This window comes from Rutilus rutilus, assembly GCF_951802725.1.
Source record: "Rutilus rutilus genome assembly, chromosome: 19".
Lineage (NCBI taxonomy): Eukaryota > Metazoa > Chordata > Actinopteri > Cypriniformes > Leuciscidae > Rutilus > Rutilus rutilus.
The window spans coordinates 11,191,628-11,479,985 of NC_140232.1; the positions used below are offsets into that span (position 1 = coordinate 11,191,628).

Below are 288,358 nucleotides of genomic sequence, written 5' to 3' on the forward strand. Positions count from 1 at the left end.
TCATTTGTGTTCTGAGGGCATAACAAAGGTTTTTTTTTTTTTTTTTGTCGAAAAAAGCTGGTTATTTTTGTTCTATATTTTGTGCTACATTTTGATTACTTCCAAAAAATATACTGTAGTAGCACAAAAATAACCTGATTAGGATCTCATTCATCATTGCACCGCCATAACACTTTCTGTTAGAAATAGGCAAGTATTTTTTTATTTTCTTTTATTTACTTTTTGATTATATATATATATAGTGGGTACAGAAAGTATTCAGACCCCCTTAAATTTTTCACTCTTTGTTATATTGCAGCCATTTGCTAAAATCATTTAAGTTAATTTTTTCTTCCTCATTGTACACACAGCACCCCACATTGACAGAAAAACACAGATTTGTTGACATTTTTGCACATTTATTAAAAAAGAAAAACTGAAATATCACATGGTCCTAAGTATTCAGACCCTTTGCTCAGTATTTAGTAGAAACACCCTTTTGATCTAATACAGCCATGAGTCTTTTTGGGAAAGATGCAACAAGTTTTTCACACCTGGATTTGGGTATCCTCTGCCATTCCTCCTTGCAGATCCTCTCCAGTTCTGTCAGGTTGAATGGTAAACGTTGGTGGACAGCCATTTTCAGGTCTCTCCAGAGATGTTCAATTGGGTTTAAATCAGGGCTCTGGCTGGGCCATTCAAGAACAGTCACGGAGTTGTTGTGAAGCCACTCCTTCGTTATTTTAGCTGTGTGCTTAGGGTCATTGTCTTGTTGGAAGGTGAACCTTCGGCCCAGTCTGAGGTCCGGAGCACTCTGTAGAAGGTTTTCGTCCAGGATATCCCTGTACTTGGCCGCATTCATCTTTCCCTCGATTGCAACCAGTCGTCCTGTCCCTGCAGCTGAAAAACACCCCCACAGCATGATGCTGCAACCATGCTTCACTGTTGAGACTGTATTGGACAGGTGATGAGCAGTGCTTGGTTTTCTCCACACATACCGCTTAGAATTAAGGCCAAAAAGTTCTATCTTGGTCTCATCAGACCAGAGAATCTTATTTATCACCATCTTGGAGTCCTTCAGGTGTGCTTTCATGTGTCTTGCACTGAGGAGAGGCTTCCGTCGGGCCACTCTGCCATAAAGCCCCGACTGGTGGATGGCTGCAGTGATGGTTGACTTACTACAACTTTCTCCCATCTCCCGACTGCATCTCTGGAGCTCAGCCACAGTGATCTTTGGGTTCTTCTTTACCTCTCTCACCAAGGCTCTTCTCCCCCGATAGCTCAGTTTGGCCGGACGGCCAGCTCTAGGAAGGGTTCTGGTCGTCCCAAACGTCTTCCATTTAAGGATTATGGAGGCCACTGTGCTCTTAGGAACCTTAAGTGCAGCAGAATTTTTTTTGTAACCTTGGCCAGATCTGTGCCTTGCCACAATTCTGTCTCTGAGCTCTTCAGGCAGTTCCTTTGACCTCATGATTCTCATTTGCTCTTAAATATATGAGTGTCACAGCAAAGGGTCTGAATACTTAGGACCATGTGATATTTCAGTTTTTCTTTTTTAATAAATGTGCAAAAATGTCAACAATTCGGTGTTTTTCTGTCAATGTGGGGTGCTGTGTGTACAATAATGAGGAAAAAAAATGAACTTAAATGATTTTAGCAAATGGCTGCAATATAACAAAGAGTGAAAAATTTAAGGGGGTCTGAATACTTTCCGTACCCACTCTATATAATTTAATTTAATTAGTATCTTAACATGTTAACTTTGACCACTCTAAAAATACATTAGGTAAAATCTTCTTCTTTCTTTCAAGATTTCACAGAACCTTTGTGGCCCTGAGGCTTAAGCAAACCAGGGACATAAATATATGCCTAGTTCTTTTTTCCCCTGCCTAACAGTGTATGTGATCTGTGTATCCGCGTTATAGGCTCCAAAAAGAGACGTTGCATCTTCACCAGGAGGTCCTGTCCTGCTCTCACACACATCAAACACACTGAAGATAAAGAAATGTTACAAATAAAGAAGGAAAAAATGAGCATGCTGGAGCAGAGAGACCCTAATCTCCTCAACACAGGTAAGAATCTCATAAGTGCATGACAGTCATTGCATGATCGAGTACATGTAGTTTCAGCACCTCATCTCTTCTCTTTTCCCCCTCAGATCATGAAACTCCTGACTGTGAGGAATGTGTAGTGTGTTACAGTGATGTGGCAAACATTCGTTTGAGCTGTGGTCATACATGTGTTTGTAGTCCGTGCGCCATGAGGGTGTTCATAACGTTTGGGACCTGTCCTCTGTGTCGTCATCCCTTGGGTTCCTTACAACCATATGACTAGTTTTCATCCCATTTAAACTGGTTTGTTGAATGTATTTTGTACAATTCATTTCAGAATTGCTTTAATGTACAAATCTATCACTGCACTGTGCACATGTTTTTATTATATTTTGTATTCTCTCTAGTTGCACTATTTCTCATTTGTAAATTATTTTACAATCTGATTATTTATGGAAAGTATCAGATTATGTTCTTAATCTATTATGTAAATATATATGTAATATGATTTAAATATATGTGTATGTATTGTAAATATGTAATATAAGCAATGTTTTTTAATTTTGTATTAAATGCATTTTATGTAAACAGTTTGTAGGACTGACTTTTTATGCTCAGTTATTCGTCATCTCTTTTATGACGCTCATGTTCAACAATGTGACTTTCAGTGCTGCAGAAGAACCCTACACTTAAAAGTGTGTGTGTGGGGGGGGGGGGGGGGGGGGGGGGGGGGTTGACACACAGGGAAGTTTAAACCGTTTGCAAAAGTCTTATTTGACAATCGTGTGCTTCTATAGTTGGTTTATTGTTTTCAAACATCTAGTTCAAAATGCTCTTAAATTAGAATAATATTTGTGAATAATGTCCTACGAACTAAAATTCCAGTATCATATTTTTCTTTTAGCTGTTGGGTTAAAAGTGAACTCAATAAAACCACACTGACCCGTGTAATACCTGAAAAATTGTAATTGTCAAAGTTAAAGATTAAAAGTGTGTTCTCAGGACATGACTTTTCCCACAATTTTTTATTTAAATATGTATTTTATTTTTATTTTAATTGCATATACAATTTTCATTCATTTGGCTAAAAGGTTTTAATTAATGTTGGTAAATTCTCAGCACTGAATGAGAGCAACCCACAAGCCTTGCCATTTTAGAGATAGCAAATAGATATCCGCGTACAGTGATTTACTGTCAGGCTGTAATGTGGTTGGTTTACGAGGCACACGTAGAAAGTTGTCCATTGACTCTCCTCCTCCAGGCCACGACCACTCCAGCTCCTCAGAAGCGCCAACCCCACTGTTGCTCATGCTGTAGGAAAAATACTGGATACGTTGCAAACTATTTCCTCCCAGAAGACCGTTTCCTCTCTTTCAGAGTGAAAGATGTTGATGCAGAGTGCTCACATGATAAAAGTCAAACAAAATAATAAGATAAACTGACATGTGATTTCCTTGAAATGCTTAGTGACTCGTTGTAAACTTGTTCCTCGGTTAAACCCGTGGAATAAACCAATAAAATACTTAGTGACTTGTCATTAAGGAATTGAATCAGATTCAAACGGGCGGTTGAAAATAAAGGAGTAAAGTTTAATTTAAAATATATTGTTTAACACACTAAAACACATTCTGAAAATGTAAATATAAGAGACCCATATAGAAATATAGATGTAGAGGGCAACTAAAAGAGTCAGGGACCAACTGACATGGTCAGGTGTGCGTTTCCCAAAAGCATCGTTAGCCAAATATGGTCGCAAGTTCCTTTTAATTGTGTTGGTAACGACAGAACTTGCAACCACAGTTGGTTTCAGGGAACGCACCCCTTTATCCTAGTAGGCCTACATTTCCAACATGATGAGACATAGCAGACATATCTTCAGAACTGCATCCTGTGAAATTCCCAGAATTTTACAGGTGATTAATTCTGAATCCGTAATAAGGTAATAAATGAAACAAATTGCACAAGTCTATTTAAGACTTTTATAACTTGAGAAGATTGAGAATGGTTCTCTTCAACCTGTATGATATTTTATTACAGGTTGAAGTTCATCTAAAACTGTTATGGCAGGAAAGAAAACACATTTATTAGGAATAAACATACCTGGAAGGATGCTGGACCTGTGCAGACCTCATCTACATCAAGTGGGATAAAACAATAGCTTTTTTTTTTCTGGCAACATATTTGAAACCAGAGCATTTTGACTGTTTGAAAATAGGGTTAGTCATATTAATATGTTCACTATCAAAATGTAAATATTTCAATACAGCACATACATACTCATATGAAAATTAATTAGTAAATTAAAATGATGTCCTGTCCAACTGCATAATACCCACCTCCCCACCCCACCCCACCACACACACACACATTTCTCTGAGCATCTTTATAAACTTATTTACTTTTATACTTTATCTATGAAGCTTATCTTAAGATAAGCTTTACACCATGTAGAGATGAACATCCTGTATTTATGGACAATATCAATAAATTCGGTAGGTTATTTTGAAAACATTATCGCATTATAATAAAAAACTTATCATTAACTTAAGAACGCATCCATTCATCCACAGTAGTTGTATTGACAGCCGTACCCTTGACCTGAAGTAAGCTCTGAGTCAGTTCAGTTCAGAAATGTTTTTAGGGAAATAGATGTGGCCAAAAGCAGAGGTGGACAAAGTACACAACTTCCTTACTTGTGTGAAAGTACAGATACTACTGGTCAAATATTACTCCGTTACAAGTAAAGTTGTGAAGGCCGATTTTTACTTAAGTAAAAGTACAGAAGTACTACTTAAGTATCAAAAGTAAAAAGTAAATGTCAATGCATTGTTTTATTATTGTTGCATTGTTGTATGTAATACTTACTGTACCTTATGCCTCTGAATCTATGCGTGCCTAGCCTCATATCAATATCAAATTTATTTCTAGAACACAGTTCCAGTAGTGGGATTGAATGTGAGATTGAATAAGTTCATTAATGGTGCAATAAATAAATACGTGCAATAATGTCCACAATGGTTTCGGACACCCGAATGGCTGTTCCCTCAAATATTGCCCTATTTAAAGTTTTTTTGGCTTATGTTAGCCTTACTGTTATCTATAGTGTGCTCCAAAACAATGACAAAATTCGCATTTAGAAGACCAAACCCAACGTTGAAAATGAAAATGAGGTTGATGTCAGAAACCAACATCAGTCGGGTTCTGACGTCAACGCGATTTTTATTTCCAACCAGAAATCCAAATGTCCGACGTCGGATGCTGACATCAATCCGACGTCGTTTTTTTGACGTCAAACTGACTTTCATCTCCGACCAAAATGCAACCCCTGCAACCAAAATCATCCCCTTAGTGACGTTACTACTTTCTAACTCAAGGACCATGACAGAATTGTAGTGGAGTAAAAAGTACGATATTTGTCTTTCAAATGTAGTGAAGTTAAAGTCAAAAGTTTCCAGAAGAAAATGATACTCAAGTAAAGTACAGATACTCAAAAAGTGTACTTAAGTACAGTACTCAAGTAAATGTACTTTGTAACTTTCCACCTCTGGCCAAAAGTAAAATTTTAACATTTAATTTAAAAATGATGGATGTTAATAGGGAGCTGGTCTTCTCTTCTGCTGTTCTAACAGCTTCTACTCTTCTGTAAAAGGCTGCAAGGATTTGATCCCATTCAGACACAAGAGCGTCAGTGATGTCTGATTTTGGACGATGTCCCTCAAGCATATCAAGATGCACTCTACTTTACATGTATGTTCATGGGCATAACTACTTGGTTTTATGCACCTGTTAGAAAAGGGTGTAGCTGGAATAAGGTTTTGGTATCTACACTTTTGGCCATTTATGTGTCCCTGTCTGAGGAAATTGACTCCGCAGGATGATTCATAGGTGCATTAACCAAGACTGAAAATGGCAATCGTAGAGCTTAAAAAACACTAAAGTAGAAAGTGTTATGGAATATGCACATTTTTTCTATTATAAATATGCCTTTTTGTGTATGAAGCAATTATGTATTGAAGTCAACCATAGTGGTAACCTTATATAATGGAAAGCAAGACACCAGAAGTTGTTGTTGTAAAATCATTTATTGAGAAAATTGTTTATAAAGAAAAACATACCACACTGAATCTTGTAAGCATTTATTAAGCATATGGCAGAGTAGAGAGAAATTGAAAATGTATTAGAAAGAGCTTTGCCAAAGAAAGAAGAAAAATGCAAGCAATACCATCTACGTGTTGCGGACGAGATACAGAATGCGTTGAAGAAAGGGTCCAGAAGATGGAGGACGAAGAAGCAAAAGCTTTAATGACCAAGTCCTTGGGGGTTTCCAGGAGGGGTTTACCTATGAACAAGTTTTTGGGAGTTTCCCGGAGGGAATTTCTGAAGATGTCAAAATGTTGATGGATTTTAAAAAGAGCTGGAATGACATGTCCAGTCAGACGCTGATTCACCAAGGATGGCCTCTCCGGTGTTAGATGCCTTGCCATTGTGCCTCATGAAGTTAAAAGCTTGTAAATTATTTGGTTTTGATTTACTTTTATTTCATATATTAGTACCTTTTATGTAAACTAGTTAACCTGTATTTAATAAAAAATATATATAATTGAAATTAAGAAGCTCACCTGCCATAAGTCTCTGTTTTACAAAAGATTGAGCTGAACTAACCACGGAGAAGTCTTCTGTAATCTAAATATCGTAAGTATGGAAATTCAAATGCTTATTATTTAGGACAGATTTGACTTACTTTACCTAACCTGAGAATAATTAAAATGAGGTAAAAGGTGTTTAAAATGACGCATCATAAAACAAAAGGTGTGTCATTAACCCTTAACAAGTAGAAGAAACAGTAGAGAAAGCACGCTTGTGTATATTGAATCGTGCATTAAGTCTTAAAGAGACAGCAGCCTAATATTTCTGCTTCAGTCTGTTTTTAATGTTAATCAAACAACAAAAGACAATGAAAAAAAATCACTCACTGCTCTTGACTGAAAAACTTTTGTAACTTTAATATGCATTCATCTGTTAATTGATACAGTGAAGACTATCCAGTATTATTTATTTTGTATTTAATTACTTTATTCACTGTCTACCTGAAAACTACTGTTAATTGTCTTTAATAATGTTTTAAATTTATATTAGTTAAGTTCGGTTTAGATGTGCTATTGAAATTGTGAATTTTCACTGCAGTGTTAGGTTTAGGTGTCATAACTGCCTGTTTTTGCCAAAACAGTTTCACGGCTGGTAAAAAATATTATATATATATATAATATAAAGTCACCGGCCATTGGCAGGTGTGGCAAAAAGATAGTTTGAGGCCCTATATGTCGCGTTTCTGTTTGTGTTTGGACTTTCTCTGTGTTCATTGTTCAGTTTCTAGCCACTCCTCCTTCATTAGTTCATTTGGTTCAGCTGTATCCTGTTAGTTACTATGGTTACTGTCATTAGGCGCGTTTCCATTACAGATTTGCGCAAAACTTTTGCGATTCTTTTCTAAATGTTGACAAAAAAACTATAGAGAGCCTAAGTCCCTCCCCTTCCGGTTGAACACCATGGGACCTTAATTCAGAAAAATATTGTCAATGGCCAGAGGCAACAAATATTTTGATCTCGTTTGAATTGTGCCCTGAATTACACTTATGATGTTTGTCAATTTAAAAGATACATTTTAAAGTCAAGAAAGTCGCAGTTTGATGTAAAATTGTTGAGGTATAAGACTGTGAAAATACGTAATTACAAAGACTACAAACCCAAAAGGCGCACATGTGACGTCAATACCTTTTCTCTCAATGAATGAAGCTAACTTTACTGAAGCTAACGTCTGTCATTTTTTCTATTGTCTTACGTTATAATCGTAACATTACGCCGTCATGCCTGAGTGTTTTGTACCAGACTGCACAGTGCACACATACGAGCAACGGTGACGTACATAGTGCGAGACGAGAGATGTAGTTCATTGAGCGATTTTCACATAAATCTAAATGTTACTCTTCTGTTTTATGACAAACTGCGACTTTCTTGACTTTCATAATTATCTTTTAAATTGACAAACATCATATGTGTAATGTTCAAAAAAAACCAAAAAAACCCCCACAAAAACATTAACAACAGCCATCATCATTGTCATTACATTACAACCATACTCCTGAGACCCTCTGTCCAGACTAAGTTCCTTCAGTCTTTCAGTCCAGATTAAGTGCCAAGTCCTTGAACACAGCCACTGTTCTCATAGCTTTTAAGTTTTTAGAAAACTCAATAGACTCAAAGTATATTTTCATTTCATGTTTAAATCTCAAAAAAAGAGGATTGCATTTAGAAAATTTACATTTGTGAATGTGAAATTTAGCTAACAGAAAAATAAGGTTTATAAAATAAATATCACTTTTCTTTTCACATTCATGAAAACCAAAAATTACATTTCTATATGTTAATTCAAAGTTAGGATTCACATTGATAAAATCACAAATGTCACACCAAAATGTCACTGTGAAAGAGCAGTTCCAAAATAAATGTAAAGCAGTCTCAGGTTTTTCTGAACAGAAAGAACAGAGGGTATCAATGTCATTCTTAAGTCTTTTGAGAAAGCACTTACCTGGGTAAAACCTATGAATTAATCTAAAGCTAATTTCTCTCGTTTTGTTAGTTATCAGGTATTTGTGAGGTAATGTCCAAACTTTTTTCCATGGAATATCACTTACAAAACCATTCCAATAAGAAATTACATAAGGCACAGAAACAGACCCCTCCTGAAACAAGACTCGAATTCTCTTATTGTTTTTGGATTTAGATGAAGAAAGGCATTGTTTACCTATAAATGTCTTACACAGATCCACTGAGCGACAAAGAGATCCTTTATAAAGCATGATAACTCCTTGTGGCACTGCATCAGCCACGACTCTTTTGGAGTAACAGGAATTCCATGCTTTACCAAGAACTCAGAATAATTACAAATTGAACCATTTTGATTGAAAAGTTGAGATACAAAAATAATTCCATTACTAACCCAGTTATCAAAGAAAAGAGATTTATGTTTATACAGTAGGTCCTTATTATTCCAAATTATATAAGAGTGAGGAGTAAATTTGTGTTTAAAGATGAGGGACCAAGCTAATAACATTTGCCTATGAAAATTTTTCATTATGCTATAATTACAGGTTAATAAGAATTTTAAACCCCCTAGTTTGGAAAAAATAACATTAGGGATCAAATTCCAGATGGATGCAGGCTTATTGATAAAGTTTTTTATCCAGTTTATTGTGGTGTTGTTTAAAGTGGTAAAATCAAGAAAGTTTAACCCCCCCTACTCTATAGTGTTCATAAGTACAGATTTTCTGACAACATGTCAGATTTTATTCTTCCAAACAAAGTTGAGGAGCATGGTATCAATTTTTTTAAGAATGGCGGTGTCAACACTCAAAGAAAGAGCAGCGTATGTTAACCGTGACAAGCCCTCAGCTTTGGCTAGTAAAATTCTTCCCTTTAATGACAGATCTCGCTGGAGCTGGAGCCATACAGTTTTTTCTGTGTAGCCTAGCCTACTCTCAATTAATGGATTAAAATTTACAGAGCATCTTTCTAGGTCATTTTTTGTTATAATAATACCTAAATATGATACCTGATCTCTAATTTGAATATTACAAATTTGTGATAAATTACACTCTTTGATGGACATGAGTTCACATTTCGAAAGGTTCAAGACTAAGCCTGAAGCTTTGGAGAATTGCTGGATATATTCTAGTGCTAACGGAACTTGATTAGCATCATGCAAAAAAAGAGTGGTATCATCAGCCAACTGACTGATGAGTATCTGTTTGTCAGCAATAGAGATACCACAAAGACCACTATTAGAAACATAAGATAGAAATATCTGGGAAACTAGTAAAAACAGATAAGGGGATATTGGACCATTAACGACCCTTTAACTTGTGAGCGGCACATGTATATGGGGTGTTTCTGGGTGTTTCTCCCTCATTTCTGCTTCGAGGTCTTGATTGTGGCATTTATTTGAGGTTTAGAATCCATTATTCCTGTAATTCTCTTGTCTTATATGAATTTAATAAAGAACTCTGTCTCGTATTCTGTCCAAACATACCGCGTCATCTACGTCAGGTCAGGTGACCTGTAAATGCGCAAAAAACTGTTTCCATTGCAGTTTTGCGAAATAATTCTTTTTCGAATTGACTGAAAAACCACCTCATGCGAGCGTAAACTTTTTTTTTTTTTTTTTTGCGATAAATGGGAGTTTTTGCAAAATTGACTTGTTTCCATTGGGCGTATTTTCAATTCGCAATTTCAATTTGCGCAATTTGAAGGGTAATGGAAACGCGGCTATTGAGTTCATTTGCCCCAGCTGTTCTCTGTGTATTAAAGCCCTCTGTTTCTAAAGTCTTCCTTAGTATCCCTATCAAATGGTGGTTATCATGAGATTAGTGAATGATTGAATGAGTAAATTATATCATAAATGTATAAACACTCAAAATGAAATTGAAATACAACTGTGTTTTTGTTGTTGACTGCTTTGCAAAGCTCTTGAGCTTTAAACCCACCAAAGAGCAAAACACAAGCTAAAATTGTCAGGTTTTGAGTAGGTGAAAGGAGTGAGGACTCAAGTGCAGAACAATGGGTCTTTATTAATAATAAAAATAAAACAAAATGCAAACAAAAACTACCCCGAGGGGGAGGGGATGACTTGACTTTACTTGACTTGACTTGACACAACAGGGTATTACGATGACGAACCAGCACAGAACTGCAAACACAGGGAGAATAAATATGGAGAGCAGATAACGAGGGAGGACAGGTGGGGCAAATGAATCAATAATCAGGTAACAAGATTGGTGGGGTTAGACAATGACAGGAGAACAGATGGCACAAGGAAACATGACAATCAATTCAACACATTCACCAGCCATGTGCCACAAGAAAACATGAAAGCACGCAGCCAGTGAAAAACACAAGCTGCATGTGCATGCAACACAACACAAGACAAAACATGACATGAAAACACAGGAAACAAGACACACAGACAAGACAAAACAGGAGTGTCAGGGCTGTGACAGTGACAGAACCCTGAAAAAAGTGCCCTTGATCCAGGAAATAGCCCTACTTTTAGAAAAACTGGAATTGCACAAATGGCTCATTGAAATGTCTGAATGGCAAAGTGAATAACACTCAATTGATCGAGTTATACACATTGCTTGTCCAGTGTATTTGTTAATTTCTGCATTCACAGTCAAGAAATGACAAAAGTTTATTGAATTACAAAAATATATGACAAGAATGAAACACAAAAGCAAAAGAGTAAAAGTGAAAGTAAACTGGTGCAACAATAGTCAGCAACACATCTGTCCCATTTCCCGAGTCGTATCCGACTCTTGGTCATTCAATGGTCATCTCTTGCCATACGTGAGGGACTGAGTGTTCTTGGCAATGATTTTTCCAGGTATTTTCCCAATCATCCCCATTACAACCCCCCACCCAGTGACCAATAATGTAATAAACTGTACAGGGGTCAAGTTATTAGCGATGCCACTGATTGTCAATATTGTGGATTATCTTCTTTTTTTTTTTACCCTAATCTGGCAACGTATCCCCGGGGTTACAGACTATTCAAAATGTGGCACACAACAGCCTGAACAATATATAACTTAAGACAATGTTCACAATTAATATTAGCAGTTGTATTGCTTTAGTTGCTTTACTCAAGAAAAGTAATTTTAATATGTAACTACTTTCCGCAAAGTCAGAATGTTCAGCTCCATGGGCGGACATGGGTCAGACTGACAAAATGCCCACAGAAAATGTAACAATTTTAAAGTCATGTGACCCAGATACTCAAAACAGTTACTCAAGGCACTTATCTTCCAATCACTTCCTCTTAAATGTGTCTCGGTGTCGCTACAAATCAAAGGGTGATCGGGCCTTTTCTGTCGCTGGACCCAAGCTTTGGAATGGTCTCCCGTATCATGTGAAGTCTGATCCTTCATAAGTTCGGTATTTTACACTTAAAGCCCTGTTTTCAGATCGTTTCTGATGAAATACAATGGTTAAGATTGAAATTTGGCCCGAGAATTTTCGGTTTCTGTGGTATCACCCCCCCACCTGCACAATGGTTGTATAGGTGCACTGGAACAATCCTTCCTAAAACGCATTAAACTTTCGTTTACAAAGACGTGAAACTCACCGAGTGGTCAGGGGTGTTCACTGATATGCTCACACAAAAATCGCTGCAAAAGATGCTTTCCAACAGGTTTTATCGTAGTTTTTGTCCAACTCCATTGACTTGTATTGGATGTGCTGTGAGGTACGGTATTACTCCGCCGGTTGGGCTCAACTGGGCTGGAGTGTCTATTATTCAAGCTCTCAACGGAAGAATGTACGGGTGTGAGGCGTTTGGAAAAATAGGTCCACAGTTTTACAACGAATGGTAAAACACCTGTTGGAAAGCATCTTTTGCAGCGATTTTTGTGTGAGCATATCAGTGAACACCCCTGACCACTTGGACACTTTATCAAAACATGCTCGACTGTTTCAGGAAGATCACATCTGACACAACATCCAGATTCAGCTTTTCCAGTCATGTAGTGACTGGTTAATAAGAGCAGAGTGCCCAATTTCTGAGATGTGATATTAAGCTATCTTCCCTTCTATTCCCAAAACCTCTCCTCTCGTTCCCAACTATTCTCTGAATATTATATAGATGTCGTCCTTTATTTTCACTGTCCCGTTTTCTTTGCCACATATCCTTTAATTAGCCCTTTTATTTCCAATTTACTCATTAGAACATTTAACTCTAAGTTTGAGTGTTTTAATGCTTGTTTTGCTTTTTGGTCCACCACTTCATTTCCTTCTACCCCTATATGAGCAGGTATTCTTACTAATAAAATAACTGTTCTTGTTTGCTGTATTCTGAACAAACGTTGTAAAATCTGATAATCTATCTGATGATTTCCCACTCTTTAAACTTGAAAATGCTGCAAAAGAGTCTGAACATAATATGACCAGGTATTTGGTCTCTGCACCCACTGAAGAGCCAGCAATATTGCAAGCATTTCTGTTGAATAGACTGATATTAGTTGTTCTTTTTGCTATTTTGTTCCTAAATCATGTACACTGCTGATGCTGTATGTCCTGTTTCATGATCTTTAGATCCGTCTGTATATAACTGAATAACTGATACATATTTCTGAACCAAATATTTACTATTGTATCTTTAGGTTATTAGCTGTTTTAGCATTTATACTCACTAGAAGTTGAAAGTCAACTACAGGCATTGGGTATAGCATTGCTAGCAATCTTGCATTACTATTAGACAAAAATAAATAAAATACCCAAATACTTTCTTTTGCTTACCAGTTTATACGTACAAAAAACGAATGGATTACTAAATATCTCAAATTTTCCGAGCAGTTATTGCTGTCATTTTAGTGCCGACTGCCGAGGAATAGTAGTCATCCTCAAATAAAACTTTCCAGGGCTCCGCCCCTAGTCACTCCTTCCAATAGTATCCTCGTGTTTAGGTGCAAACCACAACACATGCATTTAAAGAGCAACAAATCCCCCATACTTAGATATAGAAACGAATGTAGCCTGCAGAAGATATCAGGAGCTGCTTAAGAAAACAGGATGACAGAGAAAACGAAAGGTAAGAAGATGACACTAGAGCCAAATTGTAAATTTTCAACAATATAATTTAATGAAAAAGCAATATGTCAAGCTTAAAAATAGTTATGTTGGTAGGCTATTTACATTTTTTTAATTAGCAAGTTTCTAAATGTAATTTATTTTTGTTTTAAGAACGTTAACCAACCAATTAGTTTACAGTAATTTATACAATAAAATTGTCAATAAATAAATAGATTATATTATGCGTCAATAATATAAAATTATTATTTACCGTGCAACATTGTAGAATCTGAGCTCGATAATAATGTGCGTAACGTGATGCTTGAAACGAAACTGTCCAAAATAGTGATTTTGACAGTTGAGCAGCGGCGGCCTCTAGTGGCTATAAAGCGCTATTGCCGTCAGTGAGTTGAACAGCTGGAACGACTAAGTTCGCAAATCGGTTCTTTTGAACCGAACAAAGAACCAGTTAAATTATTTTGCAAATTACTGTACAGTGGCCTACATGTATTGCGTTTTTAAGTATTTGCGTGTATTGCAAAAAAGACAAATGAATCATAACAGAAATGTCCACAACACACCGCGTGGTCACTTAGATATGAATTTCAAATGACAAACCCTTTATTTCTTTTCCAGAGAAAGTGAAGTGCGTGTGTCACGCGCACGGGAGCCTGAGAGCGATTTGTTTCCACTCAGAAGTGAAGGGTCCTCTGATAACGCTGAGTGACGGGGGTCGTCGCGTCACCAGGGACAGTTCATCATTCTGCCACGGACTGACGTTCAGCGGGCGACAGGTGAAGATACAGGAGAAAGTTTGCCTGAGAGTCGTCAAGCACTGCGTGCGGCGTTGGCACGGAGCACTGCGGGTTGGATTCACGCATATTTTACCCGAGCAGACAACTTTACCCCCTCTGGCCATCCCAGACTTGACCCAATCTCCACTGTTCGCGGCGGCGGTGGTTCCCGTGGGCATTTGTCGCCCTGGCTCAGAGATTCAGTTCTGGTTGAAGAAGAACGGCTGTCTGCGCATACGGAGCTCTGATGGCAGAACACAGACAGAGCAAACCACACAAACCGCTCTGAACGCCAAGTGGCCCGTCTGGGCGATGGTGGACGTCTATGGACAGACCACGTCAGTGATGATGCTTGGTGAGGCTTCTGATGTATCATTTGTGTTCTGAGGGCATAACAAAGGTTTTTTTTTTTTTTTTTTGTCGAAAAAAGCTGGTTATTTTTGTTCTATATTTTGTGCTACATTTTGATTACTTCCAAAAAATATACTGTAGTAGCACAAAAATAACCTGATTAGGATCTCATTCATCATTGCACCGCCATAACACTTTCTGTTAGAAATAGGCAAGTATTTTTTTATTTTCTTTTATTTACTTTTTGATTATATATATATATAGTGGGTACAGAAAGTATTCAGACCCCCTTAAATTTTTCACTCTTTGTTATATTGCAGCCATTTGCTAAAATCATTTAAGTTAATTTTTTCTTCCTCATTGTACACACAGCACCCCACATTGACAGAAAAACACAGATTTGTTGACATTTTTGCACATTTATTAAAAAAGAAAAACTGAAATATCACATGGTCCTAAGTATTCAGACCCTTTGCTCAGTATTTAGTAGAAACACCCTTTTGATCTAATACAGCCATGAGTCTTTTTGGGAAAGATGCAACAAGTTTTTCACACCTGGATTTGGGTATCCTCTGCCATTCCTCCTTGCAGATCCTCTCCAGTTCTGTCAGGTTGAATGGTAAACGTTGGTGGACAGCCATTTTCAGGTCTCTCCAGAGATGTTCAATTGGGTTTAAATCAGGGCTCTGGCTGGGCCATTCAAGAACAGTCACGGAGTTGTTGTGAAGCCACTCCTTCGTTATTTTAGCTGTGTGCTTAGGGTCATTGTCTTGTTGGAAGGTGAACCTTCGGCCCAGTCTGAGGTCCGGAGCACTCTGGAGAAGGTTTTCGTCCAGGATATCCCTGTACTTGGCCGCATTCATCTTTCCCTCGATTGCAACCAGTCGTCCTGTCCCTGCAGCTGAAAAACACCCCCACAGCATGATGCTGCCACCACCATGCTTCACTGTTGAGACAGTATTGGACAGGTGATGAGCAGTGCTTGGTTTTCTCCACACATACCGCTTAGAATTAAGGCCAAAAAGTTCTATCTTGGTCTCATCAGACCAGAGAATCTTATTTATCACCATCTTGGAGTCCTTCAGGTGTGCTTTCATGTGTCTTGCACTGAGGAGAGGCTTCCGTCGGGCCACTCTGCCATAAAGCCCCGACTGGTGGATGGCTGCAGTGATGGTTGACTTACTACAACTTTCTCCCATCTCCCGACTGCATCTCTGGAGCTCAGCCACAGTGATCTTTGGGTTCTTCTTTACCTCTCTCACCAAGGCTCTTCTCCCCCGATAGCTCAGTTTGGCCGGACGGCCAGCTCTAGGAAGGGTTCTGGTCGTCCCAAACGTCTTCCATTTAAGGATTATGGAGGCCACTGTGCTCTTAGGAACCTTAAGTGCAGCAGAATTTTTTTTGTAACCTTGGCCAGATCTGTGCCTTGCCACAATTCTGTCTCTGAGCTCTTCAGGCAGTTCCTTTGACCTCATGATTCTCATTTGCTCTTAAATATATGAGTGTCACAGCAAAGGGTCTGAATACTTAGGACCATGTGATATTTCAGTTTTTCTTTTTTAATAAATGTGCAAAAATGTCAACAATTCGGTGTTTTTCTGTCAATGTGGGGTGCTGTGTGTACAATAATGAGGAAAAAAAATGAACTTAAATGATTTTAGCAAATGGCTGCAATATAACAAAGAGTGAAAAATTTAAGGGGGTCTGAATACTTTCCGTACCCACTCTATATAATTTAATTTAATTAGTATCTTAACATGTTAACTTTGACCACTCTAAAAATACATTAGGTAAAATCTTCTTCTTTCTTTCAAGATTTCACAGAACCTTTGTGGCCCTGAGGCTTAAGCAAACCAGGGACATAAATATATGCCTAGTTCTTTTTTCCCCTGCCTAACAGTGTATGTGATCTGTGTATCCGCGTTATAGGCTCCAAAAAGAGACGTTGCATCTTCACCAGGAGGTCCTGTCCTGCTCTCACACACATCAAACACACTGAAGATAAAGAAATGCTACAAATAAAGAAGGAGAAAATGAGCATGCTGGAGCAGAGAGACCCTAATCTCGTCAACACAGGTAAGAATCTCATAAGTGCATGACAGTCATTGCATGATCGAGTACATGTAGTTTCAGCACCTCATCTCTTCTCTTTTCCCCCTCAGATCATGAAACTCCTGACTGTGAGGAATGTGTAGTGTGTTACAGTGATGTGGCAAACATTCGTTTGAGCTGTGGTCATAAATGTGTTTGTACTCCGTGCGGCATGAGGGTGTTCATAACGTTTGGGACCTGTCCTCTGTGTCGTCATCCCTTGGGTTCCTTACAACCATATGACTAGTTTTCATCCCATTTAAACTGGTTCGTTGAATGTATTTTGTACAATTAATTTCAGAATTGCTTTAATGTACAAATCTATCACTGCACTGTGGAAATGTTTTTTTTTTTTTTTTATTCTCTCTAATTGCACTATTTCTCATTTGTAAATTATTTTACATTCTAATTATTTATGAATATACTTGCAAAAAAAAAAGAAAAAAAGTAAATATGTATGTAATATGATTTAAAAATATATGTATGTATTGTAAATATGTATATATGTAATATGAACAATGTTTTTACGTTTTTTTACATATGTTTTATGTTTGAACAATTTTGTATTAAATGCATTTTATGTAAACAGTTTGTAGGACTGACTTTTTATTCTCAGTTATTCGTCACCTCACAAAGCGTAATGTCTTGCACTACTGAACATTTCCGCCAGGTGTCAGTATTGTGTAGGAAAACAAAAACTCCCAACAACATAGAAGAAAGACAAAAGTTTGATTAGCCATTATTCTAATCCTAATTCTTAACAACGCTCATGTTCAACATTTAATATGTAAGGCTAAGTGCAGGAGAAGTCGTCTACATATAAAGTGGGTGAGCTTTTTCCTTTAAAATAGTCGTTGAAAATAGTCAGGAAGGGTGGGGAAGAGGAATTACGGATTTGGGCGTGAGAAATGCAGTGTGTAGGCTAATAAGAGAAAGTGCTATATTTGGTTTCGTTTGTTTGCATGTTGGCTGGCTGTTAGATATTAAAGTCTAATAGTTAACACTATAGTTTTCTTTTAATTTGACTGAATATGGAGAAATACTGAATAAATAAGGAGGAATTGTCAACATTGTGATACATGACATTTCAACCTTAAAATATCAAAATACGGTAGTACCGGGGCTGGTTGACACACATGGAAGTTTAGACAAGGTCTAGTTTTTGAGTTTTTATTTGCACTATAGCAGTTGGTTTATTATTTTCAAACATCTAGTTCAAAACCCTCTTAAATTAGAATAACATTTGTGAATCATGTCCTACAAACAAAAATTCCAGTATCATATTTTTCTTTTCGCTGCTGGGTTAAAAGTGAACTTAATAAAACCACACTGACCTTCACACAACAGTCAGCTATATCAGAAAAAAATAAATGTTCAAAATTAAAGATTAAAAGTGCGTTCTCAGGGCAAGACTTTTCCCACAAATGTTTAGGCCTAGCTAGTATTAAAGGTATATGTATTTTAATTGCATATACAATTATCATTCATTCGGTCAAATGGATTTAATATAAACTGATAAACTGGGGCATATATTTGTCAGAAATATAACCAAATTTATAGAATTTAACGAATTATATTTTGCAGAACATGTTCACACTTTTTAAGTGTCCGTAAGTGTTTTAGAATCTGTATTGTTATTTATTTATTTAATATTTGCATTAACGAGCAGTTGAACAGATAGCATTAAAGGGATACTCCACTTTTTTCGGAAATATGCTCATTTTACATCTCCCCCAGAGTTAAACAGTTGAGTTTTACCGTTTTAGAATCCATTCAGCCGATCTCCGGGTCTGACGGTACCACTTTTAGCATAGCTTAGCACAGATCATTGATTCTGATGAGTCCAGTAGCATTTCTTTCAAAATGACCAAAGAGTTTAAATATTTTTCCTATTTAAAACTTGACTCTTCTGTAGTTAAACCGTGTACTAAGATCGACGGAAAATGAAAAGTTGCGATTTTCTAAGCCTATATGGCTAGGAACTACTCTCATTCCAGCGTAATAATCAAGGAACTGTGCGGCTGTACCATGGGTGCAGCAGGCGTAGTGATATGACGCAGCGCCTGAAAATAGGTCTAATAGGTTAGACAAACTTAGTCCCGGTCACGTTGGAAGAAGTTACCGAGCTGGGGACTATTTTCAGGCGCTGCGTCATATCACTACGCCTGCTGCACTCATGGTACAGCCGCACAGTTCCTTGATTATTACGCCGGAATGAGAGTAGTTCCTAGCCATATAGGCTTAGAAAATCGCAACTTTTCATTTTCCGTCGATCTTAGTACACGGTTTAACTACAGAAGAGTCAAGTTTTAAATAGGAAAAATATTGAAACTCTTTGGTCATTTTGAAAGAAATGCTACTGGACTCATCAGAATCAATGATCTATGCTAAGCTATGCTAAAAGTGGTACCGTCAGACCCGGAGTTCGGCTGAATGGATTTTAAAACGGTAAAACTCAACTGTTTAACTCTGGGGGAGTTGTAAAATGAGCTTATTTCCAAAAAAAGTGGAGTATCCCTTTAAAGTGGCCGGTGATAAGATGGTGTATGATGAACCAAAACATTATGACCACCTACCTAATATGCTGTTTGTGCTCCACCTACTGCTAAAACAGCTCCGCCCCACCGAGGCATGGACTCTAGTCTAGACCCTGTAGGTGTCCTGTGGTATCTGGTACCAATACCTTAGCAGCAGAACCTTCAAGTCCTGTAGCGATGTGCAGCCGCTGTGGATCGAACTTGTTGGTCCAGTACATCCCACAGATGCTTAATTGGATTGAGATCTGGGGAATTTGAAGGCCGGGGCAATACCTTGAACTCTTCATCATGTTCCTCAAACCATTCCTGAACATTGTGTGGCAGGGTGCATTATCATACTGAAAGAGGCCACTTCCACGAGGGAACACCAGTGTCATGACGGGGTGTACCATGTACCTGGTCTGGAACAATGTTGTGGGTTGCTTCCACATGAATGGCCAGACCCAGGGTTTCCAAGCGGAACATTGGCCAGAGCATCACACTCCCTCCATCGGCTTGTCGTCGTCCCACGGTGCATCCTGGTGCCATCACTTCCCCAGGTAAATGGCGCGCACATACATGGCCCTCCACGTGATGTAAATGAAAATGGGACTCATTGGACCATATGACCTTCTTCCACTGCTCCAAGGTGTAGTTCTGACGCTCGTGTGCCCATTGTAGGCACTTTTGATGGTGGACACTCTGATTGGTCTGTGACTTGTGCCATAGCAGACCTTCTGTTGGCTCGGACCAGACAGGATAGCCTTCGTTGTCCTCATGCATCGATGAGCCTTGGGGGCCCAACACCCTGTCACCGGTTTGTGGTTTGTCCCTTCTCAGACCACTGTTGGTAAATTCTCAGCACTGACTGAGAGCAACCCACAAGCCTTGCCATTTCAGAGACACTCTGACCCAGTCGCCTTGCCATAACAATTCGGCCCTTGTCAAAGTCGCCCACGTCTTTATTTCTGCCCATTTCTCCTGCATCCAACGCATTGATTTCGAGAACTGATTGTTTGTTTACCATCTACCCAGACACTGACATGTGAGCTTGTTAGGAGGTGATCAACCATATTCGCTTGACCTGTGACTGGTCATAATATTTTGGCTCATCAATTGTTACCGTTTAACCATTTGTTACCTTGGAATATTTTTGTGTTTCCATTTTTACTGCGCAAGTATAGCAGAAAAAGCTTCAAAATAGGTTGTTTAATGGCCATTGTGCCATCGTGACAACTTGCATAGTGTCACAACAACATGCCCCACAATTGGAGAATGTTTTTGCTAAATTAAAATATAAGCATATGTTCAATGAACTATGTTTTTTTACTGGGCAATAATGGCAGAAGTGTTCAACGGTTTGTCCAAGTGTTGGGTACATCAGATCATCAGAATGAATCTGAAACTCACAGAAGGTCAGCGAAATATTTACTTAATTCTAATGGAAATCTTTTGTACGTTTTCTTGTATAGAGTGGTGCAGGTTTGACATCAGAACCTGGAAGACTAATTCATTTGCTGCTGATTCCTTTGAGATTTTCCTATTGGGATTTATATATTTTATGTAAGAGTAAAATAAAGCCTGTGGTAAACATAACTTGACAATACTTTGACGTTTTGTTTTGCAACATATAGCACACTGCACACACTCACTCCCCAAGCTATCTTATCTGGTTACTTATTAAAAAAGTATGTTTTCAAAAATGCATCAAAATTGCGTTTTCACTATGGTTGTAGAACAAAATGTTTAATGTGTTATTTTACACACTAACCGAAAAACCCCATTATGAAACCCCATAGAAAAACCGCAAAGGAGCCATTGGCGAATTAGTCTTCCGGGTTCTGATGTCATACATGCACCCCTCTATAACTTGTTCCAGTTGGCTTGTGCAGTGAGTCCAATGAGTTGGTTATCAGCATAAAATTACATTTACAGTAACACCCCAGAAATCTAATTATACGAGTGGGAAATTCATAAAAAATTAGGGGGAGGAGAATGGCGTAGTGAGCAGTATGTGACCTTTGATTGTTGATCACGTTATCTGACTGTTAAATATTTATTTTGGATGGCAGAACAGAGCTTGAGGAAGAAGAAAAGAAGTGAGGAAAGGCTTACTAAGCCATTGAGTCAAAGCCGAGTGGGGTCTCTGAGTGAACTGAAGATTGCGCTTAAAGGCTGCTCAGCTTGATGAAGAAAACAAACATCCTCATCATCAGCAGACGTGCAGCACGGTAGGTGTCCTTGGCTCACTATTAAACGGTTCCTCCAGTATTTTTGGTCTGAATGTCTTACAATGGTTGATTTACCCTAAACTACCATTCAAAAGTGCAACTATATAGTTGCAGTGATTTCCCATCTAGAATGACAGTCTTTTTGTGACTCATTCAACCACTCATTACATACTGTTGTGAGATATCAGAGATATAAGGAAAGGAAGGTGGTTTAGGTAAATAAGGATGAATGATCTCATCCACATCAAACCGCCTTTACCTGAAATAAGACTGTGATAAAGGGTTCTTCGGAAGTGTGCATTACAAAACAGTACTTTTAATGAGTCACTGTGTGTAATAATTAGTTTCCAAAGAATTATTTCCAACAAGTTCTCAGAATAAAAAGCAAAGCTGTCATTGGTTTACAGTTTATGCTCAATTTTACAGTTAACCTCAGCTCTGTACACATTTGAACAAAAATAGCTCATCAAAAGAGGCATGTTTTAACATCACCATATGCTGATTACTCATTTTGTGTATATCAGTGCTGGTTTAAACAGTATTGCCAGTGGAATATTTTTTACAACCAAAAAGAATTGTTCAACAAAAATAAAAATTCTGTCGCTGTTTACCTTCATAAGTAAATGAATAACACTGAAATTTAAGATCTTTACTGATAATCTTCCAACTGCGAATGGATTGAGTCCAGTGATTTTTACACAGTTCATTGCCACTTCAAAGAAAGCAGGCGGATGTCAAGATTTTCTCTTTATGCAACCATAGACAGTAATTTGAAATGTGTTTTTTAGGTTGATGTTAATATAGAGTGTCTCATTTTAACCGGTCAGCCCAGTAGTTTAAGTATCCTCTAATTTAATGGACATAAGTGGTCACAAAACCTCATTGCCTGTGGAAATAGTCAGAAAGCATGTTGCGTGGCTGAACTGGAAGGACATAGTGATGTTATTTGATTGTCTCATGCTCTAGCAGAGGGCACATCTTCAATTCAATTGACATGTTTTGCGTTATTAGTATTACTCAGGCACTGACAGTATGACTGGAATAAAGGAAGCCCCAAGGCTGTGTTCGGTTGAATGACAGAAAAGACATGAAGGCATGAGATAATTGTATGTCAGAGAGAGAGAGAGAGAAAGTGATGATCTGTCCTCAAGTGAACAATGAGCTGATGTATTTGCAGATCAAACATGCCGTCTGTGTGTGTGGGAAGGGAAATGCACTCATTTGTTCTTTTGATTTTAACACACAAGAGGGTGTTTCTCCTCAGCCTGCATGGGACTTTCTATTATTTCCAGCTGTGCATGTGTGTGTATATGTATGTGAGTATGGGATGGAAACTATTACGGAGCTTTGGACTCGTTAGACACAGAGAGTTTCATGTATGATCCTGGCTTGCCCAGAATGGTGTATTACACACACACACACACACACACATACACACACACACAAAGGCTGAGTCACAGAATCGGAGTAAATTGCAAACGCCCTCCCAGCAAAAACAGAGCTGGCTGTAATCTGTTCCCTCTCTCTGCTTCTTTCTGTGCTACTCATTCCAGGGAAACATCTCCTCACGGTAAATACGCCTCTTTCAATTCTCTTCAAACTTCATGACTCTCTTTTACTCAACAGTATGCTTCTGTTCTGTTTTGAAGTAAATATTTAGATGATCTTGAACATGAAACACCGATAAACCTTTCTGTCACTTTCCTTCTTGCTGTAACATTTGTGGAGACGCATGCTTGACGGTTTACACCCAGGGAGTGAAATTCACACCCACCAGCCATCAAATGTTGGTACTTTGTGTGAATTGGCTGGTAATTTCGCTTAGTAGCCTGTAAGACATCTTATTCTGCTAAAGTGATTGGTACTAATGTTGACCAAAAACTGATCCACTTGGGTCAGCGACAGTGTGAATGCAAAGTTGTAATATTATAATTTGCTGTTAGAGGTGTTGTCCCATGGGAAGCTGTTGAGCCTGATCTGCTAGATTCCTGTCAGACTGTGTTTCCTGTCATAGCCTACTACTTCCCCGTCTGACAGGTTGACAACGGTCATTTATTCATAAGGTAGATACAGTTGGCAAGGAGGCCTTGTCCACAACGTGGGGGAAAACAAATTTACTCATTTAAGGAAAAATGACTAGATATTTTCAATATTTCTGGTTTAAAATAACAGGTTTTTTTTTGTTTGTACGTCAAAATTCAGAACTTATTTTTTGCCAATGAAATTGGATGCTAAAAGAAGACAGTCAGTGACAGGATGATAAGATATGCAGATGGAATCGCACATCTCAACATGTGCATGTCAGAAGCTGGTTTGACTTTTTTTAAAGATAAAAGTGAAAAGTAATTAAATGGGAAATAGATAAGTGTCAGAAAATGACTTTTTACAGCGAAACCCTTGTTACTGTTAATTAAAACTAAAACTTAAAAAAAAAAATTCATTTAAAAATAAAATAAATATATATGAATATTATAAAAAAAATGTCATGACAACTATCAGAGTGTGATAATGTATATGACAATGTTGATATGTTTGGTCTTGGTGGAATAGATCTGCTATGCCGCTGCTGTTGGTTATTGCTGCTGCTGCAGAGCAAGTACATGACTTGCTACTGCCATTAAATACACAACACACTGCTGTGAGCAAGCATGACATGCTGCTGCTGTAAAATAGCATACACGAATTACCCGTAGCAGATCTGTACAGGTGGAGCTGGGGAAGGTGGAGGGCTTCTAAAAGGGCGTTGCAAACTTCTATGGGCAGTTGCTGACCAAGTACTTGAAAGTTGAGCAGCAAGCAGCTCATTGGCTACTGATACAGCAGAAACCAATCAGCTGTGCCCTACAGAGAAGTCAAGTCAAGTCAAGTCAAGTATATTTGTATAGCGCTTTTCACAATACAGATTGTATCAAAGCAGCTTCACAGTATTAAATTAAAATAATACAACAAGGTTTGTTTCTAGTGGAATTTATTGATAAAATCAAATTAGATATCCCCAGAATATCCCCAACTGAGCAAGCCAAAGGCAACAGTGGCAAGGAACCGAAAAACTCCATCAAGTGACCTAATAGTGTCCTAAAACTCCATCAGGTGACCCAATGGAGAAAAAAAAACCTTGGGAGAACCCAGGCTCAGTCGGGGGCCAGTTCTCCTCTGGCGTTTATTAACTAGAGGCCGGATTGTAATTTGAACTGTAAGATTAAAAATATTATATGAATGCCTGGCTGAAGAGATGCGACTTTAATCTAGTTTTAAACTGGGAGAGCGAGTCTGAGCAACGAACAGTATCAGGAAGGCTATTCCAGAGTTTTGGAGCTAAATGTGAAAATGCTCTCCCTCCTTTGGTGGTTCTGGATATCCTAGGTATGACCAAAAGCCTTGAATTTAGTGATCTTAAAGAGCGCGATGGATTATAGGGCGATAGAAGATCCGTTAAATAGACTGGAGCTAAGCCGTTTAGGGCTTTATAAGTCAGTAGCAATACCTTGTAATTAATACGGAACTTTATAGGTAACCAATGCAGTGATGATAAAATCGGTGTTATATGATCATATTTTCTTGATCTAGTAAGAACTCTAGCGGCGGCATTTTGGACTAACTGTAGCTTGTTAATTGAGGATGCAGGACAACCGGCTAATAAAGCATTACAGTAATCTAGTCTCGAGGTCATGAATGCATGAACTAACTTTTCTGCATCAGAAACTGATAGCATATTACGTAGCTTAGCAATGTTTCTAAGGTGGAAAAAGGCGGTTTTTGTAACATATGAAATATGATTTTTGAAAGACAGGTTGCAATCGAGTATAACACCCAGGTCTTTTACTGTAGAGGATAAAGTAACAGGACATCCTACTATATTAAAGTTGTATTGCGAGAGGTTTTGTGGGCGGTTTTTTGAACCGATAAGTAGTACCTCTGTTTTGTCTGGATTTAATAAAAGAAAATTATGCGTCATCCAATCTTTTATATCTTTAACACACTCTGTCAATTTGGATAATTTAGCGTTTTCATCTGGCCGTGATGAAATATATATTTGAGTGTCATCAGCATAACAATGGAAACTAATTCCATGTTTCCTTATAATATTTCCAAGTGGCATCATATATACTGAGAATAATAGAGGGCCTAACACAGATCCCTGCGGCACTCCATAGAACAATGTGGATTTCAAGTATATTGAGTTAATCACCTCTCAGCCTGCGGCATCTAGAGTTTAATGACAGAACTTTGTATAAATATTAGATACAAAACTTAAATGAAAATTAAAAATGTTGGCAACGGAGATACATTTTTTTTTAATTGCTCAAATTAATAAAACTAAATCTGAAATAAAATAAACCAAAGCTAAATAGAATTATGTATAAAAAAACTAAACTAAAAAGCACAACAAAAATATTAATTATTTGCCTAAAATTAAAATGACAACTGAAATCTGAAAGCTAATTTTAAATATTAATAAATAATAGTATATACTGCACAGTAAATAATACCAAAATAACATACTAATAATAATCAAAATAATCATTTTATAAACATAATTGTCAATTATCACACAATCATGTAATTATCATACATAATTCATCTGTTGAAAAAAATAGTTTTTTATTTATTTGATTTTTTAGATAGAATAGTATATATGTTGGACGAAGGTGAAATGGGAGAGAGAGGACCATGAGCTTGGATTTGAACTGTGGTCGCCTGAGGTGCGATTATGCTACAGTACATGTCCAAAAGCTGCTGATATTTCTCTTCTTTTTCCTCATAGAAATGGGGTAACTATAACCGTGATTTTTTTCCCCTACGCTAAACCAGTCCATGTCTCCACTGAAGTCTGTGTCTATTGAAGCATCACATGGATGTGCTATCTGGAGCATTGTCTGTTGCTGTTGTCATTTCGTAGATTTGAGGCTGCTTGAATTTGATTGGTATAGGCTGTAGTTCTTGCACTTGTTTTAGTATCTTGCACATTTAATGCACAGTAGCCACCCCTTGTTCCAGAAGATTCAAATGTTGAAGTCACAAAGCAATCAATCCATTTTAATTGAGTGTTATATTTCAGCAGTGCGGTCTGAGACTTGTCAAGAGTAAATATTTACCATCGTGGTGAACTTAGTTTCCTCTTACGCAACACTGAGTCATGCTGATAATCAGCAGTGGTTAGCTGCCATTCACAGTATCTCTTAAGCCCTTGGTTATATTTTGTCAGTATTGGTGCAACATGTTTACTCTATAATTTAGTGTAGAAGTAGTTGACAAATCATAGCCATTTCAGAGTGTAGTTTCATTATAGAGAAGGATTTGTGCTTGTTTGGGATGTTGTTTAAAGTAGGGATTGACAATCTTTTTTTGGACCCATCAGAGACATAGCAGAAGACCCCCTGTTATATTATATAAAATGTATTGTATAATTGTCTGTAATAACGTGTATAGTACTATATTAATGCATTTACTTCACTGGGAAAAAATTTGAGATGGGTAAGATTTGTAATGTTTTTGAAAGAAGAATCTTATATTCACAAAGGGTGAAGTTATTTGATCAAAGATACAGTAAATAAAACATTAATGGTGTGAAATATTATTACAACTTAAAATAACAGTTTTTTTTTATTTGAATATATCTGAGAATATATTTTATGTGTGTAATGGCACGGCTGAATTTGCTCATTTGGTGCTCAAGAAACATTTTTAATATCATTTTTTTGATTCCGCTGCTTAATATTTTTTGTGGAAACCATGATGCATTTTTTTCAGGATTCTTTTGATAAACAGCATTTATTTGAAATACAAATATTTTGTAATATTAAATGTCTCTGCTGGCACTTTTAATCAATTTAAAGCATCCTTGCCGAATAAAAGTTTTAATAAAAAAATCGTACCGACCCCAAACTTTTGAACGGTAGTGTACATTTAACTTTTCAGTCGTATTATCATTATTGATCTACAAAGCCATGTACTTTACTGTAATGCACATTACAATTTAATTTTTCTTGATACATTTAAAACATTAAGCTGAACTTTAGCTGCTTAACATTAGCTTTAGTTGAAGTATTGCGCTTTTTTTATGCAAATTAAACATTTTCACAAATGCAGTAGACCCCTGGTTTAAAGAAGGGCCTTTATGTGCTTTCTTTCTTTATATGAGGTTCATCTGTACGTTTAGTACAGAACTGAAAAAGAATGGTAGATTGTTTATCAGGTTATGATGAGGTTTCTTTCGGTCCAGTGATCACCATACTGGCAGACAAAATATCTGCTCGCTGCAGGAGACCGGCCATTAATAACATGCCTCTCATTTATTAAGCCCTCTCTCCTCTCCTCTATAGTTCATCACTCACTCTTCTCTGCCCTCTCAATGGTTTATTTCTCTTTCCTCAGTCTCACACTGAACTTTCATTCCAGTATAAGACCTCTGTATTCTCCTCTCCTCTCGTCTGGTCTCACCTCATGCATTCTCCTGTTTAAACTGTCAGTTGTGAAATGTATTTTCTTCTCTCCTCTGTTTTGCAATAGTCTGGTTGCCACACACACACACACACACACACACACACACACACACACACACACACACACACACACACACACACACACACACACACACACACACACACACACACACACACACACACACTGTAAGACTATACCATTTAAGACTGGTTTGCCCTACTGAGCCAAACCAATGAATTATTAAGAACGAGCTGGCTTCCCAAGATCCAGTGGAAAAAAGCCAGCAATGGAAAATGCCACACATGCATAAACGAGTTCAGGTAATCAAGAATTCACTCTTTAAAATTCATAAAAAACCACACTCAGAACTAAGGCAGTTGTGCCCGATACATTTTATTACCGTTTTGTTCCTTTTTATCATGGTGGTGGTGTGGCTTAGTGGTTAAAGACCGGATTGTAGGTTTGAACTCCACAAGGGGGGATTGAAGAACAATCACTGTTGTGCTCTTGAAACTTCAAGTTGTTCCACTGAGACTTCAGATCAATATGATAAATTACTACTTATGAATGATGATATGATAACGTTAAAACATCTCGTTACGACTGTAACCCTGAGAAGGGAACTCAGCACTGCATCAGAATGTTGATGCTATGGGAACACTTCTGCCTAACTGCATCTGAAGCACGTGTGAAATCACTCCAATCTCATTGGCGAGACATCGTCCTGGGATGGATGACGGTGCACCGTTGAAGCTATAAAGTATTGCCTGAAGTAGACAACACAGTTTCTCGTTCCCTTCTACAATTGTTACTGAGACGTTTCCTTTTGAGGGAACTCAACGCTGCATCAGAATGTTGGCGCAAAGGGAATGTTCATACCCACTACGCCATACTGAACAAATGCCCGTCCAAGTGTGAATCATAATGAGCACAACTTAAGTCACAAGCATTTGAGATCCTGCTGTGGACTCTATATCCTGGCTATAAAATCTGATGGAGGCATGTGGAGAGGACCAGCCTACCGCATCACAAACCTCTTGAAGGGAAACCCCTGATAATAATGCTGTAGAGGGAGCCATACTTCTCGTAGAGTGGGCTCTTATGACTAGAGGCAAAGGAAGACCACACGCCTAAAAGCCAGAGAGATAGCATCTACAATCCACTTGCTTATTCTTTGCTTAGATGCCAAGGAGCCCCGTCTGGGTGAACCAAATCAGACCAACAATTGATCATATTTACATCACTGAGATGAGCAGTGGATGTAACAATTAAGTGCAAAGCAAATTGAGCTTCTCTTGGTCCTCCATCTGAAAAGGAGGAGGATAAAAGCCTTCAAAACATAAGTGTGTTACATTTGTAGGCACTTTAGGCACATAACCCGGTCTAGGGTAAAGAAAAGCTTTTACCATGCCGGGAGCAAACTCTAGGCAGCAGGAAGCAACAGAGAGTGCCTGCAGATCTCCTACCCTTTTCAGTGAAGTAATTGCAAGTAAGAACGCCATATTAAGAGGAGACAGACATTTCTCTGAAGCTGACTCAAAAGGCTCAAATGGTGCCATGGACAAACCCTCCAATACAATGGACAAATCTCAGGCTGAAACTCTTGAATGACTCCACTTGATTGCATACAGTTTCCTCATGGAGGGGAGGTAGAGGGCTGTAGAGTTTAGAATGGTCTCAACAACCTTGGTTGAGAGACCAGAGTTCAAGATTTGGTCCCTTCAGGGGCAAACCCACAGATGGAGATTTATATCTCCAGTCACGGGTGATAAATGGGGCACCCCAATGGGGCACCATCAGCTTGAGACAGAAGATCCCTCCTGAGGGGAATCTCCCTTGGAGAGCCATCCAGGAGAGACATCATGTCTCAGAACAATACTTGTCTGGCCCGAACGGGGCTATAGTAGCAGATGAACCTCGTCCTGGCAAACTCTCTCCTGAACTCCCAGGAGCAGAGCAACCGGGGGGAAATGTGTACATGTAAGATATTTTGGATTCAAATATCCATAAAACCACTAAAAGATATATATTTGTTGTCTACATTATCCCAAATGTTTCTAACAATGTTTAAATCCAGAGAAATCAGCGATTTTAAACAGTGTAACGGACCCTGTCATTGCATCGCCTGTCAGTGACATCATATCCGTGCTACCCTTGATTTCCTACTTCCGTAGAGACCACAGAAACACCAAAGATGCTTTAATATATTATGTTTTATTAGGCAGGTGAGCAGCTGTTTGGAGACCTCTATCAACAGAATAGTAAACATTGTTATATAGTTCAACACGGTTAGTCTTATTGTTTGAATATATTGTTTTCTTGATTTAACGCGAGTAACATGTTTGTACCATGCCTCAGAGACGATGCTATTTTGTCAAATGGCTTACATAGCAAAATCTAAAAAAAGCTTTATTTGTAGTAAAAGTAAACAGAATTTTCCCCACCATATATTTTAATTGCATGCCATTTAGCAACGCAAGTCATCCAATGCGAACGCATAGAGTAACGTTATAACCACTTTCAACATACTCAAACATATTTAGTATGATTGTTTTGACCAAGTAAAACAGCGCTGCATTACCCCACAATTTTAATTTGTCAAATTAAGTGACCTGTAAGAGTAGTTCTAGAGTGCGCACACACAGAAAGCCACCTCTGAGCCGACACGTGAGTACACACAAAATTATGTCAAAATGCCTGTCTTGATGAGTATCCACGTAAACACAGTCGGTTATGTCTTAAGTGAACGAAAAATGTTAAGGAACTTTCGGATGTGTGTCAATATAACGGATCCATGCATTAGGTCTTAAAGTGAAAGCAGCCTCATAATATAAGCTAACTACATGGGTTACGGTTAGGTTTAGGGATAGGTTCAGGGTTAGTACCTAATTATAACCCAGTTATTGTAACTGCTATATTAAGTACATAGTATGTACATGGGGAACAGTTTTTCTTGTATTTACTTGTGCTATTGCATTTGTTATTATTTTATTATTGTCTTTTATGTTTATTATTGTCTTTATATTAGTTAGGCTAGTGTTAGTTTTTGCTTTATCTGACCTGGGGCCTCATTTATAAAACTGTGCGTAGGAACCTTACTAAAAATGTACGTACGCATAAAAGCCAAAAATGGCGTACGCAAAAAAATATTCAGACTTATAAAACCGTGCGTACGCCAGTACCTGCGCAGAATTCACTTTATAAATCCCAGTCAGCGGAAGATTGTGCGCACATGCGTCTCCACCCGAAATAACCATATATGGAGCTTACAACACCTAGTTTTACTATGCAGATCCTCATCTACATATCATTTGCATATGATTATTCATCCACGTGATAACTTAAACGTTATCACGTGGATGAATAATCATATGCAAATGATATAAACGGTACAAGAAACATTACATTAATACAAATCAAGTAGTTGTCTATCCTTGCCTTGTTTTTGAATAGCCTATAAATCAAATAGTGTAAAATACATTTCAGAGAAAGTTTTTCTCAATCTTTTCCACTGGCCGAATTGTATTTTTAATTGATTTATATTTTTAATGGAAACAGATAGGCCTTGGGCATTATTTGCACGAAACTATTTTCTCAGACAATCTGGTATTATCATGATAAGCAATTATCTCTGTGGTTAAAACATTAAAGCACGCCACAGGAAAAGTGTTCAAAAACAATCGCATCCACAACAAATATTTCTATTGATTGAATTGAATATAAAAAAATGTTGTAACTTTTCAGTATGATTTCATGTTTAAGTGTTTAACTCCATAATTTGAATGGCATATTTAATCTAAATGTTTATATCAGAAGTAAAACATAGTTTAAATCATTATTTTATTTATTTAAACTGCGTCAGTTTCACTAAACGGCCCAACGCGATCGCTGGCGCGGACATAAGAAGGAATGGATATTTGCTTCAAGTGACAGGCTTGGTGAGTGAAATTATATTTGTATTATCTGTCTGTATTATGTTTAATTTTAATTCTAAATTCTAAAAGTGACCAAAAAGACATTTAACTCCAACTCACCATCGGTGTCGCCAAACTGCTCCGTCTCCAAAATGTGCGTACGCATGGGTCAGAGTTTGCGTGTAGGTGCGCATATTTTCACGTCAAGTTTTTCTTTATAAATCCCACCTTTTGCGCAGGAACTGGCGTACGCATGTTTTCAGCCCCGTTTTGTGCGTACGCAAGCTTTATAAATGAGGCCCCTGGTCAGAAGAAAAAATCCTTAGTGTTGAGGCCTGAGTCCATTTTTTTTTTTTTTTAGCTAGTTAACATAAATACTTGTTAATAATAATGATATGATGCCAATTTTCTGTCAAACAGTAACCTAAACGTGTACCGATTTGAACTGTATTGCAGAAAGATTGGTGTCATTATATCATTTATAAAGTTTTTGTATTGACTTACTGGTAGGGTACTTTTGACTTACTATAAAGTAATATAGTGCTGCCAATTTAGAAGGGCATAGAAAAGGGCATATGGCATTAGAACAACACCAGTGTGAGTAAATTATGACTTAAATTTATTTTTAGGGTGAACTATCCCTTTAAGTCTTGTAAATCAAATCATGAGTACTTTGTACCTGTATGTGATAATCCACAATTACCCTCAGTATCTTTTAGCACAGTTCCTAAGAAGATGACAGGACATGTCTATGTACAATGTCTGAGCAGTCATTTATATAATGATAAGGTTAACATCTATAAAATATGTTTCTTGAGCACCATATCAGTATATGGTTTCTGAAGGATCATGTGACACTGAAGACTGGAATAATGGCTACTGAAAATTCAGCTTTCCCATTACAGGAATTAATTACATTTTATAATAATTATGTTAAAGTAGAAATCAGTTCTTTTGAATTGTAATAATATTTCACAATATTACTGTTTTTACTGCTTTTGATCAAATAATTTGCAACTATGGTGTGCATAAGTATGTGTACTCAAAACATTTCAGTGTAGGCCTACTTTTTTCACAAGTTATGTTTTCCTGTAGTTTGAGACCATTCCACTAAATCTTACACTTTCTTGACATATCTAAGAATTGGGCATGTTTCTCAATTCAAGCCCTCTGCCTTTATTTGAGTTTATTTGTCTATTAGCGGTTCAAAAATTTCTCAAGCATAAATTCACTTTTCACTTAGTCACTTCTGTCCTCCTCTGGTTGGCCATGTATGGCCAGACACACACAAGCAGTGGCTCGTAGAAAAACAGTGGGGTTGGGAGCACAGGAAGGACAGAGCAGAGCGAAATGAGAGGAGAAACGTCAGGAGGTGGATGTGGTTTGGTCTTTGAATTCTCCAGTCTTTAACCCCGTACTGTGAAATATCACCTTATGGCCACAAAAGGCTGACTGCCTATTCAAATGTTCTTTAGTGAAGGCAGCCAAAAGTGAGCCAGGCCTCTGCACACAGTCTGTATGTTACCATAGTAACCCTTGTCAACCAGGAAGTCCTGTAGTGGTGGAGTGAGAGAGAGAGAGAGAGAGAGCGAGAGAGAGCGAGAGATCGAGAGCATGTGTGTGTCAGTATGTGAGAGGGACTTAACAGAGGTTAAGTAGACGGGAGCAAAAACCAGTGAGGGAGAGAGAGAAAGAACTGACCTTAAAGCAGACAAAAAGAGAGAAAAAGTACAGAAAGAGCAGGCTGCTTCTACAAAGCAGACCAACCAGCACGTAGGGAATTGTGTGTGTCATCCTGGGAAATCTGTGCGTGTCACACACATACACACCCACACAAACCGGTGAGTTGATTTTTTCCATCTGACAGCCATCAGCCTGTTAGCGTGAGTATTGTAAAACACAGTAAAATGATAATGTAAACCAACTCATTTATTCATGCAGTTCTGTTTGGCCCAGTTTTGGCAGGGTTGTGTTGAACTGGTAGACCGCTTTACTTCTGAAGTTGATTCTTAACTCTCTTTGAAGGTTTAAGGGTCTTTGGTGCTAGTTTTCAAAGCAGTGGATAAGAGCAGAAATGCTGCAGAAAAGCCAAAATGTGAAGTCCATGGTGTTCTGTGTTTACACTGATATTTCTATGTAGCCTTTATGTTGGAAATAATTTGGTTTCAAGTGGCTGGACCTTATTGAGACAGTTGTTCCTGCTTAGAGTGGTGTGATTTGATTGACATTTGATTATTGTAGTTTGACCCTAAATGCATTCTGTTCATGTACAGAGTTTGTTGTATTTACGATGAAATGAAATACTTTTGTACATTTAATCTGTTTGATGTCATGATTTAGTGTTATTAAATCATGCAATCATTTTGGATGCACAAAATGCAATTGGTTTATGTTATCCAACATTGAAAGACTGGACGATGCGGATACACCATTAAAAAATGAGGTGATTTTTAAAATTCTATACTATTTTATATAAATTAAAAATAAAACACTGAAAATTAAAATTGTAATGTATTTAAGTGAACTTTAGCATCACAATAGCGTATTATAATGTACAGTATGAAAAGTGGATTATCATTCTGAGATCTTCTCAAGATTACATTTAACAGTAGGCTATATTTTAATGATCGGTGTTTTAAAGATTAATTTTAAAGTTGGCATGAAATGGAAACATATATTCACCTAAATGTTCATATCAAAAAATAAATAAATAAATAAATAAAATATATATATATATATAGATTGTAAACAATTATAAAATGTCGATCTTCAGTGAAATGACAGACTTCTTTATTTAGTCCGCTTAAACCCTTCCCTTTCTTACAATAGACTTCAACCTCGCTTTCATAATTGTCTCCATCCAATCAAGTCCCTGCCCTAAATTATCTTTTTCTTTTTCGATAACCTGTTACTTGGATGTAAATCACAATACAGAAAAAACTGTACATTGTGTTACATTGCAACTTTAAATGAGCGTAAGATGACCAAAACATTTTATAAATGTAAAAAGGGGGAAATGATAATGTGCAATATCAACTGACATTGATTTAAAAAAAAAAAGAAAAGATCTCAGATAACCGACATATTGTGGTGCAAATATATTGTGCATCCATAGTATTGGCCTTAGAGATATATAATATAATACATCAAGATATCAAGCTAATATTAAGACTGAAATAAATGTAGAATTAGTATAATCAGACTGCTTTTCTCAACCTCACATATTCCCATGCTATAGTTAATGCTAGTTAAATATATTTTCCCAGAGTGCTCCTCAAGTCAGTGACTGACAGCTTAATCTCATTGAATATGTCCTGCATTTCTACACGTCTGTCTGGGTGTTTCTCACCGTTGTAAGGCAAATGAGTGCAAACTTCAGTGTCAGCTCCATTAGTGCGTGTTCCAGTGACAAAAGCATGGAGGAAAGGGTCTCCTTTCTCCCCTCTGAACCTGTCAGGTCCATGAGAACAACCTAAGCAACACACACTGATCTCTCTGAGAATATTCTCACATTGTATGTGTGTGCGTGAGTGTGTGCACGTGTGCTTTACATAAGCATGACATTCTATGGGGACCCTCATAGTATGGGGCATTTCCCAGCCTTTGATCAACAAATACATAAGGGTACAAGAAAATGCCATTTTCTTTACGAAGAGACGTCTTGCTGATTTGAATCATCTTCAACACAGTCTCCACACTTTAGAGTGTAGTTGATTTTGGATGGTGCACAGAGTCCATGCGGAGGAGCCCATGTTGACTCATCGCTATCAAATTGTTTGTGGGATCCATCCCTCCTGAGTCGAGCGATGGACGACCATACATGGTGATCAGATGGACCTGCTGCTGATTAATGTGTGTATCATGTAATAACAGGAGATTGTAAACAGACGCACAGCAAAGCCTTGTATGGTGTCCGCTTGCATTCATCAAGAAGTCAAGCGCAACAGACCTGTAAAAGAGAGAGAGGAGAAAAGTTAGCAATGAAACATATTTGGTCGTTTGCTTTGTTCTGCTGTTTTTGTTATTTTTAATTTTTAGAAAGCTTTCCCTTATTTCAGCATGCAGAGACCATTTGTTGGCTGACTACCTTGAAAAGTGTAACTTAAAGTCTTAAATAGTCAATAATTGTATCCTTTTAAAACTCATCTTTGATCACCAAAATGAAATTAGAAAAAAAAATTCCGGTGAAAGAAATGCATCATGCCTTAACATAGCTTGAATGCAACTCTACACCCTTGCTTCATTTAGTATATGCGGATATATTAATATGCTAATTAGCCCCGCCTCCACTCACGCCAGCTCACAGATTCACTCGGCCTACTTACTGAGGTAAACGCTGCACAATGGTATCGCTCTTTACAACATCTGACAGATAATAGTAAATAATATGATTAGAATTTTGCTTGACTATGTTATCAAACAGCTAATAATGTGTTGCTAATGTTACACAAACTATGTTCCCGTTCACCATTTCAGTCTGCCTTCTAACAATCGTCAGAAACACTTTGGACAACTCAGAACATCAGTGGATAAAGGCATATACTGTAGTTCATTATAACATTGTAATGTACATCATACACCCGCTATATTGCTAAATCCACCCGATTTTTCAAATCAACAAAAAAATATACTGGGATAACCTGGCATCTCTCAAGACTCCCCTGCTAGTTCGCTGTTAATGATATGCTAAAGCCTGCCGGCACATTGACGTGATTGGTTACAAGGAAGTTTGTGACGTCAGAAACACCAGCGATTTCAAACCGCGTTTTTTTTTTACTAGACAGAGAGAAAATATTCAGGAATGGTGCTGGCTTACGAATTTGCACATGGTTTGTCTTAAAGCACGTTAAAAAACACATAGACATATTAACAACATTAAAAACTTGATTTTCACCAGAGGGGGACTTCTTACAATATCCCTCATCTGTGGCATGGGTTGTCTTCGTTTCGTTAGGGACTGTTTGTTTGGACATTTCTGTGTTATTTAAACATTGTTTGCTTGAACATCCAAACAGCCTAGCACAGCAACAGCTTGGCCAATGAAGTGTTTTGGGGTGGGGCAACCTGTTTTTTCAACCAATGGCAGAAGTGGGGAGTGCTAAAAAAAAACCTGTCTGAAAACAAATCATTATTTTTGCAATTATGTTATGCACTGAAATTACACTTTTCCACTTTAAGTGTGTGTTCTTGCCTTAGTTTCTAAAGCCCAAACCGTACTTAAGGTTTGACAGAAATGCTAGTAAATGCTTTCAATACTTTAGTTTAATGGTGTGCACAAACAAACACACACACTAGAAGGTTTTATCTTTGTCCAGTTTTTGTGCTATTTCTTTCCAGAAGTCATGAGCAACAAAAAAATCTCTATGTACACATTTAAACTAGAGTCTCGAGTAACTCTTAACCACTCTGCAACATGGTCATTTCATGTTGTTGCGTCTCCAGTAGTTTGTTTTTGTCGTTCGATCTCACCCGTTTCTTTTTCAACATCAACGCAAAGATTGGGGACTAAAGTTTTGGCTACGATGTGTTCAGTCTGACCTAACTGGTTGTTGATGTCGCACAATGTGCCATTGATTTTACCCAAGATCTCACTCATATCGTCAAGTCAGATTTGATTAAGTGATATGATCTAATCATGATGTTGAATCTTTTGGCTCAATCTCACCTCATACTGTGCTTTGTCTGTCTACTCTCTTTTATCTCTATAACATTCACGCACACATAAAATCTCTACAGAAAAGCTCTCAGACATTTACCTTTTTGATTTGATTAACAAAGTAGCAAAAGATTGATGTGACTCATTCAGATTTGATCAGACAATGAACTATATATGAGGATTAATACGAAATACATGAATTACTTGCAATGAAATAAGTTTTTATTAATATAGTTATATATGTCTATATGTTGCTATAGCCTATTCTGTATAGAGTGGCCACCAAAAACTATTTGAATACTTAAGCCACAAGTAAAATGTATGAATTCCATTGTGTTACATACAAAATATGATCTGCAAATTCTTTCAGAGCTTTCTAGTGTTTTCTTATATAATGCAAAGACAGTGATATATTTGTATATTCTGAGCGTCCAGATTGTTTTTGGGGTCACTGAATGTAGGATGTAGATGTGTATAGTATAAAATATGAATTCTATAATAGATGTGAATCTAGAGTAAATGTGTTCACCGAATTGAAAGGCACAGTTAATTACTCATCATGAAAGTATGCTACATACTGTATCTGCTGATATATTTATATAAACTACATGATTGAAAAGTCATTTTCCCCATTGCAACAAACAAACCCGCCCACACTCAGGACATTTTCCAGATGCCGTTGTGAAAATAAATGGAGATGCAGGGTAGAGTTCATTTGATCACTCGCTGGGGAATGGTGTGCAAGCGCTCTTATTTGGACAGTTGGGATTCACAAAAATGGCCAAAAATGTACTGAGCTGAGAGACAGTTCTTAGTTAAACAAAATTGTAATTTCATGCTGACTATAAACTGTGGTTAAACACATGGTTCCAATGACTCACATTAATCCAGTGACTGAGTCTGTTAATGATTGAATGGACACTTTGAAAGGCTCTGAAGAAGTATGTCTGCATACTCAGTGTGACCCCTTACTTTGGTACCTTTCCAATAAGAACAATAAGGTGTGGTCACTTAGTTTAATTCTTGAATCAAATCTATTTTTAGTCATTTTCAGTGTGCATTACCCCCACATGTAAGTAATTTCCAGTAAGGGGTTTTCTCACACCAAAGAATGAACTCGCTATTGTTATCAAGGTCAACCGGACAAATTTGACAAGTTTTTCCTCAGCATTTTGACATAGAAACAATCTAATCTTGTCAGTTCTATCTTCGGCTTGTCTATTATGGCTTTTGATAAAAAGGTCTGTGCATAAATTAAGCTTGTCCTGAAAAGCAGAATGTTTAGCCTCAAACTGACCTGTGTCTCTTTTGACCTTTGATCTTTAGACAATGATGTAAAGATCCAAACTGCTGTCAACAAGACAAATGAATCACCATTCCATTCCCTCACTGATAATAATGCTTGCATGTTCAACGTGCTTCACTGCAATATAAGCATTTTAAGTTTTAGTTTAAGTGTACATTCTTAAGTGGCCTTTTATTTAATTAATATTATATTATCTGCTGTCAGCATGATTGAGGCGCAGCAAAGAGGAAAATAAAGAGCTGGATCTAATTACACATTTTCTTTAATAAACAAACTCAAAATAACACTTCTTAGGGTAACATAAAACCAAAACACGATACACAGACCAACCGAGATCAGACAAAGGCTGTGTCCAAATTCGCCCCCTATACCCTTTAATAGGACACTGTTATAGGGGGACAACCATTTGTAGTGGTGTGCGAAACCAGAGTGGACGTTAATGAGTGCACTCATTTAATCTTACAATGCATGTTGTATGCTCAATGGCTAGAGAATACCCATAGTGCACTGTGAGAATTGCGCGCCGAATAACATCTGACCAGAAGATGGCGCTCGCAGCTGAATCATCAATCCATCCATTTTCCAAACCGTTGGTCCAATGTGGATACAGTGTAATATTGTGCAGGCATAAATTCCTTTTTAACTGATTATTAAATTGTTTAATTAAGATTTATACATAGTTTCCATGGCAGAGTTCAATATAAATCTTTTCATTACTACTGGAGCTGCCAGTTTTCTACGTTTCAGATGATTATTAAACAGCAAGCACAAACTATGCAAAAGTGGCGCCACGCTCTGAATTCACTCACTCGTTTTCACCTTCAAGTGGACTATATTAGTGGACTAATGTAGAGAATAGTGCGCTTTTTGAAAACGCTCTCAAACTTGAATAAATTTGAAAATGCCGTTTTCGCGTTGTAGTGTGGACTGTGAAAACAGAGGTATTTGAAACCAATGCACGTTTAGTCATGTGATACATATTGTACACATAGATATATACTGTTTATGCCAGTATTGTGCCTGTTATGGACAAAATAAGGTAATTAAATAAACACAGGTTTGACATAAAAACCATGGTAACAAATGAACACAGACAAGTGCAATCTGCAAGTGCAGTTTTTAAATATAATATATATATCGGATTTGAAGTACAATACAATTAATCAAAATGTCACACTTTTTCACAAATGGATATTTACTTATATATAAAAATGAATATAAAGATTTAAGGATCAGACCCTTTGTTGACCACTCAAATTTGAAGTATTCTCAGATATTCTTGTTCGTTGAAACAAGTAGCTTTAAACACGCAGGCCTTGATCACTACACAAATTACAGATTGTCTTTATCTTATCAAATGCAATCACGTGTAAATGTGCTTGTGCATGCTAAAACAAACTGTCATATCACAGCTGGCAGGAGCACTAGCAGTCATTATCTTTGAGGAATGATGCGTCTCCTACAATATATTCAGTTTACACTCACCAAAATGTCATACTGTCTAGAATAAATAATAGATAAATTGATAAACTGGCCAAAAAGCATCTGTAAAACCATATCATACCTGGTGTAGAACATGTGACTCAGTATTATGTAAGAGCTGTAGTGCACTCCTTCCCTACTGAAGTCAGTGGATCTGCTGAGTAGACGGGTGGAGCTCGTTCATGAATGTTCCATAGGTCACTCCCTCATATCAGAGACTGGAACTACGAATACCAGGACACTGGTGACGTTGCCTTTAAAGGATTATTCAACCAGAAATGTCTTCATTTACTCATCCTCATCATGTTGTTCCAAGGTTTCTGTCTCCAAAAAAGGAAAAATTTACTTCAACATGCAGTTACAATTAAGGGGGACCAAAGCCTTGAAAGCTTCAAAAAGGACCCGAAAGCACCATAAAAGCATCATAAATGTGGTCCAGATGACTCATGCACTGTATTCCAAGTCAATCTATCGTTTTGCATAATAATCTTCCATTGTGCTGTTAAATTTGAAAAGATCCAACTAGGGTTGCAAAGTTTCCAGAATTTTTGGAAACTTTTCAGGATTATTTGGAAACTTTTGGAAACTTTTCAGGATTATTTGGAAATTTTCTGGAACTTTTAGAAAGTTTCTGGAAATTTACCAGAAATATTCAGCCCCTTTGCAACCCTAGATCCAACTCAAAAGAATTTGAATCTGACGTCGCTACTTCTCCCAGAAATCATATTCCATCAGAAGACTTGATATATAGCGCAAATATGAACTACTTTTATGGCCATTTTGAAGCTTGACGGCCCCCATCCTCATTTACTTTTATTATATTGAAAAAAAGAATGCCTCCAGGATTTCCTTTATAAATTCACTTTTTGTGTTTCACGGAAGAAAGAAATTCATATGCTTTGGAACGACACGCGGATGAGTAAATGATGACGTAACTTTTATTTTTGTGTGAACTATCCCTATAAAGTTTCCTGTGGAAAACATGATTTCACTTTTCTACCTATTTCCTAAAAGTCTTGGATTCCCACAGAGTTTGAGCATGTGGATAGTTTTCAATGCTATTTAAAAAGATATAAAAGAAAGGCCATAAAAGAAAGATGTAATAAGATTGGGTTTTCGATTGTTTTCTCGAAAATAAAACCACCTGAAGGCCAATGTTCCAGCCATGATGTCATTGGGAGTATGTGCTCTAGAATTGACTACAGACAGGAGAATGCGAACGGATACTGTTCTGTCAGAGCTTGTCATGGGTCACTATGAACATCTTGAATTTGTTGCTTAATATAACACAGCGTAGATGAATCAATATAACATTGCATTGCAGGGCTAATGCAGGCTATGGGTTTAAGCAGACTATCTCATTGATGAAAACGATGAATGGAGTTTGTGCTTTATAAGGTTTTATTAAAAACAGTCTGACTAAAGCAACACACGCCTGCATAGAGCATCACTGCAGCTTGATTTATCATCAACATGTGCAAGTGATTTGACCGCAGTAATTAACTTACTGACCCCTGCAGTCTACCAGACATTCATTAAGCAGACTTTGTGTCCTAATCAAACTTGTTTCTCCTCACAGATGGTATGCATGTTCGCTGCTTGGAGCAAAAGGCCGTAATACTTAATAATGTTGGTGCCGGAACTCTTAGTGGATCGTAAAAAGCAGAACCCTGATTAAATGTTAATGATTTTTCATTTACGTGTCACAGATGTCCTGCATGTCTGTTCCTATAAAACAAGATGAAACGCAGATAAGAACTCAATTAAGAGCAGAGTAACAGTGTTTTGACAGATTGAAAACACTTAGATTGCTCTTTTCCCATGAAACAGGCCAGACTTTAACCTTAGAGCAAAACTTTGGTTTATCCTTGAGTAGTCGTAGCCCAAAAGAGATATTTACTCACCTTCATGTCAAAGGTTCTTTTTTTTCTGCAGAACACAAAAGAAGATATTTTGAAGAATGGTTCAGCTGTTTTTGTACATTTAATGAAAGTCAATGAGGTCCATTACAAAATTGGACCCCATTGACTTTCATTGGATGGACAAAAAAAGAGACATTCATTCTTTTTTAAAATTCTTCTTCTTTTGTGTTCCACAGAAGAAAGAAAGTCATATGGTTTTGGAATGAAATTAGGGTGAGTAAAAGATGACAGAATTTAAATATTTGGATGAACTATCCCTTTAATTGGACATTCACAGACTGTCTGATGCGTATTGCACACTTCAAGCTTTTCTAAAATCAGAAACTCTATTGTAACAGGCTGGCTCATGTACAGTTTTCCTAAAAGTCAGGATGCACTGGTGTTTATGTTGAACCAGGATCCACTTTACTGTGTATTGCAATGTGACGGTCCCTTCCTGTCTAAGTGGACGATTGTCAATTTTCTCAAATCTAAACCATATAAAGGTTTTTAAGACTTTGAACTTTGTTTAGATCATCCCTAGTAAATATTGTGCAGGTGACAAACACATGGTGCAATGTGGAGCTTCAAAGACTTTTCAGATAATTTCTCAGAGGACAGGCCAGTGGTCCCGTCTTGTGCCAGTGACCTCAAAGTTGTGGGAAGCGTGTGTGATGTCATTGCCAAGTCCTCCGCAGGGACATTCCTCATCCCACTTCTCCACATCATCCCAATACCTCCCCCCCTTTTTCAGTCTGTACTGGCTGTTCCAAGCAAAACTCAGAATTGTGTGTTGTATACAATTATACATCACTGTTCAAAAGTTTGGAGTCAATATAATTTCTTTTAAAGAAATTAATGCTTTTATTCAGCAAGTATTAATTAGATCATTATCGACAGTAAAGACATTAATAATGACAAAATATTTCTATTTGAAATAAAATAGAAGTAGTTCTATTCATCAAAGAATCATGTTCATCAATTACTGTTGTACATTTCTGATCAAATAAATGCAGCCTTAGTGAACAAAATATTTATTCTTCTTTTAAAAAATCGTACCAACCCCAAAGTTTTGATCGGTAGTGTATAGTACAAGTACAAGTAGCTCTGATCTACTGAAATGATATCTAAAATCAGATTTTTTTCAATATTGATGAAGATGAATATTGTGGGAAAGCTAGTCCCAGATCAGTGATTTAGTATACTTCTAATGTATGCTTACACCTTACACAATCCAGCGCAGTATTTCCCAGATGAAAACAAAGGATAAATCAGGCCTTTTAGTCTGCAGTCTGAAGAATGTAGCATTTATGCATCGCAGATGCTTGTTTAAATTTTGTAATCTGAAAAAATTGCTTGGAGCGTAAAACAAACAACTTTAATGCTCAACGTGTTCTTAGAAGGAATCTGCACATATTTTACCAACGGATATCTGAGAGACGTGACCGTATTAGGTTGTGTTTCAGGAGTCCTCTAACTATTCCAGAGAGAATGTTGTTGGGTGCTCTCGCTCTCTCTCTCTCTCTCTCTCTCTCTCTCTCAGAGTGCTCATTTAGGTAATAATGGTCTAAAGAGCCAACAGCATAGTTGTCCAGTATACAGTCTCTTCACTCACTTGTCAAGGTGTAAAGTAAACTGTTTTGATTTAAAGACTTTTTGTTTAAGAATTTACTTACCTTTAACTTACTAGTCAGTAAGTTTACTTAACAACTATTTGACTAATTGGTCTTCAGGAAGCCCGCATAATTAGTCTGATTGTGGGTTTACCTGAACATGATCGGTTGTTTGTCTTGGGGGAAGCTTATATTAGACACGTTATTGTGTTAAGAAACAACTAACCTTCCAAAAACGCCTCTTCCATGGGGGGCCTCAATAAGTCTTAAAAAAATTGAATTGTACACTACCATCCAAAAGTTTGGGGTCTTTTTTTTGTGTAATATTTAAATTATTTATTATATATATACATATATATATTTGAAATCTAAACGACCCCAAACTTTTGAATGTTAGTGTGTATGGCTGCAGCATACACAGCCATTTAGAGTGCAAACTAAAAAAAATAATAAAAAGGCACTAAAAAAACTCTAAAAATATAAAGTAAAAAAAAAGAATAATAATAAAATAGTAAAATAAAAAAATTAAAATGAGTAAAAATATAAACTAGTCAAACTCAATAATGACCACCATGACCCATCCCTAGTTTAGTGTGGTATTATGTGCAGGATGTAGTTCACTGACAGGTTCATACACATGTATAATTACACACACACACACACCCACATACACAAATCTCTTTGTTTCTTCCATACATGTGGAGACATACAGTGCAATAAATCAACACACCTTCACTCTCTGTTGTACCTGTCCGTTTCTGAATTGGCTTTTGAGTGTCATGATTCTTTCTTTTATCTTGACTAAATAACTCTTGATATATGACTTCCCAAAGCACGCCAGTCTGCAACAAAAGCTTTTCATATTTTTAAATGCAAAAACAGGCAATAGGTTGGGCGTCCTCATCTTTATTCTAAAACGTGCTGTATGAATGAATGGCCTTAGTGTTTAATTCAATGAACTGAAATATTTTACCCTTTTACAAACTGGATTAAATTGACTGCTGAAGAGAATGAACATGAATAATTAGTTTGTAACATTTTGACATGTCAAATACAGCTGTGATCCTTGTGTGTGTCACATGACCTCATGAAAGGAAAATAGACACACTGGCATACAGGGTATTTGGCGTCTGCTATGCTAATTTATTTGGTTTTTCAAATGTAATGTTTTATGTTCACCCTCACATTCCAAACCCACATTCCTTTTACTGTGTAACACAGATGGAGAAGTTTAGCAGAATGTCCTGGCTGTTCTTTTCTATACAATGAAAGTGAATGCGGATGGATGCAACCAAACTCCAAAAATGCTTTAGAAAAGTCTTCTGAAGTCATATGATAGCTTTGTGTGAAAAAAAAAAAATAATAATAATAATTTCAATGCCTTTGCGTTCTCTCAGAAAATTTTTGTGTTCCCTCGTGAAAACTTGTGCGTTCCCCATAGAAACTTTGCATTCGCAAAGAATTCAAAAGGTTTCTTGGGGGAACACAAAACATTTGAGAAAGAACGCAAAGTTTTTTGGTTGGAATGCAGAACATTTGTGAGAGAATGCAAAGTTCCTTGGGGGAATGCAACACATTTGCGAGAGAACGCAGAGTTTCTCGGGGGAATGCAACACATTTGCGAGAGAATGCAAAGTTTCTTGGGGGAACGTAAAACATTTGAGAGAGAATGCAACTTTTTTGGGGGGAACGCAAAACGTTTGAGAGAGAACGCAATGTTTTTTGGGGGAACGCAGAACATTTGTGAGAGAATGCAAAGTTTCTCAGAGGAACGTAAAACATTTGTGAGAAAAAGCAAAACATTTGCGAGAATGCAAAGTTTCTGGGGGAACGCAAAACGTTTGAGAGAGAACGCAAAGTTTTTTGGGGGAACGCAATATATTTGTGAGAGAATGCAAAGTTTCTCAGAGGAACGTAAAACATTTGTGAGAAAAAGCAAAACATTTGTGAGAGAATGCAAAGTTTCTCGAGGGAACGCAAAACGCTTGAGAGAGAACGCAAAGTTTTTTGGGGGAACGCAAAACATTTGAGACAGAACACAATGTTTTTTGGGGGAACGCAGAACATTTGTGAGAGAATGCAAAGTTTCTCAGAGGAACGTAAAACATTTGTGAGAAAAAACAAAACATTTGCGAGAGAATGCAAAGTTTCTCGGGGGAACGCAAAACGTTTGAGAGAGAACGCAAAGTTTTTGGGGGGAACGCAAAACATTTGAAACAGAACGCAATGTTTTTTGGGGGAATGCAAAACATTTGTGAGAGAATGCAAAGTTTCTCGGGGGAACGTAATACGTTTGAGAGAGAACGCAAAGTTTTTGGGGGGAACGCAAAACATTTGAGACAGTACGCAAAGTTTTTTGGGGAACGCAAAACATTTGAGACAGAACAACGCAATGTTTTTTGGGGGAACGCAGAACATTTGTGAGAGAATGCAAAGTTTCTCAGAGGAACGTAAAACATTTGTGAGAAAAAGCAAAACATTTGCGAGAGAATGCAAAGTTTCTCGGGGGAACGCAAAACGTTTGAGAGAGAACGCAAAGTTTTTGGGGGGAACGCAAAACATTTGAGACAGAACGCAATGTTTTTTGGGGGAATGCAAAACATTTGTGAGAGAATGCAAAGTTTCTCGGGGGAACGCAAAACGTTTGAGAGAGAACGCAAAGTTTTTGGGGGGAACGCAAAACATTTGAGACAGAACACAATGTTTTTTGGGGGAACGCAGAACATTTGTGAGAGAATGCAAAGTTTCTCAGAGGAACGTAAAACATTTGTGAGAAAAAACAAAACATTTGCGAGAGAATGCAAAGTTTCTCGGGGGAACGCAAAACGTTTGAGAGAGAACGCAAAGTTTTTGGGGGGAACGCAAAACATTTGAAACAGAACGCAATGTTTTTTGGGGGAATGCAAAACATTTGTGAGAGAATGCAAAGTTTCTCGGGGGAACGTAATACGTTTGAGAGAGAACGCAAAGTTTTTGGGGGGAACGCAAAACATTTGAGACAGTACGCAAAGTTTTTTGGGGGAACGCAAAACATTTGAGACAGAACAACGCAATGTTTTTTGGGGGAACGCAGAACATTTGTGAGAGAATGCAAAGTTTCTCAGAGGAACGTAAAACATTTGTGAGAAAAAGCAAAACATTTGCGAGAGAATGCAAAGTTTCTCGGGGGAACGCAAAACGTTTGAGAGAGAACGCAAAGTTTTTGGGGGGAACGCAAAACATTTGAGACAGAACGCAATGTTTTTTGGGGGAATGCAAAACATTTGTGAGAGAATGCAAAGTTTCTCGGGGGAACGCAAAATGTTTGAGAGAGAACGCAAAGTTTTTGGGGGGAACGCAAAACATTTGAGACAGAACGCAATGTTTTTTGGGGGAATGCAAAACATTTGTGAGAGAATGCAAAGTTTCTCGGGGGAATGCAAAACGTTTGAGAGAGAACGCAAAGTTTTTGGGGGGAACGCAAAACATTTGAGACAGAACGCAATGTTTTTTGGGGGAACGCAGAACATTTGTGAGAGAATGCAAAGTTTCTCAGAGGAACGTAAAACATTTGTGAGAAAAAAGCAAAACATTTGTGAGAGAATGCAAAGTTTCTCGAGGGAACGCAAAACGTTTGAGAGAGAACACAAAGTTTTTTGGGGGAACGCAAAATATTTGAGACAGAACGCAATGTTTTTTGGGGGAACGCAGAACATTTGTGAGAGAATGCAAAGTTTCTCAGAGGAACGTAAAACATTTGTGAGAAAAAGCAAAACATTTGCGAGAGAATGCAAAGTTTCTCAGGGGAACGCAAAACATTTGTGAGAGAAGGCAACGTTTTTTGGGGGAACGCAAACCATTTGAGATTGAACACAATTTTTTTGGGGGAATGCAAAACATTTGTGAGAGAACGGAATTTTTTGGGGGGGAACTCAAAACATGTGAGAGAGAAAAGCATTCATACAGGTTCATACAGTGAAAAATAAATATACCAATATAAATATTTTATACAATGTATACTACAAATATATTCACATATTTACAGTATGTACATAATATAAATATTTTTTCCACCACCATGAACCTTTGGGGGCTCTGTATAATGGAAGTAAAATGAGACTGAAGGAAAACGTTATTTTAACACAAAGTTTGTTGGGGTAATGCAAAAGTTTTGTGTGAGAACGCAAAGTTTTGCGAGTGATCGCAAAGTTTCTTTGGGGAATGCAGTATTTTTGGAAGAAAATAAGTTCCTTGAGGGAACGCAAAACTTTCACGACCAAATGCAAAAGCAGTGCAATATTTTTTCTTTTTATCAGATGAGGTTGAATAAATGACAATGTAATTTTTGAGTGAACTCTTTCTTTCAAGTTTAATGTATTTCACTTATGTCCCAGATTTCACTATCACTAATTGATACAAGACATAACTATCTATGTTAATAAGCAAATAAACACACACCCATTGTGGGACCCTCACATACTGAGAGATCATTGTGAAGCACACATACATAAACCCACACTCAATTGTTGTTTTCTCTGTTATGTAATGGAGCTCATTCAAGACTGGTGAGTCATCTGGGCCAAGAGAACGAGAGACCAAGAGAGAGAAAGAGAATAACCCAACATATAATCCCCTGTGTGAAAAGCCCAGTGTTCATAGCAGTGGATACAACATTCTGGAAACTGACGGCAATCATTATGGTCTCCTGTTCATAGTTAATCATCTCACATGGAAAACACATCTCTAGGAGTGCTGGGTTTAGGGTTTTGCTCTCAGAGCGGGAAACGTTGATGTCAAATGGAAAGCTAAAGTCATGTGAAATATGACAAGTCACCGGTTGCTATGATAACTACATTTTTTTGTGGTTTATAAACACCACTTTTTGTAGAGCAGCGAATTTTCTTTTTTGAAATCATTTTGCTTGTTTTAAACATTTTTGGTTCAGTTGTTTGTGAGGATTTTTACACCAGTTGTTTTGATGGGTCTTCTCGTTGTGGTTTTCACACGGTTATGGCTTGTTGGAAAGTTTGACCCCTGGTCATTGTTTAGTTATTCAATTGCCACAGCAACAGGGCAGGAATGTCCACATCATTGGTTTCAAATTCTTGGGTTTTTTGTTGCTGTTTCAGATTTTTCACAATTAATTATTATCAGACAAAAAAAATACTAAAAAAGTGTTGAAGCAGTGAAACAAACTCTAAGAAGTCCACGCCACAGATTGAGTTTGAATGGTCGTACATTGAGCACAGAGTGTGAATATAACAAAATCATCACAAAAAGCTTCCGTCCAACCAAATGCTCAAGCTCTTTAAAGCAGGATGGATTTATTCATCAGCTGGGAACATTTTTCTGAAAGTGATTCCCACAATATCATTTCACTGTGCCATTTTATTATGGTTATAATTGTGGTGGAGACTCTCAGACTCTATTCTTTTATATTTAGAACGATTTGTAGAGCTATTTTAGAACTCTTTATTGTTATCGCTATAGTTCACACATCCTTGGTGTGAATGGGCCTTAAGAGTGCAAAACATGCAAACATTATTTTCATTGAATTCATGAATGTAATCAATGTGTGTGATGAGAGAGAAACATACTGTAATGGTTTATTAATCCACTTACCTGTCCTCTGTTGCTCAAAACGATGAATAGCACATATCAAACTGCAGTGTCTCATTACAGCTGGTTTTGTTTCTGCAACTGATTATTCAGGAACATTTTATTTTATTTTAATTTTAAAATGGTCCAAATCATTAAGTTGTTAATTTGTCGCTGTATTTACACTAAAATATGTAAATTAAATAAAACACAAATTCATAAATAACATAAACATAACATAAATTCATTTAACAGTGACCCAGTCTTTTGAATATGATTTCATTGGCAAGTTTAAGTTGGGCTTCATAAATGAATTCACTGTAAAAAATTTCTAACCCTCCCAAATCAAAAATTTCAAGTGACCGATAACATCTAAATTTTTCAGTTGGCCCAAGTGAAATTCTTGTTGCAGTAGTCTGTTAACATTGGCTCAATGAGAAATAATACGTCAGACTAATTGAAAAATTTAGATGTTATCGGTCACTTGAAATTTTTGACTTGGGGATGTAATTTTTTTTTACAGTGTTCCGATCTTAATTTCTTTTTTAATAAACTTTATAACTATACGTTTTATAATAAAAAGCTCTGCAATGGGGGTTGTGCTTTCTCAGGGCAACAATGTTTTGATGTGAAAATTAATTGGGCTCTGATAAAGAGCTTAATTTTTTTTAAATAAATTAATAAAATATATATACAAATTTTAGTGCTGTCAAAATGATTAATTGAATCTAACATAAAAATGTATATATATATATACAGTATATATACAGTGTATATATATGTGTATGTGTGTGTGTGTGTGTGTGCATATATATTTATAAACTTTTCTGTTAGATGGAATTAATCGCGATTAATTGATCTGACAGAAAGCAAATACAACACAATGACATGCAAATACTAAGTATTGCATGACGTCATCTATAGCAACTTTGAGCAGACTTTAGCTACTTTCCATTGAATGAGTAAGCAATAGTGGTAGTGATTTAATTATTTTATGTAAATAACAGGACAGTTTGAAAATTACCCCAGTTATTAAATGCTGTTGTCAATCACTGATTTAAATCAAATAGAAATAAAACAAAAGTCCTCATGATTTATTATTGAACGTTTTCCCTCCCTAAACGGTGCTTCATCACAATATGTATTTAAGTTAAAGTGTCTACATGATGGCTGCATTGTCAAGGAATTGTCAAGGAAGTATTTTTAATGCATTGTGATGTACTGTGTGTTTTTTTAGGCAGCAAGTCTAAGATCTGAGAGATTACTGACTAGGATCCCTGCTGATGACATGCAGTCTCAGGTAAGACAAACTTTCAAAGCATCTGTTGAAAATCAAAGCTTGTTCTCTGCATTTCTCTAACTGCTTAACTTATGTTAATGTCAAGTACTTTGCACTTGTACCTACTTATGATCCTTGGCAGCTCCTGGGCCGTTCAGCATCACCTCGAAAGATGCCCTGGAAACACAGAAAGAAAGAAACGTTACAAACAACCCATTACACAATGACAGGAGGAGAGAAAGAGAGAGCTATTTATGGACTAGACTTGGATTTCCATGAAAAAGCCCCAGTCCCTGTTCCCCCAGCTCACAAAGGCATCTCCATGATTTAACAATATACAGTTTCACCATCTGTGAGAACACGGGGATCTTCCCATGACCCCTAGAGTTCAAACAGAGAACAGGAGCATTATTCAGGTCACAGAGAGAGCAGAAAGTGAGGTATGGTGGGGTTTGAGTCAAGAGGGAGAGGAAAGAAGGTCAGGCAGACATTTGGGAATGCAAAATTGATCCAGAAATGCTAACCTAACCTGTTACCATCACTCTGGTGACCTCGTCATGACCGTGTTGGTCTAGAATCATTCCTTAGTGAGACTGAATGAGGGACCTCGTTATAATGAGGTAGTAATGATGTTGTGGCACCTCTAACTAAGACCACAAATGGCCCGTTTTCTGTAAGAAGGTGGAACATGGTCTTAAATCTAAAATGGACTTGGATGGTAATTTCATTTTGATACTTAGAAAAGGTATCAAACTGACAGGAGAGGATTTTTTATCATTGCTAAAGTTTGGCCAAAATCTCAAAGCCCTTCTAATTGGTCACAGGAAAAAAACAATAATAATAAATAGTACATAACACAACATAGCACAACATGCACCAATGCTAAATTTTTCTATATATCCTAATCATTTGTTAACAAATCTGTATTCATTACTTCAATGAGCTAATTGTTTCTGCCTTAAATTAATACATTTTTAAATAAATACATTATTAGCTAACTGTCTGATTTGTATATCTGAAATACATAACTAAGACAGTTACCTCTGATAACAGATCCCTCTAAATTGTAATGTAGACATGCATTTTCTGCAAAGCTTCTTTGAAAAAATATGTATTGTGAAAAGCGCTATACAAATAAATGTGAATTGAATAACATAGCATAACATATAGCATAGCATAGCATAGCATAACATAACATAACATAACATAGCATAGCATAGCATAGCATAGCATAGCATAGCATAGCATAACATCACTTAACATTTAAATAGCTGTCAATAGTAGTGATGCACAGAAATGCCGCAAACTGAAATCGAAATTAAAGTTTCACAAATTAAATTGGGGTAATTAGGTAACTTGGGTGATAAATTAAACCAGTTCTTCAGCAACAAACTACTCCAATATTCCAGTCAAACATAGCATTATTTTAACAGCACAGTGAATTGTGTCCACACTGCTGACATGTTTACCTGTTGTAGCATTTCCACATTGTGTGTATAAAATAGACTCTGAAGCAGTTCAATTGTGTCATCAGAGCGCTAATTAAACCATTTCAGTCAATGATTTTGGCCCTCCAAACTTTTGACTAAAATAAAAAATTCTGCAAATTTGGTGCATCACTACCCTTGTGAAAAAAGTACACTTTAGCATACTTTTAAAAAGAGTACTTATTATGGAAATAATATGCTATAAAAGAATATACTTAATTGTGAACTGAATGTAATGCTTTCGGACACTTAGGGTGGCTTAATACTTGTAGTTCAGTTCTCTTGGTTGGTTATTTTGATCCAGACCAAAAAAGAAAGAGATACATTTAGTCCATTTAGTTCGCTTAGCGTTCACACTGTCAAACCAAACCTAAAAATACAAAACGAACAAGCAAAAAAAAAAAAAAAATTTGCGACAGAACATCCAAAACAATGCTGTGTGCTGCAAATGCCCTTGTTGTATGTGCGTACATGTGATGAACTCATAAAGTAAAACCCAGGTATGCTTGAGCATTCTGTCCTCTTTAGGGTCGCATCTTGTGTCATCACATCCTGTTTTTGGTTTGTTTAGATGTCTTTGGTCCATGCTGCATTCATATTTCAGTCGATCCGTACCACAGTTCGTTAGGAAGTGCACTGAGACCAACCTTTTCTCAGTCCGATTTTTTTGGATGTTTGGAAGGTTTGGATGGCAGCGTTCACACTTATTCAAATGAACCACGCTAACAGAGCAATCGTACCAGAGTTCGCTGTACTTGAACCAAACCTGCCAAGTCTGCATGTTATGTACATTTAAATTAAAATGAATTATGGTTTAAATTACATTAAATGCAATTAGTTCAAGTAAAGCTTGCTTCTTTGATCCATTTAGAACAGGATTTAAGTACGTATTTATATGTAATTTCATAATTACTCCCATTGACTTTGAAATATGGTTAAAGTGTACTGCCGAATGTACTAACAAGCACTAAAATATACTTTAATGTGATTTCTCTTGAAACTTTTATGTCATGTATTTAAATTAATTGCACATTTGTAACGATTAAGTAATTATTTAGTACAATTGAAATAGTTTAATTGTAATATTGAATAACATTTATAATCTATTATAATCAAGTATTTACATGTGGTTTAGTATGTTAGTCAACACATCAAAATAAGTGTGCTGCTTTAAAACATGACAAAGGATTATTAAAGCATAATGATTTAAAATAAAACTTTTAATTTGACATTATTACTTTTTTAAAAGTACTTAAGTGTGTTAAGAAACTAACTTAACTTAATTCTTATATTATAATATCTGGTATAAAGTAACATTTTTGAAAAATATACTTTTAAGATTTGGTAAACTACATGCGCACTTCTTTTCCACAAGTGTAGTCAACAGAGGAATAAACATTTAGCCCAGAGAGTGGTGTAGTTACAGTATCTACCAGTAACTGCTGAAGATAACCAGCTAAACCTTCACTTCATGTTTTTGACAAAAAGACTGAGGGCCCTATCTTACACCCGGCGCAATGCAGCGCCAGGCACGGCACAAGTGTGTTTTGCTAATTTCCACATCCTGTGCCACGTTGTTTAAAGCAAATGCATTTGCGCCAATTTGTGCAACCGTGTGTGTGCTGGTCTGAAAACGAGGTGTGTACTTTGTTGGCGCATTGCTATTTTGAGGCAACAGAAATAGACTGCGCCATTGACCAACTGAAACCTGGTATAAAGTCAATGGCGCAATATTTCTTTTGTTATTTAAAGAGCGCGTTATAATATGAGCCTATAGGCGGGTCCACAATGCACGTACACTCTGCTTATTACACACACAGGGTCACGCAGCAGCACACAAACTAGCCAAATATTAAAAATAAAAGGATTACAATGTAAAAGATTATTATTGTGTACATAAAGATATGGTGGAATCCGGCTTGTCCCGTGGATGGTCTGCTTGCGCACTTTAACCTCGCGCACAATCAGTTCCGTTTGCGCTCTGGAGACGCGTTCAGTCTTTCCACTATCAAATTCCGCCATGTAAATAGCGAATCCGCCATGGCGCGAGCGCAACTGGCTTTTAAAGGGAATGGGAGATGAGACTTTTATTGGTTTATTGCACGTAAAGCCCAAAACACACCCATTACTCTTAAGAGAATAGGGGCAACCCCTTTTAGATCATGCGCCGACCATTTTTCCCGTCGTTAAACTAGCAAAAGTGGGCTTTAGACCCTGCGCTTAGATTGTTAAAATAGGGCCCTGAATGTCTCATGCATTATTTAATTTGCACGGAAATTGTGATTCTGGGTCTCTGAAAAAAATTCTAAAAATCTCTGTTTTTCTCTCAGAAAAGTGTGGAGGTCTATGATCATCTAAATGGCTCGCGTATCATCTTCTCAGATGAGGCTCTTCCCAGCAGTGGATCAAGACAGCACTTCATGACACCGGATATGAGCCAGGAAGTAGTAGTAATCTCTCCTGGTCTTCCTACACCTCCGTTAAGTCCGTTCCACAACAGTTCAGCCTCTTCGTCTTCATATCACAAGGCAAGAGCACATCCGTAACACATTACTGTTGCAGACATTATAACACGTGTGTTTGGAACTTTACTATTCATATACACTGAGATGTATATGAATACATCTCAATACCCCCCCCACGCCGCCATAAATCTCACTCCAAGCAAAACTCAAAAGTTGGCAGCTATGTAGCTTGTACACAAGCTATATGGAAAATGGAGTTGTTATTTTCAGTAAGCCTAGTACTATTTTGGCACAATACTTGTTAATGCGTTGAAAATATGACTGTGCTGTTGCTCATAGAATTGGTTAATAGAAAAAACAGGCTTGGTAAAAGTCCTGGTTGAGCCACAGAAAGTTCAGGCTCAGGATTTTTTTTCACTTTAAGCCCTGCCACCATGTACCCATCCTCTGATGGCTTCTTCCAGCAGGATAATGCACCATGTCACAAAGCTCGAATCATTTAAAATTGGTTTCTTGAACATGACAATGAGTTCACTGTACTAAAATGGCCCCCACAGTCACCAGATCTCAACCCAATAGAGCATCTTTGGGATGTGGTGGAACGGGAGCTTCGTGCCCTGGATGTGCATCCCACAAATCTCCATCAACTGCAAGATGCTATCCTATCAATATGGGCCAACATTTCTAAAGAATGCTTTCAGCACCTTGTTGAATCAATGCCACGTAGAATTAAGGCAGTTCTGAAGGCGAAAGGGGGTCAAACACAGTATTAGTATGGTGTTCCTAATAATCCTTTAGGTGAGTGTATATAGACTATATATATATATATATATATATATAAATTGAATTAAAAAAAATATTAAAAAGCAAATATCTGACATTGATCATAGATTGGGTTTATAGATTTTCTTGTTTCCATTGAAGCACAAGATGCTCTTTAGAACATTCTCAAATTATTCTGGAGAACATGGTCAGGTTTTACTCTAACGTGTTCATGCTGTCATTAAAGCAGAAAAGAGACATACCACATAATAATACTTTCTTACACTAAACTTTTTTTTGTTAATTGAAATAAAATATAAATACTACATGGAAAAATTTACCTTAAAAACCTTAAATGAAAATAGAAAATAATAAAAAATAATCATGTATAAATAATCAAAGTAAAAAGTCAACTAATAAAATGCCAAAGCACATAAAAAAATAAATAAAAAAAACTGAAACTATACAAATAGTTAATGTTAAATAGTTAAAATTAAGCTAATTTATTAAATAAATACTATAATACTAAATAAACAATACCAAAAAATCACTGCTTTGACTGTTACACGCTGATTTGGACTGAAGGTTTTCAGGCACATCATTTGTATTGTTCTGCCCCCTTGTGGCATTAATTAAAAAAGGACTCTTAAGATACAGAATTCATCCTTTTTACAGTTTTAAAGATAGCACAAGCATTTCTTTGCACATGCCACTTGGATTGATATTTTATAATGCAATGAAATTCAGACATTTATAAGTGCAACTTAAGTGTCCAAATGTGTTATGATAACACATTAAGTGTTACTGATTTAATGTTTCCTATTTACCTGGATTCTCTTTAATTCACTGTGATTGTAATATATCCCTGATTGTGAACTAATGTTTCATCAGGTCTCAGATGTAAATGGAGGTGGATTCCCGTCACACAGTTTCGGATCCTACTATGGAACGACTCAGACAAATGGTAAATAATCTACTTGATTACAAGACTCAATCTGTTATATTAAGTGCATCAACACATCTGATTAGTGTTGGTGTTACTTGACTGAATTAAAATAATTATTATGTGCATCTTATCTGTGGTGATAAGTAAATATAAGAATAGGTTTCTGTCCTACAATTAGAGTTGTAAAATTAGAATTTAGAAATAAAATGCAATTCCATAGGTGTTTAATTCATCATCTCTCATCCCTTTCAGTTGGATTATCCAATGGTGGAACACAGAGTGGAGGTTCTGCCACATTGCCCAGGACTTCTGCTACGCGAGAGGAGCGCTTAATAAAGTTCTCTGGAATCGGTCCTGTAGATGAGACGGGCATGCCAATCGCATCCCGATCTGTGAGTCCCAGCATACTCTCTGAACCACTGCAATCCCAGAATGCATTCATGCTTCACACCTTCAGTGAGCTGAAAATTACAATGAAACACATGGCCATTTGATCCTGTTGTACTGAATGGCTGTATAAACCAGCCATGCATGCATGCATACTAGTTATCACATCCTTAAACCAAGACTAATGTACTTGAGAAGCAAAACTGTGAAATATGTCGACATATTCAAGATATAAAATATTATACAGTAAAAATATAGTATTCTGAAGATGAATGGTAATATTTTATGCAGTTTTGCTTCTTAAAGGGGCTATATGTAGAATTCAGAAGGCTTTGTTATTAGCTACACCAGTGGCCGTTAAGTGAACTGCAGACAGCAAATTATTGCTCGTGCACGTGTACAAGAGACTGAACATGATTCAGTGTCCCGATATACTCGCGGCTACGTTCCTTTTCGTTCTTAGAAGTAAAAAGAATTTGGAAATACATTTGCAGCGTTATACTGTTAACAAACATCCAGATGCCATCCATGCGACGTTTAGATGAATATGTAACGTAAATGTGACCCTGGACCACAAAACCAGTCACATGGGTCAATTTTTGAGATTTATACATCATCCGGAAGCTGAATAATGTATGATCTATGTTTTGTTAGGATTGGACAATATTTGTCCGAGATACAACTATTTCAACATCTGGAATCTGAGGGTGCAAAAAAAAATCAAAACATTGAGAAAATCGCCTTTAAATTTATCCATTTATGTTCGCGATTGTGCTGCATTCACTGACAAAAATAAATGTTTTATACAGACCATAGACTATATAGATCTGGCTGTGTGAGAATGAATCCCTTTTCTTTGCATGACACATTGATATTAGTCTTAAGCCTACAGTACAGAAGGTATCTTTCGGGCATTATCCTGAACATTGACAATAAGCAAAATTAGTTTCATGTGTCAGAACGAAAGTGAGGCTCTCAAGAGCATGCGTAATCATATCCTTATGATTTTTTCGGCAAAAATGTTCCGAGTTCTTCACTTGAAAATCAGTCTACAGGCATTTATAGACAACCTGAGAAATCGGGGAAGGTCTCTTCTTGCAAGTTGTGATTAATACATGAAAATTCTTACATATAGGCCCTTTAAATGAATTAATTTAGTTTTAAAAACAATAGAACATTGTTCAAATAAATGCATATGTTGCACTATATGCATTCTTTATTTTAATACTCCAGTATTTGATTTTTAGAACTTTATTAGAATGCATTGTTGAGCTTTTTCATTCTGAGACATTTGACTTGTAAACAATACAAAAATGTTAATCACATATTAACATTTTTGTATTGTTTACAAGTCAAATGTCTCAGAATGAAAAAGCTCAACAATGCATTCTAATATTGTTTATGCCATTTATATGTTTTATTTTGAACAATGCATTTTTTGTCTTTCCCATCTCTTTCACCAGAGCGTAAACAAGCCTAAGGACTGGTATAAGAGCATGTTCAAACAAATCCACAAGAAACCAGAGGGTATGTGCTCTCACTCTCTCTCTCTCTCTCTCAGAAACAATGAGGAAATTCCTCTCTGTTATTGTCTGTCACATTTTACATGGTCCAGAAAGAATAAAGCCAAACTCTGGCTTAGAAATGTTAGACCTCATTTCTCGAACATTGTTAAACCTTTCACCACATGTGGAACTCAATGAGAAAGTGCACAATCGACCCCTTTGAAAGTGGAACCAGATAGGCTTTACTGAGCATGATGGGATTTAGGATATACCACACTGTTCCTTTCCTTCATCAGTGAACATTCTGAGTTAGAAGATACCGATTTCAAACTCTTAAAAATGTCAAGAGCACAGACTATAATTGTAAATAACCAATAAAACAGGACAACAGCAAAAGAACAGCATCAGAAATGTGGAGTGTTGCTGTAACAAAAACTCCTGCTGAAATTTATACTGTGCTTTACCACTAATTACTGTTACAAAACTTCACAAAAACCCTCTAGGATATTTGGCCAGAGTCCTGAGCTTGATTAATGTTCAGAGGTTTGCTGTTGCAGTTTAATAACTGGAAAAGCACCTGATGTAGTTGAGTAATTATGAACGGCATAATGCAGTGTAACACAGCTTTCTCGATGTATTTCCATAGACACGTTGTTTGACTCAGACTTATTGAGCTTATAGAGAGAAAGAAGTTAAGAGCGGGCTGTCATATGATAAGCTTATGATATCTGGTCTTTAAATAGTACTGTAAGTAGTTCATTGAAATGACACTTTTATCCAAAGAGACTTACACTACAATGATTACACAGACAATCTGCCTTGTTGTGATAGTGGATAATAAATCATGGATTGCTCTGTGCTAACCTACTGCTTAAATCTTATGTCACTACACCACATCAAACCTTAGATATTGATATTATTTTAGCTAATAACTATAAAGATGCAGCCAAATATCTGAAGTTCAGTACAGATAGAAAATGTTTTCTTAGTTTCATGCATTTAATTGATTATTGGGATATATTGATTTGGCATTCAATATAATAATTCTGGCATGTTTCATCTTTTCTTTTTTCTTTTGTTGTTGTTGTTGTTATGGCCAATAACTGATACATAATGATGTTAAAATTCTATACTAATCAATCTATGATACCAGTCAAAAGTTTAAGGTTGAGAAGGTTTTTTAATGTTTTTGAAAGAAGTCTTTTCTATTTTATAGTTTTCTATTTATAATTTTTCTATTTAAAAATATAAATTATTCCTGTGATGTCAAAGCTGAATTTTCAGCATCATCACTCTACAGTGTGATCCTTCAGAAATCATTTTAATATGCTGATTTGGTGCTCAAAAACATTTCTTATTATTATCAGTGTTGCAAGCAGTTGTGCTACTTAATATTTCATATATTTGTAATTTTTTTCAGGATTCTTTGATGAATAGAAAGTTCAAAAGAACAGCATTTATTTGAAATTTATAAGTTTTGATCAATTTTCAGTGTCCTTTTTATACATGTTGCATGTACTAACTATAGTAATAACAGTAAATTATGCATAATTAAATACAACTAACATTAAACCAAACCTATAGTAACTAATTAATATTATTACTTAATTACATACCACCTTAAATAAAGTGTACCCAAAAAATCCCAATGTTTTTAACAGTAGTGTATACAATTCTATACTATTTTGTCTAAATACATGTAAAATAAGTTTAAACCTAAAGATTACTTTGATATTATTAAATCATTAGTGTTTTGTAAAGATTAACTTTGAGTGTTAAAAGACAGCAACACTAACTTAAATGTAGAAATAGGAAAAATTAGCCTTTACTATTTAATTTCAAATTTAATATAATATAATACTAATAATTTAATTTTGTATGTTTTTACTCCTGTAGAGCCTGAGCTTGACTGGAGAGAAAGTAAGTAGCAAAATAGCTATATTTTATATGAAAACATTATCCTTATTTCCTGGGCTCTGTATTCTGTAACTCAGCCAGACCGAAGCCTGAATTGTTCTGCAGTGTTTTACAGTTATTTGTGTATAATGAAAATGTTAAAGCGTTCTGTTTGATGTATTCGGATAAAGACAGTATTCTCAAATTGAATAAAAGTGTGAAACATCTATAAGCTCTCATTGATATGCATTTTTTTTAATGCCTGCAGGGAAGCTGTCGTCATCATCGACTCCCCCAGATTCTGCCCAGCAGGACAGGCGCTCAGACCCCTTCACTCTCACCCCTCACGGAGCCCTGCCTGACTGGTGAGAGAGAGAGAGAGAGAGAGAGATAGAGAGAGAGATAGAGAAGTTACAGAGACACTGGGCAGGTTAGAATCTGTTGCTGCAAGAACCAACAATGATTGTGTGTGTGTGTGTGTGTGTGTGTGTGTATGGGGTTTTGTTACAGGGCTGATCTGGGCGATACAGGGAAGCATCCAGAACCAAAGAGTATTTTTGACTTTGAGCCTGGAAGGGGAGAAGCGGTAGAAGATCGTAACAAGGTAAGAGACAGCTGTCATCCACCATCACCTGAGCATTAATGCAGTTTAACAAGAAATATTGTCATTTAAACGTGCAAAAAGACTGGTGGGGTCTGTGTCTTATAATGAGGAATCTAGGAAAAAGTATCCTGATTTTTTTTAGTTTGCCAGTTCGTCCAAAGCATTATTGTGTCTGTTGAATGCCTTTTTGTCACTGTCCATTGGTATTTGTGAGTGGGTTTGACTGAACACTAGAAGTGGGAAAAAGGGCGAGAAGGTGCTGGTGAAAGTACAGTAGTTGTGACTGTTTTGCTGGGCAGAATCTGGGTGAGGAGATGATGACAGCTTCCCCATAAGCATTAAAAAAGACTGTCACAGGGTAAGCCTGTGACTATGCACGGACTGAACACGCACACACACACGCACATTCCGCACATACACCGGCGTCATGTTAACACGTTCTGTTTGGCGGCACTGACAATCATACTGTATCAATTGCCCTTCTCAAGAAGCAATCCTGGTATATTACCGTAAAAATGACCAGAATTACTTTCCCGGTAAATACATACGCTGTTCACACAAGCCTTCCGTCTTGTTACAGGTAATTTTGTTCCATTCACACATCAGTGCCAAAATACCAGTGTTGTGGGTGTTAAAGTAACCCCGAAGCAGTGTTAGAGTTAATTAGGTACTTAAGTGATTAATTGAGTGATGATTGTTTGATTATTGAAGACACCTGATGATAATGAGCAGAATCACACAATTAAGTGCTTAATGCATAAAGCACTGGATTTCTATAACAGTGCTATCCATGTGTTCCCCTTGCACAAATATATAGAGATTTTTTATATATTCCTCAAAATGCATAAACACAATAAATGAGGTCAAGGCACCTTTATTTATATAGCACTTTATTCAATACAGATTGTTTCAAAGCAGCTTTACAGTGACAACAGGAAAATGATTCAATGATGCAAACAGAGTTCATTTCGGTCTAAAAGAAAATAGTGTCATTGTTCAGCTGAAGTCAGTTAGTGTTGATTCCTTTCTGTTGTAAATATCATCAATTATTAAATGAGGTCATTTCATCTATAAAGCAGTTCTGCAGAAAAACAGTGATGTCATCGTTCAGCTCAGTTCAGTTCTCATCCAATAGTGTCAGTGCAGTCAAATCAATAAAATTGTTGAATATTGAATATGTATCATATTTCATATTTCAAAATTTATATTTTCATATTTCGATTGCGTAAATTTGATATAATAATTGTTTTTGTTAATTAGTCATTTACTGTTGAATATATTTATTTGGTTTATATTTGTTCAGTGACATCTATTTGGTAGCGCATGTAAAAAAGTTTGACGCACATGCAATAAGTGCATACGCACAGTGGGAGAATACAAAGCTTTTGACCATTTATAAGCATAAATTGCCTCACAAGTATAGTATCTCTACAAATAAGTTGTTGAGAAGACATTGCTGCGCAAGAGGATTATGCTGTATATAAGAAATGTGATTTTTTTATTGACTTGGAAGAATAAACAGTGATAAAGGAACTATATGGATTTCGAGTGTGAATACAAGACAAGAAGATGCGCGTCAAAACTTGTGGAATAAATAAAAGACATTAACATGTCCCGTACATTGAGTGTCCCCAACTAAGCAAGCCAGGGGCGACAGTGAAACTAGTTCTTCTCTGTCGCCTCTGCAGGAACTTCTCTATCTTCTCCCAATGAATGAACACAGTGCGTTTATGATTCAGGCTGCATCACAAGTCAGAATTCAGATTGTGGATCAGTAGCATTCAAATATTTTATTTGAATGCTAGTTATAAATGTACAATATATAACTCCTTTTTAATCTCAGGACAATATAACACTATAGCCGGTTACATAGTAATTTGTTACTGTATACAAATGACCTTTTTAGTAGTGTACTGTAGTAGTGTACATTTTAGATATCTGGTGACTTCAGTCTTGATTACATTCACTCTCAAGACTTCTCACAGAGGCCTATAAAGTGGTGTCATTCAGGGGCCATGAGAGAATTGGGATTATTAAATTCTCCAGAAATTCTCAGATTAAGATGTTTGTCAGGACTCCTGATTGTTTATGACTGACTTTATGTCTGGCTTTGTGTGAATAAGAGAATAAAAGAATCTATTGTTTCATCTCCAGTTGTGGAGCTGTGTGAAGGAGGGCTGTCTTGTGATTCGTATTAAACCTGTTAACCGCTTGTGTGATTTAAAAGCACCAAGTGCTGTTTCTTCTTTTCATTTTCCCTCATTTGCCTTAATGTGACAGCTATCATCTCATTTACTAAAGACAGCTTTGCTTTGTTAAAGTCCCCCTGTGTTGAAAATCCAACCATGTTTAAATGTCTATGTTGTGTTTTTAATATGCTTTAAGACAAACCATGTGCAATTCATAAGTCAACACCATTGCTGAGTATTTTCTCCTTAAAACTGCAGTGAACCAAAGACAGGTTTGAAATCGCTGGTGTTTCTGACGTCACAAACTACCTTGTTAACCAATCACGTCAAGGTGTTGTGGTAAACGAGTGGATCTCTGAGCTGGTGTGAGTGAGTGGAGGCGGGGCTAATTTGCATATCCATTGAACCGCATACTAAATGAGGCAAGGGTGTAGAGTTACATTCAAGCTATTTTCAAGGATTTTTTAATTTTATATATATGTCATTTTGGTGATCAAATATTCGGTTTAAGGGGGATGGGGGACTTTAACATATTTGAAAGATGCATTACTTATCATGTCTTATGGTGTTCTGGATGCCTGACTTGGCTTAAGTAAGGTTGTTAGCTGCCATTCAATTCTGCTCTTTAGTTAACAATTAAATGTGTCTAAATGTGCCTTAATTACATGATGTTGTAGTCTCAGTTGTTATTTGATTTGTTTTTAGTCTCTGAGGTCTGCGTCACAACTGCCTTTATATCAAACCCCGGTTAAACCTCAACCCAGATCTCCATCTATAGAGGTGAGTGTCTGCACTTCTACATCAGACATCAATCTGAACACATCTCGCTTTCTGTTATTATTATATTAATAATGAATCTATTACAAATAAATGGTCATTTTTAGAGGTACATTTGTTACAATATACAAACATGCCCATCATTTTCTGATTAAAGGTCCATGATCTGGATAAGTCTTTATTCTGAAGAAAATATGTTCATGCTGTCGGACTATTCCTGTGTACTCAGCATAATCTGAATAAATGAAGGCTATTTCTTTTCTGCCATTCTCTTCTGCAAATACCGGAGACGCTCTTTATCGCCAAATACCTTGTGATTTTTACACTGTCAAAGTTCAATTACCATGAAATCGCATGAAGTCTCAGATTACATTTAGATTTGTGTGTTACACCAATAGTTTTACATAAAATATAAATACCACACCAATAGTTTTACATAAAAATGCATATGCTGTGTGTGAACTGGTTGTCATGCTGTTGTCCAGGCGACACTGGTGTCGGAGCTGAACCGCTTTGAGGCCGAGCTGGACTCAGACATTCGTGGTCTGGAGAGGAAACTGTCACAGAAGCAGCAGCAGCGGCGAGGCAGGGGTGAGGTACTGACTCTCCATTCTACGCATTTATATATATATATATATAATTCAAAAAAGTGCAGCCAAACAATTTTCCTGTCATTCCAATTTAAATTTCAGTTCAACTTCTTGTGGTTTGTGGCCTGTTCATTTCAATACAAAACAAATACTTTCCTCAAAGGTTTAGAGAGTGAGCGTCAAAGAAAAACAGACACTGCTGTTAGATAAGACATGGAGATCATTTGAGAAGTTGTATTTGGCGTGCTGTATCAATCGCTCTAAATGGTTTTTAAATCTTTTGGACTTCTAGTCAGACTTTAGTCATCCATTATGACCTCACCGATTTCTTACAAATTCCTGCACCCTTCAGACAAGGTATTAGTCTTAAGCTCGTACTTGTTGTGCCAAAAAAAAAAAAAAGTCAAAGGCTTTTTCTGTGTTTCTGGCCACTGCTGTTACCTTCCTGCCAGCGTGCTTCAGGTCGCTGGATAGGCCCTACTCTGACAGCTGTGCATGCTGATCCTCTCTATCACTTCCTGTCATGCTGAACAGACAAAGTCTGCAGCCGCCCACCGCTGATCTTGCCTTTGAATCACGCCAGCCTGCACAATGTCTGCTCTTTAAATCCCAGCCGTGTTTATTTGATCCTTTTCTTGCCATGACTCTCTTTCTGTGATTCTTAAAGAGACAGTTCACCCAAAAAGGAAAATTCTGTCATTACTGTCCTTAATTTCTTTCCACACAAAATTAGTGCTGGGCAACGATTAATAGCATCCAAAATAAAAGTTTGTGTTTACATAATATATGTGTGTGTACTGTGTATTACTGTGTACTTGTACACATGCATGTATATATTTAAGAAAAATGTGTTATTTATATATAAAATATTTATATTTATATATAATATACATTATGTATAAATATATACACAGTATATATTTCTTAAATATATACATGCATAATAATTATACACAGTACACACACATATACTATGTAAACACAAACTTTTATTTTGGATGCGATTAATTGTTGCCCAGCACTAATAAAAATACAGAAAAAACAAACAAAAACATATATTAGACAATATTAATAGACATAAGTTCTCTGTATCATACAATAAAAATTAAACAACACTGAATCAGTTACAGCTTCAAAAATAACAAAATATAAATCCATAGATTTTATGTGAAAACAGACTATTCGCTAAAATTTGAACAGTTCCTTTAATCTAAAAGGAGCTTTTGGCTCAACGAATTCTGCACCTTTAATTGTTTAAGGCTTTATGATTCCCCATGTGCTTGTGAATTACAAACTGTGGAAATCTTAGCTGATGACCTCACATCACCAGTTCCATCTGATTCAGATTTACAATAGAGGTCTGCACGGGCTTTAAACTGAAACTCGAATCCGGCCCTTGCCCGAGAGCGTTTATCCCCACCCGACCGGACCGGTACGGTTACATTTTGAGCTTGAACCCGAAGTCCGTTTCTCACTGCAAATAGCTTTTTATAAGATGCTGTATTTTATAAACAAATACAAATACATTTATAAGTAAACAAATACATGTAAACAAACACAGTTTCATCAAGACACAGTGGCCCCCTCAGCAGTCACAAATAAATATATCTATTTATCTATATACACACACACACACACACATATATAAATTGATAGATAGATAGACAGACAGATAGAGTTTTTCTTTAGTCACAAACCCGAACCTGAAACTATTTATGAAATATTAACCCGAACCCAGACCTCTAATTTACAATTGCAACCTAAATATATGGAGTATAGGACCCAGGGGAGCAGTGCAGCTCTCTGTTCAGGAATGGTCACCGCCTCTTGAGATTGCTTTCGAGCTACTCCCAAATACTCCTGTTGAACTGTGTCTTTAGGAGAGTTCATGTGTTTTAGAGGTGAATGAAATAGTGATTTCTATTTTCAGGGAGCTAAAGCCAACACAGCAGCCACAAGGACAGAAGAGAACAGACAAGAAAACAGGTAAGTCTCTGAGTTTACTTAATTATACTTTGGGGAAAATCTGGTCAGAAAAGTCAACAAAATATAACAAAACCTCATAAATAAACTTTTTTTTAAAAATTGTTTTTAATAGAAAATTCACTCTTAGGAGATAGTCTTAATCTATAGTAATAGTATAGTTTTATATATGTTATATAGCCATAAATGGCTTTTAAGTCATGGAAATATAAGTAATGCTTGAAGTCTATAATATAATATAATATAATATAATATAATATAATATAATATAATATAATATAATATAATATAATATAATATAATATAATATAATATAATATAATATAATTATCCTGCATCATAATTTCTCTGTATCTGTCTTATATGTACCATTATATTACAATATTATGTGAACAGGTGGAATGAAGTAGTTTAATCTTTTGACAAGGCCAGAATTAGGCCAGTTTTGTCTTTGGAATGTTTTGTAGAAATAATATTAGATAATGCGTCTGTCTAATTAATTATAATACAGTGTGACAAATGCAGCAGATTTCCCTGTTGTTTTCACTCTCTTATTAAGGTCATATGACATGCCCGGCCTGTCTCCTCGTCTGATTGGTTAATTGTTGACTCTTTGGCCGTCGGCCCACATACCCGACCCCATGCTGAGCTCTTTGTGTGCCTGTTCATGTGTTTGTGTATTTGTGAGAGTGTCTAAGTGTGTGTGGCATTAAAATTGAGGATGTCTCAGTCTTTACTCACATGTTCATCCTGTTAATAAAGTGGTACAGTATTGGTTCTTAAACTGTATTAGACACAGTTTTTCTGCCCTCATCGCTGCTCCACAAGCAGTTATCCCCCTCTTTATGTGCTTTGACACAGCAGAGCTATAAAAGGCAAAGTTAGCTCCCTCCAGGCCTATACTTCAGATGTTCATGCCCATTCTGACACCTTAAGGTTCAGTATTTGCTCGCCAGGGGCCCATATCTCACTGGATCTGACACATTCTTGAGTTCTCCCTCTGTTTTTCTGTGGCATGTTGATGTTTTCTGCCCCCTTCAGCCCCCTGCTGACTACCCCCCCACCCTCAAAATGCCATAAATGCTACAAAAAGGATACAGAGTGAGGACAGTTTTACAGCTTCCCTCTTTCTGGAATGATTATCAACCCTGGGGCTGAAAACCTGTTAACTGGTTGTTGGGTTCAAAAATTTGTTATGCTGCCATTTCATCAACATCATTTTTTTTATATAACACATTATACAGTTCATTGTCAAACATTCATCCCCACATGAGAAAAAAAAAAGGCACATTTACTTGAGGAAAAGTATGATGTTTATGCTTAAAATGAGTAAAACTATTTGGGATACATGGGATAAAAACAACTTAATTCAAGAGATATTTTATATATACAGTGTTATCTTGCACCGTATTATATTTTAAGATGTTTAGAGCTGCAGAAACCTCTACCATTAGTTAAATCTCTCAGGTCTGTCACATATTCATAAATATTCCCATAATTCTGGGTCCTCATAGCTGAGACAGACCATCTGTTGTGTTTTATGGAATTCTTCCTGTCTTCCTCGAGTCTCCTATGTAACTCAGAGGAAGGTTTTTTTACAAAGCTCAGGAGACTGAGATCTGTGTTGTTCATTTGTGTATCAGTGTTGTCTCCATTTATTCATTTAAAATAGGAATAAATATGAAGTTGTTGAATATAGTGCTGTAAAATGAGCGTGAATAGCTTAAATTGTTTGGTCTTGAGAGTTTTGATGACAAATGTTGGAGTTCAAGTTGTTGCATATTTTGAGACATTGTTGACATTTCATCTGAAGTCAGTCCTGAGATTATTGGTTTCTTTCTTTGGGAGAAAAACATGAGGAGACTCTAGAACAGTCTCTAACTGATCTCCGTTTAATCTCTGCTGTCCAGGCAAAACATCTGGGACGTGACATAGATCTTGTTATTTTTCTTACATACTAATAACTAATAATTGTTTTTAAGGAATGATGTCAGTGTATTAGATGTGAACTTTCACCTCACTGTTTTTGACTTCAGTCTTCTTCATTTAAATGGTATAGATGTGTCACATGATAATTTTGTTTTTCTTTTCCAGCTATCCCATAATCCCCTGCTCAGCTGTAAAGCAGGGCACAACAGCAAGCTTCATGCATGCTGATGGTAAGATACAGTCATCTTCCTATCCCCTCCTGTCCTCTATTTCCTATTTCCTTGAACTTCTTGCCAATCTTCTCCTCTCCTCTCATTCCCCAAGGCACAATTTGCACAATTAATACAAAGTAAACACGTTTCTGTGAAATGAGGAAAACAAATGAAGTCAATCACTATTCATCAGGACAGGAAATGTGTAACAAGGAGCAGGATGGAGGTCTTGATTGCAGATTAGATTTTTCCAGTTGTTTTTCCTGGAGATTAATGCAGAAAGAGTCTGCCACTCTAAACACATTAACGTGCGCAGAGCTGGAGGCCCACTGAAATGGTATTGAGCAAAAAAAACCTTAATTTTGATTAAAAATAAGGCCCTGTCCCAAATGGAACCCTAAGCCCTCATGATCTTCCTCTGAGTTCGCACTTTCGTGAATTAATTGCGCTTTGACTGTTAGTTGTAAGTCTGTTGTGGAGCTCAAAAGTGCTCATCCAGGGTGCATATCAGCTGCAAATACTTCACATGATCACTACATTCTTCACCCTGGGATGTAAAAGTGCTTAAAGTTGAAGAAGCATCCAATAATTGCAAACAAACATGGATAATAGACACAATTCTGCTATTATATATGGGCTGATATCTGTTCTTCTCTTCCCTCTACAGGTCGTACATCCTCAGACATGGATTTCCCACCTAAGAAAGAAGAGAGAAAGGTACAGCATTTGAACTTTTTCCTTGAAGTTTGGATGGAAAGTACATTTTTGACACAGACTTTGAGAAAGAATGGCTGTTTTTTTTTTCTACACAGATGAAAGCAGCCCGAGCCAAATTTAGTTTCCAAGCACAGTCACCAAAGTAAGTAGAAACAAAAGACACAACACAGATTTCATTATTCATAATTATTTTCAGAACTGGATACGGTAGAAGGTTGGGGGAAGTCTCATAAAAAAAGAAAGAAAGTTAATAAATAAATTAAATTAAATTAAACAAAGTTCTCTGATTTGTTATTCAGTGTTATTAATTTAATCCACTTTTATAATCACACAGCCTATCTTCCCTAATCCATTATTATTGTCTCTGACCTGTCATCCATAGGGAGCTGACCATACAAAAAGGTGATGTTGTGTACATTCACCGACAGGTGGATGCCAACTGGTATGAAGGAGAGCATCATGGGAGAGTGGGAATCTTTCCCACCAGCTATGTGGAGGTTTGTCAAGTCAAGTCAAGTCACCTTTATTTATATAGTGCTTTATACAGTACAGATTATTTCAAACCAGCTTTACATGGGATAAACAGGAAAATAATGATCGATGTAAAGCAGCTCAAAAAAGACAATAGTGTCATTTTTCAGATGAAGTCAGTTCAGTATTGATTCTTCAGTTCAATAACTGAGTAAACTTCATCACTAATGAAATGAGTTCAATTCAGCTATAAAGCAGCTCTGTAGAAAACAGTGATGTCATCATCCAGCTCGATTCAGTTCAAGTTTACTTCACTTTCGTTAGTGTCAGTGCAGTCAAATCAATGTCCATGAGTATGCAAATGAAACACTGCGTCTCGTCGTCTTTTGTCATTTAACATCCCTTCCTATCTTTTCTTTCCAGATTATTCCTCCAACGGAGAAGCCCACTCCAATAAAGTCTCCTACCATCCAGGTGTTGGAGTATGGAGAGGCTGTTGCCCTGTTCAACTTCAATGCCGACCTGCCTGTGGAACTGTCCTTCAGAAAGGTGCCATACATACATTATCACACACTCTTCCATACACTACAACTAATTTATCATGTACAGTTCATTATCATAAGATATTTTACTACAGACTAATTTTCTCGGTTCTTAAATGAGCCGTGGAAACCTTATTAATACCATTTGCAGCTGGTTTGAAATGTATAAACAGTTTGTGACCTTTCATTGCCTTTAATCATGCTCTTGTGTTCACTTACCTCTTATTTCACAAGTTGTGTTGATCACTCAAGTAATAATAAGTGTGTAGCTACCATTTCAATCATGAACAAATCTGTATTTGAAACAAATGTAATCAACTTGAATCACTGTAATGAATCAAAATCCCCATTGCTAGATGTTAAAGGGATAGTTCGCCCTGCCCGTACAGGTTTGGAGACATGAGGGTGAGTAAATGGTGACAATTTTCATTACAGTGAATATCCCTTTAAGGCAGTGGTTCTTAACCCTCTGGTGCTCTTCACGTGTCAGTCAAAAATGACAGAATCGATAATATTTTGTATTTTAATATTTTGTATTTTTAGGGGATTTTGTGGTACTAAATTATATTTACGCTGTATTTATAATCTATTTATTCACTTTTTGAGCATAGTCCTGAAAATTGTATTTCCAACTTAAACTGTCGTAAATCTTGAACGCTTTAGAGCACAGACTTGAGTTTGATCTCTTTTTAAAGACGACACTTGACAAATTATTGCTGGTGAAAAAAGTTTAATAACTCAAAAAAATTAGCTTTCAGTAAGATTTTGTTGGGCGCAGTACCCAAAGTTTTCACTAGATGAAATTCGTCCCCCATTCTTTTCCAATGTGGGCATTTTTGACTGTAAGGAGTAGGTGTGACTATTTTTTTTTTTCAGGACCATTTAACCTTTTTGAATCATGTCCGTGATTTTTTTTGTGTGTTCACATAGCAAATGCCAAAACCTATACAAACAATTTGGTCAAAAATGACCGAAAAGCACCAGAGGGTCAAACAGTGGTCCAGGGCCCACTAGGGGTCTCAGCAACATTCGAAGGTGACCTCAAGATGACAAAATGAACATTAAAAATATAACATTTTTTTCTTTAATTAACACCATCAACCAGTGTTTTTTCTTTGAAGAACCAGGATTCCCTCTGTCTTGAAAAACTGAATATATGAAATAGCCTGATTATTAGCCTAATACATATAAAACATCAATCAAATTTAAATATTAAAATCCCTTTCCAGTAAATCATGAACAGCTTGGGGAGCCTTGGAGTCAAGAAGGCTGAGAACCACTGCTTTAAGGCTTAAGTTTGGTAACTGGGTAATGAATCTTAATCATGTCATGTTCAGACATGTAAATCAAGTCTTTGTGATCGACTTCCAGCCGTAACTAGCACAGCTATGTAGAGAAAATGGTTGCTTGGAACAATTATAGTCAATCATAGTAAATTATACAGTTTCACCATTATACACAAATATCCAACCACAGAACCCTGCAAATGACCAATCAGAGTCAAGAATTCCAAAGAACCGTGTAATAAGCGATGATTTTTCACATCCAAACAGCTTCAACAGCTTTCTTCTCTCTTCTGTTCGGTGTCTCTGTCTCAGGGCGAGATTATCTCAATCGTCAGGCGTGTTGATGATCACTGGCTGGAGGGTCGTATCGCTGGAACCACCCGAAGTGGAATCTTCCCCATCAGCTACGTCCAGGTCAACAAAATGCCCCGCACTAAAAGCAGTGATGACTTTCCATCTTCTCCCACTCCTACCCCAGAGCCCCTCAGTCCCGGCCGGCCACAGCACTCCCCCCTGTCTCCCCTGTCACGCTCCCCCGAACCCCAGCTTTCACCTCACAAACACTCCAGCCAATCACGCTCCCCTCTGTCACATGCACAGCCCATCTCTCCAAAACCATCAAACCACTTTTTGTTCTCGCCTGGCCCCACTTCATCCACCCCACCCAGCAACAACTGGACGGGATTGCTGCACCCTCACAACCCTCTGGAAAAGGACACCAGATCACCTGTGTCACCCTCCAATCATGTGCTGACATCTCCGCAGGGCCCGGGACTGCCAGCGAACACCGGCGCAATGCCAGCGCACCCTTCGTACATCACACAGGTTTGTGCAGAGTAACAATACTGTACAGTATATTTACATGTATGAACTTCTGTATCAGCTATTAAGCAGATGTTTTGGTAACACTTTACAATAAGTTTCATTAGTTAACAGATAACTACCTTAGTTAAACATGAACTAAGAATGAACATTACTTCTACAGCATTTATTAATCTAAGTTAATATTAATTTCATCATTTACTATTACATTATTACAATCAAAGGTTGTATTTGAAGAGTTCAGATGCAAAAGCCTCTAAGTGCCATCTGAAATTTTCTTCTAGAATGGTCATTTTTATCAAGCTTGTATATTTAAGTTCAGTAATTTCACTTAAATGACAATTAATAGGTAATTTTCATTGCCATTTAAGTGAAATTACTGAACTTAAGTATACAAGCTTGATAAAAATGACCATTCTAGAAGAAAATTTCAGATGGCACTTAGAGGCTTTTGCATCTGAACTCTTCATTTGTTAACATTAGTTAATGCACTTACTGTGAACTAACATGAACAAACAATGCTGTATTTTTATTAACTAAGAAGATTAACTAATACAGTAACAAATGTATTGCTCATTGTTAGTTCATGTTAGTGAATACATAATGTTAACTAATTAACCTTATTGTGAAGTGTTACTGATGTTTTTTTAGTAAATACTTTGTATTGTGGTAAATAATGTGGCCAATATACAATACATTGGTACACAACCGTTCAAAGGTTTGGGGTCAGTACGATTTTTTAAGAAATTAATATTTTATTCAGCAAGTATGCATGAAATTGATCAAAAGTGTCAGTAAAGACACTTATGTTACATCAAAAAATCCAAAAAAAAAGAGTTATTAATCCAATAAAAAATATTAAAGGTGCAGTAAGCGTTTTCTGAGAAACACTGTTGATATATGAAATTGACACCCAAACAAACCCCTCCCTTCATTTCTCCGCGCCCAAAATAACAAACACACCATGCAACACCAGCAACGACTAACATCAGACATCTCATGCAAATATTCAACAACAACAAAAGCATAACTTGGTTCTGTGACACAGCAAAATAACCAATAGCTGTTTCTCAATTCCAAGAAAGCAAAGAACGGACTTGCGTTCTCCTGGATACTGGTCTTAGGCAACCTTGAAAAAACAAACTCGGGAGGACGCGAGGACACAGAACGCATCTTTGTGAGAATTGAGATGTTGCGATCTTGCTGCTCAACTGACCGTCCCAGCTAATGCACAATAAATACAACATAACATCACAAACAAGTGTCATCATAACCTAATAAAACATTTCATATTACTATAGACACTGTTTGCATAGAATTTTATATCTTTTTTTATTTTACCACGTGTATTTATGAAAATAAGTAGTCTGTGTGTAACCTATGCATCGTCAGATTCTTTTTTATTATGCCAATAAAAATACTGCAGGCTTTCTTCAGGTTATCACTTTATTCAAATTAAGCGAAACAAACAGACAAATTTACTTTCACGAGCCGTCACGTATTTGCGAGCTTGCAACGGGAATCTCTTAAATGAGAACTAGAAGTTTAAAGCTTACAGGTACGTCGACCGCCCGCAGCGTCTTCTAGGATTTCTAATGGTTCGATTCTCTCAAGTCTGTCTTCGATGCATCCTTGATATTAAGAACACATCCGAGCACTTTCATGCGTCCTCTGTACTTGCGTTCTTGAGAATTGGAATTGAACTTCGATGGTTGATGATGACATAGTATGAGAACACATAATTAGAAACAGCCAATGTTACTCTAGTATCGAGCAAAAACAAGCAACCTTTCTGCTCTCTAATGTCGCTCCAGCGCTGGAAAGCTTTTCCAATATCGTAACCCTTCCTTTCCCAATTATATTCCTCTGACATTGTCTTCTTTGGTAATATCTCAGCCATCTCTCTTTCCACAAATATCCCGCTCTCTCACTTTCTCTCCATCATGAGCAGATATGCCCCTTATTTTTCAGCACGCACAGAACAGACATCTAGCAAATAGTCACAAAATGGTTTGTTTGGTTGTTGATTTACAGTGTTTCTCAGCAATCACTCACTGCTTTGCTCTAGAATGTCACACTTTCTTGCAAAATATGATGTGCATTTCATAGCATTTTTGCTGTCGTCAACAATTTGTAAGGTGGAGGACTCTTGTATTATCCCTTAATTACAAAAACATGATTCCTGTCTTCCACTGAGACAGGTCACATCTGTTTGTTCAATTCTCAGCCGATTTTCACATGTAGGCTATGACATTATTTTATGCCAAATCCTGATCTCAAGGTTTAGAATTATGGCCAGTGACAGAATAAAACGCAATCATGTCCCAGAAATGTTCTGCTACATCTCTGGGTGTTTTACTACATCCAAACAGTGACAGGAAATTATAGATTTTGTGAGAATTTATAAACTTGTGTTTATGTAAAGTTCTTTGACATTAAATGGGTATTTGAGCTTATTTTTCCATTGCAGATTGTAAGATTGCAAGTCCCCCTGTAGTCAATAATTGTACCTCTTAAACCTTAAAACCTCTTAAAACTCATCTTTGATCACCCAAATGACACATTTAAAGTTTTTTTCCTTGAAAAAAATTTCTTCATGCCTTAAAATAGCTTAAATGTAACTCTACACCCTTGCCTCATTATATGCAAATTAGCCCCGTCTCCACTCACTCACGCCAGCTCAGAGATCCACTCATTGACGATCACACGTTGACCTGATTGGTTACAATGTAGTTTGTGACGTCAGAAACACCAGCGATTTCAAACCGCGTTTTGAGACTGTCTTTAGTTCACTGCAGTTTTAAAGAGAAAATACTCAGCAATGGAGTTGACTTATGAATTTGCACATGGTTTGTCTTAAAGCATATTAAAAATACAACATAGACATATAAACAACATTAAAAGCTTGATTTTCACCACAGCGGGACTTTAAAAGATTTTGGATAGCCTACTTCTTTTTGTCATTAAACGTTTTAAACTTTGTCACGGTTTGGATTTTTTTATTCTGGTTTTAGTTTCTGTTTCTCTGCTCCATTCAGTTTATTGATTATCTCCTCGTTTGTTTCTATGATTACATATAGTTATTACCTGTCAGGTATTGTTCGTCTTGTATGTAAGCCGCCTGTTTTGTTCAGTCCCTTCTCGGTTCTCGTTTCAGTTTATGTGGTTTGTGTTTTTGCCTGTGTTTCCCTGGATATCTCCTGCGTATTTATTACTTGGAATAAAGACTTTGTTTGTTAACTCTGCGTTATCGCTGTGCGTGCTGCATAACATTATCAATTACAGGCTGTATAATAAGAAGAAATGTTTCTTAAGCACCAAATCAGCATATTAGAAGGAAGGATCATGTGACACTGAAGAGCTGAAAATTCAGCTTTTCTATCACAGGAATCAATATGTTTTTAGAATATATTAAAATAGAAAACAGATATTTTATAGTAAAACAAAACTAAATTTTAACAATCATTTTTAGGATGGGACCAGAACACAGTCTCCACAGCCCAACGCACAGGTTAAGATTCTCTCCTCATCACGGTCTCCTGTGAACAAGGGTCATTCACAACAACTGTGAGTACATTATTCACTACTTCGGACCTAATTCAAGCAGACATACAGTAGATATATGATTTACATTTATTCATTTTATGATTGATTAAAGGGAGAATTAAGTCAATTTCCTTGTTATTTACTCACCAACGTTGGGAAAGAAAGTCATAGTTTGCTGAGTAAAAAATGACAGGATGTTAATTTCTGGGCGAACTGTTCTTTCAAATTTGTGCAAAAAACTGTACACAAATCCAGCTATATTGTACTGATATCATTCTTTTTCATTCACTCTTTCTCTTTGCATTCAGGTATAAAGCGGTTTACAACTATAACCCCCAGAATAAAGACGAGCTGGAGTTGAGAGAAGGAGACCTGGTTCAGGTCATAGAGAAGTGTGATGACGGCTGGTTTGTAGGTAATCGTCCTTTAAGAAAACTCGACTTACACTATTAGCATAAAGTCTGCTCCACTTGACAGCTTATTCAGGCCACTGTTTTACAGGTAAAGAGACTAATCATAGTTTCTAGGGATGCATGATACATTTGTATCATATCAACTATCACTTGTATTATAGATCAATTATATTTGATAGTTATATATTGATTATAATTTTGCAGTGCAATGCCTAAATTGAGTTCTAGCATTTCTATTGCATTTTCTAATGCATTTCTAGCATTTCAATATCAACTATTGATATTATTTTTGTGTAGTAGAAGAGAATTGTAGGTGCTTTTTAATCTGAAATTGGCAATAATAGAATATTATACAGTATTATAGAATTTTATTATGAAGAATATAAATATAGCCTAAATATGTGTCAGAATTTACAGTCCAGAATTATTACAAACACTACCGTTCAAAAGTTTGGGGTCAGTAAGATTTTGTAATGTTTTCGCTGACTCTCTTATGCTCACTAAAGCAGCTTTTATTTGATTAAAAGTCACATGATCTTCTGAAATCATTCTAATATGCTGATTTGGTGCATTTCTTATAATTATCAATGCTGAGCAGTTGTGCTGCTTAATATGCTCATGGAACCGTGATACAATTTTTCAGGATTCTTTGATGAATAGAAAGTTCAAAAGAACAGCATGTATTTTAAATATATATTTTTTGTAACATTATGGGCCCTATCACACACCTGGCGCAATGCAGCGTCAAGCGCGACGCAAGTGTTTTTTGCTAGTTTCAGCCCGACGTAGTTATCATTTTCACGTCCTGCGTCACGTTGTTTAAATAGCAAATGCATTTGTGCCCATTTGTGCTCCCATGGGCGTGCTGGTCTGAAAACGAGGTGTGTTCAGGCGCATTGTTGGCGCATTGCTATTTTGAGGCAACTGAAATAGACTGCGCCACTGACCAACACAGACCTGGTCTAAAGTCAATGGTGCAATCTTTTTTTTATTTAAAGAGCGCGTTAGTAATATGCGCCTACAGTATACAACGTGCGTACACTCTTGTCGTAGATTTTTCCCTAAACCTAACTAAGTCCTATCTCATCTGACCTAAGTCTACCTGGACCTATAATATTTATACTCTAGCGCGTCTACACATGGACGTCGGCTGAGTACAACCCTATACCCTAGCGTGTCTACACATCGACGTCGGCTGGGTGCTGCTAATCCTATACTCTAGCACGTCTACACATCGACGTCGGCTGAGTACAACCCTATACCCTAGCGCGTCTACACATTGATGTCGGCTGAGTCTAATCCTATACCCTAGCGCGTCTACACATTGACGTCGGCTGAGTCTAATCCTATACTCTAGCGCGTCTACACATCGACGTCGGCTGAGTCTAATCCTATACCCTAGCGCGTCTACACATTGACGTCGGCTGAGTCTAATCCTATACTCTAGCGCGTCTACACATCGACGTCGGCTGAGTACAACCCTATACCCTAGCGCGTCTACACATTGACGTCGGCTGAGTCTAATCCTATACTCTAGCGCGTCTACACATCGATGGCGGCTGAGTCTAATCCTATACCCTAGCGAGTCTACACATTGACGTCGGCTGAGTCTAATCCTATACTCTAGTGCGTCTACACATCGACGTCGGCTGAGTCTAATCCTATACTCTAGCGCGTCTACACATCGATGGCGGCTGAGTCTAATCCTATACCCTAGCGAGTCTACACATTGACGTCGGCTGAGTCTAATCCTATACTCTAGTGCGTCTACACATCGACGTCGGCTGAGTCTAATCCTATACTCTAGTGCGTCTACACATCGACGTCGGCTGAGTCTAATCCTATACTCTAGTGCGTCTACACATCGACGTCGGCTGAGTCTAATCCTATACTCTAGCGCGTCTACACATCGATGGCGGCTGAGTCTAATCCTATACTCTAGCGCGTCTACACATTGACGTCGGCTGAGTCTAATCCTATACTCTAGCGCGTCTACACATCGACGTCGGCTGAGTCTAATCCTATACTCTAGCGCGTCTACACATCGACGTCGGCTGAGTCTAATCCTATACTCTAGCGCGTCTACACATCGACGTCGGCTGAGTCTAATCCTATGCTCTAGCGCGTCTACACATTGACGTCGGCTGAGTCTAATCCTATACCCTAGCGTGTCTACACATCGACGTCGGCTGAGTCTAATCCTATACCCTAGCGCGTCTACACATTGACGTCGGCTGAGTACAACCCTATACCCTAGCGCGTCTACACATTGACGTCGGCTGAGTCTAATCCTATACTCTAGCGCGTCTACACATCGATGGCGGCTGAGTCTAATCCTATACCCTAGCGAGTCTACACATTGACGTCGGCTGAGTCTAATCCTATGCTCTAGCGCGTCTACACATCGACGTCGGCTGAGTCTAATCCTATACTCTAGCGCGTCTACACATCGACGTCGGCTGAGTCTAATCCTATGCTCTAGCGCGTCTACACATCGACGTCGGCTGAGTCTAATCCTATGCTCTAGCGCGTCTACACATCGACGTCGGCTGAGTCTAATCGGCTGAGTCTAATCCTATACTCTAGCGCGTCTACACATCGACGTCGGCTGAGTCTAATCCTATACTCTAGCGCGTCTACACATCGACGTCGGCTGAGTCTAATCCTATACCCTAGCGTGTCTACACATCGACGTCGGCTGAGTCTAATCCTATACTCTAGCGCGTCTACACATCGACGTCGGCTGGGTGCTAATCCTATACTCTAGCGCGTCTACACATCGACGTCGGCTGAGTCTAATCCTATACTCTAGCGCGTCTACACATCGACGTCGGCTGAGTCTAATCCTATACTCTAGCGCGTCTACACATCGACGTCGGCTGAGTCTAATCCTATACTCTAGCGCGTCTACACATCGACGGCGGCTGAGTCTAATCCTATACTCTAGCGCGTCTACACATCGACGTCGGCTGAGTCTAATCCTATACTCTAGCGCGTCTACACATCGACGGCGGCTGAGTCTAATCCTATACTCTAGCGCGTCTACACATCGACGTCGGCTGAGTCTAATCCTATACTCTAGCGCGTCTACACATTGACGGCGGCTGAGTCTAATCCTATACTCTAGCGCGTCTACACATCGACGGCGGCTGAGTCTAATCCTATACTCTAGCGCGTCTACACATTGACGTCGGCTGAGTCTAATCCTATACTCTAGTGCGTCTACACATCGACGGCGGCTGAGTCTAATCCTATACTCTAGCGCGTCTACACATCGACGTCGGCTGAGTCTAATCCTATACTCTAGCGCGTCTACACATTGACGGCGGCTGAGTCTAATCCTATACTCTAGCGCGTCTACACATCGACGGCGGCTGAGTCTAATCCTATACTCTAGCGCGTCTACACATCGACGTCGGCTGAGTCTAATCCTATACTCTAGCGCGTCTACACATTGACGTCGGCTGAGTCTAATCCTATACTCTAGCGCGTCTACACATCGACGGCGGCTGAGTCTAATCCTATACTCTAGCGCGTCTACACATCGACGTCGGCTGGGTGCTAATACCTGTTCCCATAACTAGCTTACTTCCTGCGCAGGAATAATCGACAAACAGACAAAAGCAAATGTCCTTTAAATGCTTTAATCACGGCCGGAGGATCTCTCGAGCAGTTCTCAGAGAATCTCCCCCAAGAAGAAGTAAGGCCGGAGGATCTCTGACAAATTCCATTGAGAATTCCACCAGTTAACTCGAATACAACAGTTTTTATAGAATATGAATTTGATTGGTTCTTCACATGCAAACCCTTGTTACTAGGTAAAGCAAACTTTGTTTTAATGATTACTTCATTGTTAATGGGAATGTTCAAATTTAGTCATCTGTCTAGTTTCAATTCCCAAATGTGTTATTTATACACTCACACAACCAAAGTAAAAGGGGTATGGCAACACAACATACAGCATTCAAAAACACAGGACAGAACGTTTTAGTACATTGTGTTTCAAAGTGTTATCATGTTAGGCCTGAAAAAGGAAGTAAGGTTAGATGTTAGAGACATGGTTAGTTTGATATACAGTTTACTATTTTATCACTCTGCTTATTACACACACAGTGTCACGCAGCAGCACACAAACTAGCAAAATATAAAAAATAAAAGGAATACAATGTAAAAGATTATTATTGTGTACATAAAGATATGGTGGAATCCGGCTTGTCCCGTAGATGGTCTGCTTGCGCTTTAACCTCGCGCACGAGCAGATCCGTTTGCGCTCTGGAGAAGCGTTTGGTCTTTCCACTGCAAATTCCGCCATGTAAATAGCGAATCCGCAACTGGCATTTAAAGGGAATGGGAGATGAGACTCTGATTGGTTTATTGCACGTAAAGCCCAAAACACACCCATTACTCATTAAGAGAATAGGGACAACCCTCTTAGATCATGCGCCGGGCGTGCCGACCATTTTCCCCGTCGTTAAACTAGCAAAAGTGGATTCAGACACGCCCTAAGTGAACTTGTACCGTACGCTTTAGACAATGCGCTTAGATAATTAAAATAGGGCCCTATAAATGTCTTTACTGTCACTTTTGTTTAATTTACCGCTTCCTTGATAAATAAAAGTTTTAATTTCTTTCAGCAACAAAAAATCTGAACCCAAACATTTGAATTGTAGTGTATATAAATTGTTGCAGATAATAACACAGCGTAATATACAGTTCTACTCATAAACAGCATGTAACAAAACTGAAATATGTATCTTTTAAAGACTTTCCCTGTACTGCCCTCTATTGGCCGATTGTGATGTTACAGTAACTTCCACCATCGGTGCATCTCATAATCAATAGAATTTTTTTTTTTTTTATGCATTAGCAGAGCGGTAGTTATTTGTGCCATCTGTTTTCTTGCTTAAATTACATTTATTTTATTTTCCTGTCAGGTACGTCTGGAAGGACCAAAGCTTTTGGAACATTCCCTGGCAACTATGTGGCACCAGTTTAAGAGCTTCCACCAATTCTTCCTGGCAGATTCTATTTCACTGACACTACAGGCTCAACCACTAATCAATGCAATATACATTCTGTCTGTACTGTCACTGTACACTATTTACAAAACTACTGCCCCTCTTCACACTCAAATATATACTTACAAATTCTTCCTTCACATCATCCACCAAGCATGTGCACTCCTCACCTTATTACTATGGTGCCCATGTTTCCCATAGTAACTACTCTTACAGATGTTGGACACAGATGGGTTTGTCACAGTATGATCACTCACATGTGTGTATTTGTGATGAATCCACCAACACTATTGACGTTATCTTAGATTACTTACCCAATGTCTTTGTAAAGTTTACCTCCATTTTGGTTTCAGATTTGCTATGAACACTACATATCCTGAGGATCTGGATCTAAGACATGGTTAAAAAAACATCAATGGTTTTTTTTTTTTTACGATCATCACAGTTGTCATTTACCTGCTGGCTTAGCTGACCACCACATCATATTATAAACACCGCCGCAGCCTTTGCAATCATTATCAAGTGTATGTAAACGCTTAATGCAGTTGCCTCCATATGTTTAAACTGGTTCACATTTATTGTGTAACAAACCCAGCATGCAACATTATCTTAAGCTTTAGGACAGGGTTGAAAGTGTTGAGGCAGTGCTATGTCAAACTCTTTTGTATGGATAAGTCTCCTGCTCAATGAAAAATCAGTGGTGGGTTCCATCCAAACTAGATTAAGCATGGTTTCTGACTATATAAACTATTTTAATCCATAGGCCTATCTAAAACCATATTCAATTGAACATACATTAATGCAATTGAGGGCAATTCACACCAATGACGATAACTATAAAGGCCTGTTCACACCAAGGATGAAAACTATAAAGATAACGATAAAGATAGTTCTGTCACTTTAAATGCTCGAGCTTGTTACAGCAGGATGGATTCTGATTGGCTGTCAGTGTTTTTATCGTTTATCAGCAGGATAAAATCGTTCTGAAAGTGATTCCAACCGTTTCTCTGCTGTTATCATTAGCAGCTATAGCTTTGGTGTGAACCCTGCAATTCTTTAATACTGAGAACGATTTTTAGAACTATATGGTCATCTTTATAGTTATCGTCCTTGGTTAATAGGCCTTAACGATGATACAGTTAGTTTAAAAAATATATATAAATATAAAAGAATAGCAGAGTCCACATCACAAAAACAACTGTAACAGCACAGTGAAACGATATTGTTGGGATCACTTTTTGAAAAAAAATTTCAGCTGATGAACGATAAAAACATTGACATCCAATCAGAATCCATCCGGCTTTAAAGAGCTCGAGCATTTAAAGTGACAGACGACAGAACTGCAGCGCGCGCACAGAATAAACAGACCGCTATCGTTTGCTGGTGTGGACGCTAATAAAGTTATCATTGTCGTTATCTTTATAGTTATCGTTCTTAGTGTGAACGGACTTTAAGTCTTGATCAAACGAACATCATGATTTGCAGTTAGTCATTCACAGTGCAAAAAAAAAAAAAAAAGCCAGTGTTCATTCTGTTCATTTGAATTCTCATTAACTCCTTTTGTCTTCTGTTTTAATTTGTCTGGGAACTGAAGTAAGTTAGCTGATTGCGTTGTGTTGTACAGATTGTTGAATCGTTATCGCACAGTTATCGAATAATGGGAAAAAAAGATAATATATTTTTATTGACACACAATGTATTGTAGTATGTAAGGTACTCACAGATTTTGATAATGATCAAATAAATAATGGAAAAAAAAACAAAAAAAACATTGGTTGCTTGTTACTTTCATTAAGAGCCTAATTCGAATCATTGCAATTATTTACACAGTCCAATCTGAATACCTTTCAGTGCCTGGTCTACAGTAAATGGTTCTGTTATTCATAAGCTGTCTTTCATTAGTCAACACACCTACGGAACAAATGAAATAATTAGCCTTGAGAACATGATGACAGACGTCTATCTTTCAGCGAAAGGCAATTCTCATTTTCCAAAACACATACGTAGATGAACAAGTGTGTTTTGAGATTGTACTGATTGATTTAGACTGATTTTATGAACTCTGTAATGCCGAACGACACATAAAGCCTGTTAATGTTACAAAACAGACAAATAATAATAGATCTTTTAAAAACTTGGTAGATTTGTGACGCTGCACTGATAAAAGCTTTATACTCAGCCCTTTTTATGATGCCATAACCAACTAATTCTAGACTTGTGAAAAAAATTGTATAAATGTATATGAAACATAGGTTTTAGTACCTTAGATTTTTATAAATATCAAATTTTTGCAATTAAATTAAATTACTAACATATAGTATATATTATATATCATCAATACTGCATTTATTTGATTAAAAATCCAGAAAAAAATTAATAATAATTAATTGATTAATGATACTATCTATCTATCTATCTATCTATCTATCTATCTATCTATCTATCTATCTATCTATCTATCTATCTATCTATCTATCTATCTGTCTATCTGTCTATCTGTCTGTCTGTCTGTCTGTCTGTCTGTCTGTCTATCTCTATCTCTATCTGTATGTCTGTCTAATCTGTCTATCTATCAATCTATCTATCAAACTTTAAGCTTTAAACTACTTTATCTATATTATTTCTGTGATGCATAGCAGAATTTTATGCATCCTTACTCCAGTCTTCAGTGTCACATGATCCTTCAGAAATCATTCTAATATTATGATTTGATAGTTATTATCAATGTTGGAAACATTTGTGCTGCTTAAAATTTGTATTATTTTTTGTAACCTGTGATACTTTTTTCAGGATTTATATATACAGTGGGGAGAACAAGTATTTGATACACTGCCGATTTTGCAGGTTTTCCCAGTTATAAAGCATGTAGAGGTCTGTAATTTTTATCATAGGTACTCTTCAAAAATCCAGAAAATCACATTGTATGATTTTTAAATAATTAATTAGCATTTTATTGCATGACATAAGTATTTGATCACCTACCAACCAGTAAGAATTCCGGCTCTCACAGACCTGTTAGTTTTCTTTAAGAAGCCCTCCTGTTCTCCACTCATTACCTGTATTACAGTTTTTCTCAGTCGCTTTGGTGCATTTCTCACATCACTATTTACATTTGCACAACAGTTAGTTCAACCTCCACAACATTTAGTCATTTGTGCACATCATAGTAGCAGTTTCTCATTCCTTCCAACAAACTGCAAATGCTTTTGGACATGCATCAATTGCTTTCATACAACTCTCTGCTGTTTTATAACATTATCATTTGCTTATGTCATGTCAGTCAAAATTAACTATACTTGTGAATGCTGAATAGTCATTTCATATAAAACTAATAGTCCTCATTTCATTGCTTGAGTCGTTACATACAAAAATGTTGAACTAGTTGTCAAAATCTGTCAAGCAAATTTTACACATTTTTTAAAATCTTTTTTTTCCCCTGAAAATGTCTCCTAAATTGAACAATTTCTCTCAGGTGAATCTCAGCTTTCACTGATGAGGAACGTCTGGATGTGCATGAATGATTACAGTACTATGTATGTTGTATGTTCAGTTCCAATATGTACTGCAATATTGTTTACAGTTGTGCACAGCTCTACGCAAAGGGAGTTTATGTTTGTTGTAAATAAGGGTGTATTTTTTCGTTTGCACAATGCTGTGAACAAATTAGAATTGCAAAGAGCATATGCAGTAAAAATGTGAAACATACATATTCAGTGTCTTGTACTCAGTTGCCTCACTAAATACAGTAATGTGTAACTTTACTGTATTTTTCAAATGGCTGTGCAAATAGTATATAGTGCTGTCTTGAGCATTTTTTTAGTGTCACCAAGATCTGACTTTTTTACATTGGAAAACATTTACAGAGTAAACTGTCATAATGAAAACATCACAAAGCCATTTGACTATCTTGTTCATAAACAATGGTGTCAGGACTTTTCATCTTGATGACACTGACACTTTCATTGACATGAATCCTTGCTTTTGAGGAATGAGCTATCCATTTTGAGCAAGTGACACGCTTTTGCAGGTTATCAACTAGGTTTTGCAGTTTGTACTAATTGTTTTGAGAACTGCATTAACTGTTGTGCAAATGTAAATAGTGATGTGAGAAATGCACCAAAGCGACTGAGAAAAACTGTAACTGCACCTGTTTGAACTCGTTACCTGTATAAAAGATACCTGTCCACACACTCAGTCAAACAGACTCCAACCTCTCCACAATGGCCAAGACCAGAGAGCTGTGCAAGGACATCAGGGATACAATTGTAGACCTGCACAAGGCTGGGATGGGCTACAGGACAATAGGCAAGCAGCTTGGTGAGAAGGCAACAACTGTTGGCACAATTATTAGAAAATGGAAGAAGTTCAAGATGAAGGTCAATCTCCCTCGGTCTGGGGCACCATGCAAGATCTCACCTCGTGGGGCATCAATGATCATGAGGAAGGTGAGGGATCAGCCCAGAACTACACAGCAGGACCTGGTCAATGACCTGAAGAGAGCTGGGACCACAGTCTCAAAGAAAACCATTAGTAACACACTATGCCGTCATGGATTAAAATCCTGCAGCGCACGCAAGGTCCCCCTGCTCAAGCCAGTGCATGTCCAGGCCCGTCTGAAGTTTGCCAATGACCATCTGGATGATCCAGAGGAGGAATGGGAGAAGGTCATGTGGTCTGATGAGACAAAAATAGAGCTTTTAGGTCTAAACTCCACTCGCCGTGTTTGGAGGGAGAAGAAGGATGAGTACAACCCCAAGAACACCATCCCAACCGTGAAGCATGGAGGTGGAAACATCATTCTTTGGGGATGCTTTTCTGCAAAGGGGACAGGACGACTGCACCGTATTGAGGGGAGGATGGATGGGGCCATGTATCGCGAGATCTTGGCCAACAACCTCCTTCCCTCAGTAAGAGCATTTAAGATGGGTCGTGGCTGGGTCTTCCAGCATGGCAACGACCCGAAACACACAGCCAGGGCAACTAAGGAGTGGTCCTGGTGTGGCCTAGCCAGTCTCCAGACCTGAACCCAATAGAAAATCTTTGGAGGGAGCTGAAAGTCCGTATTGCCCAGCGACAGCCCCGAAACCTGAAGGATCTGGAGAAGGTCTGTATGGAGGAGTGGGCCAAAATCCCTGCTGCAGTGTGTGCAAACCTGGTCAAGAACTACAGGAAACGTATGATCTCTGTAATTGCACACAAAGGTTTCTGTAACAAATATTAAGTTCTGCTTTTCTGATGTATCAAATACTTATGTCATGCAATAAAATGCAAATGAATTGCTTAAAAATCATACAATGTGATTTTCTGGATTTTTGTTTTAGATTCTGTCACTCACAGTTGAAGAGTACCTATGATAAAAATTACAGACTTCTACATGCTTTGTAAGTGGGAAAACCTGCAAAATCGGCAGTGTCTCAAATACTTGTTCTCCCCACTGTATATACATATACATATATATACAGAAAAATAAATGCAGGCTTGATAAGCATAAGATACTTCTTTCATAAATAGTAATGTTTCGTAAACATTATAGTAAAGTTATAGTCAAAATAGTAAACTTTGGGACAATACTATTTTTAGTGTTTTTGATAGAAGTCTCTTATGCTTATCAAGCTTGCATTTGTTTGATCAAAAATACAAACAATTTATTTAAAATAATGGCTTTCTATTTGAATATAGGCCTACATTAAAATATAATTTATTTCTGTGATGCAAATCTGAATTTTCATTAGCCATTACTCCAGTCTTCAGTGTCACAAGATCTTTCACAAATCATTCTAATGTGATGATTTATTATCAATGTTAGTTCTAACAGTTTCTAAACAGTTGTGCTGCTTAATATTTTTTTTTATAACCTGTGATACTTTTTTTAAATTCTTTGATGAATAAAAAGTTACAAAAAGAATAGCATTTATTTAAAATATAAATCTTATATATAGCCTATATATATTCTGCATATAGTATAACTATAAGGAGACTTTATAATCTTAATTCTAAATGTTTATAAGAGATTAAATCATTGTATTTTAAACCGAGAATAAAGTACATTTCCCTTTAGTTACCATCGTCAGCAGGTGGCGCACTAGCACTGAGTCTCATAATAATTGCTTTTAAAATCATATTTCTGTTTCATCCCACCTACTCGACCCGCCCCGCGTGCCACCCTCGCGTGCCCACCCCCAGCCTTTATTTTGACAGCAACACGTGGCATGTGAGTGAGGACCGCGCGCATGATGCTTCATCATCTCTACAGCGGAAACATTCTTGGGAAAAGTTTGAAAAAAACCTGGGCGGTGTGGGAATTTGGTCACATGGAGTGCACAGCCTAAAAACTGACGCGCTGAAAGTGTCTCAATCAGTTCTGCATTAGGAAACTGACAGAGTGAGACTGTGCAAGAAGAGCGGCGATTCTCCGCGCTCACACAGAACGCGTGCGTGTTTTTGACGTCATCCGCACAGGTGTCAAACCCAGCGTTGTGATTACAGTCCTCACAACACGCCAACTCTTTACCAGGTAAGCGCATTTTCCCTTAGGTTCTTCAAGTTTATCAGACATATACCGGTATTATGTTGTATTTTTAATATTTAGAAGTGCTACCTATGTTCATACTGTGCATTTGCGTACTTCAGGTGAGAAACATGGCATCAGTTCAGCATCCTTTAGTCTTTCACTGTTACCACTGCAGCAACGCAACTGTTATTGCATCCGGAGTTTTTTTCTCGACAAGTCTAACTATCCTACGCAGAAATTGTCGAAAAACGGAGTGTTTCAGCTTGTTTAAGTGATGAATTGCGTCTAATGTGCCATGTAAATCGACACAACAGCTGTAACACTGCAGCTTGATTCAGAGGAGTATGAGCATGTAGTTCTCCATCACTCAAAAGCCCAGTTTTCAATGGGATACTTTACGGGTTGTATATATATATTTTAGACCAAACTATTGTACATTTAATTAGATAAAACTAGATAAATATATAACTTCATAAATAGATACAAATAGTAAATGGTTCAAAGGTTTCTTTTGTCTTGCACACTATGCTCTCACAAAGACCAAAGAGAACAAATGAGACTATGTGGGTTTTAAACAAGTTGATGGAGGTGGAGGTCCTAGTGGATTGTGAAAAACCTTGGGACACCCTTACACTTTGAACATGACTAAGGAGTTGACTTCAGAATATAACCAGATGTCATTCCATCTAAAGCTTTAAAACGTGTTGCGTTATAATGGACTCGGATTTGAAACAGTAGTAAAGAGAGACTATGGATGTATAAGTATTATAATTTTTTTAAAAATTTGCGTGATAAACATTGAGATTCTGTATGTCAATGTGCACTGCATGTGCTAAGAACATTTCATTTGTTGTGCCTGTGATGCCCACAAATGTTGTCAGGCAGCTCATTTGGTTTTGAGACATAATTTCTTCAATTGACAGCGATGGGAAACGAGTGTATACACAGTTGTTTTTAACTATTTTGAGGCTATGGAATTTCTTGTATTCTGGTTGAGGTTTTACCCCAGGACAGACTGGAATAATTTGGATTCAGTTATGCAGAATAATGTGAAGGGTTACAGCTTAACACGTCAGTCAGGCATCAACACTGTCCAAAGGCGCATGGTATAGCCTCAGAAATGAATATAGATGTCTGGCTTATCGGAGGTTGTATTAAAAACAAATCACCAGTTTCTACCAGCTGCTGTTGTATTGTTGCTATAACACAGCTCTCTGTAGGTTTAAAGTGAGCAGAAAGCAGTTTTGAGGCTGGGCACTGAATGCGAATGATGACTGAGCAGTGCTTTTGAATGGATGGGGGGAAAAAGCCAGACATGTTTCTGTATTCACATGACCAAACCCATTGGAAGTGCTTTTGTACCTCTCTATTGTCTCCACCTGTGCAATTCTTCTCTGTCATCCCTCGATTTTACCTTCTCCCTCTCTGTTACTCCGCTTTACCCAATTTCCATCACCTCAAAACACACATTCTTCTTATTCATTTTTGTTTACGTTTCAATTCAGTGTACTTTTTTTGGCGTGGCAATTAATTGGCACTGCAAACAATAGTGTAAATTTCAGTCTCAGGATTATCGTTAACTACAAAATTTTTCTTAAAGTAAAAATCTGGGTATTTTTTGCCTTCTCTTTTATGAGTACTGTGAATTCCGGACATACTACTTTTGTCACATACTGTTTTTCACCTACTATACACGGGTTTCTTCTTGTATACAAACAATACCGGATGCGCGCGCATCCAGGAGGCAACAAAACACTACCTGTTATGCCGAGTTCTGTAAAAGAACATTGTAATTAACGTAGATTTCGCATTGTTTGTCATTTCTTGTTGACTCAATAATAAACTGCAATTTCAGAGTTGGATCTGTTTGTGTGTTTCATATTAATATAACATTATGTAAAACGTCCAACTGTTTACGAATCAAAATCCGGACATACTGTGATGCATGTATGAATTATCATGTTAGACTAAGTTAGTAAAGTAATAGCCAATGTTAGCAGTGCAGCATCTATAGAGCCCGAATTTGCTTTTATATAAGTTAACCTTGTTTACGTTACTTTGCGACCTGCAACATTTCATGAGTGCACACATATAACGTTACTTTACTGTAAATCAAAGATTTGACGATGGATTATGTGGGAAGCCTTAGTACCTCCGACCGTGGCGATTATATTAAAAAACGTACTCTCAGCAATGGTGAGATCTTGCCGGATCCCTACGCAATACATGACGATCTTTGGATTGTGGGTGACAAGAAGTGGCCAGCAATTGTATGGCCTGATATATATAATTATCTTATTCAGACACCAAGTGTGTATACAAGAGAAATGATTAGAGCGTACAAATCCCTTGATGCATACAACTACGTGCTATGTGGTCATGTGCAGCTCGTCAAATACTTTGATGCTGCACCGGATTTTTGCGTGTTGAGGTCAGATGTGCTCCCTAGTCAAAGGCAAGGCATTAAAGCCAAGCCTTATGATGCCTGGGTGTATGTCCATAAGGGCCTTGGTTACATCCTTACGGCTAACTGCAAATGCATGTCTATCAAAATGTATCTGCAATCACACAAAAATAATGTATGCTAATTCTGCTTTTTGACTTAGCGACAACACCACCACTATGCTACTAGCCTAAACCCTTTACTCCGGTACGAAGACCGCAGGTCTTTTTTGCCTCCTGGTTGCATGCGCAAGCAGTGATGACGTCGCCGAGAAATCCACGTATACAGTAGCAGCCTATGTCTCTAAATCCCTCCCTTTCGTGAACCTACTCTGCTCTGATTGGTCAGACGGTCCAGTTAGTCATGATTGGTCTACCACTTACAGCGCATATCAGAAACGAAACGCCCATTACCAAATCTGAATTTCTGCTCCGGAGGCTTTCTTAGTGAATGATACAGTGATACGAACACGAACAATGATGTTTTTTTTTTTCCGTATCAATTCCAGCGTCAATCCTTATCCTTTTAAAAAGCGTGGAAAGTGGATTCGTAGCGCTGAAAACAGCGATTTCTTGACATTTCGAGAACATGAAACCAAACTCTTCCAGGCCTCAGCTGCAACTAGTGTATTAGGATGGGTCAAAGTAAACGTTCACCAGGAGCCAATGAAGAGCATTGGCTGGCATTATGCAAATTTGTTACATTGTTACGTAGGTATGTAACAGGAACTAAGACTAAGAACTTTCGTCAGTTCAGAATCGGTTCTTTCTTTTAGGAGACAGTAACTTTATGTTGTGTACTTTCTTTAAAACTTTGCAGACCTTTTATATTCATAAACCGCTATATGCTGCATAAAAGGTAATAATCAAAAAACATAATTGGGCACTTTAAAAGTAAGAAACTAAAACAAATAAAAATGATGAAATAAAAAATAAACTAAATAAGAATGTAAAATATAAAAAGACTAGCTAATTCAAAATATCAATTTAACTGGTGATGCATAAATGCTAGCTAGAATGCTAAAACTAGCTCAGTCAGTAGTGCTAAAATAAAATGAAAAGTAACCATACAGAGTAAACTTAAAATAGCTACTGGCATATTTCTACCAATAAGACTTCATTAGAGGTAAAATAAATAATATTTATTATACATTTCATCTGGTGGGTCAGACCTAGACTTGGGACTCGATTCCCACCCAGTGAGCTTGTTTTTCTTTGAGAATGATGCCTCCTTGCTCTTGCTCTCTATGCTGATATTCTCAGTGCTAACAGGCTGTGGAAGACATAACATCCACAAACATGTCTTATAATTGCACTCAGCCTCTGCGCTAAAACCCTGTCAACTGTACAATAAATCAGCCGTGTACAGAGACCACTAAGGCAAGTAGTGCAGTACCGCTTATGGTTTTGATAGTCAACTGGACCACAAAATAGCATCCCATGCAAAACAACAGTTCCATATTCAGATGGTTATTTCATAGTGGGCAGCAAACAGAGCGTTTTTTCTTTGAAAACGGCGGTTCTTGGATGTTTTCAACACGCAGTATGCAAAATGTCGTGTCTCTCTTTGGTTTTGCACCATGTGTTCAAATAGAAAGGAAATTTCACACTCTGATATGATCTGTTATCTGCTGTTGATGATGAAAAACCTTTTTCAATTCATAACTGTCTGACTCAGAAAAGTGTCTCACGCAAGGAGGTGCACGGGCACAAATTTGTCTTCAAGCCTTGTTCTAAAGGTGAATAATCCAGATTATACAAAGGTGCATTCACACATAGGCCTATGCTTTGAGCAAATGAAGCTCGCAAGGAATTTGACAGCAGGATATATCACGACACTCTAGGGATATTTTGTAATAAATCACAAATAATAAATTACAAATGTGAAAATATACCATCTACTTTCCCTTTAATCAAACAGGGTAAATGTTTGAGATTTAGATTCTCATTGACTAAACATCATCTTGCTGTGTGAATTTGCAAGTCGCAATTGCAACATACTTGAACTTTCGAAGACTAGACACTTCTTTGCATGCCTTGCATTTCCTCTTAACTGTGAAGTTAAGTATGAGTGACTGCATCTTTAATGAGGGTGCACAGTTATTAGCATAATATACGCCCAAACATCTCCGTACAAGGGCAAAAAAAAAAGATGCACTCTCACTGAAGATCACACTCTGCATGATGGAGAGTAGTTGTTTCTCATTTCTTCTACTTTCAGTTGTTTGTGTGCACAATGTGGTATCTTGTTGCTGGTTGTCTGTGTCTCTTACCACATTTCCTGTGTGCTGTCTCTGTTTTGTAGCAGTTAAAAGGCTGTCTATGTTCTTATTTAAAGTCTGTGAACAGGATAATATGGTAGTCGTAATGATGGCGTGTCTGTCTGCACCACCACAGTTTCTCTCTTCAGGGAAAAATCTACCCTGTGTTTTCTGTAATTGAACTTGTGCTCTATTCCAGCCATACTTTACCAAAAACTTCTTCTCTTACCACTTCCTCTTCAAAAAGAGTCACGACAGTTTAACCACTGCCTATCATTGCTATTGAGACCGTTCAGATGATCTGAACTCATGACTGTGTCTGCATATATAAATCATAGCAATCCCTTCCTTAAGCTTAAAGGAGAATCCTGCACACTGGATCTGGATTGAGATTTGATCTATATTGTGGTGAGCTCAGTAGTCACTATTGTTTTAAGTTTTAACTTCTAACCCTTGGTATTCAACTTTAAATGTAACTTAATTTGAATTAAATTGAACTTTTAATGTAGTTTAATTTGATTTAAATTTGATTTAGTACAATTACCGTTTTAGTCATTAGCAATATATTTATGTTGTAACGAGAAGTGTGAAATTTGACTGTATTGGTATAATATTTAGGCTACTTGTTGGTATATAGGTTTTGGTATAAACTACTGAAACTTTGCTGTCGTGACAGTCTTACATTATGCTGTCTTGTAAAGCAAAGGACCACCATTGTAGCCTATTAACTAATTTTCTTTTCTTTTTTTTAAAGCTTTATGTGACTTTGTGGCCTGTGGGGAAGAATGTATCATACTTGTCAGAACGTAGAGCTTGTGAATACCTCCTGCTCTTGAGTCATGTTCATAATTTCTTTCTTGTTCTGTTTCTATGACAGCCAAACAAAACACAACAGCCGAGGAGTGAATCCTTTAAGCAACCAAGAATCGAAAATTCACAGTAATTAGCCGATACTGGAATGTGGAATTGTAATGATTCATTAGGTGAAATTTTCAAATACCAACACACAGTCCATTATTCAGACTTAGGTCATGGTTTCTATTGTTTGTCCCCACCCAACGCCCTTTGCGTTCTTTTCTTGTCTACTGTGTTGTTTGATGTTTCTACATCATTAAGATGGAAGGTAGCAGAGTTGACTCACTGACATTGAATGTGATAAGAATGTGAGGAATGTTTTATTTTGGCTTTTTTTTTTAACCAGAATGGGGAGGTGTTGATGTTGCTGTGGCATTAGTGCTCTGCTGTACTGACTGGGTGTGTGTTGGGCAGGTGTGACTGTTAAGCTCACTCATGGGAGTGGATCATGTGAGAAAAAGCACAGTATGTTCATAGGTTTGGTGTGTGCTGCAAGACTAGAATCACTGTATGGATTTGCTTCTGTACTGCTCATTCTTTAAATCTTTTTAATTGTAATACTAAATATGTCCTACGTCTGTAGAGTAATTTTTTAAACTCAGAACACACCCTGGTCACATTGTTTAAAGGTGCTAGCAATGCAAGGTCATGAACTTGAATGCAGTGTACAGTATGTTGCTCTGGAGAAAAGCATCTGCCAAATGTTTAAATGCATTTAGCTGACACACTTTGCAAGTGAGACTTTGAAAAGTCACAAATTAGTCTGTGGTGATGGGAGGGGAGTGTGTAGTTTGTTTCACACTATTTCACAATTCTTGATCCATCAATAGCAAGAGCTAATAGTATTAAGTTAAATATTAATAAATAATGGCTTGTACTTGTAACATCTAATAATTCTCAAATAAACATGGCTTCATGTTTTTCCAGAAATCATTTAATACGTTTAACAGTCAGTAATAAATAGAACAGGAAAAATTCAAGCTATAGAACAAATCCTCTGTTATCACAAAAACATAGCAATATCAAAGCAACATTTTGGAATTGAAAGATTTAATCAAATGCAAAATAAAACTACTTATTGACATAGTCTTCAGTCCCCATTGCATGACTGTCAAATGTAATACATTACTGAAAGTTGGAGTGAGAAGCAGGTCTGTAATTTAAAATAATTTGTAAAGTAATTTTTCTTACTTTAATTATTAATGCTAAACTTGGTGTTCATGTTCAGTTGTAGGGGTTATTAAAGTCTTTAAAGTTTTTCTGCTAACGTCAGCAATGTTTTTAATGTTAGAAAAAATGTCCACTTCCTGAGATGGTCTGAATATGATTTGTTCTAAAGTTAATTTAAAAGCCAAAATGTATGCAAACTGCTCTCAGTCCCAGTGAAATGAACCAAATTAGTAGTGATATCAGTTTGAGTCAAGTGTAAACGAAAAATCCTGGCTATTTTAGAGCAGTGTGAGTGTGAGTGTGAGTGTGAGTGTGAGTGTGAGTGTGAGTGTGAGTGTGAGTGTGAGTGTGAGTGTGAGTGTGAGTGTGAGTGTGAGTGTGAGTGTGAGTGTGAGTGTGAGTGTGAGTGTGCATAGATACTAACTAGCATAGAGTTAGTATCTATGCTAATACACCATGCCATATCTAATTTTGATCATCTCATGTGGTATTGTTATACTGGATTTTTCTTTCACATCTTCCACCAGAATTGTTTAATTGTAATCCAAAACAACTGGAATTGTAATTCCAAAGCAAAGTTTAGGAATAGAGCCTCGCACCAGGCACTCAAGCACCCACTGAAGACATTCACTTCATTGAATCAAAACTGTTATATAACTGCTTCCGATTTAATAACTTTCCCACAGATCCGAATACTGAAATTGGCATATTTTCCCGTTACTCTTGGAGAACAGCTTTTTAGCCCATGATGAGTCACTCAAGGTGTTTACTGTGCGAAAATAAAATAATTATACTTTATTTACCATGTCACAACTTTTTTTTTTTGATTAAATGCCAGAGATGTACCTCAGGGTAAATGTGTGCAAATTGCAATGCACAACAATTGCCTTGGCTGAACTCAACACTAATTTAACTTGTTTAAACAGGATGCTATGCTTTGATTTGGGAGAGCATTATGATGATAACATGAGGTGAAAAACACTTTTTGCAAAAGTATCTTGGATTGTTTCTGATGACTGTAGGCCATAAAGAAGTTTCAGTTGGAGCGGTTGCAGGAGCAGTAATTACTGCAGAACTAGGCGTTCAGACTTAAAGGGCACCTATTATGCCCCTTTTCACAAGATGAAAAATAAGTCTCTGTCCCCTGAGTGTGTATGTGAAGTTTTAGCTCAAAATACCCAACAGATAATTTTTTACAGCATGTTTAAACTGTCACTTCGGGGCTCAGAAAAACGCACCGTTTTAGTGTGTATGCCTTTAAATGCAAATGAGCTGCTGCTGCCGGCACAAGACCCCGCTAAGTGTCAGGACAATCTCATCTCACGCAATGATAATATTAAAACATAAATTCTGAGTAGCGGTGTTCATTTTGACCCGGATCGGACAATAATGCCCACAGAGCCAGAGAATAAATGCTGAATGGAGATAGAACAGGTATAGTTTAGTTTAATTACGGTTATAACTTATTTGTTATCTGTTTTTATCCACTATTAATACAAGCCTGCTGTAGTGGACCCCGTCCAAATGATGTACAAAAATATACTGATGAGTTCAATGAAGTACATCATTGTACATCTCACAAAAGATGAAGCGTCAGTTTTACTCCAGAAAGTCACTGTAAGAGACACCGTATAAGAAGTGTGCATTAAAGTCTCATCCATAAACTCTCTCTCTCCCTTTCATTATCATCAACATACACAGCGAATTACACAAAACACTCATTACAACTAACAGTAAACAAATATATACACAGCTTTTCAGGGATGCTTAATAAACCGGTAAACTTTATATCCGTAAAATGATTCAGATGAATTATAATAAACTGCGCGCTCTCCATTCCATTACTTTCGTGTCCAGTAACGTTAGGCCTATCGCTCCGGAGACTGTAAGCTGGATCACGAACAGTTGGTACAGATCCATCCTCGAGTAACAACGAGAGTAAATAAAGACTGCCATGTTCATTCTTACATCTCATAACAAAACACCTTAATCGCGTAGGAAGCATTCTTGTCTACAGCTGCTCCAGCATCGAAACAATGGCGGACTGTGTGTGTACTCACTCAGGGCGGGTCTATGCTCAAACTGCAGTGTCAGTCAACAGTCGTGGGAGGGGCTTGTGCAAAAGTACGTCACACTGGCCAGATTCTGAGAATGGGTTGTTCTGAGACAGTGCTTAAGATTTATGGGGATTTAAAAAAAAAAAGTACTGGGTGAGTTTTTATCATTATAGGGTGGTTGTGTACACACACACTGCCAACACACATTTATTTTCAAACACCATGTAAAAGTGAATTTTGCACAATAGGTGCCCTTTAAAGCACTAGATATGATGCTTACAGTGAATATATATAGTTAATTTCAGTTTCAGCCTTATTTGTTTCTTTTTAGAGTCTTGAGATCTTCCTGGCTGACCTTACTGTCTGGTCACTTAGTTTTTACTGTAAATGAAGCAGAGTAGGATTTCTGTAAGCATTTCTGAGCAGCATCTGAGAAGACTGATTTGCACCAGGGTGGGAAAGAATTAAAGCTTGACAAGGTTTTAATCTAGAACTAAATGACAAAAAAACAGTAGATGGGGAAATCAAGATAATATGGATTAATCTCACAGAATTTGTATTTTCAAAAAATTCTATTTTGCTTAAAGAAAAGATTATGCATGGTACCATTACTTTCATGACAGTTATGCAAAATTAGCTAAATTTCCTATCCAAATCTCATTTAATTAATGCAAAATAGTATTTGAGTTTTTTCGTTCCTTCTCACAGTTGCCTTTGGCTTGCATGCTAGTGGACAATAGAAGTTACTGTTACTGAACGATGTACAGTGTTATAATTATGCCATGGCAATTAATAATCTCCTCAGTTACTTAGAGGGTTGTGATATTATTGAAATTTTAACGCTATCATTTATATGCATTATTTAACCGTGGTAGTGATATAAACAAATAGCAATTAGGCTTGTCACTACACCAGAAAAAAACTTTCATAACATTACCACATAACAAACTAATACTTCCAACCTACAACTATAAGCAGATAACTTTACCAGTATACATACTGTACTGTATCACAAAGGGCCAGTTGTTCAAAAAGTTTAATCTGGATCAGAATGATCTGGATTTGGAAATCTCATGTTTTGTTATCCAGGATCAGGTAATCTATCTTACTTTTGTGCCGGTTTTTCAAAGCAAAATTGGATTGGATCACCCTGATCTGGATGTAAACTTTTTCCGATTACCAAATCTGGATTACTGGTGCTCTACGGAACCCCCAAAGGGACATGGTCATGTAAAAAATATGAGATAGGGAAAAAAAATATTTCAATGCTTTTGCGTTCTCTCAGAAAAGTTTTGTATAGCGTTCACCAAAATTTTTTTGTGTTCGCTTGCAAAGATCTTTTGACTGGTTCATCTCTTATGATTGTGCCAATGTAGTTTAGAAATAGTGATAAAACACTTTGAATTAAATTTAATATTTTTGTTTTATTTTTACAGCAATCTCTTTTTTACTTTACAGTAGGCTACCGAAAGGCTTAATATGTAGCCTAATGTCTACTTCTAATGTATTACTTTAACAGTTAAGCTAATCAAATGCAAAATAAAAATATGAGTGTGTGTGTATATTACGTGATATACAAATGTTGTATTTTTGACCAATTCTAAAGTTTTACTACATTTTCTTCCTAGAATCCACCTTGAAATCCTACCCCCTGTTGGGATCAGGATAATCCTGTTTTTTTGGATCAAAGTTATCCAAATCCTTCAGACAAGTTTTGAACAACACAAACTGAAGGTTTGATCCAGATTAAAACTAGGATTGGATTCCGTGATCTAATCTGATTTCAGATTCCTCCTTTCCCTTTTGAACAACCCATTTTCAAGATTTGATCCAATCCGATAACCAAAATCCGATTAGTTTACCTTTGAACAACTGGCCCAAAGCGATATACTGTACTTTACAGAATATCTCAGCTGCTTGACTGTGAACCATTTAATTGCAGTTGTAATCTGCTAAATGCGACTAACCATTGTTCTAACCAGACACAACACATGATAAGTTATCTTTTCCATGTCAGTCAGATTTTTGTCCTAAACAGCCATGACTGAGATATGCAACAAAAGGCCTATACTCTGTTTAGAAACGTTAATGTTGTGGGAACAACACGCAAAGTATGACATTGATAATACTAGGTACTGTTTATGTGATTTATTTAATGTTAAAACCATCTAATGTGAGTTTAAATATTTTGTGTGACCTTTATGGTGGAAGCAACAACGGAAATTCCACCTCATATCTTGAAAATAAATGGAAGGAAAGAAGAACGTTCAATCTGTAAACCTAGTGTGAACAAACAAGTCTGTTCTATGACAGATTGTTTGTCACTCAGTATGTATTTTTAGTCTATTTGTTCTGAGAATTTCACAATGCAAAACATCATTAGTACTAAAATAGGCTTAAGTTTCTTTTATTCTTTTGCTTTTGGGGTGAAATATGACTCCTTATGAATCTTGACAGGTTTTGTGAGATTCTACCCTTTCTCCATCCTCAATCTAACTTATGATAGGTGCTAAAAACTAACGTTTGCTATATAATGTTTCACTAGCTCTTTAGCCTTTCCTCAGAAATCCTCTGACCTTCTCAAGTTTAAACTGAGTGCCAACGTACCATACAAAAAAGGCAGCTTTATGGGTTCCAACACCCCCTCACTTGGATGTGAAAGGGTTGTAACTACGCAAATGTTTTTGACTTATGTCCTGTAAGATTCAGACTTTCAGCCTTGGCCAGTTCCTGCTCAGAATGTTTTCTTTCTTCATGATGTAGTTCAGAATACAGACCTCCAGGCACTGGTTGAAACTTAGAGCTTGATGATGATTTTGATTTAGGGATGCACTGAAATTTCAGCCATTGTAATTTAGGTTTAAAAAAAATGCCTTAACTCTCTACTTTAGGAAAATTACGAAAAAGGTTGTAAATATGAGCAGAAAAATACTAACAGAAACTTTGAGTGTGAGGAGACGGTGTCTATTCTATTCTAGATGTCTATTCCTCACTATTTCTTTACTTAGGTCTGACATACTACCTTAACATGGTAGCCTTAAAATATTTTTTGTAAACGTGAATTTTTTTTTTCTTTACATTATGTATGTTTTTGTATTGACTTGTTTGTTGCATTGATTGCTCAAATTTTGCTAGAACCTCTATTAAATTGCATGTAATTGTTTAGGTTTTGTGAATTACTAAAATAAAAAATGAAAATTAAGATTTGTGATATAAGGAAAAACATTGTTTACTACTCATAGTTTATAAATTTAAACTTAATATATCCAGAATCATGTGGTTATTAGACTAGTCAAGACTAGACAGCTTCTGCAAGTCAACACTTACATTGTTACATCGTCGTTTACATGGTCTTTTTTGCACATTTATGTTTTGCTTTACATTTTTACAAAGGCTAGGCTCAAATTATTCTTGTTGATGTTACAGTTTAAAATGCATTATTGTAGGCTATATCTGTTTTCAAACTGGCATATGACAAGCATAGCTTGCTTATAGGCTTGTTATATCAGTTGTAAGGGAAAATAGCCTGCTGATATAAAATTTTATACCAATTTAAAGGGGAACCATTATGAATTTAACTTACTTTACAACAACAGCCTGCCATGTGTACAGGTATTTTTCATACACTTTCAAACCTGGATGCGCTAACGGTGGTAACGAACAACAATACTTTGAGGCATCCTATATTCATAATAAGCTATTAAGTTTGTATTAATTGGTCCTGCATTGATTCAGTTGATTTTAATTGACCAAGTGAGTTTAATGTACAATAATCATAATGCAAGGAAACATTATGGCATATATTTTTTCATTGGCATTCTTTATGGCATTTGACACTTTTGATTTCATAGATTAAGTAGACCATTTCAAATGGATCATTGCATATTTTAGTTTCGATGTTCATTTTAAGAATTACATTTATAGACTGAAAATGAAATGTATGGAATTTTTATTTCAGAGCATCACTTGTAAGGCTGCACAATATATCGAAATTATCAAAATATATATATATCGCGATATGCATATCGCAACAGCTTGCAATAACTGGGGTCATGAATAAAAGACAGAGAAAATCACTGATTGCTCTTGGCTGAAAAACTTTTGTAGCTTAAGAATCAGTATACTTATTTAAAAATTCAGTTTCAAATTCATTTGATTATTCAGTTTCTGTTAAATACACCTAATGTAGGCCTACCTGAAATCCTAAACCCCGTGGTTTACACTGATGTTAAAATAACACTTCTTATGCTACAGTAAAACACTGCAGCAAAAAGAATGTGAAACATGTAGGTTATATAATTTTAAATATATTTGAAAGATAGTTTATTTTACACACTTTAAGCATTATCATATCGCATATTGAATATCACATTATTTAATGAGATCACACTTTTCTTCAATATCGTGCAGCCCTAGTCACTTGTACAACAACGTTCTAAAGCCGTGATTCATCCACATCACCATTCCATTCCAATCTTCTCACTAGCTTTTTAAATGGAAACAAATACCTGCTAATAGTTTATAAACATACATGATGTAGTTCTGAGGAATTTTGATTTATCCCTGTATTACCACAGCATTATGCCTCACTAATAAAAATGTCATAACACTGGCCACTGTGAGTAGTCTGTGAAAACATGAAAGTTGGCAGTGTCATTTGGCCAGTTTGAACCAGTAATACCAGTCTCTGATGGCCCTAACCTGTGAGCTTTTGTTTGTGGTGGAATGTGTCGTATTGTCTGCTAGTTTACATGGGCTCATGCTGACATGAGCAAAATCAGACGTGTTGTTAGGAAACAGCTGCTCAATACTCAAAAATTTGCCCCAAGACGACACAATTTCCTTTCACAGTTAATGAATAAGAACAGCAAGAGGATCATCTTAAATCCAATGTGCCGTTACTATGTATTTAAATGGCACAACTGCACATTACAGGTTCGTTTGCCAGTTTTCCGTGCTCACATCTCCTTAAATTTCCTCCCGCTGAAAAGCCAAAGAAACTTAAACTAATGGACTTTCGGCAAATGCCAAAAGGGGAAAATGGAAACATGGACTCCCCTAAACTTGCCATTTATTTTTGAGATGCAAATACTTTCACTTTCCCAGTCAGCTGAACAATGTCTATTTTTATCTTGCATAGTTACTCTCCCTCCCTGCCTTTCCTTCCCTTTGTGATTGAAAATGACTGATTTGAAAAAATGTAAAAAAAAAAAAAAAATCATGGTTGCTGTGGATTTTTTTTTTTTCAAGTGCTAAAATCTATTTGGCAACAGCTGTCAGACTAACTTCTGTGCACTTCTCTGTTTACATACTATTTTAATGCATATAACATTGATTATTCAAATGCGGGAAGATTTCTAATGGTCGGCTCAAATATAACCGCTCGTGTTGGGTTGGTAAGATTTTGTAATGTTTTTGAAGGAAGTATTTTATGCTCACCAGGACTGTATGTTTTTGATTAAAAATAATAGTTTATAAATGTAAATATTATTAAAATTTAAAACTGATGCAATCAGAACAATCCAGAAGAAAACCATGATAAAAGTGCACTGATTCTATGTGAATCTAGTAATGTTCCGTTCTGTTCCGCTGGTGCTAATGAGGGCAGCCGAGGATCCACTCTAACATGTTGGATTAATTGAGGTTCTGAAGGGAGGGAAATGTGGCTGCCGCCTCCTCTGTGATTACATAAAAACTCAATAGCTACGCAGAGCAGCCCGAGTCTCTGGAGCCCACAGTAATTAAGAGAGATCCTCCCGAACAGAGGCCTCGTTAAGGCTGCTAATTGCCTGGAGAGCTAATGATGGGGTAGATTTGCATTCCCTCAGACCAAACTCTCCAAGAATGCAGCGACATCCGTAGCCTCAACTGGGTCATGATGGTAGGGGAGACTGCACTTGGTGTGGGTTTATGTTTGTCCCGTGAATGGAGCCAATTTCAAGCTTTCACACACTTTCTCCTGTTGATATTAAATTCAGGACAGTGTGACACAGACGGTGACCTATCTACGGTGTTTACATGTCCAAATTCTTTAAATTCCTCCTTTAATTACATCATTATCAGGGTTGAATGAACCATGTGGTCTTTTCAAACCCCAGTTGATACTGTAAATGCAATAAGGTCTGGTTGTCTGACACCATATGCCGTGTAACTTTACAAAGGTGTCAGCTGGTAGAGATTATGCTTATTATATTACAGCTGAATATACTGGATTTGCTGTATGCTATTAGTAGTCGTCATAACTACTTTACACGTAAGAGTTAGTAAAAACAATACAAAGGTGTGTTTCAAATGTAGTTATATTGTCTCTTAGTTTGTAACCATTCTTTTTAAAGTATTACATTTAGGGATGCGCTGATATTTAAAGGGTCATGATATGTTGTTTTTTTTTACGAATTTTTTTAAACTCTTTAAATTATTTTGACGTTCTTTTGAGGTTCACTTATAATGTTTTTTTTTTTTGCACAAAATATATAAAACAAATATATAGGTGGAAAATGTATCTTTATGAAATTTATCTTTATTTCACATTCGCTTTTAAATTAACAATCACACGTACTCTGTGTATAGGCCTATAATTATAGGTCCATATCAGAATTGCCCCAACTCTATCGACCTTTAAGTCTACTCTTAAGACTTATTTCTTTTCTTTGGCGTTTAATATATCTTGACTCACTGTTTTATGATTTTACTTTAGTGTGTTATACCCATTTTACAACTGGTGTTTTTATAAAAAAAATTGTGTTTCTGTGTTTTATTCTTACATTTTATCATTACTAGTTTTTTTTTTTTTTTTACTTTGTGTGTACAGCACTTTTTTCAACTTCGGTTGTTTTTAAATTGTGCTTTATAAATTAACATTGTATTGTATTGTAATTTGCGGGCATCAGGGAGCCGCTATCAGTATGAGTGGTATTAAAATGCGTGCTCACTTTTTACTTAAATTTTTTTACGAATTTGCGAACAAGTGTCAGCTGCTTTGTGTATAGGCTGAAACAATAACAACACATGCTTATGTAATGTGAAACATTTTGCTGTGGAATTTCCAGATAATTATGATGTATAAGATAAAAGTGCTAAAATATTTGCCATAGCTCTCCTAATGTACAATATCAGATAAAACAATATCAGATCAGAATAAATGGCCGGTTTAAAATATGACTTTGTAGTGCATACAAGAGTATGATGGACCGGCCCATTAATGACTGGAGACTTTTGATGAGACTTTTTCGGAGTTGCATAAGAATATCAAAACTATCAAAGGTCAAATCAGGGTGAGTAAGCGGACAAACAGGGAGAGGTAAAGGCTGTAAACCTTAGTTAAGTATCAAAGAAACAATCTGCCCACCCCTTAAAACATTAGTTTTACAGCGTATTCCTAATCTGAGATATTTACAATAGCTAACTACCTTATTTTGCAACATAGAAGTAAGATATTTTCTGTGCTGCACTTCTGAGTCATTAGCTGCTATAGGTAAGTAACTAGAGGAATAACAAAGTGCAGTACAAGTTATTTGCAATACAAACCAGTACGTTTTATAATTATAACAATACATTAAACCGGAAGCCTCGCACATTTAAGTTACAAATGGCTGCATCTGCTATTGCATTAAAAACAAGGTTGATAAAACGATTATAGATAACATTTCGGAGCCAATATGCAAATAACAAAAATCCGATTCTCATATGGTACGTCACTTGTCTTGGTTTTTGAAGCGTCCAGGCATGTTTTAGCTGTGAGGTAAATAGTTCAACACCTTGGTGAGATCTTGTACAAGGCTGCTGCAGGCCAGTGCTTCACTAAGTCTTCAGTATTCTTTAAGGGATCATACAAAATTCTTAGAATATTTCTTAAAACAGTGTTTTTCTAACGTGGGCCCTGGGTCCCTAGTGCCAGGATTGAAAACCACTGCCTTAAACATCATTTAATCCTGTATTATAGCTACAATGCACTCCCATTGCAGGGCTCGACATTAAGCCTTATGTGCTTTTTATTTGGTGTAAATGTTTTGTTTTTTTAAGCAATATTCTTATCAGTAGTCTCTATCAGCTCTTACTTGTCCCCTTGAATTGATTTCCAAAGCATCTTTAATCTTTTAAAGGAGGACTTTTTCCCTAAATGTAAGAATTTGACATAAAAGATAACATTTTATTATTAAATTCAATTAGAATAAGACGACACTATTGGGCTGTTTCCAATGAAATCAGTACTGAAATCAGCATCTTTCTACTTTAGAGGAAACAGAAGCTGCATTTGAAGTGCCGTTAAGATGCATTTAGATAGACTGTTTAATGAAGCTCAAGAGACTCCATAATGTTTTGAGATTTAATGTTTTATATATATATTTTTCAGAATACACATATGAAATATTGGAAAAAATGCAATGATACTTTTAAATGAAGTTCTTGTCACAAAGCTCAGTGCAAGTAGTCCATTGCATATTAAAGAGTGACTGGGCGCAGTCTTGGCCGATCATGGAATTTAATTTATCCTTTTATGTTCTATGGAAGAAGGAAAGTTTTGTGGTTTTGGAATGACATGAGGCTGTGTAAATGAAAAGAATCTGCTTTGGTCCCAATGGCATTCAAGTGGGAACTATGAACCATCATGTCTCCAAAGAGCTCATCGTTGAATGTTCAAGATTCAAGATGTTCAAGAATGTTCAAAGATTTTCAAGATCAACACTAGAGCTGGCTAAATTTTTAATATGAATGTTTGCTTTAGCTGCAATATTATTTTGTTGATATAACATTGCCAACATTGTGAAGAGTATGGTTTAATGCACTTTTATTTTGCCATGAAGTTTTCTTGATTGTGTAGCTTTGTAGACATTCATGTCTGTGAATAAGTACATTTAAAATGGATTTCATCTATTTATCTGTTTAAAACAAACTCTAAAATGGATTTATTTTAACATTTTAAATCTACTTTGAGCTGTGTCAGACTACTTGATGATGGCTCATCAGTGGAAAAAAGGCTAATAAATTAATTAATACACATTTTAACACTCAATTATCTAAAATAGTTGTACAAACATTTAAATTACACAAGGCAGTTTTTATATCAACTTTTTATAGCATAATTGTTTCTACTCCAGTTTGTTGTGAAATATAAACGTTTAAACAACAATTAACTGTTATAACTTGTTTTCATGACGGATTTATTCAAATATACATTAAATGAAGACATCACTAACAGATTAAGTAAAAATATGAGTATGTAATACAGTGCATATAACCTATTTAGAAAAATGCTCTCTGAGTTCATGGACATTAAATAGCTTTCATGAGGAAACAAACGTTAAGTGACATTGTATAGCCTAAGCTGTTTTATTGATGTCTTTCCCCGGTTTAAACACTGATTGAGCGATTACATGAGGCAGGATTAATTTTGGTAAGTTGTAATGTATCTTTCAACATACATATTGGTGTTCAGCCATGTTTATTTCGAGCTGTAACTAGTAAAGAAGAGATGAGATGATCGGTTCATTTGCGTTTGATCCTTGATGCCACTTAAACTGAGGCGCTGATCTGTCACACCATATTAAAGATCGGCAAAAAGACTTGTTTGAATTTCATATAATCGTCAATTTTAAAGTTGAGACTCCTTATTGGATGGCAGGCTCGCTACAAATGTTTAGTGAAGTTTTGTTCACGCATCAACAGAAAACAGAACAGACTAAAAGGTTTTCGATATAAGAAACCATATTACCGATTAAAATCAAGAAATTAATATAGTCATATTGGCAAAATGAGACAAAGCGTGGATATATTGGTTTAATAAACGAAACTACGGTAGGCTACACACACAACTAAACTAAGCAAAGATTGTATACAGAATCAAGAAGTAAAGAATAGTGAAGAAAGAGAGAGAGAAGAAAAGAGAATGGCAAGATTACAATCAGTTAACCACAACCTACAATAAACATCAAAGAATCAGGGTCACCTTAAAGGGGCACAATAACTTAGAAACGCATCTAAAGGCTGCGAACGGGTACTTGCGGGTACGGGTACTTTGCCAGGAGTGCGCTGAAGCGTTTGTTTGGGTTCTTGGGATGGTCCACGTTGAATCCAAAGAAGTTAACTTGAAGTTGCCGGAAGGAGACAGGAAAATGTTGTCTTAAAGAGATTGAGCAAAGATCTGAACTAATCAGACACTATTAAAAGTCCAATCAGTTCACACCCATTTTGGTGAGGTGACCAATCAAAGATGACTGGGAGAAAGTCTTTGTTCCTTTGGAGTCTTTGGAGAATCTGTGCAGTCTTTACACAAAAGCATGGTAAAAATACACATTATATTATGCAATTTATCATAACACATTGTACACCATTGATTATAAAATCAAAAGAAGATTATTTTGATACTAAGAAAGAGGGGAGTTAAAGACATTAAAGCAGTGATTCATCATCTTTGGATATCAACATTTGAAGTTACTCTAACATAACTAAAGAATCATAACTAGGCTATAAAACATAGGGACATGCATAAAACACAGGAGAAATACTATAAACATTTGGGAAAGTTTGTGGGTAAGAATGGAGTAAATGTCCTTGTTGTGTGTTGGAAGGTTATCTCAAATGGCTAGTGCCGTCTGGTCTCCTGTGCTGTCTTTGAGGGTTGCAGACACAGTCTCTTGCTGAGATCGTTCAGGGAAGCAGAGGTGAACGGTCTTTGAAGAGAACTGGTTTGAGGGCCGATGACAACGGAAGAGGGGGAAGGTTTTATGATGTCTAGAGCATTTTGATTTAGTCCATTCGTTACACAGCTGACTGTTGTAGCTTATCCATGAACAGTCAAAATGTGCCATCGGAGAAGCGCTAATTAAACATCCGTTTCGGTCACTGATTTTGGCAATCAAACCATTTCAGTTGGCCGAAATTTCAGTGCATCCCTAGTTAAAATGATTTTTTTTTTTATCATTAATAATGAAGACAATATTAAATTTGGGTTAAACTCAAACTGACTCTTGAGTGCTTTCACATTCTCCTTATGGGTGCTACATCTTTAACAACACACTCCAGGAATGTCAGTCATGTGGCACCTTTCTATGATTCTTGGTTGCTACAGTGTCTGTGGATTTGAGCTGCAGTCATGTGGAATGGGATGAAAGGTGTTCTGAAGAACAGGTGAAAGCAGTTTACCTTTCAACAGCAGCCAGTTGCTCAGAGTTGTGGAAACTATGAGACACATCTGTGGCATTTCAGCTTGATGTCAAATTAAACTTGACTGAGTCTCTGCATCTGTTGGTTTTTTCCACCTTTTTTTGCCCCTCTTCTCACACTCATTTTTTTTTATCATCCCACAGCACTCCTGAGAGCATTGGGTAGCAGCCTGTCATCACATGATGCCATTTACAGTGAATTTGCTTGGCCCGTCTCCCTGGGGATTCAGAATATCCGGAGGGCGAGACTTCAAGAAGGCCATAACCGTTTCCAAGGTAATTTTCATCCCTGTTTACCAAAGTTAACCAGTCAAGAACATGGTTCATCTCCTGTTTTTTTTTTTGTTTTTTTGTGTTAGTGATCAAGGCAATGAACCTTCATACCTAAATGCTTAATATAACATCTTACTTTGAGTTATTAACTGGTGTCTTACTGTTTTGCATTCCGTCTCCTTGACTGCTTCAACCAAACAACTGGATAATTAAAGAGGAAGTTCCTGGTTATTGTATTGCATTGCGGATGGTCAAGCTATTGTTTTCCCCTTCTTTTTCCTTGCCGGTATTCTCCATTCTCTTTTTAGAATAATAGAAAATATTTTGAACTTAAGCTACTGTTAGGTTTAGCCACAGTATGAATCACTAGGTTCACACTTTTACGTAAATCTGAGTCTCTCACAATTGGTTTATCAATCCACTTTTTTGCGTTCAAGCTTTTAAGACTCGAAAGACTGTTTTTCATTTGAGAAGTTTAGAATCTGCTGTACTTCTGCCACCTAGTCTGGAACCCATTTATTTTTGTTTTTCATGGGCTTTGGGACAGTTTTCCAATTCAATTAAAACAGTTCCTCTGAACTAAATTTTTTTTCTCAGTTTTTACAAAAACTAATTCCATGTTGTGATCCAGAAATACACCACAGTGTTTCTAATTTAAGGCAGCTAATGTAACCTTTCATTTCATATCCCGGTCACATCTGCACTGTAATCCAGAATACCATTGGATTTAAACTTAAACCACTTAAAACATTGAGACTTTAAATTTTTTTCTGCCTCTTCAAGTCATCATAAAAGGTCTTCTGGAGAGACATGATCGCTTTATATGATGAACAGATTTAATTTAGACTTATATTCACACATAAACATTGATCAATGCACATCTCTATCTCTATCTCTATCTCTATCTCTAATCACATGATGCTTGCTTGATGCAATTTTCCCTTTTAGGTGAGCTATCCCAAGTCAGAGTGTAGTGGCAGGAGTTTGGCATGGGCACAAATATTTTGCTCCCCTCCTTGCATTGTTTTTGTCTGAACTAACCCTTCCTGACCCTCCATGATTCAAGTTTTTCACGTTTTAACACTGTTGTGATTTGGATTGTGTGAGACAAACCTCAGAAACTGCCTCCTGAAAACTACCAATTGACTTATATTCCTATAAAAAATACTTGACACCACTGACAGTCATTGCATAATTCATATATTGCAGATAAGTATGAGGGTAATCTGTTTCTCAGGTCATTTTTGCCATCATACACTGAGGGTAAGTATATTCCAGAGGTATAGAGTACCTGAAAACCATACTTGAGTAAAAGTACAGATACAGCGAAAATGACAAGTCACTAATTCCAGTAATTCAAGTATGACAGTATGACATTAGGAATTATCGAGAGGAGCAAGAATGGCAGCTGGCAAGTTTGGTGTGCTTGTGATGTTTTTAGTTTACATAATTATAAGAAATGTCTTAGACAATGGCCCTAGAAATGGCATGGATGAGTGCTTACAAAGCAACTGTGTCCACCCAAACAAAATTTTAGTTACTAAGCAGTTGGACTATGGAAAGAAAACTCTGTTGGAAACGTTCCTGTATCCCGGCTGGTACTCAGCCAGGCGTAAATCAAATGCTGGAGTTAAGCAGCAAATTAACGGTGGGGCTTTAATCATCTGTATGTGCCTGCTATTGTCTGGGGATATACACCAATGTCCCGGTCCGATGCCCGACTTTGCACCTAGGAATACGATGGAAAGTGCAAAAGGTGTGATGGTATGTAGGCCTTCCAGTCGACGCAGTGATGGGAGCAAACATTTGTCCATGAGTGTAGCTGAACTGGGTTGAGGAGTGCATGGAGTCATTGAGAGAACAGAGCTGGGCTTGGGAAACACAACGGTATCCCTTGATGAGTGCAAACAACCCAGGAATTCAGACCCACAGCTCTGTTCAGTTCAGTCACCCTCTGCGGTTTTGGAGGATGCCTGCAAGGTTAGGCCAAATGTGGATTCATTCCTTTCGATGAGGGCACTTCACTTGATTCATCTTAACATCAGAAGCCTTCTCTCTAAAATCACTGAGATACGTCTCCTCAGTAACCGCAATAAGGTGTTTTACCGAGACATGGCTGGACGACACCATTAAGGACGCCGAAATTGAAATGGAGAACTATTTTTTAATCAGGAGAGACCGAAACCGTAAAGGTGGAGGTGTGTGTGTCTACATGTATGTGAGATCGGACATTGGTTTTAATCAGAGAACAGACTTGAATAATGACCAAATTGAAACGGTCTGGTTAAACATTCTGTTGCCGAAGAGCAAGCCTATCTTAGTTGCAGCATGCTACAGGCCACACGACCAGACAATGTTTGATGAAATTCTAGAAGTCTGCTCAAAGTGTGTGGACTTTGTCAAATCGGAAGTTATCATGATAGGAGATTTTAATACTGATACTCGAAAGACTGACCTTTCCGGCTATAAGGCGTTAATTAATTTTTGTCGCTCATTTAGTTTACAATAGCTGACCAAGGAACCAACGCGTGTCTGTTCTTCCACTCAAACTATTATTGACCTTGTTCTAGTGTCAGAAAAGTCTAGGATAGCAGAAAGTGGGGTAATTAATTATGGACTGAGTGATCATTCTATTGTTTTCTACTCTCGAAAAATAAAGAAAGCAGTGCTTAATTGTCAAAGCTCTATAAGAATCAGGTCGCTGAAAAGGTATAGCAAAGAAGCACTTGATGACTGCTTGAATTTAATAAACTGGTCTGCTCTGTTGCAATGTAAGGATGTTGATAAAGGATTGTGCTCTTTTAAATGTATGTTTTTAGAAGTTGTAGACAAATTAGCCCCATTTAAAGTAGTAAGAGTTAAACAGAGGACAGAACCCTGGATAAATTATGATATTCTCGAGGCAATTAGGATGAGAAATAAGAAGTATGACACATTCAAGAGAAACAAGGATGATCAGAATTGGGCAGAGTACAAAAAGGTGAGAAATGAAGTGAGCAGATTAGTGGTCAATGCTAAAAAGGCCTATTTTAATTAGAAAATTGTGGAATATAGAAATGATTCAAGTAAGTTATGGAAGTCCCTCAAGCAGCTTGGCCACAGTAATGGGTTGAAAACAAAAACTAGTAACATAACTCTTGATTTGGGGACTAATGTCACAGCAGAAAAGGTGACAGTGGTGACCAGTCAGGGCAGTACGGTGAAAGTCACATCTTTGACTTTTATTCTCAGCAAGAGGTCAAAGCAGATAGCTTCTCTTTTGAAAAGGTGTCAGAGGCAGTTGTACTTGAGAAGCTTAAAAACCTAAATAGCTCCAAAGCCACTGGTTTTGACAATATTCCATCTAGATTCGTAAGAGATGCTGCTGAGGTTATCACTCCATGTATCACCCACATCATAAACATGTCTGTTGAGCAAGGACATTTCCCCAATGATTTCAAGCTTGCCAGAGTAATTCCACTTTACAAGAAAGGGAGTAAATTAGACCATGGAATCTCTAGACCTGTTTCTATTCTGTGTAGTCTGTCAAATATAATTGAGAAGATTAGGCTATTTTTTAACAGATTGACAAATATTTAGCATCACACAATCTACTCTGAGTTCCAGTCTGGCTTTCATAAATCACATTCCACTGACACCTGTTTATTGTATCTAACTGACCACATTTGAAGGGAGGTAGATAAAGGTCATTTTTGTGATATGGTCATATTAGACCTACAGAAGGCCTTTGATACCATTGACCATGGTATTTTGGTACGCAAATTAAAAGCCATTGGTTTTAATTGTGGCAGTCAGATGGGTGAGTTCTTATCTGAAGGATAGGAAGCAGGTGGTGGATATTGGAGGAACAATGTCTCAGCCACAATGTATAGAATGTGGGGTCCCTCAAGGGAGTGTCTTGGGTCCACTTTTTTACTTTCTATATATAAATGACCTTAAGTCTGTATGTTCATGTGAACTTTTTTTATATGCAGATGATTCTGCGTTATTGGTTTCACATAAAGATAAGAACATAGTTGAAAGGACTCTCAGTGTAGAACTATCGAATGTCAGCAGGTGGATGTCAGACAATAGGCTATCGCTTCACTTAGGGAAAACCGAAGCCATTCTGTTTGGGTCAAAAAAAAAAGATCTATTTGGATCTATTTAATATATATATGGATGTGATGATTGATGCTTGATTTGCTGCCCTGTATATTCTTCAAAAAGTTATCTTCAATTTAGCAGATTAAAAATTAAAATAATGTTTAGTCAAATTTAAATAATTAAAGCCTACTTTACTAGAAAGTTTAGCCTTATTTGTCCTCATCTCGTATATAAGGGTGCTTTCACACTTGCTTTAATTCCCCCGTTGGATTGTGTTCACATTATATTATTTGGGTCCGAACCGCAGTTCATTTGCGTCATCAAAGCAGCAGCTTTTTACCCCTGGTGCTTGGTAACGACGAGGCAGAAGGCGGCAAAATGCATAGCGTTGATCACATCACTTTTATATTTCGGTTTTTTTTATCTTTGGTTTTGGTTTCAAAGCATCAGTGCTGTCTCTATCTGCCGTGAATGTACTGCAAATAGTCTTAAGAATGTGGGAGTCTATTTCTGCTAAGGGCAAGCATAAATGAGATATTCATTCTCTCTGTTTGTAGTGCATCAGTCACGCTTCTAAGGAAAGTGAGTGAGATGCACACAAACGCACAAGTTTTTTTTTTTTTTTTTTTTTTGACCGTAGGTGGACTGAGAAGTAAACATCAGAGTATTCCGAAATACTAAAGTGAGATTAAATACTTAAGTGAGATTCCAATCCGAAGGGAGTGAACATGTTCAGTTCGAAAGGCATAGGGAATTAGGGAACATCGATGCATCACTTCACAGGAAATGGAGAGTGAAAATCAACCAACTGTTTTTGCTCCATTGTTAGTGTTTGTTCAGACTGTTGACGCGATGTGTAGAGCTGTTGAAACTGATTTTTTAACGGCTCTGCAATGGCGTTTACGTACTGTATGCATTTGAGCATTCATAAATATTTGATTATACAAATATTCATGAATGGTTATGACGATGAATGGTACATGTGCGTATTCTATTGAATGAATAATTATGTAAACTAAGTGTTGAGGCAGCTGAGGCGCTGTCATTTTTTTATTTAACTTTAATTACCTCAGGAATGAATGTTTCGATGCGAACAAGATGAGACGGCTACAATTATTACGACCATCAATTAAGAACAAATTTGTACATGGTTAACCAAATCAAAATTTATTTTCATATTGAATGACAGTTCAGCTTTAGTTTAGAATGACTGACAGATTTGAATCTGTACTGTCAATTAATAGCTGCAATAGTCAATTAAATATACAAGTAGTCTAAGTAAATAAAGTTCTAATGTGAAAGCACCCTGAAATCCGCGATTCACAACCTGCTTAATGCAGTCACATTCGTACCTTTTTTGAAAAGTTTGGATGAGCAAGGGCAAACTGCACAAGATAGAGTATCAAAGAGTTCTGTTTTGCGCAAAAAGGTGCCATGCAAAATGTAACGAGTAATTGCACTACTCATCACAAATGTATTGAAGTAAAGAGTGTATTTATACTTATTCAAAAATGTAGTCCAGTAGAGAGTAAGTTGATAATATCTTTGATTCTCAGTAAAACAAAAAAGTAGCCAAAAAGATTCTCAAGTACATGAACTAATTACATCTGCTCAAATACTTTACACCACTGGTATATATTGACGCTCCGCGTGAAGCGAGGCATACTCTGATTACATAAGGCGCGCTCCGTGCGTCTCTGTAGCAACAGTTAGTTGGCACTCGAGCAGGTCCTCAGACATGGCACCTCTGCCCTACTGCTTTCAGCTAACATCAACAGCTGACTGGCAGTCCTCAAGGCCTCTCTGTGCCATGCTGTTTGAGTGTTTTGAGTCAGGCTGCTTTCCTCTTCTGCTACTAATGAGGTTGTGGCCTTATTGACTGAGTCTTGAGGGAATTCTAAGCTTTGCTCCACTGACAGCAGTCCTTGTAGAGTTGTTTTTAAGATTATGCCATCTATAACACCACTATAAGTAAGCCCATTGGTAGGTTGATATTGTAAAAGTAAAAAGTCTGTGGCGCTAAAACTAAATTTGCACACTGTAAAACAATTTTTACATATGTATAATTTTTATAAATATGCACAAAAAAACACATTACAAATAATTCAACCCACGTGTTGGTAAGTTACATATTGTTACCTTAAGCAGAATTGGCAAAAATAATTGCAGATATTATGGAATACCTTATTGACACTAATTCAATAGCTTTCTTCTACTGGGCCACATACTTTGAAGGTCTATTAGCTATTTAGACTAAAGAGTCCAAGGTCTAATTGGTTGAATGTTGTTGTTTTTTTTGTCCCAAGGTGAACGCTGGCAGTAAGGCAGAGATGGCCTGTCTTCAGCCCAGTGACATCATCATGGAGATTAATGGAGTCAATACTGGCGAGATGCTGAATGTAGAGGCACAAAACAAAATCAAGAGCTGCACGACACAACTGCAACTGCTCGTAGAAAGGTAAGGGTCCCTTTATTTCGTTATATAAGGGTGGTTCTTTATTTACATTGCTTTATTTACATTACTTTTCTTTCAATACTTTTTCAGGTGGTCAGTAATGGGTATAAGTGCATTAGTACTGGACTGAAATGAAAGCGATGGTTGTATTTTGAAATATCAAAATCAAAATCTTTTCATTCAAAAGTGACTTCAGTTCGTTCAGCGGCCATATTGTCAATTCCTCCAGGCAGCTCTTTTGGACATGCAAAACTCCTCTATACTTGTATTGTGGAATACTGAAGTCTCAAAAATGACTTGCCAAACTCACATTTAAACAATGTTTTAATTAACTAATCGCACATTTTTCATTTGTGATTAATCGCACAGCAGTTCAAAGTGCACTTGATTTGACCCTTGTAAACAGTGCTTTAAGATACTCTAACAGGTAGATATACAGAAATTGAATAATCAAACATTGCACAGTCTTCACTGCACAAATTATAAATTGAGTATAGATTAATCCTTATTAAAGCTAGAAAAGTTATTCAGTCAAGAGCAGTGAGCTATTTTCTGTCTTTTGTTCTTTGATCAATATATGACTGACAGCAGCAGGTTTATTTGGCTGCTGTCACTTTAACACCAAAGCGCACATCTCAGGATACTGACTTTTCGATTGGCAACCAGAGCTTCTAATAGCAGCTGCAGTGCTGTTAAGACTTTACCAATTGGCTCTTTTATTTAGGAGGCAGGACTTATTCTGCTGTATTGCACTTTCTCCCATTTATAGTAATCCATCTTGGTATATATACTGTCTTTGTCAAAATTCAGTAACAACTGAATGTTTGAAGGAGCTAGAAATGTGTTGCATATGATTAAACTGCTCCTAACCACCAGTTCCATAAACACCCCCTAAAACACATTGGGGTCAGATGAACCCAAAGACAGTCTTATTATGCAGGACTTTCTTAAGATCAATTAGTCGACTAGTTTTTCAGTAATCTTACTGACTTGCGGTAGTTGAAGTCTACAATTTTGCTCATCTTTAGATGCCAGCACCAGTAAACAAAGTTCTGGCCTCAATTGTACCTTTACTCTCTCACACACATGCACTTTGTCCATGTGAGTACATTTTTCCCTTCTGACCTCATGTCTCTGACCAGGCCAGAAACAACACTGGGCCGACAATGGCACTCTCACTGTGTGTGTGTGTGTATCTCCTGTAGCCAACAGTATTGGAGGAAGAGGGTGTGTGTCTGCCCTCTAAGTTCAAATTAGTATACTTGGATACAGAGTTATGGAAGTTTCCTGCTCTACTTGTTCCTTTTAGTTTTCTGAAAAATCCATCCTACCAAAAAACTTGCCTACATTATGTAATAGTGGAGGGACATTGACTCGTGTCTTGAATTCAGTTTGAAGAATTTGAAGAATTGTTGGCATGAATGATAGTTTCCTTAAGCTGTTTTTAGAGTTTCCTCTTGCATATCAGACTGCAACAAATCAGTTAATAGCACACCTACTGAAACTCGCACAAAACATTGGCCTGAACACCATTAAACCTTTTACTGCAAAAGCTACTGTACACTGTTTTGAAAGTATCTGAGCTACTGTCACACTACTGAAAAAACGTAGTTGGTATTGCTGTTAGAGTTGGTTTGTTACTCCCAACAGTGGTCAGGAGGTCTTCATCTCTTTATTGTCACGAATAACTCTTGGCTTTGGGTTACAGAGTCTAGTATTAATGGCTCCTGTGCTAACTCTCCTGCTGGTGAAGACCCTTTGATGTCTGTCTCATGTGGTTTTACAGGTTTTTTTTTTCTTTCCTTTTCTTATTTTATCTTACATTTTTCTGTGACATTCTTATGTAGATTCTATGTAATGATTTAATTTCTAGTGAGTTGAAAATATGACCAGAATGCTGCAGTGCATGTAGCGCATTAAGACGCTCTGATGCAACGCCTTCCAAAGAATAAATGTCTAGCAAGAAGTTGCTTCAGAAACCATGTTGCAATATGGAAGAATTTGATAAGAATTTTGCTGGGAATTTATGCATGATACTGTATCAGCCATGCTGCTGCATTTGTCTTTCAAAGTGTAGATCTTTGCACAGGAGCATCAGAAGACAAACTGTTTTAGTCCTATTCAGCAATATCATGCTAAACTTTAGTCTGAGGCTCATATGTTGACACTCAATTCTTGCTGAGGACTGAACGCGGCACAGAAGTGAATGTCGTCAGTGTAAAAATGCCTCGCTGTTCCAACAGAGTTTTCTCAAGTTCTTTGAGTGAGGTGTTGAGAATTGACCAGAGTGAAAGCAGTTGGAACAGGATTGTTATTTTCTGATTTGTTCTTATGTCAACTCAACAGTATTGAGCTTTCACAGAATTATAGGGCTGGTTATCGCTGTATGTATCTGTACTGTACAGGGGTGTAATGTTTCAAATTACTCATGGTTTGGTTTTTATCACGGTTTTAGGGTCACGATTTCAGTACTGTTAGGTTTGTGCCATGTCAAGGAATCAAACTACAAGTACAAACAGCACAAATAAATACAATAAAGCAAAAAGATACAAATAAAATAGTGCTTTTCAGCTTTTTTAAGGTATCTAATAGTAGTTTTCAGGTACAGAAATTGAATAATCAAATGTAAACATTGCGTATAATCTTCACTATAAATTAAAAATAAATTTAAGTTACAAAAGCTATTCAGTCAAGAACAGTGTGTGATTTTCTTGTCTTTTGTTGTTTGATTAACATTAAAACACAGAAGGGATATTAGGCTGCGGTCACTTTAAGACATAATGCTTGGATCCAGTACACTGATACTGAACACATGCGCTGCCTTTCATGACTGTTTACGTTCACTTAAGACGTGCTTGTTCGCATACTCTCCAAGATGGGCATGTTGAAAGAATTTGAGTTAATTTTTCCGTTCAAGTGCAACTTTCTCTTCTCAGAATATTTCTTCTCTTGTCTCTGAAAATGTCTTTTTAAAGGGGACATATTATGCAAAATTCACTTTTACATGGTGTTTGAACACAAATGTGTGTTGGTAGTGTGATTAACAATTCAGAAACCATGGACAATAGTGTAGATTAGATAGACTGTGCTGTTATGATGGAAACCATTTAGTTTTGTAGTTTGATGTGCAGTCATGCAGAGAAAGATTTGTGTGCATCAGCACAGTTCAGTATTTTACAAGAGCTTCAGTCATGTTTGTTATGTATTCCTGTACTGTTTTGAGTCTCTTTTTTAAAAATACCTCCACGCGCATCAACAATATTTCTGCATTTAGATGCTTCCAAAGCTCAGCTACAGACCACCTCAGCTTTGAGCCAGAGACAGAAGAAACTGTGAAGGGCGAAAACGGAATATCCAATAGGAGGAAAGAATAAATCAAAGGGAGTATGACATTAGGATGAAATGGAGTGAGACAAAGTAAGAGAGATAAAGCAATTGGAAGTAGAAGCAGCAAAAGGTAGAGGCTGAGTCAAATGTATGTGTCCGCCAGGGCTGTTCACGTCTTGTTTTTGCTGGCATCACTAGGAGGATGTTCTCCCTTAGCCTCGCAGTAAAACATCTCATTAACAGGAATGGAAACACTCCATTTCTTTAGTTCAGGATTAAATCTGACTGTTTAAAGCACTCTTAATGAAGTGTGGTTTTCAGGAGTGTCAAGCATCTTCATTTGACCAAAGCTTTTAGTTTAGTTTGAAGCAGAAATAGTTAACAAATAAACCAGATTTGTGGCCTGAGGGAATCCATTTTCTTAATTGATGAACTTAAGTAACTGGCGTGAAGTAAAGGAATACAAGTGCAGTGGGTGTTTATATAGCAGAATTTTCAAGAAATAAAATGATACTTTCCCAAAACAGATCTTTGCTTCATGAGAAATAAAGCCTTCCTGGGTTTGACTGGTTTCTGAAGATGCAGAGCACCAGCTCTGAATCAGGCCCTTGTGTGGCATTCCTTGCTCATGAAGCTATAAAGAGCTTTCTGTAGCGAACATATGCCAGGGATTAATTTTAAGATAAATAAACGTTTTCAGACATGTGCTGCTTCCTGGTCACGAGTTCTGCTGATGTATTTAAACAAGTCTGTCTTTTCTCTGTTGAATTTCATCAACTTGTATTCACGCTCGTTATCATTCTGCATTTTGTTAAATATACCAGTATCTGCACTTCCAGATGAGAAAGGAAATGTCACTACCTTTAGTTCCTGAAGAAAGGCAGTGGGGATTCCAAAGTGGTTCTTTCTGTCAGTCTGTGTCAGATTTACTTGGTAGCCGAATAAGTCTCAGGATAACATGAGATTTTCTTTCCTTTTGAAGGAAGTTTTAAGTTTATCCAGCTACTTTATCACGGGATCGTACTGTATCTGACTTATAAAATATGATTGCATCTCCTGGTTGTCAAATTTGTCCAGAAATGTAATCATGAAACTATGCTTAGAAAGTGACCCAGATTAACCGTGCACTAAAGTTCTAGATTTTGGTTTTAAACACACTGATCCTTTTAATACTAAAATAAAATGCCTTGTATTAATGTTTGAATCTTTCCACACAGACCTGCTCCTCCTACTCCTGGTCAGACAAATGGAATCACAGAACAACTGGTTGGCCGCTTCCAGGTCAGTAAAAAAGCAAATATCAAAGGGTTTGTTTACCCAAAAATGTGAATTTTAAGAGGTGTGTGTGTGTGTGTGTGTCCATACAATGGAAGTCAAAGGAGACCAAAAAAATTCAAATGGTTACCAACGTTCTTCAGAAAAAAGTCAGCAGAAGAAAGTCGTACAAGTTTGAAACAACATGATTATGAGTAAATGACAGAATCATTTACATTTGTCCGTTTTGGGTGACCTATACCTTTTAACTGTTGATATTTGACTCATGCAAAGGGGCTGTGCTTATGATCAGAGGTTGTAAGAGGGAGAGGAGTGGCTAAAATAATAAATTGTATTATTATTGAAATGTAGTTGTTCTTCAGTCACAGATTTGGTGTTCGCTTTTTGTAGTTTTAATTTTTTTTAAATTTGTTCAAGTTAATCTTGAATATTTGTTTATGCCCTTGTGTCTGTATAATTATATGCTGGATTTAATATTTTAAATGGCACGAAACACTGTGTTACTCTTCATCACCCACTGTTGTACTGGTGAATCAGAGGGCGATATCCTGCGTTATATGTTCTTGTCTTGAGGCCGTCTACACTAGACGCAACAAAGCGAACATTCCAAATCCATTTGTCCTTTGTCCTGTCAGAAGTTGCGTGAGAGCTTGGAGTTCATCAGAATTGGAACGGGGCATCAGTTTACTGTCGGAAATTTGTCATGTCACCTCGCACCACATCCAGTAGACCGCATCAATGATAATAAAGGATTTATCTGCTTTGGTTGCATCATACCGCTCAATTCTGATGTTGTTTTGGTCCAACCAATCACCGACAGGGGGGGTGGGTGTTGTGAGGTTTTGTGCTCGTGCACGGCTGCACGCGAAGTCGGAGCTGAAGAAGAAGCTGGCTCAAAACCTCACAACACCCTCCCCCTGTCGGTGATTGGTTGGAACACTATTTGTTTTGGTTTTGAGTGGTTGGTGAAACCAATTGACGGCATGCTTATGGGGCGGGCAGCTAGCTGATCGTTAGGAAAGATTAGATGAATGTGATAAAAAAAAATAATTTGGGCCTGAAATCACTGATACAACCTTTAAGCCTTGTCACGCCCGCCTTTTTATAACTCTGCATAGTTTGGAACCACTGATTTATACAATATTTTACGGTTCAAAAGGTTGGGATCTGTACGTTGTATTTTTTTAAGGAAACTTATGAATTAAATTTATCAAGTTACAGTAAAAACCATTTATAATATTGCACACAAATTCTATTTAAAACAAATACTGTTCTTTTGAACTTTCTATTAATCAAAGAATCCTTAAAAAAAATTATTACGGTTTCCACAGGAATATTAACTCGCCTGTCGTGAGTGTGCTACTCTACTAAACCACTGACTCAAGGCTTAGTGTTTGGATCTCTCAGATTTGAAGCATGCCTGGCATCTATTAAGAGAAGATGGACCACTATCTGCTTATCAAAGATTTATAGTTTGTCAGGTTGAGCTCAAATAAGACACTTTTTCTTTTATTTTTTATTTTCAAGAATAATTTTTCCTTTTTGTACGGCAATAATTCTGCATGTCTGCATCTGTGACGTGAGAAAGGAACTTGGGAATGTTATAAATCAGACAGAGTTCCTGTCTTTTAAATGCTAAAGGGGCTGCTGACGGGTCTCTGTTGTAACAGATACTATGATCGGAAGGATTGGGAGCCCCATAAGTCTCGTAGTCCTTCCGTACGATCATGAGAACTTGTGAAGAAAGAACATTGTGAAGGCACACATGAGGGTTTAACAATAAGCAAGACCTGAAGGCCCAGGGCTAGAGATGGAATGGTCATAATAGTCGTCACCACATCATGTTCACATTTGATCAACATATCCCGTGTTTACCAGTCAAAACTATGTGATTCAAAGAGGAGGATCTGTTACTGATCTGTGTTTTTTCCCTTTGGATGTGCAGGAGGCTGTGCAGGTGAGTCGAGATGAGAACCAGAACTACAGAGAGTACACCATCTCCAGCCCAGCGTCTCTGTCTCCTGGCCCATATTCACCTGAGCCTCCATCCAGCCCCGACCGCAAAGGGGGCAGGATCACACCCACCAATAAGAGGTACAACTGAACAACTTTAGTAGAGTACTGAGGTTTGCTACTATAGTAGTAACACAATAAGATGGATTTACGTTTATACAGGATTGCTTGCTGGCAGTGCTTTTACCAAACATTGTGTTTATATACTTGTATAGAGTTTTAGTATTTTATCTTGACCCACTATGGACATTTAAATAAGCATGCTTTTTTTCTCTTTGTGGTCCTTCAGTATTATTGATAATGTAAAGGACAGCACTGTAGAAGCATGCGTAATGCAGTAATGAAATGCGTAATGAAACATGCATAATGCAAACTCCATTAGGATTAATGTTCCATGAAGATTCTAGGGAATCATGTTCTAGCACTCGGCTGATGTTTTCATGACTGATGCTTTATACCGTGCTTTTAATTATTTAAATACTTCAAATGTTCAGCTGTACAAACAGAGAGTATTTCTGTAACAGAAATGTTTGCTCAGAAAATACAATCCATTAATTAAGAGTAGATTGGATGACTGAAAATAGTTGATATTAAGACTTTCAGCAAATGTTTTTTTTTTCTTCTGTTGAAAACAGAGATATTTAGAAGAATGTATAAGGTGCTTTATTACATGCATTGAAAATGGATCGTAACTACGGCTTTCAAGCTCCAGGAATACTAAAAAAGTGTGCCAAATGACTCGTGTGCTGTATTCCAAGTCTTCTGAAGGTATATGTTAAATTTGAGTGAGGGATTGACTAGAGGTCTGCACAGGCTTTAAAATGAAGCCTGAACTCAGCCCGTACCCGAGATTGGTTAATCTGACTTGACCAGTACAGTTACATTTAAAGCCAGACACAAACCCAAAATCCGTTTCTCACAGCAAATATCTTTTTGCAATAAGCTGTATTTTAGGATCGCTTGCACCGATCAGTAAACAAACACATCAAGTTTCATCAAGACACAGTCAGCACACTGCAAAAGAGCAACTGCAAAAGGGAAAAAACAAATACTTACCAATTATGAAACTTTGATGGATAAACGGGTGTAAAAGTGACAAATTCCTCTCGAACTCACTTCAAAATGAATTTTGTTGACAGCAACGGTAAAACAGCAGTTGTTTTTCCACCAACCCATACGATATTTTCTCTTTAGTTACAGACCCGAATCCATTTATGAAACATTAAACTGAAAATGGACATCCAGAATAGACTGAAATCATTATTGACTAAAGGCCCCGGTATACTTAGGAATCAAAGAACAAACTGGTCTGATGTCATTTTGAACAAAATCAGTCCAAAACAGTTCGTTTGTAGTTTTTCTAGAGTTCGAAACTGCCTGCCAAAGCACACTTTCCAGAAAAATTCACTATCGCTGGTAAACACCTTCAAACTACCATTGGTCTGTGATTACGTAATGGGGCTCCGCATTTGATGTGGAAATCTTCTCTGGTTTAATTCTCCTGTTCAGTCTATCAAGGTCAGGGCCCGTATTCATAAAGATTCTAAGAATCCTCTCAGAAAACTCTTAATTTAGCTTAAAAACTTTTATGTAGGAGTCTTAGCTTAAGAGCGATTCGGGACCGATCTGAGAGCAACTCTGAGTAAGGAAAATACAAAAACTTTTATCTTAGTGAGGAGGCGGGGTTGACCCCGTTGCTATGTATGACACAATCTTTTGAAGACTGTGATTGGTTGGTTGTCCAAGAAGGAAAAAAAAAAGTGATTTTAAGTATAGGGTCTATTCTAAGCCTCCACTTTGAACTTACATGCCTAATTTTTCCTATTTGATCGTTCTCTCACACGCGCACACACACATTATATATGTGTATATAAATCCTTTTTTTATTTACCATGCTGTTGATTTCCTATAAGGTATTATTTGATTGCTTAGAATGATAAAAATTGTTCCACTCTTTCCAGTTACACTGATTGCTGGCATGTCTATTTAAGCGGTGGTTTGAATGTTGGTTTTAATGTATCAAACATGGAATTTTCCCAGTTGCCAAATATCGTAATGTAGTGATTACTTTCATTTCTGGCGCTATGGCATTTCTGCGCTGTGTCGGAGATATTAGCGTGTCTCTAAAAAGATCAGTCACAAACATGATCCCTGCACGATCTAATCTATAGCGTCTTATTAACTCACTGTCATCCATTGTCTGCAACACATTTCTTCTCCCTCTTCGTCTTTCTGCCATTTTCTCCTCTGCTAAAGAAACTCTTAAGCCTCTTAAAAGTCCTTGTCCGTGCTCCTAACAATTTTGACCTTAAGACCTCTTTTAAGGGTTAAGATGCTTTCTGAATTACTTTTTTCTTTACTAGGAATTTTTCTTTCATTTTAAGAGTAAACGCCCACATTTCTAAGAATATTCTTAGAATTTTGTCACTAGGAGCTACTCTTTGCATTAAGATTCTTTATGAATACGGGCCCAGATGTGATTTAAAAACATGAACACTGGAGAGCTGCTCTATAGCTGTAATTCTACTTGACAGCGACACTGGTACTGTTTTTTTTTTTCATGTTTAATACTATAAAGCTGCTATCATGGTAACTAACATCACGTGATTTGACTGGATAGTGCTGAATTGCAGAGCTGGTGCAAACATATCGCTGTGATCAGATGCTTTCTTAACAGTTGTTTTCTCACTGCTGTGATATTTTATTTTATTTTATTTTATTTTATTTTATTTTATTTTATTTTATTTTATTTTATTTTATTTTATTTTTATTTATTTTATTTTATTTTATTTTATTTTATTTTATTTATTTTATTTTATTTTATTTTATTTTATTTTATTTTATTTTATTTTATTTTATTTTATTTTATTTTATTTTATTTTATTTTATTTTATTTTATTTTATTTTATTTATTTTATTTTATTTTTGCTTTGTTTGTTTTGTTACTGAGAGGAAAGTGCACCACACATATTTTCTAAATGTTGCTCCGCAGCATCGGGATATTTGCTAACAGTGTACCGCTGCTCGGTTATTTTTTTAGCCCAAAGAGAAGAGAGAAAAATAACTTTGCAGTGAGTATAGTGAGTATATTGCCTTTGACAACCTCTGTCATCATTCTCTTCCATTGTATGGAAAAGAGCAGCTTGGACATTCTCAGTCATACGGGTTTGGAATGGTATGAGGGCATGCAATTTGCTATTTTCACTTTTGGGTGAACAAAATAGATGCAGTTTCAGACAGTGCAGTTTTAAATTCAACTGACAAAGGGAACTTTATGATTAGAGTGTAAAGTTATTCTACAGGAGACATGTTAAGACTCCTCTGCTTCCTCAAGAAGTTCATTGTGGAGATTTTTTTTTGTACCAGGTTTCCAGTAGAGTCGGCACATGGTTGATGAATGGGTCATAGCTCAGTGCTTGACTGCAGGTGAAATGTTCGCTTGTCTGTTTCCTGAAGCCCTCCCCCACACACACACACACGCGCACACACATGCACACACACTCTTTACCTGTTCTCAGACTTAACACTGCAAATGTCTGACCCCTGACAGACTGCACCACATTCCACATGTCACTGCTGATGAAGCTCATTTAATTAGATTTAGCGATGGATTATGAACTAGATTAATGAATTTTGGATTAAGCAGGCAAATAATGCATTACAGCACAGCATGGTGTTGAGACAATAACTTGTTGCTTTTGATATCGCCCAGCCAATAAGATCATTGTTGTACATTACAATTAACGCTGTATGATTCTTTTTTTTCTTTTATTCTATCATTTCAAGGCTAAAGGGATAGTCACCTATTCTGTCATTTGCTCACCCTCGTGATGCTCTTAAGTGTGTATTACTTATTTTCTTCTGTGTAACAAAAGGTACATTTTACTTAAAATGTACTTAATTTGCAAGTGCACTGGTACTAGAGCAGGCTCCAAAATTAGAAAAAAACTCAGTAAAAGTATGACTAAAGTAATATTTATGACAAATGAGCTTGATGATCTCATACTCTTATTATTATCAATGTTGAAAATGGTTGTGCCTGCATTTTTTTTTTTATTCTTAAATGAATAGAAATAAAATAAAATACACACATTTGAAATATAAATATTTTATAACATTATTAGTCACTTTTGGCCAATTTAATACATTGCTGAATAGCCTAGAATATATTTTTTCTGAATAAAAATATGATTAGAATAATTATTAAAAAAAATAATAATAATAATTGACCTCAAACTTTTGAATGGTTGAGTGTATATTATACAATAATTATGGTAGAGGTAAGTGGGGTAGAGGTAACTCATGATTTTTCTCTAACACGTCTGTGTAGTTTCACATTCTTGTTTACTTCTCTTGAGTTTCTTGGTCCAGTTTCTGCCTTCCGAATTGTTTAAAAAACTTAAACTATATGGCTCAAGTTCATGTAACTGCAACCCATTTCATGTCAACTGTAGTTTGCTTCAAAGTGTTCTTGAATTCAACACCAGTTCAGAAATGCCCCATGTTCTTTGTAGGGTGTACTTTTGCTAAATTCTGTTTGTTTTTCAGCCTGCAGCTCTATTCCTGGTCCTCAGAAGAGAAGAACGTACAGAGTCACAGACTGTCCCGACCCCTCTCTCAGGTACAATCACTCTCTGAACTCTTTTATATAAACCTCAAGAACAAATGACAGATGAACTGACAAATTAACCAGTAATGTTTCCATGAAATGGTTTGACAAGTATTCTTTTGTGTTGATGTATGTCCTATTGAAACAGAAAGTCAGGGCAGGACATTCTGAAGGGCTTGTTCTTTTTTTAAATAGCCGGTAGCCTTCACACAAGTGAGGAGAGATCTGGAGCACTGATTGCAGGATGTCTTAGGTTGTGAAAAACTGAGGGTTCTGCTTGTACCAGTTTTAATCAGACGTGAAAAAGACAACACAGTGACCTAAACAAACACAACACGTATACATTTAGGAGGATGTGACATTCTCATTTAGAAGACAAAATGTGCATATGGACACTTATGAACAAGATGAGTCATCAATATATTTTCTAGGATTAAACATGTTTAATATAAACACATATATTTTGCAGTTCGTATTCAATTATACTACTACTCGTGAATCAGTACATATAAGTTGTCAGAAACGAGCAAGTGAAGTTGGTGAGATGAGGTCTGATTAGTCTCAATGTTGATGGGATCTGCGGCGGAAAATTGATGTTAGTTCTGCCTAATGCTTCTGAGGGGCTTCCATGTGTGTTCATGTTCGTAGTACATGGTACATTGAGTCTTCTCACGGAATAGGATTGCTTTGCTCTGCTCCTGAAATGTGGCCCATAAATCCCTTTAGTCGCTGCCTATATATATGACTTCATGGGAAAAGCAGGGTTTCAGTGGTACAATTTAACTGGGATGCCTCTTCACAACAAGCTCCAGGATCGCACACTCAGGAAATGAGATTACGATTTCCATCCGTAAAAAACGTTTGCAATAAAAGGGTTAGCATTTCCAATATTTTCATAGGGGGCGGTGAGTACATAAACTCAAAAAGGTCACCTCACTATGCTGATGTTCATGGGAGCGCAACCTGGAAATGGTTAATCTAGAATATCATTGAAACAATGTGGTTGACCTTTCTTGTAGCTTCTTTTAACCTCCAGGTTTATTAGCATCATACGTAGTGCAGTGCCCATGAGATCTTTATTGTACTTATTAGTGCTGCTCCACTATTCTCTGCTACACTGATTCTGTAGCATCTTGCGGGATATATAAAAAATGGGATAGGAGAACGGGCAATATTCTGAAGGGAAAGCGTTCCAGAGCCTGTCCCAAAAATTGAAATTGAGTAAATAAAGTTTGTGGGAAAGTTATTGCGAGATATGTCAGCTATTTAGTAAAAGGCTCAGTCCCACAGATGTTTCTACAAGGCAGATGTCAGAGCAGGAAAAAACAGCCAGGACCTTTGATGGTTGAAGACATTCCAGTCATTTTATCATTGCTGTAGATGTTAAATAAACACACATTCATGACACAGCTTATTAAACTCAAAAACATCCCAATTCCCCTGTCAGAAATGTTTGGTCCTTCTAAAGATGACCGTTTGAATGCTTCTAAACGAAACTCATGGGAGGTCTGGGAGAAGAAGCCAGCATGATGATAGTGACACTGAGCACTGGCCTTTGTCAACAAAACATCTCAATATAGATGCGTTATGCTGTGAAAATATCCACGCAAAACTAGGCAGGGAGAAAGAATGAGAATTAAACGAATACTTTGTTCAAAAATGATAAAGCTGTAATTTACCTGTTCTCATGTAGTTCAGAGGGGATTGCCATCTCATTTGGATTTATACAGTCCTGCATGCGTGTGTTGCCAAGATGTCTAATCTATGAGTTTTCATCTGGACACAAGACACTCAACAGATTTAGCAGTGTAGACATAACATGGAGACACTATTGCAATTGAAGTGGACCAAAAAAGAGATTTGTTCATTTTAAGGTCCAGGTACATGTGAACAGTGAGTCCAAGATCATATTTTTTTATGACTAGTCAATACAGCTAATTCGAGTCTGAGTCCAGGACGATGCTCCTGAAAATATGGTCTTGGACTCAGACTTGAGATGGACTTAAGTCTGACGATGCTTCCCAAATGGCAGCATCTGCCATGTTGTCATTGTGACCTCCTGCGTCAGTTGTGTCGCTTTACCGCCATTCCTTCATCCTCTCCTGTGACCTAATGGGATATTTAGGTGTCCATTGAAAGCGCACTTCAAAATCTCGAAAGAAGTAGTAAGCCACCCAGGTACTTTTCGCCTACTGTTTTCTAACTGTATTTGGACATCTACTCTGTTGGCGTACTGTTTTTCGCATACTGTACTGTTTGGTAAGTATTTGATTTTGGATGCAGAGTTGTCTTGTCTGAACTTGTGTACTACAACACTGAATGCAAGGAGAACTGGTATGTTTTGATTTGGTGTGTGGCGTGTAGGCATGAACACCTGTAAAGAGTAACTATTTTTTTGTTGATTTTGAAAAAAGGCATTTCTTTTTTATTTAGCTTTTGCACATCTTATTTCAATTTAGTTTTTAGTTTTTTTATTCTATTTTTCCTGGATTTTTAGACATCAGCAATATGAGAGGTTTATCATATTACAATTCAAACCACATTATATGACAAAATAATTGCAATAGGATTTTTGTTGGCACAATAGTGCAGCCCTAATCATACATTCTCTCACAGACATCCCACCAGTGGACATGTGCTTACTGGGAGAGTGTGGTGTAGACGGAGCCTTAACCATCATGTTCAAGACACCCTACTTGCATGCCACTGTTGAAGTATGAAATATCTCAGCTATTATTTTGACCCACAGACATCCAAACTTTGGGCCTCCCAATAAATCTAAGCCAGCCATCCAGTTAACCCTGCTAATTTACTGCCGAAACAAATCCAGTCCAAATTAGGGTCGTCACCTTCTGCTCATAGCCCTCAATCTCTCTCTGCACAATCAAAACATTTTTCTCATGCTCTCTCATAACATGTATGATACAGGGTACAGCGGCATCTGTTGTTTAGATTGTTTTGCTATAGAGCAGGCAGTTTTAGTGGAGGGATGAAAGGCTAGAGTTAGCCATGCCAAACAATGGATTAGATGTATAAGGGAAATTCTGTATTAAATGATGCTGAAAGGCAGGAACAAGGAAGCAGCCAATGAGGTGTAGCAGCAGGGTTGATTTGCTGCCACGTCTGTGGTCAGATACACTGGACACACAAACATGCACATAAACAGTCAGTTTGCTCTTTACTATCAGTGGGCTCAGAGTCTTTTCTGTTCGTCTGTCATGAAGGTCTATTGTGGGGGACTCTAGTATAATTGTGGTATTTGTTAGATCCCAAAAGGCACTTTGATGCCAGAGAGGGTTAGGATCTTTGCTTCACATATTTCTACTGGAATTTTAAGATCTGTTCAAGCTCTCTCCTCGTTTTTCATCCTCAGACTGGAATCCCTTCAGTCCTACTCCTTCCTCTCTTCTTCTTCAGGGAAAACTTGCATTCTTCTAATCTTGGGTTGCTCCAGCATTAAACACTGAGAGTCTTGGCATAATGTCTGCGTAAGGATGTGGGTGGGTGTGGGTGTGTGTGGTGATCTTTTCGACATCTTACACACATTATTTTGAAATTGTGTGGCATGATTGGTGCAAAGAGTTCCTTCGTTTTGTGTGGTTTGGCTGTAGAAATGAATGGAAAGCACATTGTGCACCAAATGAGTTTTCTTTCTCTGTACTTACAAGTACATGTTTTTAGCAGCATAGGAGGCAAAAAAATTGGATGAGAAAATCCATATTGCAAAATTAAAACACAAATATTACAAAATGTGATATTAAAAAGTGTATAAATCACATTTATTTGTGATTTATACACAGTCCAGCTACCTTTCTGTAAAATAAGTTAGCTGTACTATGAGCTAATAACAACAAATACACTGAAGCTACTGTATTTAAGCACATTAAAGTGAAATTATGAAATTGTTGTATGCTACCTTTGAGCAGTCTGTGTGATTGAACATGCCATATCAGATGCAGCTTCTGTACGTCCTTTGCAGTGTAAAGATGACTTTTGGAGATCATTTTATTGGCAACAATCTATAGTGTTCTGATTGATTAAGTTAATTAAATAAATACTATAATTTAATTATAAGACAACATGGACATATTAAATAAGAAAATTAAAAAAATTGTTCCTGTAAATCAAATATTGCCCCTTGATGGAAAAGTTCATTTCTGACCTTGCCACCATCTATTGGTCACTTAGTTAATCTTTAAAAAACAAATGTTTTCTGTACTTTTTTTTTGTATTTTAATGTGATGCCTAAATTCACTTTGAAAAACATTGATTTTAGGTTTTAAACAACTTAAATACTGTCACGCTACTAAAATACTTGGTAGCTTCTCCACTTTTAGTTACTCCACAACATTGTCTGTTACATTCATACTCATGTATACACACATCTGTACACCAGTTGTGCCTGGCGCAGGGGGTCTTTTTCCTCTAATGATCCTTTGTGATCTTTAAGTGTGGTTCAGGTAGAGGTATAATCTCCAGAGAGTGAGCTAAGGGAGGAAAAGATAGCAGGAATATCCATTAGTCCTGCTTCGGGGAGTGTAGGGTATCCTGGGAAAAGTGGCGTGTACAATAAGGGCTCTGATGCAGATCGTTCGAGGTGTGTGGTGTTGGTTTTCTCGCCCTTCTGAGGCACAGGCTTGTCCTTGTCCGGCTGAGCCTGGTGGAGATGGGCTGAGGAGGCCTTATTCATCCCGTCTGCTTGCTGTCTCTCATTTTCACTTTCTCTCTCTCTCTCTCTCTCTCCCTCTCTCCCTCTCTCCCGCCTTTCGACACTGCTCGTTTTGGTCAGACCCTCCGCTCCTCCCTCCTCTCCTCACGTTCAGGCGGCTGTACAGGCACAGAGGCAGCCATTGTACCACTCTCCTCTTTTCCACTTCTCTCTCTGTTGCTCCCTTTTCGTCCTCCATCATTCTGTGAGAGTGATAGACGATGAGACATGAGTGAGACTAGAAGGGTTGTAAGGAAGGAGGAAGACTGATCATGTTTCTGTTGAAAGACTGCACAAAGTGCATTTGAATCTACGTCCTGTTCTAGCAGAAAAAAAAAAGTTTTCCAGAAGCTTGAACATAATGGCTACATCACTCTTAGGCCTGTTTTGTGTATTTATTCTGGCAACCATATTACCAGGTTACAGTATTCATGCTACCCGTATGAGCAGAGCGGTGCTGCGTAGCTGGAGCATGTTTCAGCTGACTGTTGAAAATTATTAACCTTTTTATTAACAATCTTTTGCAACAGAAGCTTTTATAAAGCATCTAAAAATACTGGAGTGAACTACTCATTTTTTAAAGTTATTTGTCGGGTGCGATATAAGTGACAGCCACACAAACATAAGTTTCTGTTCAATAAATCTGACGGAACGATATAAACTGCTTTAATTATCTGGATTCAATGTAAATTAAATATAACTTTTTCCCCTGAAAATTTGGTTTTACAATGATCAACTTTGTAACAATTCTTAGTGGCAAACGGATAATTATTTGATCCTTTATGGCTTTATAATAATTATAGTAACCTATAGAAATCAGTGATGCGCGGGTCAATGTATAAACAACCCGCACCCGACCGACGTTTTCAACTAACCCGCCCGCAACTCGGACCGCAAAAAAAGAAAATATTGTACCCGACCCGCTTCCTGACCCGCATTTTTTAAAAGTAGTAAATGCTCATCGTAGCGTTATTGGGCCATAGATATAGGAACTAGGGGTGCGGGGGGATGTGTGGCTGCCCCCCCCCCCCCCCCCCCCCATACGCCCCACATCAGCCTCCCTGGCCTATAATATCCATTAATCCAGCCTGAACTTGGTCGTGCCAGTTTTGTGGCTATCAAATGTGTAAATAGCATCGCAAGAAGTACACATGACAAAGCCAGCACTTTGGTCATCATCTTTCATTATTTCGGCAAATATCTCCCACACTTTGCTCTTTCTATTTGTGTATTTGCGGAGCTTCACTCCCCAGTCTTCACCTTTTCTCTTGCCGCCTCCATCTGCAGACTGAGCTCGTGCATCATCTTCGCGCCAGTTATTCAGCCAATGAAGTGTAGGCCTATGTATTTCATAGAAAATTGTGTCTAGTAGACCGACCGCGACCCGAATATCATTACAAATATTTTGGGATGACTCGTAACCGCGGGTGACCGCAGGCACCCGCTCATTTTGGATCAACCCGCGCATCACTGATAGAAATCACTTATTCATCTTTTTATTTTTATCCAGAGCTCTGTTATGCCTCATAAATGTGTAGCTATGTTTACATAAAACCAAATAGCAACTGGGCTGATGACTCAATCTGACTTGATATCCTTCATGTAAACGTGATCTGTCTGAGCTCAATCCAGATACAATTTTGATAGTGTTGGAAGGGGTGGTGTAGACCTGAAGCAAATGTGATCAATAGGGAAAAAAAAAAAAACATGTAAACACTGGAATCCAACTATTTTTTTTTTTTTAAATCAGATGCACATGCACAGTGCATATATCACTGCAAAAATGCATAGATGCATTCAAGACTTGGTTCGTAAACACCCATATGATTGTGTAACAGTTTTTCATACTAAAATAAGTACTTGGAGTTACCACAGTTATAATTGACCAAGATGTCTTATAGTGTTTCGTGTAAACAGATTTATGAACATTGTTGTTCTTTTAGGCTATTTATTGTTCATCCTTTTCGATTAAGTGAAAAAAGTATACACTATCATTTGCTGTCATGTTTTAAATTAAAAGTGTAATGTCTTAATGCTGACAAAACAGATGTTGCTCACTGAATCTTTTATTCAGGATAACAGCAAATGGCTTAGATCAGAACAACAAAAGCAGAATTATCTACATGCTTTTTATTCAGTATCTGATTATCCAATGCATTAACCCCATAAATGGCGAAACAAAGGAAAGAACAGCGAATCACAACTATTAAGTTTGACTGCGGCGCTACAGTATAAATACTCAGTACATCAAATTATCTGTTTCAGACAAAGCAATAGTGGTAAACTACACATGGTAAAAACACTGTTACACTTGAGTATTACGACATTACTGTCTGATCCAATGTAGTCGTCACTGCATCTTTTATTTTCAATCTCTCTGTAAAGCCTGTATCGAACTGTCTTGTTTAAAAAACGAATCCACACTAAAATGTAGTAAATAAACGGAAAATGCCTTAATGTAATCTGACTGGAACTTGGTTAAAAATAAAGTTCTGGTTTGCAAAGAACTTTTTTTCACACTTAGCACTTCAAAATGTCTTGTAATCCTCACAGGCATCTCTATGGTTTTGTTGCTGGAGTAATACTGTGTACTTGCATCTCTTTAGTATTTACTACTACATGTGGGAATCAGTGTGTGGGGCTAAAGAGGCAATGATGAAGTAGGCATTGATCTTCTGCAGAGGCAGGTTTTCATCGCACGTTTCAATAAAAAGCTGTTTTGGACTAACAAGAAAGTTTTGAGTTCTGAAGCTAATGGGATATTTTATTGTACAATGACTTTTATGTCAAAATATCAAAGATTCTCAATTCATGACCCCTATAATTGGGGTATGACCAAACTGATGATTTCAACCTGCTCTTGCCATATTTATGAATCATACGGTAAATAAACTGTTTGCTGATATGTCGAGTACTTTCTACCATCTCTCCTCAGCCTTCCACTCATCCTTCCGAGGGCTGTCATTTGGGAATATTCCTGTTTACAGCACACTCACCTTGAGGAGGAAAACAGTGGGTGGAGAGAAGTGTTCAGTCCATCAGGATATGCCCATGCTGATTATGGTACTCTTGGGAGGGAGATGTGCAGCCAAACCTAGAGTGGCTTTGGCAACGGATCACTCCCTGTTCCATTGCTATTAGTGCCCGATCACCCAGCTGGGTTGCCTGTGGTGACTGTTTTGTGGTTGCTGTGGGTTGCCATAGTGGCAGGCCTCATCCTGTGAAAGGGCTTAAGGGTTCAGATAAAAATAAGCAATGTACCAAGCTTGTTTAGGCTGGGCATGCACTGTGCGATTTTCGTCCGATTTTGACGTTTGTCGTGCAGTGTACAGAGGGAAGCGAGAGGCAATTAACCTCTCCCAACCAGCAATCGGATGGTCAGATATATTTCTGGCATGTCCAGAAATTTTGGTCTCGCTTCATGAGGGTATTGCACAGTTGAAGCAGAGCTGCGAAACTGTGTTTGTTCCCCTCACTGCACCTGCGAGAAAACAGAAGTTAAACCATTTCATCTTTAATGCAGCAAGAAAGAAAATTTAAAAGAGGGAGATCTATAAACTAGCTATCAAACTAGCTGCAATTTACCTCCGGGTCGTGTTGCAAAATAGACAAACCATTACCCACGTCTTCCAAGCCAACTGCGTGTACACCGGCGCCTCTTTTATTCATTTACTTGATCAGTAATTTACTTGTTTAACTTTCAATTTTATTTACTTTATTAAATTTTATTATCACTGGAAATGTGAACTGTTGTTTATCATTTTGCAATTGGTGATAAAGAAAAATGCTATGTGGCAATAATGGAAATTGTTCCATTTAAGCCATGAAGGCGAGTCAGTGGATATCAGACAAGCAATGTGCAAACTTTGCGCGAGAGTTATCCTGGTGAAGAAGTCTCTAACCCCAGTCAATTATTCACTACAGAAAGTGAAAGTAAAAACTGATGAGCTTTCGGCGCATATTCTCTGAGACAATGAGAGAGATATACATATGCTGATAACGGTATATAACTGTCTTAATTTATTTTCTTAATATTTCTTTTGAGGCCCATATAGGCATACGTAGTGAAAAGAAGATTATTTTGTTTAAGTTGTTTTTGAAATAAAGCTGCTCTTAATTCTCATTGATGACTGATTATTGCAGTGTTCGGACATATTATAGACTGATAATAATTTTGATTATTGGCCTATTATTCATTGTATAACCTAAAAATCTAAATGTTTTAAAATCATTTTCAAAGAGGAGTAAGCTAATCCATCTAAACTTTTATCATCCTTGCAGCGCGTCGGTTATGTGCTATGAATTATTGTGGGGCAAATTAATTGTAATAGCAATTTAATAATAAAAGTAGACCTAATCTTAATAATAATAATAATAATAATAATAATAATAATAATTTAATACATAAATTGGAAATGCTAAATCCTCTCGATCGATAGCTGATGCTTTTGACGATATCTCTGGATACTCAATATCATGGTCTATCAGCGCATCCCGTCACGGTGGTTATCGTGCATATTTCACACATTATAGTGTGAGCAGCTCGATGATCGTGCTGTTTAGTGTGAGCACATAAATCGTGAGGTTTGGCTTTACATCGTATGTGATCTACTTGTACAGTGTGAGATGGTAACCTTGCTGAAATTGCAGAGTTTATGCCTGCTTTTACTCAAAGTAAAAACTGTACACGGACAGTGTTGACAAAGTTCTGAAACTGCTTTCAAAAGTTGCGAGCTAAATTAATGTAGTTAAAAATAGATAAAAAAAAAATGGGTGCAATAAAAGCTACTGTTTAAAGGAAAGCATTTTACATCACTGAAGTCATCTAACCATAATATCTTTTTAAATATATATGTACTTACAATCTAAGCAGTTTCTACAGAGCAGTATTTATCTGGAAAGAAAACATTTAAGGTGACAGTACTACACAAACTGAGAACATCATACTAAATACAACTAACATTCATTCTTAAACACTGTTGTCACCTGCTTTCGACTGCTGTTAATGATTGTTTAACTAAATATTTTGCACACAAATACAATGTTAAAGCTCACTTGGTGACCATATTGCCTGCATATATACTATATGAACGCTGTGTCTGAAATCAAATACTTCCCTATATATAGTATGCGAAAAACAGTATGCCAGAAGAGTAGTATGTCCAAATACATAGTATTCGAAAAACAGTAGGCGAAAAGTCCCCGGATGACCTACTACTTCTGCCGAGATTCTGAAGTGCGCATTCGATGGACACTTTACTATCCCATGAGGCCATGGGAGAGGATTTATGAATGGAAGTGAACTGATGCTGCAGGTCACATGACCGTAACAGCATAGCGGATATAGTACAGCCAGATTATATGCATACTACCGATATTCAGACTATAACGTAAGTTTTTAGCGGTCACAGAGTAAATTTCAAATGTAGGACCTACTCAGACAGCATGCGATTTCGGACGCAGCGATAAACTGATGCGATTTTGAGCCGGTGCCAATTATTTTACAGAAAATCCAGTTACAATCTATCACGGGTGCAAACGCACACTCTTAGCCATATATAATAAAAATATCAGAAGTATCATATGCAAATGTGATATTTATATTCTCTTTACAAAAGTTCCTCTCTTAAATATTTTTCTCTCATTTGTGTCCACTCAGTGTGGCAGAATACTGGCATGCTCTATCTCCTCTTTCAATCAGTTCAGCTGGGTGAAGTGGTCCCTACTCTTATAAAGATGGGCTCACCCTCTATTTTGTGTTTGATGGCAGACATCCAGTGTGTATGCGTGTATGCGTGTTTGAGCATGCTGGAGCACACTCACTCGGGAGGTGTGGCTCACTGGAGCGCTCGCTTGCGGTCTCTGCCTCAGAACACAAATAAAGGCTTGGCCCGCAGCAGACGGTCGATCAGTTGCTGTCCCAGCCTCAAAACAAGTCTCTTACCCGTCAGCTTCCTCTCTTCCTTAGACTGTTTCTCGGGGAAGATTTAATAAGATTTGCGCTTCCAGAGCAGACTAAAATCATTTTTGGCTTGGTCTGTCTTCCTCCTCGCTCCTCTCTTCCTTTTTCTCACTTCCTGAGATGGGACAAAGTACTATTTCAGGTTGGACTTGAAAACATGGGGGCTCTGTGTTGAACTTAGCGAATGTGTGTTAGACACATAGTCTGCTGTTGATAAATCTAGAGGTTTCTTACCATATCAGTGTCACCATACCGTCCCATGGCAACTGATCTGAAAGACCTAAACCTGCTGGGGTTTATGGGGCAGTTTTTGCCCATGCAGAGATGGGGCCTGGTTTTTAGTGCAGTTTTACTGAGTAGACCTGGATGGACTGGCAACATTCCATACATTGTCGAGGTAACCAAGAATCTTTATCTTGCTCTGTCACATCAGGCTCCAAATATTGTTCCAAAAATTACACTTTAAAGAGAAATCATAGAATAAAAATAAACAGATATTTTTAACAGATATTTTTAATTTATAATTGTCATACCCTCTCTCTCATGTTGTTTCAAACCTGTAAGACTAATAACACACACAAAAAAAAAAAAAAACAGGAAGTTAAAACACTTTTGTATTCCAGAGGTTTATTATTTTTATTTATTTATATTAATTTAGTCATTTCTAAAGCCGTATATTAGTATATGTTAGTATTTCTTATACTGTTCAAGATATACGTATATTTCTCTTGTCCCGCATAATGTCATTTTCATCATAAGAACAGTACAAAATTTTGGCGCACACTGTGCATACGCAGCTTACTTTTTGAAAGCAAGGGACCAGGTCCAAGGCCTAAAGAAAAGTATTTGTGACGTTAACCCCTAAAGCCTGCATGACAACATCCTTAGAAACAGTTACTATGACTGACTTTCTGTAGTAAAGAGGTGGAGAGACACAAACAGCAAATTAAACAGAAGGCAGACAGACAAAGTGATACTGAGACCAGTAGCAGAGAACAGGAGACACGGTTCATCCAGGTGGCTCCTATCAAGCAGTGGTTTATAAAGCTCACTAATTACTCCATAAACTCCATCAACTGTCAGGCATGGTTTAGATGGAGATCATTATCTCTATTAGCATGAGTGATGCAGAGCCGCCGGGCCAGACTTTAAGCTTTAATTCAATAACTTGTTGTTTTTCTTTTGTCGTCTCTTTCCTGTTCATTCTTCATGCTGTAGACCATACAACAGATCATGCCTGTGTTTGGACGCATACCCTCTTTTCATTGGAATAAAAGCATGGTTACAGTGAATTACTATTTGTATCGCTTAAAATGTGTATTATTTCGTGTATACTTTAGGATCGTTTAATGGTGCATAGATTCTGAATGTCCACACTTTAAAGGGTTAGTTCACCCAAAAATGAAAATTCTGTCAGTAATTACTCACCCTCATGTTGTTCCAACCATGTAAGTCTTTCGTTCATCTTCGGAACACAAATTAAGATATTTTTGATGAAATCTGACAGAATTTTGACTCCTCCATAGGCTTCCAGTGTGACCGAAACTCACCGGCCCAGAATAGTTATTAAAACATCGTTAAAATAGTCCAAGTAACTACAGTGGCACTACATTAAGTTTATCATGCGACGAGAATACTTTTTGTGCGCAAAAACAAACAAAAATAACGACTTTATTCCACTTTTCATTTCCTTCTCTCTGGGCCTCGTAGTGTTTTTGCGCTGCGCGTCTGTGTTGCACGTCATCACGCAACACACACATGACCGGCGTCGGCCAATAGTGAGCCTACGTGGTGACGTGTAACACAGACGCGCTGCGCAAAAACACTACGCGAACCAACTAGAGGTCCAGAGAGAAGGAAATGAATAGTGGAATAAAGTCGTTATTTTTGTTTGTTTTTGCGCACAAAAAGTATTCTCGTCGCTTGATATACTTAAGATTGAGCCACTGGAGTCACTTGGACTATATTAACGATCTCTTTAATAACTTTTCTGGGCCAGCAAGTTTCGGTCACACTGGAAGCCTATGGAGGAGTGAAACATGGCTCAGATTTCATCAAAAATATCTTAATTTGTGTTCCGAAGATGAACGAAGGTCTTACGCGGTTGGAACAACATGAGGGTGAGTAATTACTGACAGAATTTTAATTTTTGGGTGAACTAACCCTTTAATGTCAAGACTTGATCTGACATTTAACGTGGTTCAAGCTCGATTATACTATGATTTAGCTATGAGTTACATGTGAAGCATTTCATTCATGAAAGAGTCCTAAAAACAGAAAAATGGATAAATAAATAAATGAACTACCATCCATTTAAGGACATTCAGACATGGTAACTAGTGGTGACAGAGTCTGTCTCTGTCTCTGTTTTTGTCACTCAGTTTTCCTCTTTCTGGGGTTAGATTCAATTCAGTGTGGAAAGGAGGTTGGGGGCCATAATAATCTTCATGAAGTCCACAGCTTTAACAAGGTCCTAATGATTACCAGATGCCTAATGAGTTTGATTCTCGGCTACAGTTGGACCACTTTCACATTTCTTCATTAGAAAAGAAGTGTGTGCTGGTATTGTCCAGCATGCTATGCACTCTGAGGCTGTTATGGTAGCACTGTTTTCGACCACCGTGTGCACACTGAATTCCTTGTGGCGTACTTTGAAAATATGCCCTTGGCATCGTTCTTCTGTTAACTTTTTGTGTATCACAGTTTCTGGCCACACAAATACAAATGTCCCAGTTCACCTTGTTTACAACATGATGTTTTAGTCTTCTGGCAGTATTTATTTCTGAATGTGAGACTGTAAAACATGATTCACATAAATGGAAAAAAACTGCAATCCAGTTGGACACCAATAGTCATTATGCATCAACCACCAAACCATTGTAGGTGTACCACCAGCGGCTCTGAGCGCCATTTGATATTCTTTCCTTTTTTTCTTTAAAGAGGTCTACTTTTGAGTATTTTGAACCCTTCACTTAATTCAGCACTTAATTTTGAACATTGTGTCAAGAGAAGTTCTGCCACTTTTTACACTGGGTAAAATGGGTTCTTACACAGATCTGCACTGGGTCACTTTGCTTGTACCAAAATCCCATAGTCTAAGACAGTATTTGAAGGCCCTCAAATATATTTCTGGTACTTCTGTGTGTGTTCCAGGAGTGTTATATTATAATATGCAATAATTTTTAAATTAAATGGAATATTTTCAAATAATTAGATTCCATCATTTCAGAAGTTTCAATAACTGAATGTTTAACCTTTTTATTACCAATGAATTTACATGACTTTTCTAGTAGTTCGTGATTTTTATTTATTTTACATTATTACTTAAATAATTTTTCCACAAAACAATCCCACAAAACGAGTCATTATTGGAGCTCAGTTAGAAGCTTCTGATGCCCGCAAATTATAAACAAATGTTATACCCTAAATCCACAAGGATGCCTGCTGTCACCCTTTCTGTTCCTTTTTGCCATTGACTGGATTATGAAAGAATCCATGAGAGAGCAAAATAACTGAATCCAGTGGACCTAGCTCGATGACCTCGACTTTGCTTACGACCTTGCACTTCTCTCCCACAACAATCAAAATGCAAGAGAAAACGGATGTAGTGTCAACTATATAATCTCAGATTGGCCTCAACATTAACAGTGAATAAGACAAAGATCCAGTCACGCTGAATGGAAGTACTCTGGAAGATGTCCAGTCTTAATTTTGTAAACCTACCTGGGCAGAATCATTGACCAACCGTGTGGTACAGACGCAGATGTCAATGCAAGGATTGGCAAAGCAAGAGTGGTCTACATACAGCTCAACAACATCTGGAACTCCAGAGACCTGTCCCTGGCAACAAAGATCTGCCTATTTAACTTAGCCGTTGGGAAAGGACTCACCAACTCCCTGCTGAGGAAGAAATCAGGAAAAGATGGGGATGGATAGGGCACACTCTTCGTAAAACATCGCCCAACATCAACAGGCAGGCATTGAAGTGGAACCTCCAAGGAAAGCGGAGAAGAGGCCTTCCAAGAAACACCTTGTGACGTGACCTTGAGGCTGACATCACCAAGATGGGCTACACCTGGAACCAGCTGGAAAGAATGGCCAAAGACAGGAATCTGGAGATCTGTGGTTGGCGGCCCATACCCTGGCAAGGGAGACAGGCATAAGTAAGTAGTAAATTCACCCCCGCCCCCGGTGTCGCAAGTCTATTTGCCGGTGTGAAAATTCCCCCACCGATGATATAGTTGACTTGATGTTAAGAAACCAAAAAGATGTTAAGAAAATAGTTTTCTTGTTATAAAGGGCACAAATTAAAAATAAGGAATACAATGTCATTTTTATCCGTTTAGATTATTTTAAAGCTTGGTAAGTCATCCCTTGGAAGTGTGCTTCCCTTGGTCTTGGCCCTCTGGTTGAGAATCCCTAGTCTATGCGAGTCATTCTTGCCCAGAGGAAGTCTCACTCTGTAAGTCTGTACACCTTTGTCACCTTTATGTCTTGAATGAGTCTTGTCAATTTCACATCTGCCTGTAAAACGGTCACTCTTTGGATGTTTTTGTGGTTACTGCATCGTTGTTTTTAAACTGTAGAGACCATAGTGTATAAAAGTCTCTGGAGGTCAGCCGTTTGTGCCCCACAGAAATCGGCACAGCTGGCATCAACTACCATTACAGATTCAACTAAACATCTTAACCATGTCCGCATGTGTTCGTTGCAGCTGCATGATGCATATCCTTTGGTTATTTGTTGAAATTGTATTTTAATTTTGACTTGCTATAGCTGTCATGCATAGTTGCTACATAGTATTCCTCACATAAACATAATAACATTGTTGTGACACTATTGGGTCAGGACTGTGTCACGCTGTCTGGAGTAGCAACATGCAAACACATGCTTAGAATTTCTCTTTCATTGTCTCTGTGTTTCTCTACACATGCTGAACGTCTGCGTTTGATGTACTTTTAGTAAACATGCGTGTCCTTACCACCACACTCACACGCAAATCAAAAGCATCTGAATGAGTTCAAAGTCACATGTATCTGCCCAATGAAGATTGTCTGAATTAGTTTAAGGAGATAAGAAGGGCATGTGTTATGTACACAAACATCTACGTGAATCTAGGTTTAATTTACGTTTTTTATTGTAAATTACGGATCCTTTAACATTCCTGGATCATATGGTCAAATGATATGCTATTTCTGTCTTGATCAATTTCCAATGTTTTCTTTTAAAAAAAATGCTTGTCTAACATTTCTAACGGACCAAAACTGTGACACAATCCCTTTTGAATCTCGACAGATGTTTTCGCTTGTTACTCAGATTCCTACGGCATACATGAATCAGATGGTCACGTGGGTTTTCATTTTGGAATTTTGTGAATTTCATTTTTTCATACAAGGCCATTGGTCCAATTATTACAGCGTTTGGCATGTATCATTTAGAGCAGTGGTTCTCAAACTTTCTGACTCAAATCGGCGGGTCAAAAACCCCCCAAAAATAACATTTAAAAAACTGTGGGTGGGTCACGGGTGGATGAGAAATAAATCATTTAATGTGTTGATTTTAATAAAGACACAGACCTCTCATTTTACGGTAAACCACAACGTACGCAAACAAGCTGTAAGTTTTGCTTTGAGTAAATGTTCATTTAAAAGCAGCCTTCAGCATAATATGTTACCATATCATTGCGCTTAACACTTTCCAACTTTCCAACACTGAGGTCCCTTTTGAAATTTTCTGACACCTGGTTAAGAGCCACTGATCTATAGACTTGTTTTTTCTACTAAACGTTTTTCTAATACGTTTCTAAAACTAGACTGTGGTGGTCATGGCCAAGAACAGGCAGGATAGGTAGTGAACGGTTAAGATTTATTTCTTCCAACCAATAGGACCAAAAAAATTATATACAGGGGCAGATATAACGAAAGTCATTTTCAAACAAATTCCACACAAAAAGATGGAAGTTAACTGAAACTAACAAAGATTAAACGGGCCTAAAAATAAATGAACACATTTTACAAACTTAATGAAACACAAGCAAATTTAATTAATTTCCAGAAAAAAAGTTGGATGAAGAAAATAACCAGGAAATCCTCATTACTTCTCTTTTCCCATCTGTTTCTCCATTAGTCTTGTGATGATCTTCCCTTGAGGTAGATGAATGTTAGTTGGTGATGTCATGCTCTGGGGGCATATGGACTATCTGAAACACCAGAACTAATTTTCCTCATTTCCGTGTTTTTCATATCACTGTGATGCAGCTAAGGGTTTTAAGATCTAGGTGGGTAACCCTAAACCTGTACTTAAGGTTCTTTTGAGAAGCACCCACAATTCATTGCTCCAATCAGACCAAACCATTCAGTGTTTCAAAATGAAACATGCTGACTACAGCATCTGTAAATCCTGATCTGCAGCGAGAAATCTTAACTTCTTCGAATAAACTCTACATCTCCGTGAAGCTCTGCTGAAGACTTGGCTACATACAGCGAGTGTGCTAAACCCCAGTGCCTAATCTCAAAGTGAACAGTGTTTATTTTTCCCCCTGCATGTGCTGCACTGTGTCCTCTGATACATATTCATGCCATATGTACCACACAAAATTAATCATGCGGCAGGAAGCCCCAAACAGAGATGTTATGGCTCGTGTGTAGAAGGGAGTTGCCGTGCACAAGTGTGCCGCAAGGGTGCTAAATCAAAATCATACGTGTGGTTTTTACATTATTATCTTAAACAAACCCGTGGCACGTCACTATAAAAATACTCAGTGATAGCTTTGGAAATTGAAACTAAATCTAGTCGCATGCAATTGTGTGCACGTTTTTGTATGGAAAAAGCAGAGACTGAGCAAGGAGGGGCAGAATAACTACTCGTAGAAATTAATGAGAGAAATTGTAAAGCTCAATACAACGCATGTAAGGCAGTCTTACCTTTCAGTTAAAAAGAGCCAGTTACTTTTTTTATTCTTTCCCCGGTTTTCATTGTGTAAAACTGTGTCTACATTGAAGCCCTGCAGCTCCCATGATGCACTGCTGACCGCAGGACAAATCTGAAATCTAAAGTGTTCGTTGAAACTCAGAAAATTTGTGCCCTAATGCATGAAGAGGACTAGATAAACATCACTGTGCTGCAAGTGTAATCTTGTGCACAAGCACAGTTTTATCAGAAGAGGATATGACATATTAGTTGCCTTCGCCTACACGTTATTTAGATTACAAAAAAAAAAACTGTTATGGTAACCATAGTTTATCAAAATACTATAGTTACTAGAGATATTTTTGGTTATATGGCTATTTTTCTACATTAAAGACATTGGTTACTGTGGTAACATGGTATTTAAAAAAAATAAATGTAACAAACTGACATGTTCTTAACACTGTTTGAAAGAGATCTGATATATATTAACATCCTTTGTAACTATTGTATTTTTGTGGACACTGGTTACCATGGTAAATTATTGTAAGTGTCCTTACCATACACACCCCATTGTAATTGTCTGCATTTGTTTTTTGGAAATGATTCTAATTTTAATATTAGTGCATAATCTAATTAATATTCATGAGCTCATCCTTCACCATTTTGAGTAAGCAGAAGCAGAAGCACTTTTTAAACCGAAGTGCCACCGATGGTCTTGTAGATAGTCTGGTGCGTGTTAATGTTTGTGTATGTGCAGTGTTTTCCTGGGGATGTTTAGAAGTCCTGATTACGGTACGGATGAAAGCTAATCAAGCACACTGACCTGTGCCAGCCAGAAGATAGACTTGAGTACAGTATGTGTGTGTGTTTGGTCTTTGAGGAAAAGCCTGTGACTGCACATGGACTTCCTTTCCTTTCCTTCTCATAACCTCAGTCCAACACAAACACAGCTTACATCCTCACAGACACAGGGCACGAAGGGAATGCACCCCTTCCCCAGTAAAACAACACTTCACCAACACTATAAATGGTCAAGCACAAATCCGATTGACCGGTTTGGATTTACTTTGCGTTTCATTGGTCACTGGACGGCCGAGGTCAATTTCAAGTCAATTAATGGAATGGCAAAGGCAGTTTACCTTCTCTTCCTTCTGCCTCGATGTCTGAGTCTGTTTGTTTCTCTCATTCTGATCATGTTTGGGTTTGACTGCATTCCTGGCAAGCTTGTCTAGATCTTAACAGTGTGCTGTTGATGGGTACCGTACCGCATCTATAAGCAGGCGATAGCAGTGCCAGCTCAGTGAGTTACAGCTGCAAGCCCTCAGCGGGCCATTTGTGTCCTCACGGACTATTGTTTGAACCATTTTGCAATATAGCTGTTTTAGGGTGCTTTCACACTTGGTTCGATTTCTTGGTCCAAACTAATTGCTCCCTCTCCCCCCAGTGTTTCCCACAGGTTTTTGTGAGACTATGGGCAAGTGAACCTCAGTCCATCTCATACATTGTTGTTTAAGTTGTGCTTTGAAAGTTCAAAATTGAGTGATCAAATTGACCAGAGAAGAGTCTTTGCATTGACTTCTACCTGGACTTTAAAGTGGACTCAAACCTCTTTTTAGTTGTGATAGTGTCTGTCCACATTATATTTACACTGGTGTTTTTGAATAATAATAATAATAATATTCTCCCTAAGACAATAATATATTACTGTTGTAATACAACTGCACTGTGAAATAAATGTAAATTAAAAATGTATATTAATCAGTATATTACTTATTTTACTTTACAGTAGTAAAATTACAATACTTATGTCTTAATTTCTTCGCTTTCATGCATTAAACTTGAGCTTTTATTTAGGCGGAAAATGGGTTTAATTACAAATCTATGATATGCTGTAATACAATAACAAAGTGCAACAATACATACAGCGTAACTGGCGCAGTGGCGTACCTTATGTTCCCAACGCGCTTTAGTCTGAAACATGCTGTGCACAGACTTTAGTTTAGACTCATTTAGTTAAATCGCAGCCTTTTGCAATTTGGTAAGGGCACTGCCCTGAGCATCACCCACTTTAATTTTCTTCATTTTCAAACTCTCTTCTGTTGCATTGTTTCTCCATTACCTCATGGCAACCCTGCATCAACGCTCTGGACTAGTTTACTCCCGGTCTGCGTCGGTTTGTGACAGAAGTCCTTGGCACGGTCTATCTCCAGAGATTTGTGCCTGGGTGTGTGTGAGGGGAAAATCGCTCTCTGCCAATCTTGTCAGATTGTGTTAAGAAACTGCAACATTGATGTGCTTGATTTTTAATTTAGGTTGACTCGTTTGTTTTAGGGTAGAACTAACCGATTGCTAACCGATGACAGGTGACAGCTTTATATTACATAACGGGGAAGGAACAAAGGGATAGGGTTGATGGATGAAAATATTGAAAACTTGAAAAAATGTGACTGGTGCCAGAGTATTTTTAGTGGTTGCACTTGATGCGAGTTTGAAAATACCACAAGTGTGCTTTGTGTGATTCGCATTGATTATTGGACCAATTAAGACCTATGAACATGCACTGAAATTAATAGTCACATATACTTATTGTGAATAAAAATGTGAGAATGATGAGAGAGAGTGGGGGTGGGGGGAGAAAAGAAGAAAGCAACACAGTGAGAAAGGAGTTCCAAAACTATGGACATGCAAAAGCAAATACTTTTCCATGAAGTTTGTTTGAATGCCTGGATGCCATTGCTGCCATCCAGAAGAAGTTTAGACTACAGGAAACTTTTGTTTGGATCAAGGGAAAATGGGCACTTTCCTCCTTACAACTTATCCAAATAAACTAATCCATTTTTTGACTCAGAGACATGTTGTTAGCAATGGGTTACTCATAAAAACCATAACAATGCTTAAGGAAAAATTATTGGAAGTTGACTGTGTCCTCCTTCATAAGATTGATATTTAACTTGTATATGACTCCCCCTAGTGGTTGGATTCTTAATTTACACCTCTCTGCAGTAATTTACAACCCTCTCCTCCTGCCTTTTTTTTTCCTCCTCAATGTCAAACCGTTAAGGGATAGTGGGGCAAGATATGTCAGTAGGTTTACCCCCAAAATGTATACATCTAGTCTCCCAATTAATCTATTAACAATCTTATGTATAAAACTATATAGGAATCTAATGTATAAACCTTTTTTATTAATATAATACATTTATTAAGAGTCAGTAAAAGAAGCAATTCTATATAGATATATTTGTTTCACCTTATTGAAATATGAAATATATTTTTTCAATAAGACTTTGGATTGGGGTTGTGGATTGGGGTTGTGCATTAGTTCATTGTTTTCCCCATTCATTTTTATTTGAAATGTAACTTTTTCCCACGACTTGACAGTTCACAGAAAGTAACACCGTTTACCTCATTTTTCTGTATTCTTACTTGCTAAATGTGTTTAAAGAATTTTTGAATGCAAATCTGTTCTCAGTTGAGTTTGCTTTAGTGTTTAGCGCCAAAACTTTCCAGCAGTGTAACTGATCGTCACAGCAGCTGATAATTGCTTCAAGTGGGCGGAAATGCTCTTGGCTGCACTTTTGTGAAACTTGATGGATGGAGCCAATAAGCCCCAGGTGGAAGTTGTCATTTTGGAGCTGGCCTGGGAACAGACTCCTCCATTTAGTACAGCTGGTGTCAAAAGAGCTGGCCAGGACAACATCAATCAGCATTAGGGCCAAACATCTGTTAGCATGCCTTCTCCATCACTCTCATCTCTTTCCCAACAGTTCCGGTAGATATGCATGGCCATCAGGAACTCGCAAGACCGGCACGAAAAACTTTCCACACAGCTGCTCCTCTTGTGAATGTGAAATCGATTGTACTCAGTCTCTGTGGCCAAGAATCCTGCTAAGATCACAGTCAAAGATTATCTGGACGCTAAGACCAGCTGAAATGTTGACAGATCTGCATACTTGCAGCTTTAGGAATTAGGAATCAATTTTTCATCCTTTGTCCTGATGTGTGAGGAAAGCCATGAGGTGTTGGAAGTGTGTCTTGTGGTCTAAGGAAGGGGCGTACACAGCATTTTCAACTAAAAACAGAAAAAGTTTTATGCGTTTGGCCATTCGTATACATGACAACAGTGTTTTGGGGGCCTGCAAACGGGATTCAAAGCACAAGTTGGAATTTGTGGAAACGGTGACATCATGCGCATGCGTGTTCAGTCTATTCACCTTATTTTCGAACGCGGAAGTAAATATGGGTCCAGTATCCGGTTTTTGTGCGGCACTTCCGTTTCCTCGCTTCTCTGGGCTAACTAACGATATCGATTGCGAAGGATTATGCAGAGTTGACAGAAAAATGTTACACATTAGCAGATGAATACAACAAAGAACTAAAGCCCCGCCTCACCCAGGTCGGGTACTGGACCTGGTTGAAAACACTCATGCATCTAGCTGGCAGATTGCCAAAACTTCGCCGGCGCCTTCAGCACCGCCCTAAACACGGTCGAGCCAACGCTGGACTAAGTTAATATATCTATGGAGGTAGGCTATTTTGTCATGTCAAATGTATTAATAATGTCATCAGAATGCAACCAAAGCACATGATAGCAATAAGTAGATGGCTATAAATAATTATAAATCATACAAAATAAATGCCATGATGATCATGCCATGATGACTAGATTTTATACAGGGGTTACTATAATGATTTTGTTTCTCCTTGGAGTTTTTATTCAGACTTCGTAGCCCAGCCACTTTTCTGGTATCGGGTGGTCTTCTGTAGGTCTTGTGTTCACGAAATGAAAAGAACAAACATACGGTCGTTTCTTCAAATGGGCTGCGTGGCGTGTCCGTTATTTCGGCTCCCATGTTAACAGGTTAATTTAGAGCTTGCACACTGCCTGCGTGACACGCGCGTCTCAGGGAAAACGCATGCATGCTAGAAATAGAATCGATGCCTATTTTTCACGCGACACGCAAGCGTTTTGGAAGCGTTTCCAGGCAAAATAGAATAGGAAAATATGTTTGTATGTCATTTTGATATGAATACATATTAATAAATGACATTTTGATGTTTGAATTTAGGTTTTGACTTGACATAAATGCAGATATAGCCTAAATGTAAAAAAATATATATATATATATATATTATCGATTTTCAAATATTGCACCTGTCAATACAGAACGAAATATTCTGTAGCCTATTTTGCCGTCAATACTGCCGACGTTGTCTTTGCTGCTATATATTTATGTTTAACATTAAGTGCCTTCCACAACTCTCTCCCCATATGTCAAATATATCACCAATGAGGCTTATCATGTCACCTAGCAGCAGCAACGCCTCGTCAGAGACGTTTCTGGTGTGCAAAGACATAGAAAACACCACGCAACAGAAACGCCACGCAGCCAGTGTGTCGCCGGTCGTATAGGGCGCCTGATTATTAAAATGTCAATAATTCGATGATTAAAACACTCCTGCTCCAAGTAAATCTTTCTTTTGTGCCAGTTATTATGACAACCTCTAACTGCACAATCCCGGTCTTCCTCAAAGCCATAACGATGAGTTTGTTGTTATGAACAACGCTCGCCAGTGACCGGAAGTGCCTAACCGGAAGTCTCGCACAAAATACCGTCAACTGGCTGCGTCCGTATTTCCGTTAAAAATAAGGTGGATAGGCACGTAGCGTTTCTTTACTAAGTGACATCTCCAAAAACTGACCTGGCATGAATAGAGCTTTGTAGTCGTTTTCCTGGATCCGCGTGAAAGGGAATGGTTTTGACAACATTGTCGGCTGTCCCCATACAAAAATGTAATATATGGCCATATATGTACTTATATTTTAAATAGCATGACATATATCTATACATATATTTGACTTATATGAGAACACAATACATGCCTGCAACATATATCTATACATATATTTGACTTATCTGAGAACACAATATATGACTGCAACATATATCTATACATATATTTGACTTATCTGAGAACACAATATATGACTGCAACATATATCTACATATATTTGACTTATCTGAGAACACAATATATGCCTGCAACATATATCTATACATATATTTGACTTATCTGAGAACACAATATATGCCTGCAACATATATCTATACATATATTTGACTTATCTGAGAACACAATATATGACTGCAACATATATCTATACATATATTTGACTTATCTGAGAACACAATATATGACTGCAACATATATCTATACATATATTTGACTTATCTGAGAACACAATATATGACTGCAACATATATCTACATATATTTGACTTATCTGAGAACACAATATATGCCTGCAACATATATCTATACATATATTTGACTTATCTGAGAACACAATATATGACTGCAACATATATCTATACATATATTTGACTTATCTGAGATCACAATATATGCCTGCAACATATATGAACATGTATGTGTCCAAACATGTAAAGAAAATATTTGAGTTCATCCATATATGATAGCCTACCATATATCTGCATATATTACAGTAGCCTATAGTATTGGTTTCTCGCATATATGGACAGCATTAATTATAAATATGTGACATACATATTTGTTTTCAACATATTTAATAAATGTATGTAAACATATACTGTAACCCTTTACTGTAAATTTACAACGAATTTCTTACAGAATTGTACTGTATTTCCATAATACAGTATTAAGATGTATCTTTTACAGAACAGCTGTAAATATACAGCACATTTCTGTTTTCGTCCTGATAAATTCGTTACCATCATACTGACTGAAAAGTCATTGCATTGTGAGATTGATTTCTTTCGCGCTCAATTCAGTTCAAATGTTACGCGTCATGCGAGCAGCAGCAGACAGTAACGTTAGGCAGCTACAACAGGCAAACTCGTTTTGTCAGCGGGATTCAACTGAACAAAATAATCATTCCTGTTATCAAGATAAACAATATCTGCGAATCTGTGAGCAATTTTAAAGCTTTTTTGAGGTTCGGTTCGGTTCGGTTCGGTTCGTGTTTCAAACATTAGTTGCCTGTGACGCAGCAGAAAATGGACGACGTTAACGGTAGCAGCTACCTGAAGACGGATGGAAGAATTTGTCATTGAATAATCTAACCTGCGCGTGACGATAAGTGGGATTTAGAGTTTGAGAAGATGGAGAATTGTTCAACTGAGTGATACGGTAAGCCAATATATAATTATTTTTTTTTTTTTGCGTTTTGTGTGATTGTTTTCACGTATTTGGTTTGATTTTGCGAACGCGGTTTAACGTGGCCGCGCAAGCAATTCACTGACTCTGTTCCACCTGTTTACCAAGTAACGTTAACTTCGACATTTCATATAATAGGCAACCTTTACCATGCTATTTGCATGACGTGCATTTGATATATATTTTTTTCGTTTTAGGCTTTGTAATCTGATGGCCATTGTTAATGTAAGTGCTTTTAAGTAGTGTTACAGTTATAGTCTATGTGGTAAAAAAAAAAAATGCTGTCAAATTCTGTCAGTTCTGTGATCGTGCTTTTGAATCGTTGTCAGAATTTTGCTAGCACATGAAAATCCATGTTCCTAATGCTGTTTTCAAATGTAGTAGGCCTATTCCTGATTGCCATCCCATGGTCCTACAACTACTCCCTAATTCAAAGAAGTTAGACGGTGTTATCCTTCAAGCAGATAAGTAGAGATTATTCAGCAAATCTCATTAATTTGTAATATGTTTTATGTTTTGGTTCTGTTGATCAAGGTTGTGCTGTCCTTTTTAAAAATTGTTTTAGGAATTTGCATCGCTGATGTCCAGCAATCTACATTTGCCAGAAAGTCCACGACTTATTTCCTGGTATGTAAACATTAAAGGGGTAGATGAAACCTAAAATGAAAAGCCATCATTTACTCACCCCACTGCAAAATATGTTTTTCTTAATAAGTGTTTTCTACAATTCTTACATGAAGAAGCATTTAATAGACACGTAAAAATTGTCTTGTTTTCTTAAAGAATAAGTCAGAATTAAGTGAGTTTATGCTTAAAACAAACAAAATTATATGCCAGTGCATTTTAGCATTCTAACCAATTTTAATTTTTAGTTGAAAAATGTAATTCATAGAACTATGAATAGACAACTACATCGAACCACAGTGGAACCCACAGTAGTTATTTTAATTATTAATATTAGGCCTATTTATTTATTCTTTATTTATTTTTTTATTCCATTACAGGTCAATCTCTAAGCAACCAGAGCTGGATATTAAGTTTGGAAGGTCAAGGTGTGTGTGAAGGATCACAGCCTCTTCATCACTGGCCTGGCAGCGCTGTTTGCCTCCTCCTATAACTTCAGCTTGCAGTACCAGGAAGAGGCAGCACCTTGAGTTTGTTCAGAGGTTAGTCATTGGCATATTTGCCATTCTCATATATATATATATATATATGAAGAGTTCAGATGCAAAAGCCTCTAAGTGCCATCTGAAAATTTCTTCTAGAATGATCATTTTTATTAAGCTCGTATATTTAAGTTCAGTATTTTCACTTAAATAGCAATGAAAATTACCTATTAATTGTCATTTAAGAGAAATTACTCAACTTAAATATACAAGCTTGATAAAAATGACCATTCTAGAAGAAATTTTCAGATGGCACTTAGAGGCTTTTGCATCTGAACTCTTCATATATATATATATATATATATATATATATATATATATTAGGGCTGTAGCTATCGATTATTTTAGTAATCGAGTATTCTACGGATTATTCCATCGATTAATCGAGTAATCGGATAAAAAATTGTGGTAATAAAAATAGATCCAAGTGAACAACAGCCTTTAAAATTACTTAAAGACAAATAGGTAACACTTTACAATATGGTTCATTAGTTACTAAGAATGAACAATATTTATTTCTACAGCATTTATTAGTCTTAGTTCATGTTAATTTCAACATTTACTAATACATTATTAAAATTAAAGGTTGTATTTGTTAACATTAATGTAATGAACTAACATGAACAAACAATGAACAGCTGTATTTTTATGAACAAATGTTAGTTACAAATGTAGTTATTGTTCATTGTTAGATCATGTTGATTAATACATTCATGTTAACTAATGAGCCTTATTGTAGTGTTACCCAAATAATAACAAGCAATAATTATTGGTTCAAATAAAGTATTGAAGTAATCATATGGGTTTTATTGAACAACGCTGTTAAAATACACCATGTAAATATGATAACTAATGAACATAACATTTAATTCAAATGTCAACTTAATCTTTCATATTTGGTCACTTCTGTACGATAGAAATGCAACAGCTGCCGTAATTTCTTGAAAAGAACATGTGCACGTCAAAACATGCAAGCAGTGCAAGGGTTAAACTTTTATTTTGAAATCGCGATGAACAACAATTCGCACATGAGAATATATGCGATTGCGAATATATTTCTGAATATATTCAGAAACATACTTATGTATTCTCCTGTGTTGGCGAAGATTTATAAATGAGCTGCGTTACGAATCTTGTGAAACGGCGCAGCATGCGTGCAGATGAACGTTATATAAGCCACACAAACTCACAGCACGCAGAGATGGAGTTTGAGAAACCCGAGACGCTCCACGCATAAATGATGACAGTAAGTTACTATGAAACACGCGTCCGGGGTTTTGCGTTCCCAAATGCACATTATTGGAAACTTAAACAAACAGCACATGCAGAGACTGAGTATGTGTGGAGCAGCGTTTACTGTGAACAGAGCTGAGGTACTTTTAACACAATCTGCACGCATGTAAATAATTAAACCGTCATGCTTCTCTGTGGGAGGAAAAAAAAACAGCGCATATATTTATTTAACTTAATCTTAGCCTTTGTGATTTCACAATATCATGATTGTAAACAGTTAAATATATCGCGTAGCCTTAGAGAACTGTGTAATAATGCGGTTCATGGACTCTCGTCTGTGGAATGCGCCACTTCCGGTATTTTGCCGGTTACTCGACACGGGTAAATTGCAATCGAGGATTTTTTAAAATCGAGTATTCGACTTTAATCGAGGAATCGTTACAGCCCTAATATATATATATATATATATATATATATATATATATATATATATATATATATATATATATATATATATATATACATATATTAGACTGAATTGTGTCACTAACCTTGACTTGACAGTATTTATTATGTTGACTACTGGTATGAACAATATGGCCCTGGTTTCCATACAGGGCTTAGCTTAAGCCAGGTCTAGGCCTTAATAAAATTAGGGTATTTAAGCAGATTTTATAATAATGTATCATAAAAAAAAAAAAAAAAAATTACTGGTGTGCATCTTGAGATAAAACAGTGGCAGTCATATATTTTAAGATATGTCAGTGCAAGTTGTTTTCAGTTGAAGGATTAGTGAAAATTCTGTCATTAATTACTCACCCTCATGTCGTTCCAAACCTGTAAGACCTTCGTTCATCTTCAGAACACAAATTAAGATATTTTTGATGAAATCTGAGAGGTTTCTGAACCACCCATAGACAGCAACGTCTTTGCAACTTTTAAGGCCCAGAAAGCTAGTAAAAACATTGTTTAAATAATCCATGTAACTAGTGCATTTTTTTGTAAATTTGGAGTGCTGTCAGTACAGAGAACAACGACAAAAATCGATGTTGCCTACACCGTGTTATCCTCTTTTTAAAATTTGCACCCTGTTGACTTCAAGTTTTAAACCTGCTTTTAGCCTCTTAACATCCTTGATGTGTCATACAAGTGCCCAGCCATGTGAGTGATTCCTTCAGAGTGAACACGGGTGAATCTGACTGCAGTAGATGTGAAAGATCTTGTTGAAACATCTACAAATGTCCGTATATAGGTGAAAATGCCCCTTGAAATCAATTTAAGGTGGCAAATATTACCCCTTAATAAAAAATGTTAATTTCTGTCACTGCTGTAAACTGACCACTGCATAGAATATGAAAAATATGAATATCTTTGTCAGTCAGTTGTCAACAGGCCTAAACAAGCCATGGCACCAAGCACAGAAACACAATCAGTAAAATGTTATCTAATTATTATCAAGAAAACTTTGAAAATATCGATCGAGACATATTTTGTCAATATTGCACACCCCTAATGCATGGTATTAATTTTGATTTCTTCGGGTCTTAAAAAGCCTTAAATTTGACTTTAAAAAATGTGCAGAAACCCTGCATCATAATATTTAGGTTGAACCACTGTAGCTATAGATTTACCAATGTTTTTACCACTTTTCTGGGCTTTGACAGTTGCAATGATATTGATATCAATGGAAGGACAAAACTATCAGATTTCATCAAAAATATCTTCATTTGTGTCCCGAAGATGAAAAGATTAAAACTTTAAATCTGGCAACCCCACTTCCAAAAATTTAGTTAGTTGACAGTGCGCATGTAAACAGACACATTGAGTTGATGTCCAGGGCGGAAAAAATATCAGTTATTGATCACAACATCCAACATTGCATTTTTTTTTTTTTTTTCACAACATCCTACATTGCATTTTTTTTTATGTTGTTCAGTTTTAGACAGCTTTTGTGCTGTCTCTCTTTGTCAAAATATATACACTCAGTTAATAATATTTAATTGTGTTTTTTTTCTGCCTTTTAGACGCTTTCTTGACATCAATCCTGAACGTGGATCAAAAACAAAGAAAGGACAAGTAACTTCAAAGAAAACTGGCCAAGTTGTGCAAAACGAACACCACTGTAAGCCTACAGGTGTCCTCACTTCTGCGAAACCTTGCAGACTTTGAATGGGATTTCGTTTGCACTTTTATGGACTTCAAAAAAGAAACAGCATTTCACTGTCGTTATAAAGCTTGGAAGAGCCAGGACATTTTTTAATAGAACTCTGATTGTATTCGTCTGAAAGAAGAATGTCAGATACACCTAGGATGACTTGAGGGTGAGTAAATCATGTGCTAATTAAAATTTTTGGGTGAACTATTCCTTTAATTAAGTGCTAACTGTTACCTGTTTGTTGTTAAGTGTTAAAATTGCATTTTATGTTTAAAAAGTAATTCAGCCAACATGTTCACAGAAGGCAATTTAACTAAATAAATGTTTTAAAACCCAGAAAATTTTGTTTTCTTTTTCCTAGTGTGACTACTCTTATGAAACCTTAAAGTATAATATTTGAATTATGTAATAATAAAAGCAGTATTCCCTGTAAAAATACAATTTATTGCTGTCGACAAGTTTAATAATGTAAAATGTGGTATATAGGCCTACTGTATTTGGTAATTACAGTGGAGTACTGCAAATGCTGTTTACTGTAGTAGTGTTGTAAAAATACAGTATGTGGATGGCAACCCAGCTGCCAGTATTTAACTGTAAATTTACAGTGAAAAGTTTTACAGTGTACATGCATGTGATACTGATGCATTTTTAAAGCTGTGGCATATGGTTATGGTACTTTGTGGATGTATTTGTCAAAAATGACAAAGAAATACTATATTTGGTATTACTATATTAAAATACTATATTTGGTATTCACACAATAGACAAAATCTCCAACTATAGTCATTTAATTTCAAGGCATTCAGATATAAGATTTGTACCCCTAATATATGTTAAAGTATGTACTATTGAAATAAGTACATATATGCATGTATAAATATATGCGTCATATATGCATGTATACATATATGCGTCATATATGCATGTATACATATATGCGTCATATATGCATGTATACATATATGCGTCATATATGCATGTATACATATATGCGTCATATATGCATGTATACATATATGCGTCATATATGCATGTATACATATATGCGTCATATATGCATGTATACATATATGCGTCATATATGCATGTATACATATATGCGTCATATATGCATGTATACATATATGCGTCATATATGCATGTATACATATATGCGTCATATATGCATGTATACATATATGCGTCATATATGCGTGTATACATATATGCGTCATATATGCATGTATACATATATGCGTCTTACATATATTTCACATTTATGTGCATATACGGGAAAATATATGGCACTTACATGAAAACGGCCATTTTTGATATATTTTGAAATATATGTTTCATATATGTATATGTGTTTTACATATATGAATTTTGCATATATTCTCATATATGCAGCAGACATACATGGGCACTAACATTATATATGTAATTTACATATATTGACATATATTACATTTCTGTATGGGTCAAACTTTTCCGGTTTTACATTGTTGTCATTTAAACATACTCGGGTCAGGTGTGCAAAACTCAGTTCCTGGAGGGGCCACAGTTCTGCAGGGTTTAGCTTCAACCCTAATTAAAAGCACCTGATCCAGCTAATCAAGTCCTTCAGGCTTATTTGAAAACTACAGGTTATGAGTGTTGAAGCAGGGTTGGAACTAAACTCTGCAGGGCTGTGGCTCTCCAGGAAGTTTTTGCACCCCTGTTGTTAGGTATCAGTTTCTCCCACCTGCTCTGTTTTATTATCTTTGTCCCCGTTTGTGTTCTGTCTCCACATTAATTATTCTTTTAAGCAGTCTCCAGAGTTTATCAAATCATGTTCCATGAGGAAACTCTCAGGAATTTGCCTGTACAAAATCTGACTCACAGATCTGAATGCATTTCTGTCCTTTTTGACCTTTGCATTTCTTTTTCTTCTTATCAGCTAATGTAGCATTCCCCCCCCACATGTGTGGGATCCAATCTGGAACACTTATTGATCTGGAATAGGGATCTCATCTTCATCTTAAACATTAAAATTTTGGTATAGTGTGATTTATGGTGTGGAATTTTTGTATTGTGTGTGTGTGTGTGTATGAAGGTAACGTAAAAGTAATTTCGTAAATCAACCTTTTGTTGAAACCACAGACTTCTCTCTGGTGACGGATGCAGGACTTCTCAAATCACATTGTCTGTTTAATGCCCTTCCCTTTCTTACAGTCACTGCAGATGTGCCTTCATCCAATCCACAACTAAGTCCATGCTACTTGTATTTCAAAATCCAGATGAAATCTATTTCTAATGTTCAAACTGTCACTCTGTTCTAACTGTTCTGGTGTGAGCTAGAATGTGATTTTCAATGCAATATAGATCTGGGTTGATTGCTGGCTACTTGAAGGAAGAGCATTATTTCACCCTACACACATACAGTTTAGAAAAAAAACTGGTGTCATTGTACAGAAAACCCTTCAAATTTACAAAATCAGATTGCAAACCTTCATAAATAGCACTGTATCTGTTTAAAATATTATGATAAACATAAAAAATAGGCCTTTTTTAAAAATGTTCCCAGAATCCTGTCTTTGAAAGTCTGTAGTCTTTTTTTTTTTTTTTTTTTGAAAAGTACTTTCTGATGCTGGTTACATTTGCACTTAAATATCTTGGTACTCCCTGGATTTTATCATTATTAAGGAAAAAACAAGGGTGGCAGTATTTCTGGCCTTTGGACTGAGCTTACACACACACACACACACACACAAGGTTGCTCAACCCCAGACGTCTGTAAGCAACTGCAGGTGCCTCAGCATGGGGTATGAGACCGAGGGAAGATCCTGGGATTTTTCCGACATCTGCTGAGCATACACACACACACACACACACACAATCTTAGGGATGTACAGCTAACATTGCAAAGTGAGTTATTCTGACCTGTCCTATGTTCTGTGTATTCTGTAGGAGATCTCTTCAGTAGATTTCCGCAGTAACTCCGTATCAAGTCGGACTCCAACTCCCCCTGGACGATACTCTCCACACAGCCCCATTGAACGAGAGCCTCCTGTTTCCCCCCGACGCAGGTACATATATGCACATTTGCCTTGTTTCTCCTCTCAGGTCATCCAGAAGAACATTTTAATCTACATTACTAATAAAATTGATTAAAATTATAATTTTACAAATCAGTATGTAATATGGAAATAAATTGCATACAGTATTTAATTATTTATTTAAGATAATTTCTTTAAAATGAGAAGAAGGTTAGGTCTGGTTCAATTGCATAGTTTTTATTGCATCAATTTAACAGTTCTCAGAACAGGTTTATTTTGGCTCCTTCTGTCAGATGGCTAAATGACTCGCACTACATGGCCAATGTCCCAAAAATGCCTTCTTTCTAATTTTGTCTTGCTTTCTAGAAATGGATTATATTATTTCTGCCCCAAATTTCCCCCTTACCCTTCTCCCTCTTCTACATACAATGACCCCACCCCCTTTTGCTCAACCAATAAGAAAATGTCGAAAACTATTAACTACACCCCTTTTCTGCTGTCAACCAATACTAAGCAGCCTAAAGTCACACCTTTCAGACTGAAACTCTCAACTTTCTTACATCTCGTCAAGACTCGACAGAGAGGGGTGTGTGTGTGTGCGCGTGTTTGCCGGAGTTTTAGATGTGTGTGCAGTTGTCACCGTAGGCTCTGTTGTTGTTCCAACAAGAGTTGAACTAGTTGGATAGGAATTTGTCTTTGTTTGCTTTTGAGGTAAGTCCAAACTATTCAGACATCTTCCTCGAACTTACATGGCAAATGACAGGGGAAGATGAAATATCGTAATGTGAGACTAGCGCTGCGCTGTGTTCTCTGCACTGTAATGTAATGATGCTGCGTCGACTGTTTTCACTTTTCAATCTGAAGCCTGTTTAGCAAGATTGTAATCATATTTCAGCTGTGGGGGGTTGCAGATGGATGGAATGTTCTTTCTATGCATATGTCGTCTTTACTTCAGTAAATGGTGCCGTTTAAATATTCAGAATGAGAAACTTGAATACTTCCCCACTGCAGCACTCATTTATGTCAGGGGATTATGAATGCAACACGAGGGGGACAACCGGTTCCTTTGACCCCCTATGATCCCCTATTCTATAACCTACTCTTTGGTCCCAGACAGTTGAGGTGGCGCACCCATAAAAATGTTGTCCTGTGCCCCATGAATTTAGCCGTCGACCCTGTGAGGAACTGAGAGGTGCTGGGAGAGTTTTCAGCGGAAACTCAAACTCACTGTCTGGTTTCAATTTGAAGCATGTCTGCATGAAGATAGTGAACATGCCATTTATTTGGAGATTTATAGTGTCTTCAGATGCTTTTTCCTCAGTAATGACTATTCCAAATGCTCCTTTCTTTTAATTTTCGGTCATTTCTTGGACATGCTACTTTTTGTCCAGTACCATATGGTAGTACACATTACAACACGCAAACAGTCATGTCAGTTATGAGATGCTGTCATGCAGGTTTCTTGTGACAACCACACCCAGAAACTCAATAAAACCCTCATGACGGACACTTTAAATCTCATTTGACTCTGATTTTGTGATTTTCCGCCTCTGTTTGACGTTATGGTAATAAGCATTCACTCGTTGTCAGGGCAAGAGTCCTGTTGGATTGTTTTGGCTACTGGTTAATCATTTCTCACCCCATATCATGGCCTTTGCACAAAACAGAAATCCTGATAACATTTGTTTTGACAACTAACTCATTAGCAAACTATCACAAGGCCAATCCTGTCAATCCTGTTGTGTGCTTGCTCAAAAAAAAGGAACGAAAGTAGGAACCAGATACAGCAAACATTTATTCAAGCAAACATAATGTTAAATCCAGGCAAAACTGAGAAATACAGACATGCAGGGTTTGAAAGTAACTTTTTTACCCACCGGCCAATTTGGCTTCTAAATTAAGTTACCGGCCATTCAGATCTTCTAGCCAAAGAAAACAAAAAAAGAAAAAAAAAAGAAATGAAAATGATTAACTACATCGCAGCTCATGTATGCATGTCTTTATCAGTGGTGATTTCTTTAAGACTGCAAGGGAAGCTTGGCTTCCCCTATAATGTCAAAAAATGAATGGTCAAATATGTACTATTGTGTTAACATTTTGACTAAAAATGTTCATCTCAAAGACGAGTTCGTTCAGAATCAGTTACATATAGCAGGTCGACTGACTCGATTTCCTTCTCATACATTCCCGTAGCGTCACAGTGCATTTCCCTGCTTTGAACAGTTTTTTTCAGTGCTTCGAAACTAGGTCATTGGATAAATGCTGCGATTATGTCCCGCCCACGGATGCTCAGCGTCTCTGGGGGTGAATGGAGGAGTGGGCTGGCCTGGACTCCGGGCTTCTGCGTGATGATTGGAGGGTCTGTCGAAAGACTGCATTTCCTTTTGATTGACAGCGATTTCATACTATAAAAAGTCGCTGATGCTGAAGCTATTCGAGCTCAGTTCCATCGTAGTCGAAAGACAAACTGCTGCAACCTATTTCTTGGTATTTGCTTGTCGAAATTGCTAGCCAATTTTCATAATACATTTCACACAATTATTCATTTATAACTTTATTATATTATTACTTACTATATTTTTTATATTATTATTATTATTAGTAATTAGTAAAAAAAAAAAAAAAAAAAATAGTAGTAGTATTATACTTTATTATATTATTTATACCTTTATTATATTACATTTATACAATTATTCCTAACTCTGCTGGCCATTGAGAGGACACTGGTCAAGTCACTGGAAAAGACGCCTAGTTGGTACGACAGGGTCACAGAGCATTTTCATGAAAAGGAACGTAGAATTTACGATTCGTACGAAAATGAGCTACTTAGTAATGTAGATTAAAATGAGCTTTTTAGGTGGACAGATCAATACAGTACACAGAACATGTAGGATGTTGGAAAATAAAAATGTCTTTTTTGATTCTGTTAACCAAATGCTTTTTAATCTTTGCTATTGCTTCAATGCAAATGAACAAGCGCTCCGTTATTCGTTGCGTAGTGACGGGCATGTTCAAGTAAGCCAGATATGTGCAGATTCTGCGCAATACTCTGTATTTAATAGATCACGATGACTCACAAGTTGAGTCTTTGCGCTAAATCTGCACAGATTTGGCTTACACAAACTTCCCCAGCAAAGTGAGTAAACATAATAACACGCCAAATTGGCTAGTGATTTGACAGCGTTACCCGACACAGTTGATTTTTACCCGCATTTGGCGGGTTGGCAGGTGTTAATTTCAAACCCTGCAGACATGGGCAAGGAATGCAAACAAAACCGACAAGCACACATGCAACATCCATAGAAGGATAACACCAGACAAAGAACATAAGAAAAAATTGGGTATTTACATAAGGGGTGATTGGCAAACCAGACATACCTAGGAACAATCAGGAGCTAATCAGGGTAGGGTAACAAACAAGGCAGGCAAGACAACATTGGAAACCGAACACAGGAGTGAACACAGAAACAAATGGGAACATAGAATAGACTTCAACAGCATCTTGTCCTTTACAAAACCGGGGAACACAGGCTGGGATCATGAGACAGACTCTCACTCTGCAGCCCAGTCTTTACTCGATAAAAAATGCAGTGCAACCAAATGCGCCCCATTTCTCTTATACATCCACTGATATGCAGTAACAGTCTTCCCTGGTTTATTAAATGATGCAAGAGCAGTTTTTGAATGTGTTAAAGAATCCACCACTTAAACACACCGTATAAACTTGGGTGATATTACTTGTCATTTGGTGTATGTGAAAGTCTTTTAATACTCCCCAAGACTGCATTTATTTAATTAAAAATAAAGTAAAAAAACAGTAATTTGTTAAACATTTCAATTCAAAAAGTTCTATTTTACTATATTTTAAAATTAAATGTATTCATTCGATGGCAGAAGCTGAGTTTTCAGCAGCCATTTCTCCTTTCAGTTGTTTTAATATGATTTGTTGCTTAAGAAAAAATTCTTATCAATGTTTAAGTTTTTGCTATTCATTTCGTTAAAAAAAGAAAAAATTACTGATCTCAAACTTTTGAACAGTTGTGTATGTTTGTGGGTAAAGTGTTTATTTTCATGCATGTATGTTTTCCACTAGGCTGTATAGTTTGTCTGTACAGTAAAGGTCCAAAATGTGTAAAGCAGTTATAGGATGCCCATGTGTACAAGAAAGCTCTTGTTTATGACTGCATAAAAATGCAACCATAAACCTCCCGCTGGACGGCTACTGTAACTGCACTCTAATCAGCCCATTAACCCTGTCATCATAAAACACACACCATTTCTCAAAGCCCCACCATATTCTACCCCAATCTCTTTTCTCTCCAAGTACAGTCTGCTGATTGCTGCATTCAGAGAGATTAGGGTCAACCACAGGAGTGAGCGAAGAACAATGGAGAGAAAAAAAAGTCTTATACTTTGATGGAAACATCATGTGTTGAGATTTACCAGGCAGGAATGACTCAAATCTACATACGTTTAGTTAATACAGAGATCTCTGCTACTTTTGTATCTGTTTTTCCATAATGTAAAATACCTAATTATCTAACACACCGTAGCTTTTTAATATGAAATCTGTCATAAGGGATATTGATTTTGTAGTCTTTGAAAAGATTGGTTTCTTGTCAAGACTGTGAGTTATAATATGCTCAAAATAGCACAGCAGACATTATACACTATCCATAGACTCAGAATTACTTATGAAGTTGCCATGAAAGCATAAGCACTTTTGCCTTAAAGGCATCTGTAATCATCTCTCTTATGTAGTACAAAACCAGGACTGATCCCTCCATAATGTTACACTAATATGGATAAATTTTCTACATAATCCAGAGATGGAGATGGAAGATTACTGAGGCCCTTCATTCTTACTACAGATATACACATCACTGTTGGATTGTGTCTTGCTGGTTGGTTGTGTTTTTAAGGTGGTGTCAAGTTTAACTTGTAGATTAATAAACTCTTTCTCTCTTTCAGCTCAGACTTTGCCATGCAGAGGTTTGACAGAGAATCAGAGGTGTACAAGATGATTCAGGAGAACAAAGAATCGCGTGCGGCTCCTCGCCAATCCAACACCTTCAAGATGCTGCAGGAGGTGCTGGAAGCTGATGAGAAAGGTTTGTAAGACAGCATAAAAAGAGTGCTTTGGGAAATTAATGTCACAGGCTTAGACATTCAATGAACGTTGAACAAAGTCTAGTTCACATTTTTCACAATTGTCCCGAAATTATTGAAACAATAATAATAGACCAACTTAGGTGTTGGTTATAAAAAACAATCGAAAAAGAAAAACATCAGAAAGTGTTGTTTTATTGCGGTTGTCAGAAGACACCATGCTGTAAAAGCTTTTAGCGCATGCTTAATGTTTTAAAGGACATTAAGTATAAATTGAAAACTGCTATAAGTGAAGGTGAGCTTTGGACAAAGTCAATGTGGGTGGAGGTAAAAGGGAAATGATGTTCCTCCAGGCGCTGTAATTTTATTTTTGTATTCACAGAGGGCGCCATCCTTTTTCCAAGCAAGTTGTCGCCAAGCCCTTCCAAGGTCACGTCCTCTGTTTCTGGAGTGCAGAAACACCACACCTGTGAAAAATGTGGCACCAGTATTGTGTAAGATAAAACACCTGAATCCCTCAGTTTCTGCACACACTCCATTGTACTGTATGTCCTTTGCACAGGCACGCTGGGATTGCTTGAGAGGTTAATGAGCCGGTAACTTGATGAGTGTTGTGTGATGTTTAGCCTTCAGGGAAGAATCGTTCTCATCATCTTTTCATGCTGATTAAAGTTGATGATTGAGTACGACTGAGACAAAACCATCTCAGTGGTTATTCGTTCGTATATTTCAACACCTTCATAAAGTGAGATAAACACTTTTCAAAACCTAGACAGCATTTTAAGGCACCTTAGGTGCGTCCTCAACAAGAACATTGTTCCAAAAGGTACCACCTTTGGACAACAATCTAATTTACTTCAGTGCTGTTTAAAAGGCATCCCATAAAGCACCTTATGAACTTGGTTCACACACTACCAGACTTTCAAGTTATTCAGAACACAATAAATGAATACAGAAACATGTGCTTTATTGCTAGGAGATGCCTGTAAAACGAAAACAATGTGTTCTAAAAATCAATTCAAAATATCAAACATGTTTGATATCCTCCAACTGGATGGAATCAGAGTTTGAAGCTAAAGAAATGGGTGTCTGTGCCCATCATACACTAAATCTGTCAACTCTGACTGCTCAAAATCTGTAGACTGGCTCTGATTTTCGGCAACTAGCATCAACCAGACTATAAATCAGGCAAAAATCTAGGCAAAAGTCGTGTAGTGTATTTCAGCCTTAATGAGATAAAGAGCTCTTCGCTGACTACTAAGTAGGCAGCTAAGTTATAGAACAGACCTTGTGTTCAGTGACTTTAAAAGTAAAATTTCTCCTTCCCCTTTCAGCACTCAGGCTGTGAGGATCACAGATGACTGTTTCCGTCATCCAGAGTGCTACACCTGTACAGAATGTGGACTCAACCTAAAGATGCGCGGTCACTTTTGGGTGGAAGACAACATGTTCTGTGAGAAACACGCCAGGGAAAGATACCTGGCTCCCGGCAGTAGCCCTCGCTCTGTTGTGTCCCCACACCACTGAGATGCCCAATCAGCCGCCCTCCTGACACCACCTCCAACTCCTCTAGTTGGCTAGGAGCATAGGGAGGAGAAGATGATTTCATTGTTACGTTGTCCAATGTTAGCCAAATAAGAGTGGTTTGGCAAAATGTCACTTGAAGCTTTGGGACCTGGTGCAGTTGAGTCTTCTCCTCCAGGTATTGTTACACCCCACAACTAGAGACTATTGGATTTGGAAGGGGGCGTCTGCATTAGAGTGTGTGCTATTTCTATAACAGTCAGCATATTACAGTTGAATTTCTACATTGCCTGCCACTTCCACATGTTGTATTATGCTTAGAAAACAGCTTGTTTCGATAGACATTTAACTTGGGTTTATCTTAAATAGTTTGTATTTTTGGCTGAAATTTGTAGAGCTTTTCCATAAACCGTGACTCAAATGGTTAGATGCTACAAGTGGGTGCTTCAGCATCAGCAGCGCTAATGCATACAGGACTGGTTTCCTTAGTGTGTTTGTGTGTGTGTGAATAGTTGCAAACGTTTCAGATATTTCAGTTTGCACCTGTTTGAAGGGTTTGATGATTACTTGGAAGTGATTCTTAGTTTGATGTATATTTCTCCCTTCATAAAAAGAAACCATCATTCACAACAAATCCTCCATCCACACGCATTTAGTTTATTTGCCATTTGCTTTGTATTAAATAAGGGAAATCTAAGAAATTATAATAAATGTGTAAATATGTTTATTTTTCACTTTAAACTGTATTTGGACTGAGTGGAGGGTTTTGCACGCACTTGTTTGTGTTCAGGGTTGCATGTTTCATTTTGACTGTATTGTGTATTTTTGGGTGAGAGAGGTTTGATCATGCTCAGATACAGAGCTGTGTCCTTTGAATGCAGGAGAGAAGAGTATCAGAGTGAAAACATCAAGCCAGGGTCAGATGAATCGTGAATCCTCACATTGTGTTTGTAGGGTTGCCTCTCTTTACCTTTTCCGTTTCAAATAAAAACTTTGATTATCAGCGGATGAATTGTGTTTTGTCTATTTTGCTTCATTAGGGTATTTTGGTTAAATTCCATATTCATTTGCCCACTTTGTTTAACTATAAGATGCTTCAGTAAGAATCAAAGTGAACTGATATTTTTCCATTAAAAAGTTTGACTCACAGAAGTAGTAATAAAAGAACTAAACAGAACTTAAAGGATTAGTTCACTTCAGAATTTAAATTTCCGGTAACACTTTATTTCTATAGTCCACTTAAGACATTCTACTAACTATAAGTAACTTTGCAGCTACATGTCAACTAACTGTCATTAGAGTATTAGTAGACTGTTAGCTTAATATTTGCTAACACTTATTTCGTTGGTCCCCCAATAGACATTCAACTGACTATAAGTAAGTACAAGTCAACTTATTCTACTAACCTCAACCCTAACACTTAACCATAACCTAACAGTCTACTGAAAGTTTACTACAGTTTACTAATACTCTAATGTGAGTTAGTTGACATGTAGTTGTAAAGTTACTTATAGTTAGTAGAATGTCTAAAGTGGACTATTAAGTCATTAAAGGCAGGGTAGGTAGGATTTTTCAAAAAAAAAAAAAAAACATTCCAAATTTGTTTAAACTGTCTTTATATACCAATACATAATTAAAATGTAAGTACTCTGAAAAAGAGAGTATAAAAATCGAGTGTCTGTAGACCTCTCACGACTTGTAAACACAGCTAATTATTTCCATTCACTCCACCCCCTCCCTTCTGAGCTCCTTCCAAAGCCACGCCCTCAAAACACATGAACGCGCGACGCCAAACGCTCAGGCTCAGCTGGAAGACGCATTTATTTACCTGAGACGAGTGGAGAGGAAGGAGCGCAGTGCATGCAGTGACATTATGTCAGAATCACGTAATAAAATACCTAACTTTATCACTATGAATATAAACAAATAAGATGGCTTTTAGTACTCACTATCAAGCTAGCATATCGATACTGGTAAAGTTTAAAATATATTTAGTTTGATTCGGTAACGAGCGATATTTATAAGGCAAAGCTAAAAACAGGGTTGCATTGATGCACGTTTTTCCAATACCATCAGTTACACTGTGATGAAGTTGAATTTCGTGTAAGATTCATAACATATACGGTGTTTTGCATGTAAGAGTTTCCATGATGAAAACATTGTTGACTCTGATGAGGAATACACTCCGGAGACAAGTACCGCATCGTCGGTTCGAGGACAGGTCCGGGGTCTAGGGCGAAGCAGAGGAGTGCGCGCATATGGGCAGATCTTGTAGCAACAGGGGTGGTAGCCATGGTTGCGAGAGAGAGTGACAGTCGCCCAAACCAATCAATTGTTTCGTCCTGGATGGAAATAATGAGCTGTGTTTATTGCAGATTAAAAGGTCTACAGTGACTTGATTTTTATACTCTCTTTTTCAGAGCGCTTACATTTTAATTATGTATTGGTATATAAAGACAGTTTAAACAAATTTGAAAAAAAGTTTTTTAGAAAAATCCTACCTACCCTACCTTTAAGGGAGCATTTCATCCGTGGGAACATTAAAGCTGCAGTCGGCAAGTCTGGCAGATTGAGTGGATTTAGCCAAAATTTTGAATGTTTACAACTCTCATGCCCCTCCCCCACTACCAACGAGCACCCGCCCATCGTCAGTGCGTGTGTACCTGATTTTCTGTGAACGCGCGCGTCTCTTCAGCATCGATCAACACCATGGACTCAGAGGTAGGCTGCCCTGGCTAATCTATCCATAGATAGCAATAACCGAGGAATTGGAAGCTTGTTAGTAGATTTTCTCTCCGCCATCACGCTTCGTACAATCTTCAGGCGAACTTTAGGCATGTCGTGTGCATGTGATATTGTAATGTGCGCGCCTGCGCGAGGGAGGGGGGATCTGTGGCGTGTGTACGAATAGTGATTGACAGTCAGATCTCACACCTCCCTGCGCTGATTGGACCCGATGAGACGGGAGCGGTGGATTTTTGCAAAACAAATAACACGCTCCAGGTGGAGTTAGAAGCTCCGTTTTTTTTTTTCTAAAACCTCCTTATTTATGTTGTTCTGTCGGATTATAGTGTCGATTTCACTGAATATGACCAAAAAAATGTTGCCGACGGCAGCTTTAATCTTTATTGAAAGTGGGTCATATATGTAGTCGAAATGTAACATGCATTTCGAATTTGGTGCCCTCTTGACTGAGGAAAGACAGAAAGTAACTTTAGGGCGCATTTGTATGGAAGACAACAACTCCCACAATGCACCACATTGCACAGCTCCGCAAGCCACTCCCACTAATCCAGAAACTAGGATTGTTCACAACACAAACGTCCGTGTCCTCATCTGATTCAGAGATTTCATCCAGGAGAAATTGGCATCATTAAAATTCTTTGCAGCAGACCACCCCCTGGAAAAATGAGGAACGAGTGTTTGTCTCAACCCCTCTACAAAGATATGGGACTTCCTGCTTAGAATGATGCAAAATGATGATTTTTACATCATTATAAGCAGGAACTGCAACACTGAAATACATATTTCTCCCGTCTCAAGGGAAAATGAGGGCATAATGCACGACCATTCAAAAATATGACTGGGTTTCTAATGATACAAAGCTTAATGCAAATGGGTGAAGTGTTCCTTTAAGATAAGTCATAAAGATTTAGACATCCAAGATGTTCATGTCTGTCTTCAGTCGAAAATAAATGAAGGTTTTTGAGGAAAACATTTCAGGATTATTCCTCCATATAGTAGACTTCAATGGGGTACAACGGTTTTCAAGGACCAAATTGCAGTTTCAATGCAGCTTCAAAGGGCTTACAATACCAGCCGAGGAATAAGCTCGCGAAATATAATATCTAGTAATATCTAGCAAAACGATCGGTTATTTTCTGAAAAAAAATAAACAAACATTTATATACTTTAACCACAAATGCTGGTCCTTCTCTAGCGCTGCAATGCGTCACGCATTATGTAATCATGTTGAAAGGTCACGCGTGACAGGTGGAAGTACCGACCTAGTGTTTACAAAGCGAACGTGCAAAGACTAAATCAAACGGCATTTACAAAAAAATTATGAATAAATAAAAGATAAACCAACGATTTTGGTCGATTTTGAAGTTGGAGGAGAAAATGAGATTGAGTTTTTCGCCCTACACTACCTTTTTGAACTGGAACACGAATGACCTTTCAACGTGATTACTTTGTAATGCCGTTTGAATGCACCGGGGATGTTCCCATGTGCTTGGAAGTCATATTGAAATATATTGATATTGATATTGAATACACCTATATTGAAAGGTGGAGATTCTCATGTTGTTAGTAATTACAGACATATTAGTATTTTACATATAGTCTCAAAGACTGCAGAGAAATTGATGGCTGTGGAAATCACTGATTATCTAAATACTAGTTAATTTGCTATGCATCCAATGCAATTTGGCTTCAGAGCAAATTATTCAACTGAGATGGCAAATAGTTATTTTGTATTTATCTCTCTTAGACAAAGGTAGGGTTGTCGGGCGGCGTTTATTGACCTCACGAAAGCTTTTGACACTGTAAACCACACAATTCTTATGTATAAATTACTTCAGAGACTCTGAGGTGGATAAAATGATATTTGTCCAGTCGCACTGAGTTCAGAATTATAAATCAACCCCCTTAAGTATATCCACAGGTGTTCCCCAAGGATCTATTCTGGGTCCATTGCTATTTACGTTGTATATCAATGATCTTCTATCCGTTTGTCCCGAACACTAACATCCAAATGTATGCGAATGACACCGTTATAATGCACGTGAGCAGTGTGTCACAAATCGGAAATTAACCTACAAAATCCCTGGTTAATCTCACAGCTCCTCTTGTTAGGGTCATGATTAGAGTGCTTTTGCAACCCACAGCTTTAGTTTATTCACTCTGCACCACTAGGGCTCAGGTAGAGACACACTAGTACTCCCTCCCATTTGGGTTGGTTCGAGTACACTCCCTTAGAGCCTAAGCACTGCCATGGGCTGACGCGCTTGACAAATGAAGCTGTAGGCCTTTCTACAGGCTTCCTCGATAGTACTTCTGAGTACACTGCCCTTTGGCAATGTAAACTAGGAAAACCAGGCCCACAGAATTTCTCTGAGAACACCTAAGATGTCTGAGGCTAGTTCTGCTAACAAGTATCACTATCAAGTAGTTAGGCTCTCACAGGTCTCCTTGAAGGCGGCTCCACCAACGAGTTGGATGTTTAGCAATAACTGATCATCATGTTGCAGGCTCCCTTAGAGCCTCCCTGATTCTAGCCAAGACCTTGGTCAAAATATATATACCAAACTAACCCTAAGTCTGGTCAGAAGATCGAAGGACTCTCACTGTTAGATGACTCTCCATGTTAGATCATCCCTAGAGTTGGAGGCTCTCCAGGATGCCTGTCTCTATGATCCAGTTTGTGAGTGACTACTTCCACTATATGCAGTTCTCTCAATCGGATGCCTCCACAGGTAGAGGCAAATAATGTGAGAGACTCTGTTTAGGAAACGGACAGGTTGTTGGCAAGACTAGGTCAGTAAATTAGACCAGATCAGCCTCCCTGGTGGCATATGGGGATGACTTTAGTCCCCCTCAGAAAGTGACTGGACGGGACTCCTTTCAGACCCCCTGGCCATTATCTCTTAAAGGAACCCCTTCCATGGAAGCTGTTGGTTTCAAGCCTTTGAGCGGCCTTGGCAGGCCTTAGTTGTTTCTGAGGCCTCTTTGAGGCTTATAGCTTGGGCAGTGACCATAGGGAATGTGACCGGAATGGGGAGTGTTTTTTGGCATTTCAGTGAAACTGCCATTTCTGATGTTTCTGTCACAGCCATAATCGGCATGCACTCCCCTCAGCATGGTGGGTTTGTATATCGTTCCCCATAGCATCAACGACGCAGTGCAAGTTCCCTTTCGAAAGGGAACGTCTCAGCTTACAACTGAGAACAGGGAACGAGACACTGCGTCTTTTCACCATGCCGAAGGGATGCCTGCTGAACAGTCCCTTCAGACGATAAGTGGAAGACATGTTCTATAAGCACCACTTTTATACTTCCGGGTCACACTAATAGTGACGTCATAGGCTGTCGCTGGTCAAAAACGATTGCCGTGATTGGATAAGCTTTCAGTCACCAGTTCACGTGGAGGGCATTCCCCATAGTGTCATCGACGCAGTGTCTTATTCCCTGTTCTCAGGGAACATAGGTTACAGTCGTAACCTGAGATATTTTCTATTATTTGAAAGCATTTATTTAAAGGGATCATGTTATACTTTTTATAATCCTGCTAAGATCCACTTCTAATGTTTGTCAAAGATTTAGCTGAATAATGGCATCACTGTCTGCAAAGCTGCTTTACAGCTGAATTGAACTCATTACATAATTTATGAACTTTACACAATTACTGAACTGAATGATCTATGAACAGCTGAATAATGACACTACTGTCTTAGAGCTGAATCTTAGAGAATTGAATTGTTTTCATCATTGATCAATATCTTCCAGTTTGTCACCGTAAAGCTGCTTTGCAACAATCTGTATGCACTATATAAATAAAGATGATTGTCTTAACTTTTAAAAACAAAAATTGCTTTATTTTACTTTTTTATTAAGACATAGCATGCTTATACAAAGGGACCAATGAAACATAAAATATAATGTTAATATATTTATAATGTTAAAGGAGCTGTATGTAAGAAATGTATTTCAATTAATCATAAAATGGCCCTGATATGTCACTAGACATTAAGAAATCATGTTCATTTCAAATACTTATATCACTGACAACAGTAGTCCGGCCAGGATATTGTCATTTAAAAGTGAAGTTGCAGCCCTCAACTGATGTTGATGTTGTCATGTTGTGTTTTGGCCTGATGCCCCACCCTCCACCTATCTACCAATCACGAAGACAGTAGTGTTTCGGCATCGAGGTTGCCAGCTCTGCTCTAGTTACCACAGCTACGTGTCAGCCTACGTTCCTGCTGGATCCTGCAGCCTATCTGGCAACCTTAAGTCAGGGGGGAGGGGGAGGGGATACACCGCTCTACAGTAATTTGAAAGTGATTGCAGTACCAGTTTTGGCCACAATCTTACATACGGCTCCTTTAAATATATAAAATAACCATAAAGAGGAGGAAAAAAGCTAAATATATACATGTAATGACATAGTAGTGTAAAATCACACTACTATACAAAAATTGGTTTTAAAACAAAGCAAATATAATCAATAATAAATTATTTATATAGCACCTTTCAGACATAAAATGTTGTTTAAAGTGCTTTACATGATCAAATTGCACAGATGATCAGCTTTCGTTTCTTGTTCTAAGTTGGGGAGGTAAACCTGCATTGGACAATCTTAAAGTTCTTGATGGAATATAATTAATGAGAGAGCTAGTAAATATAGTTAGGTCCTTGTCCATTTCGAACTTTGTACGTGATGAGTAGAACTTTAAATCTATCCAAAATTGTATAGGAAGCCAATGCAGTGCAGCCAAAACTGGTGTTATATGTTCTCTCTTTTTTGGTTCTAGTTAATAACCGAGCTGCAGAGTTTTGGATAAGCTGGAGTCTGTTAATTGATTTTTGTGGGAGGCCAGTAAAAAGTGCATTACAGTAATAAAGCCTGAAATAAGAGCTTGAATAAATTTTTCGGAATTTTCTGGTTTAAAAAAGGACCAATTTTAGTTATGTTTCCTAAGAGAAATAAAGAAGATTTTGTTACCTTATTAATGTGCGAGTTAAAACAAATCTGAGTCTAAAATAATGCCCCAAGACTAGTAACCTCTGATCGTACCCGAGGAGTCAATTTAACTAGATTCTTAAACAACAGGTCTCTTTTAATTTTTGGGCCAAGTAATAAAATGTCAGTCCTCATTTAATTTTTGAAAATTGGTACTCATCCATTTATTTAGTGATCAAATTAATAGCCTCAGTGTCAATTGACTTGACAGAAATGTACAGTTGTGTGTCATCGGCGTAACTATGGAAACATTATGTTCTCTGGTAATGTCACCAAGTGGCAACATGTACAATGAAAACAATAAAGGACCAAGGCAGCTTCCTTGTGGGACTCCAAAGTGGGTATCATTTTTCTCAGATACATGCTCTCTGATTTTAACATAAAAATGTCTCCCTTCATTATACGTTTTAAACCAATTTAACACAGAATCAAAAAGACCTACAAGTTTTTCTAAACGATTGATTAAAATGTCATGATCGATCGTATCAAACGCTGCACTTAAGTCTAAAAGAACTAGAATTGAGACCTTATTTTTATTGAGATTTTTATTTTATTGAGACCTTATAGTTTATTCTGGGGTCACTAATTATTTTTGTAAGGGCAGTTTTAGTACTGTGATACGCTCTAAAGCCAGACTGAAATTCCTCCATAATGTGATTTTTCTTTTCTTTTTCTTTTTTTGTTGCAATTACCTTTTCTAGTATTTTACTAACTTTGAGGAGAAAATAACTGCTAACCCACCAGCCTTCCTGTTTTGTCTAACAGCCTGATAAAAACAAGTTAACTTAACAACTTAAAGATTGTGTACACGTGTTAATTTATAATTGTTACAGTTTGTTCGACCATGCCACCACCTGTTTGAAGTCACTGGTATATTTGTGGAAATGGCATTGAACCGGTCTCATCTCTGGTGGGTATGTGAAGAATGATGTCTCTGACTATCAGATTGACTAGGCTTCTGCGTTGTGGCTACGGCTACCTCTATACTTGGTGAATGTGGATAAGGAGGATAAGGATGGGTATATGGTTTTGATGACTTCTTTCCAGTCTTGCAGTCTCTCATGCTCACTGTCTCTGAGCTCTCTAGTGTGGTGGCTTGAGTTCCCTGCCAGGTTGGGGTTGGATTTCGGGCTTTGGGTCACGTCACAAGCTCAAGCCCTCCACCAAGGACCGCAAGTACGTTATTTCATGATGTTTTATTAACAAAGTTCGGGAGGAACACGTTCTAATGATCAAACAATCAAGTCATTCCAACCAGCTGTCAGCAATCAGTAATCAACAGGTCCACTCAATCACCATGATTAAAGGCCTATAAATACTCACAGTCGACTCACCCATTATCCTTGACAGTTTTCAGCATCCCTCCACCACCCCATCTCCTCACACTTACCTGGTTATCTTCCTAACCAAGAGATACGGGGGGAGTACTCTGGGTTCGGGCCCAATTTCCGAGCTCGGAGCCCTCCCCCCGGACAGCACGCCAAATACGCATAACTATTTATTCTCTGATCATTCGTAAGTGTGAACTCGTGAACTATCCAATAAAAAATATGAACGTCAACTCATCAATGTTTTTTTAGAGCTGCTTTACAGCAGAATTGAATTCTGTTTACATCAACGATTCTGTTATTTTCCTGTTTATTATCATGAAGCTGCTTTGATGCAATCTGTGTTGTATAAAGTGCTATATAAATGAAGCTGACTAGACTATGACAAGAACATTAAAATTAACTCTGTTCACTACACAAATTTGAATCTCACTACAAAAAATCCAGAATTGAAGATAAATTATAATAATCCTACTGTCTGTTATACTTCCTCACACCTGAAATCACTGATCGAGTGAATCTCCTGAACTTCTCAAATCTACAAGATCATTTCTAATCCATTTGTTGTAACATCTGCTCTAACGTCAGCCGTTTAGTTGGATCCTTTGTTAGGCACTGGCTAATCAGATCACTGCATTCTGTAAAAATTTTAATAAGGAGAGAGCTGGTTAGTCGTGACCATGTGACTTGGCATCTAAACATGATTAATGTAAGGTAAAATGTTCTTTATCTTTACTTTAAAGGTGAAGTATGTAGTTTCTGCGACAAAAAGAGAACATATTTTCACGCAACTCTTACTGGTTCAAAAAATCTTACATACAGTACTTCACCTTTAACTGTTTCTGTACAGAGCCTTTGCTTTATGTGCGCGTTTATCAAAGATATCAATATCATTCTCTCACCTTTGGATAAGTTGGAGTTCTCAAATGTAACTTTGGCTTGTGTGATTTCCATTCTTTTGCCAAAAGGAGAACATACGTTCACCATCTCATATAACAAGACTCTTAGAGTCCAGACATTTGCTGGGACAGCGTGGAATCTCAGTCCTGCTAAGACTTCAGGTGGGCAGTAAGGCATTAATCCTGTAAGCAAGACATTCACACATTGTTGAGCTTTTTTATTTAAAGTGTCAAATAATCAGTAAGTCACTACATTCAGGTTTCCACACTCACACACTCCAAAATGCTCACCACGGTATATTCTGCTCTCGTAGCCATCACTAGCTGACCGCAGCCAAAGTCTATTAGCTTGAGCTCTAAAGTGTTTTTCTTCAACAGGAAGTTCTCCGCATGAACGTCATTATGAAAAACGCCACGCTCAATGCAGTGTTGTACTGCCAGCACAGCCTGTCGCATGATGACCCGCGCCGTTGTTTCATCCAGTTTAGGGTTACGAATGATGAAGTCCAGCAAGCTCTCGCAAGGTTCGGGGTACTCCATGACGAGAGTGAAATTTGGAGGGTGTTCAAACCACTCGTATAGCTGTATGACGTAGGGGCTTCTGGGTTCTTGCCTCATCATTAGCAGCAGCGCCACTTCTGTAACCAGAGGTTCGGGATGCCCAGGCTAGAGAAAAGTAGCAGACAGAAGGTTAGCTTGGGTACAAATCTGAAGAAAACATGTCATTGTTAAATGTACTTTTCTTTTATCTCTGTAGATACAGAGCCTTTTCAGCTCAGTTATTTGGTGCTTCTAGGCTTATTTACAGCTAATGCTTCCTACATGTGTATTAACTACAGTAATCAGCACTTAAACAACTAAATGCACATTCAGGTTTTGGCCAACTTACAATATCAAGATAACGATTGCTTGATGGCAACCTGAAAAAACATTTATTTCAATAATATTCAGGCACCTGACCTTGCACTAGGTATTAAACCATCTGCAAATTGTTTTAAATATGTTTTGATACATGCAAGAGTAAAATGTTTGTTTAGTTCGGTAATATTTACCTTTTTTCCATAAAATTTCCGTGTTCCCTCGTACACTCTGCCAAATCCTCCGGATCCAATCATCTCTCCTATGTTGAAGAGAGACTCAAAGGACTCTGAAAAACAAACAGAAATAATAAGTATATGAACTTGCTAGATCCTTTGAATTAATAATATAAGGTTACACTTTTATTTTAAGGTGACGTACTTACATTGTACTTCCTCAAATACGTAATATTAATTAACTACATGTACTACATGTACGTAGCCTATAGCGTTACTCTTAGGGTTAGGGTTTGGTTTAGGGTTAGTTACTTGTAATTATGCATAATTTACTGTTATTATTATAGTAAGTTGATGTAGTAAAGTGTAACTACGTCACCTTTAAAATGAAGTGTTACCGGTAGCACTTTATTTCACAGTCCTGTTTCCCATGTACATGCTGTACTTATTACAGTAATTACAATAACTGGGTAATAACCCTGAACCTAAACCTAACCTTAACCCCTTGTAGTAACCTAACATTATATTAATATGGGGAAAATAATATTAATATTCTCGTTAAACAAGCCTTAAGATATTATTAGTGGAAAACAAGACGACAATACTGTTTAAAATGATATATTTGCATGCTGATGATTAATGACTTTTACAGCCAGACACAGGTGATTTCCTATAATACTAACACTTTATCTTTTATTCTATATCTATTTAAAAAAATAAAAAATAATTTAAGTACATGTGCTGCATTAGATTAAACTGGGAAGGGTCATAGCACTTGCAAATTGTTTTCCTATTGTTAGTTTAACTGCTTCTATTGTTCTCATTTGTAAGTCGCTTTGGATAAAAGTGTCTGCTAAATGAATAAATGTAATGTAAATGTATATTATTTAATAATAATAATAATAATTATAATAATTAATAGCCTACATGCAACCTGTAATTCTGACTTTTTTTCCTCAGCATTGCATGACATAAACTGGCAATTATGACGACTTCTGACGAGTTTATATTTCGCAATTCTGACTTTTCTCAGAATTGTGAGAAATAAACTCGCAATTTGAAGCTTGTTTTTCTGCCCTTGAATTAAACAATTTAAAAGATAAACTTTTATCTCACAATTCTACCTTTTAAAAAAAATATTAATAATAATCTGAATTGTGAGATAAAAAGTCACAATTACTTTTTTTATTATTATTCTTCATCAGAAGTTAATCAGAAAAAAAAAAAAACCTGAAATATAAAGCTGAAAAAAAAAGTATTATATAATTTAGGAAAGACATTTGCATGCATTTTTCTAAGTTCAAAAGGAGTAAGGGTCACAAATCTATTTTTTTATATATATTTTTTTTTATATATTTGCAGCAGCTTAACAGCAACTAAAGCCATCTCACAAAGGCATTGTGAAGAAAAGGAAAACATATATTTTTGTTGATTTTTCTGTTTGACCACTAGGGGACAGCAGTGATGTTTTCTTTGCATCACAGTGGTTGGCTGATTCCCTGTCAGTCAACACCAGCTATCTCCAAACAATTAGGAGGCCATTATAAAGACATCTAAATCACGCGATGACATGTTTAAAGTGTTGATGCCAGTTTAGTCTGTTACTCTGACACTGTTTAAGATATTTGTATGACATCCATGTGGTCACACATGCACTGAGGGCAGCCTATCTTAACCCAGCCTTATGAATCAGTTCAGTTACAGTAATGGGGATTTTCAGTTCATTTAAGACTTACTCTCTCATATAAAATAACCTGTGCCGGAGCAATTTTCATTGTTTGGCGGAGATGAATGACCTGCCTTGCGCTGTTTGATATTTTTGGACATGGGTTTCTCCCAGCAATCAGTGAAGGTCATGGGTTGTTATCTCTGGTGTTTTGTTCACGTGTGTGAGGTCATGCTTGTTTCCAGACATCGCTGTAATCAATCTTTCCCCGAAAGCCCATTAAACAGAATCAGCGCTTAACACTAAAGACAGGAACTGTGCCCTGGTGAACAGGGAAATGGGAGCAATCAGACATTTGTTAGACTGATTTCCTAATGGGACACGCTGACGGAATGGCTGATGTACATTCAAATGGTCCGCACTTAACTCCCGCTCTCTAACCTCATTATCGAGGCCCAAATTTTTTTGGGGTGTGTCAAATATTGGCTCACTTGCACATACTTGGTCTTGACACTGTTTTAAGTCGTTGTAGAAATATATCCTTTATCCAAACACAAAATCATTTATGATTCAAGTTTAGATTGAAGTCATTCTATTATCTATAGGTGTTCTGCAACTTTTTTCACTTATGAACCAGGGGGTTATTTTATTAAAACTAACAGATTTCAGCCTTTTACTTATTTTTCTTATATGAAGTTTACAGACATGTTTTAGCAACTTTTTTTTAATCTGTTTTGGGTTTGCCGTCAATTATTTTTGTTGTCTTTTGCACAGATTGTATTTTTACTTTCAAGACTTTCAAGTCCATCGTAACAAAATTAATTAATACAGGTTTATAAATTATAATAGCCTAATCTAAATTAAACATGAACGTGATGTGTATTGTGTGAAAATGATTCATACCAAAATTGAACTTGCGACTGTCTCTCAATTATGACAATTTCCACCACACTGAACAAATTTGCGACTTATGAAGATATTGTACTCATTTACCAAGGAGACTGTGTCTGAAGATCTTCAGATGAAATATGATGCATGTAATAAATTGAAAAATGCATTTCCAAGATCACAAAAAAAAAAAAAACCCACTTGTGAACAGAATATTTTTGTGGCATTTCCAACAAAGCTTCAATTTTGTCAAATTAATAAAAATAGGTTAAATAAATATCTGTATTTATTTTAATATTTATAAAATGCTATCTATTTGTCTTAGCCAGACAAAGGAGTATGTCATTGTATTGAAATAAATAAAAAAATTCCACCACTGAATGCTGTTAAACACAATACATCATATCTAGTGGAAGTGACATTTGGTGGAAATGGTAAAAGAAAAAAGAAGATGAACGAAAAAACATTTCTCCTGTGTTGTATCTATATACCCCATTGCATATTGATAGTGCCTATAGTTGAAGAAAAGTGATAGAGATGCTCACCCCTGAAACATATACCATATTGTTAGGCACAGATCACGGGAATAGCAAGAACAGACAGACACCACAAGGTGGCGCTATACATAAACACTGGCCTGCTGAAAACTTTCATATCTTAGTCACTTGACTTCAGATCAAGTAGATATCCTTTTATCACAGGCCAACACTGCTTTGAAATGAACTCACAAAGTGTTCTTTATATATTTGTTGGCTGCCTTTTTGTTTTTGAAACTTTCATACATTTGGTTGTGTTTTTCAACCAGAATTAAATCTCCCTGTGGATTGGAGGCAGATAGTGACCTCATCAGAGCGATAGAGCAACGGGAAATAACATCACTCACCAGGGGTCATTACCTTCATCCCTGGGAGGAACTGTCTAATATGTGTAGTGTCTAAAAGTAAAGTCAGTAGTATTGCAGTAGCTGTCTTTGATATCACATGACCGAAAACCAAAAACACTGAACAATTATATAAAAAATAATACAATAAAACATAATTCAATTATATATAGCACTTACAAGTTTTTATTTAAAAAGTGTGTTTATATATATACACACACACACACACACACACACACACACACACACACACACACACACACACACACACATATTAGTCTGTTATTGATGACATATTACATGACACAAATTTTAGTTTGTAATGTAATCTGGAATACTCATTTTAGGTAATGTGTTCTAACTACTTTTTGATTGCTTTTAGATGACTTTTCACCTTACTCATTTATCACTTAGATTTGAATGGGATTATTGTATACCATTCTTGATTTTTCCTGATATTTTCCATTATTTGTTATCAACAACATAAAAAGCATTAAGCATTATTATGACAGGGCTTCCCAATCTGGGTTAATTAAAGAACTGCAGATTCTGAGTTGATGAAAAGCTAATGATTAATTAAATCATAAAAAATGTCAAATGAAAATAAATCTTTTTTTTTTATTATTATTATTTTTTTTTAGAAAGGACCATTTAAAAGAGTAAATTGAAGAATTAGCTAGAATCAATAAATTATGAATAATTTACTACCATTGTGCAAGTAATATGTAATCCATGAAAAAGTAACTAACGAGATTTTGAGCATTTTAAAACGTAATATAATCTAATTTCAATTTGGAATCTGATTACGTAATCCCAATTACATTTACTCAGTTACAACCCATTGTAATGGGGATTTTCAGTTCATTTAAGACTTACTCTCTCATAAAAAAATAACCTGTGCCGGAGCAATTTTCATTGTTTGGCGGAGATGAATGAAACAGCCTGCGCTGTTTGAAATTTTTGGACATATATATATAACATGAATTATTTATTATTTTTCATAACTGATTTGTGAATATATAAATTATATATACCCAGTGGTTCTGAAGATAAAATTCAAATAAAAAATAAAATAAAAAAATTCATACTTATATTTCGCACAGGTACATTAAATTGATCAAAAGTGACAGTACAGACATTTTGTTACATTAATGTTACAAAAGATTTCCATTTGAAATAAATGCTGTTCTTTTGAACTTTCTATTCATTAAAGAATCCCCAAAAAAAATGTATGACGGTTTCCACAAGCATATTCAGCAGCACAACTGTTTTCAACATTGCTAATAATAAGAAATGTTACTTGAGCATCAAATCATATTAGACCGATTTCAATGACTTTCTTGTCTTTTTGGGGCTGCATGTCCTGTATAAAAATGATACAGTGTCTGTCTCTTTCAAAAGCCTAATAACTCTGTGTCATTTCCTCCTTGTATTTGTCCATTGTATAACTTTCACTCTCGCAGCAGACTGAGGCCCACTTCTCCATTTATATTCCCTCTTCTTTATTCCACCTGGAATGGACTCCAGATGTTGCTGAGGGAGAGGGAGATACTGCTTGCTCGGCGATATGAGCTAGAAAAGAAAAGCAATGGGGGGAATAGGAGGGAGTAAGCGAAAGTGAGCACGAGAATGTTGGAAGGACATAAAAGTTTGTCTGGATGCCATTAAGTACAATTTGATGTAATGTGCAGTTTGGGACGTGACATTTTAAATGGAAACTGCGTACCAGATGAGGAGGGTTCGGGGGTCTTGAAGGTGCGGAGAGAACGTGTTCGAAGCGTTATTTAAAGTGCAGGATAAACAGACCTCGGTTAGAGGCACTGTGGTGCGCGTTTGCACGTTTCCGGAAGCAATCGGAATCGTCTTTCCCGCAGGCCCTCAATCCGTACAGGAATAACAAACGCGGGTTTGCACGATTTTAGCTGGAGTACAGTGTCCCTTTGTGCGAGTGGGCAGCTCTCACACGTCTGAACCTGTGGCACCGAGACACCAACGTCAAGCTCAATTGAAAACCTCTATCCGTTTTCTCCGCAGTATTTTCAAAACGTGGCCTGGGTCTGTTTTTTTAAAGCCCGAGCTACGGTTTCCTATTTCCCCGCTTCTTGTATATCAAAAGGGGTCGGTTTTAAAATGAAAAGTTGCCGTTTTAAAATAAGACAACACTGTGGATTTCAGCTCTGCTGGAAACAAAAGTTGATTTACAGTATGAGTATCAAAGACCTGAGGAAATTAAGTCTCGTGTGTGTTGGGAATTTTACAGCATGGCCCATAAACATCTCAGCGGTCCATATCTGGTTCCCCTTTCCTCTTTTCCCTAGTTACAACAGCTCTTTTTGAAACATTGAACAATTTATGCTGATGGGAGCATTTTTCCCTCCATAGCAAATGCCTGATAAGAGGGTTTTAGTAGCAGCAGAACAGACACACATTGTTTTTATAATGATGACAAACAGAAATTGGAAGAACGTTATGCCCTTAAATAATCCTTCTGATTCTGTCTCTGTGGTTTTCTTTTGGTTCGTCTGAAGGTTAACCTCAACCAGCCTGTGTATACTGCATGACACATGGTGATCATCCACACATTTCTATCCGAGCGTTGAAATATAATTGCCTGGCGCTCACTTTTTGGCTCGGTTTTGGAGTCCACAGTTTGTTAAACAACACTTCATTGGAGCGTTTTAAAGCTATTTTTATCAATTCATAATCCAGCATTAGTGTAAACCGTAATTAGTCAGTTAGGGAAAATATAGTTTTGAAGAAAAAGCTTATAACTTTGACGACAATGATTCCAAAAGGGGAACATTGGTTCGTGCATGTGTGTGGTTCATTGTTATTACGTGTTTACAATACTGTAATAACACAGTAATAGGTTACTTGCAATGTTCTGCTATAGTGTGGTTTTAATTTCCTCAGCTGTGCATTTATGAAGTGTTGACACAGCTGTAAGGATAAGTCAAATACTGGTTTCATTGTAGAAATTCTTATGTGTACATTGTGAAACCATCCTACAACTGCTTACTTAAATCAACAAGTTCTGTTGAATTTGTTCTGTCAGAACCATGAGAAACAAACTAAGAGGCAACTGTATATCTATCATTCTTGATGATCTGTTTCCTGGATGTATTAAATTTCTCCTCTTTGGTTCTCAGACCCCATGTGCTCTGTGCACATCGCAGCCAAAGCTTCATTCAGGCTCCTATGGTCCAGTCGCACGCGAAGATCCAAGGAGGCCCCGACAACCCCATGGACTGACCAACTGGGTCATAGTGCCCGATATGTAGTCAGCATTAATTACAAGTCAAAGGCCAAGCCCAAACATACATCTGTTAGTTATATTAAGAGAGCCAGAGAGTTATTGATGAATAATCCCAAATGCTGCCGTTCCCCAGGGGTTTCTCATAGTCATTCCTCAAGTGTTGGTCATGTAATTAAATCCTTTTAAAATATTCTTTAGTTTTATTGTGGCTGTGGCTGTTTTCATCAATGACACCTTTGTGAGATTACCATTAAAATTAGGCAAAAAATCACATTTAAACGGATAGTTCACCCAAAAATGAAAATTATGTCATTAATTACTCACCCTCATGTCGTAAGACTTTCATTCATCTTCAGAACACAAATGAAGATCTTTTTGATGAAATCTGAGAGCTTTCTGTCTTATAGATCACTATGCAAAAAAGTTCATAAAGAGATTGTAAAACTAACCCATGTGAATTGAGCGGTTTAGTCCAAATTTTCTAAAGAGACTCGATCGCTATATATTATGAACAGATTGAATTTAGGCTTTTATTCACATATAAACATTTATCAGCAAACATAAACAGAAGCTCAACCGAACCTGCTTGACACGCGAGAATGAACCTCATTGGTCCTTGCTGAAACTCAAACATGCTGCGTAACACAAGAATGAACCTCATTGGTTCTTACAGAAGCTCAAACGTGCTGCGTAACATGAGAATGAACCTCATTGGTTCTTGCTGAAGCTCAAACATGCTGCGTAACACAAGAATGAACCTCATTGGTTCTTGCTGAAGCTCAAACGTGCTGTGTAAGACGAGAATCAACTTTATTGGTTCTTGCTGAAGCTCAAACGTGCTGCGTAACATGAGAATGAACCTCATCGGTTCTTGCTGAAGCTCAAACGTGCTGCGTAACACAAGAATGAACCTCATTGGTTCTTGCTGAAGCTCAAACGTGCTGCGTAACACAAGAATGAACCTCACTGGTTCTTGCTGAAGCTCAAACGTGCTGCGTAACACAAGAATGAATCTTATTGGTTCTAGCTGAAGCTCAAACGTGCTGCATAACATGAGAATGAACCTCATTGGATCTTGCAGGAGCTCAAACGTGCTGCGTAACACACAAGAATGAACCTCACTGGTTCTTGCTGAAGCTCAAACGTGCGCGTAACACACAAGAATGAACCTCATTGGTTCTTGCTGAAGCTCAAACGTGTTGTGTAACATGAGAATGAACCTCATTGGTTCTTGCTGAAGCTCAAACATGCTGCGTAACACAAGAATGAACCTCATTGGTTCTTGCTGAAGCTCAAACATGCTGCGTAACACAAGAATGAACCTCATTGGTTCTTGCTGAAGCTCAAACGTGCTGTGTAAGACGAGAATCAACTTTATTGGTTCTTGCTGAAGCTCAAACGTACTGCGTAACACAAGAATGAATCTTATTGGTTCTAGCTGAAGCTCAAACGTGCTGCGTAACATGAGAATGAACCTCATTGGTTCTTGCTGAAGCTCAAACATGCTGCGTAACACAAGAATGAACCTCATTGGTTCTTGCTGAAGCTCAAACGTGCTGCTTAACACGAGAATGAACCTCATTGGTTCTTGCTGAAGCTCAAACATGCTGCGTAACACAAGAATGAACCTCATTGGTTCTTGCTGAAGCTCAAACGTGCTGCGTAACATGAGAATGAACCTCATTGGTTCTTGCTGAAGCTCAAACATGCTGCATAACACAAGAATGAACCTCCATTTAGATCAGATGTGTGAGTTGATGAATGTTTATTTGTGAATAAAAGCCTAAATTGAATCTGTTCATCATATAAAGCGATCGTGTTTCTTCAGAAAATTTGGACTAAACCACTCAATTCATATGCGTTAGTTTTACGATTTCTTTATGAACTTTAAGCGTCGAAGTGGTAGTTGCGTAGCTGTCAATTGGGAGGAAATTTTCTATCCCTTTAAAAGGGAATGACTTCTTTCATTCTTCTTTCATCTTTGAATTGAGATTGTTTTAAGAAGATTAGCCTACGTTGTGATATTGTATTTACAATCCAATTACTCTATGTAATTTAATTACACTTTTTTTTTTTAACATTCACTTGCCCATTCCCCAGTCTCTTGTAGTCGTAAATGTAAATACATAGTACATTTTAATACCATAATAATGATTTAGAGTAACATAATCTGGAGACTGTAATGTAATAACTAGATTTATGGGAGACATGAAATTAGCTGAGCTAGGACCGCGCGGCTCAGGGAGAGGAATGTGCGCACTGTGGCTGGAGCTGAATGTGAGTGTGACAGGATGGCAGAGGAAAAGCGCCAGAGTCCTGGAATTAGGATCTGCACCGTTATTCAAAGTCAGATTGCGATTTACACCACACGGACCCCGGAGCGCAGCGGAGCAGTCCGTCATGTTTGCTGATACGCGTCCGGAACTTTATGACAAATCAAATCGCATTTTTCTGTGAAATGCTGCTTGGAAAAAGTATGGACAACAGCTGCTTTGAGGACTCGTAATTGCGCTGCGCTCAAAAGCACAAGAGTAACAACTTCACTTTCCTTTAGAAAGGCGACAGAGTGACATTTCTGCGCGCCGCTCGTTTGCGCGTCACATTCGTAAAGTGCTACAAAATTATGCCGTTTCATTTGGGACATGGAGGAAAGAAAGTGCATGATGGAATTATGACATGATGGATATAATTTATTGCTTCAGTGACAGGAGTGCTGTCATTTTTTAACAGAAGTGAGTTTTGCAGTATACCGTGGTGATCTATCCATTCATACTTAGAAAGGAGTAACTTGTCTCTGTCAGCATTGATACTTTAAGTTATTATCACCCAGAAAAGATTGTGCCCTGATGTCATGGGCTGACCTGGGACCGCACAGTTGATAGTGTGGGGGACAATGTCGGGACCCTGCGTCCGCATCCCGTTTTGGGTTCGTGTGTTTCTCCTGCTGCTGCTTCACAGAGTCTCTGCCGGCTGTCCGGAGCTCCTCTCCAGCGGCTGCAGCTGCGCGGAGGACCGCGGTAAAGCTCACCCTGCGCCCGGAGCGCGGAGGAAAGTCAGCTGCGGTGGGAAGGAGCTGACCGAAACGCCAGAAGTCAGTCTGCTCCCCAACAGGACCGTCTCTCTGTGAGTATTTTGTTCATTTTCACTATTTAGCAACGCTTTATCAATGTTATGTAGTCTGCATATTTCATGAAAACACAATTCATTGACTCAAGTACAAAGTGTAAAGTAGCTACAATGCTCAAAATCAACTTCTCGATGTAATTATATATTAAGCTGATGGTTTGTGCAGTAAATTATACCTGAGTTTGTTGGAGGATGTGGGGTGTTGTTTGAGAATACCATTAAGCTTAATTCTCTGAAGCGCAAATTTCAAAGAAACATTTGAAGATGCAGAACTTCAGCAAATGAGACTGCATGAATGATTGATGGCACAGGGGTTGTCTTAAGATACAGAAACATGTATCATTGAACATGGCTTTTATTAGACAATGTATGTCTATAGCATCTCATAAAATCAGTAATTGTGACAGCAACAGTCTGGAAGATGTATTACAACAGTGCTAAAGACAAAGGTCGGACACTTCTTGGTGACTACTGTACAAGATCTTAATAGACAGCAGCTTTGAGCAGCTGTCAAAATTTAACTCGATAGGGGAGTCCAGGGGCAACTGCAACAATTTGTACATTTGTACATTTTTATTTTTATTTTTTCACAACTCACTCATTACTACAAATATATGTGCCATCTTTTGGTATAAGGAAAATGTACAGTAACATTAATAGACTTGCAATGAGAAAGACTCAGTTGTTTAGATTGTGGTTATCATTTATTGGAGAATTATTAGCCTCTGTTCAAGTAAATTAACATTAAAAATAGATATTAACTAACTATCTCAAACAAGAGATAGTTTTTAGTATTCAGTATTCAATCTTTGATGCAATCATTTTAAAGGTTACATTTTTTAATTTATTCATATTCATTCATAACTAGTTTTGTTAACAGTTGTCCAACTTCACAGCCATAAAACATTATTGTAAATACTGTACCGGGTACAGAGATTCTGTCATTATGCGCTGTTACAACTTTTGACTAACATTCTTTGACCAACAATCATTTTTGTTTTGGCTTGAATGTTTCACAAAGTGAAACCATCAAACTCTACTGTGTGTGACGCTACCAGCCCATTGTTTTGGCTCATATTTTCATTCAGATGTGAGATGTGGTGAGAATTATGAGCAGAGTGAAGCATTGAAAAGAGGAGTTTGTTGCAGAACTCAAAACTGATGTGTTGTCATTTTACACATGCCTTCCATCTGACAGCAAAGGAAACCAGTCCTCTGTCCTCAAAAAACACATATGCACACAGGTCCTCTAGTCTTCAGCTGACTTGGCCATGCTAAAGGAGAATAAAAAGTGCACTTTAATGGCCATCCGTCTCCTTCCTTTCCCTGTGCTGTAATATCCCAGTCTGTTCATAATGGACCATATTCATATTGTCTGCGCAGGAAGGACGTTAAACCTCCAAAGTGTGGCTGTAGCTAGTTATGACCTATTGTGATATTACCTGTTAATCTTGGTGACTATTCTAGTACTTCAGATACTTTCGGCGCCTGTACAAAATACTTGTCGGACAAAGTATGCACTTAATCCCTGTGTGAGACAAGGGAGATCATTTTAAAGCTATGTGTATTTGTTTTGGTGAGGAGAGTGCTATTTTTCGTCTGTTTCTTGACATGGACACCCGTGCAGCCGTCCAACATCTTTGGTAGTATCCGCCCTTAAAATTGGTGTGGAAAAGCAGGAATAAAACACTCGTCGTTTCAGAACCCTGCCTTCCCATGATGCCCTTCTGCTCCCCTTCCCAGCAGGAGCAGAATTCGCCTGCACATGGCTGTCGTAAAAACATAAACATTAAAAGCACTCGAAACGCCGCGAACAAGCCCAGGAGAGGAGTATGCAGCCCGAGGATTGGTCCCCTCGGAGGAGGAGGCCCGGGGTAGCCAGGACTCCATTTAAAGAGGCTAGTGGTTCTGCTTAATAACTGCTCACATCTGCTCAACACATTGCCTCTGCGAAACCGGAGGAAATGGACTTAAAAAAAAAAAAAAAAGATAGGAAGGGGGCAAAAGTAGGCTGGGTGGCAGACGACGGAGGCGGTCGGAGACAAGCTCTCATGAGCCTTTTGCACCTCTTAACATCGTTTATTTGTTTTCCGAGCATGTGGAAAGCGCACCGTGAGGCAGTTTTATGAGGCTTTGTGTGTTAGAAGTATTCACAGTCTCCTGCCCCCTGAAGGGAAAATGAGCAACGGTTAATCAAAATGCTGCACTCAGCACTAGTTTAGTTGGGTGTTTTTCAAGGTAGTTGATCCAACGGTTTCTCAGGATTGGCTTTTGTCTGGTTAGATGCGATGTTTGAAATTGTGTCTCTGCTGTTGTTTTCGCCGGACATGCTTTGTGATTGTTCAGACAGCAGATGCACTCTGGGAATCATCACCTGTCTCTTTCTTGCTCATCTCTTTCAGCCGCTCTCTAATTCGCCAGGAGAAAATGTGGAATGTCTGTATAAAAATAGTTCTTGTTGAGGTGAATGATACCAAAACCCCTTTAAGGCAAGTCAGTCCAGTCAGTGGCCATTTTGGCTCACACCTGCTTGAATGGGACCAAAATCTTCAAAGCTGCTTGTCAATATTTGCCAATCACCAAAAAAAAGGTTGATTGGCTCCTTTATTTGAAACGTGGGACTTCTATTCCTACGGTGTGCTGACATGAGCTGTGTTCCACTTTGTTTTTTTAATGCCCTTCTCTCGCTAGCTTCCCTCCGGTGCATTGACTCGGATGTACGTCATTGCTTACAGTAGTAGCAGGGGTGCCCACTACTGGCGGAACCCATGGGTTCAATTTGAATGTCCTAAATCCCTAATCACTTGGAATCTGCTATGAAGCTGATGTTTTTTTTTTTTTTTTTTTTTTTTTGAATTTGTTTGATTGACCTATTATATGGACTGTTGGAGACTGTTACACAAACAAGTAAAATATCCCCCAACACTGCACATTTTGGATCTCTTAAGGCACTCACACACTACAAGATAATCTGGCCCAATTCTCTCATTCCGACAATCCTAGGTAAAGTCCTGATTATCTTGATGGTTCTACAGATTATTCTATCAGATCTGTGATGTGTGTTAAGAGTGATTGAATCTGCTCAGAATAATGTTGTGGCTGCACCGATCTCAAATTGTAAATATCCAACATGTTGAATATTTACGATAACAAATCCTGTTGTGCGGGAGGAACCCCAATGACAAACCCACACGCACTCTGTAGTTTGTCACGTGGAATGAAACAATACCAAATTAGAAAGCGAGCTGACAGAAGAAGGAAGAATAACACCACTTTATCTAAACCATTTTCTTTTATTTCCGGAAATTTTCTTTAAAAAGCAGTCCAAACACTATTATTGCCATTTCTTCTTGCCCATCGTCCGCCATGTTTGTTTCTCGCTCTCCAATATAAACCGCCCTGTCCTGCGCAGGAAAATGCTGAAATCTTTGGACATACCATTTGAACACTCTATGAATACTTCCAGCATTTCCGCCACCAGTTTTGAAGTTATCGTTACGTGTCGCATTAAGAGTGATGCAAAAGACATTTAAGAAAATCATCTCTAAAAATCTGACTGGAATCACATTTCAAACCACCTCCATATGTGTGGTTTGAAAAAAAATCCAATTTCATGTGTTTTTTTGCTGTCCAGACTTTCAAAAATCCATCTAGATAAAATCTGGAAATGCAAAAAAAACAGATTTTTGCTGTCAGTCCAACGCTATCTCACGACCAATTCGAGTGATTAAAAGGTGGCTAATTCATACGACCTCACTCTTACGAATTTGTACGATTTGTCTAACCCACGTGATGGGTAGGATTAAGGGCGGGGTCAGGGGTAGGTCATTCGTATGAATTCATACGATTTGGGCAATTCGTAAAATATGTACGATTTAGCAAAAATGTTATAAATAAATTAGCCACCTCGTAGAATTCGTACGAATTGCCGTGAGATCAGGCTGGTCAGTGGCCATTCAGACGGGATATCTCGTTAATCAAAATTTTCCGGAATTTATTTTAGCAGTAGCGAAAAAATCTAAAGGCCGTCCATCATTTTGACAGATTGCACTGAGGGGGATCTTTTGTAACTTGTAACTGTAATTCCCATTTGGTGGCGAGTGCACTCCAGTGTGGCAGCACTGCAATCCATTTTATAATAATAATGTTATAATACTTATACTTACATACTTAAGAGTCTAATCCTGTTTGCTTTGTTTTAAATGGTGGCTGTCATAAAAACTTGACAGATTCATTCAAACATACATTAAATATTAAAGAACAGTAAAAAAAAAAAAAAAAAAAAAAAAAAAAAAAAAAAGATTATGTAATATGTGACCCTGGACCACAAAACCAAAACCAGTCACATGGGTCAATTTTTTGAAATTGAGATGTATACATCATCTGAAAGTTGAATAAATAAGCTGTCCATTGATGTATGGTTTGTTAGGATAGGACAATATTTGGCCGAGATACAACTATTTGAAAATCTGGAATCTGAGGGTGCAACAAAATCTAAACATTGAGAAAATCGCCTTTAAATTTGTCCATTTATGTGTGCGAGTGTGCTGCATTTACTCACAAAAATCAAAGTTTTATATATTTATGGTAGGAAATTTACAAAATATCTTCATGGAACATGATCTTTACTTAATATCCTAATGATTTTTGGCATAAAAGAAAAATCAATAATGTTGACCCATACAATGCATTGTTGGCTATTGCCACAAATATACCCGTGCTACTTGTGACTGGTTTTGTGATCCAGGGTCACATACAGTATGGTACATATATTTACCAAAATGCTCCTCTTATTAGTTAGTTAGTTTGTTATTTTTCTTGCTGACTATCAAGTTTATGGTCAATGAATGGCTTTTCTGAGGTATAATGTTACGTGACATTGTTTGCAACACTGAAGCCTTTTTTCCCTTGGTCGAACATTATTAAAGTTAGAGCTTATTTAGAGTAATCAGCCGAATGGCTTAGTGCAGGTGCTAATGGATCCAAGGATGTATCTCGTAAATTACCCCACTAATAATGCCCAGAATGGTACCAAACTTATACAGTAGTGCAAATAGGTTCTGTACTCATAAAACGAGGCGCTGGAAAGTTTGTAAGTACATCAGGAGTTTATTTAAATAACACTTGCCTGACGGCTCATGCTACTGCTAACCCGGACGTAAATAAATAAGCTCTAACTTTAATAATGTTCAACCAAGGGAAAAAAGGCTTCTGGGGGGGTGTTTGGCTCGAGGTCATGGTGCAAAGGACCCTAGGTTGATTTTACTCTGAACCATCCCTTTAAGTTTCTGCCACGTCCAGTAATTTTGTCGCTTTAAAATGCCACTTGCATAGCATACTAGTTTAGTCTGTCACTTAATCATGTAATCACAGTAGTCCTTACACTGTTTCATCAGGCATTACAAACAGCACATCCTTTGGTCAAACACTTTAAAAAAATAAAGCGTCCAAAAGGGGTTTTGAAGCCATATAAAATAACCATCTTGGGTTCCCCAAATAAGCTTTCAGTGACCAGTTCTTAACAGAACAATTATGTTCTTTGTGTGAAGAACATTTTAACAATCTGAAGAACCTTTTTTTCCACTATAAAGAACCTTTTGTGCAATGGAAAATTTCCGTGGATGTTAAAGGTTCATCAATGCCAATAAAGAACCTTCATATTTGAGAGTGAAGACAGGCTTGATTAAACGGATGGACTGAATTGTTCATGACTCTGCCAAATCCAAATCTATCTCATTCATTTTCCTATGAGTAGTCAGTATCTTCCCCCTTATACAGTCTCTGTCGGTGTGTCAGGCAGAGAAAGGGGAATTATGGGTAGTGCGGTACATTTTTTTTGGTGGTTTTAGAAGTCTCACAGCAGACTATCCATTGATACTGTATCTGAATAGTGGGTACTGTATGTTAGTTCATTTTCATTTCAGTTTCAGAGTAATGTGACTGAGAAAATCAGTTTAACAATCGGTTTTAGCTCTAACCGTAAATAAGTGATTGTTGTATCTTTCCAACTCTAAACAGACAAGCCTCAAGAGGTCAGAATGTGATTTCTGGGGTCAGTCATTTTGGTAAAGGTTATCTGTTGGACCAGCTGCAGGCCTGCAACACAACATCTGGCATTCCTCAGCTGATTAGGTTAGATAAGCAGATGGCATCCCTTAATCTGATTGGTGGAGAGGGAAACTGTGGAGGAGTGACCTCAGTAATTACCCAAAATCGTATTCTCCATCCTTATTGTTCATCCATAGACCATAACCTAAATTAATAAGGGAGTAGTGGTAGTAGAGATTGCACATTAAAGCAAAAATAAATTTTTTTCCAATTAATTTTTCTTTTTTTTATATTACTCCCGCCCGAGCCCCACATCTCAATGTGTCGGAGAACGCGTGCTAACCTCTCAGCCACTTCTCCGACTGCTTCTTCTGTTTCCTTACTCCCCACATTTCGCCTCTGCCCTTCTTTCAAATATATTTAAAACTGTAAATCACCCAAAGCACTCGGTTAGGAGCAGGAGAGATGCGGTTTGTTCAGTGAGAGCCTTTCATTGGCTGCTTCTCGTTGTTTGTCAAGCAGCTCGGCAGAGGATTTGTGGCTACACCTCCATATTAGAGTTTAACTGCTTTGACCTCTGTGGGTAACTGATCACTTTTTGTGCGTGCGTGTGCGTGCTGTTTGATGCCGTTCCACACGTCAGCCTTCTCCAGGTTTCCATTACATCCTAAATTACTCATAAATCCTCTCCACATTAGTGTATGCCGTTGGCATATACAAGTCATTTGGTGCTACTTTGTGGTATAAAGCCCAATATATTTACCATAAACGGCCATTTTTCCACTTTCTCCCCCTCTCCGATCAAACGCACCCTCTTTCCTCTTGCTCCACCCCTCTATCATGAGTTCATCCATACACAGTGAGTCTGAACCTAAATATTTAGCTGTCCTGGTAGGAAACTGCCATGCCTAAACTCTTTCCAGATGTGGGGGAGAGCAGTGCGCTGTTTAGAGCTAATTATGTGCGGCTGCACAGTGACTGAGTTGATAGAGGGGGAGGGAGACCAAGAGAGAGAGAAAGAAGGGAGAGAGAGGAGGTAAAGAAGTGGAAAGTGTGAAATAGAGGTAGAGATCAAGGAGAGGACAGAAGATGAGAGAATGAGATGATGTGGAGGGGGTGAAGGAGAGTCATTTTAGTTGAATGTTTGTTTATCTGTTGAGCGAGAATGAAATGGGGAAACAGTGAGAGAGTGTAATGAGAGTCGAGTCTGGGTTTTGCTTTATGAGAGTGTTTGTTGAGTGTATGTATACACAGTATATATGTACTGTATGTATGTATATATACTGTATACACCATATATACAATATATATATATATATATATATATATATATATATATATATATATATATATATATATATATACATCAGCTAGGTTTCTTTTAATTTATTTTAAACAGACAGTAGTGCAAATTTTTGTAGGGCTGATAAAAAAAACGAAAGGTATTTGGTCACAATCAGCTACAAAACTGAAAAGCATCTCTTGTGTTAAAAAAGTATGCAGTAAATAGAATAATGAAAAATAAACTTGTGCAGAGATTTATTTTCTTTGCACGTGAGAGTTCATTAACATGCGGTGACGGTGGCGAATGCACAAAGTTCAATATTACGCTTTTTCAAGAAATCACGGAAAGATGAGTGAGGAGGAGAAAAAGTGCCATCTAGATCTGAGCCCACTTCACCTTTCCACAGGGAGACAGTGAGTGAAGCGGCACCTGAGGATTCCCTTTTCCAGGGCACGCATATTTCATCACTGGACTGTAGTAAGACTTCCATGACACAAATCAGCACAATGTCAAATGATTTTATCTCATTATAACAGCGAAAACAATTTAAAATACTAAAATAATATGGTCACACAGATGAGACATTATTTGAAACTGTAAAGAGTCTGTTTTTATTTGTGTACACCATAGACTGTAAAAAAATATGGACGACACCCCTTCGCTCTCTTCCATTGGAGAGAAGTGAAGCCGCCAGTGTCCCGATATGGCGCTGACATCTTGGGGCTTGAGTCTGTGCAGTAGCGATTTCGGGACCAGACCTACGCAGTAATGAGCAGGAAGTAAAGCCGCAAAATCAAGGCCCCGCCCTCACTCTCGGTGTGAAATAATTAATTATAGAAATTTAGATATTAAATTTAAAGCTCCAATCTCCTCAGTCCTCCGAAGATCCCGAAAAAAAGTCTGTTGGTGCTTCAGTGACTGCTTCGCTCAGAGAACCTGTCAATCACAGCTGTCAATCATGACGTCACACCACCGTTTTTATAACATCAAATAACTAACTAAAAACAAACTTATTTTAAAAACAAACACTTGAATTTACATCAGCGTGATAAAAACTACAGTAAATGACAGAAACCACCTTCGGAAAAAAGATATTTGAAGTGTAATTAAATTTAGTTGGTCTCAAGTCCCGTTGAATAACACGGGGAGGCGGGGCTTATGACCTACACTAGGACCAGTCACCGGGGGGGCGATCGAGACGTTTTGGCTTCACTTCTCAGGGCTTGTGCGGCACGCTTGGTGTACACTCACAATAAAAACAAAACAAACAGGAAGCTGCTTTCTGCCATCTCAGATTCCTTTCCGTGAAGTTAGTGGAGCACATCACAAAAATGATTCGAAATTCAGCATATAGGCTACTAGCAAGTTTTTGCATGCCATCTGAACTCTTAATTTGGGTTGGTTGCGTAGATCGTCTCTTCTTCTTCTGCTCTTTTTTCCCCTGTTGTGGCGGTTTGCAAACAGCGTTCTGGATTGGTGAATTGTGTGTGTTTGTGCATGTGTTCTTGATGTAACGTCCCCAGACATCACTTTTGGCAAGTTAGTAATTGTCTGATTGGCTGACTTCTGCCGGATGTCCGGGACTCTAGGGTGTCGCTGTCTTTAACGGTCCACCGGGAAACAATGAGCGCATCACATTGTGTTCACTTGAGCATTTAGTTGCTCATGTGAAGTGCTCATTGTTTCCTTCACAAACATTTTGAAATCCACCATTTAGTTGCTCATGTTAAACAGGTTGGAAACGTTAAAAAACACTTAGTTGAATGTAAAAGTGATATAAATTGCATGTTTGCATGATATGGAAAAAATATAATTTTTCAAACTTTGCTTAACCTTTCCAACATATGAAAGGATACCAGAGTGATCTCATTTTATTAGATGCATGTCCTCTCACTTCTATAATGGAAGATCAGGGTCTGGTTGCACCAGCTGTGCGCAAGTTACAACTTAGCCTAGTTTTGATGTAAATGAGCATTAAGTTACTTAACTTAGGCACTACTAAATATTTTTTCGTTGCACCATTAAACTTAGTTGAAGCTTGACTCCATGTACAAACTAAATATTTACGGAAGTCTCCGATCAGGAGTAACGGTCGGAATAAAATAGCAGACATCAATTAGCTCTTCTTTCACCTGACAGACTTCAATTCTTTAGACATATGATAATGCTGACATGTATACTCGCCTACATTTTAAGAGAGAGAACATTATGTGAATTATTACTTTGTCAGCGGCTCATCATCACGAACCCGTCCTAACAGCACGCTGCTGTGTGCATCTGTCCCAACAGTCAACATCCCAACAGTGTTGTCAAATAAAATCAGTCATAATCAATTAATGTCATTTCTTATGTTTTTTTTTTGTATCAGTACTTATTTATTCATCCCTATTAATTTAATTTCAAATATACAGTTTCTGAATGTTATTTATATATAAAAAATGTATTATGTTACATATATATATATAAAAAAGGATTGTTATTCATAATTAAGTATCGTATTTAATGGAAACGTATTTTTACTGTAAAAAGAAGTTAGAATGAAGGATAAACTGAATTTCACGCACTTCAACACAACTTCTGCTCACATATTTGAAGGCTGCTATATTGGATCATTGAGGGTAAACGTCATATTATGCAACTACACATTTCTTAACAGAGCTGACGACCTACTTGCTCTGCCTTACGAACAAATGGTGCAATGGCATAAAGTACAGAGTTAGTTACAAAATAGCTATACTAAGTCTCTAGTGTGGACTTTACTTTCCCATTTAAGAAATAACTTCTGAACGGCTGGTGCAACCCTGCAGGTGATGGATCAAGCGATTTTTCAATACCTCGCTGAAAAGGTAATATATGCAGTATGAAGCTGACATCGCAGCCATTCATTATAGTATTTGAATCACCGTAATTACTCGTGGGCACTAAAATTTGGAGGCATGCTCCAAACAGACATGATTGTTGAAGTACACACCAGTTTTAGAAGAATTAAAATTCTGGATTTTTTTTTACAGCCATCCTAGATCAGAACATGATTCTTGAGTGTTTTAGCTTTCAAATGATGCATAGTTTATGATAGTCAGTTGAATATTTGTAATAAAACAAAGGTTAAAAAAAAAGTATAGACGCCCCCACGGCCCACCCAAGGGCCGATGCTAGTTAACAGGTTAATCTTGTGTTTTAATGCAGATTGTGTCATTATTTGCTTTAAATTTCATGTCGATATTGAATTAATGACATAGTTGCACGCGGATATGTTAAAAATACTTTTTTTGATCAAAGAACAGCCTTATAAAACCACGATAGACTTTGCTATTGCTAATCGTGGTATTAAGAGGAAGGGCATCCTAATTCTAAAGTGCATTTAATTGGACCAAATTAAGCACACGCCCCTGCGAGCAAGATTAGTCATGGATATTTTTGGTCTGTTTTCCCAGAAGAAAAGGTCTTCAAATTTGAAACGTTTATCTACTTAAGGATCATTGCAGTACACTAGCGTGTAGGAGACCTCAATGCTAATGCTTTTGGTTTCTTTTCAAATTTATAGTAATATAATAAGTGTTTATTCCACAGATCATTGTTGGTTCAACGATAAAGGACATCTTTTTTCAGCAACAATGGGCGTAAGTGTTATTGACACAGTGGTATTTTGCTGGCGGTCCTGTGTGCCCATTTCTTTAAATTTAGCTGACGCTAATCTCCCCCACACAGCCAAAGAGTACACATTGTGTTGATCTCCATCTTTAAGCATAAAACTGTGATAATGTTTTGACAGTTACGCACCATATAGAGATTTCTTGACTCAGTGTTGATCCACTGACTCAACAGTCGTAAAATCAATGTTTGTTCAACGTTGTATCAGCATTATCCTGCTCCAGATTGTGCGTGTTTGTGTGTTTTCAATGGCTGTAAGAATGTGGGTGTGAGCTGAACTGGCTGTTGTACATGTGTGTGAGTGTTTATAAAGCTGTTTTGAGATACCAACGATTCCAACTTCATTGGTGACCTTGAACCGAAGCCCCCCTCAGACAGCTGCAGCGAGTTTGTGTGCATCTGTCCGTCTGTGTCCGACTAGGTCTATTTTTCCAGAACTGACATGATGAACTTTGGAAAACTGGAGCTTTATTGTGTTGTGCGATCATAACTCAGCATCTGTATGGATATATGCGCGTGGTTCTCCTTGAGGTCAGAGTGTGACGAGAGGGGAGTGTGTTTTGAGAAACCTTCCTGACAGACATCCGGGGAATTGTGTGGAGGGGCGTCCTCGGAACGCCGGCATTCCAGGAGGGTTTATTTTTGTGGGAAAAGGCGACAAGAGTAGAGGAGGGGAAGGGAGGGGAAAAGTGCACGTGTTTCTGAGAAGGGGCGGCGGTCCGCAATAAATCAAAAAAGCAAACAAAGACCCAGACACTGGATACCGTGAGCCTAACCCATCACACCTGCCCCTGCCACACACGCTTTGACCTCTGACCTCCATCCCCAACATCTATGTAACATTCAGCGCTCTTTCTGAGGAAAAACTTTCTCTGTGGAATCGTTAAGCAGTTATGTGTGCTGTGTTTATTTGTGTGACTGCTTCGGATGGGAATTTGTGGACGAAAAATCCCCCAGCAGTGTCTTGTTCGAGAGAGAGAGAGAGAGAGAGAGAGATGCTCCTCCCGGCGCACAGCGGGAATCTCTGTTTGGATAGTTTTTCCTTTCACTCTACTTGTCTTAACTGACTCCAAGTATTGTTGAACTAACTCTCTTTCTGTATCTCTCTCTTCCTCCTTCCCTGTCGACAGACTCTCATTCTGATCTCATTTCTTTCTTTAGTCCTCCGTGTACAGTATATCTCTGTCTTCAGCTGTCCCCCTCTCGTTCACCATAGTGCCTCTGGTGGCTTGTATCTCACGGATGTGTCTTATTCGTGCAATGTCCTTTTTTTTGCAGGTTACATTGTTATTCCAGTAGAAAGTATTATTATGTTTCTAGAATGTTATATGTTTGGCAACAGTTGTTGAAGTGTGTAGCTTTTCATTTCTTAAACAACCATGTAGGAAGAAACATCATGGACCTTTTTCCATGTTGACAATGTCAAGATTCATCAGGCTTAAACTGTGAAAGAGTGGTTGGGATGAAGCATGAAGAATCATTTTCACCTCTGAGTCCAGACCTTAAATTCGTTGAAAGTCTTTGGGATGTACTGGAGGAGACTTTACAGAGTGCTGGACTCTTGCATTGTCAATCTTTACAAAAAAAAAAGAATGCACCTCTTGCATGTCATATATTTAACAGTTTAGAATATTGTTCCAAAACCTTACAAAAACCTGAAAAACGTACACAAAACTTACAATGAGTCAATATTAAGGACTTATTCAGAATATTGATCCAAATAATTCGTAATTCCTTCTGAAGGACTTGGTAATACTTAATCTTCACACTAGAATTAATTATACATTATGCATTATTCATGTTACCGTAATTATCAACCCATAGTAGTTCTAAATAGTCCTCTGGAGGTATGAAAAAAAAACAGTAGTTATTGATTAGCTAATAGTGAACTACCGCATTTGACACTATAACTGTTATAAGCACTATTACTTACTAATTCGTTAATCAGAGTTTCTTGTTAGTTAAGACTAGAATGTTGTTATTCATTTGTTCCTGTGTAGTTATTTATTAATGACATAACTGTATTCTAATAATACATTTATAGTTTACTTTTAATATTTGTCAACACTTCTTTTCATCATGACCAAAGATTATTAAAACATAACTTAGTACAAATTTTTAATTTGTTGTGATAACACTTTTAAAAAGTGCACTTTAAGAAACATAATGAAAATGTACTCTTTAAGTACAATTAAGTTTATTTCATTAATATTATATTATAAAAGTTGGCATGAAACAGATGTTGTGATGGTCTTTTCTTCCCTATTGTGACGTACTATATCAGAGTGAAATGGCTTATCGAACAAGAAATAATGTATATTGTCCCTTTCACCGGTGAACATGTCATCAGAGAAGTTATTTTAATCAAAGAATATGAGGGCACATGAATTTTAAAAAATGATGTGCACAGATAAATGATATAATAAATTCTGCAAAATTCCATTTTCAGTCGATTTTGACTTGGTGACTAATCCTTTGTTATCAAAAAATATTCTGGATTATTAACACAACGTTAACTAGGCAATCCATATGTCTGTCCTCAATGAATGCGAAACTACTGTGTGGAGTCACACAATCAGAAAATATATATTTTTTTTATGTGCAGTTATGAGGACTTTCACTTTGGACTAATGAGACTTCATTGTGATCGGGCCGGAAACAGAAAACAAGTGTCATCAAAATGTCCTGACGCTCTTTTGGCTGTTTGCATAGAGTTTACGTTGTATTTAACAAAACATATTTCTTCAGACTTTTTCCTCTTACATTGCTTGTTCACTCTAAATAAAAACGACACACAACAGAGCAACAATTGTTTGTTGTCCTCCACTTGACCAGTGGCCTGTACATAATCATAAGCAAAAGTCCTGGTCCTTTTACATGTTTACAATGAGCTCTTCCAGCATCCAAACCAACCTCGTCTTGTTATCTGGGTCAAACCATGAACACACACTAACACACAGACCAGTTCCCAGGAGAACAGCTCTTTTTCTTCTGCAATATGACTGTGATGGTGGCCTTGCGTGGTTAACATTGTTTAGAAACGTTTGCGCATTCCAAAGACAGCAATTAACATTCACTAAACTACCGTAGTAGCATTTCAGAAAGTCTGTCATTCAACCGATCCACGCACGTTGCTCTATTTACAAAAGCACGCTGTCTTTTTATGGTGACTTGTTGTTATATTTTCTATTCTGCGGTTGCTTGTATAGACTGTATTTATGCACGTATGTATTTTTTGTTATAGTGAGTGTGTGTCTGTGTGTATGAGAAGGGCGTTCATGGCCACAGTTCCCCAAAATAGTGCATCATCTCCTTCTCCATAATTAGAGAGCGTTTATAAAACCCAGATTTTAATTTTAGGCTATGGAAAAGCCCAACATATGCACACAAACAGACACACACACATGCACCCGCTTTCTCTCTCTCTCTCTCTCTCTCTCTCTCTCTCTCTCTCTCTAACACTCTCACACACACACACACACACACACACACACACACACACACACACACACACACACACACACACACACACACACACACACACACACACACACACGTGTCCAAAACACAGTCTGTAATTTTGAAATAAGCTGCAGCTTGAGGACTGCCTGGCTTTCTGGCCTTCAAGGTCACTTTTTATCACACAAACAGATATTTAATGTCTTAGTTCTGTCTGCGATTCCCAGCAGCATTGAAAGTGAAGATCGTTCTCCTTGTTTTACAGTATGCTTATTATTCATTTAACAATATATTTTATGGATCTTCATTTAAAAATAGCTTATTATGCTTGATACAGTAAAATGGAAGCTTGGTGAAATCTTTGTCTGTGGGGAACCACGCACACACACACAATGTGTGTGTGTGTGTGTGTGTATGTGTGTATGTATGTGTGTGTGTGTGTGTGTGTGTGTGTGTGTGTATGTATATGTGTATATAAACAGTCAGTTTTATATATATAATATATATATATATAAACAGTCAGTTTTATTATGAAATTCAAACTATAAATATCATTATATCGCTCTTTAATATGGTGTGACAGATCACTGTAGCATCTCAGTTCAAACAAAGTGCAAAGTTATAGCACGAAATAAACACAAATGAACATCAGAAGGTATGTAAGATACAGTACAACTCACCGAAATACGTATCACTTCACATGTAATCACTTTATCAAAGTTCCAGCTGCTGAAAGAAGTCAATAAAACAGCTTGTAAACAATGCCATGTTACATTTATCCCAGAAATGCAATTCAAATCTTAATCAGCTAGAAAAGTCTAGAGAAGCATTTAGCTAATACAGTTATCAACTATGTTGCATATTCACTGTATTTTTACTTAACCTGTTCTTCAGTAATTAATGAATAATATATATATTTTTTGTTGAAATCTGTAATTTTTAAATGACAGCCACCATTTAAATATTTATATTAAAAAAAAGAGTAGGAACATAAGTCATTAAAAATGTATTATTATAACATTATTATTATTATATACAAACTTTGTGTAATTTTAATGTAAGTAGCCAACAAATTGGTTACTTTGACCTTTAATATTAGTAATGTACAGTTTCAACTGGGGTTCCCTGTATAGTTTACAGCATTAGTTGAGAAACATTTTTTTCCTTGAGGAAATTTTCCATGTACTGTACCTGATAGATGGCACAGCAACTGAGTCAAGAGGCCTTTCTGTGTGGAGTTTGCATGTTCTGCCTGTGTCATGGGTTTCCTCCAGGTGTTCTGGTTTCGACCACAGTCCAAAAACCATGCAGTATAGGTGAATTGGGGATGCTAAATTGTCCGTGTGTGTGTGAGTCCTAAGCCATGTAATGGGGAGGGTTGGGAAAACACCTGGTGACCTACCCCTGAAAAATCTTCGCCAAATTCATGGGCAGTCTCTTGTGTATGGCAAGAGATGACCCATATATTCACCAATCGCCTGATACGACTAAAATGATTAATGAATGACTGTTTTACCCGATAAGCCCCAATTAATCAATACTGAATTGAATCACAAGCTTGTGAATCAAAATCGAATTGAATCATGAAATTTGTCAATGCTCCTCCCTAATATATACTGTATAAAATACATACCGGTATATATGTATGTGTATGTATATACATAACTTGTAACAAAGCATAAATCGCTTTCACACTACAGGATACAAATGTACATAGATTTTATGATTAATTGGTATTTACAGTTAATTTCTAGTGGTGTAAAGTTGTACTGAAGGAAAAGCTATTATATTTTAAGCTATTTTTTTATGTTGAATGATTTATATTCATGGCTGGATCTACAGCATCTGATGTGGTATCTGCATAGATATCAGGACAGTAACATGCTTTCTGTGTCCATATCTGTAATCGTCTTATGATTCTGGATAACTCGATCAACAAACAGTTGCTGTACAATTACATGCATCCACTTCACCGCTGACAGACTTAGAGATGGATGGGGTGGACTTGGCAAAATCTGTGTCTTTCTCTGTCTTTGTCTATTTCTCTCTCTCTTCCTGCAGGCTTACTGCACAAAGACATGCATTCACATCTCAAGATGCATTTAAGCACTAAGTGCTCATTGTGCTCAAGGCTTTCGGACAAACCGTGTGTGTGTGTGTGTGTGTGTGTGTGCGTGCGTGTGACGGTTATTATCATATATAAAACTAAAATGAAAACCTTTTTTATGTGTATTTATTTGTGCGTAATTATTGGGTTCAGCAATTTGTGTGGATGACACTCATAGCGAGGTAGATTTGTAATCTTTACTCGCCTCTCTCACTCTAAAACACAGACTTGGTTACATAAGTACATAAGTAAGATTGTCGAAGATGCAGATTCTGGTATAATGTTCATATAGTAAATTTTTCTGCTTAAAAACCTTGCTGAACCTTCATGGTTTTGAGAATCATCAAGTAGCCGATGAGATTATAAGTGGTTTTAATTGTCTCTATTGAAGCCTGAAGCTTCATTCTTTTTTGTGATATTTATAACTCTGGCAATGTTATGTTGATCCCTCAGTCGATTGCAATGACGTTATCTCCCACTTTGATTTTGGTTGTTTGTTGTGTATTGCTGACACAAATTGAGATGCTTTTGCTGTAAAATCCCTGCCGCATAATTAATGATACATATGGAGAGTTTGTCAAGATTAAATATGAATTACAATAGTAATAGCTTGCAATGAACAACAAAAATCACAGGGTCAGCTTTATAGCTTTAACTGTAATAAAAGTAAGACTAAAACTAAACTGCAATTAAAAGTAGGCTACACTGAAAATAGTGTTAAAATAAAAAAATAATTTGAAAATGTAGAAATGTTCTACATACTTCACAACTGTAAAAAAAAAATGTAAATTTTTTTACAGAAAATACTGTAAAAATGCTAAAGTAAAAATTGGTTAACTCTATGTTAGTGTTTCTCAACGGCAACGGGAAGCAATATTTTTGAAAGGGGGGCATTTGTTTAAAGGGATAGTTCACCCAAAAATGGAAATAACCCCATGATTTACTCACCCTCAAGCCATCCTAGGTGTAAATGACATTCTTCTTTCAGACGAATACAACCGGAGTTATATTAATAAATGTCCTGGCTAATCCAAGCTTTATAATGGGAGTGAATGGGAGCCCAAAATTTGAAGCCCCAAAAAGTGCATCCATCCATGATAAAATCCTCACGGCTCCGGGTGTTAATAATGGCCTTCTGAAGTGAAGCGATGCGTTTGTGTAAGAAAAATATCCATATTTAAAACTTTATCAACTAAAATAACTCAGCTTTTGAGGACCTTCAGGACATTTTTTAATATAACTCCGATTGTGTAAATGTAAAAAAAACCCCACAATACTACTCACTCATTTTAGTTGCATTCTCTGGGCCTTTCTTTCGGCAAATTCTTCCACGGTGTCCTTGGTGTTTAATTCACAGCTTCGGGCATTCTCAATGGAAACAATTGCCAGTCCCGATAGTCTGTTCTGCGATATGGTGCTCCGCAAATAATTTTTTATTAGCTTCAGTTTTGAAAATGAGCACTCCGCTGAAGCAACAGTAACAGGGATGGTAAGAAAGAGAACTAAAACTGTGCAGATGTCGCTGAAGCTAGATGCAATAGAGTTGTTCTCAACAATCAAAAAACTGGCCAGATCCTGAACTTTTGTCATCCCAGAGATTTGTCTTTTTAAGGCTGCACGGAATGCGATTAATTGTTGTGGAAGGGCCGGAGACAAGTCTCTGTTGTATCTCTCTACTAACCTCTGTGCCCTTTCGAATATAGCGTTCTTCTCCTCAGTTGGAAGTATGAGTGGCTGGACCACTTTGAACAAATCGGCAACTGATCGCAAAGCTGAAAATCGCAGGAAAATGATGTCTAGGCAAGCGTTAAAAACATTTACCCTGAAGTTACTTTCAGCATCAGCCAAACACTCATCCTGACAGAATTCATCTAAATGGCGCTTTGCCCTTCTAATTCTTTCATTTTCAAAGTTTTTTTTCACTTCCCACTTCTCAGCCATGAATTGTGAGGTTGCTTTTGCCTCCTCTAAATTTTCCCTGAACCTTGTCAACTCCACGATGTAACAAAGTAATTCTGTTGCTTTATAAAGGTCAGCATCCTTCGCCTGTAGCATTTTTGAAATGACATCGATCTGTTCCAAGACTTCACTTTGAAGGACTATAATAAAAACAGTCACATCTTTCCATCAGCCTTATCAAAGCCATGGCCTCGTTGCGCTCGTCTGCCTTTTTACTGGTAAGTGAAATTTTGGCCAGGGCCTTCAACACGTCAACATATCTGTAGATTGCAGTCACGGGATCATTTCGCGATGCCCAACTAGTAGCGCACAGTGTGTTTTTCAGTCATCTCAACCAATACATTCCACCTCTTTATACTGTGCGCAAAAAACACGTACATTTTTTCCATGGTTTTGTAAAACTTTTTCAGCTCTGTTATTGACTTAGGTGAATCATTGAGGACCAGGTTTAAAGCGCAGTGTACATATGTGGCATTTGGATGTCTCTCCTATATCCTTGCCTGAACTCCAGTGTATATGCCACTCATGTTCGCAGCTCCGTGAAATCCTTGGCTACGGCATTTTGAAATATCGAGACCTTTTTCCTCAACTGAACGTATAATTTTATTAGCTATTGTGCCAGCGAACGAGTCAGGTATTTGCAGAAATCCCAGAAAAGACTAATTTCTTTCTGGACAGACTCAGAGAGTATAACTATCAGTTCATTTTGGATTTCTGGGCTGAGACACTTAACAGAACTAGCAGGGTGACTGAGGAGCTCCTTCAAATATGAATCATACTTGGCCAGTAGGTCGATGATGGAGAAAAAAAGACCTTTGCTGACACTTTCATTGTTATCGAAGTGTCCCGAAATGCTAGGTTGTTTGATGCCAGAGTTAAAGTGACATTAATGATTCGGTCAAGAACCTGCCTCCAAAAATGAACTTGTTGATGGATTTGCAGTTCTGACGCCTCATCGATAGTGCCATGCAGACGCCAGACACTGCAAGCTGCTACATGGCACTCTGCGCCTTCATGCTTGGACATTTTATTCGACAGGGCCTGCCATGTTCTTATTCCTTGTGTCCATGCCATGTTGTAGCTTTTGTGACTGCGGTCTGCAAATATGCAGTGTCAAGCTTCAATCAAAATCAATCAAAATTTCCAGTCTTCAGTAACTCCTGTGCATGATTATAAAAGTGAAGCTTTGCCTGATGTAGGTTGTGTATTAGAGTTGTGCTTATAGTGGATGTTGTTGGATACTTTTTTTCACAATGTCATTATTGTAAATTGTACACTGACTTGAGCATTTACACACTCGTACGTACAAAGACACATACGTTTGACATTGCTTGTTGAGGACATATATACAGAGCTCTCAGACACGCATCGCTACTTATCTTGAATGGCTTCTTGCTTCAAAGTGCTTCTCCAGACAGCCACCTTCCAGCGGCACTCAAGCCCCAACCTGGCTTAAGGGGATCCTGGCTGGACGCTGGAGCGGGATGGGGGTTAGGCTGGAGCTTCTGAAGCAGTGAACTGTCAGACAGCAGCCGTGGTACTTGAAGAACTCTGGAGAGAATAGCTGCCCTTTAACAAAGAGCAGAGCGGCCCAGCTTCTGTTCACACACACGCACGCACACATGCAACTGGACTTTACAAACACGCAAGAATAAGTAAAAGACATGTCCGTGAATAAGCAGACACAAATCACACCAAAAACACATTCATCTAAACAAATTCATACACACAAAAAGGCATGTATACATACACACTGACAAAAGCATCTACACACACACACACGCTCTCTCTCTTGGCTGCTCCTGCTGTTAAGGCTGTGTAATTGGGCTCTTAGGCTTCATTAGTGGCAAAGCTGAAGGGAACTCTCTCTCTCTCTTTTTCTCTCTCTCTCTGTGTGTCTCTCATATATGGATTTTGCTTGTCTTGGCTGGTATCCCCTCTTTCTCTTTTCTCACCTCATGTTTTATATGCCATCTGAAATTTGAGGTTGGTGCTCAGTTTGTCTGTAAATGTACATTTTTGACCAACGCTTCCCACTTCTGATGTCATTTCTATCTATCGCAAACACTGCCTGATAAGGCTGCGAGGCAACAAGTCAGCTGCCTAAGTTTTCGGACGCAGCCAGCATCTTTTATGTGTTTGAAAAAAACGTTTTGGTTTTAAAGGGGCCGCATTCTTCACTTTTCGTAACTTTCGGATTGGATGAAAAATCGGATTGGATGAAGCGCATTTGAAGTCATTGTAAAAGAGCACATCACATCAGACAACACATCAGAATAGTTTAACTGTGGTTAACATTAAATATAGCTTTTTATTGATCATTGGTCTGATTTGCTGTTTATAACCACAATTACCATTCGTTAGACACTCTTATTGATTTAATAATTAATGATGTAAAAATAATCTGTTATGCTTTTGATAGTTCTGAGTTCTAATAGTAACACTGAGCTGTTGATTACAAGGTTCGTATATGATGTCCCCGGTCCCTGACAGTTTCTAAATAAGCCGGTTTTGATCTGAGTGCATTACAGCAGGAGGACGAGGGGGAGACAGAAGGTCCTTTGAGGTTAAGGGTATTTCAACATGCCACATTTGCTAGACAGAGTACTTTCTTTTTCTGATAACCTCCACTTCAGTGTGAGGCCTGTGATAGGACACACACACACACACACACACACACACACACACATTGTGTAGTGCTAGACTAGTGGCCCCACTTGAGCTTAGAAACCCACAGTCAGACAACAGAGATACGGGTTCCCTATGATCTCCCTCAACTCTCTCTATATGTATTCATCATGCACCGCTTTATCACTCCTTACCTCCTCATCCCTCCTCTTCCCTTCCTTCTGATATGGAATAATGTCTTATAATTCAAACATGTGTACAGCACTGTTACGTTTTTCACTGTTAGCTGTCATTATTGTCATCAGAAGCATTTTTAAAAAAAGAAAGAAAAGTAGGCACAAGTGGATTAGAAACAATCTAATAAGTAAATCAATCAACGGTACAACAAGAACACAAGACGAATATGACAAAATAGTGTGTACGACCAACAGCAACTCCAGCTGATAAAGTTTCAGATGGATGCACTGTGTCCTTTGAGCTCATTTTGTTCTCATTGAGGACCAAGGCCCTGTTTACACCTGGTATTAAAATGCATTTTCGTCAATCCGATCATGAGTGGATGACGCTAAATACAGGTGTAAGTGGGGTCTAAAACTTTTGAGTTTGTCCACTTTCAACCACTCCCAGAGGTAGTTGAAAACGCATTCGACCGGATTGTGTAGATGTAGTTTCGTAGTGTAGATGCTAATGTGAACAGCCACAAAATGCCGCCTTCTCTCCACCTACTGAACTAATGCGTAAACATTAAGGGAAGAGCGCTCGCCAGATGGGATTTCAACTTTGTCGGCTGAAGACGAAAGTATGGTTTGAAGACAAAAACGTATCAAGCGCGATGTTCTCTCACCATTCCTGATTTCTAACACACACTCAGTGTTCTACATTGTCTTGTGGCTATCAGAGCAGAAGCGATAGCTGCTACTCTCCGTATGTTTTTCCGTCGCCTCCGGTCGCATTCATAAAGTTTGTAAATTGCGCAAGCTTATTTTGTCTATTAGATCGAAAGATCTGAAAAATCACATAGATTTACCCAGCCATAGACCCTCCCCTCAAAGAAATCAGGTCAAAAGTGCACAAAACCAATATGCATCTAATACCAGGTGTAAACGGCCCTAGAGACTGCCACTAACTGCCACTAACGGAATAAAAGTCAGTTTCACATGCCTTTAACTTGAAGACCATCAAACAAAACTGAAACCTGAATTTGCTGTTTGGTTACATCAAAGTTCCTTTCAAGGAAAGTCAGTTTACTCTCTGGCCTTATTTGCAACATTTCCGGGCAGCTATTATAGGCTAAAAGTGGGTCATTTTTTTGCTCTGTGATCAAAATTGTTTTTTTATAGTGTGAACAGCACAAGCCACATTGAATCTGATCTTTTTGATTCTGATTTGGGCCACTTCCATATGTGGTCCTGAATCAGATACAGGTCTGATATTTTGCAGTCATATCATATCGGAGTTCATCACGTCACTCTAGATCGACATTCGCCACAATTCCGTGCTGACGGCAGTCACTCCAAAGATTTTACATACTGGTAGTTCTTTGGACACTCTGTGAATGTGGAAGACAGATGTGAAGGTATCAGTGGAAGGGACAGTGAGGTGTTAGTACTGCTCTATACAAGCAAAACTTTAGGGGTCGTTTTGTAATTATAAAAAAATAATAATAATGTCATTCTACTTATCCTTCTCTGCGTCCTCTTAATTAATATTATACTCAGTACCTAAATGTAGAATTATACTGTAACAAGGACAACTTAACATAAAGTAACCCAAAAAAAATCCAACATTTGTGTCAAATTAAACATGGCGTCTCCTCTAAGGTCAATAAGCAGTAGTTAATAATGTGCCGTAGGCGTCTCGGGCAAAGTGGAGGTCTTTAATGGGAGCTTGTTGGCTAAACTCTGTGCAGTATTATTACATTTAAATCCCACTGTGTGATTCCCATCCAGTCTGCGGTTCTTCTGTTTGGCTCCAGAGGTATAGAGAAAATGAAGTCATATTATGAGACGACTCTGTATGACGCTGAAGTACCGTTAGACAGCTATTGTACTGAGAATCACATGTAATGCACACGTAAACTAATAAAGGCATGACGAATGTTGGGTTTGCTGCTAATCTCCTAATTGTTTTCCATTGGGGAGGTAAATGTAATAATGTTGGTATCATAAGGAAGAAAGAGAGGAGATTCTGGGTCCCTTGTAAAAATGAAATGCACTGAAATGTATTGAATGTGCACTTGTAGTGTACTGCCAATATTGAAAAGTATATTTTTTATAAAACTATACTTTCAGATAATATAATATTAGTAACATAAAGGGCCACTAATGTGTACTTAAAGAGCGTAAACTTTCATGACTGTTTCTTAACACACTTACGTGCAGTTTAAAAAAATTCAATTTGTAATCATGTCAAATTAAAAGTTTGATTTTAAAAATAAAAGTAATTAATATCTCACAATTTTACTTTATTTCTTATTTTAATGTATTTAAAAAAATGTTTTGGTAAAATTTGCTTTATTATAATTTGAACTGTAATGTATTATTTATACATTGAAAGTTACTACTAAAATGGCAACTTCATCTTTACAAATGTGTAAGTACAAATATATGTAATAGATGATATACAAGTTCCAAAATAAACTAGTTTACCATAAATGCTTGTCAGTACATTCAGCAGTGCACTTTAACCATATTTCAAAAGCAAAAGAAGTACTTTTTAAATATGTAATTATCATTGATTACGTCCAATTTACGTGGGTCAAAATTCAACTAATTACATTTAATACTAATTAATACATTTGTCCAACAAGTGTCTAAAACATGACAGCACTTAAGTATATTCTATATAATACTCCTTTTAAACGTATGTTAAAGTGTACTTCTTTTCTCAAGAGGTAACATTGTGCCAGTTGACCTGTTGTGTGTGTGTGTGTGTGTGTGTGTGTGTGTGTGTGTGTGTGCATGCTTGCTTGTGTGTGTTTGTCTTGTGGGACAAAATTGTTTTATAGGACGTCTGACATTATTCAGGATGTCCTAGAATAAGTTTTTCTAAAGTTTCAGGTCTCCTAAGCACAAGGCAATTTAGCTGTCCGAGGGACAAACTGACATGGACCGTTGTTTGGTCTCAGAGGCCTTGCGGTTTGAGGAGACAAATTGAGCCAAACCACTCCAGCGAGTGGCAAAGAACGGGGAGGAACTGAAAACCGCTGCAGTCACAGAGGAAACACTCGTCCTTGACAGACTGCATCACATTGTGCTCCACACCTCAGCAGGACGGTGTAATCTTGAGTTATTCTGCTGTAGCAGTTTTGTGATACAATATATTCGAGCATGTCTTTCAAAACCCATCAGGCTAATGCACGATATTTGACATGACTCACATGGCCTCTACTAATGTATGAAGGGACGCATGAAGACGCATTTGTCCCTGTTGTAATTATAATTATTATAGATTATATACACGCTGAGTGGTATCAGAGCTCAGATGACTGATGGTGTATGTCTTATATGTCACTGCTGATTTTGTTTTTAAGCTTGACAATTCAATTAAGGAGCTTTAGACTTTGGTCTGGTTTATGTAGGTTTGCTGTTTTACTGAGGTCTGCTGTTCAAAGGACAGAGCCACTGCTAGTAAGAAGGACCAGTTAGTGTTTGTCTGTTTTTTGTCACAATTCTTTCCCCCAGGTCACTTACTTTAATGATTCCTTTCTTTCTTTATGCAGTATTTTATACACTACCAGTCAAAAGGTTTGGATCGGTACGATTTTTTATGTTTTTAAAGATGTCTCTTCTGCTCACCATGGGCTGCATTTATTTGATTAAAAATACAATAAGAAATATTATTACAATTTAAAAACAGCTTTTTTCTATGTGAATAAAGTGTAATTTATTCCTGTTATCAAAGCTGAATTTTCAGCATCATTACTCCAGTCGCATGATCCTTCAGAAATCATTCTAATCTGATGATTCGATGCTAAAAAAACATTCATTATTATTATCAATGTTGAAAGTAGTTTTTATTTTTTTAATAGAATAGAAAGTTCAAAAGAACAGCATTTATCGGAAATAGAATCTTTTGTAACATTATAAATGTCTTTACTGTAACTTTTGATCAATTGAATTCATTCTTGATGAATAAAAGTATTGATTTCTTTTATTTCCCCCCAAAAATATGGTTTTGATTAACATGTTTAATGTTACAAAAGCTTTCTATTTCAGATAAATGCTGTTCTTTTGAACTTTCTATTCATTAAAGAATCCTGAAATAAAAATGTAAATAACTGTTTTTAACATTTAACAAAATAATTAGAAATGTTTCTTGAGCACCAAATCATCATATTATAATGATTTCTGAAGGATCATGTGACACTGAAGACTGGAGTAATGATGCTGAAAATTTCAGCTTTGCAATCACAGGAATACATTATATTTTACTATATATTCTCACAGAAAAAAAGCTGTTTTAAATTGTAATAATATTTCACAATATTATGTTTTTTTTATATATTTTTTTTATAAATGCAGCCTTGGTGAGCTGAAGAGACTTCTTTTAAAATCATAAAAAATCTTACCGATCCAAAACATTTGAATGACTGTGTCAAAAGTAGCAACATACTCTTTTTATTGGCTCCTACTTAACATATGCCGTTCAATTCTACGTTTTCAGCTTGTAATTACCATATTTCAACATGACATGAATGCAGCATTAAACTAAATCATGTACCTATTGATTTCAAGTACCAAGACTAATGTCCCTCTTTTTTTTTTTTGCTCTCTTTATATATATACTTCTCATCCTCTAACTGGATTCCTGCCCTGTTTTCCTCTCTTCCTTACTTTTATCTGTCTCTTGTCATATCATTCTTATCTCTTCCCCTCATTCTGTTGTCCACCTGCTCTCGCTCTCTGCCCTGTCCATCACACAGCAGAGCAGGAAGCGCTCTGGGGTTGACCTCTGACCTCAGTCAGCCAAGCTCTGTATAAACAGCTCATTTTCTCCACTTCCTGTTTAGCTGAACAGGAGCACCGCCTGTTTCAGTTTGTTTACAGAGCGGACCGCTTCAAGTTCTTGTGTGCTTGTGTGTACGCAGCATGTTTTTCGATGTGTGTATTTTCGTATTCGGGTGTCAGTGTGTGCGGATCCCTGCCGGCTGTTCTATTGAGAACAATGCAGTTTGTTTCCTTATATAAGATCCTATGGAAGTCTGTTTCCGCCTCAATGTAAAAAACAACAACAAACATTTCTCACTTATCTGATATTTCTCACAATTAAGGCTTTATTTCTCATGAATTTATATCTCACAATTGTGAGGTTATGTCTCTCAATTGCACCATTATAACTCACATTATGAATGAAACGTGTAGTAGTAACTGCATTTCGTCTTTGCACAGTATAATGAGTTTATACATTGCAGTCGCTTATTTGCATTCAAGGTAGGCCTGCACTTTTTTTTTTATGTTCATGCATTCATTCCCTGCTTTCTCGTGACTTTATCTCACAATTGTGACGTAACTCACAGTATGACTTCATATTTCACAATTACGAATTTATAGCTCACAATTGCGGCTTTATAACTCACAAAATTGGCAAATTTACACGAAGGTGAAGGTAGCACAGAAGTTCTTGTGAAGTGGCATTTAAGTGTCTTTACACAGACTGTTTAATGCTGCTCAGAGGTGGCATAAATGCATTTATACAGCAATTACAACTGTATGCTTTGATTCTAGGTCAGAGCAGGCATAAATTAAATATGGATCACAATATGACTTCATGTCTCACAACTGTGACTATAATATAAATTATGGCTTTATAATTCAATTTCATAACTCACAATTGTGACTTCATATCTCACAGTTGTAATTATATATAAATTATGGCTATATAATTCAATTTCATAACTCACAATTGCGACTATAACTCAGTTTGAATTCATATTCCAACTTGTTTTTTTTATCTCACAATGTGATAATGTCTCACAAGTGTGACTTTATATCGCATTATATTTTGCATTTTGACTTGATTTTGATATATCTCACAATTTTACTTTATTTCTTGTTTTAAACTTTACCTCACATTTACCTTTTTTATTACTTTGAGACAGAAACAGCTTCTTCAAAATCCAGATTTTGGAAAAGGGATTCACACAATGAAAGTTTTGTATGACTACATGTAGAAATGTAGTCATGTACTGTATGTATCATATATAATATCAAAAATAGTATCAAAAACACCGTTGTCCTGCAAATGAACGGCCAGAACGCATTAAAAGTTTTCTGTTTTCAGTTAAAACAGTGTTGTATAAGTGGCCCCTAAGTTAATAACTAATGATCTTTGCAACAGAAGTGAATCAATCAAAAACTAACTTTAGCTGGACAATAATTTAATTCTAGAGCTGCTGTAAAGCCAAAACAATCTCTGTTATTGTAATTTCCTATATCACTGTAAAGCTGCTTTGAAACAATCTATATTGTTTAAAGCGCTATATAAATGAATATGACTTGACTTGACTTAATATGCACAGACATACTCACGCAAGCCACTTACAGCAACCCAAGACCTTACGTGACACACAACCTCCACACGCTCGCTATCTAAACGGTTTCTGACTCATTACTATCTATAGCTCTATAGTCTCTGGGTCCAATTAACCGTTTGTGTTTTTGCCAGTGATATCTCTCAGTCTCTCTCTGTATTAAATTATGCAGTAGATCAGTCTGGTTTTCAGCTTTTATCTCGTGTCTGGCTTCAGTTAGTTGATGGTTGGTGTGCCCGACCAGAGCATCAGGCGGGGTAGATCAGGGTCAAAGAGCTATTTGAAGATCTGTTCGGCTGGCCGTGTCCCAGTACTGTGTGTCCTGATCCTCCCTACATCCTGCAACAGTAGGATGACTGCAGTCGGTTAGTGGTTTGGAGTAGTCACCCTTAGTAATGACCTGACAAAGGCAAGATGTCATTTTCATTCACTTTGAGCCAAAACACAGAGACTCGCTTTCGGGGCACTTGTGTTGGTTCTGAAATGTCCCCTTTAATTTACTTTAATTAGATGGCAGGATGTAGTTTAGCTGTGTGTTTGTCCACACATGTGCACATATGCAGGAAGTCATTAGCGCGGTTGCTAGCGTTAGCATTAGTCATACAAAAAACAGCTGTGAAAATCTGTTGATAGGTTTTAGGTAATAGCACAATGTTAAGTATAGTGCTTTTTTGTGAACAAAGCACAATCTGGACTGCACTACAAATGTAAAAAGCGACTACTCCAACACTGAGTAATGGCAAGATTGAGTTGAGATCAGTTTTCACACTCAGCCAAATCATATGTCACAGAAAAGCAGATTTTGTAGTTCTGACAAAACATGTAGTAACTGCATTTTGTCTTTGTACAGTATAGTGAGTTTGTTTACATTACACACATGGCAGATGCTTTTATCTAAAGTGACCTATTTGTATTCAAGGTATACTTTTTTTTTTATTCCCTACTAATCAAACCCATGACCTTGGCATTGCTAATGGAATGGAGGCCAGCTAGTAAGAGCTGTGCGAATAAACCTCATTCCCTTGGCCTCAAGAGGTGCACTAGCGACTAATGCTTTAGCGCCCTATAGTTAACGCGCCCGCTTTCCAGTTCGAATCCCGCTAGGAGCGGTGCAAGTAGAACCAGAGGGGTTACATTGGAGCTGTTACCCGGATTGGAGAGAGGTTGATAGTAACGGAGGCCAGCTAGTAAGGGCTGTGCGAGTAAATTTTACTCTCCTGGCCTCAAGAGGTGCACTAGCGACTAATGCTTTAGCGCCCTATAGTTAACACGCCCGCTTTCCAGTTCGAATCCCGCTAGGAGCGGTGCAAGTAGAACCAGAGGGGTTACATTGGAGCTGTTACCCGGATTGGAGAGAGGTTGATAGTAACGGAGGCCAGCTAGTAAGGGCTGTGCGAGTAAATTTTACTCTCCTGGCCTCAAGAGGTGCACTAGCGACTAATGCTTTAGCGCCCTATAGTTAACACGCCCGCTTTCCAGTTCGAATCCCGCTAGGAGCGGTGCAAGTAGAACCAGAGGGGTTACATTGGAGCTGTTACCCGGATTGGAGAGAGGTTGATAGTAACGGAGGCCAGCTAGTAAGGGCTGTGCGAGTAAATTTTACTCTCCTGGCCTCAAGAGGTGCACTAGCGACTAATGCTTTAGCGCCCTATAGTTAACACGCCCGCTTTCCAGTTCGAATCCCGCTAGGAGCGGTGCAAGTAGAACCAGAGGGGTTACATTGGAGCTGTTACCCGGATTGGAGAGAGGTTGATAGTAACGGAGGCCAGCTAGTAAGGGCTGTGCGAGTAAATTTTACTCTCCTGGCCTCAAGAGGTGCACTAGCGACTAATGCTTTAGCGCCCTATAGTTAACGCGCCCGCTTTCCAGTTCGAATCCCGCTAGGAGCGGTGCAAGTAGAACCAGAGGGGTTACATTTGAGCTGTTACCCGGATTGGAGAGAGGTTGATAGTAACGGAGGCCAGCTAGTAAGGGCTGTGCGAGTAAATTTTACTCTCCTGGCCTCAAGAGGTGCTCTAGTGACTAATGTTTGAGGCTGTGGTCTATAGGTTCCTTGTTAACGTGCCCGCCTCCCATGCAGGAAACGTCGGTTCGAATCCCGCTTGGATCGGTGCAAGTAGAACCAGAGGGGTTACTCTACATTTACATAAAAGGTGTGTTTGCACAAAAAAAAAGTGGCTGCCTCGAATGCTTTTTTGGTTAAATCTGCTCATTAACTTTTGTGACAAGGCAGGAACTAAGATGAACCAGCTGCTGGTTTGCAAATGGAAGCAGACACACACTCTTTCTCAACGTATACACACACTCATACTGCAAACACATTCTTAAGTCCTGATTGGTAACACACTTCCTGACGATAAGAGAATATAGAGCCAGTTATGGTCTATTAGGCTGTGACACATTGAGGACAGACAAAAGAGGAACATGAGTCACTAATGCACACTTTAGAAAGTTCCAGGATTTATATGCAATTATACAATGGATAATTACAACTCTAAAATCTGATTGGAGAAAGCCAGGTGTACACTATGCATGTTTCAAGTCCTTTACAATTGTCAGATTATATGATAATACCCCAATTACATCTTGGGTAAAAGTCAAAGCAGAACTGTGCAACATCAACTGTCTTTTAGACTGTAAGATATGCATCTGTGATTTTGGTCATGTTTACGGTGGCTTTTACTGTGTTTATTGTTGTCACTCTTTGACAAGCACAAGCCTGAAGTGTCTGAAGTCTGATGTGGGCGAGTAAAAGAGGGAATTTTCTTTATGCTTTATGCAACATATAATGAAGATAGACATACAAGTGTGTATGTTGCAACCCAGTCTCATTGGAAAAGCATACCAGCTGCAACATTTCTGCAAAATGAAATTACATTGCTTCTTGCACATTTCGCAATACTTTCAAAGTGAAATGTCCAATGAGTGGAGTTCAGTTTTAATGCGTGTTTACGTTGGTTGTTGTACGTTACGCAGCAGTTCTGAACTGAAATGTGAGTGGTGCTAAAAGATTAAAGCTCTACCGCGCTTGAAAATAACGTACCACCTACACTAAACCCTAAACATACCCGATAGTTTTAACAAAAGCAAACGTGTCCCACATTTGTTGAAGCAACTATGTCATTTTAGCTGCTTCAAGTCTTTAAGCTATTTTGTGGAAACTCGTGTTTCACTGGACTCGTACCCGAGCGCTTCAGTGCAACAGTCTCTGAGCAAGTCTGCTACACCAGGAAAGCCTATTATTTTGCATCAATAAACAGTTGGGCTAATGAACACTGCAGTTGATCTATATTGATCTAACGTGAAATTAAATGACCCTATTTACATTTTTAAAGTCAGCATTAAATGATTCACCCCATCTATTTTTTTGTTGTTGTTGTTGTTCTAGATCTTATTGTGAACAATTCATCTATTCATGTTTCATTTTTTAAAGATTTAAAGTTCACTTAAACCTCACTCCTGCTGATCTGTCACTACTTACATTTCATTGCAACTTTAACTTACATTCCTGGTCCAGTCCATGCTGCTCCAAAAATAAATAAATGTTTGTCTTTGCAATCTTTGATCAAAACATAAAAGTCTGATTTCCTGTGAAATTATTTTCCTTTTCCGCTGACGTCTCTTTGGCCTATTTTTTAGCGCAATTTTCCACCGGACAAAATTGCGATTGTTAACTCATGATTTCTGTTCTGTCTGTGCGCACCAATCTTGCACTTCTATCTACTCCTCAACCAGACCACCTAGAGACTTCGGGTTTTCGGCATTATGTTAAGGAAGGTCTAATCTTGGGAACGCACAAAAAAAAATCCAGGAAAAGATTTGGGATTTCCTGGAAATTCCAGAAAAAAATCATTTTTTTGCAAATTTCTCAGCAACCATAATAGCTATCGAGTTGAAACAAATTGCAATCGATAGCTTCTAAAATTTAAAATAATATTAGAAAAAAAGATTTGATCAAAAATCTTTCCTTTATGCTTCAAAAATTTAATTTTGAGTGTTGTGATCCCATGACGTGAGAAAATTGCGCTAAAACACTCACTGAGTTTTTATTACTTGTTTCATGTAGACTTGAAAATAAATTATGGTCTGGTTTAACAGATATGCAGGGCTTAGATTAAGCCAGCATTAGGCCTTAGTTCAATTAGGACATTTAAGTAGCTTTTATAAACGTGCCTTAGAAAAAAACATTACTGGTGTGCAAGTTGCTTTCAGTTAAACCCACATTTAAGTCTGGGACTAGCTTAAGCCTTGACTGTGAAACCGGGGGGTATATTTATTATTTAAATTAATCTCGCTGTTATTTGAATCCCGGTTTTACAAAGTCTTCTTAGACTTTTGGACCCAATTTGATCTTGAAAAAGTGAATTCGCATGTTATTTGTCACCTGATAAATTATTGAACGTTACAGTTTTTATCATGTTGCAGTGGCTGCTGTATAAAAACGTTGTCATGCCTAAACCGACCCGTAAACTGTGGGAAAATAACTGTAATGTGTATGGCCTCTTTGATGTATTGCTTCCATATATGATTTAAGGACAGACAGAAATGGATCTGACGTATAACACGCACAACGCCGGGATCAGTTTACTTGCATTTGTTTGTTTTTGTTTGTCCATGTCAGCCACAAACCTAATCCAAACCGGTTTTACTCGTGAGCTTTATCCATACCAGCATCCAAATATCTCTCTCTCCTCCTCTTCTCTTTCCTCTCTTCCTTCTGATAAGACTCTCTCTGGTCTCAGGCCCATTAGCCAATGGCGAAAGGGATAATTGTCATGGAAAAGAGCTGGGCGCGCGTTTGATGTGGACCTCGACTTCCTTTTGATGTAAAAATGTATCCACTGTGATTATCAAGATTATGGCTTCCTCCCCCTCCTCTTCCTCATTCCCTCGCCCTTTCCATCCCTCCATTAAGCCGTGAAGATTAATTGGAAACAGCCCGGTCTGATGGCTGAAGTTGATGCCGTTGTCTTCATAGCTGTCGGGTCGCTTAAATCGTGTTCGGGCAGCATCCTTTCCCAGACGCTCTCCCTCTTCATCTCTGTTGGTGAAACACTGTCTTAACCCTTTAGGCGCCAGAGGTTTTTTCCTAAAACGTTCGATTTTGACATCTTAATTTCAAAAGGCTATATATTAAAAGTGATAAAAGATAGAGACTTTCTGTAAATTAGAGAAATATTAAGGATGACCCAAAGTTTATGTAGGAATTACATTTTCCCATCTAATTTGCATATTATGACGTCATATAGTGGCGGCCATCTTGGATTATAGAATATTCATGAAAAGTCACATGTTTAAAAGATAAAATGCAGCACTTCTTTCCCCCAAAAATGTCCCTCACCTTCTGTATGCTATATTGCACAATACTGAATGCTCAGGTAAATAGTAAGTAGTGAACAAACTGTGTAAATCATTACTAATAATAGAAACAAACTGAATGCATGTAGCGGTTGGCCTTTTGCTGTAGAGATTTTCCATTTACTACAAACAGTAGGCACTCTGATTATGGTGCACATATTATTCATATGACACACAAACACAAGTAGACAAAACCTGTTTAGTTCAAAAGCTCACTCGCCATGGCATGCCACAGATCATGAGTGAGATGACGAGACAAGACGAGAGACAGTGTTAGTTTTTTTTTTTTTTTTGTGTGTGTTTTTTTTTTTTTTTTGGTTGTTTTTTTAGCTGACATAGACGCACACATCATAAGGACATGAACACACAAAAAAGAACACATATTGTACACTAAAATGGTCAGGGAAATAGATAGTAAATCAACAGTGTAAATCATTACTAATAAATGGCAGACAAAAAAAAAATAATTTATGTTGCAGAGCTTTTGCTGTAGAGATAATGACTCCCTATCCATCCAGGTGACATTTCTTGTAGTGTTTCATGGTGTGGTCTTGCGATAGACTAATAGCCCCTCTGCTCCGTGTCACACCGCCTCTGCTCTTGCTACGAGCAGCGCGGGCGCGGCCAGATCTGTCTCGCGCGCGCGCCGAGTGTGCACAGCTCGGACTACTGTCTTTGTCATTGCGACTCCCCACCCTGCCTCCACGTTGCCCCCTCGTTGCCCCCTAACTGTCCTATGAATACTTCGACCTCGTCTAACATACCCAGTGGCATTAGACAAAGCCTCCACCACAATACTGTCGCCGCGATTGCGGAGAGGCACGCGGTCACCATGGCGAGCGCGGTAAACATCTCCCGCCTCGTTCCCCACAACACTAACACGCCTGCTAACTTCGCAATGAACACTCCGACCCCGGGAAACATTGTTCCCACCACTGACATTGGGCAAAGGACCATATATATTGGGCAAAGGATTCACCGTTTGTGCTTGGTGTAGGGCTATACTTTCACTTTCAGAATCACCGTCATTTTCTGAAGGCAGATAACGTTATTCCCCTTCAGAATCAGGGTCCGCGAATAGAACACCCAACACTTCATTGCGGGTAAGCTTTATTGATGCCATTAGATGATAATAATAATAATAATAATCTAATGCAAATACTCGCTGACGTTGACAATATTGATCTGATAAAATGGCTCACTCGCACACTAGCTCCGCTTTTGTTCGCACTGATTCAACACGCTCTAGCTCGAAGATTTTGTATAGAAACATGACATTTTTTTGAGTCGGGGATGAAGTATGACATGTATGCTAACTAGTGGAGGGGAGGTCGAACGAAATTTGACACCCTGTTTGACAAAATCGGCCGTTTTATTCAGTGCCGCATCTTGTCGAGTAAACTCGACTGTGGCGGCTAGAGGGTTAATATACGGAGTACATATTACATATTATTATATTAGTGTTTCTTCAACTACGGGCACTTTTTCTTTGTGCACCTATGAAATAAAAACTCTTAAAAACACAATCTGACTTATTACCATTTAAGGGTTTGGGGTCAGTCCGATTTTTTTGTTAAAGAAATGAAACTTTTATTCAGCAAGGATGCATTAAATTGATCAAAAGTGACAGTAAAGACATTTATAATGTTACAAAATATATCTATTTCAAATAAATGTTTCTATTAATAAAAGAGTCTTGACAAAATGGGTTATGATTTGGTATATGTATGGATCTACATACCTAATGTTGTCTGGCTTGAATTTTCTTTTACTTTGTTCATGGTTTTCGAGAATGAGGGGATTTTCGGTTGGTCAACCTTCCTCTGGCTTGCAAAAGTATCAGCAAATTTAATAGTTTATTAAGAACATTTACAGCTGAAAATAATGACAAAGGCCACACTTCCAAGTACGCAGCCAATTTAGAATTCAAAGAGAGGAAAAAGAAAAAGTAAAAAAAACATAAACAGGAACATAATTCTACACCCAAATGAACAATAATACTAATATAATTCTACAGTATAAACAAAAATGTAAATAGATCTACATTACAAAAATATATGCAATAACATCTAAGCATTAAACCATTAAAGGGGTCATGAATTGCATTTTTAAAAATTGTATAATGTTCTCTGAGGTCCACTTATAATGATATCAAGAAACATCCTAATTTAGGAAACAAGAAAAATCCAGTTTTTGACCCTCTTTTTCAAACACTCAGTTTTGATAGTCGTGTCTGTAAACCCTAACGCTCAAAATAATTAATTGGTTTGAGAAGCACAAACTTAAATTAAACTAAGTTCAGTCAAATTAATTAGTATTAAAGGAGCTGTATGTAAGAAATGTATTTCAATTAATCATAAAATGGCCCTGATATGTCACTAGACATTAAGAAATCATGTTCATTTCAAATACTTATATCACTGACAACAGTAGTCCGGCCAGGATATTGTCATTTAAAAGTGAAGTTGCAGCCCTCAACTGATGTTGATGTTGTCATGTTGTGTTTTGGCCTGATGCCCCACCCTCCTCCTATCTACCAATCACAAAGTCAGTAGTGTTTCGGCATCGGGGTGGCCAGCTCTGCTCTAGTTACCACAGCTACGTGTCATCCTACGTTCCTGCTGGATCCTGCAGCCTATCTGGCAACCTCGAGTCAGGGGGGAGGGGGAGGGGATACACCACTCTACAGTAATTTGAAAGTGATTGCAGTAGCAGTTTTGGCCACAATCTTACTCCTTTAATTAGTATTTAGCATTTTCTTTTTTCTTTCAAGTTCACGGAACTGATATATTTTAAATAAACTGAACTGTTTCATTGTTTTGAGTTTTATGAAATTATTTCTTTTAATTTAGATGAACTTAAGTTTAAGTTTGATGGCACTCGAAAGGGAGAGTAAATGGTCAAATTAAGTGTAATATAATGTTTTTTTTTTTTAATGCAAGATTAAAAACACTGTTACACTTTTGTGTTGCGCTGCATCATCTTTTGTTTTCAGTCTCTCTGAAGAGCCTGCGTCTAACTGTGTCTTGTTTAAAAACCGCAGTAAAATGAACCGAACAAATGGACGGATGCGATCTTGACTAGAACTTCATTAAATATAAAGTTCATCCACGCTTTCTTAATGCTAGGATCACAAAGATGGCAATGCAAAGGCTGTGTTTTTCCTCAACTTGGCACTGCAAAACGTCTTGTAATCCACAGAGGCATCTCTATAATTTTGTTGCTTTAGTAATCCTGTGTACTTGCATCTCTTTCGTATTTACAACTACATGACATGTGCGAATCAGTGGGCGGGGCTAAAGAGGAAATAATGTAGAAGTAGGCACTGATCTTCTGCATAGGCGGTGTTTCGTCTCACTATGACGCAATAATGTGTCAAAATACGAAACGAGTCGATTTCTGAGCTTGGCTTTGATAAAAGCTGCTTTTGGATGACCTATGAAATTTTGAGTTCTGAAACTTATTTTTATAGTACAATGACCTTTTATATGTCAAAAGATCAGGGTATCTCCCCTTATTTCTTAAATGTTTGTTTCTGTTTGATGGAAATGTGTTAAAATGAAACACAGCTTACTTTTACAGCCCTACTATTTCTTTGTGTATATACCAGAATCTAATGCTGAGGTCATGGGGTTTGAAGCAAATGAGCAATATGTGTGAGAGTTGTCGAGAGTATTTGTCTGAAGTGTAAAACATAAACAGATCCACATTACAAAAAAATATATGTACCAAGTTCTGTCATGAAACGCAAACTGGTGAGAATTACATAGTTAACTACATGGCACAAGCTGATTGGTTCCTGTTGCATCTGCAGCCAATGAGCTGCTCAACATTTAAATAGTTGGTCAGTGTTTGCTTCAGCAGTTTGCGGCACACTTTCAGAGTTCCTTTGAAGCCCTCCACCTTCCCCAGCTCCACCTGTGTAGATCTGCTACGGTAAATTTCATACAGTATATGCTATTTGTGCAGCAGCAGTAGGTCTTACAGTACATGCTCACAGCAGTAAGTGTGCACTTCTACATTCTTTCTTAGGTGTATAAATACCAGAATCTAAAGCTGCAGTCGTCGGGTTTGAAGGCAGCAAATGAAGAATATTTGTGAGAGTTGGTGAGCGTATTTGTCTGAGGTGCCTAGCCATATAAGCACGTTTGTGTCAGGGTGTTTACTGTTATGCGTGTTTGTGTTGGACATGCGCTTGTGTGTTTTGGTTCTGCATGCGTGTTGGCAAGGGGTGTGTATGACAGTGTGTGAGTGAGGCCTGTTTTCATTGGACGCATGGATGGATTCTATTTTACATCGCTGTCTGTGAATGTGTGATTAGTGACTGTCCTCACAATGACTCATTTCATCTCTGCTTTTGCGTTTCTTCACAGAAATCTGAGCAACAATCGTATCCGTGTCCTGAAAAATGGCTCCTTCACCGGCTTGTACTCCCTCGAGAAGCTGTAAGTAAATCTCTTTCTCGCCATCATCTCCATCACCATTGCGAGGCTTAGTGGTGTTTTTGATGTGTACGGCGATCACTATCTAGGGAAGGGCATTTTGAGTCATTTTAGAGCCAAGTGCTAAAACGTTCAAATGAGTAGCCAGTTACTCAACAAGCATTCACTGGCAGCATTTTTGGTCATTTTCACAAAAGTTTCATGGCCCACAGAATTTTTAGTTTTATGGATAGTATTTGAATATGCAATATATCAAAAGAAAGAACAGACACTCTGCTTTTGAAGGCAATTTTGATTTATGTGCTGTTTAATGTTGATTATCGCGTTATTTAACATAAGTATTAAGTATTTTGATCAGGGGATTCAGAGATTTATGCGTAATAGCGCCCCCTAAAGTATAACATTGAAAACAATGTCAATGGCAGGGAAGCGTAGTCTCACAAATAACGGACATTTTCATCAGTGGCGGGGAAAGAGTTAAATTCAATGAACAAGTCCAAATTATTGTGATAACAGTATTTTACTTTAATTTGAACCAGAATGTTCCTTTAATTTTCATACTGAATATTGAAGTCAACGCTGCCAGAGATCTGTTTGCTGCTATCTGTGAGTGTGATGATACAGTTGGGAGGAACGGTCAGTACGCGTGATTATCACAGAACTCTAGAGGAAAGAGTCTCATTACACCTCCATGTATCACTCTGTGAAAAACTGCTCAGTCTGGAGAGATAATAGAAGAGGAGGAGAGGAGGCTGCCAGGGACTGAAGGAGGAAAAAATATGTTCTGTTGCTGACTGACCTGAAGTATTGTTGCATGATACTGACAGCTAGGCTATATTATTTTCGAATAAAATGGTCTTGTAGCTCTTTATGGGCCGGTTCACACAGAACACATTTTTGCTGTCAGTGGAATGATTAAAAAAAAAAGCACACGGTCTAGAGACACGTTTTTGTAGAAGTTTAACTTCGGTTTTAGAATGCCGTGTCAAGCGCGAGACGCTGAAAAAGACGTGAACGCAAACATGTAAAGAGGTCCGTGTAGCTCATGACATTGAAAAACAATGGAAAAGTAGCGCAGTGGAATGAAAAAAAATGTGTGAGACATTTCGCGTGAAGCCTGCATATATAAAAATGGTGACAATGGCTAAAACAACATAATACTATAATATTATTTTTAGTGGACTAAAACATGTTTTATAATTCAAAAAATTGTGTTGTTTTTTTTTGTGTGAGTGTTTGTGTGTGTGTGTATGAGGTAATTTGTGTGTGCACGTGCGTCTGCTCGTGCTTATGTGTGCACGTGTGCAGTGATTAGCCATGTGTGTGTAAGACAGGGCTGCTCTCTGTATGTAGGTGTTTTGTTTGGGGGTAAAAGGATCTGATTTGCTTGTTTTTGCAAGTGCAGACAAGACCCCCGGGGAGCTGCGGAGGTCAAAGGTCAGAGAAACTGGAGCCGTGCCCGCGAACAGGCACTCGTACCTGGGATTGTAGTTAAACTGGGTCAGGATGGGGGGTAGGGGTGTTTTAGTAAAACTACGGATGTTATACCTCTATTAGTAAAACATAATTTCCTTTCGCTTTAAATAGGAAATCTTCAAAGGAACCAATTGTATTCTCCGAGACTTGGTTTAACAGTTTTTCTGAGGATTAAAATTAAGATTATATTAACCATATGACAATTCTGTGCCATTACAGTACACTGTAAATTGCTGCCTTAAATTTTCAAGTGCAATCAACTTGGATATTTAAGTAATTTCAACTTAAATCACATTAAACTGACTTAAAACATGAGTTGAATCTTGTATAACATGAATTAAAGCAATGTAAAAGCATATGTAATCATAACTTATTGATCATATAATTTAAATGTAGTCAGTGTAATGCAATTTTCTCACTGGCAATTTTAGTTATATTAATTATTTTATTTGGAAATATTTACTAGTATACAATAATACAATATAGTATGCTAATATACTGTGTAATATACTATATTTATGTGCAAATGCACACCACTCTGTTCTTTGGAAAAGGCAAGAAAAATAGTGTGAAAAGGCTCAAAGTCAGGATGAAATAGGATTTTATGAACAATTTTAAATGATAAATTATGATGATTCTCTTATTTCGAGTTTTTAAGTAGGAATTTAAGGATGCTTTTAAGAATAAAACAGTTACACTTTATTTTAAGGTGTCCTTGTTACAGTATAATTATACATTTAAGTACTGAGTAATATTTATTAACAACATGTACTTACTATAGGGTTAGAATAGGGTTTGATTTAGGGTTAGTTGCATGTAATTATAAATAATTAACTGTTACATTAAGTACATGTAACATATGTAACAAGAACACTGTAAAATAAAGTGTGACCAAAACTACTTGGCATACTATAGAGTAAAAGTGAGGAAGGAATAGGCATATGCATACCATGTACTTATACTATTTGTATCCGCAAAACTGGAAACACATTTCTTATGCAGTTGGTCTGTAATAAAAACATCACAAAAATAGTATGGCATGGTACGTTAAGAAAATGATGTTGCTTTACAGCTCTTTGGGGCTTCTTTTTTAGGAAGCCCAATTATATATCCTTGGCTACTACAATTCTAATGCTGCAGTCCATTCAAAGTCATATGTGCGATGCTTTCCTAGTAGATATCACAGGCTTCCTTTTGTAAAGACATCCCATTGCCAGACATTCTTAGGATGTTGTATAAAGAAACAAATTGCAATGCGAGCATTTGCTTTGCAGGTGCTTGATCGTCAACAAAGATGTCTCATAGCAACCAAATTGCAGAGTACAAATGATGGTATGCAGTACTAGCATTTGTTCTGCAGATGTATGATTATGAACAGAGTAGTTCATTAACTGGGTTTTACACACCTGTGACTCATCTCAGCAAACAGACATTATCATCATGTAATGCAAGAGCTTTGACTGTTCTATACGTTATCCCATGTTTGTGTGACATCATACATGTACATCCTCATTTCTGAATGAGAAAACTGAACTGGTTTCAAATCTGATTTCCAGGCAGAAAGTTCTGACTATTAGAGTTGATTGGAATGCAGCATGACAACCAAGTAACAAAAGATAACTAAAATAAATATACTATATCATGTCATACAATCATATACTATATCATGTCATACAATCACTTGTGAAAAAGAAGAGCATTTAATAGAATTGAATGTGCACTTGTAGTGTTCTTAAAATCTTTAAAAAAAAATTTAAGAAAAGAATGTGCAGATAAGATAATACTAATGAAATAAAAGGCCACTTAAGTATACTTAGAGTACACTTTCATGACACACTTAGACACTTTGTAATAATGTCAAATGAAAAGTTTTACTTTAAAGTGCATTTCAAATGATTATGTTACAAAAAAGTACACTTATTTTGATGTGTTGGCTAACATACTAAAGCACATGTAAAGTACTCAATTATACTTTTAAGTGTAGAGTGGTATTGTATATTACATTTAATATATTTTGAATGTACTGAATTACATCTTTATTATTACAAATGTGTAATTACAATGACATGACAAAAAAGTTTCAATAGAAATTATATTAAAGTATATTTTAGTTTACCATAAATGTTTGTCAGTATATTCGTCAGTACACTTTAACCACATTTCAAGGACAATATAAGTAATTTTGCAATCACACTTAAATATGTACTTAAATCCCACTTAAGTTGGCCAAAAAAGCACTTTAAAGTGCAGCTAATTGCATTTAATTCAAATGTAATCAAATAAGTTTTCATTTAATTGCAGTTATCTGGCAATTAAGTGTCTGAAAACATTACATTCTAGCAGAGTTGGGAGGGTTACTTTAAAAATGTACTCAAATTACTTCATAAAAAAAGTATTACAGTAATGTAATACAAGCACCACAATGTGAAAGTAATGTAATCTGATTACTTTTGGATTCCTTCAAGGTCATATATGTAAATAAAGTCAAGTAAAAATCAATATGTAGGAGAATGATTGCGCGTGCACCAGAGGTGTCTCACGTCATGACTGGCAACAGAATTTGAGATGTGATTGAATGTCAAACATGTTAATATTTCCATCATTATGTTGGTAAACCTTATTATCAGAATAATTTCTGTTAGGCTTGTGTATATTTTTAGAACGATATTAAGCAATAATGTAAGTTTTTTTTTTTTTTTTTTTTTTTGGTGTTTTATATAATGACCATTAGGTGGCCATGATTGGTTTTCCCTGAAGAGATATACCTTGTTGTCGTAAATACAAGTGTGACACGTTCGTTGCGTTTTACCGTGAAAAGAGAGTTCCATGACTATATTAAAATCAACAGATTTATGACTTATCTCTCATTGACCCGCGACCCACCCGCATTTAATTGGAATGTTATTTTTTTATTACTTGGCCCACCCAATCCGCAAATTATCCACAGTCTCCATGGATATAACCACGATCCGCACATACTGTCAATATAGCGTTGTCAAAATAATTGATTTAGTTTTAAGTGAAACGATTCTAATCCTCATAGTATTCCCATTTTTTTTTTACAAAATGTAACTGTAATCTGATTACTTTTTACATTTTTTATGTAGCTGTAACGGATTACAGTTACCAGATTTTTGTATCCTGATTACGTAACACCGTTACATGTATTCCTTTACTCCCCAACCCTGGCCCACACATATATTTCCTAAATGTATAATCTTTTTAAAATGATGCTAAAGTATACTTCTTTTTCACAAGGTAAATATTAAAACACTGATAAATCAGTTTTAATAAATCAGATAAATTTAGTTTTCTCATGAGAACATGATTACAGTTGATTGTATACTTTGTAACAAAAAAAAGTTTTCCTGCCCTGGGCCTCAACTTCCTGAGTAGTGACAGGTCTGCTGGATCTGTTCTCATCCCATTGTTATGCAGTTTATTCTTGTTTTAATACAACGGCCTGGTGTGTGTGTGTGTGTGCACACGTATATCTCTGTTCATTGTTTCCAGCTTGTACTGTATGTGTGTAGTGTAACATGCTGCCGGGAGCTTCTCTTATCTGTGCGGTCTGTAGACCAGTCATCCCAGGACAGGATGATCTTAACTGCTCTCTCTACTACCCAAAAACTGCTGATATCATATTCATGTTTAGGAGTGTTGTTATATTAAATATCAATAACAGATCTGACTACTGACACATTCACAGCAACTTTTCACTTTTTCCCTCTCTCTCAATTCAAAGGGTGTGTTTATCAGCAAAGCTGTATTTCACTGAAGTGATGTCAAAGCATTCTTTATCATGACACATATGTTATCAATATGACGCGAAAAAAACTGCAGCACTTTGTCTTTTTGTCTGGCTGTGTTTTCCTCAACCCATGTGTTGTGTGCTATGCATCCTATTATGGAAATTTCTCTCAAACTGTTCTGGCATTGCTTCAAGGCTCTAAATATTCTCTAAACAGCCATCTCTACCTCTCTGTCTTTTTCTTTCTCTTTGTGTGTGTGTATATATGTGTGTGTATATATATATATATATATATATATATATATATATATATATATATATATATATATAAATACTCTTAAGACATGTTTCTGTAAAATCATACATAACAGGGAGAAATATGGGAAAATAATTGCGATTGTTTAATTTAATTCAGTGTTAAACTCATTTTAGGTCACAGGCCAGATTTTATTTGTTAAAACCTTGGTGTACTCATGGACAGCATTTGCACAATACATGGTCCTCTCAAGCTTATAAAGTCTTGAATCAGCTGTTTTAATAACTTATATTGGGGAAAAACAACAGGGAAGCACAATGTATTTTGTTCATTTCGTTCAGTCATGAAACTCTTGAGGGCACAGGCTGATAGGTCCTTTGCATGCAACCGTCAAGCAATCACATCATTACCGCATGGCACAGGTTTATTGGCCTTTGTTGATCCTGCAGCCAATGAGATAGTCTGGTTCAGTGTTTGCTGTAGGCTAGTCCTGTTCCTCTAAAACCCTCCACCTCCCCCAGCTCCACCTGCCTAGATCTGCTACGGGATTTATGTATGTCTATTTATGCAGCAACAACATATCGTCGCTGTCGGGCGGAATCCTCGCATCTCCAAAACCATTATTTTTCAGGAAATAAAAAAAACGGCATCTTTTTTGAGTTATTAAACATTGTATCGTTAAAGTTGGTATATACCTTATATTGCTATCATGTTGTGTACCAACATTAACACAACATTTCCCCAAAATCATGTTTATTTGGATATACGAGATTTTACACAGACGTCGCTGCTGCCAGCAGTGTTCATCGAAGTCTGCGGTCGCGTTGAGCCTTTTGACAAGAGACAAGGCTTTAAGAGCTAATCAAAGCTAATGATTGTGGCAGCATACATCTTCCTAAACTCTATTTTAAACGTTTAAGAGCTATGAGTGATGCAATACCAAAATAAAACGATAAACTGACTAGGCTGTCTAATGGGCGGGAATTAATCTGCACGCAAACAAAGTCGGCAGTCGCGTTGAGCCTTTTGACAAGAGAAAAGGCTTCAATAGTTAACCAAAGCTAACGACTGTGGTTACATACATCTTCCTGAACTCCATTTTAAAGGAGCTATAAGTGATGCAAAACAAAAAACGATGAGCTGACTAGGCTGTCTAATAGGCGGGAATTAATCTGCACGCAAACAAAGTCGGCAGTCGCGTTGAGCCTTTTGACAAGAGAAAAGGCTTCAATAGTTAATCAAAGCTAACGACTGTGGTTACATACATCTTCCTGAACTCCATTTTAAAGGAGCTATAAGTGATGCAAAACAAAAAACGATGAGCTGACTAGGCTGTCTAATAGGCGGGAATTAATCTGCACGCAAACAAAGTCGGCAGTCGCGTTGAGCCTTTTGACAAGAGAAAAGGCTTCAATAGTTAACCAAAGCTAACGACTGTGGTTACATACATCTTCCTAAACTCCATTTTAAAGGAGCTATAAGTGATGCAAAACAAAAAACGATGAGCTGACTAGGCTGTCTAATAGGCGGAAATTAGCCTAATCTGCACGCAAACTTACCTTCGTGGCTCACGGGCTTCCTTCTGCACCGAAGCATTACAGCTTTCGATTTTTAACAAAACAGGCCTACTCAAATGTACAGTATCTAACCTAACTATTTTCACTCGTTATTGTCTAAAAAACAAACAGAGTTATCCAAAGATAGGCTTAACGTTACTTGGCGCCAGTAGACAGCCCTTTTTTCTCCCATAAATAAAAACCTTGCTACTTGGGGTATTTTACATGCACAGTGCCAACTTCGAGTCAGTAAAATAATAATAAAAACAATAATTTAATGATGGTATCCAAAACATTTAATTCAATTCAAGTAACGTTATTATATTAGATACATTTTTAAAACTCGAATGCACATGTATAATAAGCCTAGTATTATTGAGCGTAGTAATAAGTAGATATTTAAAATACATCAGTAACTGATATCATAGTTTAACACAGATAACATCATATTTATGGCTTGCTTTACATGTTGCTCGACGAGGATTTCTTAATTGTTGCGACTTTCAATCTTGAGGAGACAAAATGCCGCGACGCTCCCACGGAGTGAAGATGAGGTGGAGTTACGAGGATTCTCAGACAGTTGAAGTGTCCAATGGAGTTAAGAGATTTGCTCTCAAGCCATTTTCAACACTTTAGATTGGTTAATAATTTGTCAAAATAACAGACCCACGTGGGGACTGACCAATAGCATCGATTTGTTAAAAAATATGAAATGGACAAAATTTGGACATAAGAGGTTTCCGCCCGACAGCGACGATATCCTACAGTACATGCTCACTGCAGTGTGTCTGTGTATTAGCAGTAGCAAGTCCACACTTGCTCTTTAGCAGCAGCAGCAATAATTTACAGCAGCAGCATAGCAGATCTAGTCTGCCAAGACCAAATACACGAACACTGCCATATTCAATAACATGCTAGTTTTCAGAGTTGTCATGATTGAGATGGTTTTAGATTACATATACATGGGAAAATGCTAACTATCAGAAGGGTTTCCATTAAACAATATCCATTATGCGTCCGGCAGATAGGATTTTGAAGGCAACTTTAATAATTCTTATATTTAATAATTAAGTTGCACATTTGTTATTGGTAAAAATGTGCAACACAAGCATTATTATAATTTTCTATACAGTGAAAATGCATCCTTCTAACAGCTTATTACGTTTATTTTACTTCTGAAACCATGATACTTTTTTATTTATTTTTTTCAGGATTGTTTAATCAGAAAGTTTAAAAGAATAGCATTTATATGAAATGGACAGCTTTTGTAAATGTTTTTGTGTATTTTTTATGTTGTTGTCACTGTTTCCATTATTGTTGAATTATTTATTATATTATGTCTGTCACTTTAACTTGTCCCCCTGTTGTCAATAATCTTATCCCTTAAAACTCATCCTTGATCACCAAAATTACATGTTTTTTCCTTGAAAAAAATTCCTTCATGCCTTAAAATTGCTGAAATGTAACTCTACACCCTTCATTTAGTATTCGCGGTTATTTGAATATGCAGATTAGCCCCGCCTCCACTCACTCACACCAGCTCAGATTTCCACTCGTTGACGATCACACGTTGACCTGATTGGTTACAAGGAAGTTTGTGACGTCAGAAAAACCAGCGATTTCAAACTGCGTTTTTTAAGACTGTCTTTGGTTCACTGCTAGCCTGGGTGCCAGCCCGAACCCCGCCCACAACATTTTTTGGTCGGGAAGTTCGGTCTGGACTCGCTCCGTTTAGGAGCTATTATGCCCGAACAAAAATTGTTCGGACCAATCAAATTGTCAGGGCGGGCTTTATACGATGATGGACAGATGAGCAACGGTAACGTAATCATCCACGTCACCAAAGAGCGCTTGATTTGAATTAGTTTACAACAAAGACGACTGCTGCTGGAGAATTGAGATTTCACGAGCTCACATTTACAAATAAGTCAGATAGAATAAATGCGTATATAAGAGTTCACACAAATAAGTCGATAGAATAAATGCGTATATGACGTGCTGTCCGAGGAGAGGGCTGTGGGCTCGGTAGCCATACTCCCCCCGTATTCCTGGTTGTGAGAGAACAAGACAAGAGTGAGGATTCGGGGTGGTGGAGGGATGCTGAAAAACTGTCAAGGAGTGTTAGGTAAGTTGACAGAGTGAATATGCTTCCTCATGCTGATATAGGGTAACGTTAGACATGGTATTGTTTGATGACAAGTTGATATTGGATTGATTATTTGTACGTGCTCCTCCCGAACTTTGTTTATGAAACATCATGTGTAGATTCCGCCATCGTGTCTGTTATAGAAGATATCGGCAGCGCATTCATTTTAAAAGAGGAACAGAGAGCATTATTATATGCTTGTAGAAGCCGCGACATTTTGTTGGTTGAAAATATGAATGAAGAACATGCGTCATTTACTCCGTTGCTCTGATTGGTTGTAGGTCTATCCAATTGAGTGCAGAGGTTTTTTTTTTCCTGGTTCGGTTGAGACACACCCCATAATCAAATCTCTATGGAGCAGTATCAGACTCACATTCTGACTAGAATCTGAGTATGACGACGTCAGGCTAGTTCACTGCAGTTTTAAGGAGGAAATACTCAGTAATGTTGTTGACTTATGATTTTTCACATGGTTTGTCTTAAAGCATATTAAAAACACCACATATAAACAACATTAAAAGCTGGATTTTCTGATTTATACTTTTACTAAGAGAATATATATCAGCTCTTCTGAAATGCAGAAATTTAATATAAGATATAAAAGAATACATAGTGTTATATACACTAACAATCACAATGCAAAGCTCCTCCCAAGTCTAACCATGACCATAAAGTAAACTGCAAAAACAGGTCATGTGGAACATGTCACAGTTATGACATGCTAGCACAAGACCGACCATGCTTATATATCAGTGCCGCACCTTATAAGTGAACTTGAGGTAAAATAATAAATATAATGACAGATTTATTGTTGTTGAATCACCTTTATCAAAATATGCCTACTTGACCTTCAATCACACATTTCTCAGGTGTGATAGGATTGACATGTTCTCTTTGAAGCTATCACATTCTTAGATATTGTGAAATGAATTTTCTTCAGTATATGCCTCTATAAGGACCGCAGTGTGGTAGTATTACAGTAATGCCAGAGGGCAGAAGGAGAGGCCGGTGTTGGTTCTCTGGTAGCTCCTCACACAGTCCTCCCTTTCATTAAAGCAGACCTCCTCAAAGAAAAGAAGTCCTTCATAGCTCGCCAAACCACCCAATGAGAGCGATGTTTAGCCATGTTTGTTTTATACCCTTATAGAACACAGCGGGCTGCTGTAGGATTTCGTGAAGGCCACATGTTAGCGTGCATGTGTGTAAGTGTGTCTTTGTGTTGCCTTGGCTTTCATTCACATACTCACAAGCACGTTATATGAAAAGAGCAATTTTCACCTGAACCCATCCAAACCCACGTTTTTTCCCTTGATCTACTAAATTAAATTTTCCACCCAGCGCCGTCCCTTAAAACGGCACACAGCCACGTACACACACACATCCTGTAATGAGGCCGGCCCCTGCTAACGAGCGGCGACCCTAACGAGTGTGTGAAAAGATCACAGCGGCCTGTCCAGCACTGATTTGAGCAGAGCTAATGAGAATAATGAGAGAGAGAGAGAATGAAGATTTACAGGCTGATGGAGTGAACATGATGACAAAAAGTAGAAGCAAAGTGTGGTTTCATATAGAGAATGAGATAAAGACATAGAGATAGACTTTGACCCTGTCACAATGTGAAAGGCTAGAGAGATGGATTGATATATACAGTATATGATAAATGGATGGATATATATGATGGATGGATATAATAAATGGGTGGAAGATGGCTTCGCGGCAGTAATTCACAGTGGCCGCTCCGGATCCAAAACACTGCTTATCTTTGTTTTGTAGCCCGATTTACACGGAATATGGACATAGAAGTAACAGATGATCGTGTGTACCATTGCCAGACACTACTGAGATATAGAAATCATCCGGAAATCAACAAACAGGATGACTTGCTACGGGGATCAGGCTTCTGTGTCATCGATGCTGTTGGCCGGCGAAGGGGACATCGAAAGCAATGCGCGAGAAAGCGGAAACGTGGCAAGCAGGTAGGAGCCTGTGCTAGGCTAAAAACAAACCCTAGCTGGCCGGCACTCTCGTCCATCCAGTTGGAGGATGTTCTTACGACATCTCTCAGAGCAGGGCCGTTGTTCCAACGTGCTTCAAGGCTACCACTATTATCCCTGTGCCAAAGAAGTCTTCCTTGTCATGCCTCAGTGACTACCGTCCTGTGGCACTCACACCCATCGTCATGAAGTGCATCATGAAGCATATCAAGACCCTGCTGCCCCCCTCGCTGGACCCATCCAAAACACTCCACTGATGATGCCATCTCCACCACACTCCATCTGACCCTCATTCACCTGGACAATAAGGACACCTACATTCAAATGGTGTTCAAAGACTTCAACTCAGCATCATCCACTGGATCTTGGACTTTTTGATTGGGAGACCTCAGTCAGTCCGGATCGGCAACAGCACCACCCCACTGAGCACTGGGGCCCCTCAGGGTTGTGTGCTCAGTCCCCTGCGGTTTACCCTGCTGACTCACAACTGTGCAGCAATGTACAGCACCAGCCACATCATTAAGTTCGCCGATGACACGACCGTGGTGGGTCTCATCAGCAAGAACGATGAGTCAGCATAGGAAGTGCAGAGGCTAAAGGACTGGTGTAAAGCAGACAACCTGTTTCTGAATGTAGACAAAGCAAGAGAGATGGTTGTTGACCACTCTACACTGTATCAACGATAGTCAAGAACAACAAATTCCTCTGTGTCCACCTTGTGGAGAACCTCACCTGGTCCCTCAACACCAGCTCCTTAACAAAGAAAGCAGCGTCTCTACTTTCTGAGAAAGCTGGGAACGCCAAGCTCCCACCACCATATCTAGAGCATCCTGAGCAGCTGCATCACTATCTGGTTTGGAAAATGCACTGTCTTGGATCGTAAGACCCTACAACGGATAGTGAAGACAGCAGAGAAGATCATTGGGGTCTCTCTTCTGTCCGTAATAGACATTTACACCACATGCTGCATCCAAAAAGCCACCAGCATCGTGCCTGACCACATCTACTCTTCACCCTCCTGCCATCTGGAAAAAGGTACCGAAGCATTCGGGCCCTCACGTCCAGACTGTGTAACAGTTTATTCCCACAAGCCATTCAACACCTCAATAGAAAAGGTCTGGACTGACACACACTTAATGACCACCCAGTGAAACTTTTACACAAACCACTTGTAGTGTATTTATTATTAAATGGACAATTAATTTGCACAAAAATACTTGTCTACTGTCTAAAATTACTGTACTTGTCGGCGCTGCACTGTCACTGTTCGTAATATCTTGTGGTATTTGCACATGTTTGCACACACGCACTATATGTTGTGTCCATAGTTAGTTTTGTATTTCGCGTCATATTGTGTTTGTCGTTTCATGTAGCACCTTGGTCCCGGAGGAACGTTGTTTTATTTCACTGTGAACTGCACTGTATATTACTGAAATGGCAATAAAAGCCACTTGACTTGACATGAAGAAATTAGATAGATAGGTAGATGGATGGATGGATGGATGGATGGATGGATGGATGGATGGATGGATCCAATCCTATGTATTTTCTGTGGAACACAAAATATATGTTTTGCTTACCACTGACTTCCATTGTATGGACACAAACAATATGATGCTGTGAACTAGTCCTTTAAAATGTTGTCTATAGAAAGTCACTGTAACCTTAATGAGAATACATTTCTTTCCAGCAGTACCTTGCCACCCAAAGTTAAGAAAACATACTCTTGTATTGAGAGTGTCTGAACAGGATCAAAATGAAAAGTTTGCCCCAACTCCCTAATTTAACATGGGTTCATTATGCTGTGTTTGGAATTAAGATTAACATTGTTTCCAATGTAGGTAAGGATATGGCATTATCCAGAGTGGGACTGCAGTGTGTGTATGTCTGCTGGTCACTGCTAAACTTCTCATTAAATCTGAAGGGCAGTGAATTTAACCATCTTTCCCCTAATAAACAAAGCTAGAGAAAGACAGATGTGGATTCAATCAGCTTCTTTTGATTAAAAGTTCAACAACATGCATTGATTGACCAGAGTATAGTACTTTAAACAAAAAATAATAGACCTCAATGAGTCAAAAATAAATCCAAGGCCAAAAAATATGTTCATCTCTATGTTGGAGATATTAAAATCAAACACTTTTCACAACCCATTTTACTCCTATAATCTGACATACCCTTGTGAAAAAGAAGTGTGCTTGTACTGAATGTGAACTTGTAGTGTGCTTCAAATCTTAAAAGTATGTTTTGACTGTTTTTTAACACACTTAAGTACACTTTTATTACTGTTTCTTACCTTTTAAAGAAAAAATGCACTTTGGCATATTGATAAATTAAAACTTTTACTTTAGCTATACACTTTATATCATTGTTTTTATAATAGTTTATCATACTTTAAAGTAGACTTATTTTAATGTGTCAACTAACCTTTTAAAGCACATGTAAAGTAATAATTTTAACTGTAGTTTGTTGTTTGATATTATATGTAATATATTTAACTAAATTAAATAAAAAAATGAATAGAAATGACATTACCATAAATGTTTGCCAGCACAATCGGCAGTACACTAACTTATTTCAAAGACAACAGAAGCAATTATATTATTACATGTAAAGATGTGCTGAGCGTTACCGTGCTGGTAACGCTTTAGATTACAGCCCAGAAAGTATTGCGTAATTAAGACGAATTTACAGCGTAACTTTCGGTAATTATAGTATAAAGTATGTGCATCTAAGTATAAGGGAACAATATGTAAAGTTTGGGGAATAAAGGGGTAACAACCAGGAGAATTAAAAATGATTTATACTGTAAGTATTATAGAACTAAGAGGTACTTATTATACTATTATGATACAACCTTATATTTGGGTGCAATTTAGGTACTTTTAGGTTTTTTTTCAAAAGTGCAGATGTTTAAGTTTGGGCTTACATGTTTCAAGGCAAGTAAAGCTAAACCTATTGCAATTTTTTTAAATACTGGGAAATGTACTCTTATTCCATGTAGTTACAGGGTAAGTGGTGCTTGTTACCATCTTGTTTCATGTAGTTACAGGGTAAGTGTGACATTGCTGGCCGTAAATTAAAGTGGTGCTTGTTACCCTCTTGTTCCATGTAATTGCAGGGTAAGTACAATAAAAATACATACACAATCTAATATCACTGACTCGGAAAACTTTATTTGAAAAACAACTTATTACAGTTGGTCTGAGGCGATAGTCTACAGTTTAAAAAGTTTCAAATATTGTGATTTTTCTTACAAACACCTATCGTTTCACTTCAGAAGACATTGATCCATCCATTGGGGTAGCATGGATTAGCTTATTGCAGTATATGCTGTTTGATGCTCCAACTTTTAGGAACACATGAGCTTGCATTATATGTATTCCCAGAGATTTATTTTTTATCTTTCTAAAAACCTTCATTTGTGTTAATCTGAAGAAGGAAAGTCATATACATCTTGGATGGCATGAGGGTAAAATATGAGTAAATGGTGAGGATGTATTTCTGGGTGTATTGCATTTTCTTTTAATACAGAATACAGAATAGCAAGAGACATGATTTATTCTTAAGATACATCAGTGGAAAGAAATAAAAAGAAGAAGAGGAACAAGAGGAAGAAGCCAAGCAAGAGGGAAAATAGGGGGACAAAATGTGCTACTAACTGTCAAGACTTAAGCATTTGAAAAGAATTGTTGATTAAAAAGAGCACTTTTAAATGAAAAAGATGTGTTGTAAATCTGTTTTGAATTAAATTGTTTTTCAAATAACTTAGTTATAAACAGCTTACAGTATAAATAATTAAATTCTCCTGGTTGTTACACCTTTATTCTCCAAACTATTACATATTGTCCCCTTATACTTACATGTAAGTACTTTATGGGTACACTATAATTAACGAAAGTTACACTTTAAAATCGGTTTAATTACGCAGTACTTTCCGGGCTGTGATCTAAAGCGTTACCCCATTTACATTTTAATTTAATTGCAATTAACGGTAACACTTTATTTTACAGTGTCCTTGCTATGTACTCACCATATAAATCAGAGTAAATTATGCATAATTACAATCAACAAACCCTCAACCAAACTAGTCCTACCTTAACCGTAAGTACATGTTGTTAATTAATATTACTTGGTACTTAAATGTATAATTACCCTGTAACAATGTCACCTTAAAATAAAGTGTAACCCAATTAAATATGCAGTTAAGTGACTTTACATTCAGTTCACACTTAATTATATTCTTTAAAGTATATATTCGTTTTAAGTACGTTTAAAAGTATGCTAAAGGTATTTTTGAGTTAAAAAGATACTCAGTGAGAAAAAAGGACAGTTGGGCAGACTTGATTTTATCCATCAGTAATTGATTAAATTGTAAAAAGAAGAATGTTTCTTAAAAGTAAAAAAAAAAAAAACACATTTCAGTTGTAATATCATAACTGAAAAATGAAAAGAAGAATGTTTCTTAAAAGTGAAAAAATAAAATAAAAATACACATATCAGTTGTAAGAAATATCATAACTGAAATTTGACAGAAGTTTCACTAGCATTGATTTGACTGGACTTGATTTACTAGGCCTCACTGTTTACTCAAAAACTCCTCCACAGCACAACAACAGTCCAAGTTCTTCTTCCTGAGTTCATTTCAAGTTCTTGTTGAGATGTTGAGCCAATGAACACGCCTAACAGCAGGGACTGAATATTCAGTTATCTCAGACTTCATGTCCAGTAGCGACACGGTGAAGAAAGTGTTAAATGTGCGGGACAGAGCAGGAACAGAGGAGTGTGTGAGGAAGAAGAAGGGGGGCAGACCGCTGGGGTTGATAGACTCCAGATGTGACTATTAGATAAACTCAAGGCAAGGGGTGTGTTTGTGAGTGTGTATATGTGTGCTAGTGTGGGTGTGTTTATGTTGCTAGCGGGACCTGATAGCGTCTGGGCTTTACACGAAATGCAAAAGCAGGATGGAGTGACAGAACGTACGTTTGCACAGAGAAGTCGGTGAAAGAGCAGACGAGAGTTTTGGGGAGGGCATTTTCACTGTGTCTGTGAAATGCACAGCTGAGCTGAATTAACAACTTGAGTTTTTTTTTTTTTTTTTTTTGCATTTGCTCTCTGTTTCCTTCTTTCACATCTACAAGAAATCCTTTTCATTTTGCCCTCCTAAAACCCAGACTGACTCGATCTCGAAGTCCACCCACATGCAGCAGTGTTCACACATAGCTGGTCATTGTCCTTCATCCATTCACTCATATTGTGCTCTGTTGCTGTCAGACAGCTGTTTCTTTGTACTCACACTGGCCTAGACAGCGCTTCAGTGCTATAATCTTAAAATATTGTGTGCCGGCCCAACATGCAGAACTTTCGATTGATAATTTGCATCTTTTCCAATATATTGATAATTGGACTTATGGAAAATGCAGCAAAAATTCTATAATAGAGTTCAACAGTCAGGATCTGGAAGTAAAAACTCATTCATTTTCCCCAAAGGGGATTTTTAATGATAACTTGTAAACCTTCAAATATAGACCTACCGTGAGCTAGGAGATTGTTAATAATGGCACATGCTTATGGTGAAGCCATCATTGTGCATTACTTTAACTTTTCTTTTTTTAAATTGTGCTTAACAGCAAAATTCCAGGTAAGAATCTGAATTACCAATGATTCTGCAAATAAAATCACCAATCAGAGGTGAGCAAATTGTGCTGAAAGATAACTCATTCAGTGTCCGCTTACTCCCATGAAGCACTGCAAATTATGTAATAGAGTCAGTCTCCCCACTCTCTCAAAATACTTATATTTTTGCCAACGCTATCTCACGACCAATTCGTACGAGTGAGTACTAGGTGGCTATGATTTGTCTAAACCCCATTGATGGGTAGGTTTAGGGGCGTGGTCAGGGGTAGGTCATTCGTACGAATTCAAACGAATTGGGCAACTCGTAAAATATGTACGAGTTAGCAAAAATCTTATGAATTCGTACGAATTAGCCACCTCGTTAAAATACGTACAAATTGCCTTGAGATCGGGTTGGTTTTTGCATATATACGCATGTTTTGAAATGATCTTATAATATGTTGTTTCTATACCCTTGTGGGAAAAAAGTATGCGTAATTGTATTGAATGTGCCCTTGTAGTAGGCCTATAATTCAAATCTTATGTATATTAAAGGTGCAGTAAGCGATTTCTGAGAAACGCTGTTGAAAGTGGGTCGGACAGATAACTACAACAGCACCAATCAGCAGTAGGGGGCGTGTCCATGTATGATGGGGCGGAGGAGAGAGAGAGAGTGAGCAAGAGGGAGATTGTTGAAGAAAGGCTGCGTTCCAGTCCACTTTTAGACACGCACTTGCAAACTTCCCTAAGCACTTCCCCTCGGGGGAATCCCTGCCGCCATTTTGAAGTGCGTTCCACTTCGTGAAGTGGACGAGGGAAGTTAATATGGACAGACCCTCGCTCCCTCGGTCAAAATCGAGGGAGCGAGGGTCTGTCCATATTAACTTCCCTCGTCCACTTCACGAAGTGGAACGCACTTCAAAATGGCGGCAGGGATTCCCCCGATATATGTTTTTCCGTATATCGTTCTTTAGTCATCTTTACTTTATTTTTCACGAAGCATTATTTTGCTTCGCTTCAGCTATAATAGAGATGTTCGTGCATTTTGGGGGCAGAGCAGTGAAGGGAAGGGTGTGTGTTTGTTTGAGTTGATTTCAAGTTTCTCAGAAATCACTTACTGCACCTTTAAAAAAAACTACTTGCAGATATAATATTTCTGAAACAAAAGGCCACTCAAGGGCAGAGTGTACAATTGCATGCATTTCTTATTTAAGTACACTACTTTTTATTTAAACTCAAAGTAAAGTGTCATCGCATGTGTTTTAACAGTGGGTGAGTTGTTTATTTTGCAATTAGTTTACCAGATTGTTGTCATTTATAGGCAACCGTTGACTGGCATTGACTGGACCATAGATTGATGTCTTTTCCTCTTCTCATGTTCCTTTTGTATCTGTATCTGGCACTTCTTTGCCTTATTTTGTTTGTTTTATCTTTCTACTATCACTTATTTTTATTTCCTTATATATTTTGCTTGTTGTATTCCTCATTTGTAAGATGCTTTGGATAAAAGCATCTGCTAAATGAGTAGATGTAAATATACACTCTTCTTGTTAGTCTGTGGCTAATAGAGAAAATACACATGCTCAGATTGTTTGAAAATGATATGAAGTAAAACTGGGTTTTGGCATTAGCTCTCTTTTACTTTTGAGTCTCTTCAAATGATTTGACAGTAAACCTCCCTCCAGATGATACAGAGTCCAACTGAAGCAATATACTAAAAGCATAAATGGTCTTTTTTTTTAAATCCATGTGCCTAATTTATTTCTGGTAGCGTACATGCTCCAAGCCCAGGGCCGAGCAATTTTCCACAATTCCGGTCCCAACGTTTATCTTGGCGTAGTACCTTCCTTCTGCCATTGAACAAATATATAATCAAAATAAACCACAGAAATGCAACTCTTCAAAAGTGCACTTTGTCTTTATAAGTTTAGTGAAAATCCTGGTCAGGAAACGGTCTGGACTTCACATTACATGTGTATTTATTTCAAGCTCTTGAAATATGCTAAATATTTCAGCCAGTCCCGAACTAGGTATGGATATATATTGGTTTAATTTATCTGGTTATTAAAATTATGACAGACGTTTTATATATTCTCAGATTACGATGATAGATGCTTTTGTGTGGGTTTGGGTGATAAGCTGCAATCATTTCAATACAAATGCAACAGAAAGTTAAATGCTGTTGCCTTTGACTCAGGATGGACTGGATAGAGGAAAACTATTCCAATAATCTGAGGAAGGAGAGGAAAAGCAGGAAATGAGTTGGAAAAATAAGATGCAGGCAGTTCCAGATTTCCTGTTTAGGTAGGAGTGGGTCGATGTAAATTTCAAGGCAGCGTTATAAGGACCCCATTGTGTGGCCATTACATGGGGTCAGTTCTGCTCACCCCCCAACTCAGGACTCAGGCGATACGGGAAAAACAGTGTTTAAAAAAAATGGAGAGAAAGGAAACCGTAAAAATAAACGAGAAACAACCTCTGTGCAGGGACAGGAAAAGACATGCGGCACCAAAATGGCTTCCGCTATTTGCACCTACATTTAAAAAGCAACACACCTCACCATATCTTTCTCACCGAATTTTCTGGAAACCAGCCTACATAAACTAAGGAACTATATAACTTGTCTTAACAAATGTTGATTCTGATTAAGACCATGAAAACTCTGCTCTGAACATGTACCTGTCCCAATCATTATTGTTTCATTCTTTTGTTTTCAATATTATTAATTCGGTGGCTTAATATGAGGAATATTTGACAAATACATTTAATTTATTATTGTATTTTTGTATCAGTGAGGTCAGACTATCATTCTAGCAATTTGATTAAAGCCATGTGTTACTTTTTAAATTTACTGTTTTACTTTTACTCGCCAATGACATTAAATCTAATTTGTTCAAAAATCTAGATGGTGCACACAGAGCAAAACAGTCTGGTTCCAAAATTAAATATCCCATTTATTTTCCTTGAAGGGATAGGTCACCCAAACATGAAAATTATGTCATAATTTATTCACCCTCAAGTTGTTTCAAACCTTTTTCTTTCTTGTGTTGAACACAAAAGATATTCTGAAGAATGTTGGTTGATGGAAAAGTTTTTTTTCTTCTTTTTCTTTATACTATGAGAAGTCAAAGGACCCATCAACTGTTTGATTACTGACATTATTCAAAATATATATTTTTTTTGTGTTCAGCAGAAAAAAGAAACTCATACAGGATTGGAAGAACTTGAGGGTGACAGAATTTTCTTGTATGGGTGAACTATCACTTTATGTGAAACAGATTTTTTAACAACAATTTAAAAACATTTCAAGACAGATTGAACTTGAGCTCTGAGCTTGTTAAGGGATGAGATACTGTTGTGGGGAAGCCACAAATTAGAGTGATTTCAACTTTAAATAAATCATTAAATAAATCAACTTTTAATTAAATGACTCACTCCTGAATAGAGATCCAGTAATCTGACAATTCACTGTTACCATGGAAATGAAACCAACTTATATTTAGGATAATGTATGTCTAAATATTTTGAAATAAACGTTCAAGTCAATAAGCAATAAATCATATTATAGACTATTGTACTATTGTTTTTAATCTGATTATATCATTTGCAATGCTTAATGGAACAGTATGACTAGTTCTTTTTAGTTTTTCTGATTTTCATATACTTTTTTGCTTTAAATCAAAAATTTGCTTTCCACTGTGATTAATTACCTAGCTGACTGGTTTAGTTTATGGGCTGTGATGTTGTCGCTTTGTTCAGAATTTAACTTTCAGTCAATCGTAGCAATGTGTCATAGCTTTCTCGTCTAAACATCTGCGTGTTTGAAGACCTATCATCATGTTCTTACATAAGGTCTTACTAAACCATGTGCTAGGAGAAATTATTCAGCAGACTTTGGCTTGGATTGAAAGTGATTTAAAGACCCATGTGAAATCGCTTGATGGGGTGCTGTTTTCTCTCTTGTGGTGACTCATTTCCGATTGAAACGGGAAGTTGGGCTGGGACGGAGCAATCAAAATGTGGCCTTTTTTGTACAAACCTTTAGTTTACATCAACGCCATGAACATGTTTTGCCATTTGCTGTGAAAAAAGAACACTTTAGCATATAAGAGTACTTATTAATATACTTTAAAATAACATACTTAAGGATGAATTAAATGTAATGTTTTCAGACACTTGAAATGAAAATTGACATATAGTTTAAATGTAATAGAGCGCAATAGTGGCTTCCCAATTTTTTTACGGCGCTAGTATTTTTCCCATTCATTTGTCCCATAGGGATTTCAAAAAGATGTTTGTCAAAGTGTTATAATGGTGCGGTTATGTCCTCCATGGAAGTTCGTATTTATGAGGTGTGAAGTCGTGTTCATGACGTCGGGGGCTTTCAAGTCACTTTCGTGGGAGCAAGATAGCGGTTTTAATTAACTAAAAACAGCAAGGTTTTTTAACTCTGCTTCTAGAAAATGAAGACCAAAGAATGTGCATAAGGTGTGTTTTGCCTTTTTATGCTTTTAATTAGTTCATGAAGCCACTGTAAATTGTATTGTTACATATTATATTGTTATATTACAATGCTATCATAATTTGTGTTGTCTTACTTTGTTGTAAATGTCAATGTCACTGCTAAATACCTTTAAGTATTGTGATATTCCACCATGTTTCTCACTGACACGCCCCCAACTCGTAAGGATCGGAGAAAATCCTGAGCTTCCCACTCGTATTTGCGTAATTGTGATGGCTTTCATGTGCGTTCAGCTCGTAAATGCGATCTTTCTGACATGAATTGAACGCACCATAAGCCATGAACCAAGCCAACCAGCTGCGAGGTGAATCATAACATTACAAATTTTGATTTGAAGCAAAAAATTATTTGAAAATCAGACAAAAACACAAAGGTACAAGACTGTGTACTTGCCTGCTTCAGTGATGGAAAGAACTACAATCCCATGAAGCATTGCGAACAGCATATTCGAATTAAAAACGATAGAAAAATATAAAACTACTAATTAAAAAATTTGATTATATATTTAAAAACAATATATTTGAAGTTGCAAAATATGCACATATATTCAAATATTTAACTATTTTGAGAGCGTTTACGGTGTTTCATGGGAGTGGGCGGAGCCAAATAGCTATTTTGGTGCGTTTTGCTTGTTGATTGGTGGAATTTTCTGTGCAGCAATATGGATAATGTATTTTATTTTATTTTATTATCATGCATCTGCTGTTAAACATTATTATATTAAAACTAAGTTGAAATACTGTGGCCAACAGATTCAATAGAAGGAAATATGATGGATAATGGAACAACCTCGTAGCTCAAAGTAGGTCTGTCTTTAAAGGTTTATAAGTTATCGTTTAAAATTCATTTTTTACTTCCAGAACCCAACTGTGGCACTCTTGTACTTGAACTTAAAATGTAATTTCATAATTGCTCCCGTTATCTGTGATATATGGTTAAAGTGTACTGCTTAATGTACTGATAGCCTAAGCTTTTATGGTAAATAATGTCACTTCTATTGAAACTTGTATGTCATGCATTTTAAATATATTTGTATTTACACTTTTGTAATGCTGGAATTGCAATTTAGAAAATGTCTAATATATTAATTTTAAATATACACTAAACACACTATAATCAAGTTCTTTGCATGTGCTTTATTATGCAAGTCAACACATCAAAATAAATGTACTTCTCAGTCATCAATATTGTGATCTAGAAAAGAAAGACTGTACATTTAAAATATGTAAATGTACTAAAATATTGTTTTGTCAGCGCACACGTATCCAAAGCCATAAAACTAATGATTTCATGAGGCTTTTAATCAATCCAACCATGCTGACATTGTGGTTCTGCATTGTGTGTGTGTGCGCACGCTCCAGACTTTAGGAAGAGAACTCTCCCTGTTCCACATTCCCCATCTCAGCGATAAGAGAGTGTCTGTGAGCCGTTGTGTTGATCTTCACACACAGAGAGCACACTTTGCTCTGACCTTTACTCTAGCTGTGTGTGTGTGAGGAAACAGTGGGTAGAGTCTCCCTTTTCATCACAGTGCTAATGAGGGTTAGGACACGCTAGCCAGGAAACAGCTATTGTTCCCTGTCCAAGAGCACTGCTACTGGCACACACACGCATTTGTGAGCAGGTTCATTCAGCAGTTCACATTCATAGACCGGAATACTCTACAATATATCCAATTTACCCCGACATCGCACTCTTCGTAGTCATAGGAATTCAAACACGTGTACCTAATAGTGCATAACTTTCTCCTGTGGTCACTTTCTCACCTTGTACCCCTCCGCTTGTCTCGCATATTCACTCTGATAACTATTAATGTGTCAATCATGTAGCTCTCACTAGGCCATACAGATATGACAGACTAGCACTTTACTGCATTCTGTCATGCTGGTGTAAATGTCTTGGTTCCCTGCAATAATATACAGCATATCTGTTATCAAGCTGTTGTAATGTTCATGTTTATATTCAGCACATGATATCATGCTGCAGTGTTGTCTGCTATACCAGCACTGACAGAGATGTATGCTTGAAATACTATACATTAGGACAGAGAAAGCTTGCTTTATTATTGAGGTTTATTGCTTGTTTGTATATATATGTATGTATATGTGTGTGTGTGTATATATATATATATATATATGTATATGTATATGTATATGTATATGTATATGTATATTTATGTATGTATGTATGTATGTATATATATATATATATATATATATATATATATATAATGTGTATATGTATATAATGTGTATATGTATGTGAAATTTTCATATATATATATATATATATATATATATATATATATATATATATATATATATATATATATATATATATATGCTATTATTTTATGTGAAATTTCATTTATATATCACGCCGAAGCCATTCAGAGTTTTCAAAGTAACAAATTAAGTTTTAATCTTTTTTTATTTAAAGTTAGCATGAAATCCTATTCGCTTCCTTAATGCAACAAGTTTAATGATGTACAAATTAACTTTATTAACCAAATGAACTCTTGCATGTTTTAATTAATTTTTATTAACTGGCCAGCAGGGAATTATGGGGATGATAAAGGTCAACTCATGTCTCATGATGGCTCAACCATGTTTCAGCAAGTTCAATAGAAGTGTACATCATTTTTTTTTAGAGGTTACACCATCTTTAAAAGTTATATTAAGTGTGTGAATCCATATTTTGATGGGCGATTATGCTGATAAGTGGTTCAACACATGGACATAAGCAAACATCTGGGCCAGGACAGAGGTGGCCTGAAACACTACCTTCAGAGCTCGTATTGGAAATTAATATTTACAGTTTGACTCCTGGAGGTGTAACTTTACTGTGGGAAGATTCACTTGGTGTCCATGGTTTAAATAGGGCATCTCCAGTTTCTCCTGCTCCTGAGTCGCTCTGATGTTTGTCTGTTTTCTCTGCTCTGGGATCTGCCTTGATTTTGAGCCTCAGGACCAGGTGTGGTTTGAGGCATGGTTTAAAAAATGCAGGGATTTTCTTCCTATCTCAAACAGAGGCAGGACAAAGAAAACGTTAAAGGCAGGGAAAGGGTCATGTGGTCAATGGCATATAAAAGTGTTTGTGCATGTTATTTTATGCTGCTATGACCTGCTTGTTTTTTTTGTACTTCAGTAATGTTCGACATATACAAACATGTAACTTCCTTTTCTTTCAAAGCACATGTATATCTATTCATCTTATCTATCTTTTTGTAATATATTAAGTTCTTAAAAAGGAAAAGGGTTTGATATCAGTATAATCCATGGGAAATCTATTTAAATATAACATGTAAGTTGATCCGCTCAGAAGTTTCTGTATTTGTCTCTTCCTCAGGGATCTCAGGAATAACTTAATCAGCACCATCATACCTGGAGCCTTTCTGGGTCTCACAGCTCTTCGAAAACTGTAAGTCATGATCCGTTTTTATAACGAGATCAGTTTTACATCCAATCAAATGAATGATTATAGCAAATAAGTCAGACAATGCACTGGCAATTTAGTGATATCCCCACAGTTGTGATCTAGACCGGTCTTGAGATAAAAAACTAAGATTTCTCTTAGTCTGGGACCAAGACAAGACTGAGAACAAATGTGGGTGAGACTAAGACAAAAAATGGTTTTGAGACCAAGACCGGTCTCGAGTGCTACAACACTAGTACAAACACACTTATCAAGGAAAAAGAAGTGTATTAGGTTTCACATAATAGTTTAAATAAAGACAAGTATTGGTTAATGGAGCACATTATAGTACCTGTTCCTACTCTGTTAGGAACTTGCTTCGTACATCCAATATCATAAATCAAAATCACCTTGAGAAATTGCTTGACTGCAGTTGAACAAATGAGCTTATAGTTTAAAAAGCACTAGTTTCAAAGTTGCAATATTGCTCATTGTATTATGACCGCTGAATAATGATATGTTTTTAATTTTCTGAAGCACAGATCTATGCCTGCTAGAACTGGAACACAAAATAACAGTGCATCTCATTTACTGTAATCTGTACAGTGACCTATCCAGTAACCGAATTGGCTGCCTGACTTCAGAAATGTTCCAGGGACTTACCAACCTCACTAAATTGTAAGTCATTATTTCTGAAACAAATATTTATTGGAAGGCTAAAACACACAAAGAGCTCTTTACAGGATAACCAATGTCTGACAGTTTTAGTTTTTAAGATGATATTATGCACTACATCTACTGCAAATAATGCATTTTAGAATGTTATGATGTCGTATTTAGACAATGAATGAAATGTTTCATTTGTGCTCTTTTATTATAGAAACATCTCTGGAAACATCTTTTCCTCTCTGGACCCAAATGTGTTCATGGAGTTGCACTCTCTAAAGCTGGTGTGAGTTCAAGTGAATGCTTCTGTGGTGCATATGCTCATAAATCATCTATGTTTTTAGATTGAGGTATTCCTGAGAGATCACGCATATCCACTGTCAGTTTTTTTTAAGTGCCCCTATTATGCTTTTTCAAATATTACCTTTCATGCAGAGTGTAATTGCTGTTTGTGAATCTAAAAGGGCTGGAAAGTTTTAGAGACCAAAGGCAACTACAACCAAACTAAGAATCAACATTGAACTGAATTAAAGTGAATATCTCTTGCCTTCTGCAGAGCTGCTGTATAGCTGAATTGATAATAACTTTATTATTGAAGCTAAATCAACACTAAATTGACTTCAGCTGAATAATGAATGCCGCTATTATTAACCATTTTTAAGAGCTGCATAAATAAAATGTGACTTCTGTGGACTATTAACAGTGGTGTTATCATAAAACTAAAACTCTCCTTTACTCGGTTAATTCCTTTTAAGATCTAGAAGATATAGAAGTGTCTAAGACTGAACAACAAGCCTTATCTAAATCTTACCTCCAATTGTGTGCTTATTAGAAACTTTCATTCCGAGTTCCTGTCATGTGACTGCGGTCTGCGCTGGGTCCCAGGCTTTCTCCGCAGCAGTTCCGCTCGGCTTGGGGATGAAACACTCTGTGCGTATCCCAGAAGGCTTCAGAACAAACCCTTACGTCTCCTTAGGGAGAGTGACTTCAGCTGTGGTGAGCAAAAATGAATACCAATCTTATTCAATATCATATTCAGTGATGTAAATACAGTATGCACGTCTGCATGGAATTTACAAATATATTTACTAAAAAAAAAAAAAAATTATACATATGCTCCATATATGTTTTAGTGGATATACAGGGGACCAGGGCTAGTTGTCACAATTTTTACTTCCTTTTTTTTTTTTTTTTTTTTTTTTACCAAACTATAGCTAAATTATTATTCTTATTAAATAATAATATGATTATTTACATAATTTAAATATATTATGAAAGTAATATAAGTAATTCAGTCTTTGACCAGTCTTGGAATTTTGTCTAAATTGCAATGTCGCTCAATCCATGTGTCTTAGCCAGCTAAGATCAAGAATATTTGTTTAAAAATTCCCTATTTCTCTGACTTTTGCCACTGGGGTCTTATTATATTTCTCAGTGACTTTCTGTTAAACCTCATCTGATCTTTTTTGTTAGACCTATGCTGCATTTTTCCAAGTCTTGGGCCTCAAACCGGGGCTCCTGTTACTGTTTTAATATCAGCTCATTTCGCCATCTCTTCCTCCGCTGCCCTTAAACATATTTATGTTGGCCAGAAGCACATAGCTGTGACCGACTAGGAAAGATCCCTCTGTGGGTTTGCTGTTGTGAATACATATCCTCATCCCTCGACAAGAGTCTGATTCACCCAGGCTGTTTCACAAGTAAAGCTGATTTCAAATGATTACATGGCAACAAAACACCCAAATAACTTTCTTACACCTCCTGCTATTTGTGAATGAGAAATAATACGTTTGAACTTGCTTCAGGTATTAACAGATGTCCAACAGTGCAGTCTATTAGGATTAAAGATGAAAACGGATGAAAACACAGAAATAATTTCTGATCCATAGAAAACCGAAGGCCTAATCTCCCTACACATAATGTCCACAACAAAAAGGGGCAGAACCAGAATAACAGGAGGCCATGTGAGAATGGCCACTTCACATTTGATTACATGGACATATATTGTCAGATTTTAACACACATTTTTCAAATACTGCATAACGCACAGCCTTTCAAAAGGCCTTTCCTTTTGGAAACAGAACTCTCTTATACTCACCATGGCTGCATTTATTTGATCAAAAAATACAGTAAAACAGTAATATTGAGAAAATATTATTACAATTTAAAAGATCTTTTCTATTTGAATACAAGGTTCTCTCGTGAAACTCTAGATTGGGTAGACTGAGAGGTCCTTTACTCAATCTGCTTGAAATCACATTGTTCTCTAAAGGGCACAGCTGATTGGTTCCTGCTGTATCGTTATCCAATGAGATCACTGCTCATAATTTAGCTACTTGTTCGGCGTCTGCTGTAGCAGATTGCAACATGCTTTCAGAAACCCTCCACCTTCCCCAGCTCCTGTATAGATCTGCTATGGGTAAATCATGTGTGCTTTGTACAGCAGTAGTACTTGTGTTGTCGAACTATTGTATAAACTGCTTTACACCGCCCCCTATAGTTGCAGAGGGGTAGCGTAGCTGCAGACAGTACTGCTTTGTGCAGCAGCAGCATGTCTTACTTGCTCACAGCAGTGTATTGTGTATGTATTGGCAGTAGCAAGTCCCGTACTTACTGTATAATAACCAACAAGCAACAACCAACAGCAGCAGATTAGCAGATCCATTCCCGCCAAGACCAAACACATTAACATTGTCATATCCATTATCATGCCAAACATTCTGAGAGTTGTAATTTTGAAATGTATTTTATTCCTGTGAAGCTGAATTTTCAGCAGCCATTCCATTACTCCAGTCTTCAGTCTCACATGATCCTTCAGAAATCATTCTAATGATTTGATGCTCAAAAAACATTTCTTATCATTATTAATGTTGAAAACAGTTCTGCTTCTTAATATTTTTGGTTAATCTTTATTATTTCTTTATTAAAAAATATTATTTCTTAATCTTTTTTTAGGGTCCTTTGAAGAATTTGAAAGTTAAAAGAACAGCATTTCTTAAATAGAAATCTATTGTAACGTTATAGATCACTTTTGATCAATTGAATGCGTCCTTGTTGAATGAAAGTACTGATTTTACTGTATGTAATAAACTTTTGAAAGGCAGTGTATTAAAGGACTGATTGGTTTAAGGACAGAAATCTACAATAAATCTTTATTTTATTACTGAATATTATTTTTCTCTGTCAATCTTAATGTTTATCTTTGAATTAATTTTGCTCTTCAGACGGTCCGTTGGAGCTGCACACGCTGTCTCTGTTACCCTCGCTGCGGCAGGTCGTGTTTAAGGGGGACAGGCTGCCTTTTCATTGCACTGCTTCCCTGGTTGACAAAGTCACAACCCTTCACTGGCGACACAACAGTCAGCCTGTATCCAGTGACCCTACGAATGGGGTTCATTTAGAAGAGAGTGTACAACATGACTGCACATTCATCACCAGGTAAAACATACAGAGATTAACCGGTTTGGTTGGATGTGTTCAGACTTGGCATGTTTGGTTCGATTAAAATGAACCCTAGTGTGATTGCTCCGTTAGTGCGGTAAGTGTGAACGCTGCCATCTGAACCCTGGTGCGCACCTAACAAGCGGACTGAGAGTGCTGAAAAGATGGGTCTCGGTCCGCTTCAAAACAAACTGAGGTTCGAATGAAATATGAACGCAACACGGACCAAAGACATGTAAACAAACTAAAATCGGGACGTGATGTCACAAGACACGACCCTAAAAAGGGCAGAATGCTCAAGCATTGCAGTTTTTTCTCATCATGGTCGCGATGTTGCCCATCACAGTTCGGTACAGGCATCAGAACCGTGTCTCTTCGCAGCAGATCTTCATTTGTTGTTTGTGCCTCTGTTTTGATTCCTTTACACATTTAATAAGCTCTTCACGAGTTTTCAGCTGGTCAAAATACCATTATATGTAGTACACATACAGTACAACAAGTGCATTTAGCCCAGAACGCTGCTTTGTTTTGAATGTTTGGTAAGTTCCATTACGAAATATAATTAAAGCCGACAAATCAGGTTGTGAAGATATCCCTATGCCTTTAGGGTCGGTATCTTTTGGTTCAGTGTTAAAATGGCAATGTGAACGCTAAGTGGACCAGGACTAAATTTTTTTTTTTTTTTTTGGTCTGGACCAAACGAACCAAGCGAACCAAACTACAAGTGTGAACATACCCTTATATATGATTTTTTACATACAATTAAAAAAATACACACATGTTTTTGAAAGAAGTCTCTTATGCTCACCAAGGCCGCATTTATATGATCAAAATACAGGAAAAATTGTAATAATTTAAAAAATTTTAAATTTCCTCTTTAACATACAGTATTTTAAAATATCATTATTCCTGTGATTGCAAAGCTGAATTTTCAGCATCATTATTTCAGTCTTCAGTGTTACATGATCCTTCAAAAATCATTTGAATATGGTGATTTGATGCTTAAGAAACATTTCTTATTATTATCAATATTGAAAATATTGTTGTGCTGCCAAATATGTTTGTGCGAAACGGGATGAAAAGATGTTGAAATGTAAAGGGAATGAGCAAAAATACAGTAAGGGTGAATGTGCAGGTGAAGAGAATAGACTAAAAGAAACAGGATGGACTAAGAGATCTAAAAGGAATATAAAGTGAACAGAATATGTTAACAAAAGAAAGTTGGAATGAAATAGGGAAAAAAATTATAATTACAACAATAGTACTGAATGCCATTGAACGGATAGAGGATAGAGGATTACATTAAGTTCATGAGTCAAAAAACACACTTAAGTAACAGCAGATCATTATGTTGATCTTTTAGTGAGCTGATCCTGTCAAATGTCCACGTTGAAGCGAGTGGTGAGTGGGAGTGTGTGGTGTCCACGGGCCGTGGGAACACCTCACGCAGTGTGGAGATAGTGGTGCTGGAGAACAGCGCCTCCTTCTGTCCGGAGCAGAGAGTGACCAACAACCGAGGGGAGTTCAGGTGAGGGAGGTGTCCTACAGCTTTACCTGTGGCTTTATAACGCTCAGTGGCAAAATGTCAACTGTCCCCTTTTTGGCTTCAGGTGGCCTAGAACTCTAGCTGGCATCACCTCCTACCAGTACTGTCTGCATCTGCGCTACCCCTCCTTAACTATAGGGGGCGGTGTGGAGCAGAAGAAGGCTTCACGAAACTGTGACCGCTCTGGACGCTGGGAGGAGGGAGACTACTCTCAGTGCCTCTATACTAATGACATCACACGGGTCCTACATACCTTCATACTGGTTAGTGCAGAGTGTTGTATTTTAAAAGAAATATTTATTCAAATGTGGAACACATTACTAATATGAAAATCCATTAAAACTTCTCCTTGTGAAAAAGTACACTAGCATACTTTTAAAAAGAGTATTTATCACAGAAACAATATAATTTACAGGAATGTCCATAAAAGCAAACTGTTTTCAAAAATGTTTTAAGAATGTATTATTGTTAAAATTTATACCAAATGCAGTCAGTTGAACTCTAGAGTGCTTTTTGACCACTTAAGTAGGAAGTAACAAAAGTATGTTTTCATAATTAATTTCATAATTATTTCTGTTGTTTTTGAAATATGGTTAAAGTGTACTGTTGAATGTACTGACAAGCATTTATGGTAAACTAAAATATACTTTTATGTCATTACTATTGAAACTTGTATGTCATGAATTCAAATGTATTTGTAATTACACATTTGTAATGATGAAATTGCAATTTATTACATTTATAATATATTAGTTTTAAATGTAACATCGAATGACGTGCTTTAGCATGACAAAAGATTATTAAAACATGATGATTTAAAATGACTTTTAATTTGACATTATTAAGTGTACTTTTTAAATGTAGTTAAGTGTTAAGAAATGTACTGTAGCAGACATAAGTGGCCTTTTATTTCATTTATATTATATTATCTGCAACTACAGTGTTTTAAAATGTATACTTATAAGATTTGAAGTACACTACAAGTGCACATTAAATACAATTAAGCAGACTTCTTTTCTTTTTACAAGCACCAGTTATGTCCCAGACGTACTGTGAAACAAGTTCCAGTTTAGCTATTCTAAATGAATTAATTTTATATATAAAATTTTAAATTCTATTGTCAGCAGAACAAGTTGAGTGAAAAGTTGAAATATAGTTTTGAGACTGGCTCAGTATTGTATTTATCTCCCGTTTGCTTTAACGAAAGCAGCACTCAAGCTCATGAACTCCATAAGTTTGTGTAAAACCTAGAGATCATGAGCATGATTTAAGAATGAATGTGTCCCCAGTAATAGACATAACCATACAATGGTTATCTGCTGTCAAATAATGCAATACTTTTCTTGTTAATTCTGTCCTTGTCACTCAGATGCCCATCAACTCCTCCAACGCTGTGACTCTGGCGCACCAGGTGCGATCATACACTCTGGAGGCCGCCGGTTTTACTGACACGGTGGATGTTCTTTATGTGGCTCAGATGATGCACAAATTCACAGACTATGTAACAGAACTGCGTGAGGTTAGTAGAAGATGGTTTTCAGCAGTGTATATATTGCACCGTGTGCTTGTGTCCTGATACACATGCGCTCCTTTGTCCCAGCTGTCTGATGTGCTGGTTGAAATGGGCAGTAACCTGATGCAGGTAGATGACCAGATCCTGGCTCGGGCCCAGAGAGAGGAAAGAGCCTGTAGTTCAGTCGTCCACACACTGGAGACCCTCGCCTGGCCTCAGCTGCACTCGCACGCACAGGACCTTTCCAAAGTATGTCAGCTTCATATTATTACTATTTCAACTAAGATTGTTTTTTTTTTTACTTTCTATTCATCAAAGAATCCTGAAAAAATGCATCATTGATTTCCAAAACAATTAAGCAAAACAACTGTTTTCAACATTGATAATATTAAAAGGACAGTTCACCCAAAAATGAAAATTACCCCATTATTTACTCACCCTCAAGCCCTAGGTGTATATGACATTCTTCAGACGAATACAATCGGAGTTATATAAAAAAAATCCTGGTTCTTCCAAGCTTTATAATGGCAGTGAATGGCCAGTTTCTGTTTTGAAGTCCACAGAAGTGCATCCATTCATGATAAAAGCGCTCCACACAGCTCCGGGGGGTTAATAATGGCCTTCTGAGGTGAAGTGATTAGTTTGTGTAAGAAAAATATCCATATTTAAAACTTTATCGACTAAAATAGGTAGCTTCCGGCAGACGGCCGTACGCATCGATTTACAGCGAAAGAGTGACCTCTGACCGGACGCATGATGCATTGATGAACACGGAAGCGCAGAGTATAGAGCAAAACAAAACACCAGTCATGAATTAGAAGTCTAAAATGAGAATTTTTAAAGAGCAATGTCAGAGGAGCTTGAGTTTGTTGCCCAGCCCTGTTTGTTTGAACCGCGAGAGGCGTCAAAGCTTACGCTACTTCTACATCCTACGTCATACATCGTCAAGTGTTAAGGGCCGTACACACCGGGACGAATATCGGCGCGCGTTATTCGCCAGCGTTTTTCAACGCGTTTTTTGTGTTCACACCCAAGCGATTTTCGCTGACGATGAGCCGAGTGAACATGCAAATTCATTCCCTGACATTAGATGGCGCTTAATACCACTCCATAACAGTTCTCTTTTATCAAGATTTTTATAGTCGCTGTCGCATTTGTCATATAGTTTTCGGACACTTTATGTTCCGACACCAACGAGACCAGCAGCTCTACATTCATCTTGCCTTGCATCTTCCTTGTCTTATTTCTTCCCGGCAGTGTTTAGACGCTACTCAGCGTATATCTTCTTTGCTGTTACATATGTGTGCTCGGCAAGACCGTTTTGTGTTTGAGCGCCCCCAAGTTGTGTTTTACTGTAACGTGAGCAAAAGCGGCAATCTCATTGGTCGGATAGTTTTTGACGCGGCGCGTCAAACCAAAAAAACGAACCCGAGGCGTTTTTAAAAAAATTACGCTTTTACGCGTGCCGTTTTTCGCGTCGGTGTGCACACTCACATTGGCGCCCTTTGTTTAGTCACGAGGCGTTAAACGTCGGCAAATATCGCGCGTGAAATTCGTCCCGGTGTGAACAGGCCTTTACTCTTTTGGCGTAAGTCGACTTGCGTAGGCCGTCTTCCGGAAGTTAGTTATTTTAGTCTATAAAGTTTTAAATATGGATATTTTTCTTACTTGAATGCATCGCTTAACTTCAGAAGGCCTTTATTAACCCCCGGAGTCGTGTGGAGCACTTATATCATGGATGGATGCACTTCAAAACAGAAACTGGCCATTCACTCCCATTATAAAGCTTGGAAGAGCCGTGACATTTTTTAATTTAAAGAAGAATGTCATATACACCTAGGGTGGCTTGAGGGTGAGAAAATCATGGAGTCATTTTCATTTTTGGGTGAACTATCCCTTTAAGAAAGGATTCTTGAGCACCAAAGCATATTTCTACTTTCTTAGAATTCTCGTAACATTGTGATGGAGGCTCACATGATTCGCCCTGCTCATTTTACTGGCATGAGCTGCACGGTCTATCAGAGACGAGAGGGGGCAGGAGGGAGCCAGGTGCATGATGGGAATGAATTTTCCCTTGAGCAGCAACTGCGATTTCGCTGCACCACAGGAACACATAACACCTCGCTTAACGCTTTCCATCTCAAGGTTTGTCATTTTTGCACGTTTTGAGTTTTGTGTGTAGACCTAGTATATTTATCTAGTATGTCTGTGGAATATACACACTTTATGCACTATTTGAGCTGATAGACTTATTATACCCTTGTGAAAAAGAAGTGTGCTTAATTGTATTGTAGTGTTCTTCAAATCTGTTCTTTCAGATAATATATTATTGAAATAAAAGGCCACTTAAGTGTACTTAAAGAGAGTACACTTTCATGAGCATGTTACTTAAGACACTTAAAAGATGTTCTTTAAAGGGCATATTTTAATCATTATGTTTTTAAAATAATCTTTAGTCATGCTTTACAGAAGTACACTTATATTTATGTGTTGACTAACATACTAAACCTATGTAAAGCACTTGATTATACATTTACCTGTATTATACATGTAACTATATTACATGTAAATTAATGTATTTTAAATGTACTAAATTGCAACTTCATCATTACAAATGTGCAATTACAAACATTTAGGGGAAAGTATGAAATTACATATCAAACTACTTAAGTGGTTCAAAAAAGCCCTCTTAAGTTCAATTGCATATATAAATAGAAATTCAATTTCATGTAATGGCAAATAACATGCAATTTAGCTTCCGAAAAAACACATCTAAGTATATTCTTATAAAGTGTATTATATCCATAATATAACATAATTTTTTAACATGTAAGAATTGTTTATTGGCATAATCATTGTTGTCTATCATATACAGCTACTTGCTGCTGTTTTATAAATCTAAAAGTAAGTCACTTAACCATGGTAAAATGACTGAAACGCAATGCCTCAAGTGCCTTTTTGCTTTAATAAACACCTCTGCCTTGCCCTCACATTGTATTTTTTCTCTTTCTAGAATGCAGTGGCTCTTGCTTCAGTGTCACTCCCTGCTTCTCTTTTTCCGCCGAATGCTCCTCCTGACTGTAAGTTGCAGTTTGTGGCATTCCGCAATGGAAGATTCTTCCCATATACCAGCAATTTTACCGGACCTTCGGACCTTGCCCGCAGACGTGGAGTCAACACTCCAGTTATCTATGTTGGCCTTGGTGGGTTGCCTTCACCTCAAACATTCAAGGGATTCGAAACATTCATAAAATTTTTACAATGTTCTGAATATTTGGTTGTATGTAGTACAGGCATTTTGGGAGAAGACTAACATAATTCATCCTTGGACTTAAAAATATACAATTCAGTTTAGTAAATCCATGCATCTCATTTTCAGAAACAACTTTCCCTTCCTTTCAGATGGATGCAGCATGTGGAATCAGTCCGATCCCATTATTGTGTCTCTACGACACACTTCACCTGGAAATTACCCTGTTGCTGCCCATTGGAGATTGCAGGCGCTGGAGCATCATGGGAGTTGGAGTCTAGATGGCTGTCAGCTGGCCCATAGCGATGCATCCACCTCTACACTGCGCTGCTCTGTGCTGAGCAATTATGCTGTACTACAGGTAACATTGTGACACCTTTATAAAATACTGATATTCCTAGGCTGTTCCAAATAAAATATATAGTGCATATATGTAGTAGTGGTATAGGCTGCACCAAAGAGTAGGCATTGTCATTTTTCTGCCTCTTAAGATACCTTGTTTTGGGCCAGGATATCATATCCTTCATGGGGGATCCCAGAATGCATTTCAGAATGCAGTTCTGTAAAAATAATTCCAAGATATCCAACAAAGCAAAAGAAATGACAATGGACCCTTTTCACAGAATGTGATGACGCAAATCTAGTAAAGTTTGTCATATTTAAATTTTTTGACATTTATATAAATGTATAACGCTTTGCGTTATCTTACCTTGGCGGTAAATTACAGAGAAAGAAAAAAGATGAATTAACACCGCCTCGAGGGATAATTCTCTTCTTCCTGCTGTAATCAATCTCTCTATATATTTTTTTCTTTTGCCATTGGAGCAAATGGAAATACAAAAACAATATTTCCTGTCGTCTCCCATTCACCACTATAGAAGTTTACCCAACTATGATGGCTTTTTCTTCTGAGAACTCTGGAAATATGAAAGGGGCCCATTTTACACTTGATATTTTAATATTTCATTCAGTACTGAAAAAGATCAAACAAATTGTAATTGATAACCGGATTATATTACCCAATATTTTTGTTTTCCATATAATTTTATGTGCGTCACTAACTTAATATGCTAACACCAAACTCAACTGTAATCAGTCTTCCAGTCAAAGCACTGAATGAGTGATACATTGGGTTGCTTGCTTTTTATGTAGAGCATTTTAAATCACTCAACTATGAGGTTTGATGACAGTTATGATGTTGCCTAGAAATGTAGGAAGTAGACAGCGAGGCAGCTAGGTTTTTGAAACAGAGACACCAATACAATGAAATGAAAAATCTGAAATATGTCAATTTTATTATTACTCTGTTGGGTAAATAGTAACCAAGTGCAAAGTATGTCAGCTTATTGATTAATAGCCCAGTTGTAGAAAGTCTTAAAAAGCTAATTAGCTCCTCTAACTTGCCCACCATTAGTAGAGAGATATAGACAATTCTTTACTTAGGAAGGACAGATCTCCCATTACAAACTGATACTTTACACTACATTTCTGGAGCACTATTTTATACGAATTATTATTATTACTACTAACCCTGGCCTGAACCCAGCCCCAAACCTACTGTAACCTTAACCCCTGTAGTTACCTTACATAACTGAGTACTTTCTTAGGTAAGTACACTGTAAGTACCCATAAGTACACGTACTGTAAACATGTGCAACCTACATTTCTTCATCCTGCATCAAAGGCTTTTAATGTTAAGCTAGGTCCTATTGGGTGTTATTGAGAAAACTGTATGAATAATATTTGATAGATCGGTTTGCTTGGCACTGAAGAACCCATGATTCACAGGACTGACATCAGAGCAATTTCTCTGAAACTCTTTTATGATGATTTTAAGGTGTTCTTGTTTTAGTGTAATTATACATTTAAGTATGAGTTATATTAATTAGTTATATTACTTTAGGGTTAGGTTTAGAGTTAGTTGCATGTAATTATGCATACTTTATAGTTATTAGTAACTACATCTACATGTATAAAAATGTTGACACTGTAAAATAAATTGTTACAGAAAAAATGCTGTATTTAAATGGCTATTACCAATTGTATCCCTATAAATCACTGGATGGATGGATGGAAGGATGGATAGACAGACAGATAATGTGGAATTTCTCACACTTCTTTGAGAGTCCTTGAGGTGTAGATACGCAATAAAGTGCTTGAATGTTTCAAAATATTCTCACCATTTTCTCAATATTTATCAATATCAATATTGGTCAATATTTCAGGAGATGCCAGATTTCCCAGGTTCACCTTCAGTTCCAGTGGAAGTGCTCCATCCAGTGATCTACACGTGCACTGCAGTGCTACTCCTGTGTCTCTTCACCATCATCATCACCTATATACTGCATCACAGGTATTTCTCTCACCTTGCTAAAAATGAACACAGCCAAAAACTAAAAGAAAAGGTCTTGCAAACTGTTGCCACACGGTAGTAAGCACACAATTCTCTATAATGTTGCTATCTGATTTGTTATTACTGGAATAGACAAACCTGTTAAAAGCGGACATAACAGATGCTTTCTTTTCCATCAGCTCTATCAGAATCACGAGGAAGAGTTGGCACACCCTCCTGAACACTAGTTTCCACATCGCAATGACGTCTGCAGTATTTGCTGGAGGCATCACTCTGACCGGCTACCCAATTGTATGCCAGGCAGTAAGTTTCCATTTCTCTTACATAATAATGTTTTATTTTATTAGGCGACTTTTCCTACAGCTTTTTCAAGGTCACTTCACAAACGCATAAGAAGTGAACAAGCTTTTGAGTCACAAATTGAGGTGATTGATGTGATATTGTGGAGATTCAGTGCGAGTGATTTCCAGTTTTACAGTGCAAAAATGCACAAAACAGTAAAGAAAAATGACTTTTAAAATAGTAAGCATTATATACAGTAAAAAGGAACATACACATTCAAAAACAAAATGATTAGCTTTTATGTGGCATTGTACACTCTTAGAAAAAAAGGAGTTTCTATATAGAACTTTCTTGGGTTCTTGACCCTATATGAGAAGAAATGTCTTAAAAGATAACATATTGCTTTAATGTTAACAGGCTATTTACATTTTATTTATTTATTATTTAGGTAAGTTTATGAGCTTAACGTTAAAAATTAATTAAAATAGAATTAATTAAAGCTAAATCAATAAAATTATCCCATGATGGGAACCCCTAAAATGTTCTATATATGAAGCGCCTGGCAGAACCCTTTAAGGTTCTATATAGAACCTTTTCTTCTAAAAGCCCTGACACACCAAGCCGCCAGGCTGTCATTAAGCGTTGGTCGGCCTAGGATTTGTGGCGTGTTCCACACCGTCTGCCCTAGTTGGACATCATTGCGGGTATTTTGGCCGATTGATTGAATCGGTGAGAGAGAGAACTCTGATTGGCTGTTTAGCTTAGCGAATCAGAATAAAAGCTAAAGTGATGAAAGCGAACAAAGAAGTCAAGACATCTTACCCTACCATCCCAATGCACGAATATTTTTTTTAATAACAGAATGAGTCGCCTAGAATGAAGAAACTGATCAGCATGATTGATATTCAAAATGGTAATGGTATATCTGCAGTCCTAGTTTCAGTTCCCCTTTTTGAATGACAAATATGAACTATTGGTACCTGCTGATATAGGACGGTTATTTCCTTACACCAGGCGCAGAACGCACATGATAGTTGACAGTTGACTGTAGTCGTTTTGGTGTGTTCAAGCACAGCCTTAAGTGTGTCATGGCCTTAGTAATATATCATCTCAAAAATGTATTGTTTCTATGCGCTAACATCTTGTTACTTTACTTGTGTTACTCATGTATGTGTATGTTTGTGTCAGGTGGGGATTGTTCTTCACTACTCTTCTCTGTCCACTTTGTTATGGATCGGTGTTAGCGCCAGGGTAATATATAAAGAAGCTTTATTGAGGACTCCACAACAAGTAGAAGGCGAGACTGCTGTACAACCAACCCAGCGGCCCATGCTCAGGTCAGTGAAGTCATCATGGAGGGTTGGGAGCGTTCGATGAATAATAACCGGCTTGTTTTCCATAAATTATCTTTTACAAGTACACTCAAACTCATAAAACAGATATGTTTTTTTTTTTCTCTATAATCTGGCCTCAGTGCCCATAAAACCCACGTTGAACAAAAATTCTTTGTAAACTAATCAATAGGCCCACATGGACTGTAATTGTTTTACATGAGGGGAATTTTAGCATTTAAAGGTGCAAATTGGACTTTTTATTGCTATTCAAATCGGAAATGTCAGTGTTTTTGTCCAACCACCCATGAGATCATTCTAGGCTGAATTAGCTCCTTTTAACAAACACAACTGGTGTCAGAATCAACATTCTTAAAGGGATAGTTCACCCAAAAATGAAAATTACCCCATGATTTACTCACCCTGAAGCCATCCTAGGTGTATGACATCTTCTTTAATCTCCTTTAATCATGAAAATATTACTGTTCAAAAGGCTCGGTTAAGATTTTATAATGTCTTTGGAACAGGTACTCAACATGGCTGCATTGTTTTGATCAAAAACAGCAATATTGTGAAATATATTTACAATTTAAAATAACTATTAAATACATTTTAAAGTTTAATTTATAACTGTGATGCCAATGCTGAATTTTCAAAGTCTTTCAGTGTCCTTTAGAAATCATCCTAACATGATGATTTAGTGTTCAAGAAACATTTCTTATTATTATCAATGTGAAAAACAGTTGTGCTGCTCACTATTTTTTCTAGAAACCGTGATACATTTTAATTTCCAGGATTTGTATGATAGAAAGTTCAAAAGAAAAGCACTAAATTGAAATATTAATCTTTTAAAATTACAAATGGCATTACGGTCATGGTAGTGTATGTTTATTAATGTTTTTCCATTACATATCACATTATATTACTAAAGCCATTTCATGGTCAAATGAAACATTCCCTTTCTTTGTGTTTTCAGTTAATCCTCGATTAGCAAGGTAACAGCTTAGAATACTAGTTTAGCATAGTTCCAAGTGGTTAAAAAAGCTCTTTTCATTAGATATATATCCTAATAACACACTACGGGCCAGATTTACAAAACAGGGTGCGAGAGCAATCCCATAAAAAAAGCACAGATGGGAGTGGAAAGTTTTGCGGCTGATCTACTGACGACGCACAAATTAAAGAACACAGAACACAGTTAGCGTCTGGTTTAAGACACACTTTTTTGGGCGGTAAATAATGGCGCAAATACCAGTAAATGGACTAGCGCACACCTTAATAAATCACCTTGCATGATTCATTAAATACTCTCCTCCCATAAATTTTGCGTCTGAAAGGGAAACTCCTACCAATGCATATGCAATAAAGTCAGCCGCAAAAATAACCCTGTTAATGCCTTTTCAGCGCTAATTCTTTAGTGAATCCTGACAGTAGTTTTTTTAACACTAAAAGATGGTTTGCGCTGGAGCAAGCTGTTAGTAAATCTGGCCCTACGTTTTGATCAGGTATTGAGGAAAGTGGGTAGGATTCAGCGGAGGGATGGGATCTTGACACACGACAGAAACCCTTGTACCTGCTCTCTTAACGCTTGAGTTTTATAACAGACAAGCCCTGCCCTCTCTTTTACATTCAACGTTCATCCTAAGAAACAATTACTGTTCAAAAGCCTCTTGAATAACTGCTGTTGTACCAGTATGAACATAACATAAGATGATAACATTAAAAGTTCCTTCCTATCATCATCATCAAAGGAAATGTATTGGTTCCATCGGAGCTCTTGCAGTATTCAGAGTAATTGTCATATCTCAAATTGGTCATAAAACAATGGCAGTTTTATGTGCAAACGTCATAATGAATGAGCACTTCCTGAGAAGAAACTATTGATAAGCATGTACAGGAGGAAAATGGGCATTTGAGAGCAACTGAATGGACCACCATGATGTAAAAAAAACTGCCTAATCAAAGACCGTCATTGTCCAGATAAAAGCTGATTCCCATCTGCTGTTCTGGAGAGTCAGACAGAGGAAGGAGAGCACAAATGGGGGGAATGGGAAAAGATTAAAGTGGACAGAGTTGTAAATCAGATGAGCGGAAGGACTAGTTAAGGCTAACGTTCACATGTCCTCAAAGACATGCATGCAAATATATTAATTCTCTCTAGTCTGTGTTCTCTGTTTTTTACCCCAGACCTCCACGCTCTCCACATCCCCTAGGGAGGTCTGGCCAGATCCCACGCCTGCCTCCTGGGACAAATCTTGTTATTTTTCCTCTCCCTCCTTCACTGTCTGGAGTCCAGACTCAGCTCTTCATTGAAAGACAGTGTCACAGAACTAACCTAATGTATAGACCACACAAATGTCTTTTACGGCAAGCAAAGGGAACATCTGTAGCAAATATAACAGACAGCAGTGTTACTGTATATCCATTATGTACATTTTTGTGCAACTTTTTGAATCTGATTATTAAAGGGATAGTTCACCCAAAATTTTTTATTCTGTCATCATTTACTCACCCTCAAGTTCTTCCAAACCTGTATGTAGTTACACGTTACTACATGTACTTACTATAGTAATAACAGTAAATGATGCATAATTACAAGTAACTAACCCTAAACCAAACCCTAACCGCAACTCTATAGTAAGTACACATAGTTAATTAATATTACTAAGTACTTATTTGAGTAAATACAATTAAACTACGTCTCCTTAAAATAAAGTGTAACCGAATTTCTTTCTTCTGCTGAACACTAAGAAGATATTTTGAAGAATGTGGGTAACCAGACAGTTGATGGGCTCCATTGACTTCCATAGTATGGAAAAAAAATACTATGGACGTATATAAGGACCATCAGTTGGTAACAAACATTCTTTAAAATATATTCTTTTGTGTTCAGCAGAAGAAAGAAATTCATACAGGTTTGGAACAACATGAGGGTGAGTAAATGATGACAGAATTGTATTTTTGGGTGACCTATCCCTTTAAGTCAAGTTAAGGAACAAAATCACCTGGGATTTGAACCCAGGTCTATATATATATATTATTATTATATGTGCATGACGCTTTGAAAACAGAACAGTAAAGGAAAGATAGGCTGTCCCTCATTTCAAAAATATTTCTTACTTTTTATTTTTATTTTTATTTTATTATGATTAGTTATTTTACCATGGTTAGCATTTGCAAAATGGTCCCTAACAGTCTTCTTTTCTTTATCTCTGTTTCTCTTGGCAGGTTTTATTTGATAGCTGGCGGTGTCCCACTCATCATATGTGGTATTACTGCAGCTGTAAACATCAATAACTATGGAGACAACATTCCTTAGTGAGTACTGTGTTTATAAGCATTAGGAAAATGTGTTTGCTCACGTCTAGTTTTAGATGTTTATATCATAAACAGCCTTCCTAGTGCTAAGATTAATACACTGATTCTTGAGATATAGGACAAAACACATCTATATATAATTTTAAATATAAATGAAATAGTCATGTTTAAAAATAATAAAATAAAAGTGGAATGCTTACACTAAATATTTGCTATTTCAGTCAGTGTTGAGTACCAATAATCAAGAATCTTTACAGCAGCACAACTCAAGCATTGTATCCAGAACTGGATCTAGCTGCTCTGAAATTAAAATTATTTCATTTTATTTTCACAGTGTGATATTTTTATTACAGGTTTTATGGTGTTTTTGTCACATCGCAGTCTTACAGATAGACTGGTGACACTTAATATAATAATAAAATGAAATCGACTGAGGTCATTCTCTTCGTTTTTTATTAGCTTCTGTTCTTTCTCTAACTGTCTGATACTTGTTGCAGATTTATTACTCATGCTGGGCCGCTCCTTTACAGGCTCTTTAAAAAGTGTCTGTTTTTGTACAGAGCTTGCTTTGTGTTTTTGTTATTTGACTGATTACCGCCTCTGCCCTCTCTGACCTTTTTCTCTGCTCTTGACCTTTCTGCAGCTGCTGGTTGGTATGGCAACCCAGTTTCGGGGCTTTCTACATTCCAGCTGGATTGATCATTCTGGTGACCTGGATCTACTTCCTGTGCACTGTTTTCTGCCTGAGGCACCGAAACTCCCAGGAGTCCAAAGATCCTCCATGTTCCGCCTCCGACCCCTCAACCTTGCCAGAGAGTCAACCAGCACTCAGTGGCAGCACCAGTCTTCTCTCAACGGACTCTGTCGGCCCAGTGCATGCTGGGACGATAGTGGAGGACCAGTACTCATTGAAGGTCCAATGTTTGGCGCTGGTGGCGACACAGTTTGTGTTTTTGGGGCTGTGGTGCTGTGGCGCTATGGCCGTTTGGCACGTGGATAGAGAGCGGAAACTCTTCAGCTGCCTGTATGGAGGAACGGCTACCGGATTAGGGATCTTCTTGGTGCTCCATCACTGTTTCAAGCGTTTGGATGTCCAGGCAGCGTGGCTAGGGTGTTGCCCCGGGTACCGTCGCTCCCAACCCATGCCAGCCTATTCCCATCCCTGCACTGCCACTGTAGGCGTCCAGAGTGCCTCAGAAAGGGGCTCCCAAATATTTGTAGGATGCCACCCACCGACAGACCCCAACAATTACTCTTCTTCTGCCAGGTCGTCATCTACTCAAAGTGGAACGACGAGCATTGCCGCTGGGCCTTGCAAACTCACCAACCTCCTCCAAGTGACGCAAGACAACGTGAACAACGCCGCCCGGGCACCGACGGGAACTAATACCAACACAAGCACAAACACGGAGAACAACAAACCGGCCAACAACCTGCTGCCCACTCTACTGCCCGTCCAGCAACCTCAAAGGAGGAAGGCTTGTAGTAGAACCAAGGGTGGCAATACCCAGTACCATCACAGAGGGGACGCTAGAGGGCACTACCGCCTCAAAGCTCTCAGAGCGGGTGGAGGAGGTAGCATGGGTGCTTTGGGACCCTCTGGGACAGAGCAATCAAACATCCACCTCCTACACAAACATGCTTCCAGCGAGAATGGAAGTCTACGGAATAGCCATTCAGAGAGCCAGAACGGCCTTCTGACCAATGGACGGCACAGAGGGGAGGGACTAGTGACAAGCCCTTCGGAAGGAAGTGATGGAGGTAGTAGCGGAAGTAGAAAACCTTTTCCACTGTTGCCTTCTGTAGCAAGTAGGGCCGCCATGCAGCAGAACGCTCAACGCCGTAGCGCTAGCAAAGACAATCTTAAAATGGCTGCCGCAGCTGAGAAAGAGTCGAAGCGGAGCTCGTTCCCACTAAACGTGACATCAAATGTCACTGCGACGCCCTCATTGTCGACAGTTTCAGCACCAAATGGAACACTAAAGGGATCCGTGCTGGAACTGGACACTAGCGGAACTGACCAATCACAGGGTTCGGTTGGTATGAAGAGCAGGGTATGGAAGAGCGAGACAACTGTATAATAATGAGCTGCGGTTAGAGTTGAAAGACTTTTGAAGGTTTCTTGAAGGTGTGACCTGTATGCTAAGAGCCAAAGCATGGATTTATTTCTCCACAACCCTGCTGAATAAACTAGCTTAAAATGGTTTGCTGGTCTTAGTTGGTCTGTTGGCTGGTCACTTTTTCCTCCCAACTAAACACCAGCTTAGCCAGGCTAAACCAACTAACACCAGTAAACCAGCTTAGTAGTGTTGTAGAACTTAAAGGGATAGTTCACTTTGAAATTAATTTTTGATATGTTTTAGCTTACCTCAAGGGCATCCAAGATGTAGGTGTCTTTGTTTCCGCAGTAGTTTCAATTTTGATATTTTTAGAACAGTATTTATATCGTTGTTATCTCTTGAAAACAGCACACGTCCAAATGATCTGACGGCGCGGGCGGGTATAGATATATACATAGATGTCGTCTTGGCTACTGCAGTTCATTGGAACGAAACCGTAGCCAAGGCGACATCTATGTATATATCTATACCCGCCCGCGCCGTCAGATCATTTGGACGTGTGCTGTTTTCAAGAGATAACAACGATATAAATACTGTTCGTTTTCTCACACAAACCGCTCGTTTCGTGTCTTAGGCCATCAATGTGTACTTATGATGGGGAATTGTTTCATTTGGACGATGGGGAATTGTTTTAATTTGGACTCTGTGCTTGTGTTTTGAGCCAGTGACCATAGACCTGCATTATATGACTGACAGACAAGAACGGTTTGACCTAAAAATATCAAAATTGAAACTACTGCGGAAACAAAGACACCTACATCTTGGATGCCCTTGAGGTAAGCTAAAACATATCAAAAATTAATTTCAAAGTGAACTATCCCTTTAAGACTGGATGAGTCTGCCTCCATATTTTCATATGTTCTTGACTCGGACACCAAAGCTGGTCTCGAGTACTACAACACTTCGACAAATCTGACATATCTGCTGTGTCTCTGGACTCTGGTCCTTGTGACACTGATGCAAATCCAGGCTTCATTCACCCTAAAGAAAAGCATACACTGTTTGAATTGTTCAGACCCTCTCCAGGTCTCTGTCTTGACTTGATCCGGTCTTGTCCAGTCACGAGTACTACAACACTGCAGCTTAAGCTGGTTCAAATTAGTTGTTTATTTTTTATTAGCAGGGTAGAGAACCATTTGGCTCCTCCTATATTTGTAAGTTTCAAAAGTGTTCTGTGGTCTTGGAACCGTCCAACATGCAAAAAGCGAATGCTTAGCATGCTAATAAGGAGAGGTTATATGAAGAGTTATATATGAAGAAAGAGAAGGGGTGTGTATGCAAAACCTGACTCCTCTAAAAAGAGATTGGTGGAGGAGTTGGTGTGACAAAATATGCAAAATCATTTGGTGTGCTTTTGTTTGCATGTAATACCACTTAATCTAACAAACTGTTTGAATTCAATGAATATTTTAATATCGAAAATGCCAAGGGATATGAACCTAAAGTCCAGCTGTTTTGATCTTTATGTTTCTGACTATGCATATCGATAAGGATGGAGGACCGTGTGCTTGTTCCCTTAATTTGTTCCCTTTGTGTCTTTGTCTGTTGTTTTTATATACGTTTTATTTTTTTCATGCTATTTCATTTACATGTCTGTAAGAATGTACATTAAGTGTTATGTTTGTATTGTTTGACTTTACAGTGTTAATTCAACTCTCTGGCACTAATAAGCAGCTCTTGGCATCAGTCTGACACAAATATAGAAAACAAACACTTGCCACAGATGAGCATCCATCCCTAACAATTCCTTCCATGTTAATTGGAGCTGGGAATGTCGTTCTTGTTCTTCTGATGTTGTTCAGCAGAACATGAGCTATTGTATTTAGTTTTTTTTTTTAGATAATAGGAACCATTTGGAAACAGTTGCTTCATAGTGCCCTCTATTGGGTCATTCCTGCCATTGATCAAATGCACTGATAATGAATGTTGATGGACAAATTATATATAAAAAAGTGACAGCTTCTTTAGATGCCACTCCAGAGTTACTAAGGGATTCGATAAGGAAGGGCAAGTGTTTGTTCATACATGTTCTGTTGTAATACCATGTGTAACATGGGCTTTTTAGCACTTGGTTCAGGTTATGGAAATAGCATTTGACATTTTTTTTATTTTATTATAAATAATAACATATTTATATTATACATATCAGTATTACATTTTTTGATGTAATTGTTATTGTCATTATGCAATTTTGCGATATCAGTATTTTACAGAGGATTGGTGGCCTAATCGGTTTATAAACTCTGTTTTAAGTCTAAAAGCACATCACGTCCAACACACTTTAAAAAAAAAAAAAAACACTTTTGCTTTCAATCATTGTTCATCCCACAAATGTTTAGCAACAAGAATCACTCATCTCCCGGGAATTGTTAGTACTCCTTCTAAAGCATATGCAAAGTTTTGTTGTCGAATAGCAAGGAGTTTGCAATAAAAATAATTATTTAAATAGGTATTTTGTTTTTCAGAAGTGTTCAAATGACTTTTTCTCATGAGAGCAAATAATGGACACTCCCAACCAAAAGCCAAAGGCGAATTCAGATCTTCGCACTGACTGCCCCCCCCCCCCCCCCCCGCCCCCCCAAAGCCCATAAGCTACCAGAATCTGACTGTAGTGCCACTATTTTTAGATTTCCCTCACATGATGACAGAGTCACCAGCAAAACATAATCCGTCTTTAGCTTACATTAAAAATGGATAACTTTAAAATTGTATTCAGGGATGTTTGTATGCCAAAGAAGCTCACAGTTTAACCTTTAAAGATGATCTTATTTGATATTGTTTGTCTTTTACCCTTCAAGCCAGAAATCTCCCTTAAAACTGATAAATATTAAAATACCACATATTGCTAAAGAAGTCCTCCCTTTTCCCAAAATCACAAAGCATTTAACGTCATGATGACCCTTTTGTGATTAATGTAAACGTTGATTATGAAGCCTGATATAAAGTGATCACCATCGTGTCATTATTACAGATTTTATGTGCTATGATTTCAGACGTTTTGGGTGTCATTTGAAACTACAACAACAAAAAACCTAGTCAAATAATAAATGAAATTTGTGGCCTACTCAAGTTGGCCATGTGTATGTAGCCTAATGTGTTTTCTCTTAAAAACAAAGGAAATTTGGCTTGTTTGTGCATAATGGTTTCATGTGACATTGTGATATTTGCATGAACAATTTTCTTTGCCTCTGGGTAGGCCTAGATTCTGATGGTCAGTATAAATTCAGTGTTATCCTAATTATTATTGTTATTATTAAAATCTCCCTTTCAATGTTCGAGATTTCAATGGTAACATGATTGTTTTGACTATCAACTCAAAGTATAAAAGGGAGATTTTAAAAATAACACGAGTATTTATATTTTTCTAACTCACTTCAATATGAAAATGATAACATTTTTGTATCGATTTCAGTAATATATTTTCTATAGATGTTAAGATTGTGCTTTTTCAATGACCTGATGCAAAATAAAGGTTTGGGAAAAAAATGCCATAAGATCAAAATTATTTTTTTTGTTTCTGTATCATATGTGATCTAAGTGAGAAAAGTCCCAAGTTACTCGTAGTTTTCATTTCTCAATTACGTAACTTCAGTTTCTATGTAATATGTAAATCGGCATCCTCCACAAGAAATAAAGCCAATCAAAAGTAAGCCTTTTTTTATTGACACAAGGATTATCAGAGTGTGGTACTTTAGAGATTGGGCGGGACAAACACTGAGACGCTCAATGAGAACAGAGAAAGAATATAACGCCAATAATACTGAGTAGCCTACTGACAAGACTGGCCTCGGCAGAAGGTTTAAAGTCGGTCTGGAGCAAAGTGTGCTAATCTGAAAGATGACTAATTGGCTTTAAAAATTTTACTCACTGTTGTTTTCTATTTGTGAAAAAAATGATTAATCACTTACTCCTCAAGTTGTTCCAAACCTGCATGAGTTTGTTTCTTCTGTTGAACACAAAATAATATATTTTAAAGAATGTCGGTAGTCAAACAGTTGATGGTAGCCATTGACTTCCATTAGGAAAATAATGGCCTATAGTCAATGGGTGCCGTCAATTGTCTAGTTATCAACATTTCTTAAAATATCTTATTTTGTGTTCAACAGAAGAAATAAACTCATGCAGGTTTGAAACAACACTATAGGGTGCAGTAAAAAACGACATATTTATTTTTTTATTTTTGGGTGAACTATCCCTTTAAGCTTTTATCTGAGCTTTAGGCCTACAGTGATTCATCTCTAGACAGATAAAGTCTGAGGAAGTAAATTGAGGAAACGCTAATAAGGAAATTCTTCAACAGTTTCTAAAATCTCTATTAAGGTAAACTGAACTGAGACGTGAAGGGATTTGTGACTGTACATGTGCAATAATATTTAATGAGGTAATCGGCAAGGCAGTTTCTGATTGGTTGTCTGTTGCTAAACAACTCGCTGATACTGTAGGGTAGGCAAACCCGCATCGTTTACTACTGTACACCTTTGGTGTCGCACTTTGAGGTTAAAATTGTTGAAAAAGTCATGACCAAAGATTAAAAGTGGTACGTGCAACGTTGTTAAAAGGTCGGGATTAAAAATAAATAAATAAATAATGGTTTCACGGGGCTGAGTGTTCAATCAAAAGCTCTTCATTAATAGTTTAATAATGTGAAGAATGATGTGATACCTGCATCACCTGAACGCTGGGTCCACAGTGACGTCATGCGCGAGGGGCGGGACTTATATAAGATCTGCCAAACAGTTACACGCAGGATAGGAGCCAGAGCGACGCCGGATACTAGACAAACTCCAAGCGGGATCGAACGAACAAAGCGCAACTTCTCGTCCCGGTTGAACCTGGACTTTAACTGAGAATGTCTTTGGGTGACCAGCAGTGGTATCCCACGAGCGTTCAGGTAACAGTGCTCAAAGCGCGAAACCTGCGGATCAAGGGCAAAAATGGAACGAACGACGCATATGCCATCATGCAGGTGGGCAAGGACAAGTTTTCCACGTCCGTAGCGGAGAAATGCGTATCGCCCGAATGGAAGGAAGAAGCGACGTTCGATCTGCCGCTCTTCCATCAGGGGAACGCGGAGCGATGCACGCTTTACATCATCGCGATGCATCGAGCCCTGGTGGGACTGGACAAGTTTTTGGGACAGGCTGTCATCAACTTAGTGGACCTCCACGGCAACAGATCACGCAAAAAGACCGAGTGAGTGTCATTCTGTCCTATGAGGGAATAACATTGTAGCCTATCTTTGCGTCATAAAAGCATCCCATTATGACTCACAGATTTTTTAAAGTTCAAAGCGATAAGCTTTCAAACAGTTCATCAAAGTATGTTTTGGTCTTCTCTTTTGTATGGGCAGGATTCAGTACTCCACCCTTTTAAAACAAATGTTCGTCAAGTAAAAGTACATTTCGTCTCCTGGGTGTTTGTGTTTTCATGACCATTATACAGTACTATTTAATCTCTTACTGTATACGTGTGATGACGTGTGATGGATACATCGAAATGTTGTGATGAGGCAGAAACGATTCAGCTACGTCACATCACTGATTTTTGTGTATAGTCAAAACTAAAAAAAAAAAAAAAAAAACCTGTAGGCCACTAACTATAGGAATTATTTGTAATCAACTTGTTCCTCATATTCAGTTATATTTGGGTACATTCACGAACTGTTTTCCCCCTCTCCACTCAGTATGAGTCAACATAATAGGCTATATTCAAAAATAATTTGTCAAATAGGCTGTGGGTTGCAAATAATGACATCTACCATTCACTTCAAAGAATGAATTCTGAATGAATTACCTACATGATAGTTCCTAACATATTGAATTGTTAACACTGCAACACAGGGCCATAACCACCATATATTTTGATGGAAATGATAGATAATTGGAAAGGCCAAATTTTTGCCCCCAAATTTTGATGCTCCACCTCATTACGTACCCGCTCTGTTTGTTCGTAGCATGACACAAAGTTTTACGTTTTTATGCTGGTTTGCCTAAGCAGTATAACAGCGCTCGTCAATGTCGAAATGTTCGAGTTTTTAAATGTTTTTAGGTATCGACCTGCCACCAGGATGTTGTTATAAGGTTGCTAAGGTGTGTTCTGAATGTTGATGTGTGGTTGCTAGGGTGTTGCTAGGTGTTTGTTTAAAAAGAGCTAGACATAGAGCCAAATATTTCCAATTTTTCATTTCCCCCCCTATACATTTGGCCCATTATGTGAAAATTTTAACTATTATCACAAAAAACTCCCAGAACATCTCAAAAAGCCACATGATTTAAGCTGTCATTCATATAGTGAAAATAAGGGACAACTTACTTTCCTCTGTGTGATATATATATATATATATATATATATATATATATATACACACACACACATTATATTTGGTCCTAACCCGCAATATGAGTAAAAGTCATGCTTGCCTCAATGCTAGGAATATCAATTCTTTGACAATAAATAACGAGAACTAGTTCAACAGAAAATATATAAATAGCCTAGGCACCACAGAAACAGAACAGGTGCCAGTGTAGGAAACAGAACACAAACTTTGTTCTTTTAGTTTAGTTTCAATGTAGTCGTTGCTTGAGCTTAACTTTTCTCCAGCTTTTCATTTTCACCTTTGGAAAGGAGGGCTGCTCGTATTCAAAAACAGACGGCATGCGAGTTTTCCTTTATTTGCATATTAGGTTGGCTTGCTGATTTGACCAGTCGACTTCTTATTCTGGCCTTTGAGAGAGAGACCGGGAAGTGACCTGTCTTTTTGCCCGGTGGCCTTCGGCGTTTGAGGTCCTGTGCCGTTTGTTCTTGTTGTGTGCCGTTTGCGCTGCAGATTGTCGGACCCGTTTGACTCGTTGCTCCATCAGGGTCTGCTTGTTTGAACCAGTGGATCTCACACATGATCACTCACTCCACTGTTTGTTTTTGGTTTGCTTGTTTAGTATACCTTTCGAGCACAGAAAAAGTGCAATATAAAATAAACTATTATTATTATTATTATTATTATTGATGTTGTTGTTACTACTAGTGACTTGGCCCATTGAATCCATTGTCATGTAATCTCAAAATGTCAGCATTTATGAGGGTGAGCTCAGCTCCATGTAGAATTACTTGGTTCAATTTTAACAGAAAAGCTTTTTTTACTCTGACTTTTTTTTTTTTTTTTGTCAAGATGATTCCTACTAATTAGGCTAAGATAAAAATATGTGTGCCATAAACCCTTTTTAATCTTTGTAATGGTACTTATAACAGCTGTAGAACAATTATTAATATCAGGAGTAACTGGTGGCAACTTCATTAGCGGATCTGTTAATTTTCTTGGGTCAGGTTTTTTTTCTTTTTTTTTTTCTGATGTATGCTTTTGAAAAGTCATAGTTTATTATTCCAAGCAAGCAAGTAAATATGACTAATAGGGTAAAACAGTCCATCATAATCTCACACAACCAGTCTAACTGTATTACAAATAATGTCGTTTTTACATTCCTCTCCACCCTTCCCAGCCCATTGCAACAAAACTTCAGTAGTCATTAACTGACAAGCTTGAGTGACACCCTAGGTTGGGATAATGGTGTATATTAACATACATTGGTGTGTACTTTCCACCACCTTTTAGAATAGTGCGTGTGTGTGCGTACAGGTGTGCGTGTGAACACAGTGTTCTTTTCCTTTCATAGATCTGGTTCATGCAGTTTAGTCATTTAACTACTAATCCAACCTAAAGACACTAGTACATAATTTATATTAAAACTGTAAGCATACTATGGCCTTCTGTTTAGAAAATTAGGTTTTAAAAAGGTCTGCTTGCAATCCGTAAGAGTGACTAAATTATACTAGAAATATATTATGATTGCATGAAAAATCCAATGTTCAATAGAACAATGTGTAACTTTTATATTATAGTTGTTTTTAATAATAATAATAATAATAATAATAATGATAATAACAGTAGTAGTAGTTTTTTTATAATAATAATACATGTTTTTGTATTGTTTTTTTATACTATTATTATTTATTATTATTATTATTATTATTTACTTTTTCAGAACAATTGATAGAATAGAAAAAACAAAATATAACAACTTACCAAATATTTACATACACACACGTATAGATAGATAGATAGATAGATAGATAGATATTAGTATTTTTTTATTTTAATAATTTTCAGAGTTTGTTCTTTTTTTAATGAGGGCTGCTCTTTATTCAAATACAGAGGACCTTTTATTTGCCTATTGGTTTGACTTCCTAAAACAGAGAGTGAAAGGGACGTGTGAGATCTGTCTATTTGCCTTGGGTTTGCCCCAGTTCACATGGTTGCTGTTTAAAGCAGGTGTGTACTGTACTTGAGACTATATGTAATGGTGAAGTATGTTAATAGTTGTTACGTGAATGTTTGGGTGTATCCATGTAGGCTTCCAATGTAAAATAGGAATGAAAAAGCTCCTTATGACGTAATGAGAGAAACACTTAAAATGTGTGATTTATTTCAAGCAGGTGTGTTTTGAAGGAGGTCTTGGCTTAAGTATCACTGAATCACTTTATTGTGTCTCCCATAATAAACTCAGCTCTGATAAGTATTGTGCATGTCATACTTTCTGTAATCTATTAGCACTGAAGGTCAGAGGCTTTGTTTATTCTCTTCATGTTGTCTGTCTTTGACTTTGATCCAAAATAGATTAATTTATTGAATATGAGTACTAAGAATGAAACATAATGTAACTATTTGCTCTTTTATTTTCATTAAAGTCCATAACTTCCATGGCAGTATGTGGAAACCGTTATAATAAACCATGTTCTAATTCTGTTTTATGAGGGAATTTTTTTGTTGTAGAGGCTTAATAAAATGCCTTAGTATATGAAGGACCAAACCTAAAGAAATGATAGATGGATGGATACACTGAACAGAATTATAAACGCAACACATTTGTTTTTGCAAACTTTTTTTGTTTTTGTTTTTAAAAACTGCACATTTTAGAGTGGCCTTTTATTGTGGCTAGCCTAAGGCACACCTGTGCCAATAATCATGCTGTCTAATCAGCATCTTGATATGCCACACCTGTGAGGTGGATGGATTATCTCGGCAAAGGAGAAGTGCTCACTAACACAGATTTACACAGATTTGTGAACAATATTTGAGAGAAATAGGCCTTTTGTAAAGTCTTCGATCTTTGAGTTCAGCTCATGAAAAATGGGGGCAAAAACAAAAGTGTTGCGTTTATAGTTTTGTTCAGTATTGTTGGATGGATGTAATAACAGAAAAATAAATAAAGGAATAACTGATTTGATAAAACATATAATTCACTTTTAATTAAATGTAACCTTGAATTTGTTTTTTGTATTACTTTTTTGTATAACTTTTTATTTAATTTAATGTATTTAATCTTTCATTTATTTATTTATTACGTCATGCATTTATTTACTTTTCAGTGTGCAACATGTAAATTAGGGAGGATCATCATTGGTTGAGAGCTTTTTGCATTGTCAAATAATTTCATAGTGACCATGGTTTTCCAGATATAGAAACAAAGCTGGATCCAGCTTCTTATGTGATCTTCCTCTCAGCATCATCAAGTCCAGAACCATCAAGGTTTCTAGTCTAATTTATTTTGTAATCAAAAAGTCCTCCATATTAATTTATTATCAGATAATATTGACAGTCTGAGAAAGCTGTAAATGTTGGCACTGGCACTTCATTATAGTATTGTGCACTGCAAGAAAGCACTTTGTCTTTTCTTTTGCTCATAAAACACAAGCCATCTCTTTCTTTCTCGTTCTTTCTCCCTCTCATTACGAACACACAAGGGATTGAATTTTGCCTTCTCTTTTTCTTAGAGCTTGCTGGTGTCGTGTTACTGTCCTACTTCAGGGTAATGTTGATATGGCAGCTTTGACATTGAGGTGTGGGTCAGCTGAGCATTGTCTCTTATAAGAATATCCAAATATGAGACAAAAATGCTATATTATTGCAGTATTAATGATATAGTAAATTAATATTAGTAGTTAGACAGTTCTTATCTAAATTTAATGGCATTTCCCCCCTTCCAAGGCATTTTAAAGTCCCAGGCCTGTCACGTTTTAGCGCCTTTCCATCTTTTGATTCTCCAGTGCAGCGTAAGTATCTGTACGTAGTCTTCAGTCCAGGCTTATTTAGACTAAGGTGTGGTTAATTCTTAAACTCAGTGGATCATTTTTCAAATGATTTTGCTATACCTTTATCCAGGCCAAATATTCCCATGTCATATGACCTCTCAAACTCTTTATGAAATCATTTGTTATCCCATAAATAAAAGAGCAGATGAAACTTGCTGCACCCGTTTGTTTTGCAGTCTCGCAGTGGCTGTGCCCTTGGTTTAAAGTTTCTCTGCAAACATGGTTTTGTATACCTGAAACAAATAAAGGGAATCGGTGTGAACTCATGGTTCCTGTTAACCCTTATGTGCCCCATTCACAGCAAGGTTAGACCAGTTTAATTCAAATTTAAATTAAATTATTACTTTAAATTAGTATTATTTTTCATTTGGTTTCTTTTTTTAGAGGAATAGTTTGGTTTAATTTACATTTATTTCAGTGAGGATTAAATACTCTGCATAGCCCAGTGGTTTTTTTTTTAACAGAAGTGCTATTTTTATTAAGAGGAAGTCCTCTAAGAGCATGTAATAGTTTTATTTTTGACATTTGCTATTTTTGACTTCTGAATGCGCCATACTGGACTGCCATTTTGCTCAACTGTGTGGGGATTTTTGGGCTGGCGTGACAATGTTGAGTTATCGATTTTAATCGATCTTCATTTTAAAGATGACATCGGATGCCCCTTTTCACAAGATGTAAAATAAGTCTCTGATGTCCCCAGAGTGTGTATTTGAAGTTTTAGCTCAAAATACCCCACAGATCATTTTTATAACATGTTAAAATGCCACTTTTTGGGGGTGCCAGTTTTTATGCGTGTCCCTTTAAATGCAAATGAGCTGCTGCTCCCGCCACATTTCAAGAAGAGGGCGGAGCTTCAAGAGCTCATATCAGCAACAAAACGGGACAATCCCACGCACTGAAAATGTCAGAAACTGTCAGTAGCGGTGTTCAGTTATGAAGCGGAGTCGGACAATAATGCCCACAGAGCCGGAGAATAAATGCTGTATGGAGATAGAACAGGTATAGTTTAGTTTAATTACGGTTATAACTTATGTTGTCATCTTGATTTTATCCACTATTAGTACAAGCCTGTTGTTGCGGACCTTGTCTAAATGATGGCCAAAACTTTACTGATTAGTTTTATAAAGTTTATTGTACTTCACACAGAAGGTGATGTGTCTGTTTCACAAAATCACTGTAAGAGCTGAATAAAGTACACATTCCAGAAAAAGTCTTATCCATAAACTCTCTCTCTCTCTCGTGCATTTTCATCAACATACACTGCAAATTACACAAACACATTTGTTACAATTAACAGTAAACAATACAAACCGTATGCCTTTTCAGGGGGTGCTTGTTAAACTGGAAACTTTATATCCGTAAAACAACTCCTATGAACTGTAATAAAGTGTGCGCTCTCCATTCCATTACTGCCGTGGCCAGTATCGCTCTGGAGACTATAAGCTGGACCACAAACAGTTGGTACTGACCCATTCTTGAGTAACAACTTTCTAGCAAAACCTGTGTTTTGTATTGACCCTCGTTCACAAAGCAGTCTGGCGTAAAATGATTCGCGCAGACATAAACTAATTTAGGTAGGGGGCGCAGTCCCTTCGAAAATGAATATACAACTAATCCACTGCGTCATATTCACTCTTACATCCAACACCGGAGTGTCTTACGAAACATTATTTTTGCTAGAACCCTATTAACCTTGCTGACAGCCATCTTCAAAAAGAGTGTAACTAGTAGATGAAGGCTCGTCCTTTACGTGCATGAGCTGATCACTTAAACCAGACTTGTTTCATTTTCATAATGTGAATCTGGATGAAATCGTGCAGTAGATCTACTTCCTTGATTTTTGTATAAATGTGACTTGTTTATCTCTGAAAATGATAGAAGGCTTTTCCTGGTAAGAGCACAGCGTAGTTCACTGTGCCCTTCTCAGACAGAGTTAATGATTGCAGCTGAAGTTAGATTAGGAACCGCAAATGTTTGTTTGAGTAACGTTTTCCCTGTATAAAGAGATAAACCTGTGTGTGTTAGATTAGCTGCGAGGGCTGTTCACATGAAGTCCATTCGTAAAATTTTTCGAATGTTGTCTCAGATAACAAAGATCTTTCAGGCATGACCATCTGGATCGATTCCTGAGAGCTGCGAGAGAATGATGTGTTGAAGATTAATGCTTATGAAAGAGACTAAAAATGGGTTTGACTGCAAGGTGATCTATTAAAAGGGAAAAGGTTCGATGTGATATTCTGTGCTGCGTTTGTCAAGCATCTGTTGTTCGCCTCCCCTTTGGTCCAAACAAACTTTAGAGAAGAAGATAATGTAAATAGGCCTGGATTATCTTGAAAGAACTCTCCTTATCAAATTCTAAACAGTGACCTCATGAAGAACATTCCTTGAGCTTCGATTGCTGATAGGCATGATTTCCCTTAAGTCTTTCCACACCCCGAAACTCCAGATTTGAGTTTCCTGCTGTGGTCTGAGTGTATACGGTCCACTAACGGACTGATAGTCTGTGTTTCCTGGTCTTGGGCTTCTTTAGTTTTTCCCATTTGGATGTGATTCCAAGCATAAATGAGAGCATTTTGAACGACAGTATTATTCTTAAAAAAAAAAAAAAAAAAAAAAAAAAAAAACACATAAAGGTGAGGTGTTTCTGCACAACAAAACACTGAAAAATGTACACACATTCAGGGCTTAATGAAAAGGAAATATATTTATGTTATATAAAGGGTTTGAATTTATAATGCATGATTTTTAATTCTCGTTATTGGACACCTTTTGAATTGAGAACGGTTTGGCTTTTTTTTAGTGTATGTCAATAGAAAATAGGCTTCAATATGCTGAGTTCATGGGCCGGTTGCATAAACTGATAAGGCTACTTTTAGTCATCACATTTTTCTTTCTTCAGGACTGTTCATAGTTACATAAACATGTAGATTGGTCTAATTTGATACTAAACGTAAGACCCCTTGACTAACTGCAAGTCTTAAAATAGCTGGCCACAAAACATTGACAAAAACAAAAAAACAGCATATCACTTTATGATTTGAAAGCATGTCTGCAATCTTCAATGCTTTTACCATTAAACATTAATTTTTGAGTGAGTATATTAAAAAATTACAACAAAATCAATGCTTTTATATGAGAAAGCAAAGATAATTTTGTTTTTATTTCTTTTATATACATTTTTTTGGGTATCCACAAACAGTGATTGATTGTTATGAAACAGAAGTGATTCTGAATCATTTTTAATAAGAATGAATGGTTACGCATTATTTTAAGGTGGCAGTGTTACAGTGTAATTAATGCATTAGTAAGCATAGTGATTGATGTTGATATGGGATTTGGAAAGTAAATGGTAATAATAAGTAATGCAATACTTTTTAGAAAAAGTAATTAGTACAGTCATTTAATTACACTATTGCATATGTAATTAGTAGCTAGAGATTAATTACTAGAGTAACATACCAAACACTGGTAATTAATTATACATTAAAGTACTGAATAATAATTAACTATATGTACTTACTATAGGGTTAGGGTTAGAGTTGAGTGAAACAGTTTTCAAACCCAAATTATATAAATGTGTATTATTATTTCATTAATATACATTTTTCTTTTTTACAAATATAACATTTCAACAACAAAACAATGATTGCATATGATTCACAACATAACATTGCTGAATCTCTCTCACAGTGGGTCATTCTTATTGTTGAGCCCTGAAATCACTTTTAGGGTGTTATTCTAAAAGGGAAAAATGTTCATGATTTTTTTTCTTCTTCCTTAAAATTGTAGTAGCAGTCTGTCCAAAACTTTTGTCCTGTGGGGGTCCAAACCTAAATGCTTGGAATTCTGCTGCAGCTGCTTCCTCTGAACACATGCCACGTTTAATCCGATTCATCCGTGGGAGCCGCTGTTTGGTGTCAGTGTGACTGTAGACTACCCATGATCCCAGTGTTCAGGAGTCTATTATGACAACAGTGTGGGCAGATAATGGCTTGTTCATGATTACAGATACTGAACTCCAGAACTCTCCTACCTGCTGCTCTGCTGAAAAAATTGCCGAGCAGAAATGAGTGGACAAGCGTGGGCTAAACAAAGACATTTTTCCCTTTATTTCATCAGTAGGAGGGCCTCTCTGACCTGCATCATTTACTGGCACAGGGCTCAACTCCCATGTGAAAATCTGGCCTCTCTATTTGTATACAGTAATTTAGTTTTGATCCCACCACCATTTAAATCAATGAATTTAGCTAAGCTTATATAATAAAAAAGGGTATCATATTCATAGCCTGGATCTTAACCACTTAATCATGTGTGCTCATAGGGTTATGATAAAATCATGTTCGACTCTTTTATTTAAATTTATTTTTGTATAATGAATGCTAATGATCACTCTGTGGCCTTGTTATTCTCACATAATACAAATAATAATAATGAATATCCAGCCGGAGATTACAGGGTTCTTCTAGAGTTCTTTCCCCACACAAACAAATCTATTTTATATTTTACAAAAGTCAAAAGAAAATTTGCAACAATGCATATGAAATGTTTCCAAAATGACACTTAAATCATAAATTACTTGCGTAACATGTTATTTTAGCATTATTTAGTATTTGTTAATATTTAGTATTAGTAATTATATGTGCCTTTTTATTACTATTTAAAAAAAAAAAAAAACGTATTTAATTCTTAGAAATTTTAGTGCTTCAACTTCAACTTTTATTTGAGTTATTTGCCAAGACAATTTTTTTTTTCTAATATTTATATTTTATTTTAGCTTTATTTTAATAAGCACAAATTATTTCTAATAGTTTTATTTACTTTAATGTGATTTAAAAATAAGACTTTAAATAAGCTGCAATAATTCAAATAAATGACAATCCTTAAAAGGGATCTATTACGCCCTTTTTTGAAGTCTTGATTTTGTTTTTGGAGTCTACTAGGATAGGGTTTCATATTTGAATGTTCAAAAAAATATTATTTTTCACATATTTTACATTCTTGCAACATCTATTTTCCCAGTATGTCAGTAAGGCTCTGTTTAGTTCCTGTCTCTGTGAAGCCCCTCCTTCTGAAAACTGCAATGTGCTCTGATTGGTCGACTGTACCACGAGGTTCAACACACTACTAATGCAACTCAACCAGGCCTCACTCCTTTTTTTTTTTTTTTTTTTTTGCGTATGCCTTAGGTGGGAATTATTTAAATGAGGAATATCGTGATGTGTACATTACCGGAAGAAAACTCACGACTAAAATGGAGTCGTTTCACTCCCTTTGGATTGGCTTTGTGCTTTGTAACTTTTGAAAGTAACTTTGAAAGTTGAAAATGTAAAATAGCATGATAGGACCCCTTTAACAAGGGGAAAAAAAAAAGAGCACAACTGTCATGCAATCTAATGAAGACCTTGTCTGATTCTCTTTGCAGTTGGTACAAGCTGGTGGATAAGAATGGGAAACAAGAGAAGGACCGAGGGGAAGTTCATTTGGACATTCAGTTCACGAGGAATAACATGTCAGCCAGCATGTTTGACCTCTCCATGACAGACAAGCCTCGCTCTGGCATCTCCAAGCTCAAGGATAAAATTCGTGGGAAGAAGAAAGACGGCCTGTCGGATTCCGCCTCTGCGATCGTGCCCTCCTCAGTGGGAACCGACAGTGAAGGAGAAGGAGAGGGTGGTTCAGACGCTCCTAAGAAGAAATCAAAACTGAAATCCTTTTTTGGACCAAAGACAAACCTCCAAAGGAATGTGTCCCAGTCCATGTCAACCCTGGGCACCCTGCCTGAGAAGAACAGTTCACTCAGCAGCAGCAGATCATCCGGACTTAATGTGGACTCTCCTGATGGTAAGGTCAAAGGTTATGCATCTAATCCAAATATAGGTATCCACCCTTTTTCTTTTTTCCCCCTTTAGATTAAGCTTTTAAAAGCATACCTATAAATATCAGATTAAAAGTATTCAGACATGGATCCCATTTTAATCATTAAAAAGTTTATATATATATATTTTTTTTTAATATATATATATATATATATATATATATATATATATATATATTTTTTTTTTATATATATATATATTGTGCACTAATTTGTACACAGTCCAAAATTTGAGTAATTGAGTTTTTTTTCTTTTTCTGAACATCTCTTTTTGAGATTTTATGTTTTTGAAAGAAGTCTCTTATGCTCAAGCCTACATTTATTTAATGAAAAATACTGTAAAACAGTAACAATGTGAAATGTTATCACAATTTAAAATAACTTCTATTTTATCATATATTTTTAAATGTAATTTATTCCTAGTGTAAGTAGGTAAATATTTCTGTTTATTACTGTGTATCGTTACAAAAATGAAAATGATTAAATATATTTTTCCTTGTACTAAAATAGAAAAACAGTGAGATAAAACGCCTTAATTAATTTTAAGTGCATTAAAATCACTTCTTGTACTTGTTCAGTCTTTTTATATAAATATAATCTGATATGTAGCGCATGCATCTACTAAAATTCACCTCGACACCAATTACAAATCAAAAAGTTTGACATTTGTAGGTGTGGCCTAAGTTTCTGACATTATCCAAATACATTTTGGACCTCATGGACATTGCTGTTTTAATACATATTTTCTTCTATTTTCTCTTGCAGTGAAAAAGAGGTTTAAAATTCTGGGACACAAGCGCACTGACAGCTCAGATAGCAAAGCGTCTCTTGGCCCCTTTTCTCTTCTGAGCCGCTCTAAACAAAACATCCCGGAGCAGAATAACCTGTGTATCAACGGCAACCATGTTTATGCTGAGGAGCAAGAACCGAAAGCTGCTTTTGGCTCCACGCTCAGTCTGAACAGCTCAGGAAAGGGTTCAGTAGAGGATGTTCGTAAACACCATCAAAGAAATGCTTCCGACATGTCCATCGACTCATTTAAAGGCCTGAGCATCCCCTCATATAAGCCTGAAGTGCTAGACAAAACTCCTCTTGCCTCACAGAGCCCTCTAGAGGACAGGAGCCTCAGTCAAGTAGAGGCGGTGGAGAAGGAGAAGGAGAAGGAGAAGGCTAAGAAACCTGGAGGAAGAAGCCTTCAAGAGATGCTGGACCGACAGGAAGAAAAAGAGTCGAGGAAGCAGCAAGAACTAGAGAAAAAACAAGAGGAAGAGAGGAAAAGCAGACTTGAGGAGCAGGAGAAGAAGCGCAAGGAAGAGGAAGAGCTGCAGAAGAAGGGCAGCGAGGAGGAGATGCAGCGGGCCGAGGAGCAGCGGCACCATGAGGAGTCCAGAGTAACCGAACGCCTTTCCTCTCTCTTTGGCATCGGAAGGAAGAAGGAGGAGAAGAGAGAGGAAACAATGAATGAACCCAAACGTGTGGATGCGCCCTCCTCCATAAACCCGTTTGAAGAAATTCCCCTCTCCCCGGATAACCCAGCCTCTTTCCCAGAAGAGAGATCCACGGACCCACGGAGGGGCGCTAGGACCACCCTCACCCCAACGCCAACAGCTATTGCTTTACCCAGTCGCACAGCGAAAGTGTCTGCCGTCAAGCCGAGGTGAGTGCGCATATTGATGAACCTCCTCTTGATTTATGGCTGGGTGAATATTCACTGATTAGCAATGCATTTAATAGTGATATAATATTAAGCAATGTTGTGATGATTTTAATGCACAATTGATTGACCAGTAAGTTTCCTGTAGTGCTTGTTACACTAGTTAGCCAGAGTCTTGCATGGGTCCTGTTTGGTGACCGCCCCGCACCTGCTTTACGTACCAGAACACCTGACACGTTAATCAACAACCGCAACATTCATTTAACTCCGTACCCAACCGGTTTAACACAAAGACTGTGATCCAAACCATATCTGCATAAACATTTATATCAGGGAGGGAGTTTAGGAGGGGTTCTGTGCTGCGTGGATATTATGTGCATCATAATCACAGACAGAGGTGACTTAATTCATGTGAAATTCATAAAAGGTGTTGGCCTTTATAATAATTTGAACAATTAACATTGTTAACATATTTGACATTTAAAAATGCTTTTATTTAACCCGCAGTATATCCGTGTCTGTTGATTCAGACAGGTGTTTTAATAGTAAGTAGTTTAATCTCATTAAAATGTTTTAGAAAAAAATATAACTTGATACATATTTCTGTTGTTAATTTCTGTACATTGTTATATTGTTGCTTAATATTGTATTAATGCTTCCTTGTATTCAATTATTGAAAAACAATGCCTTAATTGTATTTAACTACATTTTTACTGCTTTAGTTCTTACATTATACACTACTATTCAAAAGTCTTGGGTTATTGAGATAAAAAAAAAAAAGAGAGAAATGAATACTTTTATTTCGCAATAATCCATTTAATTTGATTAACAGTGACAGTAAAGAAATGTATAATGTTACAAAAGATTTCTATTTTAAATAAATGCTGTTCTTTTGAACTTTCTATTCATCAAAGAAGATATTTTGTTTCCACAAAAAATATTGAACTGTTACCAACATTAATAAGAATAAGGCATTTATGTTACAAAAGATTTCCATTTCTAAATAAATAAATGCAGTTTCTAAACTTTCTATTCATCAAACAATACAGAAAAATGCATTGGTTTCCACAAAAATATTAAAACAACTGGTTTCAACATTGATAAGAAATGTTTCTCGTCAAATCAGCATATTAGAATGATTTCTGAAGGATCATGTGACACTGAAGACTGGCGTAATGATGCTGAAAATTCTGCTTTGCCATCAAGGAAATGCGTTCAGCGGCGGTTCTACATTGAATTACACCCTGGGCGAGACCCCCTTCGAGCGCCCCCCCAAAAATAACGTTAATAAATTATTAAAAATAAATAATAAAATAATGTTATTCATCTTTATTTAAGAAATGTTTAATATTTGGACTGGAAACAAGACAAAATACTAAGTAAGAAAAGCATTTTTTGCAGTGTAATAACTGAACTTGAAACAGTTTTGTTGCAAAGAACAATATTATGGTGAAATTAGATCTCGTGTTTGAGTTAAAACCGAATTATTGTTAAGCATAGCAAGAATCATAGCAAAAAGGCTAACAAATAAGAGTTATACCCAACAATTAATATTGCCCCTTCATTCATGACATGGATACCGTAATCATACAGAGAAAACATAGTTGCATACCTTTATCTTTCGCTCGTTTCTAAATTGGACACCTGATGGCTTTGACCTTTCTTGTCCATCTCTTATTTGGCACTCGACATCGACAATCAACAGATTTCCCCTGATCCCCCCATACCAACTGTTACTCACGAGTCACGACCAGAAGTCAAGACTAAACCAATTCACCTTGGTGGCGGTGACTAAGTAATCGTTTTGTATTACCTATTTTTATTAGCCATTCAGACCATTCAGAAAAACAAAAATGTGCAGGAAATATAGAGGCTTGTATGTATTTATAATATTATGAATGAAATGTGCGTTATTTGGAAGAAAGTCGAGGTGTGACTGACTTAGATAACTATATGGATCCCCTCCCCCCTTGTCCGTTCCATTTGGGAGAGACCCAGAGGTGAACTGTCATCCGCGCCCGCGCCTCCGCGCCCCCTCCCCTTTCCCCTTCTCAAACAAACAGCTTCTGTGCACGGCATCTTCTCAGCAAGCAGGGGCGCCTGCAGCTGCAGGGGGCGCAAATTTGCCAATTCCCCACACAGTGAAATGATAGATAATAGAAAGCCGCTTCCCGGCGCAGATTTATTTATTTTTTTTCTGCTCGTGCCGGCGGCGCCGCCCCCCCAAAAATGCCGCCCAGGGCGATTGCCCGGTTCGCCCGTGCCAAAAACCGCTACTGAATGCGTTACATTTTAAGATATATTAAAATACTAAACAGTTGTTTTAAATGTAATTTTACCGTTTTTACTGTATTTGATCAAATAAAACATTAAAAATATTACTGACACCAAAATTCAGAACTGTCACATTACGAATCTTATATCTATAAAAAATATATTTATTATTATTATTATTTATTTAAAAAATTTTTTATAGCACATATTATAAAGAAATAGTTTTAAGCAAAACACTTACATTTGGACTCTTATCTTTTAAAACAAAGGGTTTGTGGTGGAAACTATTATTATTATTATTATTATTATTATTATTATTATATAGATGAGACTTTCCATGTGCATGTAAATTGACTTTAATTAATATCAGCCAGCTCTAAAGCAACCCATGGGAACTATCTGAGCATTGTTCTACCCTTGAGCTCCATTTTAGTTGCTTTTCTTTTAAACACCCACATTTTTTAGCATTCTTATAAGATCTAAAAAGAAACTAAAAATGTAAAGGTCTGTATTATATTCAGCCGACCTCATGCTGAGGCTGCATGCTGAATGATGCGTCAGGCTGCCTTGTAATGCAGTTAGTATCTTGCCATCTGAGAGCTGAGGGAAACCCAGGCTGAAACTCGACTCCTCTCACCTCTGTCTACTCTACTGCTCTTAAAGAAGAACTCCTTCATTTAGACATGCGAAAATTGCTTTAACAGATGATTAATAACAGACGATCTGAAGTTGTGCACCATAAC

At 37.3% G+C, this 288,358-nt stretch overlaps 6 protein-coding genes and 1 long non-coding RNA gene across 13 annotated transcripts in view; all 7 read left to right on the plus strand.

The window, feature by feature from the left end:
• Window positions 1-2,522, plus strand: part of LOC311278078 (E3 ubiquitin-protein ligase NEURL3-like) — a 3,778-nt gene extending 1,256 nt beyond the window's left edge. Inside the window, exons 3-4 of the mRNA XM_084388659.1 lie at window positions 1,905-2,051; window positions 2,138-2,522. Of these exons, the coding sequence (XP_084244785.1) occupies window positions 1,905-2,051; window positions 2,138-2,313 (323 nt within the window). The 3' untranslated portion in view covers window positions 2,314-2,522. The remainder of the gene's footprint in view (window positions 1-1,904; window positions 2,052-2,137) is intronic.
• An 11,067-nt stretch (window positions 2,523-13,589) lies between these two features.
• Window positions 13,590-17,310, plus strand: LOC311278088 (E3 ubiquitin-protein ligase NEURL3-like). The gene is made up of 4 exons (XM_084388669.1): window positions 13,590-13,668; window positions 14,286-14,798; window positions 16,724-16,870; window positions 16,957-17,310. The coding sequence occupies exons 1-4, from the start codon at window positions 13,650-13,652 to the stop codon at window positions 17,130-17,132; spliced, it is 855 nt and encodes a 284-aa protein (XP_084244795.1). The 5' UTR covers window positions 13,590-13,649; the 3' UTR covers window positions 17,133-17,310.
• Window positions 17,311-17,662: 352 nt separating this feature from the next.
• Window positions 17,663-83,098, plus strand: sorbs3 (sorbin and SH3 domain containing 3). Of its 5 annotated transcripts, none has more exons than XM_084388446.1 (22): window positions 17,663-17,709; window positions 21,474-21,632; window positions 50,763-50,825; window positions 54,622-54,819; window positions 56,410-56,482; window positions 56,717-56,856; window positions 58,315-58,378; window positions 60,253-60,276; window positions 60,521-60,617; window positions 60,763-60,856; window positions 63,751-63,825; window positions 64,308-64,418; window positions 66,343-66,398; window positions 68,490-68,554; window positions 69,204-69,253; window positions 69,349-69,395; window positions 69,636-69,750; window positions 70,148-70,273; window positions 71,865-72,377; window positions 75,847-75,941; window positions 76,229-76,335; window positions 81,268-83,098. In XM_084388446.1, the coding sequence occupies exons 3-22, from the start codon at window positions 50,814-50,816 to the stop codon at window positions 81,327-81,329; spliced, it is 2,124 nt and encodes a 707-aa protein (XP_084244572.1). In that variant the 5' UTR covers window positions 17,663-17,709; window positions 21,474-21,632; window positions 50,763-50,813; the 3' UTR covers window positions 81,330-83,098. The 5 variants fall into 5 exon arrangements, with proteins under 5 accessions (XP_084244572.1, XP_084244571.1, XP_084244569.1 ...); XM_084388445.1 differs by having other exon boundaries at window positions 17,691-17,713; XM_084388443.1 differs by lacking the exons at window positions 17,663-17,709; window positions 21,474-21,632 and adding an exon at window positions 23,128-23,202.
• A 4,451-nt stretch (window positions 83,099-87,549) lies between these two features.
• pdlim2 (PDZ and LIM domain 2 (mystique)) lies at window positions 87,550-165,837 on the plus strand. Of its 2 annotated transcripts, none has more exons than XM_084388452.1 (10): window positions 87,550-87,865; window positions 107,954-108,085; window positions 114,475-114,626; window positions 119,168-119,231; window positions 121,171-121,319; window positions 125,787-125,859; window positions 158,108-158,226; window positions 163,168-163,307; window positions 163,688-163,799; window positions 164,640-165,837. In XM_084388452.1, exons 2-10 carry the CDS (start codon window positions 107,990-107,992, stop codon window positions 164,830-164,832), a joined length of 1,098 nt encoding a protein of 365 aa, XP_084244578.1. In that variant the 5' UTR covers window positions 87,550-87,865; window positions 107,954-107,989; the 3' UTR covers window positions 164,833-165,837. The 2 variants fall into 2 exon arrangements, with proteins under 2 accessions (XP_084244578.1, XP_084244577.1); XM_084388451.1 differs by lacking the exon at window positions 87,550-87,865 and adding an exon at window positions 92,832-92,973.
• On the plus strand, window positions 150,025-155,520 carry LOC311277948. Its single transcript, XR_014625356.1, has 5 exons — window positions 150,025-150,598; window positions 150,823-150,850; window positions 151,007-151,252; window positions 151,630-151,791; window positions 155,049-155,520. It is a non-coding gene; the product is annotated as an uncharacterized lncRNA (long non-coding RNA).
• A 19,025-nt stretch (window positions 165,838-184,862) lies between the features above and the next one.
• adgra2 (adhesion G protein-coupled receptor A2) lies at window positions 184,863-267,872 on the plus strand. Its single transcript, XM_084388441.1, has 19 exons — window positions 184,863-185,646; window positions 223,050-223,121; window positions 247,784-247,855; window positions 248,456-248,527; window positions 248,730-248,801; window positions 249,348-249,511; window positions 251,740-251,953; window positions 253,320-253,484; window positions 253,567-253,765; window positions 254,872-255,021; window positions 255,103-255,264; window positions 256,960-257,160; window positions 258,029-258,218; window positions 258,418-258,626; window positions 260,491-260,618; window positions 260,798-260,921; window positions 262,089-262,237; window positions 265,460-265,549; window positions 266,193-267,872. The coding sequence occupies exons 1-19, from the start codon at window positions 185,417-185,419 to the stop codon at window positions 267,628-267,630; spliced, it is 4,101 nt and encodes a 1,366-aa protein (XP_084244567.1). The 5' UTR covers window positions 184,863-185,416; the 3' UTR covers window positions 267,631-267,872.
• A 4,513-nt stretch (window positions 267,873-272,385) lies between these two features.
• rab11fip1a (RAB11 family interacting protein 1 (class I) a) overlaps window positions 272,386-288,358 on the plus strand; it is a 23,834-nt gene continuing 7,861 nt past the window's right edge. The window contains exons 1-3 of one of the 2 annotated variants that reach the window (XM_084388706.1): window positions 272,386-272,862; window positions 283,235-283,653; window positions 284,453-285,344. In XM_084388706.1, the coding sequence (XP_084244832.1) occupies window positions 272,519-272,862; window positions 283,235-283,653; window positions 284,453-285,344 (1,655 nt within the window). In that variant the 5' untranslated portion in view covers window positions 272,386-272,518. The remainder of the gene's footprint in view (window positions 272,863-283,234; window positions 283,654-284,452; window positions 285,345-288,358) is intronic. The other variant, XM_084388707.1, reaches the window with a different exon arrangement.

Coding starts and splice junctions, on each gene's coding strand:
- LOC311278088 (XM_084388669.1), top strand. Junction 14,799..16,723: donor CACGTCAGTGATGATGCTTG/GTGAGGCTTCTG, acceptor TCCGCGTTATAG/GCTCCAAAAAGAGACGTTGC. Junction 16,871..16,956: donor CCCTAATCTCGTCAACACAG/GTAAGAATCTCA, acceptor TTTCCCCCTCAG/ATCATGAAACTCCTGACTGT.
- sorbs3 (XM_084388442.1), top strand. CDS start 28,370: ATGCCACACATGCATAAACGAGTTCAG. Junction 69,254..69,348: donor CTAAGAAAGAAGAGAGAAAG/GTACAGCATTTG, acceptor TTTTCTACACAG/ATGAAAGCAGCCCGAGCCAA. Junction 72,378..75,846: donor ACCCTTCGTACATCACACAG/GTTTGTGCAGAG, acceptor AATCATTTTTAG/GATGGGACCAGAACACAGTC.
- pdlim2 (XM_084388452.1), top strand. CDS start 107,990: ATGATGCCATTTACAGTGAATTTGCTTGGCCCGTCTCCCTGGGGATTC. Junction 108,086..114,474: donor AGGCCATAACCGTTTCCAAG/GTAATTTTCATC, acceptor TTTTGTCCCAAG/GTGAACGCTGGCAGTAAGGC. Junction 163,308..163,687: donor GCTGGAAGCTGATGAGAAAG/GTTTGTAAGACA, acceptor TTGTATTCACAG/AGGGCGCCATCCTTTTTCCA.
- adgra2 (XM_084388441.1), top strand. CDS start 185,417: ATGTCGGGACCCTGCGTCCGCATCCCGTTTTGGGTTCGTGTGTTTCTC. Junction 185,647..223,049: donor CCCAACAGGACCGTCTCTCT/GTGAGTATTTTG, acceptor GTTTCTTCACAG/AAATCTGAGCAACAATCGTA. Junction 258,627..260,490: donor GCAATTATGCTGTACTACAG/GTAACATTGTGA, acceptor TCAATATTTCAG/GAGATGCCAGATTTCCCAGG.